The sequence below is a fragment of the Pholcus phalangioides genome, unplaced genomic scaffold (genome assembly GCF_987345545.1).
Source record: "Pholcus phalangioides strain wild (caught in Gottingen) unplaced genomic scaffold, Ppha-v1.0 ptg000011l_1, whole genome shotgun sequence".
NCBI classification, from domain to species: Eukaryota; Metazoa; Arthropoda; class Arachnida; order Araneae; family Pholcidae; genus Pholcus; species Pholcus phalangioides.
The window spans coordinates 5,553,682-5,842,039 of NW_028301604.1; the positions used below are offsets into that span (position 1 = coordinate 5,553,682).

At 34.9% G+C, this 288,358-nt stretch overlaps 3 protein-coding genes across 3 annotated transcripts; 1 reads left to right on the plus strand and 2 right to left on the minus strand.

The window, feature by feature from the left end:
- Nucleotides 1–15,779: 15,779 nt before the first annotated feature.
- On the minus strand, nucleotides 15,780–71,171 carry LOC149079980 (LHFPL tetraspan subfamily member 2a protein-like). Its single transcript, XM_089238899.1, has 5 exons — nucleotides 70,972–71,171; nucleotides 22,353–22,564; nucleotides 17,381–17,632; nucleotides 16,977–17,090; nucleotides 15,780–16,270 (listed from the first exon to the last, which is right to left on the minus strand). Exons 2-5 carry the CDS (start codon nucleotides 22,519–22,521, stop codon nucleotides 16,128–16,130), a joined length of 678 nt encoding a protein of 225 aa, XP_089095025.1. The 5' UTR covers nucleotides 22,522–22,564; nucleotides 70,972–71,171; the 3' UTR covers nucleotides 15,780–16,127.
- Nucleotides 71,172–96,113: 24,942 nt separating this feature from the next.
- LOC149079981 (lymphoid-specific helicase-like) lies at nucleotides 96,114–191,902 on the plus strand. Its single transcript, XM_089238900.1, has 18 exons — nucleotides 96,114–96,364; nucleotides 110,618–110,696; nucleotides 112,926–113,008; nucleotides 120,748–120,870; nucleotides 125,427–125,457; nucleotides 126,167–126,198; nucleotides 126,405–126,476; nucleotides 128,859–129,041; nucleotides 129,142–129,362; nucleotides 133,169–133,294; nucleotides 140,002–140,104; nucleotides 144,208–144,369; nucleotides 144,838–144,882; nucleotides 153,086–153,216; nucleotides 160,853–161,054; nucleotides 173,598–173,834; nucleotides 180,279–180,438; nucleotides 187,374–191,902. Exons 1-18 carry the CDS (start codon nucleotides 96,338–96,340, stop codon nucleotides 187,610–187,612), a joined length of 2,256 nt encoding a protein of 751 aa, XP_089095026.1. The 5' UTR covers nucleotides 96,114–96,337; the 3' UTR covers nucleotides 187,613–191,902.
- Nucleotides 191,903–202,940: 11,038 nt separating this feature from the next.
- LOC149079982 (UPAR/Ly6 domain-containing protein qvr-like) lies at nucleotides 202,941–239,079 on the minus strand. Its single transcript, XM_089238902.1, has 4 exons — nucleotides 238,797–239,079; nucleotides 212,073–212,120; nucleotides 209,185–209,331; nucleotides 202,941–207,547 (listed from the first exon to the last, which is right to left on the minus strand). The coding sequence occupies exons 1-4, from the start codon at nucleotides 238,894–238,896 to the stop codon at nucleotides 207,333–207,335; spliced, it is 510 nt and encodes a 169-aa protein (XP_089095028.1). The 5' UTR covers nucleotides 238,897–239,079; the 3' UTR covers nucleotides 202,941–207,332.
- Nucleotides 239,080–288,358: the final 49,279 nt, after the last annotated feature.

The window sequence follows — 288,358 nt, forward strand, 5'->3', positions numbered from 1 at the left end:
ATTCAGATAAAAATACATTGACACTGTTCATCCATGCATAATTTTGTTTATGCGACACTGCGTTACGTATCCGCCAAGAAAAATTTTTGCTTTCGGTCAATAATAGCTTTTATTGCATTCCTGGAAAATTTCACGTTCGTTGGATTTTAACCAGATAGATCTTTTTTTTTTCAATCTAATTTTTAATCTATAATGCATTATTAGTCGTTTTAGTTTATAACTTTTTCCAGAATCGGTATTAAACGAAATATTTTTCAATAATTAATGTAATTTAATTGAGGGGTCTCATACATTTTAATATGATAAAATAGTCTCCAAAACTATGTCCCTTATTTTTTGCCCCAGTAGAAATATCATTAAAAATATTAATTAACCATTGAACTATTTCAAATTTAATATACATATATTTGATTGTATATACTATGATATACAAACACAATATTTTAAATATATCTCTAATACTCATTTTTTCACAATTTTTTAAACATTAAGAAAAAAATATATTGTTAATGCCTTGCGCATGACGAAATAGCACGATATCAATGTAATCGATTATTAAAAATAAGCAAAACTGTTCAGTGTGTTCATCAAATAAGGAGCAAGATATCTAAGATCCATTCATAAGTATTATATCAATGAAAGAAAATATTAAATTTATAATCTTTTTCATTTTGAACTTCAAATTTAATTTTAAATAAGATTAAGTCAATATAATGTTAATGATTTTCCTCATTTTATGAACTGAACAGTTTTTTTTCTATTTTGAATCAATGTTTATTCAATTATATTGATATCATGCAATTTTTCTCATGCGCGAAAGGTATTTAAGAATACATTTTTTTTCCTTAATATTTCAAAATTAGCAAAAAATATATATATATATTAGAGATATGTAAGTATATGTTAGTATAGTATAGCGCATATAATCGAAAATATGTGTGTCAAATTTGAAATAAGGTAAGTGAAGGTTATAGATATAGCCATGCTAAAGTTCAGTGATTTTTGTTGAGGCCTTATGACACATTCTGAAAAACAGATAATGTTTAAGAATACGGGGTGTTTCAAAAAGAATCACCCGATTTGAAATGCGTATATTACGAAAAATATTGAACACATAGACATTTCAGATTAATTTTATATTACATGGCTAATCATAAAGTTTTTTACAAACCAAATTAAAGGTGCTCAATATGTCCACCTTGGGATACACGGCATATGTCTATACGGTAATCAAATTCGTCCCAAACTTTTGCGAGCATGTTTGCATCCACTGCGAGTGGATTTCTATGGACTACGTGCGAAACTCTGCCGGATGCGATCCACATTTTCGTCTGACATGCGGGGACGGCCAGGGGATTTCCCTTTACACAGACAACCCGTGTCTCGGAATTGTTTATACCATCGCCTAATGCTCTGAGCGGAAGGAAGTTCAACACCAGGATATTGTCAACGAAAAGCACGATGAACAGTTGTTACGGACTCACACTTCGCGAAGCTTAAAACACAAAACGATTTTTGTTGTGCAGTCGCCATCTTGACAAACACTGAAGTGACGGCTGAAAGAAGAGCGTTAGTGCTACCTGTCGGCAACTGCGTTGACACTCGAGATTTCCCTCTTTCTACCTATACATTATTCTATCAAAACGGATTAAAAGCTGAATAGTTATGATTTTTTTTAAATCGGATGATTTTTTTGAAACACCCTGTACTTTGAAGAGCTGTAAAAAAATAATGATCCATGGCATATCTCAACAGAGAATGTTAAAAAATTAGTTCTTTCAAGAGTCTACCTTTTGGCCATATTCCTAGCAGGTGAAGGTAATATGGCTGATGAAAACCTCAAGGGCGCGGTAGTCCACAGGTCGATAATATACTCGCCTAAAGTACCAAAGGATATTTGGAGGTGTCGCAAGTTCGATACCCGGTTTATCATTGTCAGAAACTTTCTTTACGCGAGATGGCAACAGAAACGGCGACTGACCACAGAAAAAGATAGCTACCGCAGGGAGTCCGACGCTGAAGGGTTAGCGGACCAACCTCTCGGTCAGTATAAGAAAGGGCTGCTGTTCAGAATCAGCAATAAATTGTAGATCCCAGTCTAATTTGTCCTCGCGTGCGGAAAATGACCATGGTGCGACAAAAATGATCAATGAAGTCCTCAACGTACATACCTCAACAAATTAACCGGCATTTTCTAACTATAATTAACAATATTAACAATAATTAACTTATTGATTTAGAAAAGTTATTTAACTAAGCAGACTTTCAATTGAAAATGAAGTACAAACAAAATATACTTCTTTCAGAAATTAAATTTTTCAAGCTTTAACTAAATTAAAATGATGAATCAAAAAGGGGAAATTTTTTAAGGGAACTAACCCATTTTTGACCGCTCTTACAATTCGTGACCAAAAAGTTTCAACAGATTGGACAGAAATTAAGCATGTTTTTCTTTGTAATTAATGTAAATTTCCAATTGATTAACTTTCTAATCAACGTAAATTAATTATCTTAGTTTAATTAAAATAATTAATAATTATAATTTTGAGAAACTTCATGTGCCATCAAACAAATGGCACAATCCTTTAAATTTATTTCTGTTCATAGTCAGGAAGAAAAAAATCGGAATAAAATTTTTGAAAATTTCATTTTTGAAAAATCATAAAAATCAAATTTCATTGAAACAAATTTTTAAAAATAATATGACACTCTGACCTTTTAGTTCCAAAAAATGTTCATTTCACACAAAAATTTGAATGAAAAGTGTTTGAAATTTTTTTTTTAATGAAGTGTTGTGCAAATTAAGGGATTTTCGGGTATCTGATAAAAAGACATTTCGGGAATATAAATCCTTATTCTTAGTGAAAAGAAATTGGGAAAGAGGACTCTAGAGACCTGGTCAGATAAAATTTCTGACAAAAACATTTGGCACTCGTACTTGCGCAATGAATACACCATACCTAGCCAAAAAACATAGTCAAATATTCAAAAGAAACCTATATATATATATATATATATATGACAGACAAAATTGTATACAGTGAATGAATGCAGTTGCATTGCAGAATGAAAGTATAAAAAACTGCACATGTAATGATTAACGGAATAAAGATGTAGCATAATGTAGGGAATCTGCGAAGAAAAATGCAAATGCATCGTAAGAAAATAACAACGTGACTTTCTGAATGACACTTCCGACAAAATATGTCAAACTGGTGTGAAACTACACATCACCAAAGCAAAAAAAAAAATTAGGTCGGTGTTAAACAAACACGTACACAACATAAGAACATTTCGTTCGAAATAAAAACATACAGAAAATTTGCTATATATTACCACCATGGCCATATCTCCATCAGACACCTTAGATCAATGAGTGAATAATATTTTTAATGATACTTATATTAAAACATAGTATTTCAGGCATTTTGACCATGTAGAAAGGTATGAGACCCTACAAGCCAAAAATATACTCAATGAATATGATACCAAATTTCTTCCCCACTCGAGATTCATCAATGATGACTTATTTTCGGAGCACTGACTTGTTTGGCAAACAAGAAAATACATTTATTTTGTATGATTGATTTAAAACTAGCTATAGTAGAGTTGATATACTTGAAGATATGTGTATGATATAATCCAATGTGTTTTCGTTCTTCATTTAGATTCTGAGGCTATAACTTGGACTGTCATTTATTTCCAGGAGTGCGTGTTCGCCGGTGTTGAATTACGAGATCCCTAACAAGAAATACCAATGAGAAATTGCATGATAGCTCTTGCAAATATAAGCAATAACAATAGCGTCTAATGGATCTAAATCGGATTCCTCGAACCAGTCAACCAGCGATCAATTGCATGCCTTCCCTGTGATGTGTTATATATATAAATAGACATACATGTATACCATACCATGTTCCATTCCTGTCTGATGAACAAACCAGGCCGTGAACTGCATCGTCGTGACAAGCTCGTATCAAATGACTCGCTTTATTGAGTTTGACAGGCAGTCGATATGGAGACAAGGAACAGTAAGGATCTCGAGCGCTAACTCAATTATATCGTTGGTTGTTTTGACACTGTATATGACCTGACCTGCCATTTTAAGAGTCAATTTTCATTTGATAAAGCTGTCAACACTTTCCCAAGAATTAGACACCCTTTCTCTTTTATTAAATATTTTATGCAAATATTTAACTTTTTATCTCGCATGATGTAAAAGAAAATTATTTTAACCTCGCAGTATTTAGAAAATTAAACAGTTTTTAAGCTGTTATCGTTGAAGTAATTTAACCCTGTATGGCTCACGTCCATAAAAACGTATTGACAAAAATTATAAAAACTAATGTAAATTGGTGTTGTTAGTATATTTTTAATTGAAACGATGCATCAACACAACAATTTAATTAATTAGAGCGGATTTTTGAATTAGGTAAAACAGTTAATTATAGGTAAAATATACAGTTCGACTTGACTTTAATGTAAACAGATAAAATCTTGCTTAAGTTGAATAGTTCTTACCTAGAATTTTATTTTCAATATCCTCAATTTGATGAAATTTTATTAATCTTTGACACTTGAAATTTCAGCAGCTCCCAAAAAAATGACACCAACAAGGATTTTGGAAAAAAAAGTATTGCACTTATATAGCTGTATTTTATATCGAAATGACACTGAAAGATCTACTTTCCGAAACGCCCAAAAAAAAAAAAAAAATGGGGAAAATTTTTTTTGACCATATCTTGCTATGTATATTTCAATATACACTAGACCATACTGGGTTAAAAATCAATCCAAAAACGCACTATGTGTATTTTAATTTGTTTTCTTTATTTACGGTATATTTTGGAAATTTCATTTCCCTAGCGATTCGGTGGTTAGAAACCCCCGCTGCAAAAGATTTTCATTGTTGGATTTCGTAAAATTTTTCACATGCAAATCACAAGAAAGGTAACAATAGATATTTGCATACATTCTTTTGGAAGATGTTATTTAAGTTATGTTCATATATAAAAGATGGCGATTGTAGGAAATCTCGCATTTCTTTGAATGGAGGAAATGTTCAGATGGAAAAAGAAACGATATAAAATATATATCAACAAACAACAAAAGAGTACATAATACTTTTGTGGGCATTATTTTCTGTAAACTTGTATAATTTTTTTTTCTTTTATTGAAAAATTTAAAAAATATCGTACAAAGAAAGTTTTTTTTGTTTTTTTTTTGGAAAATTGAAAAGTACCGGAAACTCAGTTCAGATGGAAAAAGTACTTTTACTTTCCTCTGGGACCGAATTCACTGTCCACGAAAAAATTTATTTTATTTTTGTTTTCTATCCATACTACACACTCGTATATTTTCTACTTTTTCCTACATCCAACAGCAAAAAAATGAGTTGAACATTAATTTTGATTCACTCTCGTTTGCCAAGACTCACAAATAGCTTCTAAGTTGAAGTGTTTGAGCTACAGAAGCATTGCAGCTAAAAAATTCAAAGACAAAAAAAATTCATACAACAATAATCACCATCAAAATCAGTAAATAATGCCATTTTTTTCTGAAAAAGGAACATTTTTCTCAAGCAAAGAGAAATCTATTCCATGGTTTCTTTAGATTTACTTTTTTAGCAATCACCCTAATTTATCTAGTGTTATGCCTAAAATAATTTAACTAAATGAATATACACTCGATTCATTTTTATGCCTATTAAATTTATATTGGCAGAATGTTTCTTAGAAGGTCACAAGGGGTGACGTCTTCAAAAAGTTTTTAAAAAATTACCACTGATTCCACTTATTTAAATATGCGCAAAAATATAAAAAAATCCGGTGGAATTATTATGAGTCTTTCAAAAAAAATTTAATTATTAATATTTTGAATGCTAATATAGGCTAAAAATGAATTTAAAAATCCTGGAACCCTAGTGTTAGAGTGACGTCATTTAAACAACACATGATCAGGTACAGTACAGCTAGAGAGAGAAAGAAAAGAAAAATCGTTTCTTATAGAAGAGAAAGGAAGAGGAGAGAAAGGAAATGTAAGTGAAAAGAAGTTTTATAGATGTCACCAAGAAGCACTACAGGTGATTTGCAGTCAACTGGTTGTCATTTTAAATTATTTTTGTGGCTGTATTGATTATTCATTAATTGCAATCCGCCGCTAATATTTTTTTATGTATTTCTGGGCGAGATGAATGTACTTGAATTTTTTCATAAATTTTTTGACGCCTTGTGACCTTTTCCTTCTCAGATCAAAGCTGATTCTAACAGGCTATGCTAACTGTACGCTAACTTAAGTAATTCAACAAGATATAAAATTAACCGATTTAAGTTAAATGAATAATGAAAATACTGAAGTTCAAGATCTCTAAAATTTTCAAGTACTTTACAATGGGCACGAGCCTATTGTCATCTGGGAGGAAGGGGGCTCTCTGATTTTAGTTTTTTTATATTTAGTTTTTTATCTGAAAGCCCTATGAAGCGTAGGTAACGGGGCATGCAAAATTACTCCTGGGTAATTACGGCACCGATAGAAAGTGGTTTGAAAACTCAAATAGAGTAAGTTCTTAGATTAGAATTAATAATATAAAAAGATGTTTCATGTCGTAAATTTATGTTCTCGTATACCTAAGAAAAATGTTTCACCAAATGCTGGTTTAAATAAAATTATTTCACTTTTAATATATATCAAAATCATTAATAAAATATTGTAAATTTAAGGAACTTTAAAAGACATAGCAAATACAGTTTGAGGATTTTTTTATAATAATTAACACTTTATACGGTCCAGCACATAATTATTTGAATATGCATGGCAAATAACATGATAAAAAAAACCCCCACTACATATACCCATTACTTTTCTCAAATTTTTAAAAAATTTGGTAAGTATCTTTTAGTGTCATTTAATTGCAAAAAAAACGGCTGTAAAAATAGAATAATACATTTTCCTCTAGAAAAAGGTGATTCTTTATTGGTTTCATTTTTTGAGAGCTGTTAAAATTTTATGTTCAGAGATTATTTATAAAACCGCACAAAATTGAGGGGATTGGTAAATAAATTCATGGTAAAAACTATTCACCTTTGCTTAGCATGATTTTATCTGACTATAAACAGCATTAAAACCAAGACAAAACCTCTAAATTTTATCCTCTTATAATTTACCATATTAAGCTAATTCAAAAAAAACCACTCTAATTAAATTCCTTTGTTGTATTGTTTCGATTGAAAATATACGAACAGCACCGATTTACATAAGTTTTTGTTAAAATATTTTTTCGATAAGTTTTTACAGGTGTGAACCATCACCAACTTTTCAGTGTCATAGGAGCTGATTAAAAACGTGTGATTTTCGATGTAAAAAACCCGTAGAGAACAATGATTTTTTAAAGAAATGCTGTATTTTGTGGGTAGGAGAGTAACAGCAATTTACAACAGATATAAAATACGTGCCTTACCTAATAGAGATATAAAAGTACGAGATTGTGCCGAGCGGTTAAATATAAAAAAAAAATTAAATGCACATGAAACATCCATTTCAGCGTAAATCTTCGGTACGTATCGCCTTAAATTAGCAAAAACGAACGTACGCTGCGCGTGAAAGACTCGTTCCAACAACGAGTCATGGGTCATCATTTTTTTTCGATAGACCATTATTTCCGAATTGACTTAACCGAACTCGTTATTCTACAAGATAAACAGCGCAAATGTGATGAAAGTATTACACGAATTTTTTTCCACGAAAAAAAAAGTTTTTTCTTCCCCTGAAATTTACGTCATGTCTATAAAATTTAATTTTGGAGAAATAATTTTATGGTCCCCAGATACTATAAATCTCTCTTTCTTGTTCCACGAAGTTTAAAATTTTGTCCTTGAAGCTTTAACATTATGCGAGACTAACCTAAAACTGCTGTTGGTTTAAATTAATTCTGCATCCGACAATAAATTTGCACTTGAGCCCTTTCTATAAAACTATATCTGGAGAATATTCCATTCTAGATTTAATTCGTGGGACTTAGTATGATTATATTTCAAAACACCATTCCATAACAGTATTATTCGCATTACTCAATTCATTCAATAACTTGAGATCCCTGCAGTATTTGCTCATGCATTTTCCGTTATTAGTAAATATTTAGAGTATCACTAGAGTATTAATGCTCGATATCTGGAACAACACAGGTATGATATCATTTCATTTTTAAATATATTGATAAGAATCCTCCTAAGTAATGGAATTATTTATAAGAATCGATTCAAACGACACAAGAAAAATAAATTTATAGATATATTTTTTTGCAAATGTCTCTCTCGCCCACCGGGTTGAGAAATCACATGTCAATATATTGACATTTAAATATATCAAAAATTGTACTTTATATTAATAGACATGTGTAATTATTTCTTCCAAAACTCTTCTAGTAGATATTTTTTCAATGATAAGTCTTTCATCTTTTTAGCATCCGCAACACGTACGTCTAGATGGATTCGACTGTAGTAATTATTTTAATTAGAATATAAATTGATCTTATCACATGACAAAACTCATTAATTTCCGACTCTAGTTTCAAGTGTCGTCATTGAAAAGAATCTTACGTATTTCACGATAACCGAGTTTCCGCAATTACGAATTCAATTTTGGAGATGGCGGTAGATAATTAGCCGTAACAGAAGCCATATGTATGACTTCTGCAGCGTTATTAATGTCTCGTTATTTCAAGTGCATTATTTTCCAAAAAGATTCATGCATTCAAAGTTATCGAAAAATAAAGTTAGGAATCGCATGCTTTGATTATTTAATCATAAGGTCGAACTGCGATTTATTTATTGATAATTGATCCGTTCAATCATTAAAATGAAATTGATTTAATTGCAAATCGAACCTTTTTTCAAACTTTTGAGAATTACTCATATTTTTTCGATATTCTTGAATGCTTGTGTATATAATTATGTAAATTAAATTTCAGGTATTTTGAATACTGCACTTCTATCAATTTCACGAAAAAATGCTCAGCTTAATTAAGAACAAGAAGAGGATACAGAAATATATAGGCATTATTAGTCGTGTCCGGAAAATTCACCGCCAGCAATTCACCGACAACAATTCACCGCCGGAAAATTCACCGACCAACAATTCACCGCTAGGAAAATTCACCGACCAACAATTCACCGCCATGCTATTCACCGCTAGGAAAATTCACCGACCAACAATTCACCGCCATGCAATTCACCGCTAGGAAAATTCACCGCTAAGAAAATTCACCGACCGACAATTCACCGCCATGCAATTCACCACTAGGAAAATTCACCGCTAGGAAAATTCACCGACTAGCAATTCACCGACAACAGTTCAATGCGAGGGAGTGAGCGATTGAGTTACTGAGTGAGTGACTGAGTGACCGAGTGAGTCAGTGATTGAGCGACCGAGAGAGTAAGTGATTGAGTGACCGAGTGATTGATCCAGTGACCGAGTGATTGATCCAGTGACCGAGTGAGGGAGTGACCGAGTGAGTGACTGAGTGACCGAGTGAGTGACTGAGTGACCGAGTAAGTAAGTGATTGAGTGACCGAGTGAGTGACTGAGTGACCGAGTGAGTCAGTGATTGAGCGACCGAGAGAGTAAGTGATTGAGTGACCGAGTGATTGATCCAGTGACCGAGTGATTGATCCAGTGACCGAGTCAGTGTTTGAGTGACCGAGTGAGTGAGTGACTGAGTGACCGAGTGAGTGACTGAGTGACCGAGTAAGTAAGTGATTGAGTGACCGAGTAAGTAAGTGATTGAGTGACCGAGTAAGTAAGTGATTGAGTGACCGAGTAAGTAAGTGATTGAGTGACCCAGTGAGTGACTGAGTGACCGAGTAAGTCAGTGATTGAGTTACCGAGTGAGTGAGTGACCCAGTGAGTGAGTGACTGAGTGACCGAGTAAGTAAGTGATTGAGTGACCGAGTGACCCAGTGAGTGACTGAGTGACGAGTAAGTAAGTGATTGAGTGACCGAGTGAGTAAGTGATTGAGCGGGTGAGTGAGCAATCCAGTAGTGACTGAGTGACCGAGTGAGTATGTGATTGAGCGGGTGAGTGAGTGACCCAGTAGTGACTGAGTGACCGAGTGAGTAAGTGGTTGATCGAGTCAGTGATTGAGCCAGCGAGTAAATTGGTTAGTGAGTGATGGAGTGCGTGAATTGGTAAGTGAGGGAGCGAGTGAATGGTCAGTAAGTGAGTGAGGGAGTGAGTGAATTGGTTAGTTAGTTAGTTTTTAACGTAGTAGTGTCACAAATGATTAAAAAATCCGATTGTTCCGAAAACGTATTTATGATGAAGTGTTGATTTGAAGACACTTGGATCGGGCGTCCTCTTTGTCGTGGTGGTCGTCGCGCTTTGACATCGACATTCGGAACTGCTTTCAAGGAACGCGTAACGATTTACCAACAATTCTATAGAAGGATGGCATCGAGCGTTCCAACAGCAATTATCTGCTCACCACCCAGATATGTGGAAGTTCATCGGTGCCATAAAAAGAGAACAGAGTTTGAATGAAGTTCGGATGGAGAAAATTGTAAGTGGACAAAAACCATCACATTGATTAGGAGAAAGAAATACCGGGACTCTGCGCAGAGATTAAAGAATTTAGTTGATAAGTATCATCAAGGATGTGACATTAAAGACTGTTTGAGAGGTATAGCTCATAATGTATCATTTTAATTATGATATCAATATTTGTGAGAAATGAATATTTTTCTCCCGTTTTTTCTTACATTTGCGTGTTATCTGCTTTTCTAGATTAGTAGATTGGAACCCTTTAATTATAAATATGTAAGGAAGGAAATCATGTCGAATATTGTTAAATAAATACTGTATGTTTTGAATGAAAATTTTGTCAGATATTACTAATTAAATATTGTAGGTTTTGATTGAAAATTACCAATTAAATATGTATGTAATGAAAACTGTGTGAAAATTATCTTTCTAAAATACTCCTCTAACATTGCCCAAAAAGAATGTCATTTTTTATATCGTTTTTTGAAGCTGTGGTTCCGTGAGTTTCAGCTTTTGAAAATTTTATTTGTCACCCAAGAGTCCACTTATGTCCACCTTATGTCCAAGAATTGGATGTTTAAAACGAGATAATTTCATACGATTTTTGAACTCACGCATATAATTTTAAACAATATGAGGCTATGGCTTTCTTTTACCCGTTTTGCTGATTGAGAAAATTAAACTTATCTTTATATTCACTTTATTTCATTAATTTGTTTCCCAGCATCAGTAGTAGGACATAATTATATGGCCTCTACAAAACGAACTGCGTCGTAGTGAACTAATATGAGGTGGGGATCATACATAATCACCGGTAAATGTTAGAAAATAACTAAAAGAGCTCTAGAACAATATTCTAAAAGTGAAAGCAATACAGCCAGACTCGGTTATAACGCCGAAATCCCGCGAAATCTTCGATTTCGTTATAACCGAGTTTAACTGTATTTAAAATACTGGTTTTAATAGGTGTGGCATCATCAACAACCAATTTCAATCCACTGCTGGATGTAGGTGCTCTCCTTAGATTTCCCCTCAAACGAAATGCGATATTTTATGAAATTTTCGGAACTTCTATATGGTAATATTGCAACAAAAAATTAAACAAAAAATTCAAGAAAACTTCGACTATAAACGAGTAAAACCGTGACATTTTTCAAAAGGTCTGGATGGAGAAGAAAAAACAGAAAAACCGAACTGTCACGGAAAATACGAGACAAAATGCAGGACATGTGGTCACCGATGCCTAGACTAGATTTTTAAAGATTTGTAAAATCACCCCTACCAATAGCGAGCTCTAAATCCACCCCCGTCTTCAACATATAGGCTTGTGTCATCTGCGAATGAAATTATTTTACCGTTCTACTTAATTTTACATAAATCATTAATATAAACTAGAAATAATTATGACCCAAGGGCCGATCCTTGTGGGACTCTTTTCATTACATTTCAAATGTGCTGATTTTACCATTTATTATGGCAGCTTGTTTCCTATTGTAGTAATATGTTTTAAACCAATATAGTACATTACCTCATTTGCCTGCTGAGAAGTGTTTTTATTTGTTAGAATATTTAAATCAACATAATCGAATGTTCGTTTTAAGTCTAAGACTGTAAGTCAAATGTCAAAATTCAACCCCCCTAATAAAGGGGGGGGGGGTTCAAAGGTTATATGGAGTAATCATCACTGAGCCGAAATCCCTGAAGCCATAAATATAAAATTTAGTAAGCATTATATTTTATTACCAGTTGTTATCCGCGGCTTCGCTCTTGTGTGTTTTTGCAATCTCAAAATTACTCTCACCTCATAACCCCGATGGGTGATGAACTTTCAGAAATCCTGTCTTAGTGTGTATGTACATTATAAAATATAATACTAACTAAATTTCATATTTATGGCTTAAGCGACTTCGGCTCAGTGCTGATTGCTCCATATAACTTTTGAAACCCCACTTAGGGGGTTGAATTTGGAAAAATCCCTTCTCAATGAGTCTATATTACAATATTGATCTAATGTCATATTTATAGCTTCAGCTGTTTCGGCTCGGCATGATTTCAACGTTGACCGCCCCCTCCCCTCTTATGACGCCCTTAGGTTGTCGAATATGGAAAAACCATTTCTTAGTGAGTAGTGAGTCTTTACGTCGTGAAAAAAACTATTCACAAAATTTGATATTTACAGCTTCAGCGGTTTTGGCTCGGCGATGATGAATCAGTCAGGACATGGTATTTTATATACAGTACTAGGGGGCTCTGCTCCCCTACCACCTTTGGCGGCCACCCCCCCCTTTTCTCTTCATAACATATCTTGTTTATTTCGTTTCACTTCATCAGCGTGCTATGGAAAGGGACACGTGAAAGCACCAGCTTACAGAAGAAGCGAATTTTATAATAATAAAGCAACAAAAAACAAATGTGATTCATCAAGTAACCCCAGAAAACTTCCCCATGGGGGGTCCCCAAACTCCAATTCGTTGAATTGTAGTGGGGGTACTGACTATTTATCTCGGGCTACCGATGTCTTGCAAATTTTACAATGTTAAACAACAAAAATCAATGAGATTCATCCAGGGACACCCGAAATGAAACCTGTCAACTTTTCCATGGGGCCCCGACCTGAAGGCTTGTCGGACATACCCCCTGTGAGTGGCCACGAAAATTTTTAATTTTTATCAATTTTAAAACGAATAAATCCAGGGCCCACATCTAGTAACGGGGACCCAATACGCAGATATTTAGTGGGGCACCCAGACACTGGATTTATCTCGGGCTTCCGCTGTTGAAAATTCTACAATGTTAAATGACAGAAAAGAATGAGATTCATCCAGTGCCCCCAAAATGAAACGAGACCCCTGACTCGGAAGCCAATCGGGCATCCCCCGTGAGGGCCACTGCAAATATTCATTTTACCAACGAATAAAATCCAGCAACCCGAATCCGTATCATCTGAATTTTTTCTCATAAAGTCATTATTTAAACTTTCCGCCATATCTTTAGGATATGGCACTTACTCACTCAATAGATCACTCACTCACTAGATCGCTCACTCACTCACGGACTGACTTACTCGCTCATTGAATCAGTAACCCACTCGCTCACTGAATCACTTACTCACTCGGTCATTCAGTCACTCACTGGGTCACTCACTCACTCAGTAACTCAATCGCTCATTCCCTCGCTAACTGACTCGCATCGAACTGTCGTCGGTGAATTGCATATCGGTGAATTGTTGGTCGGTGAATTTTCCTAGTGGTGAATTGCATGGCGGTGAATTGTTGGTCGGTGAATTTTCCTAGCGGTGAATTGCATGGCGGTGAATTGTTGGTCGGTGAATTTTCCTAGTGGTGAATAGCATGGCGGTGAATTGTTAGTCGGTGAATTTTCCTAGCGGTGAATTGCATGGCGGTGAATTGTTGTCGGTGAATTTTCCGGCGGTGAATTGTTGGCGGTGAATTTTCCGTAAACCATTATTAGTTGCATCAAATTCAATCGCATTCTCATAATGATAGAAACTTCAGATTTTGTTAGCTTTGATGGTTTTTAGGCTTTTACCGTTCCATTAATGCAATTTTTCTTTCGAGTTTAAATCACTTTTCTCAAATACAATGTAAATTTTTTTTTGTCGATGACAACGAGGCCCAAAATTAATATTGTTTTCTTATTCAATTACAAATCAAATACAATGACATTTGAAGAGTAATTGAATCATTAAGAAATAACCTAATTGTAAACTCTCTTGGAAATAACTTCAAAGAAATGACAAAGACGACTAAAAATTTAATTTGATCCCCTTAACTAATTAAAGAACAATCCCTGTCATTAGGGGTTTTTCTCCCATATTGCTTTGGCTTAAAAATTCGTGATTAAAGAAGAACTCAAGACTTACTCGATACGTTTTTCTTCCCTTAAAAAAAAAAAGTCATCTATACTATACGGCTTAACAAGGTCCAAAAAGTTTGTGCTTTGGTCTTCAATAGAAAAAGATTTTTACTTAATCCATTCATGTGTGTGTTTCTTTCCGTTCGAAACAAACGTGCTTTGTTAGCAAGCAGAATCCTCATAAAAAGTTAAATAAAAGATATTCCTTAACCCACGCATTCTTACGCATCAGGTACTTACAAGCTCTTCAATTTCATTAGAAATCAAGAATATGAGAGATTCTTGAACAATAATACACTTTTTAGAAGTTTCAGTAGCTACTCTATGAAACGAAGAGCAAGGACAATAACAATTATTTTCTTCTCATGCATGCATAATGATTTTACTAATTTAATATGATCGCAGGTGTAATTTTGAAATTAGTAATATGAGCCTTGTAATGATTGAACTTCGGAAATATGGTTGTATTTAATCAACGTATATTTCAAAAACAATTAAAAATGTTTTACACGCAAAAGAATGCAATATGTAACGAAATGATTCAATAAAATTTATTTATTTTTTTCAAAATACCAGTTCACCACTGGGTACAGCAGTAGAAAATATTCACATGTTTTACAGCGTTGTATTTCTCATGTAACTTATGCGTATAACAGAAAAAAAATTTAACCCTTCTTAATTGAAAACTGTTCATGAAAACATTTTATCCCTCTCGGCTTCACTTAAGAAATACAAACTCAATTTGTGAAGTAAAATAGAATTCTTTATTGGTTATTTCATTATTTTTTTCCTCATTTAATAAGTATATCGAGAGGTGAATGAATTATATACTGAATGTAAAATGAGCTGTACATAATTATCAATTAAATATGCAGTATGCTCTCAAGAAAATCCGTAACTGGAGAAAGTTATCTTTATCATATACTGTTTGCATGCCATTATGTTAATAATGAAGAGAAAATTTATTTCATTTTACTATCTTTGATAAAAGAATACAAAATTTGATTTTATTTTGCACTTTTATCTTATTTTTATTGTGAAAGCGACGCAAAACTAGTTTTTACGCTTTCAATTATTTATATTTACTTTCTCAAAAACTGGCTTAAAATCACTATAATTTGTTCTTTTGACGTAAGTGGTTTACGTTAAGAAACAACACAGTCTACATCTCTGAACTCGACCTTTCCAATATAACTCTCATGCCAAATTTCACGTAAATGAATGCGAAATTTAAAAATTACAATGTGCTCTGTTTAGTTTCCGTAACTAGTGGCGAAGGAATAAAACGAATTAACGTATAAAATTTCTTACAAACCAACACGTGACAATTCAACTACAAAGACAGAAGACGATACACTTCATTTTTACAACAACACACAAAAACTTCAAATTTCCACAACATTCAACTGGAAAGTGTCGTTAACAAACAATACAAGGAGATACATAGTTATGTATGCATACGAATAGCCGCATACTATTGAACATTGTCAAATATGTTCGATCAAAACACGTCTTCGCACAAAATTACAATACAACACTCAAAAGCAGATTAAGATTTTTCTTTTCAACAACCAACATCCTTTTATACTTTCCAGGATGACACTTTTCAGCATTAATTTTATATGCTCGTCATTAAAAAAGTCCAGGTATGTTATAAACCTGTTTTTTTTGCGTGTCTCCTAAAAGGAGCGAAAAGGTTTACATGCGCCAAAACACATCATATCACACAGATTACATTTTTACCCTCTATTAAACCATCTTGAACCTTGGTACTGGATGTAGATACTTCCGCTTGCACAGAGAGTAGAGCGCATATGAATGTTATGATTGTACCAACGATCGCGAGATAATATGTCCAACCTGAAAATATACATTTCAAATATTCATAAAAATTCTGAAAAGCTGAAAAAATATGGGTTGAGAAAAAAAATCTATGCTCAATAAAATATCTTTATATTGTAAAGTGTATCCCATAACTTCGTTAATACAGAAGTTTAAAAATTCATAAAATTAGAAGAATCGGTATACTTGAATGCAGTTTGCAAGAAAGTTATTCTCACGAAGGAGGATTTTTTTTAGCTAAGATTTTCTTTCCTGCACCAAAGTTTTGTCTAAAGAGGACACTTCACGAATGAAAATCAATGGAAATATGTAAATCAGAGTCCTATAAAATGCAGGGTGTACGATTAACGGCTAATTTTGGAATTTCCCTGTTGCTGGTGCTCACATAAGGTTTTCATTGTGGTTTTGGCATTGGTAGATGAACCACAATTGATGAAGTTGTTTTACTTAACGACTGGAGCTTTTCGAACGATTCGGAAGAGATTAAAGAATGGTTCAAGTTCAAATCACTCCAGTCGGACTGGTTTCCCTGACCCTCTATCGACAAAAATTTGAACTATTTTTTTCTGTACCAAAAACAAATCCTCCTTTGTGAGAATAACTTTTTCGCAAAAGCGTTCAAATGTACCGATTCCTTAAATTTTAATCAATTTTTAAACTGATTACGAATTTAAGGTATACCCTGTATATTAAATTTTCAGACAAAATTATCTGATCAACTTACCAAGTGAGCAACCTCCCAAATAATAGGGTTGCACTTTAGTTCCACATACCATCTGTATACGTCGGCTACCCCATCCAGCTGGGTACAGCAGGAGCCCCAGCAGAAACATCAGTCCTGTAAAAAACACATTTAAAACGTCATTCAAGCAATCACACGTAAATGTTGAGCGATCATATTGAATAAATACTACTCATGAAGCTTTATTAGACTCGCTCGGAGAGAAAAACCGCTCTATAAACGTTCCAACTTGTGGGAGGTTTAAACATTATACTCACATGGCAAATGTTTTTATTTGATATTAATAAACCAATACCTTGATTCCTTTCAAATAAACTATTCTGAAGGAAAAAGAACATGCAAATGAACGCAGGCAGATAAAATTTTTCAAAGAAACTATTACTTACCAGCTATGGCTTGAATTGTTCCAGATACAGTAAACACGGATTTGCGGAACACGTTCCTGATGCAACAGCAGGAAATTGAAGCGATCAATGTTAGGAATAAAAGACCCAAGCCACAGACAAAGAGCACCAGAGCAGCTTTCCAAAAATTCGGAAAATCTTCTGAAGACATGCTAAAACTCGTTACGAAAGTTGCACAGTTTTCCGTGAACAGCTGGTCGATCTCGTGAACTTTTATGCAACCATTATAAAGACCTAGAAGTAATCAGAAAAATCTACTTACACTGGTGTTTCGTCCAGTCTAATGCGAGCAGAAACATGTTAAACAACAGCGAAATTTTATTAATCAAATTTAATATAACTTCCTTTAAAGTTTCTCCTGGATAACCGCGAGCCAAATGATAACAAAGCCCCGTTCAGATATACTGTACTTACTGCTATCTCCGGGGTTAGTTTTATGCACGCAAAATATGTATATATATTTTTTCGTCTTTGAAATGAATTCTCACCACAATTCTTGGTTGCTCTTCGGTGACAAAAACGAAAGACGTGGACCGAGAAAACGAATTAGGAACGCCAAAGGCAGTTGTCATCATCTTGACACGTAATCAGAAACACCTGATACATTATGCAAATACCACAGCAGAGAAAGGAGAAAAGTGTTGGGTATGATAATATTCTGGAATAATTTATCAAGACAGAATGAAGATATTTATCGAAATAAGTCTAATCTTAGAAAAAAAAACATTCTGGCATGTTGTTTTCTCTTGGTTACTACATAAAATATTCTGAAACTCATTCTTTATCCATAGACACACACACGGGGAAAACTACGAACATAAAAAAAAAAAAATCCAAATAAATTTCGGACTGGAAGCGAGAATTATTGCAAGTTTTTTTTTAATACTGATCAATATTCTATTAACAAACCTTCCAAAAAAATTTGGTCACGTGTTTCAAAAGTAAATTTTGTTTTCAAAAATTTATTGGGAAAGTATTTTGTTTCTTAAAGCTTTTCAAAAAGAACTCATAATTTCGGTGAATTCGTACATTTTTGTGAAGCTTTATTAAATATTCACTACTTCGATTCAAATGAAAAGCAGCATTAAGGAGTTTAATCCCGAAACGATGCAAGAGATAAAATTGTTTGATGCGGTAAAAAGATGTTAACATTAAAATACACGTTTGCATTAGAACAGATGATGTGTTCACAGGTGCAGCAGAAACCAAAATTTATCGTTTTCGCTCGGCAACAACAAAATCAATTTTTTTTTCTCTAAGTTTTTTGAACTGCTGCATCGTGTGGTTTTGAAAGTTAATCTATTTTGGGATTTTACTTCGAAGATTGTTACAGGTTTATTTTTCGTTTTAAGTAAGAATACCCAGCTTTTGAAAGCGCGTCAATTTTTAAATGAGGAAAAACTCCTTTCGAATACGGTAAAGATTGTTTTTAATTTAAAAAAGCTTCTTTTTTTCAATATTCTTGCATCAATATGAAGCTTCAATTCCAATCTAATGTCCTGAAAGATTACATATTCCTATATTCCGTATTTCATTTCCAAAATTTCTGGCATTGGCATTCTGTTATCAAGTTAGGAAAAAGAAAAGAACGACCAAAGATATTTTTAGAACAATTTGTAATTTTCAAAGCATCAATTCTAAGGTTGAAGCCCTTCATTTGAATCCAAACGGAAACTTGTCAAAATTTTCGACGAAGTAGAATACTGAGTGATATTCAAATATTCAAGCATTAACTAGGAGAAAATTTGCTTCCGGATCCGAAAAGTTCTCAAAACTACAGCATGGAACTCATTAAAATAGACTGTATATCTTTTGACAAGCCTTGGAGTTTTCGATACCGAAATTAATTCATATTTATTATTCAAAGACATTTGACTTTAAAGATTTCTTGCGAATAATCATAGAACTAATATCATGGATTCGAAAACGAGCGAGACGCAACACCTTTTATGGTTGTTCAATAAGCTTGATTTGTATGCCGTATAAACACGAACGAGACATAAGAAATCGGTTAAAGAAGGATGGAACAGTTCGATGAAAGAAACTTTCAAGGGATGATAGAGAACGTGGAAGTGACAGCGACACGTTTCCAAACAAAATCAGTCTCCGAGCATTAACAGCATCCACTCTGACTGAAAAGCTACTGCAGCAAGTTAAACAGCTCGCAACTTTTCGAATTATCCACAGTGGCTCCTTAAACATCCCGAGAGACTAAGAGGAGGAGACTTAACTTGAGTCAGGCGCCAGAGATGTTTCGTTGAAGAACGCTTCTGCCTTATCGCCCCTGAAGTTTAACGACGCCGTTAAAACGCTGCCAAACGAGCCAATGAAAAGTCTCACTTCCACACAACATCCAACAGCTCTTCCAAGATAAGGGAACGATCTAAATAGGATACGCACCTTTCAACGTAGTGATAATCCAAAGACTTTCTCCGACGAAATCTAGTTGTGTGTTGAAAGTTTCGCAGCTTTAATCTAAGAACTTTCTCCCACTGGGACAAAACGACATTGTATAGAAGCCTGCTTCTCATAACAAAGTTTCAAACTCCTAATGAAGCGCTCTTTACAAAGTCCATTTGAACAAAAGGCACAGATTAATGTAAAACCCCATCACAGCTGGAAGAACTCTGATGCGACAAATTTAATCAAAAAGAAATATCACTTTAAAATTACCTTATTCTGTCTTAGATGTGTCATCAAAATTCTGTCTTCAGGAATAGTATAATTTTCTTACCTGAAATCTGAATGCTTGTATCGCGGCAAGCATTGAAATAGTTAAGTTATTATTTTTTCTACGGCTGTGGATAGGGTATTCATTTTTATTAGTGAACATTAAATATTAAATTTTTTTTCAATCAAGTTTCTCAAATTATTCTCCTATATATATATAATTTGGAAAGGCATTCCTTAACCTACTTAACATATAAGTTACTCATCAATTCAGAATCAGTGATGTTGGTTTCTGTGCATGAAGACTCTCTATGCCAAGAAACAAATATTAGGCCGGCATTACACTAAAAGTTTTATGAAATTTCTTTTGAAACTTGAAAAATACAACCAATAAGTGCATCGGTTACATTGGAGTGAATGTAATCAATAGTCTTTCTGGTTATTTTTCAAGTTTTGTGAAATCTCTTTTATCAAACTTTTATAGTGTAAACTACTCGTCTCACATACATATAGAACAGTAAATGCGATTCAGAATTCTTAGGTTTGTATCGTGTGTTTTGATCATCCTGTTTATTTTTTCACTCAAATAAAGTTGTGATCGTAATAGATTAGAAGAAGAGTAATGACACTTATTTGATTCACAATTTTTTTAGGAATGATTTTTTTGCTTTTCTTACATTAAAGTGCTTAGAAATATATGCTGTAAGCATTAAATGATTAACCCTTTCCTGCCATGGCAAAAACCAATAAATCACTTGCGAAATATTATATATATTTTTTATACAGCAGGCTTCTTCCAGATTTTCAGCAGGTGCAAAGTATGAGAGGAGAAAATAAATTCTATTAAGAAATTAGCTTTTCGAATGTCTGGGCTTGTTTTATTATTGCTAAAATAAAAAAATTTAGATGATGAGACATCTCGTCAATGCAGGTGAGAGGGTTAAAGTGAGCAACTACTTGAAGCTTTTCTCTTTAGTACATCATATTATCATACAAGTATTCCAAAGTCGAAAATTCATTAAACAAACCAGATCCTAGAGGCAGATATAGGACCTTAAAAAAGCGTAAGGTTCATGTAGTTTTTCAATTTCTCAAAAAGGTCCTATATCTGCCTCTAGGAACTGGTTTTTGTTTTTTTTCTTACTACTCCCGTGTAGAGCGAAGCTTGGTAATACTTTAGAGCAGCAGTTCTCAACCTTTTTTGACTCGCGGAGCCCTTTCTGGTATATAATTTCTATGGCCGAGCCCCAATGGCCTATTTTTTATTTATTCATCAAAGTTACTGATTTATTTTTTGTTATTTGAAAATATTTATAATTTATTTTTTCTTCAGATTTACTTTTTTTTTTATTTTCTTCGAGCGGCCGTGGAGCCCCTGGGAGTGCACACGGAGCCCCAAGGCCTCCGCAGCCGGTTGAGAACCGCTGCTTTAGAGTACAAAAAGTATCATTTTGGGTCTTTATTCCCTTCTTAACCCTACCTTCCTTGTATCGAATTCTCAATTTGTTTTTCCATTGCATATATATATATTTGTATTATGTGTTTGTTTAATGATTTTATTTTTAACGTGTAAATTTGACGAATTACTGTTATTTTACTTTTCTTTTATATTGTACTTTTGGTATTTTTTATGTCCGTGGTGGTTTTCCATCTCTGTAATTGGGCACAGCCTGTTGAGATGTGTAAATAAATAAACAGCGGCAATCCCGATATATATATAAATCTCGTCTTCTTAAAACCCCTCATTTCAGCAAAGCCGAGCCCAGCTAGCTCTGTACAGAGAGGAAAACACATAACATTTTCCCTTTCCCCTTCCATGCTGTTGGTCATTTGCCAGTGGACGGAGTCAACTTTTGTTCAAAGTCAAAGATAACTTTAAGAGGAGAGAGGAGTGAGATAATGTTTTTCCTTTCCTTCCGAGGTAAGTATAGGATTATGCGTACAGCATAAACAGAAAACGATAGCTTTTAACCCCCTCCCACTTGCATGTTTTTATTATTATTTTGCGTTGATGGAAAACTATTGGCTCACGCAATCGGGAAAAAATATTCGTCTTGAATATAGGTGGTCATTTCTAGACGGTTTAGTGGTTTCCACTGTGGCAGTTACAATGCGGATCATTAAAATTTTTTAAAAACTGCTTAAAAGGTTTAAAACTGACGATTCAAATATAATTGCTTGTTGAATCTCAAATTTGCTTGTTGTTTTCAAATACTATTGAGAAAAAAATACTAATTTAATAACTGGAGCAACAAACACAGACCATAACAAATTTTATACTAACCCAAAGTTGGTGTAAAAACTTCCTCTTCCGGACTGTCTTTCTGACGATGACGTCGAGAAGATCCTACTAGCCATGTTGGAGTTATAACAGCAGCTACCATTGCCAGACTTGTTGCCATAGTCAACAAAGTCCATAGCAAAGTTCGCGACGTAACTATCATGTAACACATTCTCTCATGGTCTGGTTATTTCGCTCCTCTGACCTTCGTATACCTAAATTTACAAAACGATACAATTATAAACGATTAGAACTCCGAAAATTTTGAGCGGTAAATATATAAACATGTTTTTCTTTCAACATAGATTTCATAGATCAAAACAAAAATAAAATATATAGTTGACCTAGTTGTCTTTTCCAGATGATTGATCGCATGCTTTTTCTTTTTTTTAAACGTCTCACCATGTCAGCTGGAATATATCACGAGAAAGACTTGGACCGAATAAATAATAAAACGGGGGGGAAGGGCGAAATAAAGTAGTTTAAAACGTCACAGAAATATGCCGGGCACGAAAGAAAATGGCTCGAGTATGAAAACATGTTTGTCATAAACGTCACTGCCGAAGAGTAAGGTAAATGATAAACATCTAGAGCGAATATTAAATACAGAAGAAAAAGCTCCTTAGCTTCTAATATATATACACTTGTGTATATCTTCCAGCTTCTCTTTGACTAAAAAGAATGTTGATACACATTCTACTCTGGTATAAATCGCGAGCCGTTACTTTGTAACGTTTGAGCTCTGCTGTGAAACATAACTCACTAGTCACCAAGAATATCGGTTATTTTTATACACATGCGGATATTCTGTCTCCCCATAGAATGCTAAGAAAAAATACAAATATTTGTGTGAAATGAAAAAAAAATGGATTATCCTGAGAGAAATATAGTTTATCTCTCTTATAGCGTAAAATATAGGGTGGACGACAAGTCCTAGACACATTTTAAAAATTTAATAACAAATCAACCAATTGACATAAATAGGTGTGGTTTGCACTAAAATACTTATCATGGCCTGGATTTGTTTTTTAATTTTAAAAAACATAAAATCGAATTCCCCTCACAGGTGGCGCTGCAAAACGAAAAACTCGATATAACACATGAAATGTTACACAAACAGTGCATAATTAAGTTTTATACAACGCAAATTGTCATAAACGTATCACATTTTGATATGAACACCTTTTTTAGTTCGGGCTACACCTAAACTGGTGAAAGGCTGCTCATGTTGAAATATGATAGTTTTGTGCAACGAAAATCACCACAAACATTAATTATGAACTGTTTGTGTTGCATTCCGTGTGTTATGTCGGGTTTTTTTTTGTTTTACAGCGCCACCCGTGAGTAAAACTTGAACTTTCTTTTAATTTACCCCAAAAAAAACTCGAGATCATGAGAAGTATTTTTGTGCGAAACACTTTTTATGTCAATTGGTTCATTTGTTACTAAGTTTTAAAATATGTCACCGTGTATTTTTAAGTTTCTATTTCGATCAGCAGCTGGAAATAACTTCATTTTTATCACCATATCGATTCGAGCAGAAGAAATTCATATATTTATTTTTTTAATTAACGTTGTAGTAATAGAAATATTTAAACACTCAAATAACCATTTTCACGTCTTAACGAAGTCGCTAATGAAACAGAATTTCATTTTTACTTTATTATTTTTTATTTTTGTCGAGGAAAAATAAATTAAGTCACCGTAAAGAAAGCCGCGAGAAAATTCTTTTTTTAGAGCGGAATAGATTTTAATTTTTTTGGGAAAAAGACTTTTCTTTTCAAAGTAAATACATTTTTTTTTTCAATTTCATAAAAGTTATTTTAGAAATAAGAAATTCTATTAGCCGTTTTAAATATGTTTACTGAAAAAATATTTAATTTTTCTGCTCGCGGGGAGGATAATACGCATTTAATAAGATACGGAATAGTTACTGAAGCATGCGAGAGTTTCCGTGATTTCTCGTTGCAAAACTCAAAATTGTATTTATATCACTAAGAAATAAAATTATAAATTAAAAAAAAGAATTTTTCATAAAAGTAACTATGTTCGTACGAAACTTTTGAAGATTAAAAACAACGGGAAATTTTTAAATGTCCATAAAATGCGCTTTAAGGGGTCCATCACCTTTCAAAATGGTGAAAAACTATGCTCTAGTAGAAATATTAAAAATAGTATTTAACCATTCACTTATTTCTAATTTAGTATGTCAATGTTTTTGATTATATTTGCTATCCTATGCAAATATTTTAAATGTCCAGTTATTTTCTTCTCGCAAATTTTCAAAAAAAAAAACAAAAAATGTATTGTTAACACCTTGTAATTGATGACTTAAAATACAGAAAATTCTTTAGTTCATCAAATGAGGCAAGATATCTGAAAAACCCATTCATAAGTGTTTCATTTATGAAAGAAAATACTAAGTTTTTATTTTCGTTTCAAAATAAAGGAAAATGTTCAGTTCATAAAATGACGAAAAAGATTCGAGATCCATAAATACTTGAGTTAAGAAAAAATAATTTTTTTCAATTTTAAATAAGATTGTCAATGAAATCTCAATGTTTATCATTTTATGAACTGAATATTTTTCTTTATTTTGAAACTAGTTTTTATTTAAATATTGATGCCATGCTATTTTATCATGCGCACAACGTGCTATTAATTTTTTTTCAAAAATGCAAAACTTTAGTAATAGATATTCTATTAGCATAGGATAGCATACGCAATCATAAACATGTGTACCAAATTTAAAATAAATCAATGGCTAAATAATATTTTTAATAGATCATAGTTTCCACCATATTAAAATGTAGGAGCCCCTCTAAACGTTCTATTCATTAATAATTATTATAAAATTAGCTATTAGAATGCTTTAATTCTTTGATTAAATTGAATTTACGGGTGTAAGAGAAACATTTTTTTTTTTCGAAGAAGTTAAAATGAAACAAAAATTGGAAAAAGTGACAGGAAAAAAATATTTTTTCCAAGCATTCGAAACAAAGCAATTGAATATCGAATCCCAGATTTTTGTTACTTGAATCACAAACCACGAATGCCTTTAGAATAAATGTTTTCTGATGCTCTCGTTGAAATGAGATCGTTTTGGGGGGTTCTTTTCTTCTATTTAAAGCTCCACAGCTGGTGATAATGTGCTTCCTGAGATGCTTCAGCAAAGCCATGGAAGGAAAAAAAAAATTCAAGCGATCGGCACGATTCTTTCCGTTGTTTGCCATTAATGACATAGTGAAAACTACTTGCGTTGGAAATGACAGCAAGATATTGAAAGATAGATATGTAAAACATTCAGTTTTGAAAACAGCCTGTTGTTGAATAGCAGTGGATGAGGTTTTCTTTGTCATAATAAAGTATTGCAACAATCACGGAATATTTTTTTTACAATCTTAATGTTACGATCACAAAGCTCAAGCTATAAGTTAATTCAAGCGGAATATTTCAGTCATTTTTCAAATTTTCAATTTCGTATATTTATTAAAAAATGAGCGTTATTGTTATTTTTGAAGAAAAAGCGTTCCGCATTAACTATGTTGAAAACTCACAAGGGCATTTTAAATACATTATTTGTGAAATGCGATTCGAATTTTAATGTCTGAATATACTAAGAGAAGGGGATGAATACCAATATTTCTTTTTCCAAGAAGTTCATGTTAAAGTAGTGTATCAAATAATAAAAATAGTCACATATTAAAAACATTTTATCCCAAAATACTTTTATTTTTTGATGATAGACTGAAACGTACAGTTTGGGAGCAATTTTTTATTCTATATATCAACTTAAAGCGTTTCTTCTAAAATAATTTCAGATACTTCTAATATAATCTCCCACGGGACCATTATTCGTCGCGAACTTCCAACAGTAAACGGCCGTTAATACGAGGCCATATTTTACCTTTTCGTAAGCCACCCGAAATGAGAACGTAGACGGCAGTTTCTTCGCAACGCGCCTTAATCTGAAAATATAGCTTCTCCTCTAGATATCGCTAATATTAATGCAAAAAAACCAATAAAAAAGCTTTAATTCTGAATAAAATAGACAAAAGAAAAAGAAAAATGAGTTCCTATATACAGGGTGCATAGAGGAAAGTTCCGGTTTTCTGGAGTAACTCGCGAACCGTTGATCGTGGAAGCATACTTCCAATTGGGAAAAGTATCCAAATAATGTGTAGACGTCAGCTACGGCATTCATACTACAAGTGGTTGTCTAGTTATCAAAATAAAAAATTAACTTATTTTGTCACCTGTCATTAAAAAACCCAACTAGAGAGTTGCTACCCTGTCTCTCCTGACAGGGGCGGCTCGAGCTTAGCTGCCGTTCGGGTGCGAAGCCTAATGTGCCGCCCTAAAGGTGACCCTGGCGGGAAACTGGAGAGGCTTCAGTCTGGGGGACCTCGAGGATAAACCAGATTTTTTTTTTTCAGAACAGTCACACACCATTGTTTAGCGTGATAAATGTCCGTGACCACACATCACACTTTTAAAGCAATATTTTCTGTTGTTTGGTCTAGAATTATTATATCGTTCTTAATAATGCTACAGATAACTTAATCCTTAAAACAGCACTTATTGGTGATCCATCATAATTAACTTTTATCCTTTAAAAATGATTTATAACGAGGTTTATTATTAAGAAATTTATTTCAAAAAGGTGTTTATGGTGTTCCAGGGACCTGACAAGTGAGAGGCCAACTTTTTTTCTTTTGCCTTCATTTGACCGTTCTTGAAAAAATACTAGGTGAGAGACCCAAACTGCACACTTGCCCAGCGTAATAGAGTACAGGGGAGGCTGTTGGGCCATGCCACTCATTGCGACCCCACGGGGCAACGCTCAAGAGGGATGCTAAATCCGAGCTGAATGGGTAAAGAAGTTTCATTGACTTAAAAAAAAAATCAGAATTATTTCTGTCCGCACTGGAGGGCGCCAAATCAAAGATGAAAGGGCGACAAAAATGTTTTGTTAGAAGTTATGAGGGAGGAACATGGCCCCCAAAAAGGTGGTTCTGACAGAACTTCAGCCCGGGATTATTATCCCGGGAGCCTCCCTCCCTCTCTCTCCCACTGTAAAATAACTGTAGGAGGAGCCCCCAATGAAATATCTGACTTAGGTGCGCCAGTGAAAAATTCCATCCTACCTTAAAGAACACCTCAGTAAATATTGCACTTAAAAACATGGAATTCATTTTGTTGGGTGCGGGAGAGATAGAAAACACTGTTAGAAAGTTATTTCCCTAAGTACAGGGTGAAAAATAAAGCCGTTAAGAAATATTTTATGTCCAGTTAAAATTTTGAAGATACGTTTTCGAAACGAATATTACGTATTCATCGGTATATTTTAACAAGTGACGGAAATGATAGTAAAATCTTAGAAACATGAAATGATCTGATCATTTGCGAATCCTTTTTTAATTATCAAACTAAAACAAGATGTAATTAGATGAATGTACGAGTAAATTAACTCGGAATAAATATCATAGATGACAATTTTTCTGTTGAAATATCCATAAAAACTGCCCGTTTTCAGATTTATTTATTCTCGCGATCCGTTATAAGTTCATCTGTGAATAAAATAAATAAAACACATTAAATCACTCCCATTTTAAAAATATTTAATTATTAATGAGAATGAATAAGAGGTTGAGTGCGCAGTTAATTAACAAACACTAATGTGTAAGTGCTCACAGCTTGCACTTCCCATCATTGCATCTCGTTTCGTTAGAATTCGTTCAGTAGAGAAAATGTTAAGTGTTTCGAGAAGGCTCTAACGTCCATCCCCTGCGCGTTAAAGATTCAAATTTTCTTTCCACGGCCAAAAAATTACGAAGCATAAAACGTAATCTAATTACTCCATCTACGAACAACGCGAATCTCCCTTTTAAAAACTCATTTTTCCAGACTAGAGAATTCAAGTTGAATATTGGACCTAATGATGAACTTGCCGCTCCGTTTTATCGGTGCTCGATAATTTGCTTATGGTTCAGAGAGCAATATGCAAATGACATCCTAGATTATAAACTAATGATCGATAAAGGTTGAAAATTTGCTTTTATGGCAATTAAAATGCTATAATTTCATACTTCATCAGAGATAATAAAAAAATGGATACTATTTTAATATTGTTTTTAAATCGATAATTTTATATGAAATTATAGTGTATTATCATTCTAGAAAATCCAATTTATTGACAATAACTTTCATAGTCAGTGTTTAAAGAATTTTAAATCAAATATAAAATTACTTTATTTAAAAACCGGATAGAAGTACAATGCTTAATAATATATGAAACACAAAAATATTACATAAGCTATACTATATAGCTAAAAAATACTGTGTCCACTTGGGAATTTAGGCATTTTTTTCTCGAATATCTAGAAAAATACTGAACGAATCGCTCTGAAATTTCGGTCATACATATCCTATGTTGGTGCTCACCATTCCCAATGAAAATGTAGTCACGAGTGCATTAAGGGGACCGATAGAAAAATTAAATAAGAAAAAAATGTTTTTGATCAACCCTGTATCAGAAAAAACGACAAATGACTTGTAACTTTAAAAGAATATTGCACGAATTATTATTGAATTCTGTGCATTTTCGTAAGAGAATAGCACGCATATTCACGAAGGTATAATTATTTTCTATACAAACTCCAATTTTCATCGCATGTTTTTTGTTTATAAAATGAGGATTTTTCAACCAATTTTTACGACATTCACAGAAAAAATGACGCTATACATGAGACATACTTAGCAGAAATGTAAAATATCACAAATCATTATTCAATATGATGAGTATTTTCAGTAAATGATTATATTTATTACGCATGAGCAATTAAATTTTATTTTTCCATAATTTGATCGGCAGATGTTTAACTTATATGTGCAACTTATATGAAATTTTTAGCTGAATGTCATGAAAATTGAGAAAGATATCGATGATACAGTGAACAATTTCAAAACTTAAAGTAACTTAATACGAGATTTCCCACAAATCTGTATTTAGATTATTTTCTGTTGTTTCATCATTGACTTCAGTTTGTTCATTTTGACATTATACACGCGTATTACGCCAAAAAACTTCTTTTACATAGCATCAAGCACGCGTCTTCGCTAATTCGCATAATGCTCCATGACATTCAGCTGGAATTTTCATATAATTTGCACTATATATCTGGCAAATATTAAGAAAAAAATAAAATATATACTTTTTACGCATGAGTAATTACTAACCGTTTACTAAAACTACTCATATCTCATTGAATAAGGATTTGTCATATTGTAAATTTCTGTACAGTATGTCTCATGTCATTTCTCTGATTTTTTTTCCATTATTCTAAAATTATATTTAATTCCATTTATCCTAATATGAATATCGTATTTTTTAACTGTGCCAATTGTGGTAGAATTAACGAATATTATAAATTATTTTAATTTATTCAAAGTTTTTCCCAACTGCTATCATCGAGTAGAAATAACACGGAGTTTGTTCTTACTACGTAAGAACTGGTAATCGAGAGGATACTCTCAATATTTTTTGAAAGGCTCATACAATAAAAGCAAGCAACTACAGTACAAAATGTATCCAGCTGTGAACATATCGGCTTAACCAATTCAAAATCCATAAAAAGAATGAAATATGATATAAAGAACATTGATCTTGAAAATTCAATTACACGGGTAGTAGAAAATTCTAAGAGTAATAAAAGGTAATTATTGACCGGAACGCGTTTATTAAAATGTACCGCGTTCTTCTCCACTCAAGGAGACACCAAGAACTATCCATCACCTGGATTTCTCCATAATCCACGAATCCCGAAAGAGATATTGCGAAAAAAATAAAATTAAAGAAAAAAACAAAAAATAAAATATCGATAAAGCAATTCCAGAAAGTAGAAGTAAAATCCACCACCTCTTTTTCCTAGAAATAAAAATAAGTCGTTCCGCTGCATTTCTAACCAAGAAAAAGACGATGCAGACAGATTTTTGATCGCGTCTCATCCGATTATTCACAAACCATGAAACGTGACCACAAAAAAAAAAAAGAAATCAATATTTACTCATCAATTTTTCATATGCAGATCCATTCATTTCATACTGAAAGGAATGAAGAAAAAAATTTACCGCTTTCACAGTAATCGATCTACTAGCAGGAATATTATATACTACATAATTTGATGAGCGCGATGCTACTATAACATAATTAAACGAGATTATTTGGTGAATATACCGTATTTTTTATTAAAAATTTACAAAAATTTCTATTATCAAGCTAGGATTTCTATAATAAAAAAATCAATACTGTAATAAAGTGTATAAATTTCTTTTTTTTAAATTAATTAACGCAATTATCACGTATTCCCAAGGGATCAGCATCCGTCCAGGGAATTTGTTAGTGTTAGGTTAGTAGACATCCATGCCCGAACCGGGATTCGAACCCAGAACTGCACAGTGAGAAGCTAGTTCCCTAGCCACTCGAGCGGCAGTCGAGTGGTTATTGATTTTATTCATGAAACCGAAATAAAAAAAATTGATATTTTATCAATATTAACTTTCTATGGTCCGGTGTATATTTGAATATACATGGCGATACATGGTTAAAAAAAGTCCTTATATCAATTTCTTTTCTCAATTTTTGGTGTTTTAGAATGTAAATATTTTAGTGTTATTTCCGTACAAAAACAGCTATATAGGTACAAAAATTTCATTCAGAGAGTTGTTCCCTTATTGGTGTTGTTTAGAGTTGGTGACAGGCCCGTCATCCACAGCTCTCCCGCCCCGGCATTAAAAAATACAATAGAAATAGACAAATAAGGTGAAATATATATGTTACCATGTCAAAGCCCGAAGTGCAGCCAATTAGTGAACTGGCCAAGAGTTTTGGCCAAAGTCCGAATTGCAGAAATGATTCGAACTTTGGCCGGCCATTTCGTGAAAGGACCAGAGATCAATGGCCAAAATTCTATGTGCTGACGTAAGACGGCCCGGTAGGAGAAAAAATTCTTTTTTGTTTAATCGCCAACGTATGATGCATGTTTATATATAGCAGCTGTATGGGATTAGCTCAAATGACGAGAGAGAAAAATTAAATTTGAGAGAAAACCAATCTTCTATGCCAAATTTTGGAGTAAAAAAAAATTACCACATCGTGACTGTGGTTTGATGGTTTTTCATAACTTAGGTGGACATACTTATCGCGAAAAATACCTCAGCTTGACGATGATCCTGAATCATGTATTTGTTATCGGACTTTCGCGAGGGCTCACCGGCCACTTCTCAAACTGGCCGGGTCAATATTTAACGAAATTGGCCAATTCAAGAAGTGGCCTGCGCCGTCGCGAAATAACTTTTCGGGCTTTGGCAGCAACATATTGTGGTGATGTATTGTTTCAATTAAAAATAGGGCTGATCTGATTAATCGATCGATCGTTAATCGCAGTTAAATATTTTAGTTGAGTTAATCGACTCGATTAATTAGATTAAAATTTTTAATAAAAATTCATAATTTATTTTTGTTTGACGAAACCGATGCCTTAAATTATATTTTTAGATGTATGACCATATTTAAAAATATTTGAATCAATATGTTGATCAAATTTTTCGACGGGGGGGAAATACAAGTCGATTCAACGAAAATTAGTGATTCCAGTTTTAAAGAAGTTATATTTTCAAGTTTTTGACCGAAATTTGGCTCCATTGTGAACAGCGTTTTTCGTATTCGGAAAATATCCCCCCCCCCTCCCTCTCCTTCAGTACCATTTGAGAGCAGTTTTCAAGGAAAAGTAACGATATGTGAAAATCGAAAGTAGTTTCGTAATCAATGAATAACTTGAAATGATTGATTTTCTAAAAAAGATCCTAGTGAAGAAATTCTAGGATCTGACAAAATAGTTCAGCATCACTTCAAGCGTGGAGCCTTAAATTCTTGACACATTCTAATATTATTTTTTTTTATATCTAGCGAATGGGTGAGAGAGAGGAATGAATAAAATATATTTTTGTAGCATTCAATTAATATAAAAAAAGTTGCCTAATAAGTTTCTTATAAAGTAATAAATACTATGCGCCCCTTAATAAGAGCTGATTAAAATTCGATTAAAATTTTCTGATTAAGCAATTAAAAAATTTAATCGATTCCCAGTCCTTATTAAAAAAAATGTGTGCCAACAGCATTCATCTGCATCCGTATTTATAAAAAAAATCACTACGTTTTTATAGGGGTAATCCGTAGAGGGTTAAATACTACCTGTTTATTTGTTAGCATGAATTTAGTGAGTTATTTAGTGTAATATTTCAGTGACAATCGAAATAAAAATCTCTCTTTCAGAGAAAAATACTCTAAAACTATATTTGGGATTTGAAAACAAAGATGAAGCAAAGCCGTATGGAGAAGGGATTTGTAAGGTCTTTCATAGATAAATCATACAAAAAAAAGTACCATTTCTAGAATCAACTTCTATTTTTGTAGAATCTATGGAATATAAAAAATAAATCGAAATGACAGATGGTCAAGACGGTAAGACATTGGCTTCACGAATGTGACTTTGGGAAAATGTTTGAGCCATATAATCCATGAAATAGATGAAAAACTAGTTTAGGTGCGTGTAGACAAAGAAACAAACTTGTACAATCAAATACATAAATCTAAGATCCAGTGTAGTAGTACGTTGTTTTCGGAAATATTGGGAAAAAGCACGGAATAGGAATAAAAAAAACCCTCAAAAATCAGTTTTATGAATTTGTTGGAAAATTTAACCCCGAAAACCAGGGTTTTTTTTATAAAAGAAACTACCTTCAAATTCTTTCAGAAAAGAATTTTTAATTCTTTTTCAGATACGAAAAGTGGTTTTTTTTTTCAATGAGATTTTGAAGTTTCCTGGACTATGTTCCTCTTCTAATGGAAAGAAGTTCCAAAGTGCTCTCGAACCGAACGTGAGACATTAAAGTGAAATAAAAGAATACTATTCTCTACAGAACTGTAATCTGAAATATCTTACGACTAAGCTGAGAGAGAGCGATCCGTGCTTTTTTTTGCTCGTTTCTGCAATCGTTTCTCGGTTTTTGTTTCATGTAAGAACCGATTCACTTCAGATATTGTTAGAAAAAGTGTTCCATTGTAATATACTAAAATGTGACTCGGTTTTTGTATAAGAAAGAAAAAAATTGTTAAAAAAGACAAAAATGAGTCAATTTTTCTGAAACATCTTGTTCAAATGTCTTTTACTTGCTCTTCTGAAAAGTTGGCATTAGTCGTGGATACGATATTGTAGAAAAATTGTTACTCTTCACGAATCGTTCAGGATGCTAAAATGATACAGTAGTGAAGATATTACCATGTTTTATTATTTTCGAAATTGGTAGTTAACTCTGATGGTAGGTTATCATGGAATAATTTTCTATTGCGGATCGTGGCTTATCAATTCTATTACTATCAATTCTTATAATATCAAAAAAGCTTAGTATATACTTCAAAACCTAAAAATCTTAAATTTTTTCACCTTTATTTTCTCAACTGCAACAAAACTACCAACAGAGTGAATAACTTTCGGATCTGTAATAATATACACACGCAACTGACTTCCAATTCTAGTTTGAGCTTGGGTCCCTTCGTATATTATTTGGAGAATGACTTACAAAATAATTCATCCGATTAACCTACAAGTGAATTTGAAAACTACCTTTGTAGAACAGGACGAAAATTTGATATTCTTCTCAATCAAACATTTACGTGAATTAAATCTGCTTCATGAATTAAACACTTGCGTGAACTAAACATGTTTACATTGGAAGAACGTAGGTGTCGGGGGGGATATGATGGAAGGGTTTAAAATTTTCAACGGGATGGATAAGATGGACCATGAGATATTAATATACCGTCAATTAACTGCAAGAGGACACCAGTATCGTTTAGTAAGGGACAGGTTGTAACTATCACTATTTGGTTCAGATATCTTTAAGCTTATACAATTGTTATTATATACCATAAGTTCTTTTATTTTTACGCACAAGAGTGTATACCATTTATCAAGCTTTTGCGGATGACGGTTCGATGAAACCTAAGCATCACAATGAGATTTTTGGGTGGTTAGGAGAGAGTGCATTGTTACTTAGGATAAGCGCGTTCCCCTCTTCGAGATAATCCACTACTCTGAGAACCATTCTTAGCTTCAATAGCTCCAGATTAGGCAGTTCGGCAGCTGATGTTAAATAAACATTTTCGTTCTGATAACGAAAATATATAGATATTTTATTTTCTCTACGAAATCAACATTATGTTTCACTCGTTATTTGTGTTGACATGAAACACAAACTCAATTTACAGTAAGCTTTGATAATGGATTGTTTCGCAATCCTTCTTGAATATTTCATAATTTTTTTTTACCAAAAGATTAAAAATATGAATCGAATATTTTACTATCGGTATTTATTGGTGTATTTTCTCGTATATTCTAATATTCACCATTCATATTGGCATGCAAACTTGCATTCATATTAACTATGTAAAATTGATTATAGATTGTAAGACTTATTTTATTATTCAAGTTTCAAAATACTGTAGTTATCTCAGAATCTCATCATAAGATTATTCTAATAAAAAAGCACAATAAAGTTTTGAAATAAAAAAAATTATAGTTGTAAATCTGTCCTCCAAAAGCAATAAGTCTCACTTGAAAGAATTGAAAAATTTCATCTGAAATTTGAAAGTTATATGCGTTTTTCCCCCCTCCGCGTTCCTAGTAAAAAATTCAGATTTGGTTTCTGTCACTCGAATAGTTGAAAAGGAGGAAACAAATTCCAATAAGAAAAGGCAGCAACGAAATAATACGACACGGATAGGAATCTGGAGAAAATTTAGAAATGATACTTTCACGCCTTCTTGAATTCGAAAATTTACTCAAAATCCTCGCGTTCCGGTGGTATCAAATGAACAACGCCTTTTTCAGATAAATCGATGCCAAATCTGCTTGTTCTCACGGAATGAAGGCAATTTGAGAAGTCGCTTGTCACTAATCGACATTTTAGAAAGCAGCTTCCTTTGCATCAGCTGTACTCGAAAAATTTCGATTACCGATGCTAGACGAAAACTTAACGATGTACATCTGAAGAATTTTCTGAATTTTAGAAATGAATTGGGTTTCTAATTGCTGAGAGAAAGACTAGAGAAAGAATGTGTAAAAATTGAAACCGATAATGCGAGTTGAAAATTCTGGGCGTGAAAAGAAACCGATAGATTGCATTCTTTAATATGACATAATCAGTCTTCAACCTCCTAAGAGAACATTTGTCATAATTCATGAATATTAAGGTAAATTATTTTCACGAATTTTTTAAAATGAATTCAGTTTAAAAATATGCTAAGGGAATTTAACGCGATCTTTGGAAACAAAAAGAATGCTATCAAATGTGTATAAATCAGATTCTTGAGGTACATGTTGTAATTTAGTTTCTCTGCATTGATATTTATACATTTTATCTTCGAAATTATATTATGAATATTGTTTCCTACTAAATGCACTAGAAAGAAATAAAGTATCATAGTTCTATTTTCGTGCATGAAATATTAAAGTATCTGTTGTTCTTAACCCTTTAATTGGCAAGCATTGAAATATCCAGAGGCGAAAAATTTTGAGGGGGTTATATTAAGCAAATGAGGTATCCTTAATGCTATTACATGACAAATATATTGTCAGTTATTTAAAACATATGGGATGTTGCACTTCAGAAAACACTGTACTTATATGGTTTACGTAGATTTGAATAGTTTAGAAATGTCCTTTATTGTTTGCCAATTTATTTTTCTATCCCTTTTGAAAAATGCACAGTATTGTCTCCTCCACACACAGTATTTCTCTCCAAAATGCAAGGATAAAAAATTGTTCTTGCTTGGCTTGCAAAGAAATAGGAGACGTGTACCTATGAGCAATTCTGCTGGTAGTTATAGAAACTTCATGCACAGCTCACAAATACAAAATAAAATGTTTAGGAGTTGCTTAGGAGAGCATTAACGCTGAAATGAGCTCAAAATATAAAATGCATTTATTTGAAAAATATAAGAAACTCATGTTGTGCTGGAGAGAAGCACTGACAAATAAAGGGTTAAAAAACCTTTATAAATTTCTAAAGTGAATGTGAGAACGAAACAGATGTCTACAGCTAGATTCAAAATACGTACTTCGGGGAATATTTAATATAATTCTAAGTCTCGTTGGGATTAGTCTTAAGCTGCCGTACGAATACTTTCTAGTTCCAGAAGTTTCACAAATGCTCTACTATGAAGTCCAGTAACATGGATGTTCACGTTTGATTAATAGACGCTCTCCGTGTGACATCCTCCGTCAAAAAGGAACTGCAACGCCCTCGCCGACAACCTACATTTTCTTTTATGACAGCTTGTTTCCGTAGCCGAGTTTCGTTCCTTTCGTAAATCACGTTTTTTTCCCTTCTGAGCTTAAAAGAACAGGCATTACGAAGAACCGAAAAAAAGGAGATAGTTCTAAAAAAATATTAGATATCTCAATGCCCATTACCTTTATTAATGTCCGGAGACTGATAATTGCGGCGAAAAGCAATTTCTTGGAGCAATGAACAGCGTTTACGATTCAATAAGACCAATGAATTCCTAGATGTCATAAAATACGGTATGTATAAACAAGTGAGCTTAAAGGACATGGAGTTATGTAGTTTTAACGGTCTTTATATGTATAAAAACCATTCGTTATTTATTTCGCTATGCATAAGTAAGGATAGCACTTAACTTAAGAAAGTTAACCAGACTGTTCTGGTAAGAAATTCGGCAGAGATTCTGAACTTTTCCAAAAGTAAGTTTCATGAATATTTGGGAAACTACTGAGAAAATCTGCATTGATCGATACTTAATATGTATCACAAGAAATACCCAGAGGCAGAATTAATCCTCCGTAAATTATGTAATTTTCATTCCTTTGGACAGTGTCAACAATAAGTTGTCACTGTCGTTGTCAAAAATCATCCTGTTCGTTGTCAATTGTCAAGCAGTTTGTATATGAGGAAGCATGCTATAGACAAGAAACTTGTTCAAGTCAGTTTTTCTTGAATATTGGCAGTATGTGCTAAATGTAATCTCGATTGTGAAGTAATCCTGACGGCAATCTATTGGCTAGAAATTCTCTCTGAATATGGACCTGGTTTCCGTGCGGTAAATTAGTATAGTAATTGAAGATTTCATTCGCTTGTTTTGTCTCATTACGGTCATTTCATGCACCATATGGACATATTAATTTACCTTATAAACGATTTCAAAAAGACAACCATACCTGAACCTAGACATATTGAAATAAAAGTTTGCTTATTTGCATTCAACTAATCGCTTCATCCCTTTTTATAATTCAAAAATTTTAATTTAGATAAAAATATGGTTTAATAAAATTTAAATTAAAAATATTACGAATATTCGGGATGGAAGGTTTTTATTGGGATAACCTGTGTAGTCTTATGCAATGAGAAAGAAAAACGAAAAATAGTCTCAATACTGTGTGAGCTAATATTTACGCCAATATACATTTTACAAAAAAATAATAAGTTGGTAATAATGTTGAAAACGGATAAATATATAAAGCATGTCAGTTTTGTAGCAGAAAAAAAAATTATTTGAAAATTTTGAAATTGAAATTCGCTCTCTCATCAAGGTCAGTTTGCCGTAAAACGTGAGTTAATTTAATAAACTTTAAACTGCCAACATAATCCACTAAAACTTCTTGAAAATTTGAAAATTCTATCTTTTATCAGAATACTTTGGTATTTTTTTTTTTAGAAAGAAAAAAGAGCATAAAGCAGCAGAGATGATTTCGAAGATTGAAGATGCACGCGCTCATGTGGAAGTCCAAAATATACCAGAGATGCTTTCCAACGATGAAAAAAAAAGACTGGGGTTTTCCTAGATATCCTGCTGGCACTTTTAAGTTACTTGAAACCCGCACATCGCTGTAATCTATCATCAGATATCCAACAGCTGCAACTGAAAACCTAGTCCTCGGTAACTTTTTTTTCGCGTCCGCTAAAGTATTGTTATTGTCCTCGTGAAAATTTCGCGTAGCTCATTTCTTCTCGAAGAGGATACACAGGAGCAAAAAAAATAAAAAAATCTGGAAAAAGCGAACCTTCATCTTCTTCGTGGTGTTTTCGACGACGAACTATTGTACTTTGGTGAAACATGACTTCTATGTTACGGGTAACTGCACGCGATGTACGTACGCATTCACGAGCTTAATGATAGAAAGAGAGGTGGGGGTGAAACCCTATTCAGCTACCACACAAAGAATCAGAAATGTTTTACCTCTTATCCGACAATGTTGCCTTCAGCCCGAGAAAAAAAAATGCTCTCGGATTTCCGTTCTTCTAATACTTCATAGAAGAAAATGTTACATGAAAGCCGAGGAATAAACCACTAATACAGAACAATGAGTGTCAATGTAGAGAGAATTCTCATTCGGATCCTGCGGAAGCAACACTCACATGCGAGAAAAATCATGTCGATTTTCCCTTTCAGATAGAATTATACGGAAATCAATAAAAAAATGCTACATTAATAACACTGTCGCATTGTATTGTTAGAGCGTGAATGGGCTCTAAGGATATGTTTTTCAGCTGAATTTCTCAAGTTTTCATATCAGCTTAGCGTCATCGAGTTAAAATGCTTGGTTCATTTTATTATCGATGCATCGCGAATATTGAAAATATACCATTTTTACCAACAAAAAATGTACAGTGAAATCTCTATATAACGATACTCTGTGGACCAAGAAAACATACCGTTGTTATTATTATTATCGGTATATCAATACAATTCGGTTAGATACATTGCCCTTGCACTGTATTGCACTTTGTATCTTGCACAGAATGTAGTGATAGCAATAACTTCCTTCGAGTTTTCGGTGATTCTGTAGTGCAAATTACCAATGATGCCATCAGAAATACGAAAATAAGTGATGAAGTTAGAATAAAATTCAAAACGAATTTGAGCAAAATATAAAAAAATATATGTTGTAGTTGTTTCTCGAAAATCTCTTAAAAAATATCGTTATAGAGGGATTTATCGAAGAGTGATATCGTTGTATCGAGAGGAGTTTAACATTGGATTATAGGTAGTTCCAAACAAGATTTTTGAAAAAATATCGTTGTTGACTGATTTATCGTTATATCGAATATCGTTTTGTAGCGAGGTTTTACTCATGAAAGAGTACGTGAGGTCCTGACTAAGAAAATAGTAAAAATAATTTGTATAAGTATTTCGTCAGATTTGTGCAAAATTGAATAAGTTAATTTCTACATTGTTTAACCCTTTGATAGCTTTGAAGTCCCTTATTTTTATCAATTTTGCAGCTCTTTAGTGATATATATTTACTAACATCCAAACTTTATCTTATCCGGAATGCGTATAAATAAAGTTTACATTCCCCTATGTATACCAGGTATAATAGAGGAATTTAGCGTGTATCCGAAATGTGTTCAGCTCCATTTGTTTTGGATAAAAAAGATTGAAACATTATCAATAATTATTGCAATGATGCACTCAAATACAGGGTGATTCATAAAGAACCAAAATGTACACTGTGTGTACACTCAATGTGTACACTGTTTTTTTTAAAAAAGCCCCCCCCCCCCACTAAAACGAAATCAAGGCGTCTTTGGATCCTCGGGCTTGTGTCCTTGAACTTAGCACCGTATGTTCTGCCACCTATTTGCACTATTCGCAAATTATTCGACTATTCAACTCTACCAATTCGAGACATAAATACAGGGCGTCCATAATTAAAAGACCTTATTTTAAAGTAGCCTACAGGCTAAACCAGACATCAGAAAATTGTGAAATTTTGTGGGAGGACTTCATAAAGTGATGGGAATTTGTTTCCGGGGGGAGGGAGGATTAGTTGCCACCAGAGGGCGTTTTATTAAGAAATGAGACATTTAGGCAAACGTATACAATTTTAACAATTGTTACTGCAACAAAATATGTCCCACGTGGCCATCATTTTCAGACACCATGTGAAATCGCAAGATGGCATGTTCCACAACTGGCCGAAGTGTGTGCTGGGAAATGTTCAGCACGTGGCGTGAAATGCTGCCCTTAAGGACAGGTAAAGTTCTTGGATTGTCACGACTTACCAGACGTTTCAAAATGCCCCCAAAGACAAAAATCGCATGGATTAAGGTCCAGGGAGCCATAGATTAGGCGAAGTGCCGGCTGATGACACGTTCTTCTGTAAAATGTTTTAAGAAAATTCTTAACACACACTGCAATGCGAGGAGGAGCTCCGCCTTGCATAAAGATTGTGTCTGCAAGGCAGTGACGTGCTTGCAGAGCCGGAACAATTTCGTTCTGTAACAGCTTCCCAGTGATCGAACATGTCACTGGACCTGTAGAACGTAACTCCTCGTAGAAGTAGAGACCAAGAATAAATGATGCGGTAAATCCACACCATACCGCCACTTTTGGTGAATGCAACGGAACCTCTGAGACAGTGTGCGGATTTTCTGGTTCCCAAACTCGGCAGTTGTGAGTATTGACTGCACCATCCAAGTGAAAATGCCCGTCTGTCCAGAGGATATTCCATGGCCATTTTGAATCGACCTCACAACACGAGCTAGAAACTGCAGTAAGAACCGGAGTCGAGCGTCATAATCATGTGGAAGCAACCGCTGCACAAGTGAAAGTTTTTACGGATAATATCGGAGGATATTCCGCATGATCTTATGGACAGTTGAACGTGGCCTATCCAACGCCTGTGCTACACGCCTGACACCAGTTCTACCACGAGAATTTGAAACTGTCCTCTTCCACCTGAAGCGAAACCTCCTGTACCGAGTCTATAGAAACGGATTTTCTTCCTCTTCCAGAACGAACAGCCAACGATCCTGTGGTTTCAAATTTCGTTATCATGCTCCGAAGGTTTTTAACATTCATTGGACTTTTTCGAATCGTCTTCCAAGTCCGATAATTTCGTAGAGCAGTTACTGCGGAATTGCTGTTTTGGTAAAACAATTTAACCAAAAAAGCGCGATCTCATAAACTTATCGTCATTGTAAGCAGCAAACACGTTGAGAAACAATATCTCCGCGAATGTTTCTAGGTTTTATAACAGCTGCTGTGTGACATCACATAAATTTACATGTTTACTACAGGTATTAGTTGAAATTTGTAGTCATTTCACGGATCGAGGATAGATTAATTTAGATAGTTCGAACTCTTTTCCAGTGACTTTGGACTTCGAATTAACCAATTTCGACTGTATTAATGTTTAACGGTAACATGCACCAACTACGGAATTATTAGCGAACTCTTTGGCTGGTTCTGTAAGAATCACCCTGTTTATGATGCACATTGTGTTAATGGGCATCAATACAATATGCCTAATACTAGTAAAAATGTATTTTATCCACAAAATAATTCCACGAATATAAAATTCACATTAGGTTTTTTCTATCACAAATTATACATATCACAATGTAGAATAGTGTAAGTTATTTTTTTACAATTCAAAAAAAAGAGTAATAATTACAATAACATCGATTCTCAGATTGAATAACACATCTTTTCACGAGAACACATAATAGCGTCGGAAAAATTAGCATGGAAGCGTTGAATTTCATGGAAATTTTTCATGAGCAAAAAAACTGACAAGATAACAACTCATCGATAAATAACGATGTAACTACATTAAAGTCTAGCCTAGATGTCCATTAAAACTTCGGATATGAAAATTTTATAGAGAATTTCATGAAACTCGTAATTAATCATCGTCAAAGGCGAGTGTGAAAAAAGAAAAGATATCTGTTGATAATAGGGAAGTGTTTTCTTCCAAGGAAGGCAGGAATTTTATCTGCCAAAAATGAAAGCTATACCAATGATAGGCTCAGCTACATCTAACGTGCCAATAACTTCCCTTCTTTGCTAAATTTAAACCCAATTTTTATATCTTTTACAAATGATCAATATAGAAGTAGTTTACAATTGTCACGACAATTATAGAAGTCTCATTAAAATTCATATGAACCTATTTTCAGAAGCTTTTAGCTATTTCCCACCTTATTGAAATTAGACCAATTTTGACTTATATCGGGTTGATATCGATGAAAATTTGTAAAAGACATTAAATTCTCTGAATAAAGCAAGTAGTGTTTATGTTACGATAAATGAAATCCGGTGATTAAATTTACCAAAATATAATCCATTTTGGTAAGTTTGATAAATTGTGAATTTATCACATCTACCGGTGATTACACCAGCTCGTATAGGGGAATATGATAAATCATCAATTAATTGAATTTACTGGATATTTTGCTCAAACTTCAGGTCAAGGATTGATGGATTCAATCAGTGATGTTGATTATGATTAAAAATGTCGATAAATGTGAAGAAAGCTAACATTAGAATGATGATAGTAATTTATGTTTTTATCCTTATAACATTCACTTTAATTTCCATGACAAAGCATTTGTAGTGCACCCATCACTTACGGGAGAAACTGATAAGTGGTTGCATTTGAGTGATATTTCAGCATGATTTCATCCATGTAAATCATACTTACCAACTTCATTCGGAATTATGCATAATAATCAGTAAAAGTAATAAATGTAGGAAAATTTATCACACTTACCGAAACGATTGGTGATTATGCATAATAACCAGTGATAATGGATAATCACCGATTTATCACATTTACCGTAACCTATATTCAGCATGCATATTTCAAAAAAATTAAAATTGTTACGACATGCATATTACTCTCAACAACAAGTTTTCGAGCATGTCGTCTTGTCATTTCCTCTCTTTTTTAAAAAATGATAGTACTTCATCATATATTACAAAAGTATTTTCAGTCAAAATAATTTTTCTTTCTAAAACCATATATTGATCTGCGAATATATACTAATTTCAATGATTAGAACTGACCTCCGAGTTTTCTCATTTAACATTCGAAATGACTCATCATTGATGATATTTCAACCAGCTCATTTCGAAGCTCTCATACAGAGAGATGGCAGAGCTTTTCTAATAAAGGGGCAACCACTAGATAATTATTTCGGAAATAATCCAGAAATTCAAGTAGTTGGGGAGGGGGGGGTCAAAGACATATTCAATTGACGACGTGACAAGACATGCTGGGATGAAGTAGGGAGAGAAATGAATCACCGTAACGATAAAGTTAATTATTTCAGCGAATCTCTCATTACTAATGATTCATTGAGCCTCCCTAACCGAGTAGCTTCACTAATCGCCAGCACAGGTTTCAAGGTCGAAACGCCCGTTCCGTGTTTCTATTCTGCTGTCGATGGTCTGAGTAACACTTGATGCTGGCTGGTAGGTCAACGTTTTCAAGCTCTTGAACTTGGGACCGACTTTGCTTTCCTGTCAGTGCCCGTGCTCCTTTTTCATTAATGATGTTCTGAATTAATGTTAGCGGAAACTCCTCACCGAAGTCGTCCATATTTATGTGCATTCTAAGTGACAGGATATTGATAAACCACTACTGAGATTATTTCCACTCGTACAGGAAGTTCGGGTAATATGGAAAAAAGCCACTTTTATTTTTCCGATTATTCCAATTTGAAACATGATATAAACCTGAAACTAAACTTGCACATTTCTATAAAATTTGGATTCTTATCTTAGCACTGACACGTGCATCGTATTTAAAAATAAATATTATGTCTATGAAAAAAAGCATTTAAAAATCATTTTCGTAGGGTAATATAGAATAGGGAGCTCAAAATTAAGACTAATTCGAATTGATCAAAAATTCAATTCAGTGAGTCAATGAAAAATGAAAATTTCTACAAATGCAATCTCCCTATTCTGTCCCAAAACAGTCAAGAATACATATTATTTCTATATATACCCCTTCCTCTTTTATCTTACTAAACTTTCCATCTTGCAGAGATATTCTATCCCCACTCAGAAAATACTTATAGCATTCCATATTACTCGACACACCATCTATGAAAAAATTATGTTCCATTTAACCGGTGAGAATTACTAGCTAAAAATGAGAACAGCAAAATAAAATACAACACTTGTTATGTACATTGTGCTTAGTTTCAAATTATTGGGTAGGCCTACATTTTGAATGATTAGTAAGCATTTTTCAAAAACTTGACTGAGTAAATTTATGGATGCAGAAAAACAAATGCCCTCCTACAGCAGCCGTGATGATGGTGATAACCGAGCAACATTGACTCTATAGTATTACGAGGGCATTTGGAAGAGTTGTTTACCACTGTTCCATTTGGGAGCCATACCGGAAGGTGGAAAAAACCCGGTATCTATATTCCACATTAGCCGGCTATTCCATAATACCCGCAGTTCCTATATATGAAGTATTTGTTTATGAAAAGAAATCGAAATATTGAGACTAGGCTAAAAAATAATAGTGCTGGCTATACCGGTAAACACGGTGCCTAATAATGTCATATGTGCTGAAGTATAGATAGACGTTTAATTGTTTGAGAATGGCATATTACAGTACTACGATGTCAAGAAAAAATTAACAATAATTTATATGGTGCCAGCACTAATAAATATTTGGTGTCAAAAAAGAATAAAATGAATTGCACAAATAAATTATCAGATTGGAGTCAGAAGCATACTCGTGCAACCCTTCCAGCAAGATGCAGATAATTCAAGACTCAACGCATTAGTATCTCATCAATTCCAAAATCAGTAATTTTCCTACAGGGAGTGTGCAATTTGAACATTACATTCCACTTAACGTTTTAAAAATTTTACGTATTTGTATAGGCCTATATATGTTTTATTTCAAAAAAATTTTCAGTGTCATTGTATTTTTTATGTACAAAACCATGCTGTTTTAAAGTACCGCCTTCTGTATGATGCATAGATTGGCAATCAAACGATAAATGTCTCCACGTTTCTAATCAGTTAAGGTTACAAAAATTACAATTTCTCAATGGATTAATATAATTTGATTTGTGTGGCTTCAGTCTGATTAATGCTGCCAAAACGCATTCGGACTAAAAATCTTTCTCTTTAAATACATGTCTGAAAAAAAAAAGACTTAAGGAAACTAAAAATTTTAAAGTAAAAAACGGGATACATCTTTTCATATTCCCGGTAATTTTAACTTAATTTTAAAAATTAGGAAAATTATTCACTTTCGAAGTAAAACGTTTTTATGTAGTATTTCTAAAAAGGTCCCAAATTTATTTTATCACAAAGATAATTGAATAACCAGTTTCAGGAAAAGAATAAAAACTACTTAATGACAACTTGGTGGTAATTATCAAATAATCAAGTTGTACTAACAGCCTACTGATATCAGGCAAACAAAACTGGGGTATCGATATACATCAACCAAATAATGTGACAACCTAATTTATGTCCTGACCGAAAATCAGATTTAAGAAATGTAGGAAAACTTTTCTTAGTTTAAAAAAAAAATCCAAATTATTTGATTCATTCCCTACAATTTTTGTAACATATAAGCTAATGAGTTTTACTGAAAATAAATGTAAAATTTATGACTTTTCTATTCAGATCATTTGATTATTTTGTGGTATCGCAGCGTAATTAATGCCGGTTCTAAAAGTCATATCCATATTTCTCACGGGATTTTAAACTCGACTCATTAAAACGAAAATTTGCTCACTAACAATTCCGCTGCCATACGTTATTTTTTATTTAAGAACGGTTCTGTTGCGTACGGATTTGCACTCTACAATTCGTATTTGATACCAAAAACATTGTATAAAAATTGAAAAAAAAAAAAAAAAAAGAATTCTGAAATAAATGTTTCAAGAATATTTCACATTAAGCCGGACTTCGATATCAAAAGTAGTTCATAAAACGTGATGCTCACGGTTTTGGTTTTTGGAACACCGATCTTATGAGAAAATGATTCCTTAAAATGGACACTCCGGGAAAAAAAAGTTTAACGAAAAAAATTAAATAAAAAATTTCTTGGGACACAAGTAGTAAGAAAACCAATAAGTAGCAATTCTTCGATTGCAAAAATGGGCAAAAAAAAAACATAGCTACGGGAAAAATATCGTGAGAACACGTAACATCTTCAGTTCTCCTTCACACCAACGGAAATTGTATTCCAGTGGGAAAATTTCCCGACGGAAAGAAGTGGTTATCGACTCACTGTTGCTTTCGGCAGAATTCAACGTCATGTAACGTTCGGAAAAATATATATATATATCTCTTTCTCTCTCTTACCGTTCTTATTTTATTTACTTTATTTATTTATTTTTGTGTATATAACTACTTTTTATTTACTTATTTCTTTTCGGAGTGGATGAGAGAGCCTAAGCGTTACCGCATTTCGTGTTATACGCTCCATACTAGTTGTGAACCATTCGTACTTGATAAAAACTTGTAACTTCTTCCCCCGTGAAAATCCAATTGAAACTTAAAAGATGGTTAGTTTTCCTCTAGAAAAATTGATTTCTTCATTCTTATAAGCTAGCATTTCTCAATCAGAGGTCCACGGTCCAATTATAGAATTATAAAAAAAAATTATTTTTCCAACTTGGCATTATAAATAAATTTCAGTGATACCTCGGCTAACGAAGATGGCCCACGGGTTTCGATGAAAACTCGTTTGATCCGTTCCAGCTTCTGCCCAAAATTTAAAAATAAGTTTATAAAATACCCAAGTAATGCTATAAAAGACAAAAACTGATTGAAGGCTAAAATAAACACCTTCAAAATTGGATAAATGAGAATCCACAGGAAGATGAGAGAGAGAGATGCTGAAAGATCTTTATTTTCCATTACACTATTTACACAAACAATACCAGATTTATAGTCTACTAAAACTCGTATTGGTACATCTCAATCGAGTGCCTAGGTGTCCCCCCATCCATTTGTGGTTTGGTCAGCTCATTCCTTTGTCTGATACATGCAGATGGGAAAAATCTCTTAAAATGTCTAGACTGTTTAGTTTGATACTATTTAAGTCTTGCACTAAAAGAAAGCGTACTCTGAAAGCATAGGCTCCTTATTTTAATGCATTTAATGGACACCTTGAAAAAATCCGATGTGGACATGAATAAATCGGGTTTTAGTAACAGTGATTCTGATGTGATTATTGGTGACAAAATTCACGACGCGGCAATTTTATGTTAGCGTGTGCATTCATATGCATACGCTAACATAAAATAACACGAAAATGTTCGTTAGCTGAAGCAGAAAAATCACGAAAAAATCTTTGTTAGCCGAAAAATTCGTAAACCATGCCGTTCATAAGCCGAAGTATCACTATTTTTTTTAAAAAAGGTTTAATTAACTTTTTTGGTTTAATTAACTAACGCGCAAAAGCACCACTGTACCGTTCATTCCACCTACCTCTGTGAGCATTATTTTTCATCACTGCTCCAGTTAAAAAAATAAAATCAAGAAATGGGGTCCTCAAATAAGACGGCGAACTACGTGTAAAATTGTCGGAAAATATGGAATTAAATATTGAAGAATTTATAACAGAAATGCGAGTTCACCCTTCACACTAAATTCCTATTTTATACTGTGTTTATAATGTATTCTTTATTGTATAAAACTCGTGCCTTTTTATTAAGGTTGTCAAAACTCAAAGATGTTGCTTGGCTGAGGCATTGGGATACATGGCAGACACCAAAATTTTTGGGGGTCCAAAACTAAAAGTATTTGTAAACCGGTGTGTTTCTGTTTTAAACGATATGGAAAATAACCTAAACACAAACTCGGTTATCAGGTAAATTATAACAGGCCACAACAGACACAATGCCCATAAAAAATATGGGTGTCGAATTAGTGGCGGTTCCGTCAAATTGTCTTCGAGAATAATGTTAATTACTCTCGAACGTCACTTTATAACGTCAACGCAATGGCGTTAATGATCCGACCTCGGATATCACAAATTTTAAATCAACTTGTGCTACCACTGTTTTGTGGTTTTTTTTCAAAGAAATTATCCGAATCTAAGCTTAACATTTTGATAGGTTTATCTGCCTTTTTTACTGGTAACTATGACAACGAGATTCGATTGACAAATGATCGATGACCATTTGTCAGTTTTTTTATATTTTTACGTACTTTCTTGCTAATAATCGGAGTCATCGAATATATATAATCCCCACACTTTTTCTCTCTCAAAGTAGCGAAATTTGCAAGTCGTCCTATAATTCGCAGTGGCGTATATTAGGAATACTAGATGGTTTTTTGATGTTTTTGTTGTTGAGAGATGTTGATTTCCCACTCGCATTTATATGCCATCGACTATTTAAAAGAAGTAATTTTTTGCGTATTACTTTCAAAAAATATTTTGAAATTTTGAATTTCTCAGAAAAAAGCTGTAGATCACGTCCGTAGCACGAAAAGTGATCGGAAAGTATAGCATTCATTCACTCAACACGATAAGCGCAAAAGAATGTCCCCTGCCCCGCTGGTCTGAAAAGGGTGTGCAATCCTGCTATAGATAATACGCAGTGGTCTATAATCCACATTGAGAAATTCCGATTTTTGTTTTTTAACGGATGAACCGTATATATATTATATTCAAAGTTCCCAGAAGTCCTTTTGCGGCTCGGTACCACTGGACCCTTCATATCTGCATAAGTACGGTTCCGCGTTTACGTACTGGGTAAATCCTTAATTCGGCTCGGAGAAAAGCATACACTAACGGGCAAGGCTTTCCCCGCTCATTTATGCTGTCCTTTCCCAACTTTTCTTCGATTTTTGAATTCAAATATCGCGGCAAATTAGAAACAGAATTATTTTTGTCGACCCCAAGAGAGACAGGCAACAACTTTCTAACCCAAAGTTAGAGAACAAGGCGATAATATTGAAATATAGATTTATTGTATGACATTGAACTGCAGAAACAGAGCACGACCAGGCTCTAACATTAGTGGTGTAGGCTCACCCCGGAGGGCAAGGTCGTATTTTATGACACTATATTCTAACTCTCGAAACTGATAGTGATTCCTGAACACATTTTGAGCATTTTTTAAACTAAAACCGTACCTCTACGATGAACGATTGATGACATAAAGGCCCCATTGGCACTTACAGGACACCCTGTATACACTGAAGAGCCAAAAAAACTGGTAACCTGCCTAATATCGTATAGGGCCCCCGCGAGCCCGCAGAAGTGTCGCAACACGACGTGGCATGGACTCGACTAATGTCTGAAGTAGTGCTGGAGGTAATTGACACCATGAATCCTGCAGGGCTGTCCATAAATCCGTAGGAGTAAGAGGGGGTGGAGATCTCTTCTGAACAGCACGTTGCAAGGCATCCCAGATATGTTGAATAATGTTCATGTCTGGGGATTTGGGTGGCCAGCGGAAGTGTCTGACGTCAGAAGAGTGTTCCTGGAGCCACTTTGTAGCAATTCTGGACGTGTGGGGTGTCGCATTGTCCTGCTGAAATTGTACAAGTCTGTCGGAATGCACAATGGACAAGAATGGGTGCAGGTGATCAGACAGAATGCTTACGTACCTGTCAGAGTCGTATCTAGACGTATCAGGGGGTCCCATATCACGCCAACTGCACACGCCCCATACCATCACAGAGCCTCCACCAGTTTGAACAGTCCCCTGTTGACATGTAGGGTCCATAGATTCATGAGGTTGTCTCCATACCCGTACATCAGCTCGAAGCAATTGGAACCGTGACTCGTCAGACCAGGCAACGTGTTTCCAGTTCTCAACAGTCCAATGTCGGTGTTGTCGGGCCCAGGCGAGGCGTAAAGCTTTGTGTCGTGCAGTCATCAAGGGTACACGAGTGGGCCTTCGGCTCCGAAAGCCCATATAGATGATGTTTCGTTGAATGGTTCGCACGCTAACACTTGTTGATGGCCCAGCATTGAAATCTGCAGCAATTTGCGGAAGGGTTGCACGTCTGTCACGTTTAATGATTCTCGTCAGTCGTCGTTGGTACCGTTCTTGCATGATATTTTTCCGGCCGCAGCGATGTCGTAGATTTAATTTTTTACCGGATTCCCGATATTCACGGTACACACACGAAATGGTCGATCAAATTTCATCGCTACCTCGGAGATGCTATGTCCCATCTCTCGTGCGCCGACTATAACACCGCGTTCAAACTCACTTAAATCTCGATAACCTGCCATTGTAGCAGCAGTAACCGATCTAACAACAATGCCAGACACTTGTTGTATTATATAGGCGTTGCCGACCGCAGCGCCGTATTCTGATTGGTTCCATATCTCTTTATTTGCATACGCATGCCTGTACCAGTTTTTTGGCTCTTCAGTTTAGTTTTGGGTCTCACTCAAGCCGATAATAATTTTTCACCGAAAACCGAAACGAGCAAATTTTATAAGGAAAATTATAAACAATATACTAAACAACATCATTACGGTAATATTCAACAGGTCGAAAAATTCTATCGTCGTGATTTAATATTACAGTAAAAAAATATATATGTTTGTGGGAAACGAAAAAGGAAAAGCTACAAACGTCACATATTACAGTAAATTAACGAAACGGCTGTAATATTCCGGAGCCCAAATTTTTATTTTGAATCTGTTTCACTCTTAGCAACGCTTAAGTGATAACGTACGAGTGTAAGCATTAAAGTGACACATGACTAATATGGGTGAACCCAGACATTTAGGACTATCCTTAATGGTGAACAGGTAAAAAAAAAAACAAGCAAGCTTGTCAGAATACACCCCGTAATTGAGCTTCATGCAACCAAGATCATCATGAGGGACTGAATTGCAATTGATCACGCAGGTTTATGCGGGTACCGAAACAATTAAGAGAAAAGGGGGGAGGAAGCTAATGCGCTAAAGAAAAGATAAACCACAAAGATTATCAGTCATGAATCCAGAGATAGCTGCAAATTACGAACACAATGTCACGGCCATTAACAATAACGGAAGAGAAAATCTCAATGCTACATTCATAATTACGCGACACATGGTGTCATTATATATACAGGGTGTCCTGTAAATCCTAATTTCAAAATTTATCTCATCAACCATTCTCGTCGTAGAGGTATGGTTTCAAAAAAATATTTAAAATGTGCTCAAAAGTCCCCGTGTACCAGTTTTCAAAGTGAAAATACGTGTGAAAAAATAAAATCTAAATTTTTATAAGCCCCCCCTCTTCTATAACTTCCAATTAAAAAAGTTGTTGCCCTGTCTCTTCTGGAGTGAAAAGAAATTCGTTTCCAAGTACAATATTCGCCGAGATATTTGAATTCAAAATGCGGTGAAAAGTTGGAAAAGAACGGCCTAAAATAAGGGATAATGCTCCTTTGCCTCATTTTTGTCGTTCTTTCACAATTTTTCTCCAATTTTTAACTTCAAATATCTCAGTGAGTATTGCAGTTGAAAAAAAATTGAATTTTTTGGTTGGCCTCAGGAGAGACAGGGCAACAACTTTCTAATTGTAAGTTTATAATTGTAAATTGACGGGGGGGACCGTATAAAAATGTAGATTGATTTTCATTTTATGACACACTGTATTTCCCCTCTCGAAACTGGTAAAAGTGATTCGTGAACATATTTTGAGCAATTTTTAAATTGGAACCATACGTACAGGACGAACAGTTGATGAGATAAAGGCCGAATTAAACTTACAGGATACCCTGTATAGGATTCCATTGCACTAAGGTGGCACGATACCATTGGTTTTCATGTCATGGTTACGACAGTGACGTTTTATAATGCTGTTTAAAAAGAAAATCAAATAATTTACAGTTACAAATATATTATTTGCAGGGTGCATAGGAAAGATCCGAAATAATTTGCTAATAGAAACAGCTATAGCTATGAAATTTGAATAACGGCGCAGCAGAATGAATATGTCCGATCATGTACAACAAATAGCAACACCTGAAATATAATTGGAGGAAATATAAAAATTTTGATACTGTGTGTGTCTAATAAAATAAATTGTCATTAGTAAAATTGTTCTCTCTTTTTTTATTGTACCGAAATAAATGTACTCGTAATATTTTAAGAAAAGATAAACTGATAACTAAGAAAAGATAAATCACTAATAATTAAAATTAGTTATTTTTGCAGCTAATACGTGACAAAATTTCTTGAAAAAATTTAGGCATTTTAATTTCCTTTATCTTCGCGAATGTTTCTTCGAATTGAACGGGGTAAATTTCTCTCAGTATAATAAAAGAAATTGCAATGTGTAGTCTTAATTAGAATTTTTTTTACTGAGGAGTATATTTTTTACCTTTCCCCACACAAAAAAGATATTTTACGCACTGCTGTTTGTTGCATCTGATCGTGCGTAGACTCTACTATACAGTTATCCAAGTTTCATTGGTAGCTTTGTTGCTCTCTCCGTTTGCAATTTTTTTTTTTTAGATCAAAGGAACTTTCCTATATACCTCGTATACCTATAGTACAAAAATAACGTTATCTCCTATATATAGTTCGATACCTGAAAATACATTAGTTCCTTATATAATGCATCTACAAACCATACCTAATGCACCAATAACACACAGTTGGCTTACTCCGGTGCTTCCACTCTCATGTGAAGGTAAAAACAGAGCAAACAGTAAAAGAAACAGCAAGGTACAGAAACAACTCGGTCGACAAAAGAAGTCTACCTTTTTGCAGAGCAAATACGGATACACTGAAGAACAAAAAATAATAATAAAAATAAGGAAAGATTCGTCGTAAAAAGGAATCCAAGTCAGCTTTAGCTATAGCTTCTCCATCTTGTTGTTCTTGCTTAGAGAAACACAAACGAGAACAACTGCAAAGAAATACTAGGAATAGCTATATATAACGTGGTATAAATTTTTATGGCCGAGATAAAATTATTATTACTTCAGGGGAGAAAGAGAAACTTTTGCGAAAATATGCCACTCCGAGAATATCGATGACATCGGATCTCATCTCGAAGCATACTCGGAGCGAAGATACCAGTTTCCTTCCTTCTGCATTCCTATATTACATTGAACTAAAATAAGACTTGCAAATAATAAACAAGAACATTCTACGATTTTTTTTTTCAGAATATTTTTAGAATTTAAAGAAATAATAATGCATAACTGCAGTGAAGTTGATCACTAATGGCATGCGAATGCATTTATTTATTTTTCTGGAACAGGTTTGAACTAGAAATAGATTTTTAGCACATCAGGAAGATTCAACTAACGAAAAAAAAAAATCAGCCTCTGCATGCAAAATAAATGATCGAAAGATAAATCCCAAGTTTCTACGTTTTCATAGACGTAGGCTACATTATTTGTTTTCAAAATAATAAATTTTGGACTTCGACACCAAAAATTTCTTTCATTTTGCGCATGGAAATCTGATAACTTTCGAGCAATTATGAGCTGAATTTATTTAATTCGTGTATATTTCATTAAATTTTAGAGCTAAAGCATTGAAAAAAAATTTCTTTATATAAACACTATTTCTCCTTTCCAGATGATTACGCAAACAACATCTAATATTGTTCTTCAAGTGACACACATTCGTGTTTCTTCTCTCTTCATACTTAAAACAAATAATTGACTAAAAATAGTCAAAAGGAAAAAAAAAATTTACATTTTTTTTGCCGAGTTGAAATGCACACCGAAGTCTCGTTTGTAAATCTTGGTATTCATGTTACCACTTTCGTCAGGCTCATAAGTTGGCCCCATTAATGCCTCGTTGGCATCAACCCAAACTGTTTGTTATTCAACTGATGGTCCGAAGAGGTAAATGGAGTATTACGGAGGAGAGAACCAACCCTATTTTCCCTTTCAGATTTGTTGCTAACCTAATATCACCCACTACGGTGACTACAAGGACATCTCTTGGCGTGGGATCGTGAAGACGACAAAAAGGTCACTTCTACATGAGGTGTTTACTTTCTCCTCCTCATGCGCAACACGCTATTTGAGACAATGACTGAATAACCAACTAGGAAACTCCATAACAGTGTAACTCATGTGTTGTCTAACGTCAATAGTTTGAATAAATTTGAATAGTTGCTTATAGCTGCTTAAACGTGCCTACACATTACTCCGACACCGTGGTAAATTCTGATTCGTGGTGACGTGCCGTGCTTCCACGTCACGTCACATCAGAGTAGTATGTAGCCGCCTTATGTATTTATATATCAGGTACATCACAAACCAGTTTTACATCATAATGTTTCCTTAAATTTTAAAATTTGAAATGAAAATTTAATCAACTTTCCCAACGGAAAATTAATTAAATTTCTTTGAAAACACGAAACTCTAAACGTACCCCCATAAAAAAACGTATGTAAATTTTTTTTTTTTAACAAATAAGGATGTAAATGGGTGCTGTTAGCATATTTTTAATTACAACAATACATCAACACAGCAGTTTAATTAGGTTGATTTTTATTTAATTAGTTGCAATGGCCAATAAAGGGCAAAATATGGTTTTTCTTTATTTCTCTGTTACCTATAACTGACAAAATCTTGCTTAGCGAAGTTGAATAGTTGTTACCTTGCGGCGAGATTATATAAATCTCTGAACAAGTAAAACTTCGGTAGCTCTTTGAGAAATGAAACCGACAAGGAATCCGGTATTTTTTTAAGGGATTCAATCTTTCTAGTTAAAATATTACTGTATTTATATAGCCGTATTTTTTGTACTGGAATAACAGTAAAATATTTACTTTCTAAGACCGAAAAAATTGCGAAAAGAAATTATACCAGCTTTTTTGGCCATGTATTTCCCTTGTAGTATATTTAAATTATACAGGGATGCCCCATAAATTCGTAATTAATAGTTTAAAAATTCATAAAAATTAAAGGAATCCATATTTAAATGCGGTTTATAAAAAAGTTATTCTTACAATGGGGAATTTAATTTTTTTTGTTTGGTACAGAAAATAAAAGTTTTCTAAACATTAGTTTAAGTTCATTTTTGTCAATATAGGGCGCTGTACGAAAGCAAATCATTAGAAATATGCAAAGAGTTATGTAAAATTGCAGGGTGCACTATTAACAGCTCATTTCCGAATTCTCTTGTTACTACTACTACTTTACAGCACATCAACTCTGGTTATATCCCCATACAGCACTTTACTACCATTCGAGTTGGGTTGAAAATGAAGGCACCGTCTATTATTGATGGTTGCCTCAGGTTCGATAGGGAAAGAACTTTTTACCTATATGTTCTACCCCTGGATCGAACGCGTGGACCTGGTTGTAGCCTTCATGGTTGGTAGACGAGCATCTTACCACTGCACCACTCGGGAGCCATTTTTCCTGCTACTGGCTTTTACATAAGGTTTTCATTGTGATCTTGACATTGGTGGATAAAACACTATTGTGGAGTTGTTTTACCTCAGCCTCGAATCACCGGCTGAAGCTTTAAGAATGTTTCGGACACATAAGAGATTGGAGAAAGGTTCGGTTCCAATCACTCCTGCCGGACATTCGTACAGCGTCCTCTTTCGACAAAATTTGAACTATTTTTTTTTTCAGCACCAAAACAAATTCTCCCTCCGTGAGAATAACTTTTACGCAAACCGCATTCAAATATAGCAATTCCTTCCATTTTTATGAATTGTCAAAGTATTTACAAATTTATGGGACACCCTGTATACCGGACCGTATAGGGTTAATAAAAACAACGCAATGAAGTTACTGATTAGTTTCTTATATCTTTGATTACAGCAAAAATAATCTTCCGGTAGAAAGAGAAAAATAAGTTAATTAAAATGTGTCCAGCCGTTTATTTAGCACCAATTCATACATCACTACGACGTGTCCTATAACATAACAGACGTAATAAAATAATAACAATGATCCGCACAACCTCTGATAAATAAATAAAAAAGTGCCAGCACTCCATCAAGTGCTCGAAACGCCTGGAAGCAGAGACTCTTTTTCGGTACAGAATAAATTGTAAGCGATACACAATGACAACAGTATAAAAAAACAATCACGTGAATGAGACAAATGCCCGAAGAGACATTACCGGTTTTTGCTAGAAGGTTAACAACCGTCTTTCAGTCTGTGAGAGAAGAGAAGAAAAAAAACAGCAACCAGCAATCGCTTAACGACCACAAGACAAATCCCTGTTAGAAGTGAGACTTACAAACCGTTTGTTATTCGAACCGATAAAGACAAATAGGCCCATGAGCTAACAACAAAGAAATAAAAAAGAAAAAAAAAATACAATCGATTTCCAGGATTTTAAAAGTAGGACCTCAAACAGCGCGATATATTTTAAAGCTACTTGGCGGCGGCAAAACTTCTCCAAACTTCATTCTTGTCGGATGGATCATGTAAGTACACATGACAACACGGGTCATTTCGGAATTTCGAATAAAAATAGGAAGTCATTTCAAGATACTTACGAAGACAGTCAGTAAAGTAATTTTCCAACAAACTACGATTTCTCTCTCTCTCTCTCTCTCTCATCGCAAATGATTCAAGTTAGATTTAGATCGAACTTTTGTAATCTTCAAAAATAGTAAGTACACAGCTTTTTTTTTTCCCCCTCTTGGACCATTACCTATTTCTTAGCATCATTACCTGAAAAAATGTCCGTGATATTACTTTTTCCCCTTGTTTTATTTCTTAGCACATAAAAATGCTCACTTACCGCACCTCACAAAAATAACGCTTTATAAAAATTTTGTATTCTTCGTATGTTTTTTACATCAACTCAAAGCAAATGAGATAAATCCGATATATATTTTTTTTATTCGGTACATACAGTGGAACCTTCCCCTAACGAGTACTTTTTTGATCTCCAGTCCCGTGGAATAGGGCTTTAATGAATTTTACTACCCGTTAGCGGACACTCGATACCGGACAGTAAAATCAGGCGCAAACTAATTTTTTTTCCAAACTCTAATTCATTACTTTTTGGTCGTAAACCGAGAATTTATCATATTCAACGGTGATTATGTATAATTCCAAGCTAGTGTTGGAAAGTATCAATCGTCAATTATTTAATCAACTAACTGCACATAACTATGGTTCAGGATGGTACTATATTCGAATGGTAATGTAGGTTTTGTTTTCACATGCTGACACGTGTGAAGAAAGCCAACATTACAAGATGGATAATGGTTTGTGTTTATCTTCTTTACAATTATTTAAATTGAATTTTTATTGCACAATATGTGTAGTGTACGTATCATGTACGGAAAAAATAATTGGTTTAATGAGGAGAAAAAGGTTTACTTTTTCCATATTAATCAGGCTTCCCAACTTTATTTGGGAAGAATTATGCATAATCGCCAGTGAAAGTAATAAATGTAAAAAATTTAATGAAACTTTCTTTTTCAAGACGATTGGAAAACACCGGTGTTCCACTTTTGCAACAACATATACATGCATTTTAATATTAAAATGTGTAGGAACCAATTGCAACCGAAGTCAAACGTCGTATAAATGTTAAAATCGCATAAATGAAGTTTCGCTATATATCGTGCCTCCCTGTTAGCGCTCAAAATTTTTGGTCCAATGGGTATCCGCTGTCGAGAGGTTCTACTTAATATACATGAGGGTATAACCGTGACCTTTAAAAAGTACATGACGTAAGACCAAAAAAAAAAAATTGGTATATTAAGACAAAAAGAACCAACGACATGCCGTAGTCATAAAATGTCGAAAGCATGTAAATGAAATTGGAAAAATAAGACTGTACCAAGAATGAAATAGATTTTTCCAATTTAATTCAAATATTTGAAGATTACACCTGGAATTCGCAAAAACTTGAAAATGTGCTATTAACCTGAAAAAATGAAATTCCTTTCTACTTTTTTTCCCATCTCCCTGTAACATCAGCTCAAATTTCGATTATTAACAGCTGCATTTATTCCTCCATCAATTTCAGTATGTAACGTCTTTCGAATTTTATCTCAAGAAAAAGGTTTAGAAGTTCACGCGTAAAGATAAGCTTCGATTGTAGAAGCTCGACACCAAACTCAAACCAGTCTTGATTTTCTTCAAATTGCTTCGGAAATTGAGTTCGGGCTTATTTTCCACCCAAGAGAATTGAAAACGTAAAAAGGGTTGGGCAGGACAACAGTGGTTGAACGTAAGGTAATTTTTCGGTAGTCTTGCGCAAAGCTCTTGATACAGCTCCGATAGTTCATCGTGGTTACACGCGTCTAATGCTCTTCGGGTAGATTAATCTTAATCATTTCGGCTGTGACGTTGGGAAACATGATTCGAACTACATTTATCTCGGACAAAGAGTGCAATGACACATACGCTTCAGAGATCCGAAAAATTTTAACTTTTAATAAAAACAGGCAAAAGTTAAACAAAGAGCTACTTAATGCAGAATACCGTTAGCTTAATTATTAGTCCAAGTTTGAATATTATTGAATAAAAATTATAATTATGATCTAATTGAATCCATTTTAATCATGGCATGAATAACAGTCAAGAAACATTGTTCCGTAACTCTGAAATATACTCGTAATATTTAAAATCCTCTTACCACCAAAACTTAGATCCGATTCAAGAAAGATACTTCTAAAGATGTATCAAGTAAGTAATTATAAAAGAACTTTCACTCGAAGGAACTTGATACACTTCACAACAGTATCACGAATAGTGTATAATTATTTAAAACAATGTAAAAATAGGTAAAGAAACCATAAATAGAAAACACTGGAAGCTTCTTGTGGAATAAGAAAGGAAACTCGAGCAAGCAAAATGGAAAAATGTATCAGCGTGGATAACACGATAAGAGAAATATTTCATCCCAAAAGAGGCTAGTTTATTAAAATTAATTAACTAGCATCCGGAAATAGAACACGCTTCTACATCCAATGTAAATATGAATACATATATATCCAAGACGGTGTCTTCCTAAGAAAATGGGGAGAAAACTTTCGCGCTCGGATCGTCATCGTGAGCAAAACAAAACAAATGGCGACATCTGCTGCTTGCTATCCACGGTGGAATTCCTGTACCCACCATTATCGAAGCAAAGTGTAATGCATGTAAGCTGTTTCGCATTTTCGAACAACTAAAGAAAAAAAAAAAAGGTATATAGATCTTTTCTCTCTTTCAGTGGATGTTGGAAACCATGATCTTAATTGAAATTTATGAGCACATATTTTTCTTTCGCCTCTCGACGCGTGGCTGTGTCTACTGGGGCAAAAACAAAGGGGATATTTCTTTTTTACTTTGAAATTCACGCTACTATACTTTGATGTAACGTACAAAGATAAGAAATGTATCAGTGAAAAGTCATTTTGTAAAAAAAATTGGATAAATTCTTACCGTATCTTCGCTAACACTCACAAAAAAATATCAACCGAGAAAATTAATTCCTGCATCAAATATTCTAAATATGCGATCATGTAACTAAGCTATAGCATAAAAATAAAACGCAAATAAAAAGAATAATATGCAGATTCATAATTTGTATAAATACCCTCCCGGTATGTTCCGGCAATGAGTATGATATGCATAGAAATACTTGATATTAAAAACAAATTTTTAAATTTGTTTGGAATTTTATATATATTATCGAAAAAAAATATATTTTTACCAAACAATAACGAGTACCTATCAAAATCAGATTTTTGTTCATACATGTATATATATTTAAATTGAATTAGCATCTATTTAAGATGATATTTTGATCATTTAGGTGCATTGTATACGCAAAATATCAGTCTACTTCCCTAGCAGCATGATATCTTCCATCATATTGAACTAGATCAATGTCCTATGTCATTTCCAAGCTTCTATTCAATTCTCTATTTCGAGGGAAACTATACTGGCATTCCATAAAATGACAGAGCTGACTCGTATATACCTTTTTTCTATTTCATACGAATAACGTTCTTCACACACTCTGTATCAAACGTAGCAGTTTTCTCTCTATAGTGGATATTCGTTGCAGTCACTTTACTGGGAGTTTTCATTCGTTGGAGAAAATATTGATTTCGTATTGTAACCCATTCTTTCCTATTCTGGTGATGTATCCGTTTTTTTCTTCTTCTTTCCGGATGTTGTCAACAGCTTTTACTCATGTGTGTATATATAGAATACATACATTCTTCACATTCACAGTTATTCTTGTTCTTTGGAGTGTTATTACATGATAGTATACTAGGAAAAACCTTTATTATTTCTTTCCAGGGACTTATACCAACAAAAGAATGTATTGAGTTAGGGGTTACTTTTTCACAGCAAAAATATACCACATGAATAGATATTACTCCACAGCTTTCAAATCTCAGATTCCGATAATCAATTCAATTAATTTGGTTCAAATCTGATTTTGATTTTATGAAATTTATATTATCTAACTATTAAATGATATTATAACTATTAAATGATATTATAACTATTAAATGATATTATAACTATTAAATGATATTATAACTATTAAATGATATTATAACTATTAAATGATATTATAACTATTAAATGTTGACTTCAAAATTGAACCAAAGTCTGTTTTGACTTTGACAGCAAACAGAAGTGAAGATTTTGGCGGAAGGGGGGGGGGGAAATCAGAAAAAAATCAGACTGAAGCCACATTCAGATCAATGGAAGCGTGTAAAGTGTGTTACAAGTCTCCGAAAGTCGTTAGAAGTCTTCGAACGTGTTACGTGAATAGTGTTTCATGCCCAACAGTTGCCATGAGTCGCAACACAAAACATTTGTGCTTGTTGGTTCCAACAAACTCGTGTCTTCATTTTCCTTTTATCAATTCAACAACTACATATCCTGGTCAAAAATTCCACAGAAGTGATACATCTAATAAATATTGCTAACGGCAGCTGTAACTGTTTCATACTTTCGATATCTTAAATAAAATCGGGATAGGGTAAGGAATGTGGTACGTAGACGTCTTTATTTAAAATGTAGTATGTACTCGCACTAAAGTAGAAATACCAATTTACAATTATCGGTAGCCTACACAATTGCATTTTTACCAATTAAAAGGCGTGAAGTTTAAACACATGTGAATTCATAGACTAATCTACTGCACATCGAACTTGATGTTATGCGGCTGAAGAAAATTTTGGAGAGCATCATTCTTTACGATAGAAGACGTCCATTGGCATTTGCTTCGTATGTGTGTGTGTGTGTTAAATGTACTTTATTCGAGACAGGTAATTTCCCTAGCTTTCATTTTGTTTTCACTCTAAAGCAGGCCATTCGTATTCATTCGTTTTTCGGCACATGGAATCTACTCGTTGGCAGCTGCAATTTTCTCTACCTTACACACTTGGGATTCGCACTAGGAAGATTTAGTCTCATTTTTCTTGCTTTTGGAAGCCTCCCTCTTACTTTTTCCCACTACTTTTTCCTTATAACTTGTAATATTTATATTGCAAGTTATAAGGAAATAACTATTTATATTACTGAAATTCTACGAGATTTTTATTAGAAATGAAAACTAAAATTATATCACAGCAATTTTCAATATACATCTAGTTGGCATATCAGAGAAAAAGATAAGTTAAATGTAAAAATTCAATAAAACACTTGCTAAAAAGTCAAAATAAATTTTGAACTGAAATCGGGAAAAAGTCAGTCATTTTTTTTTTAAACATATACTGTATAATCTTTATATCGCGCTTTGGCTTTTAAACTAACACAATCAAAATAGTTATCATCTAGTGATAAATGTATATGATACTATTCACCTTTCTAACATATTGCATGGCACTTATAATCAAGAATATTCACTATAGTCGTATCATATATTATGTATGCATTACATATTTGATTTCCAGAAGTCATTCTATCGGGTCCAACATAGTAAACTCTTGAAGCGTTTACATGAGATTGGAATTGAGGGCAACTTGCTGAATTGGATAGAATCGTGGTTAAGAGATAGGTCACAAAGGGTTATGATGAGCGGGGAATTTATCTGATTGGACAGGTGTAGAAAGTGGGGATTCTGAAGGAAGTGTCCTTAGTCCCATTCTTTTTTCACTTTTTATCAATCAGGGTATCGATGGGATTGTGAGCAAATGATGAAGTTTATGGGAATAGTCTGGAATCAAAGTGAAAGGGAGAGGCTCCAGACAAACTTGAATATTAATACAGCATGGGCTATCGATAGGAGCATGATCTTTAGTGTTGACAAGTGTATGGTCGCTTGTTTTTGTTCGAGCAACCCACGTTTCACCTTCGAATTGAATTGTGTTATTATTCCGGATGCAACTAGGATCACCGATCTGGGTATTCTTAGTGGTGAGCGGCTTAGGTTTTCTGAACATTGTTCAGCAGTGGTGAAAAGATCGAATAGAATGCTCGGTATCATTCTTAAAAAGGTCTCTTCGCGTTCTCTTAAAGTGATCCTTCCTATTTTCCGGGGCTTAGTTCATCCTGAATTTGAGTATTTCCGTCAGCTTTTGGAGACCATTCTTACATATTGATTTGGTCGGGGGAATGTGAAGAGCCAAGCGTGCCCTTGATGGCACAAGGGGCTTAAGCTACGAAGAAAGACTTAATTTATTGAAAATGTTTACATTGGAAGAGCGCAGGTGTCGGGAGGAAGGGGGAATAGGGGATCGAATTGTTTAAATTTTTCCATGGATAGATAAAATGGATCATAAGTTATTAATGCATCGTCAATCAACTGCTTCGACAAGGGAACACCAGTATCGATTGGTAAGGGACAATTCTGGGTTGTGGTGACGCAGGGAGTTTTTTCTATCAGGGTTTTGAATAAATGGAATAGCTTACTTCCGGGGTGGTGAATTCTAGCATCATTGGCACGTTTAAAAAGAAATACGACAAACATATTGGGATAAATTGAGTAGCTATTCATACTTAGATGAGAGAACCATAATTTTTTATGGGCGGTATATTCATACGAGGATGACGTGTCTCTCCTCCTATCCATACGAAGGTTTTTAACAGCTGGCTGATGCGAAAATATATGCTCACCCGGAATGTGAGAGGACGTGGGTTCGATTCCTCGCAAGGGCAGATAAAAAAAAATTCTTTCCTAAAGTATATTTATATTTTATAATAATTATTGGTTTTTTTTATTGCTCTTATTAGATTGTTGTATTTTAATATAGTTTAGATATATATTCGACATCCATATTTTTTATAGCATCTTTATTCGGCCACCTCGTGGGCATTTTTCTGTTGTGGCCTTTGTATTCGTATGTGACCAATAATTATAGCAAGTGTAATTTTTTATGCCAAAAATGCGCATGTTTATTGCATCACTATTTGCATCAACTATTTTGAGATGCATCATTTTAGAACTGGAAATGCAAAAGAACATGGAAATTTATATGTTGATTGCTCTGCTTTGAATATAAATCAAACGCATCAATTATATATACGAGCTTCTCCACAGAATATCATACAAAAATTCATGCGTAAAAACAAATTACGGTGGGATGCGTTATTGCATGGCCACGAGTTCGAATGTGTAAACGTGATTTACATAATGTTACGATGTGAGACAGCCAACTTTCAAGATGTGAATCCAATGGTATTTACATCAGTGAGTAAGTACCCTTGGACACCATGAACTTTCATCTGCACCATATATGTCGTAACGGTACAAGACGGCAAGCCTGTTACCAAAACTTTAGAATATATTTAAATGAGTTGGATTAAATTACAGTGCCGTACAACGGATCTGGTACCCCAACTAGAGATATTCAAATAAATGAGGCTTTGTTAGATTAGACTGACAAGAGAGAACTAGTCCTTAGATACCAGACTTTTATTTACACCATACTTCATGATATAAACTGTATCAAAGTGTAAGCGATTTCCGTCATGCGACACTCAACTGTGTGAGTTTGCAACAGGTTATGTCATATATTTGTAGACATTATTCATTCAGTTCAAAAATTTTGTTGTTCAACTCTTTAAAAAATAAATGCTTCAGCTAAAATCAATTGTTCACGAATAAAGCTTATCCAAATCAAAGTGAATTTTTCGCAATAATGAGGAAAGTTGGTTAGTAACATTTTTATACATAAGGCATATGTGTGAAGTGAATAGAGTTACATTCAAGAAAATACCAGTATAGGAATAGTCTTGTACGCTTATTTTCGAGTTTACGAAAATAAATATTTTGTGAATAATCGATTTTTATTGCGATAGTTCAAAAGAATCTTTTCCTCAAACCGAGAACAATTCACGAACTAAACATTCTACAAACACTTGAAAGTTCAATAAAAAATTACTTGAATTGGGTGGTACTTTTCAAATGTTTTTCACTCACTTGAAACTAACTATCATCAATACATATTGAACTCATACAGTCAAATTATACTGGTTACCAAGCGGAGATAAATTAAGTTCGGAGAGAAAATTCACATGCCTCTGGGAGGAAACAAACCACCAACTTCTCGCAGTCCGTGTGAGTGCTCTACCATTAAGCTATAGAGGACCGGCATTTTCTTCCCTTAGAGCGTATATGTGCGCTGAATGGGACTGCGCATACACAGCCTCTTAACTCAGCTAGTAGCGATAGAGGGTACACGCGACATAGAGGGAAACGCGTGATTTCACTCTCCACTGTTCATATAAAGTACGAAAAACTATATTTCCCAAGCGAAAAAGGATGAAGTTCGGAAAGAATGTTCACATGCCTCTGTGGGAGGGAAAATCCATATGCCTTCCCGACAGAGGCATGTGAATTATCTTTCCGAACTTAATCCGTCTCCGGTTGGTATAAACTATAGTCTTTCTTACTTTGTATGAACAGCGGAGAGTGATATCGCGTGCGTTTCTTTCTATATTGAACTCATAGTTTTACGAGTTAATAGCTGCAGAAAAAGTCTTAGTCGCACAAATAAAGTTTTACCAACTTGACACAAACATTGATAATTATTTTTCGATCTACCGCATAAAAATTGTAATACTTCATCCAAAATGCTCAATTTCGATTGAGCTTAATTAACTTTTATCAATGACGGATGATTTGAAATACTCAAGCTATGAGCAGGATTTCAACGTAAAACTGAGAAATAAATTTCTGGTTGTGAATCATGCAGAAAACATATCTACAGTGGAATTGTACGCATAAGGGCTGGGAACCTTAGGATTTAGGCTTCTAGATTCTCCCTCAGTAGACGTACTAAAAACCCCAAACTTGCTTGCTTTCTTTCAAACCGAGCACAACTCAGTTCTATCTCCATGGGCGATTTACTGCCTAGTGAGTTGTGCCGGAAGTGTAATGTGTGTACCTAACAGTCCGAGTGCGTATCTAGTGTTGTCTGATTTTTCAGAGGTGTCATCTATAGCTCCGTTCAAGCCCCGCCCACATGTGCAAGATTGGGGGTCGCTTTGGCGATAATTACCGGCATGACAATTTTTTTCCCTTCGTAGGGGAAAAAAGGTGGGAGAGAAGCTCATCAAAAAAGCCCATCTTTCTTGAGGTGGACTGATGGTCGACACCGACCTTCTCTCCCATAATCCTTTGCGCCGCCAAAACTACTGTAAGCTCCTTCGTCAGCCATCTTGAATCAACCACTTCAGTTCAACCCACGTAACCAGTGATGACTTCCGGAAAGAAAAGGGGGATTACCGGCATTAAAAAAAACGTCATGTGAATGGTTTGTAACGAACATCCTCATTACCGGGAACTTCCCGGGATGTTTTATTGCACATGTGAACAGGGCTTTACATGTGCAAGATTGGGAGTCACTTTCGTGATTATTACCTGCATGGCAACTTTTTTTCCTCATAGGGGAAAAAAGGGAGAACCCGAGGAGCCGGGTTCTCCCTAGCGATAATAATTAATAACCGGTTTTTTAGCTACTCTTTTAGGAAAATCAAGTGACGTCACCCGATTCCTCACGTGACTGCCTCCTATTGAGAAACACAAAGTAAAATTATTGTTTTGCGATTAATTTTTTTGCGTAGTTCTAATTCACAAACCTTAATCATTTTTTCTGAGTAGATACCAAAAATACTGCGGATATATTATCAAAATATTTTTTTTTTTTTTAGTTTTTTAAAAGTTATTTTATTTGACTTTTTTTTTCGATCCATGTATGCAATGCTAAATCAATGGGAAGTATCTCCGTTTGTAAAATCGAAAAAGGAATTATCAGAAATGTTTCTTTTATGGGGAAAGATAACCTTTCGATATTTAAAGTTGATTGGGAATTAATATAAGTTACGATTTGATCTTTTTTGTATAACTCGGCTCCACGTTACTTGCTGAAAATTGAACACTGTCCAATTTCCACATGGATAAGTGAAAGCCAGGGTCAGGGCCATAGTCTGATATAGACTTGGAAGTCTGGGAGGGGGGAAGCATGATTATGCTGATGTCCAATTCATATATACGCATATACATTAGATAAGTCAGCTTCACCTTCAACGCTGGGGGGGGGGGCATACCCTTCCCGTATCTACGCCAGGGCCGTCTGAAGAGCATCGCGGTCCCCCGGGCCAAGTAATTTTTCTGAGATCCTTACTGGCAAATTCTCGAAAATTTATTCAAATTTTATTTTTGTGAGGCCCTTTCTTTTCTTGAGGCGTCCAGGTAAGCCCATGCGTTAAGATTAAGATAGCACTGATCTCTGCCCATGGTCAGGGTCGCAACTATATGCTCGGTCAGCAAGCAAGCATTTTGGCGCTCCCTTGTGACGTCGAAGAGAGTTTAGAGGACGGAATTTGCGCCCCCCCCCCCGGTCCAGGGCATCAGACCCACATGTACCCCCAACCTGCGGCTGTGCCCAGGGGAAACCTAGAATTCAAACATACAGTCACAGATTCCTCCCCACGATGTCTGATTCAGGCCTCGACATAAATGTTGAAAATTTTCGCATTTTGAACATTTTCGCGAGCATTTTCGGCTCGCGGGCCATATGCCAATGAAAACAGGGATAAAACTAATTTAAAATGTTAATCAATAGCGCATTATTATATAATCATATTTCGTATACGTTTTGCCTAGGCGTGCACGATTTCGGTCTGCGGGCTGGATATGAGATGGCAACAGCTTGACAAACTGATGCAATTATCGTGTTGTAAGCTCTGGGTACTTTCTTAACACTTTTTCACGAGCCGGATGGAATCTCTTGTCGGCCAACTTTTGGAGGCTGAAAGTCTCTGGTTGTCCCGTATATGCGGGACTCTAGCCCTTATACAGGAAGGTAGAGTGGTGCGTTGCATTGTATATTCATTAATTATTTAAGGGGGGGGGTTGTTTGAGCTCCCTCTCCAATAGTTAATTAATATACAATTCAGGGTAGGTTCCAGCACTTATGGCCCGGGAGCCGGAAGTTGTGCACCCTTGGTTTAACCAAACACCTTAAAGCGTATTTGTAAATATAAATTCTTTGAAAATTGTACAGTGAGCCGAATGAAATTATCAAGCAGATTGGCTTGCGGGCCGGAGTTTGTGCACCTATATATGCATTAAATTAGTGAAACCTCAATATATAACGATACCCTGCGGACCAAAAAAAAAACGTTCGTTTGAAAAATTCGACTTACATACTTACAATCGAAAATCATGAGGTCCCAGGCCATGGAGAAACGGGTTAAGATGGCCTGGTTCCATGGACAGTTCTGATGGATTAAGAAAGTATAGTCACATTTTTCCCAATCACATTTCACGTGAATAATTATTTCTTCACAGCTTTCTGTGGTCCTCTTCTTCACTTGTTGTGACTTCCCTCTCATCTGATTTTCGCCCATGGGTACCGTTAGAATATCCTAGGATAGCAGGGGGCCATATGACCCGATGTTTAGAATCGTGCATTTGTATACAGCGGCACACCGTTTCATAATGGCAGTCCCGTCATTAGTTTACTTTCCCGCACTCCAACTCCGGTCATATATAGAAATACAGCAATTCCCAACCAGTGGAGCTGGGAGGGAAATGGAGGCTCCATCTCTCGGTGGTCGCCCCAGGCTAGGTAGATAAAGTACTTGCTCCTGACGTTCTGTACCTGGATTCAAACCCGTGGACCTTGACGGTAACCTTCATAGTGGAAGACGAGCATCTTACCACCCACTGCGCCACTCGGGTGGTCCCTCAGTCACTAGTCTGGAACCAAACGGTTTGCCGCGGCTCACTGAGGTACCGTGATATTTTTGATATTAAATTATATTGCATGTGCTAATATGGTGGTTCAATAAAACTATCAGCAGAATATTTGCGACACAAATAGCAACGGCAACCCAAGATAGTTCACCATTCGGGAACTACAGCCGTCTTCAACATAATGCCTATATTAGGAATTATGTTGAAGACGGCTGATCTCGCGGCACTGACGAATTGGAAGAAAGAGCAGGCCTCCGGGCAGTGTCCGGGTGGGCCCATGCGTTAAGACGGCACTGCTTGTTACTGCCCCTTACCCACAGCTGCCATAGCATCCTGTTTGGAAATCAATTTTTCACCACATTATAACTGTTTAAATAAGTTCACACGTGTTCGTATTATGCAAGAAATATGCGAGCATACATTGCTCTAATTTAGGTAAGGCCGAGTTCAAAATAATAAACAAATACTGTACGAGACCAAGAAATAATTTTTTTCAATTCAATGAAATTATTAAGCACTTAAATGTTGTATCCACTGTTTATCTTTCCCTGTATGTTTTTTCTCCCGTAAAGACGCGTTCCTGATAATTTCCCTCAAGGTTTCTAAAATTTCCCTCTCGTGGAAGAGAGAAGCTGCTTCCATTCACTTTACATTGCATACGAGGTGGAAAAAAAATTCATCAAAAATCAAATTTTTTAAAAATTAAAAAAAAATATCTTGCCAATAAGCGGTTTTTGTTGCATCCACTCAAAACAAATCATAAAGTTTTGAGCATGAACACTATGCGAAAAGTTCATTAAAAACTAGCAATTTTACACTATGCTCCCGTTCGAGTGGATCACGTGATGAATCGGGTGACGTCAAAATGAGTCATTCTGAAGCGTGCTCTTGCTAATGGCTGACCTTATACATTCTATAAACCTTGCAGAGAACCGTCAAAAGAAACCCATCTGTGTTGCTAAATAATGGTGGGTGACTCCGACTATAGCCTCTTGAATAGGGCGCCTCCTTAGAAAGGCGCCTTAGCTCCTTTGTCAGCCATCTTGAGACAATCACTTCCGTTCAACCCACGTGACCACATCCAGAAAGGGGGATACCGGTATAAACTAGAGACCAGGAAAATGGGTTATCGCGAAAATCCCTTTAACCCGTAACATCCCGGGATATTTTATTTCCCATTTAAACAGGGTTTGTATTTCGTGAGTGTGTAATGATTGAATATTTGTACCGTTTGTAGGCCTGTCGTTCTCTGTGACGAAACTTTTTAACGAGGAGATCGGCTTGCATTCACGCCTCAAAGTTGGGAACCACAGAAAACTACACATCAGCCGACCACCACTGTATGGCACTGGTGGGGTTCGAACCCGGGTTCTCACGAGTCCGTCACTATGACCAAGACAAATCACAGCAAATCACAGACCAATCATAACGGCGAAAACCCACAAGCTAGCTCATCCGCCATATTTGTGCAAAGTGTGACGCCAATATTATTGCAATAGCTAGTAGTTGTTCCCTACGTGGTGTTGTGTTTATTATTATTATATTTATTTATTTATTTATTTTAACGATTGGACGTCACTTTCAACAGAAAACTGGTTTGATCACTCAGGGCTACGAGTCCGCTCGGTATATTTCCAAGTTCTGTTATCCCTTATAGGAACGTTGTGAGGAGGCTGTGCCTCCCCTCCCTAAAGATCCATAAATATACAACGTAATGACAAGTTGAGTACAAAAAAAAACTATGTATCCGAAAGATTTTTAAAAACTCGAATTTTAATCTTAAATTTTAGCAAAGCTAAAAAATACTCAAATTGATTTTAAAAGTTCTAATAGTCTGAATTAGTACATACCCATCAATTATTGTAATTGTTTTTACGAATAGCTCTAAAATAGGTGTTAAATATCACTATTATTGCCCCTTCCCCTCCCCCAATCTCGGAAAGTTTTTTTTTTTCATATTGGCACTCCGGTACTGTGTATAAAATTGAAAACTAAAAGTTAAGGGTACGCTCCATTCCGATTTGTTAACATCATTCTCAAAACTTGCAGACTCTGAATAAAAATTAATTCTAAATCGACGCGATACTGAATTCAAATCGATTTCTGATCCAGATGTACAATCACTGGTGAACCCCGATTCTAAACTTCCATACGGAATTTTAACCAAGGTGCTGATGATGCAAGTTGTGGAGGCGTTTGACTGAAATACTTTCTCTCTAATAAATTTGAACTTCAAAATTCAAAGTTAATTAGCGTTTAAAATTTGAGAGAATACAGCTTGACTCAAATGACGAATCATTCGGTAAAGCTTCAAATCCCCTTACACACACAATTCAAAGCATGCCAGAGAACGTTCAAGGCTAATGGCTTTGCCAGTTTAATAACTAGACAAAACTGAAATTTGCACTTTGTTTACATAATAGCGATTGCATCATTCGAAGAAATTTTGCTTAAAATTTCCGTCGTAATGATAGGAAAAAGTCTATTTATAAAAACTGATTCACAGGAAGGGGAAGAGAAAAAACATTGTCACCTCATAGGAGCCTCTGACTCCCTCACAATTTTTTTTTTTTCTATCTTTTGTCACAACATAAATATCTTCGACTGTAAAAGCTAATGCGACATGATCAGTGAAAATTACACGTATAGAAAATAAAATACTTTTTAGAATGTAAGGCACTTACCTATCTTCGAAGACTGAAATTACTGCATCGGTCAGACGAGAACAGATCGAATGTCGCCTCTGTTTACATGGGACGCTGACGGCTGCTGCATTATGTACATTCAAGATGCCATGTGTCACGAGGCAAACAGACACGACGCGCAGCTACAGCAATTCCAACGCGAAAAGCCCTCGTCACTCTCCAATCACTACGACTAGAATAAAACACGAGCTGTAAAAAGCAAAACAAGCACCAACTTCGTCCACGAGGAACATTACTTTCATCGCCAAACTCAAAAAATAGAAGCCAACAGTGATCGCCAAACATAGATGCCAGAGAAATAAATAGAGAAATGAACATGAGCTTTTTCAAGTTCTATGTCGAAAATTTTTGTGGTGCCCGGGAAATTTTTAGAAACCAGTTTAACGAGCCGTAAACGAATTCTCTTTTTTGATTTTTTCAAAGAAATACGTGTATGTATACGAGTGGTTACATTTATATACATTTTTACCCGAGTACATTTATTTTATTATATTTCGCTTCTATCTTATTCTTCCCTCCGACTTCGTTCATCATTTTTCCAGGGTATTTTTTTTGCCTCGTAAAATAAGCGTGTGCCACTGCTATAAAATTAATTGCGTGGAAGAGAATGTAACAATTCATTGCAAGAAGTGAAGGGAACAATTGGATAAGTTATGAGTAAAAATGATAAATTTAACAATGAAAACTGGAAATGTAGGCTCCGTAATATATATACTGTAGTCTCCCCACCAACCAAGCTGGAAGATTCTCCCATGTTTTTTTTAAAAGCTATCATTTTTTCTAAAAAAATATGAAAGATGAAAAAAAAAGCATAGGAACTAATTGATGTTATCAATGCTTTTCTCCTCCTTTTTTATTTCTTAATCTTTCTCTTTTTTTTAAACACTAACGTAAAAAAATAAGCATTTTCAGCAAGAATAATTAACTTTGAAATAATTGTTTGGCATAGAATTCTCAGTTTGATATCAGTATTTATGAACGGCATTTATTTCTAAGGGAAATTGAGAAAAAGATTTTTACACATTTATAGATACTAAAATCGTATCTAGTACAGCGAATGGTCCATTTCTCTGAACTCAATTAAGAGTTAATGATAATGAAGCATCAGAAAAGTTAAAAAATTACATGTAAAAATATGACATAAATGCAGTGTGCGTGTTAAATAATTCTAACTTACTCTATTAATCCTGTTCATATATGTTTCGATAAAAGCACGGGGATCAGTCAAACCTTGAATTCACCGAAGCGGTCTGCTAGATGCCCAAATTGGAAACGTTCACAAGCATCGTTACTATCAATCAACAAATTATATGCCAAAACTCTATTCAACTTTTTCAAAAAAATTGCATAAAAATGATAATAACATGAATATTTATTAAAAATTTCAAGGCATTTTTATTGCGTTTGTAGCATTAGCGGTCATTTCAAAATTTAGGTACAACAATAAAAACTAAAAATTCCACTGCTTCATTAGAAATGAAAACAAGAGTCCCAAAAAAGGACATTGGTAAATAATGGATTAATAATAAATCAGTTTTTATTAGGTCTCCATCTTTCACATAATTTAGAACTAACCAGTAATTAGAATTGATATAATTATTAAAATTCTATAACAATCGATTTCCGAATAAGTATTAAGTAATAATAAGTTAAATGATAGTTAATTAATTATAAATTTATAAAAATAGTCTCGCTCAATCACCTATTGAAGAAGTCAAACGTTTACCAATTGGGCGTTGTTAAATGGTTTCGTAAAAGCTCAAAATGGAAACGTTTAAATTCACTTCTCGGATTTTTTGTAAATTCCAGATTTTACCGTAGTATATATAAATCATAAAAAATATTCGCAATTTATTTTATTTGAGTTGTAAATTCTTTAATAAAAAATGTTGCGGATTTACTTACTTCGAAATCTAGAATCGAAAATATCTGAAAATTCTTGGAATCACGTAAGATTGTAATTTTCTTACTCGTATTTTAATGAACCGATCACTGTATGTATCGGAAAAGCAATCACGGAATATATACCCATACCCTTCGTTTTCTTCTCACTGCATGCATTTGCGCTACATCAACCGTGAAATTGCGAAGTATATGAAAAAAAAAAAAATGAATAAAAATCTTCGATAAATAACCTATTGGCATTTTCCAATCCGGTCATCAGATGTTGATGACCGATGTAATAACTAAAGACCTTTTCCAAATCGTAAACACGAATTTCAAATTATCTGCTAATTCGCTATACGATTCACATTTAATGTCGACTCTTTGGACAGGGGGCCTTCTGTTTCTGTTTTTTTTTTATATTTTTTCATCGTGGGAATAAATAATAAAACATGGGTATGATGAGAAACCCGAAGTTATGAAAAATGTATACGTAATGAATGCTCAATTCTAGTTATTTATATGTCTATTTTTATGGGGTTTTTTTTTGTAATTTATGTTTTTTCTCCCGTAATTTTTTTTCTCATTTGTGAGTGCTATTGGTGAGCGCACTGAGTTGTAACAGATGAAAATAAATGGTTCGAGTAGGAATGAATATGAAAAATGATAAAATGGCCGCTCGATGATGATTTGTGTGAAAGCCTGATCTTCTTCTATCTCTTTTTCTTGTATACAATAGAAACCGCCCTAATTTATCTCTTTCTCCACTTTCACTAAGTGCCACTTCTGCCAGTTCGAATTTTTCTTTTTAGGATTATTCTTGCCTATATTTTCACGGGGAATAATACGCAGGATCACTTTAGTTTTTTGTCGATTCACTTTATCAAGTTTCCATAAACCTTTAAGCCAGGTGCTGAAGTCCATAATAAGGGCACGACCGGAAACACTAGTCTAGTTGAAAAATCGAATACTGGCACGCACTAAACGTCCATCCATGTCTTTTTGTCACGACTAAAAAAACATTGGCAGCATAAAATGAGAAAAAAAACGGTATGCGTTATAGTAAGATGACAGTATCGTGTGGAGAGAATGATAAATTGTAAGTACTAAACACATCATAATAGCGAAAATAGTCTATAGATTTGTGCTCTTCAGTGACTATTTTTTTCTTCATAATGCATACATACTGAATAAATAAATGCACTGATAAAGGGAATTACTTTTCTGAAAAATCTAATTTTTACGTATCGTTTAATTTCCTTCTAAGTGTGATTCTTTTGGCAAAAACGGCAATGCATGAAATTCCGACTTTAAACTTTTTTATAATTATTTGAAGAATTTTCAGAACTCATTTATTATTTTGGTACATTAAAAAATTTAGTCAGAAAATCTTTAAAAATGGTTTTCAGACTTATAAGCACTATCCGAAAATCTTTGAAAAAAGTGGACGCATTACTTGCTTGATGAGCATATAAAAATTAGCTGTATTCTGCACCTGCGACAAATAGTCGGATAGATTCTAACATTTGTAGATATAAGTATTTAAATTTGCGCACAACAATTCTGCAATAATATAGCCAAATAAAGAGTGATTTTACAGCCATATGCACAAAAACGGGAATAGTTCACGCCCGAGTATAATATGTTTCTGCAAGCAGTGTTCTCCCTTATTATTTTGCGACTTGAAGGAAATGAACTGTATGCCTAGCACTGACCAGGGTTTGACTCGTAAAGTTTAGCAATGTAATGCTGTTTTTTAGTTCTGTTAATATCTCAATTATTACACGATATACCATGCTACATCCTTGAAGTATCTCCATAACCGAAAACAACACAAAATTAGTTCTAGTGAGCGGGGAAACAAGTGACTAGTGACTAGATCATCAATGTTTTCATTCTTTCAAACCGAGCACAACTCAAGTCTATCACCATCTATGGACGATTTACTACCTAGTGAGTTGTACCGGAAGTGTAACTGTGTGTGTGTACCTAACAGTCTGAGTGCGTATGTAGTGATGTGTTTGATTTGTCAGTGCTGTCATCTATATTTCAGAAGTGAAGTGAGTGATGTGTTATAATTGAATTGCAATTTGTACTGTTTGTGGGTCTGTTGCCCTCTGTGGCGAGACTTTTTAAAGGGGAGATCGGCTTGCATGCAATGCTAATTGACGTAAATGTTTAGCCATTAAAACCTTACAATACGAGGAAGGCCACCGTTCTGCATAATAGAGGAGAAATCTAGGCACGGTCTTCTTTCAACTAAAGTCCTAGTGCTGGAGTATGCCGGATATTTAGCCACAATCACAAAACATGTCTAACTACCATCGGCACTGAACTTTTTTTAAACAACGAGCATTTAAACACACACACATTATGAAAAGTTATGTTTACAAGTCGTCATATTGATCCGGTTGTTAAAGTTCCAATTGTCCGACTTATTTTATTCTCCCTTTTTTTTGTACTACAATATATTTCTATCCAACTATTTATTCTACTAACTACGAATTCTGAATATTTAGTTGGTACTAGATCGCCACACACAAATGCACTTTCATCAGCGTTACAACTTGACTTTTTTTTGCTCGGTTTTCTATTCTTTCATGAAACCAAATCTTAAAGATACTTATTCAAACGTTAATGTTCTCACATGGAATCAAATATTCATTAATGCATTACTGGATATTTATATATGCTAAAAGAGAGTTCTTTTATTTATAGAAAACAAAGACTTCTTTCATTCCTTCTGAAACAACAAATAACACTGAAGCATTTTTTAAAATACATGCGTTATCCAACTCGAACCTTTCTAATAGAAGTGCCGTGATCATTCTGATTGCTAAATGACGTCATTCGTGAATGGATAATCAAACAATGAAATAATTGTATGAGTTACTATTTAGGTAAGCAATGATTTCTTGTTTATTTTCCTAGAAATTACTTAATTTTTTTCCTCTTCTGGCAATTTTCAGTTCGTATAAAGCAGTTACTTTTCGAGTAAACAAAATTATATCATCGAATAAGATTACTTGAATACTTTAATAATTGTATTTAATACCATACAATGACCAGAATCCTCCAAATGGTTTAGTCTGCTCATCAGAAGCAGTAGTAAGTAGGACAATTGTTACAGAATCGTGGACTCTTGAGTAAAGCAATGCACTGGACCTATTAAAGTTTATCACAACTGTCGGTAATTGCAATGAAGGGTCATCGTGGGACCTCTGGACCATGCCCACGTGTGAGAATACGTTTCTACAGCCATGGAAAAAAGCAAGATAAAATTCTAAATAATATAATTTAGTTTAAGATTATAATTTATAATTTATTTAATTTAGTTAAAGATAAGATTTTGAATCATCAAGTATGTCATTAAAATTTGACAGAAAAACACGCAATTGTTATTCCTGTCAGTGGAGATATTTTCCCCCAAAAACCAAAAATTTATTCAAACAGCTAAAAAATATTAACAAATCGTCCACTTTAGAAATAGTGTATAAATATTTCGAATCAATGAAATAAATAGAAAACATATCGAAGTATATTTCCCATATTTTTATTAGTTAACGAAAGAAATTGAATTTCTCTTTTCCGTTGAATTTCTAAATTACTTTTAAATGCAAAATAACATCGAAAATAACCGATATTGAATCGAGAGAGGGAGAACCGTGCTTATTCTTTTATACTCTCTGTGAATATTTTTCTAACAATTCTAACTCAACAGTTCCGGTATCTAGAATTTCGTGAATTCCAAAAGAGAAAAAAGGGGTGAAAGAAGAGAAAATTGCTGAGATATATAAACGTGTTTACTTGAATTCCGTTTCATCGATTCATTATACAGATACCCTGAAATTGAACCGACAAGAGGCAAAAAATAAGGTAAAATAAATAGTCTGGGTAATTTCATATATCTCAAGGGAACACGTTTAACTTAAAAGCACAACAGTGAAATAGGATACTGGGATTTCTTTAAACTTGCGTAAACGGAGAAAAAAAATCACTTTTGCTGGAACTTGAGGGGAAAAAACAAAAACTGGCTAAAATTCGACACGGCTTCCGGAATAAAAGTACTGAAAATAAAGCTTTTCCACACAGATTTTGATCGACTGTCTAGTCTAGGAGTTTTGGTATGTTGCGTGAAAGAAAAAGAAAAACAAAAAAGGGTGTTAGATGTTATCTCTTCTTTCTCAAATAATCCATTCATTGTACTTCCTATTGCAAAGATAAAAAGAACGGGATTTACAAGAGAAAAGACTTACTAAATTTCGTTGTTACCAGTAAAAAAAAAAAAGAGCAAAAAAAATCAATTAAGGGATGCGCTGCTCTTGAAAAGGAACAGCGAAAAGAGAAGTTCGATTAGAGTTCGAGGCCGAAAAGTGATTTCCCATGAACGGGTACAACCCACACATGAATCCGAAAGAAACAAAAGAGAAACCTGATTTCGGCTAAAGCTTTCCAGAGCTCTGTTAATTGGAACGTGCTCCGACATCTCTTCGGATATCAAATCACCGATGCCCTGTTCAATCTGTCAGATGAATCAACAGATTAACTGACCTACCCAGAAGCTTGTCAACTTAGGGGCGGTAAAACCCGTGTGACAATAGATTATATATCTTTTAACATTAGGATCCAGTTTGTTTGTTTTTTTTTTTTTTTTTGAAATTTAAAATCTCCCCAGTAAAACAGAATATATATTACAGTCAACGCTTGATTTTGCGATTCTCCAATATTTTTCGAACTTTCGTTCTTTTTTTTCAAACCGAGCACAACTAAATGGTCTATCGCCATGTGCAATTTACTTCCGAGTGAGTAGTTCCGGAAATGTGAGTGTGTGCACCTAACAGTGTATGTGTGAATCTAGAGTTGTGCCTGATTTTGCAACGCTGCCATCTACATAGGCGTAAACTTGTATCCGGCCCATGGTCCTGATCCCCCCCCCCCAAACATTTGCCACTATCTCCATAGTAAACTATGGAAATATTAGGTTTGAGCCTTCAAAAAAATTTTTGATGAATTCAGTGGTGATTAAATAGAACATAGTACGAAGACACGTTTCATATAAATTTTATTCAAGCTCTTGTTGATAAATATTTCGACTTATTAAGAAAATTCTTCAGAAAGCAACATTGAAATTCAGCGTGTCTATAATTAAAGTAGATGTAACGAGAACTCGATGGTGAAATATCTAATTGTATCATACTCAATAAGATTTGATTTCCAGATGTAAAAAAATTTCAGATTTTTGTCACCAGGCTTTCACACACAGAGTGACGCTATAAGCTTCATTTTTAATGTGAAATGAGCACGGGGAATACAGAAAACTGACATAATGAAATTTTATATCAACATTACATTTTCAATTGGTGTTTTATATTTCCGTTTTCCAATTGGTGTTTCCATTTACCTTAGCATCCCAAGAGAATGTGAGCAATATCCAGTCTATTTAAAGGAATATTGTATGACAGCCAAATGAATCGAGACCTGTATGTATTTGCTATGCTTATTTCACTTCAAAAAGCTCACGTTACCACTTTGGCCCTGAAGGTAAAAATTTAAATACTATGGTTTTTATTTTCATTATTTTGTTCAAAAATCAAATCCCTCATATTCTAAATAGTGTTTACATCAAATTCGGTTGGATTTGACGCAACAGATTTTTTACGATCGAACTCTAAATACTTCTACTTTATCTAGGTAATTATGGAGACCCTGTATAATACGAGTAATTACTGCATTATATTGCATCCATAACTGAGCCGTAATATCCACACTTCTTGGGTGGCTATCAATAAGAGTATTATTTTTACATAATTTCTTAGATCGGTGATGAACAAAAAAGTTTTAGAATTAAATAGTAACGCACCCCATATGTAATGATTATTCTTCATTAATTAAACAAAATTAAAACTAAACATTTAAAAAAAAATCATTGTATTTTACCCACTACTCTAAAATTATACTGACGATGAATGTCGGAATTTTTTTACAAAAAAAATTGCGATAGTCTTTTGAAAAAGAAAGAAATTCTATATCTTTGAAATTAATACGTTTGATAGAGACAAATAAGAAAAAGTCCACGTGGTTAATCTATGTCTTATGAAATCATTTTAACACACGACAAATGTTACATGTAATGAATTTAATGACTGTATATATCGGATGCGTAGTCAAATTACTTTGTAGGTAAGACTATAAGATTCTGGAATCATCTGGCCTTAATTACGCTCCAAAGGGAAATCCAATATGCGAATGCGGAAGCTTTTTTTTTAATCTCATTCTCTTTCGCTTGGTTGGGAATTAGAATGCGAAATCTGCATCCTAGTAAATGGAGTTTGTGTACGTGACATTAGAAGTGGCTTCTTACACTTATTTCACAAGATAAAAAAAAACGACGTCACGTGGAAGATCTTGGCGAGGCGTCTGCGATGGTGTTATATTAATTGCTGTAATTAATCGGACTTGGTCGCATTCACTAATGTATGATTGAAAACGGCCTAAAATAGAACGTTGAACACCTAAAGAGAAAAAGGTCATTCGAATCTAACTTCAACATTGTTTTTTCTGATATGAAAACGAACTGGTGTAAGGTAACTTTTTTTAAGAAGTTTTATACCTACGGGGATTTATCCCATTCAGACCCGAGCATTCATTTTTTGAAACTTTTTTGCAATTTTGATACTCAAAAAATGCATTAAAAATATAAATGTCAGAAAATCTTTATTTTTCGAGTTTTCAAATTTTTCTAATTTTTTTGGGAAGAAATAATTCACTTCATTAAAATTTTTTCAACTAGGCTGATGAAGGGTATACTCATCTTCACATATAATTTTTTCCAGAATTTTATTTCTAAATTTTATGTAATAAATCACTTTTCCCGGAGGCACTTTCTCCTGGAACCCATCTTAAAGAACCACTGAAAGTTCAACTTTAAGTGCTGGTCTCTGATGAAAGCCCCCAGAATTCATATCACCATATCTAACTCAAAACTTACTCAACTTCCTGAGGTCAAAATAAAAAATTCTACAGTGAGAAAAAAAGCAACCCACACATTTGTAGCGCAAGGGTCTGAAAGGGATATAAATACAATATTGAAATTTGAATGAAAATTAAGATTTTTTTAAATTTATTTTTATTTTTCTTCAAATTGTTCAGTAGGATTTGTCATCTACTCATAGCTTTGTCATTTAAATATTTTATTAATTTGTCATATAATAAATGTATAAACTATTTAATGAACTAATTTTATTGATATCTATTTGATGTAACGTAAAAAAAATTCGATAAAACTATGAAATATAAATTAGCATGATTGAAATAAATTTTCTCATAACATTTCGCAAGTTTTGCACATTAGTTTGAACTTTAAACTATATCTATATTATAACAGTTTACTTCAAGTATATGATTGACTCACCCTTCATTGCAATCATTAAAAGAAAAGTAATAGCTTTTCTAATTTTTAAGAAATTACATACAGTATTTCATATAAGCTTTGATATGTTAGTCAAATAGTATCTTCAAAAGAAAGTTTGCTGATGATGTTTATTGCGATCAGTCAATGTAGATTGCTAAGAGGGAAAAAAAGAATTCTTTTCTGTAGGACATACCATGCTCATCCCATGGCCCGCGGACAAAATGTAGCCCTCTGAGTTCAGTGATGTGGCCAGCGATATCAAATCTGATTTTGTAAGAATGAACTTGGCGGCACATTCTCAGATCACTTAAGTGGCCCGTGGTTCATTCCTACTTCAAATAAGTGACCCGCGGTACATCCAAACTTCAAATTAGTGGTCCGCAGCTCATTCCCAGCTGACTTAAGTGACTCACGGCATGTTTACATATAACTTAAGTGGCTCGTGGCACAATTACAAATCACTTAAGTGACCCGTGGTACATTTAAAGATCATCTAAGAGACCCAGCGTGTTGTTCCAAATCACTTAAGTAGTCCCCGGTACATTCTCACTTCAATGAAGTGGTCCGTGGCACATTCCAACTGCAATGAAATAGTCCGCGGCACACTTCCAGATCACTTAAATGACTCGCGGTCCTGTTTCAGATCACTTAAACAGCCCGCAGCACATTTTTAGAGCACTTCAATGGCTCATTTACGAATCTCTTAAGCACCCCGTGGCACATTTCCAGATCACTTAAGTGGCCCGTGACACAACTTCGAACCACTGAAGTGGCCCACACTCTCCAAAAGGTTGAGCACCCTTGCCGTAGGCGGTGTGTCTGGAATGGGTGACTACCTATTACGAATTCAACTATGTAGTTGGTATACAGCCCCACATTTAATATGTCACGTTCTTGTCTGATAGAGAAGAAATGAAGAAGAAGGAAGTGATATTGAAATGTCAGCCTGTGAAGAACAAGTTGCACCTAATGAGGTCGTAGAGGCGTTTTTTTCGGTACCATCTAACAGAAAAAAGATGAATAAAATAAATTACCTTACTTCCCCTGGAATTCAATCTATACTCATATACATATAGCATTTAGCTTCATGGGATTCTTGAGATTAGATACTTTCATTAATGCTGAGTTTTATACCTTCTTCTTCCCTCCATTTTGCTTGATTCTTATCGGCAGAATAAGTCTTTGGAAACATGAACTTGTCAAGAATATCGGTCTGTAAAAGAGAGAGAGAGAGAGTCAGTTATTTTTTCTCTTTCGCAGCAGATGAGCAAAATTGACAGCAGCTACTTCCTATCAACGTACATAACAGAATTGATTTATACCTCATTTCTTCAGAAAGAGATAGATGATTGATTTTTTTCCTTTTGTACATTTATTGCTTACGATGTCAACTAGTGAATATGATCATATCGTCATTTTTTATACAGGGTGGATACCAATAATTACACAAGTGATTCCTTGTGAAAAACTAATATGGAAAAGTGTTTCCCCTTTTCAGGGATCGAAAGAATATTAAGGAACGTTTTGAAATTTGGAGAAGTGTTAGTTTTGCCGCTGTGGTGGTCGAGTGGTTATAGTGACGGACTCGCGATGCGAGGATCCGGGTTCGAACCCCACAGTGGTGGTCGGCTGAAGTTGGTTTTCTGTGGTTCCCAACTTCAAGGCGCAAATGCGAGCCGATCTCCCCGTTAAAAAGTCTCGCCACAGAGAGCAACAGTCCTACAACGATAAATCATTCAATCATAACACTTCACTCATAGTTATAAAAACAGATGGCAGCACTACACATAACAAGCATTACAGAGAAACAAAAAAAAACTTCACGTCAGGTTTCACTACACGTACACGCACATTCCCGCATTTACCGATTCGTTGGGGGGTTCCGCGGGGGGGGTGTGGGCGGGAGCATGTGTGGTGTAGTAGTAGGTAGGGCCTCCAAAAAATGGCTCGGGGATCCATGATGTTCTTAAGTCAGCCACCTCGTTGGGCAGTTTGCCTGTTGTGGCGTTGTATTTGTATTTGTAACGGTCAGTTACGCGCCATACACCCAACGAAAAAAGAATTTTTTCCCATGCAGTGGGTTGCTGCTAATTGAAAATGAACTGAAATATTCAATGCCGTTCGAAGCCACAAGCTCAATTATTTTCTTTCACAATGGGCGCTTTTTCCTCTTCGTGTAGAGTGATGTTAACTTCGTTATTATGTGTTATACAAATCTCCACTATATTGACAAATTCATCACCAGATTTGTAAAGTGTTAGCCAAACGAGATCTGTTTGAAAAATTGTTTTTCCAAAATCAACCCTTTTTTGCAGAAATGTGTTTTTTTTTTTTTTCGTTCACTGTTAAGTCAAATTTTTTGAGGGAACGGACAAGGGAAGAAACTGGTTTTCACAGCTTTAGCTTTCCTGATTACTCTCTCAGGGTTATAGCATTGCTATCACCTCTCTTAAAAAACTTTCAGGAAAACAAATGGCTGATTTTTTTACACAGTGACTATGCAATCGGAATTATAATTGAAGAAAACCATTCCAATGAGAATAGAATTTTCACATTTGCGAGAGGTATTTGGAAATCATTAATGAGAGAGACGTAGAATACAGCCCCAAAACCAAACCTCGACTGTTTCATTAAAAAAATGTTTGAGACCATCATCCCAAGAATTTCAGGAAAGCACACAGCGAAGCTGTTGTGTATTAACACCGTTAAACTAATTTTAATTTTAATAACTATACAACTCCTTGCAATATGAATGACGTATCCAAGGTCTTTTTTCCAATTGGAAGTAGGACTCTAGGATCAACGGTTCACCAGTAATTTGAAGTTCGAGGAGTTAGCTATGTATGCATCCTGTATATATCATCATCAACCTTTTTTTTTTTTCAATCCACTGCTGGATTGTGTTTCTCCTCTAAATTTCTCCATTTTACTCTATCTGATGCTTTTGTCATCCAGTAGACTCCAGCTCCTTTTCCGATCTCATCAACCCATGTTGTTTGGGGCGCCTTCTCGGACGTTTAACACCACGGGGCAGGGCCGTAACTAGGTAATTTGACGCCCGGTGCAAACATGGTTTTGCTGCTCCATCACTTTAAAATTCGGTAATTTTATAACGGTGTTCTTTGTTCCCACCTAAAACTGCCATCCGGGGCAGTGGCTCCCTCTGCCCCCCCCCTCCATCCCCTAGTTCCGGCCCTGCCACGGGGGTTACCAATCCAGAATACTTATGGTCCATCTGTTGTCCTGTCTTCTTGCAATATATGTCCAGCTCAATTCAATTTTAAACGTTTAATTCTTTCCATGATATCATATACGTTTGTGTGGCTTCTTAACCAAGAGATTCGTTTCCTGTCTCTCCTTGCGATGCTTAACATACATATTTCCGTGCTACTTTGTGTTGTCTGTAGCCTTTGTATCGTCTTGCTTATGAGTGTCCATGTTTCAGCTCCATAAGTCAGTGCTGGCAGTATACACTGGTTAAACATTTTTCTTTTCAGGCATAATCGCATGTGGCTCTTCAGAATTACGCTGTTTGTGCCAAAAGTGCTACATACGATCCTGATTCTTCTGCTTAATGCACCCTCTGTATAGCGTTTGTAAAATGAGAGAGTATTAGTTAAATTCATTCATCCAACGAAGAAGATTTATCAATTTTATTTATTACATTATTTATTCATTTTATAAGCTTGAATAATTCATTAAATTTAATTTTTCTATTGTACTAAAGAGGAACCCTATCCCTTTCCCTCTTATTCATGCTAAATTCACCTCACTTATGCGATTATTTTGCCGAGCCAATTAATCACATTAAAGCTAGGGATACTTGTATTGATGTTTTTGTTATTATATATGTATGACGCTTCATATTACTGAAGAGGTTTTAAAATTTACCTTAAATCAATAAAACAGTACTTTAATAATTCAAATTTGTTATGATTGAACAATTTTTGTTTTATAACTTGTAACTTTGTTGTTTGGTTTGCAAGTATTGTTTTTCCGAACTGAATTCCTTGTCCTCAAAGCAATTTATTTTGTCGTTTTAAACCTAAAATTCAGAAGGTAACTGCGTCTAATACCATAGGGGTATAATTACTTTATATATCAATTATGTTCAACAGACTAAAATATTTATATGATGAGAGTTAATGGATTAAACGTGTGCATTATACATTCTAAGATTATTCTGAGAATAACTGAGTAAATATTTCAAATGTTCTGATTAATATACTATACACATTTTCGAGATAGTAATCGTGTTAAAAAATTTACATTTTAGAATGAAGTTTCCAAATCGATTTCAAAGGTGCCATGATGCAATATTTCTTGATGAGGTTTGAAACTAGTCATGAAAATGACTATAATACGTTAAAGTGGATATTGAAAAGGGTTTTTCATTTTATTTTTTATTTTTCAAATATGTATTACCATAGAGAAACTGCAACGATTACTACCAGTGAATTCACGTAAGCATTCATGTAAAACCTATAAATATTTAAAGGATAATTTCGGTGATTGAAACTTATAGAAAAGGCTACATTTAATGTCTTAAAAACTTAGGACGAATATTAGAAATAGTAGGATAAACATAAATGAATGCACTCTATTGTACAAAAATAAATCTATATTTGTCTTCGTATTGCATTCTGAAATCATTTCACTGAGTTTTTTCCATTTCAGAATAACCGGATATCAACTTTCTTCCCGATTCGTTTTTTTACTATTGAAATTTTGGTGAAAAAAGGTTGAATATTTGTTTGATTTGTCGTGGATATAGGAATAGACAACCGTAAATATGTGCGTAAAAGTAATAATACAACACGAAAAAATTAGTAAAATATCGTAGATTGTTTCCGCCATCTACTTTGTTTCCGTCTGTTTTATTCTTCTTTCCATAGTTTGGTTCTTCCTAAAGGAGAAAAAGAAATAAGGTATGCGCTTCAAATATTTCGACTTCAACTTTCACGAATGGGAATAGTTTTTGTTCAACCCGAAATGAAACAATAAAAAATCGTAGAAGAGTAAAATATTTGGAGGAATCGAGCCAAATAAGGTGACTCATAACTAACATAAGCTATGTTATTGTGTGGAATGGACTTGGCTGCATGAGACTTCAGCTAAAGAAAAAAGTAAAAGGGAAAAAAAAAACTTGATTTAATATCCTCATTTCGACAATAAAATGCTCCGGTTGATTCATATGACTGAAAGTTATTTTTACCGAATGCGCACGGAAAGAAAAACATTTGAGTTCAAAACAATTTTATCGATAAAAATAAATAAATAAGTAACATTAAATAAACAAAAATTTTCGTCGAAAAAAATATGGTTATTAAAAAATTAACAAAAAAAACAAACAACACCGATTTCACTAATTCAGTCACATGCTGTTCGTACATCATATCATCCCCCTCATGGTAGAAGCACGAAGGGGCAAATTTTCACCTTTTTTTATCGGCTAATTGGATAATTTATTTTGCTATCTAAGTTTTGCCCGCGAAACGCGATGTGTATCCCTATTGAAACACATGTTACAAAACACACACATTTTAGGAAAATAACTTCCATAGAGTAATATAGTTATATTAAACATTCAAATGCCATTTCCCACGTTCCTTTTTTTCCAAGGACACATTGCACATTCGTGCTTCTAGCTTGAGGGAGGACGATATCAAATCATTATAATTAGGTAAACATAGTTTGAAGTTTTTAACAATGAAAGAGTTGTCCAAAATGAGCATTTGGTTAGATTTTTGGTGCTTTTGCTTTTTCTTTGCCACTCATCTATCTGTTACGGCACTGTACTGATTTCAAGATACAGTCGAATGCCGTTTTAACGAACACTTTTTTAATTCCCCAAATAAGTTTACATAGGAACAATGCTAGGTAACCTGGAATTCCTTTATAACGAAATTTCGTTTTAACGAAGTGATTCCTCTGGTGTCTTGGCGTTCGTTATAACGGGATTCGACTGTATATCACTGATCAAATATAGTAAAATCCCTGTTAACGATAGCCCTTCCTTTTACGGCCAAATAATGATTTCCTTTACATAATAAAAGTATTCATTTCAAACACCTGATTAGCGGTCACTCCTCTTTCACGGATGAATTTTTTTTTCTCCCGTCGGTGTCCGCAAAAGAGGGGTTTTACTGTATTTCAACGTTTTACAATGTATTATATTATTTTAAAACGCAGGTATCTACATAGTATGTCAGGGTAATTTTTTCTTCTATAAAAGCACGTGATGATCGAACAATTCACTAAAGACATCATATACACCAGGAGGAAGCCAAAGGCACCCCCGGCGCCTGACCAGGGTATCGCCGAATTCACCCTTTTCCTTGTCGTGGGTGACAAAGTAAATTTCTGTATCTAGTTTACGGCCCTGCTAGCAACAATCAAATTTCACGGACGTCGGAAGCGTCTAAGACCCGTGAGTGACCAGCTTGATTTTTTTAACATTTTGATTTCTGATAATTACTTTTGGCAATGGGGGGGAATCTCTGGCCCATGATACAAAACAATATGGGTGCTCGAGCACCCACAGCACCTCCAGCTCCACCACTGCCTGGTTTCTTTGGTCTCATATACAGCCCTGACAATTCCTTGCTATTCGTAATTGAACATAAGTAAAAAATTTTGATCTATAAATAATTTTATTGATAATGTAATAATATACTGATTTGAAACTGTAATAATATACTGATTTGAAACTGTAATAATATACTGATTTGAAACTGTAATAATATACTGATTTGAAACTGTTATAATATACTGATTTGAAACTGTAATAATATACTGATTTGAAACTGTAATAATATACTGATTTGAAACTGTAATAATATACTGATTTGAAACTGTAATAATTGACCAACAGCTTTTGAGCTAAAAATGGTGAAAAGTCGAATATGAATATTCATTAAATTTTGCAACCATATATGATCAATTAACTTTTTCACATAATTCACATAATTTTTCACTACCATAGACAATTTTAACAAATCCAGAGTTTAATTTTACTGACTCACTTTTCAGATTTGCTTCAGGTTCAAGGCACCCTTAACGAGGGAGCCGACTCCCCCCCCCCCCCCCCCCGCCACTTTGATATTATATATTTCGTGGATTGGGGAATCGGCATCTATTATTTCAAAATACATAGGAATGCTGAGAAATATCCATGCAAGAACTTTAAACACACAATTAAATGTAAATTAACGTAAAAATTGATTAAAATTCAGCACTGAAGGTGATTTTAAACTGATGAGAGAAATAATTCAAGAAACTAATAAAAATATAATATATAATATAAATGTAATTGATAAATTAAAAGTAGCCTAATTTAAAGAAATAATTCCAGAGCACCGCTGAAAATTAAGAAGTAATGAAAGAGATACTTCCAGACTTGATGAAATTTCACAATTAATGGAAAGAAAAATTCTAGAATATTGATGAAAATTCAGAATTAACAGAGCAAATAATTTCATAACTAATGAAAATTTAGATGAACGAAATAATTGTGAGTAAGAAGAATTGAATGAAAGAAGTAATTCCAGAATTGCTGGAATAGATAATTCCAGACTCAATGAAAATTCAGAACATGATTCAAAATTCAGAAGATAAAATTGATTCTAGAAGTTATGGAATAAATCATTCTAGAATTGATGAAAATTTAGAACTGATTTTAGTAATAATTCCAGACAAGGGCGTAGCGAGGGGGGGGGGGACCAGACCCCCAAGTCCCCCCCCCCCCCCGAAATGTGAGAAAATGACCGAAAAAAGGGAAAAAGATGGCCAAATCCATTGTTCTGTCACTTTGGTCCCCCCCCCCGAAATGAAAGTGGTCCCCCCCCGAATGAAATTCCTGGCTACGCCCCTGATTCCAGAATTGATGAAAATTTAGAACTAATTTTAGTAATAATTCCAGAATTCATGAAAATTAATTAATCACCGATAATTTAAGAATATATTGGTGAAAGCCTCCAATAATTTACCATGAGTGCTTGTTTGAATCACGAGCTTTAAAAATTCTTTTTTTTTAATGATTAAAGATTTCAAAAAATGATAAATCATTATGAATTAGATAATCCGTGGCATATTGTGTCCCACCCGCCCCGGCTGTCTTTTTATATATGGAGCAAATTAGAAGGGATAGGAATGCTAAACAGATGGCAGCACAAACGTTGAATAATGGATTTGATTGCACTAACCATCAGGCCCGTCATTTGGGGGGTCCGGGGGGGGGGGGGCTTTTGAAAATACAATAAAAATGGTATATATATATATATATAAAATTATAAATACATTGAGTACATGTTCTTTCCCCCCCCCCATGGAAAAAGTTGAAATGAAGGCCCTGAGAGCTAACCATATTTGCTCGAGAAAAGTTCAGGAAATAGGGATTCCAAATACGGGAAAATACAGGACAGTGCCAATTATTGCCAAAAACGGTGCCAAACATCGAATTTAGTTCTCCTCTAAGGTGCCAAAACGGGACAGTCCCGGATGGGAAGTACGGGACGTATGGTTACCATAGATTATATATATATATATATATATATATATTTTTTTTTTTAATTATTATTATTATTATTATTATATATATTTTACATGGAGGAAAATATAGCCACTAGAATAAGGGAAATCCTTATAGCTAGAAATCCTCATCAAGTCGCCTTAGAGGAAATTTTTTTTTCGTGAAACCTATGTTTAATTTTTCAGATGAAACAAGTATTTGGGAGCAAAAGTAGGGTGAAAACACATATCTATGATAAAATGTGGCCACTGAAGATGAACTGACTCCATCACGGAAGAAAATCTCAATATTTATTTACTATGTGTGTTTGTGTGTGTTATACGTACCATTATTTTTTTTTAGCAATCTCAAATACTTCCATATAAATATGAATAAATTATGTTTGATAATTGATTTGTCATTATTTCTTAAGTGAGGAAAATGTTAGCCTTTTTTTACATAGTTTGAATTTGTGCTTTAATTATGTTCAAGTTACAGTGTAAATTTTGAAAGTAACGAATCACTAGATTATTATGTGAATACAGTATATAGTTTTAAAAAATCCAGATTTAACTACCAATCCTGCTAGTAAAAAGAGGAATGGAAAATGATTTTGTTGATGAATAATGACATTGAATCTACCAATGTATGTCAATTTTTTTTTAATTTTTAGCCTTGGCTATTAATTTACCCTTTAGTTAAACATGAACATGATTCAAAGGCAATGCATTTTACATATTAAAAAAAATTGTGCATGCACTAATGCTTGTATTGACTGTCAGATTTGAAACTTTGTTTACAGATTTTCTATTTTTAAGAATCTTTCAGCTTCAAGGACGTCCTTTCAACTTATATCTGATAATATAATGAATTGAATTTAACTTTTTATGTAAGCTAATCATAAAAGTAGTACATATGTTGGAACAGTTTTTTGTCGAAAAGAAAACTGTTGGGTTAAACCATTTATGTGTTGGAAGGATTGCATAAAAAATAGTATCTTAAAAAGTGCATGCGAGTTTCACTAGCATACAAGTTTCAACAAATATGATTACAAAAAGTCAGTCACAGATATTCACTTATTTGGCTAATAGGAAATAGCTATTAATGTTCAGTAATTTAATATTCAATGTCCATCACAAGAATTACTATTAGCACTAAAAAATTATTTTTTTTGGAAATCAAATTTACTGAATTTTGTACTTTTTAATTTTAATGTGTTTATCTTATTAGTGTTTACAAAATTGTGATTCCAAGTACAAAACAATCGTAATTTAAAAAATATTCAGATAATTATTTTTAGTATTAGTTTATTAGTATTTTTTAAAATATAAATTTTACACAATTGCGACCGTCCTTTTTTCCTTCATTTCTTAAAAGGATTAATAAAATTTGTATGTGCTGATAAATACATTTTTTTCTCTTCAAAGCAATGAAAATCGCATAGGCTGATTATACGTGGGAAAATACAATACATGCGATATAAATTATTTGCTAATAGTGATATATATAATTTATCTAATCTGAGAATATTAGCAATTCCGTAGCGTAATGAAAAACCATCATTATAGATATATTGGGAGTAGGAAAGAAAAACGTAGCTGGAATGAAATGGAATTTCCATTAAAAAGGGGATGATAAAACAATATTTTGCGTATCGGAAAAAAAAATGTTGAAAAAAGTAAACACAAGAATCCTACCGTTGAGTTTTCTACTTCATTAGAAGATCAAAAACCCTTCATCCAATCAGCATCGGATCTACTCTCGCCAAGCTAATATACGCCAAATACTCGCCAACTGAACCGAGTTTCACTTGATACGCACTCGAGACTCACTGGTGAATACCAAATTCGTTCTAAAACTGAAAAGGGTTTCAACTGATCCGCGTTTCAGGACCGTGAGTGGTGAATACGGCCGTTAGAGCATTAATTCCCGAAATAGTCAAGTCGGTCAACTTAGCTGTACATAAGGTGAATACAATACCGCCACTTAATTCGAATGTGAATATGGACACTTCTGGCCCTTCGACTGCTATCTTCAATCAACCTTCGCCCCCTGAGCACAATGATGATAGTGATTTTTCTCAAGACCCTGAGTCGAATATTTTCTATATTTCTCCTGCGGAAAGGGTTAAGCAAAGACGCTTAGCTAACGGCCGTATTCACCAACACAGTTTCAACTGCAATCGCAGGTGGAAGGATTGAAGATAGAAACGGATTGGTTAAATTGAGGATTTTAACCAATCCGTGTCGATCGCTGATCGTTTAACCTGCGCTTGCAGTTGAAACTGTGTTGGTGAATACGGCCGTAAGAGGCTGAAAAACGACTCTGCCTCAAATGTTGGAACCTAGTTTTTACGTCATTTCGTTTCTCCCCCCCCCCCTTTTTTTCCCCTCTCGCTTAAATTTGTTTTTTGCTTGATCTTTTCTTCCTTTCTCACTATTATCGAGTTTGATAATGGTTTTTTTTCCTCCTCGCTATAATAGGTTTTTTCTTATTTTCCTTTACCTCATTAAGAGCTGACAAGAGTTCAGTATTCTTTTTTTTGTGATCAAATCGAGTTTGGTTGGATTTTTTTTTTTTTTTTTCTCCCTCCCTTTCCTATTGTGGTGTTTTTTCTCGCTTGATATTTGCTTTTTTCCTTCTCAAAAAGTAAGTGATCTATTTAATTTTTTTTCTCTCTCTCTCTGTGAATTTGATGCTTTTTCCCTAGGGTGACCATACGTCCCATATTTCCCGGGACAGTCCCGGTATCTTCTGTTTTTTTCGCCGTCCCAACTTTTTGGGAAATGTGTCCCGGTTTTTCCCGTATTTTACACGAAACCCACTTGAATTTTTATTCTTTATTGAAGTTAAAGATTGAAATTATTTTTCAACTCATAAATTATATTATGATAATTACAACCATAAATAAGAATATTAATCTCCCACATTTGTTTTTGTGAACGTTTTTTTTTCGTGGAATTCATTTTAATCCACTGCAATTCGCAGTAATGCTTCATTTCCCACCATTGTGATTTTTATGTAATTTCAACAACATTTGGCAACTTTGTTCGGTTTGGCGTCATTTTTGGCAATAATTGGCGATGTCCCGTATTTTCCCGTATTTAGAATCTCGATTTCCTATATTTTTTTCGAGGAAATATGGTCAGCTTATTTTTCCCTCTCTCTTCAGTTAAATATATTTTTCTAGTTAATCTTTTCAAAAAAAAAAAAAAAACTATGAATAATATGAATTTTAGAATTCTTCAATGGAATGTCCGAGGCATCAAGTCCAAATCAACCTTTATCAGAAATTTTTGTTTAAACTATGATATGTTTTGTTTACAGGGGACTTTTCTGGATCCGGAGGACCATTTTTTTCTTGCTGGTTTTCAGATTTTTAGAAATGATCGACCTCTCCCAGGTGGTGGTTTAGTGACCGCGGTGAATTCATCTCTTTCTTCATCTTTGATATGGAAAATTTCTGAGCCTTTTTTTGAAATTGAGATTGTTCAAATTTTTCTAAATAATGTTTCTATATATGTTGTTAATTTTTATCGTCCTCCAGGTGTCTTCAATATCGCTACTATCGACAATATTTTCTCATATATCTCTGGGAATTTTATCATAATCGGAAATTCCAACTGTCATCATCCAAATTGGGGAGGACATTTTGCATCTCCTGCAGGTACTATGTTATTTAATTGGTATCTTAATCATAACCTTTGTCTAGTTCCTCCTTTTTGCCCCACCTTTTATAGCAAGGACTCACAATCTTATATTGACTTATGTTTCTGTAGCCCAGGCCTATACACATATATTATTTGGTCTCCCTGTGACACCTTATTCAATAGTGATCATTTGCCAATTAAGATTTCCGTCTCTCTGAATAGACAATTCATATCTCAGGAATTCCGTTATATTAAATGGTCAGCGGTAATGGCAGGTCTCTCTGTCATTCCCGCTACTAACGATTTCGACAATATCTACAATCATGCTGTTTCCATTGTCAACTCAGCTAGGTACTCTGTGTACCGGAAGGAACAACCTTGGCTTAAATTGGATAAAGAAGGGCGTATTGCTCTTATCGAAAAAAAAAACGGGCTTTCCGTTTATTTCGCCGTGTGCCCTCTCAGGACAACTGGATTAAATATAAAAGATTAGCTTCTTCGTCGCCACCTTCGCATTCTACGATTGAAGACTCTGGCTCAAGAACTTCATCCTTTTAATCAGCCCTCAGTTCTTTTTTCTGTCTTGCGTAGACACCGTTATATCGTGGCAAAAACTTTGGATGATTCGCGGCACATTTCATGATTGCTAATAATAGGTATGTTGATCCTCTCGTACAGATCTGATTTTGAAAATCTAATCACTTTTCTTCATCTGGCCGGTCTCACACCGTAACTTTTTATGATCCTCCTCGTGAGTTCCAGGTTTACATGGATGCACCGTTCACTTCCACGGAAATTCGTAGAGCCACTTGTTCTGGTCGTTCAACGACCCCTGGTCCAGATGGTGTTCCTTTGAAGGTGTATAAACTCCTTCCAAAATAAGGGGATTGAATTTCTGGAGGCTTTCAATACTCTTTGGTCTTCATTTCTCGTGCCACCGTCTTTTAAAGAAGGACGTATTATTTTTATGCCCAAGTCAGGAAAGCCAACAACTGATCCGAAGAACTTTCGTCCTCTGACTCTTATAAACACTACTAGTAAAATCTTTGACAGAATCATTCTTTTTAGGATCACTTGGATTGCATTACGCTTTGAGCTCTTTCCAAAAAACTTTTATGGTTTTCGACCGAAAACTGGTGCCGAAGTTTGCATTAAAGATATGGTGTTCTCCATTTCATATGCCCTCAAAAAGGGCTACACTAGCTACATTATTGCTCTGGATTTAAGAGCTGCTTATGATTCCGTGAAGCATGATTTGCTCATTTACAAATTAGCCCGCTTGGGCTTTCATGGAAAATTTTTAACTTGGCTCTTTAATTATCTCTCAAACCGTAAACATGTTATTCATTGGAGGGGCTCCAGATCTGATGCTTTTGCTCCCAACTGTGGTCTTTTACAGGGATCTACCCTTTCCTCTGTTCTCTTCACTCTGTGTTCACATTAGATATAACCTCATATATTGCTTCTGACATTAATTTCTTTATGTATCCTGATGATATTTTTCTCCAGGTGAATGCGTTAGATGGGAAGTATGCTGGAGTCTAGGTTGATGAATAAACCTGCCTAACATTATCAGATGGGCTGAAGATAGTAGTTTGTGCATTTCTCTATCTAAATCTCGATTTTCTATTTTCTCACGGAAACGACCTCCATCATCTCTGCGTTCTAAGGGCACTCTATCTTTAAACATCTGTCCCTCCATCTCTCACTCCTCAAGAATATTCCTTGCAAGTTTCTCAAACCTGTGCTAATGAGCATTATTGGAGGTACCATTGGTTACGGAGCGGTGGCTTGGTTTAATGCAGCCAAATCTTCTCTTGCCAAGATCAACACCATCTATAACTCCTCGATGAGATCTATCTTAGGCCTTCCTACGTCAACTTGCATAGATAAACTCAGAACCATTCTCGCCCTACCCTCCTTTTAGGATTCGATTCTCTTCTGAATTGGGTTATCTTGCATTTCTGCCACAGCCTCTCCCACGCAGGGTCACTCCAACCTTATGGATTCGGACTTTCGTTGCCTCTCTCCATCTTTGGCAAGGAAAATATCACAGTTCAATAATACCATTGGTTTTTCCTATAGGTCCATGTTGCGTCCAATTTATTCCTTCTGGCCGTGGATACCCTCGAATGTCTATTTCATATCGGAGGGTCTTAATTTTCAAAAAACTAATTCTACTATCCCTTACAAAACAATATTTCAAGATTATATTGATTCTCTGCGGCTCAATGCTCATGTAATTGCTACAGATGCGTCTAAATCATCTCAAGTGGCTTGTGGAGCTTTCTGCGGTGTTACCAATGTTATCAAGTCATGGTGCATCAATAAAGACTCCTCAGTCTTCACTGCGGAGGCTCTTGCTATTAATTTAGGTCTCAGATCCTTCTTTCAATCTTCTAATGTTCCAATATTCATATTTACGGATTCCAAATCAGTCATCATGGCTCTCGACAATTTTTCTATTCATTCGTCTACGGTGACTCACCTCTTGTATGCTCAACTTGTTCATACTAGTTCATTGGTAAACAGCATATCACTAATTTGGTCTCCAAGTCATTCGGGCATTGCCATTAATGAGACAATTGACAATCATGTTCGAACTGTAGCTTCTTCCACTGTTGATCTACTACCCTCTAGCCTTTATGTGGAGGGCATTCGTTCTCTTTACTCTCGCCATTTCAAGGAAAATATCCGTAATGCTCTTTTATTATCTATTCCTGAGTTTAGCTCCTTCTATAACTGCTGCCAGAACTTCTCCCCTCTTTTTTTCGGATAGAAGGTTGGAATGCTTGTTTTACAAACTCATTTGCAATAGAGCTCCCTTGAATGATTATCTCCATCGTATTACGAAAATGGCTAACCCTCTTTGTCTACAATGCAATGTACCTGAAACTTCCTCTCACTTTTTGTTTTCTTGTATTAGGTTCTCCCAGGTTCATTTCTCAACTTTTACGGCCGTATTCACCAACACAGTTTCAACTGCGATCGCAGATTAAACGATCAGCGATCGACACGGATTGGTTAAAATCCTTAATTTAACCAATCCGTTTCGATCTTCAATCCTTCCACCTGCGATTGCAGTTGAAACTGTGTTGGTGAATACGGCCGTTAGTTCTCTTTCCCCACCAGTTAGTTGTTGGTCCGAATTCTGTTCAGGCAAGCCTGAAAGTATTATCTGTAGCTTTGAGAAGTTTGTTACCCTCAGTCAACGTTTCTCGTGAGTTGTTTTTTTTTCTTCTCCTTTTTCTTTCTCTCGTTTGGTTTTTGTGTCTTTTTCTGCCTTGGTTGTTTGGTTCAGTTTTGTTACCACACACTCATCCAGGGACTCCATGTAGTAATATCATTTTAAAGCTGCTTAACATTGTTCCCTAAGCCTGAAAAATTCTTCTCCATCTCATATAACATCTCCATTTGCGTTTGTTCGTCTGGTTTGTGTTTTTTTTCTCCATATCCTTCTGAAGAAGAGAGAAGAATGGAAAATGTTGGAATTCCTGTGTGTTCTGTGTTTATGGTAACTTTTTCATTAGCATATTTTTTATGACATGTTCTATGCTCTTGTAGAATATTTTTCTCTAACAGGAGATAGCTCGAAGGCATAAAGCCCTGTATAATTGAAGAAGAAGAAGAAGATGTCAGGTCAAAAAACACATGTTGGCATAAAGCCCTGTATAATTGAAGAAGAAGAAGAAGAAACACATGCATGTGCGCAAAGCGCTTGTAGAGAGCCTCTTCAAGCGCTTTGCATGTGCGCATGCTAAAGATAATTTTAGGCGGGAATACTTTTTATTGTGTGCGCAGAGTTGCGGCACTGCCGAGAGCTCCCGCTTTCTTATTTCTCGTATTAATTTCTAACCATCCACCTTTTTTTTTACTCAATTCATTTTCAACATGCCGAAAAAGAAAAGACAACGCAAAGTAAGTTGTGTAGAACGTTTCCTTTCTAATTTTTTGAGTGATGTAATCGAGCATTAATGTCAGTTCATGTTCTCGTTGCTATATATTTTTGCTCTTTACACTACACGTGCTCAACCCATGGCCCTGGAGTCATCTGATGTGGCCCGCGACCTCAAAACTTATTTTTTTAAAATGAACTTAGTGGCAATTTTTCCATAAACAGATTATTCAAGTGATTTGTGGTGCAAATTGCACCAAGTATTAAATTTCATCGTGCAACTTGATATCACTCAAGTGACTCGCGGCACATTTACATATCACTTGAGTAACGTGCGGTACAGTTCTAGAACGTTTATGTATCCCTCGATGCAATAATAAATCACTCTTAAAGTGATCTGTGCTGCAGTTTCATATCACTCAAGGGTCATTCCATGTCAAATCACCCAGCCATGACACCCATAGTCTCAGATTTCAATGATTTTTTTTTTATTTGTTGCATTTACCATCCTTATTAACCGTGTGAAATATTATTTGCATATCTCTAAAACTTTTTGAGAAAACAAATGTTGAAATTTATCAAAAACTGATGCAGATGACTTTTCCGAGGCTCGATTTTTAAGCTGCATTGTTTGAGAAAATAAATCATAACTTTTCCAATTTTCAATATATTCCAGTGAAATTTTCACTAAAGTGTTCACAAAAACATACAGAATATGAATAAAAATAATTCATACGCTTACATTTGAAATTTACATGCAAAAAATTATGTAAACTTTGTTTTTGTGGAATTTTTCGTTAGAAAAAATATAATTTTTCTAACGTATTTTTAGACCAGAGGCACAGCAGTTACCAAAACAACTTTTATTTTAAATTTCTCCTAAATATATGAAGTAAAATACTGGAGGAAAAAAAATAATGGTTTTTTGACCGTTAATATGTTTATTCTGGCTCGCAACATAAAATTCATTGAAATAAGACTGGATTGTTCTGATTTCAAATCATTCAACTAGATACTGAAATGCAACCCATCATCACGGATTCCAATTATTATTTTTTATTTATTGCTTCTACCATGCTTGTTGACCATGCAAAGTTTCATGTACACATCTCAAAAACTTTTTGAGAAATTAAATGTTTTCTAACCTCACGAATGATGTCTCTTAGGCTAACCCCATTCAAGCAATATTATTTGTGAAAATATATCATAACCAGGGGCGTAGCCAGAAATTTCGTTCGGGGGAGGGGGGACCAAAGTGACAGAACAATGGATTTGGCCATCTTTTCCCTTTTTTTCGGTCATTTTCTCACATTTCGGGGGGGAACCAGACCCCCAAGTCGCCCCCCCCTCGCTACGCCCTTGATCATAACTTTGCAGATTTTCAATATATTTAAATGAAATTTCCACTAAGATGCTCACAAAAAAATGCAGATTATGAATAGAAAAAATGTTAACCTTAAAGGAAAAAAGTCATTTAAATTTAATTTTTTAATTTTTAACACAATTTTTAAACTTTTTTTTGGATGCACAGCATGAATTTCCAATTTTTTTTTAAATTTAATCCTATTAATATATTGAGAAGAAGACTGTAGAAAAGTAAACATTATTTTGACAGTTAATACATTTGAGTAACAAAACAATTGTACTTAAATGACTACATTAATTAAATTTGTACATTTTGACTTAATATAATGATTCATGCTTAGTAAAAAGAAATTTATATTTTATTTTTCACGTACGCTTATACATTTATTACAGTATTCACTAAATTAAGTTTCACGAGTAGTTAATGCAATAATTCAAAACAATAAATTTTATAATTCTAGGATTAAATGAATTCATGAAATAATTAGAAATGTTAATGTAATGTGTCAAATGGGAGTTTGTGAAAAAAAAGGTTTTGGGTGAATAAAATAATTTTTCAAATTAAACCTTCATGTTCAGATTCTCAGAAGTGTTCAAATTCCAAATAATTAATTTCACTTTTAATTGATCTATAAATATTTCTTATGATGCAACAAAGACAAACTTTTGCAATCTGATATATTTTTGCATAAAGAATTATTTTGTATTTGATAAATCCAGATAATATTAATCATATATATAGATTAATTTTTGAAGTTATTTAACATGCTTAATTATAAAGTTATTTTACCACATCTGTGTTAATTTTTTTTTAATTTGATTTTTACAGCATATATATTAATAAACATATATTTAATGTATATGATAAATATGAAATGGTTATACTTGTGTGAAAAAAAAATCTACATTATAATATTTAACACAAGCCTTTATATATTTTTCCCAAGAAATAATTTAAAACTGCTGATAAAAAGCCAGAATAGGAAGCATTAAATCACAAAGAATGAAATAATTATCAGCTACAACCTAATTGTTGTAGCTGAGGCAGATGGAAGAGAGTAGAATTGAAAACCTAATGTATATAATGCCTGGGGGGTGATATATAAGATGTGATGTTTCTTGTTGTGATGATGATTGCAAAAAATAATAGCTTCTGTGAAGATATAAGCACACTGGTCTTTGTCCTTCAGAGGGCAGCTGGTGTCTTATTTAATTATAAGACTTTATCATCCCAGCAGGTGATGATAAAGTCACTGCTGCTGCTTCATTGCGAAAACTAAAACAAAAGTGTTAGAACTAAACTGCCACCCCCCCCCCCAATCAAATGATGCAAGTCTCAATTATGATCTTGCTGAAGACAGAGAATGTGCTCCATAAAGTAGCCTACTCCAGGGTTAGCAACTTTTTCTTATGGTAACACAATTTCCATTTAAGCTAAATATTTTATATCATCATTTTGGAATTCAAAGTAAAATGTCAGAAAAGACACTTGAAATTTATAGTGTTGGAAAAAAACCTCGATGTGACTGTCATAAAAAGTGTTATGCAAAAGTGTAAAATCTGTTACCCATTACATCATTGGACCCATCGGACGTCAATATTGAGGAGTGGAGCAAGTTCTGAACATTTATCTACTGTGTGTTTAATCATCATAGAGCTTTTTTCTCAAAGTATGAAATATATCCGAAAGCATGCTTTAATCCTTTAAAATGCCATAAGAAAAAAATAAAAGGTTTAAGGATAGTAAACTTGTATTTTTCATGTATAAATGAAATAAATGGTTGTACAAAATCAATTCTAGGGCAAAAAATATGCCATGCCTGTAGGGACAGTGAATATAAACAACAATAAATTAGGTGAAGAAACTGAATACTGTGAAGAGATGAACAGTAATAGTAATGTAGAGAAGTACTTTGGAAAAAAGTCAATTATTAAACAAGAAGCACTTGAAGAAATAAATTCATCTTTACAGAACATAGAAGAGTCACCAATTAAACTTCATAGGGTAGCTCCACAGTGCAAGTCAAACAATGCCAAAAGAAAAGTTGAATCTGCTTGCAACACTTCAAAAACTTTACAAACATTTGATTTTAAAGAATTACCAGAAAATGAATCTCAAAGCACACTTAATGAAGATATTAAACTGAAAGCAAATATGAATATTTTGATAAAGTTAATTAGAAATAAGACTCAATTTAACCATCACAACAAGGGGAAAACTGCAAATTTTAACTCTGGCCCCTGCTTTAAGAAAGAGGAACAAGGAAAAAAATCTGAAGAGTTCAATGTCACTGAATATGCTGTGCGAAAAGCAGGAGAGCTTTTGTAAATGAAAAAGCAAAGGTGAGCCATTGTGTTTTTATTATAAAAAGAATCAAAAAATTAAATTTCAACGATTTTTTTGCAATCTAATTTTTTAATGCAAAGGTTTAAATTTTCTTTCCTAGTCATAATCTACATTTTTTTTGTGAGCATCTTAGTGGAAATTTCATTTGAATATATTGAAAATCTGCAAAGTTATGATATATTTTCACAAATAATATTGCTTGAATGGGGTTAGCCTAAGAGACGTCATTCGTGAGGTTAGAAAACATTTTATTTCTCAAAAAGTTTTTGAGATGTGTACATGAAACTTTGCATGGTCAACAAGCATGGTAGAAGCAGTAAATAAAAAATAATAATTGGAATCCGGGATGATGGGTTGCATTTCAGTATCTAGTTGAATGATTTGAAATCAGAACAATCCAGTCTTATTTCGATGAATTTTGTGTTGCGAGCCAGAATAAACATATTAACGGTCAAAAAACCATTATTTTTTTCCTCCAGTATTTTACTTCATATATTTAGGAGAAATTTAAAATAAAAGTTGTTTTGGTAACTGCTGTGCCTCTGGTCTAAAAATACGTTAGAAAAATTATATTTTTTCTAACGAAAAATTCCACAAAAACAAAGTTTACATAATTTTTTTGCATGTAAATTTCAAATGTAAGCATATGAATTATTTTTATTCATATTCTGTATGTTTTTGTGAACACTTTAGTGAAAATTTCACTTGAATATATTGAAAATTGGAAAAGTTATGATTTATTTTCTCAAACAATGCAGCTTAAAAATCGGGCCTCGGAAAAGTCATCTGCATCAGTTTTTGATAAATTTCAACATTTTTTTCTCAAAAAGTTTTAGAGATATGCAAATAATATTTCACACGGTTAATAAGGAAGGTAAATGCAACAAATAAAAAAAATAATAATTGAAATCTGAGACTGGGTGTCATTTTGGCATTTTGCCGGGTGATTTGAAATGGAATGACCCTCGAGTTACCCGCGACATGATTCCAGAACACTTTAGTGCCCCACAACGCATTTCTGATCACTTAAGTGACCTGCGGTGCTGTTCCAGAGTACATGATTAAGTGGCCGTGACAAATTTTCAAACCAATGAGTGGCCCACACTCATCTAGAACCCTTGCTTTATACCAGTGTTTCCCAAAGTGGGCAATATCGCCTTTGAGGGGCAATGGAATGGTCTGTGGGGGCGGTAGAAGCTAAGGTTGTAACATGGAAACCTATGGGTTGGCTTGAGTAGGGGGAAGCAATGACCAGGGCCACAACTAGGGGGGAAGGCCGGTCTCGTGCCCCAGGTGCTAATTTCATTCTGAAACCTCTCCTTCAACATTACAAGGGGGCGTCAAAATGTGCGCTTGTCCTGGGTGACAAAGCATCTAGTTGCTGTCCTGGCGATGAGAGTTAAAAAATATCTGAAGAAAGGGGCGATGGAACTAAAAGTTTTTGAAACTATGCTTTGCATGATCTCTAAGAATTTTTCATGTGTTTGTATGCCATTGATTGATTTTCTCAATATTTTCTATATTTGTGTTATTTTTTTCATTGTGATTTGAAAAATTTCTCCACTACCTTCGTACAGGTGAAATGAAAGATTGAGTCTAGAACACAATGTACTTTGAATTCCAATATTCAGGGTATAAATTGCTTCACTTGACATTTAATTTTTAGTTGTACAATTGCTTTATGGATAGTTGGAAAATGTAATCCTGTGTTCAACTCAATTTTGTCATTTTCACAAAATTTTGATACAGATTTTTTTGAAGATTATCCGAGTACAATAGTTCCTAAAGTTACAAGTGTGTCTGCTTGTAAGTCACATAAGTTATGTGTATAGATGGGACGAATAATCAGCTGCTATTTAGTATATGCCAATTCAGCCCACTTGCCAAATATTCAGTTTGGCCAAATAATGCTTAGGTATGTGGCTGAATATCTGTGTAAATCTAAGAACAACAAAATAATTAAAAAATTATATTAACTGGAATTTTTACCATGAATCAAAAATTTACTGATTATATTTTATTCTGTAGAGTATATCCCTTTCTGTGAAAAAAGTTATGTCAGGGTGAATTTCTAAGATAAGGAAAACGTGAAACTGAATAGCATATTATCAGGGGCGTAGCCAGAAATTTTGTTCGTGGGGAACCACTTTCATTTCGAGGGAGGGGGAACAAAGTGATAGATGATTTGGCCGTCTTTTTCCCATTTTTCGGTAATTTTCTCACATTTTGGGGGGATCCCCCAAGTCCTCCCCCCTTGCTACGCCCTTGCATCCTATTGCAATAAGATGGATGTGAACATGAGTTACACAAGTGCAGTAACTGAAGGATGTACCCAGGGCCTTCTGAAGAGCATCATGGGTCCCTGGGCCAAGTGATTTTTCTGAGGCCCTACCTGGTAAATTCTCAAAAATTTGAATAGGCTCTTATTTTTGTGAGGGTGGGCCCATGCATTAAGACGGCACTGGTTGTACCTACACAAGATACGTATTGAGCCGTTAAAAAGAACGTCTTAAAAGGAAAAATAATTTTAAAATGAGTCTCAAATTTTATGATGCATTAACTAGTTCACAGTAAATAATGGTTGACATTTCCTTGCTCAGATGTAAAATTTTTAACAAATGTTGAAAAAAAAATTCTTTAAGTAATATACATAGTGATACCTTGGTTTTCATTAATAATTCATCCGAAAACAGTTGTCGAAATCTGAAACCGAGGTAATCATTTCTATGTGAATCAATGCAAATCCAATTAATTTGTTCTAGACACTCCAAAATAATACCAAAAATACATTTTATAAAGAATCAATGTTCAATGCTAAAAAATTGAACTATTATTTTTTTATACTATAATTTATTGGATGGCGACTTCCAATACATATGGCTGATTAAAATTAGTATAACAATAGAGAAAAAAAATAAAGGCTGTTAAAATTAGTATAACAATAAGAAATTAATATTAAAAATTAGTATAACAATAAGAAATTAAGCCTATCTTTCATAGGCTTATGTTCTGGCAGTTCCTTTTTCTGCTGTGTAATGAATGTTCTCTTTGGCATTTTCTTCCAAAAGAGGCCAGTTTCATCACAGTTGAAGACTTGTTGGGGGATGAATCCTTCAGTCTCTACATAATCTTTGGATTTGGAAGCAAATTTTTTGCCTTCCGACTTATCCAAACTGTCACCTTTGCTGCGCCTAGTAACACTGTGTATACCAGTGCACTATGATTTTTTGAACAATCTTCTGCTGGCCTTAAAATCACTAAGTACACTAGCACTCGTGCCAGGCATTTTCTTAATGAGATCGGCATACAACGGTCTGGCCTTTTCACATATGAACGCCAACAAAACAGAATCACCATCTGTGTTTGATTGTTCCAAATTAATAACTGTTTGACATGTTCAATTGCTTATGATCTCTGTTTCATTGACACATTCACACCTTTTGCTACATTATCCTCCTTTAATGCTTCCTTTTTTTTCCACAATGGAACTTATCGTGGATGGCGACTTCCAATACATATGGCTGATTTAAGTAATCTTAATTGTGCGCTCATATTTTTCAATGATTTTCTTCAACTCGATTGTGTTCCTGGCCTTCTTCGTGGGGCTGCTGGCTCTGTAAACATCTTTCGGTCCCATGGCATTGTTTGACTAGACGCGCAGGGTGATGTTCACACAACGCGACACTGAGCAGAGGAACGAAAATTAGCAAGGTCACATGGACACTCTGACGAAATCTGAAGCTGCCAATGAAAATTGAGATAAATTTTTCACGGAAAAAATCAATGAAAACCAAAATTGGTGATAACCGAAGTGAATGAAAACCGCTGTATTACTGTATTAAAATACAGTATCATCGGAAATTTGATTGTCAGTATCAATAAAAATCTTTCAATTACAAGCTTTCTAATATTTAAAATATATATTGCATAATTAAAATTAAATATCCTACATTTGAAATTACCAAGAATTCTATTTTCAATTAAAAACATTAATTTTATTTATAACTTGTGATGAATTTTTGGAAAACTGATATTCAGTTATTCTGCAAAATCGCTATTCGTCCTATTCCTTGTTATGATCATAAAATATTTCCTAAAAAACTTTTGCGCAAATAGTTGACACACTTACAGATGCAAAATTCTTGGGAAGGTATACAATAGTGAATAATTTCACCTTCAAGAAATATAGCATATTTAGGTGCGGGCTTTAACTTGTGAGCACATGCAGGGGGGAGAAGGGGGGGGAGTTTGTACCCCACCCGAGTATATATCACAAATTTTTTAACCTTCCTATTTTTAGAATGGGTATAACACAGTGTAGTTATTACTAAGGTTATTTTGTGATAAGAGAAACCGGTCAGAGCCTGTCCTAATATACAGGACTTCTATCAACTTGAGTGGTTAAAACATTTTTTCAAAAATCAATTTAATAGAGATGTACCATCAAATACTGATCAATCTTGAGACATTCCTATAACTGTAATAATTACGACCATTTGGCTATACAAATACGTCAATATGCGCTTGGAACAGATGTCGTATGGTCCGCCACTTGGTGTTTTTGGCGACTTTTTTTTCGGCACCAAACATGTCCGACAGCCCGACTAAAAGTCACCAAGACCGTCTGGACACTACGGACGGCGAAAAACAAGTCGCAGCATGAAAAAATCAACAATAAAAGTATATATAACAAATAAAAATCAACAAAAAAAAATAAATAATAAATAACAACTGTAAAAATAAATACTCTTCTCTGGGTTAAATAAATACTCTCTTTTCTGGGTTAAATAAATACTCTCTTTTCTGGGCTAAATAAATACTACTCTCATTTCTGGGCTAAATAAATACTACTCTCATTTCTGGGCTAAATAAATACTCTCATTTCTGGGTTAAATAAATAATCTCAAAACTAACCAAACATCACAGGAAAGCCTATAGTCATCTAAACAGATATCGGAACCCCAGATATTTTATAATCTTCCCATTTTATGTCCCTAATTATTTCCAAAAAGCCATTGAAGACATCAATGTTTTTTTCTTCGCATGACAGCCGGAACAAAAAAAAAGCCAAATAAAATTAAAAATCTCGCTGCCTATTATATTCCGGCAGTGATGCCTTGACGTGTCGCCAGGCACTCTCAATTGTGTTTGTGTGACATCCAGTGATGGAGTCAACAAACTCGACGCTATGATTAACTTTGAGGTGGTTGTAACCTTTTCCCCCTAGATGATGATAGGCTTTCCAACAATCTGAATAAATAGTTGTTCCCTTTTCTATCCACGTCTCGATGACACCAACGAGAGTAGCCGTGGACTTATCGTGAACGGCTACAAGAAACATCTTCCCTGAGCCCCTCTCTATGCCACCAAAAACCCACTGCCCCCCCCCCTGTGACCTCTATTATACTTCCTCTTCCCAAACTTAGATTCATCTATTTCTACTAGGCCTATCTTCCCTATTTTTTCCGACTTGAGCTCAATATGATCTAGAATCATTTCGTGAACGAATTGACGCCAGTCAGCCAAGGTGTGAGATGAAAAAAAGAACTCCTCTGCTATCCTACAGGAGCTTTCACCTCGCACAATGGAATAGGTGAGCAGCCAAATCTCATGGAGATTCAACTTGCTGCAGCAGAACCACGACACGTACTTAACAGACTTCTGGGATCTACAACTCCTAACTGTGCATTCCCAAATGAAACCATCAGAAAGTTTTTTTTTTCGGGATAACCCTCATTGCACAGTTGCATTTACTGCACAGCATTTCTGACCTAATGAGCCGTGATTCTCTCAGGAATTCTAGGAAAAGGGACTTATTTCGGCACAGGTAGGAATGTGAGGTAGACACCTGGGAGTGTCTATCGGACGATGAGAACTAACACGTGAAAATCTGGACATGGTGGTGAGATCGATCCCTTTCGTTGTTTCATTGTAACATTGAGAGAAAAGCCTAACTGTGATAATTGTTGATAAAACGTAGCATTAATAGTTTAACATATAATTGAATAAATGTTTATAGTTCATTCAAAACCTTTGTCTATTTCATTGTTGTCATCCACTCAATGGTTACTGGGGGAAAAAATAGTAAAGAACCGGGAAGTAACGATTACAATACGTTACAGACTGTATCGAAGTTTTGAAAAATGCGGTCAACAAAAGAAAAAAACCTGTTTTGCAAAGCGCGCGCCATCTGGAATAGAAAATTCTGGAAGAACGAAAATTCTAGAACACACGCCAACCCAGAGCCCCATTCTGCCGGCCTTGGCGACTTATTGCGGAAAAAAAGTCGCCAAAGTCGTGGCGGATCATACTGCATCTGTTCCATGCGCTTCAGCCTGAAAAATGCAGCTCGAACATTTAAGCCTTTTATTTATGAAGCACTTCATGACGTAGATTGTTACAAATAACTCAATGATTTGTTAATTGCTTCCAGTTTACGAAAAATCTCATGAATCTGACTTGAAAAACATCTTTTAAAGACTGAAGGACTATGGTACCATGATCAATACATCTAAATGTGAGATTAATTTCTTTGGTATTCTTGTTTCCCCTGATAGAATTGCATCTTTACCAGATCAAGTGCAAATATTGCTTGATTATCCAATGCCATCAACAGTGAATGAGTTAGTGTTTTTTGGCAATTATAAATCTTTCACATTCCTTTATAAGAGGCCACAGAGTGCAAGTTCCTTTGCATGAATTAGTGAAAAGCAAGATGAAAAAAAGATGAAACTGAAATAGTTTGGTCCGAGGAGGCCAAATTTACTTTTCTGTCATGTAAGCAATCACTTGCCAACTCTGCCCTTCTGGCCCATCCTGTTCCAAATGCAAAATTGTTTTTGACTGCTGATGCTTCTGATAGCTTGTTGAGTGCAGTCTGTCAACAGGAAATAGGAAGAAAACCCAACAATTGTCATTTTTTTCACGCAAGCTCAGTTTAACTGAAAAAGTATAGTACATATGACTTAGAACTCTTAGCAATATATTCAGCTGTTCAAGCATAAGGGTCATTCCACGTCAAATCACCCAGCTTTATGAAACCCATGGTCACAGATTTTGATAATTTTTTTTGTTGCTTTCACTATTCTTACTCTAACCATGTGAAATATTATTTGTATCTCTCTAGAACCTTTTGAGAAAAAAATATTGAAATTTATCCGAAAATGATGCGTTTGATTTTTCCGAGGCTCTATTTTTAAATGACATTGTTTGAGAAAATAAATCATAACTTTTACATTTTCAATGTATTCAAGTGAAATTTTCTCTAAAGTGTTCACAAAAACAAATATAATATGAATAAAAATAATTCATACTTTCATTTGAAGTTTATATGCAAAAAAATTATGTAAACATTGTATTTGTGGAATTTTTTGTGAGTAAAAATAAATTTTTTAAACATACTTTTAGACCAGAGGCACAGCAGTTACTGAAACAACTTTTATTTTAAATTTCTCCTAAATAGGGCCTATATGAAGTAAAATACGGGAAACATAATGGTTTTCTGATTTAATATATTTGCTTAATCGCTCCTATTTCCAATCCAACTAGATACTGAAATGAAACATGTCATCCCAGATTCCAATTATTTTTTGCTTATTGCTTCTACCATCTTTCTTGTTGACCATGCAAAATTTCATCTACATATCTTGAAAACATTTTGAGAAAACAGTTTTCTAACACCACGAATGACGTCTCTAAAGCTTACCATTCAAGCATGTTTATGAAAATATATGATAACTTTGCAAATTTTCAATACATTCAAAAGAAATTTTCACTTAAATGCTCACAAAAAAATATAACTAGAAAAAATTTGAGCCTTTGCATTAAAAAATTAGATTGCAAAAAATAATTTGAATAAATTTTTAGTTTTTTTTATAATATAAAAAACACAAACACATCTTTGTTTTTTCATTTACAATGATGAGGTTTTTTTTCCCAACAGCACTACATTGATGATTAATGTAATCCATGTTCTCAGGGAAATACTAGTATACCCTTTCGGATTGGAGAATTGGCAAACTTTTCTCTTGGCATAGTTTAACTTGCACTGTGGAGCTGTCCCTTGAAGTTTAATTGGTGACTCCTGTTTTGTAGAGATGGATTTATTTTGTCAAGTGCTTCTTGTGTTTAGAATTTGGTATTTCCAAGTTACTTATTTCTACATCACTATCACTGTTCGACTCTTCATAGTATCTAGTTTCTTCACCTAATTTATTGATGTGTTTATTCAGTTTGTCCCTACAAGCATGGAATATTTTTTGATTTGGAATAATCTATTTCGACAAAGTGCTCTCTACACATAAGTGGTAAGAAAAAAAGAGAGCCAGTCCATAGAGGCACGTTGAGAAAGTGTTAGGTCTAAGAAGTTAATGTACCACTCATACAGTTTTTTCAATTTCTCAAAACTTGATTTTTGGACTTATTCCCTTCTTAAAACTGATGATCCAATTATGCGTATCACTCCTTTAATTCCTTGCTGGAAGGATAGGTCCTTAAATAAGATATCTTTTGGCTGATATTTTACATTGTATTCTTAGAGAGAAGATTAGCACATTTTTCAAAAATATTTTCTGAGTGTAACAGTTTTTTTCAGCAACTTTTTAGACCTCACTTTTATGACCACTTTACCCCATGGGGTGGGGTAAAGTGAGTAGTGCATGGGGTAAAATGGTCATACCAAATAATAATGAAATTGCAAGAAAATAATCAGTGGGCATTGAAATTTTATTTAACACATTTATCAAACAATCATTTTCTACTTTTAAATTTATAACTTTTAATGTACTCTTTGGTTAAAACTTGGCTTCATTAGGATCTTCAAATACAACTGATCCCTTATTTCATTTATGACCTCATTTTCTGGAAAGGTATAAAAATTCATTATTTAGGTTTTTTCATGATAATAAATCCTTATTAATCACTTGTCTGATAATTTGCATTATTGGTTTTTGTTCTCTTCATAATAAACCAGCACCCACACAGCCTTTTGACATCTTTCATAAAGTTTGAATAGTTATAGATTTGCCTCAGATCTTCAGGAAATTTTTTCTTTGTCTATGGGAGTTTAATAAAATTTTCGCATATTTCTATTTTGTGGCAGTCAAAGTTCAACTATTTCCCTTAATTAAGGTTTCTCCTGTGCCATTCTGAACATGTTTTCATTTTGCCTTTGAGTTCTGTATTACACTTTCGCTTACAGCTGAGATTAACGAGGGCAAGGTAGTCAGCATATGACTCGTTTCAAGCCTTTTTATCAGACACAACACTGATATTAACTAATCTTAACACTTCTTCACCTTCTATGTTCAAGTCAGCCATTCATGAAGTTGATTCTGTATCTTTATTTTACTTGGTCGTGAATTGTGAAAGTTCAACATCTACAAAAGGGTGAGGGTTGTTCACATTGAGCAAGAAATTTCAAGCTTTCAATACTTCCTTTTTTCTTGACTTGTTCATGATCCATCTTCTTTAAAAGTGATATGGAATCTTCAACTCGTGTTCTTGCAGCTCACATGATACTCTGATGATCTTTCCAACAGCTAGCAATACTAATGGAAGGATGTCAGAGTACTTTTGTATATTCTTTTCACATATAGGTTCAAACACCTACTTTCCAAGCGCACGTTTGCTCTGGAAAAGAAAAAAATGAATCGTAAAAAGTAAATTAAGTAAAAAAAAATTCTTCAAAGTTCAATTATATGTTAGGCAAAATAGCTCCTAACAACTAAGCGTTAGTTAAGCCTAATGCTATGACCACTTTACCCCACATTGTTTAAATTACTATAAAATATGAAATATAATGTTTACAACTTACCAATGAATGAAATAATGTTCTTGAGACACTACGGGAGTGCCCTGCACAGCCAATGTGTAAAACGTTTGAGAAACTAAAATGACAGAAGTTGTTCATGCACTCAAAGAATGGAACTAGAGCTTGAACAATAAAAAAAAAACTGTTTATTGCCACTAAAATGTTGCTTGGCATAAGTGAAAAACTTTACTGCTTGCAAGTGAAAGTTAAAACAAAAATTTGGTAGCAATATCAATTGAAATTCTGAAGATATGCCATTTTATGTTCAGTATGACCACTTTATCCCACCTGACCCTAAATGTAATTTTTTTTTTCGAAATTTATCTCTTATCCAAAAACTTAGACTTAAGGAAAAATTTTAACATTAAATTAATATAGAAGGTTCTGAAGTGGAGAGAAAACTTTGACACATAAACAGATATTAAACTTATCAAGAAGTGATTGTATATAGGTATTACTACTGATTCATCTGGGATTCAATATAATACAAACTCATTACAGTTCCAGAATTGTGTGAAACAGATGGTGGCTTTGAATCAGGGCTTGACTGTTTATGAATTTGCTTATGTACCATCATTCGTTGTAGTCAGGAACCAAGAGTTAGGTTCTTGACTGCAACCAATGATGAAACATAGTTCAACTTAGTTTTTAGTTGAACTCAAAGTATGTCATTATATAGGGCATTGTGTATAATTTTCTTATCAGATTTCATAGCTGAGATCATCACCTTAATAATATTGATACTTCTTGTAGCTTGCAGGAAAACCAGTGAAAAATGAGAATAGTATTGTTGGAAAGGAATCTGCTGCATTGGATCCGGATGCTCTCTTCGGTAAATGTGTCATTCTAAATTATGTCTAAAACAGGGTTGTTTGGTTTAAACCAAGTGGTTTTTTTAAAAAAAAAACACTTTGGTTTTTTTCAAAAAATCAAATAAAAGTTGCCTAAATATAATTTTTTTCCTTGAAAAATATCATTGGTTCATTATTAGCCAAAATGTTTCATTTTTACCACATTTTATATCCTTGTGGTTTATTCTGATGGTATATCTTTAAATGACATAAGATTTTATAAGTGGTTTTTTTCAAAAAGTCTCATAAAAGTGGCCAGAATATATATATATTTTTCATATGAAGTTAGCCATGACTGGCTATCGTTTCCATTCTGCGAGCAAATTTCCCACATGTTGGATGATGTCATTAATTTTACATTTTTAAGTATTTTTTCCCCTTTATCAAATAAAATTGAATTTTTTCAGGAATATTCATGTCAATTTTCAGGTCATTCTGACAATCGTTCTTTTTTTACAGTGTTTTGAAATCAGAACCTTAGTTATAATCACCCTGTATATCATAAATGATTGCTAATTAATCTGCATTATTTATGCTTCATTAAATACATTATATTCACCTAATTTTTATTAATTTTTGCAAAATAGCTTCCTAATTAAGTATACTGAAAGTAACTGGAGAAAAACCTTTATATATTATATGATTAATAATAACATTAAAAGAATTTTCAAACACACAGTAATCCATTGAGTTAAACAAAAAATAATTAAATTGCAAAAGTTGGTTTTTGTTAAAATGTAATAAATATTTATTGATTAATTAGCATGGGAATAGTGTTAATTACATTAATAAACATTTTATTTTAGTTAATTTAATTATTTGAAGTTTGAATGATTTTTCAGAAATTTCATTGTTTTTAATGTTAATACTATTTAAAACAAAAAACCGGTTTAAACCAAAAAAAACCTGGTTTAAACCAAAAAAACTCGGTATTTTGGTTTTTTTTTTAAAAAAACTGTTTTTTTACAAACCCTGGTCTAAAATGACGATAAAATTTTTGTCATAAATTTAACTTCATATTGTCAACCTCCTACAAGGGGAGTCATCTCTTTCAAGGAAATACATTTTCTCCTTGCTCATATAGAAATTTGCAAAAAATATAAGCCATGATTGATCTATTTTTCCCTGTTCCCTTGATGTAGTCTAGTTGGATTCAGGGTTGATAAAAAAAACAAAATACAAAACTGATTTTCTCAAATTTAAATGGGATTCTTAAATTTAAATTCAATACCTATTTATTTTTGATTCCAAATTTGAAATAATCATGAATGTTATTGAATTTTTGTAATAGTTAGTTCTCATTTGGATGCCATAGCCCAGGTAAATAAGATACTTGCCTAATGTACCAAAGAATGTTCAGAACTCCAGTGGGCCCTGGTAGCAGTGTTTAAGCTAGATAAAAATTACCTTCAACTAGAAACTGAAACTGGGGAAAAAAGTTTTAGCAAAGTGCAAATAATTGATGGATGTATGTCTACTTGTTTCAAACCTCCTGCACGCATTTTTGAAAAAGCCACTACTACTACTTTTGCATTCTGAGATTTTCTTTTGCATTTTGCAAAAAATGCGACCATAGCTTCAACCCTGCCTTGTAGGCATATATTGCCTACCTTCTTGAGGCCTTTAGTATGTTCCAATCAGCATATTACTAAAATCTAAGTAGTCAACATTCTCTTGAACTGCTTCACTTTCTTCATGGGAAAGAACGATTCTAGAAAACAGACTTTCTCCTTCTACAGTTCTGCTGATAGAAACAGTTAGCTCCTTAATTATCAGGGATGAGATATCTCTTCCAAACACAAATGGAAAAAATTCATTCCAGTTCTCCCTGTTTCTTTTTACCTCTTTTCTCATCATGAAACTTAGTTTTAACCTTATGAATGAAAGTTGTTTTTTTTCCCTTTCTATACTCCTGTTTAGTGGTTCCTTCCCACATTTAACATCTTTTTTACTATATATTTATAAGAGAAAATACGCGGTAGGGTGAAAAAGAGGGAAAGAAAACATCAAATGCAGGTAAAACGGTTAACCTTTATTTGATGCTTTTTTTTCTAAATTTCCTCTATTTCTTTGAATTTGAATATCTCGGTGGATTTTGCACTTTGAAAAATCAACAGTTCGCTGTTAAAATACCATACGCCCTGTTACCTAAGCACCCTGCATAATATAAATTAATATGTATTGTATAAATATATAATTATATTTTCCAGCTTGTGAATCAAATACAGACTCTGGATTTGGTGATGAATGTATAATGACCAACAGTGTTCATGATTCTGCTGAAACGAAACTGGTAACTTTTTATTTATTTGTAATGTTTCCCTTTTCCCCCCATGTAGACTATTCTCATTAAATTACATATGCTTCTGAGAAAACTGTTTTAGACAATTTTATGTTGCTATAAAGTCTGCACGTAGTGCTTCACATTCTGTTGAAAGAGTTACAGGGTGTTTCACCAAGGACCCCTAACATCAAAAATAAAATCTCGGTGATACATAGAAGCATGAAACCAGTGGTATGTTTTTATTAATAAATTCCGTAAGAATCTGATACAGAAACCTCAACATTTTAGTTACAAATTGTGCCGATAGATGGCACTATAGGTGACATTACAGATCCCTATAAAACGATAAGAATGATCAGTCCTTGAAGATTTCGTCATTGAAACGTGTCTGTATTAGTGTGTAGTAAAAGAAATTCCAGAAGTGATGGAGGAATTCCATAGAGGTGCGTGTGCTTATTTTGTTGGAGTACCACGGAGAGAGATTAAATCACAGCCCTACTGCCACAAGGAGAAGTTTTCAAATGCGATTTCAAGTCGCAAAAAGCCCAGATGGGAAACCATTCAAGCACTATTCAAAATATTTCAGCAGGCAGGCAACGTGGCTGATGCATTGGTCAGAAATGTGTGTCCCACCCATTCCGTCGTTACACCTGAAAATGCAATGACACATGCATTTATAATAACTGCAACATGCACATAATGCTGCAGTTATTGAACTGGACAAATACACTGCTGGCCACCGTAAATGCAACACCCTGAAGGAAGCATGCAAATAATATGAAATTTACAGAATGCATTAGCATAGGTGAGATATGCAAATGATTAGAATTTCAGCGCAGATGCACATCACGCGCGCCTGTGGCGCCACTTCAAAGCGCTATTTAAGGCTTGGAGATTTCAACAATTTGAAGTACGGCAATTGTGTTTTTCTTGTGGTTTTTTCAAAAAAACGATCAATTTTGCCTCGTAGAAAACAGCGATCATCTTTTGATCAAGTATCCGAGTTCGACAGAGGAAGGATAGTGGCCTACTGAGATTGTGGATTATCTTTCAGGGAAATCGGTAGTCGTGTTGGACGAAACCAAACAACTGTAATGCGGATATGTGATCGTTGGATGCAGGAGGGTACGACGTGTTTGATCGCATCCACCTCAGTGCACCACTTCACGTGATGACAGGCGTATTGTGCGTATGGCAGTGACAGATCGCTCAGCCACATCATGAACCATAGCACAGCACATTCAGTCTGTACCGCATCATCCAGTGTCTGCGCGTACCATTCGACGCCGTTTACAGCAGAGTGGTCTGTCCGCAAGACGTCCATTGCTTCGTCTACCCTTGACGCAGAACCACAGACGTCTCTGCCGCCAATGGTGCGATGAAAGAAGGATGTGGACGGCACAATGGAATGAAATTGTCTTTACTGACGAGACACGCTTCTGTCTGCAACACCACGATGGTCAGATTCGAGTCTGGAGACACCGTGGAGAGAGGATGCTGAACAGCTGCGTTATGCACCGCCACACTGGTCCTGCACCGGGTATTATGGTATGGGGCGGTATTGGATATCACTCTCGCACTCCTCTAGTACGCATTGCCGGTACTTTAAAAAGCCAGCGCTACATCTCCGAGGTGTTGGAGCCAGTTGTCCTTCCTTACCTTCAGGGCTTGCCCACAGCCATATTTCAACAGGATAATGCGCGACCACACGTGGCACGCATTGTCCAAAGGTTCTTCGTCAATCGCCAGATTGAATTGCTTCCCTGGCCAGCTCGCTCTCCAGATCTTTCGCCGATAGAAAACATGTGGTCCATGGTTGCTCAACGATTGACCCAGATTACATCCCCAGCTGCCACACCAGATCAACTTTGGCAACGTGTGGAAGCTGCTTGGTCTGCTGTACCCCAAGAACACATCCAAAGTCTCTTTGAATCAATGCCGAGGCATGTGGCAGCGGTGATCTCCAACAATGGTGGCTATTCTGGCTACTGATTTTGGCAGGAACCACACTTCACAGAAGTCTATAAATTTAATCATTTGATGCTTGGTCAACATGTTATCTACAAAATAAATATTGTTGCGATATCTCTTGTCTTTCCTGGTGTTGCAATTTGGGTGGCCAGCAGTGTACTTCAATGATAGAGTTATTGTGTTGAACTGTTTGACAGTTAAGGGAAAAGGCATGGACTGGCCTCTGTATTCACCCGAACTCACCCCCTGGGACTACTTTCTGTAAGGCACACTCGACGAGCTGGAGGAGGCTATTTGTCAAGCTTGTGTGTTGATTTCCGATGACACACGAGAGGCACTGACAATTTCATTCTTCGTTCGCGACGTGTGTTGTGCGTGAAAGGTGCACATTTTGAATCTCTCTTGATGTGAATGCAATGAGCGCTGCTTGCATTACCCACTATGTACAGCCTACTTATGGTAATGCCACCTGTGGCACCATGTATCGGTGCGATTTGTGTCTCCACCAGATGGTGTTTCACTTTGCATTACCTGTAATAAACATCTAAATTTCTATGTGATGTCACACAGTAGCTGTTATAAAACATAGAAACATTCACGGAGATCTTGTTTTTCTCAATGTGTTTGCTGCTCACAATGACGATGCATTTATGAGATCATGCTTTTGGTCAAATTGTTTTACCAAAACAGCAATTCCGCAGTAACTGCTCTACAGAATTATTGGACTTGAAAGAGGATTCGAAAAGCTCCAATCAATGAATGGAGCATCATAATGAAATTTGAAACCGGAGAATTGTTGGCTGTTCATCCTGGAAGAGGAAGAAGACCTGTTTCTATAGCCACAATACAGGGGGTTTCGCTTCAGGTGAAAGAGGACGGAGCTTCAAATTCTCATGGGAGCACTAGTGTCAGGCATGTAGTCTCGCTACGCATGACTCTGGTTCTCACTGCAGCTTCTAGCTTGCGTTGAGGTAGATTCAGAATGACCTTGGAATATCCTCTGGACAGACGAAGCACATTTTCACTTGGATGGTGCAGTCAATACTCACAACTGCCGAATTTGGAAACCTGAAAATCTGCACACTATCTTAGTGGTTCTGTTTCATTTTCCAAAAGTGACGGTATGGTGTGGATTTACTACATCATTTATTCTCTGCCTCTTCTTCTACGAGGAGTTATGTCCTACAGGTCCAGTGACATGTTCGCTCACCAGGAAGCAATATGCATTGCTGTTACATAACAAATTGTTCCGGCTCTACAAGCACGTCACTGCCTTGCAGACAAAATCTTTATGCAAGACAGAGCTCCTCCACACATTGCAGTGTGTGTTAAGAATGTTCTTAAAACACATTTTACAGAAGAACGTATCATCAGCTGGCACTTCTCTAATTTATGGCTTCCCTAATCCCCAGACCTTAATCCACGTTATTTTTGGCTTTTAGGGCATTCGAAACGTCTTGTAAGTTGTGACAATCCAAGAACTTTACCTGACCTTAAAGGCAGCATTTTACGCCACGTGCTGAACATTTCCCCGCACACACTTCGGTCAGTCGTGGAACATGCCATCTTGCGATTTCACATGGTGTCTGAAAATAATGCCCATCATGTGGAACATGTTTTGTTGCAGTAACAATTGTAAAAGTGTTTAACAATTGTTAAAATTGTAAACGTTTGCCTAAATGTGTTGTCTTAATAAAACGCCCTCTGGTGGTGACATGTGCAACTAATTCCCACCCTAAAACAAATTTCCATAACTTCATGAAGCCCTCCACAAAATTTCACAATTTTCTAATTTTCTGATGACTGGTTTTGCCAATAGGCTACTTGAAAATAGGATCCTTTAACTATATGGATGGCCTGTATATCAATATCAGTGGCCATTAGCCAGTCAACTGTCCAATTAATTTCTTCGAGCATTACCTGCAGTGCCCACTTTTTTTTAAAGATGTGAACGCTTTTCCCCTTTTTTTTCCTTTTCTTGGAAGTTTAAAATGTTAAAATATTTTTTTATAGCTTGAATGTGTCGAGACGTAATATGACACCCCAAAAGTGGGGAGGGAGTCATAATGTCCTGTGACTAAAAGAAAAGCTGTTGATGGATTTATGTGGAACCATAGCAGTTTTACCTTTGCTAAAAGATATGAGTAATAAAACAGATGCATCTTCGCAAGGGAATTAGAAATCGAAAAAAAAAAGTGATGGGGATGTAGCTTTGCAAAACATGACAAAGATAATAGTAATAATAATCTCAGACCTTGAAATATAGTTGTTCAACTCCATCTAGTGATGAGATAATAAAGTGGAAGGATGACTACAGATGGCAGCTCATGTATGACAAATTATTTTGTCATATCTATGTGAAAAAGACCGAAAAGTCTGTGCGTCGGCACCACCATTACGTATATCCCAACCGCAAATGCCCTCTTAACCACTTCACTGGTGAAAAAGACAGAAAAGGTTTGTGCATTGGCAAATGCCGTTGTAGGCATCACCATTTCGTATGGCACTTCACTGGTTAAGAGTAGTAAAAAATCAATAATTATGATAAAATATAAATATAATGCCCATAAAAAAAATTATGGTTCTCTCATCTAAGTATGGATAGTTTCTTCTCAATTTATCCCAATAATTTAAAAAAATTTTTTTTTAAATGTGTCAGTTGTGTTAGAATTATGACCTCTGGAGGTAAGCTGTTCCATTTTTTCACACCCCTGTTAGAAAAAAACTCCCTGTGACACCATAACCTGGAATTGTCCCTTAGCAATCCATACTGGTGTTCTTTTGTTGAAGCAGTTGACAGACGATGCATCAATAACTCGTGGTCCATTTTATCCATCCATGAAAATTTTAAATGCTTCAATTATATCCCAGACATCTGCACTTTTCCACTTTTTCAAAAAATCAAGTCTTTCATCATAGCTTAATCCTGTGTGCGATTAAGAGCACCTCCTTGACCAAGTCAGTGTCAATGTCACTTTGTAAGTATGGTCTCCAAAACAGCATACTCCAATCTAAGAAGAACTAACCTCTGGGTAAGTGGAGACCTTTTTGAGAATGAATTTTCGATTTTTCTATCACCACTGAACAATTTTTGAACGATTTTTCACATTCCTGATTCTTAACACAGCGAGCGTGTTCATTTAATCTTGCTTTTATGGGTCTCCTTGTCTGTCCTATATAACCAAGAGAGCAATCACCACATGGAATGTAATAAATGCCCCATTGTTTATTCTGCGGTATAGCATCCTTAGGGGGCATGAAACCAAAGTTTTGAGTTCGCACATCTATGGTTGTTAGATTAAACTTTTTAAGAATCGGTTTGATCTTAGGTGAGAGTATTGGATCGTAGGGTATGACTATACTTTCTCTGAGTGGTCTCTCTGTAATATTTTCTAGAGTGGTTCCTCGTGCCGGTTTCAAGAATTTTCTACTTAATTCGTCAACGATCTTGGTGTTGAACCACCTGTCTATTGCAATTGCTCTGATGGTTTCAAGTTCATGGTCTAAAGTGTTCCGATCTGAACAGATGTTAAAAGCTCTCTCTACAAAGGTGCAAAAAGACGAAAGTTTCAGTTGCATAGGATGGCAAGATCTGAAATGAGGTGGTAATGAGACTGCGAAAGGCTTACGATAGACCAAGGTTTGGAACTGTGATTTCTGTTTCGTTACTAATACGTCCAAGAAAGAGAGTTCATTGTTAGTTTCGAATTCGGCTGTGAACTGAACATGAGGGTCTATGTCATTCATAATGAGTAACAATTGTTCCAAGTCATCTTTAGAGCCGTCCCAAAGCACAAAAGTATCGTCCACGTATCTTCGATAAAATGAGAAGGGCACAACGTTCAATAGCTTACTCTCAAAGTCGTCCATATATATATCACACAAAATCGGTGAGATGGGATTGCCCATTGCTAGACCATCTGTCTGGGTGTAAAACTTGTCATCGAAACTGAAGGCTGTTTGTGAGATACATGTGAAGGTGAGATTGCAAATTTCTTCTACTTCAGGTGGTGAAAAATTGTGGGTTTTAAGTCGTCTTTCTAGACAACTGATATTGCCACCTATGGGAATGTTCGTAAACATTGACACTACGTCGAAAGACACCATGTTGAGCTGTTTGGGTTCAATTGTACGTATTATTTGAGCGAAGCTAGATGAATTTCTAACTGTATTATTATTTAACTTAGTGAGTGGAGAGAGAATTGGGACAAGGAATTTAGCGAGCTTGTATGACGCTGTACCAATGTTAGAGACTACGGGATGGAGAGATAGTGTTGGTTTGTGCACTTTGGGTAGGCCATAGATCCGTGACGAAATAGCATGCTATACCGCAGAATAAACAATGGGGCATTTATTACATTCCATGTGGTGATTGCTCTCTTGGTTATATAGGACAGACAAGGAGACCCATAAAAGCAAGATTAAATGAACACGCTCGCTGTGTTAAGAATCAGGAATGTGAAAAATCGACCATCGCCGCTCACTGTTGGCAAGAAGGCCACAAATTCAAATTTCAAGAAGCGTGAGTTTTTCACAAAGTCAAGTCCACAGTTGATCTAGATTTCTACGAAGGCACATATATTCGGGCCTTCAAAAATATACTAGTGAACGATAATAAATCTACACCCCCGATCGCAACACCATGGCTTAAATTCATTTTGAGTGGGAATTACAAGAAAATTCGAATGGTCCAATCAGATAGCACTATTCCGCAAAGGTCCAGTCAGGACGCTGCATTAGTATCTCACGCAGGCTCACAGCTTCATTCTGACCACGACGTTTGAAGTGAACAGACGTACTTCTTCCGCTGAGCAACCGAGCGTGAAGATTTGGTATTCAACCCAAATGGGAAACTCGGTCAGCGAAACTAGTGGTTAAATTTTTCCTCTGAAGACGGCACCCATTGGTGTTGAAATGCATTAGGACTTTTATTATTTTTTGTGTATTTGCCTTATTCGTTGGTGTCTTCTAAAAAAAAGCTTCAAGAGTTGTTTACCATGTTGGACTTGATCAAACGCCTTCCAGAAATAAACAAGATAAACAACATTGACATTTTCGCCATTGCCCAAAGCCTTAGTTTTGATCATAGAAGTAAAGGAGGTTGGTCACACATGACATCCCCTTTCTGAACTCATGCTGATAATTCTCGTCTGTCCTCTGCACCAATTTTGCCTTTTGATAATAATTTCCAAAATTTTTTAGAGGGATCACGTCAAACTCTCTGGATGATAAATGGACATGGCTTCTCTACTACCCATTCTAAATATTAGAACCACATTAGCAAGCTACTAATCCCTTGGGACGATACCCTGAGCAACACTACTCCTGTAAATCTCTGTGACTGGCCCCAACAACTCATTAGCCCATTCTCTGAGGACCCTAGGGTTGATATCTTTGTACTTTGCTTGCACATTTTTTAGAAGTTTCAGGAATGTCACATCTTCCACATGAATTTCCTTGAGGACATTGTCACCTCCATGCCACGCCAGTACTCTGTATACCACCTTCACTATTAAAGACTGATGCGAAAAAGTCATTGAAAACACTACACATACGTATATTGCTCATTACCCTAGACCCTTCTATCCTGAGGGAGCCAACTGTCTTTTTACATCCATAAAATTTCTAAGTACCTGAAAAGTAGTGGTACTCTGAAAAATAAATAAATACTCTTTCTATTTGAGAATGTCGCTTTCTAATCTGTTATGTGCATGCTTTCAAGTGTGAAAAGTTTGAGAATTTCATGACTTTCAATTCCATTATGATTTTTTATGCAGAGTTATTCCCATGGAGCTCAAGAAAAGCATCAAGATGCTATAAGGTTCTTGAAAGGTGCGATGGAGAAAATTAAAGCTTACAGCGCATTCCTATTTAAAAGGATACAGGAAGATGGTGGCAAGGTAAATCGGAGTCTCTTTCATGAACTGTATAGTACAGATACACTCTAAAAAAAGGTAGAATTGTAAGTAAGACTTGCAGAAATTTTTTCAGAATGCAGAGATAAAAAAGTTTCACCCAATGCAAAGCTAAAGCACATGGCATTGACACAGTTTGAGGTATCCCTAATTGTGATACATCTTCTTACTATGTTTTTGCAACAACTTGTCATACATTTAAGTATTTCTAGTTTTTCTCTAACATTTAACCCCCTAACGATCATAGACAACATCTTGTCCCTCTGTGAATAGAAGAAATACATTCAAGCTCTCCCTTCCTTTGGATTCTTCATTGGTAACCCTGTGAAAGGAAATTATATTTTTTCTTTTTCTTCACCTCACCATTACCTTTCACCCTCACTAGTTAGACAATTAAAAAAAAAGGTGATACAGTAAAACCTTGTTAACTCGTCACTCACATTATCAAGAAATTATGATGGCTTAAGCGAAGTGCCATCAGTTTCAATGTGCGATATTGTGCAAATCTTATAATTTTAAAGCAATGTAAAATTTATTAGAATATGAATTGAAATTGCAATATTAACAAAAGTTATAGATTACAAAAGAAAAACAAAATTTTTACCTTTTAGAGAGCTTTTAGTATTTTAATTATCATGGTAGATTAAATTGGTACACTTATTCAGTGATTCACGATACAAATACAAGGTAAATTCAAACATGGCCCCAATTTCTTACTGAGGAGGTCCTCGGCAGGACAAAGCAGACACTTGAGCAGTGGTCCTCTATGCTATGGCATCGATAGCGATCGCTACCATATTAGATGCGGGAGAGTTCTAATTTCCTGTCCAATATAATAATAATAAAGAAAAGGGAAATCTTTATCCATTTAAATGTACAAAACATGCACTATACCTTTTTTGCCTCCATCATTAACACTCCTTAATTTTATGTCCATTCACTTAAAGGGCCCCCTTCAAAGATTGCGTAATAGCTCCTCTGTATTCTTTTCTCTCTCCCTAATACTGAAACCTATCCCTTGATCATTGTATTGCCACCTGCAGGCAATTGACTTTATGGTTTTATTTCATCTATTTACGCATCCCTTCCGTGGGAATGTCTTTTTTGACTTTCTTTGCTCCGTCTCCTCTTTTCCTTTTCTTTTTTTTTTGTACAAACCCCCACAGAAAAAACTTCTTCCTCCCATATGCTTCGAAAGATCATAGGGGGTGAATCTGATCAATGATGTTAATTTTAATACTAATTTGTACCTACGCAATCCTCATCACCCAATAGAAGGATCTTTTTTTGAAACTGGACTACCAATGGGAAAAAAGAGGGTTGGTGCCCCTCAAAACTTTACTTTTTGGAATTTTTGAAAAATTCAAGGCAGGATTGTCGAGTTCCAGTTAAGAATAAAGTTAGAAAAAATGAGGTAGCTTTTTTGAGCATTTGTTGTGTAGACATTGTAATTACCATCGGACGTTAGGGATATCCGACATGATGAGGATGGAGAAAAAGGTAGGAAAGAAGTTCTTACCACATTTTAAATTGCAATGTTGTGGTATGGGAAACAGAATTGGGAACTATTTATGGTGATAAGGTAATTTAGCATCTAATGAGATTTTTCCCCTCTTTAACGTCAATAAATTGAATTCAGATTTATTACACCTGAGATTGAAATTTATACAATATATTGTTTCTTCCTATGCTACTTCAAATTTTGCATCGATAATTATTTAAATAATTTGATATTTGTGTGTTTGAAATGGAAACTGTTTTCATGATTATTTGTTTGATTAAATATTATTGAAATTTAACAGTAACATGATTCTTTCTCTTTCTTCCATGAGTCATTTCTTATTCTAAATGTGTATTGGACCACTAGGAACCTGGGTTAAAGCTAGATAATTTTGTGTGTGTGTGTGTGTGTATGTATATATACACACACACACACACACAACACACACTTCCAGTGGTCCAATATAACACCTAGGCATATTGGATGGGAAAAAAATTACAACATGTGGGCTTAAAATGATAAAAATTGAATTTTTCAATTTGTAAAGAAAAATATAGGGAGTTGAACATAATGCTTAGCTAAACTGCACTAAGTATTTTCAGTGCATTACAATGTGGCATTAAGTTCCCCTGATTATATATATATATAAAAGACATAGGAATAAATTTCTGTATAAAACCTTGAATTCTATTGTCTAATTGCTGATTCAAAATAATAATAGATGTTGTACCAACATAAATATCATTGGGCTTTCGACTTTACTTTTTGTATTAAAATTTTGAGTTTGCTTATTTTTTTACCAAAACCAATTAGATTCGGGAAAGAATAAAAATGTGTAAACTATTAAGCAACATCATGCAAGTCAGAAACACATCCATGAATTGTGCAAGAAACAATTTTGTCAATAGAATGTTTTATTCAGTTGATGCTGAATGGCCCTTTGGAATCAATGAGTGGAGAACTATTCAATGAATCTTTTTTTTCCAAATCTCCAAAATTATTAACAAATAAGTTTTAAAAAATAGCTAAAATTAAATATTAGCCATGGCTGAAAAGGGCATTAAACAATAAGTAAAAGAATTCATAGAAATTAATTAATGAATAATTAATGCAATCAATTACAGGAAAAACTGAATTTTCTAATAGATAAAAAATGTATTATCCAAGAGGGTGTGGGACGGTAGGTCGCATTTCTCTAGGGGTGCGGGAAGGAGAAAAGGTTGGGAACCACTGCACTAGAGGGTCTCAACTTCAAAAAAAAAACTGGTTTTTCAACAAATATATTTCGTTCAAATTTGAAGCCCTACATTAGTGAGGGCCCCCATGCAGAAATTACGTTTAGCTTGATAGTCCCTAACACTTTGAAAACTTTTGTTTTTTTAGTCAGCAAATGAACTTCTTAAGAGTAACTTTTGTCAGTTCAGCTGTTATGTTTTGGTGCATAAGGCTTTTATGGTCACTTGAACATATGGCAATGCTGTTATTAAGCTATTTATTTGAAGGTAGCCATAGTAATCATGTGTTCCTGTCTCTCAAACTTTTCTATGGGGACGAGTTAACTGATATTAGTGACGAGTAAATGAGGGTTTAATAACAGTGTTATCTATGAAAGTCTAGATGGGACCAAAGAAAAATGATGGCTTAACCGAAGTGATGACTTATTAGGGTGACGGTTTACTGTATAACATACACCCAAAAACAAAGAATGTCAAAAACTGTTACATACATCACCAAACAACCTCAGGAAGAATTTAAAGTACTCTTCATAGAAAACACTATGAAGGAATTTTTACTATAACATTTTTAATTCTGCTGAGGATTCATTGCAGGACAATACAAAACTTTCTGCTTTGGGGAACATACATTGGAAGAGTGTAGCTGAGAGAAGAAAGAAGAGGGGGAAACCAGTTTATCTTACTCTTTCCCCTTCATTTCCTATTGTGTAAATGATACTTTTTAGATTTATTTCTCCTAGTTCAACTGTATTTTGTCCAAATTAGTTTGCCAAAAGTTTGGACGTAAAGGTGTTTAAATTTTATTTCTTATTCATATTGCTTGCTCTCAAATGTTGAAGGAATATCTATTAAAAAAAACCAACTTTCAACCCCTGGTGAAAACCCATTCTGAATTCTACTCCACTTTATTGTTCAAACTATTTCTCTTTTTTAAGTCTCCAGTTTCTTTCATAATTTCTTCTTAACCCCTCCCCCCTTTTTTTAATCAATAAAGCCATTTGAAAACAAGGTCTGGCAAAATTAAGACAATTTAAAAGTTTGATTTCTTTTTACTTTCATTTCATAAAATTGAATTTGTTTTTAACATGTTTACGCCAGCTCCTATTTTCATGTTTTTTTCCTGTGAGACGGTGCTCAAATTCATGCTTCACTTCATCTGGCAGCGCAGTATTGCATATTCAGTCATTGTATGTGCAACTGTTCATCCAGTAACATAGTGTGTGTTAAGTTTATAATATTGAATTGTTATGTTTTTACTACTGAATTTTTGTTTTATAAGTTATGTTTATAACGTTGAGATAAAATAAAATAGATCCTACTTTTTTTCAATTAAAATGTTAAATTTCCATTATTTGTATTTTCAACTATATGGCAATTCTTTCTAGTTATTACATTTGATGATGATTTTAAATGAACTACATTTTTGATGGTGCTCAGTGTCTGGTCGAATATTCAAGTGTGACCCACTGGTGATGCGCGCCGGCATGAACGTGTTAAGCTGCAGTTGATTTTAATAAAAAATTTATAATGAAATTAATATTGATTTGAATTTTGTTTTAGCAAATTGATTTTAAAATTTTTCTGGTGTGTTTTACCAGTAATTTTATTAGCAGCTGGTACTGTATTTGTTTATTTGAGTACCATATGCATTTCAAAGTTTAAGTATTTTACTTTTTTCTACTTGGAAAAAAAAAAATTATTCAATGAAAAGAAAGAAATTAAAATTTAAGTGATGTTAGAAAATTTTTGTGAGTTATAGACTTCAGACTTTTTATTGCCTTTCTCTTGTTACTCTGTTTTAATAGGTGAAAATAGCTCCAGTAATAACCATAAAAGGTAAGTTCCAAATAGTATAGCTTGTACTATGATTATTTTTATAAACATAAATCTGCATGTCTTGGAAATAGCTCCTCAGATGTATTAAGGAATATTCTGGATTTGAACCAATTACCTTACTAAAATTATTAAGTGGCAAATATAGTTGAACCCTGATACAACAAACTATGATCTAAGGAATTCCTCACTTTAACAGATTTTTTTAAAAGTTACTGGGCTTATATTTGAATTAATCTCAACCACAATATAATGATTTTCCTCGATTTAAAAAATAAAAATATGTGCTTAATGAGATTAGTTAAATATCGGTTACACTGTAGTATCGTATAAGATGTAGGCTATGATTTTGAACTTCATAATATGAGTCTCATCCAAACGGTATTGGAATACAGATCATAATGTCTCTGCAAAGGCATAATGAGCCATTTGTAATTGTTGATCATATATGTAATGCCAGAGGAAAGAAAAAAAGAAATTCATTTGATTACCTAATTTATTCACTCTTGTTTGAAAAATGAGTTGAGCTAACATTCTGTATGCAAAGGAAATATAGAGTAGTTCATTAAACACCTAAATTTTAAAATTATGATGCATTAACTTGCTTGATTATATGAAATATAAAAACCATTCTTAAATTATCTTTCACCTGGATTGTATATTTGAAAGCCAGTGTTTTTTTTTTGTAAAATCTCAATTTTTGTTTTCACAGAGAGAAAACTCATTGGAGGTGTGAAAAATTTTGTAAGTTTTTGTTATTTTATGTGGTGTGTTTTGCTTTCGGTCTCATCGAATTTAGATAAGAAATTGATAGTGAATGCAATGGAAAATACAGAATAAATGTTTTTGAAGCTTATGTAATAATGCAGATTGTTACTGGTTTCTTGTTTTTGCATGATTTTATTCTAATTATTTATGATATTATTTTAATTATATTCACACATCCATAGGAGGACCAACCTCTTTTGTTCACTAACATTGGCTTGCGGGATCATCAAATTGAAGGTTTCCAATGGATTAAGGTGATTTTCTAAGACATTTGAAAATAAGAGCTATTGAAATTTTTCTTTGTACAAAATCCCTAATTTTGAGTATGACCTGTCAAGTTCTTGAAAATAATTCTAGTGAATAATGCTTTCTCCCCACAGATTAATTTCATTCAGTGGACCACCTAGAAATTTTGTTAATTTCCTGGAGCTAGAATTTCATTATTAAATTCCAATATGTATGCATGTTTTATTGTGCTCTGCACACAAGCTTCTAATTGGATGTAAATTTGATTAATTTAGATCAGTGTTTCCCAACGTTGATGACATCCCTGGGCTCTGGTGGAAAGGATTAGGAGGCAAACAACATTGAACCCTAATGGTTGACTAAGCAGCTGGAGAATATGAAAATTTTGACAAATCACACAGTTGACTTTCAACAGGGTTGAGGGTTTTGAAAAGACGAGTGAACAGGGTTCGTAAGGGAAAACCTGGAATTGTTGGGGGAAAAATATTTTACTAAAAAAAATCAGAAAATATCCCATTTTTGTTCTAAAACCTGGAAATTTCTGACAACTGACCTGCAAAATTGTGTGATTGAAAGCAAAAAATAATAAAGAAAAACTTCTCTCGAAAATGTGAAGTGATCTAATAGTTTGTAAATCTCAGACTAAGGCTAAGAATAATGTTGTTTACCTTGATTTCCAAAAGGCATTCAATTGGGTCCAACATGGTAAACTCTTGAAGCGTTTTTACACAGGATTAGGATTGGGGGGGGCAACTTGCTGAATTGGATAGAATCAAGGATAAGAGATATGTCACAGTGGGTTATGGTGAACTAGGAATTTTCTGATTGGAGAGGTGCTAAAAGTGGAGTCTCTTAAAGAAGTGTCCTTGGTCCCATTCCTTCTTCACTTTTTATCAATCAGTTCAATCAAGGTATTGATAGGATTGTGAGCGAATTCGCAGACGATGTGAAGCTTATGGGGGGTAGTCTGGAATCTAAGAAAAAGGGAGAGGCTTCAGACAAACTTGAATATGAATACAGCATGGGCTATTGATTGGAGCACAATCTTTAGCATAGACAAGTGCATGGTTGTTTATTTTGGTTTGAACAACCAACGTTTCACTTATGAGTTGAATAGTGATATCATTCTGGGTGCATCTAGGATCAACGATTAGGGAATCCTCATTGACGAGCTGCTTAGGTTTTCTGAACATTGTTCAGCAGTGGTTAAAAAAGTGTACAGATTGATCAGTTTCATTCTCGAAAATGTCTCTTTGCGGTCTCCCAAAGCGATCCTTTAATTTTTCCTGGACTAGATTCATCCTGGATTGGAATATGCCATTAGGTTTTCGAGACCATGCTTAGAGAGACATTGGCTTGATCAAGGGGGTGCAGAGAAGAGCCACACATGCTTTTGATGGCACACACGTGGAGAGCGACGTGATTTTTTTAAAAGAATGCAGCTGTCTCGAGAGGGGGAGGGAGATATGATTGAATTGCTTAAAATTTCAATGGGATGGATAAAATGGATCACATCGGTTATTAATATATTGTCAATCAACTCCTCTAACAAAGAGACACCAATATTGATTGGTAAGGGACAATTCTAGGTTGTGGTGTATCGCAGGAATTTTTCTCTAATAGGGTTGTTAGTAAATAGAATAGCTTATCCTCTCTCTCTCTCTCAAGGTCATGAATTCTAACACTAATTGACACATTTAAAAAGAAGCATGATAAACATAAATCAATAAGCTGTCCATTCTTAGATGAGACAACCACGATTTTTTATGAACAGTTTATTTCATCATATTTTATTATTGGTTTTTTATCACTCTTATTGGGTTGCTGTATTTTTGATATTGTTTAGATATAGATTTGAAATTCATGAATGTTATGGGCATCTTTTTCAGCCACCTCATTGAGCATTTTGTCTGTTGTGGCCTTTGTATTTGTATTCATTTAGTATTTTAGGTGCACCTTGTATATACTATATTCAACTGTAAAACCATCTAGGTTCAGGTATGACACTAACACTACTACAATTAACATTAAAACACTCAAGTGTTACAGTTGGTGACAATATGTGTGACTTTAAACAGTGATTACATCACTTTGAATATTTGTGTATAAAGACAAATGTAATAGTATCCTTAAAGTACGACTTGAGAAAATTTTGTAATAATGAATAAAGTTTAAGACTTTGTCTGGAAAAAATATGCAGAACATAATTATATGGTGAAAAATATTATTACTTTTTTATTGAAATTGCTTGTGTAGCCTACAGATATATGTAGAAAATATGAGAAAATGTGTTTTTGTCAAATTCCTGGTTTCCAATGTCTCTTGACAGTTTTGTGATCTTTTCTTATATATTTCTGTCCATTTTTACTCTTTTTTTTTCTTTATTTCAGACACTCTATGAGAATGGTTTGAATGGGATTTTGGCTGATGAAATGGGCTTGGGAAAAACTGCTGTAGCTATTGGAATGATTTCCCATTTGATATCCATGGGAGTAGAAGGACCATTTTTGGTATGTGCTCCTTTGTCCACCCTGCATAATTGGTGTATGGAAACAACCCGTTTCGCTCCAGAGGTAAATGATAGTTTGTGGTGAACCAGAGTTTGGCAAATTTTTGTATGTGAAAATTTTGTTGAAGATGCAAAATGATCAAGTGGTCTTATCATTTATTAAGGTACCTTACATCATGTACCATGGTTCTAAAGAAGAAAGAGAAGATCTGAGATCAAAAATGTTGGAACCTGTCCCAGTGAGAAATCATTCATGTATTCCAGTGATAATAACATCATTTGATATGATCATGCATGACTTCAAATATTTGAGATGTCACACATGGAAATATGTTGTTGTTGATGAAGGACACAGGCTAAAAAATTATGATTCCAAGCTTTTTCAGTAAGTTCATATTTTCATATATATGAGTAGCAATGAAAACATGTACTCAAAAGCCAAATTGTTTGTGCACTCGTGATATAAAGATATAGCTGCACTTGAGTATTAAAAATACACGTTCTTTTCATGAGAGCAATAACCCTCACATGTACAGGGTGTCCATAATTAAAAGACCCTATTTTAAAGTAGCCTACAGGTGAAACCAGTCATCAGAAAATTTTGAAATTTTGTGGAAGACTTCATGAAGTGATGGAAATTTGTTTTGGGGGAAAAAAAGTAGTTTCACAAGTTGCTACCCGAGGGCGTTTTATTGAGAAATGACACATTTAGGCAAATTTTAACAATTGTTAAGCACTTTTACAATTGTTACTGCAACAAAACATGTTCCACATGATAGGCATTATTTTCAGACACCATGTGAAATCGCAAGATAGCATGTTCCACGTCTGACCGAAGTGTGTGCGGGGAAATGTTCAGCACGTGGTGTAAAATGCTGCCTTTAAGGTCAGGTAAAGTTCTTGGATTGTCACAACTTACAAGACGTTTCGAATGCCCCCAAAGCCAAAAATAGTGTGGATTAAGGTCCGGGGATTGGGGAGGCCATAAATAAGGGAAGTGCCAGCTGATGACACATTCTTCTGTAAAATGTGTTTTAAGAACATTCTTAACACACACTGCAATGTGTGGAAGAGCTCTGTCTTGCATAAAGATTGTCTGCAAGGCAGTGACGTGCTTGTAGAACCGGAACAATTTTGTTATGTAACAGCAATGCATATTGCTTACGGTGAGCGAACATGTCACTGGACCTGTAGGACATAACTCCTCGTAGAAGAAGAGGCAGAGAATAAATGATGTAGTAAATCCACACCATACCGTCACTTTTAGTAAATGAAACAGAACCACTAAGATAGTGTGCAGATTTTCAGGTTTCCAAATTCGGCAGTTGTGAGTATTGACTGCACCATCCAAGTGAAAATGCCCTTCGTCTGTCCAGAGGATATTCCAAGGTCATTCTGAATCGACCTCAACGTGAGCTAGAAACTGCAGTGAGAACCGGAGTCAAGTGTCATAATCATGTGGAAGCAACCGCTTCCGCGTGATTATGACACAAGTTTGTACGGATAATATCAGAGGATATTCCGCATGTTCTTCTGGACAGTTGAGCGTGGCCTATATAATGCCTGTGCTACATGTTTGATGCTAGTGCTACCACAAGAATTTGAAGCTTTGAAATTTTGGCTTCTGTATATAACTTTAAATAACTAAGATACTTCATATGAAAAAAATATATATATTCAGGCCACTTTTATGAGACTTTTGAAAAAAAAAACCACTTACACCATTTTATGCCATTTAAAGATATACCATCAAAATATAGCCCAAGAAATATAAAATGTGATAAAAATGAAAAATTTTGGCTAATAATGAACCAATATGATATTTTCAAGGAAAAAATTATATTTAGGCCACTTTTATTTGACTTTTTGAAAAAAAACCACTTGGTTCAAACCAAGTAAACTTGGTAAAGTAGTAGTATTTGGTAAAAACCAAGGTTTAAACCAAACAACCCTGTCATTAGGTTAGGTATAATTGTACCTACAGAATCAATTTTTTTTTTAAACACTTGTTACAATTTTATATCTAATTCAGAAAATGGCAACCATTTTTGATTCCCAAGTATTAATGCATTATAAAATGTACAACTTGTTTTTCCATTCTAGATGTTCTTTGCCTCTTTCAGTAGCTCAATACGCTTCTTGTCTAGATACATCCTCTTGCACAAAAAGGGATACACACAACACAATAAAATATAATCTGTAAATTTTTCATTTATCCACAAAATTCCAGTTCATATAATTTTTAAAAAAATTAGTTTGTTGTTAGATTTACACAGGTATTCGGCAGAATACCTAAGCATTATTTGGCCAAACTGAATATTTGGCAAAAGGGCCGAATAGGCAGAATACTCTGAATAGCAGCCCATCTCTAGTTTTGAATGTTTTTTTTCTTTAAGTTAAGACTTGAGGTATGCATAAAGGTACCAAACTCTCTCTCAAATAGTCATTAAAGATATCAACCCAAATTTATTACTTAATTGTTTTTCTTTTTAAAGGACATTTTCACATACAAAAAATACAAATCAATAAAAGAAATATTTAATATTTGGTTTTAACATAGGTTTGAAGAGGTTATAAAGTACTCTAGAAGCTTCTATTACTTGTGAAAAATACATGTTTCTAACATGGTTTTATTTAACATTGTTAAACAATTAAAAATGTCAAGAGTAAAGATTTTTTATCAAGAGAAAATATAGGCCTAGTCATATGCACCTATAATGGACACGGATAGCATGAATACTCACATATATAACAAAGTTTTTCCATTTCCAGTGAATTTTGTATTGCTTATCTTATTTCTATTGCTTGTTAAGCTGGTACTTATATAATGAAATCAGCATGTAACAAATGTTTGTTTTTTCTGACTTTGTTCTAAGCGGGTCAGACCATAACGGCTAGACAAATGCCAGGTCCCCATAGTGACTAGAAAATTCGTACTGGCTCCTAAAATTTTCTTTGTGTAGTTACTAAATTGCAGGCCGAGAGCAGCCTAAAATGTTAAGAATTTATAGCAGCATATCTGCCAATATGAAAGAGGGTCACTATGCCCTGAAAAAAGACAAAATAATTATTATTTTGGACCTTTTATCAGGTAAATTTTTTTGCACCTAGATTTTTTTGCGATTTGTGCAGCCCTAAACTATAATATATAAGGCTGAATAAAATTGCGTCGCTCTCTATCCTACCTAGGGAGGGGGTGGCACTTGCTCAAGTTAAGAAAGGCTACTAAGCCTCTACTTCAGCATGTTACCTAGCAGGGCATCAAACAAGGAAAGTTAGTTGGGTCTCTTTTGGTGTATATGGTTACTCTTCCTCAGATTGCAATAGGGTTCAATTTCTGGCAGAGACCCGAAGACCTATTTTTTTTCAAGATCATCTCAACATAATATCAATAAAAAGTCTCTTTCCATTGAAAATATCCTTCTCTTCCAGTTAGTAACCAAGAAAAAGGTGTGTGTGATTACAGGTTAGTAGTGATGAAGGTTAAACATTCCAGATTTGTTGATATACACCGAGTGGGTTAGTTGTAAGATGCTTGTCTACCACCACAAAGGTTGCCGTCAAGTCCCTGGTTGGAACCGGGGGAGGGGGGAGAATATAGATAAGACATTTTCCCTAACAAGCTTGAGGCGACCACAGATAGATAATGCCTTCATTTCAAACCTAACTCACTAACAGCTTTAAATTGCATTATAGTGATGTGGCCGGAGTCAGTGTGTGGTGAAGTAGATGATTTGTCTGCGGCCACATGTTGCAATGATGTTTTATCTAAAGATGTTGCTTCAAAAGCAGCACTTATGCTTTAGCAAGACAAATACATTTTTTGTCTGCATAAAAGCAAATATGAGCAATGGCTGATGAAGTGAAAAATAAAAATGTGGCATACCAAAAGAATTATTCTGGATGTCGGTAAATCTTTGTTGAAAATCTGTTACCTAGGCCTATTTTAAGAGATATATGTTCATATTTTGTCTTATTTGGTTGAAAATAATCTCTAATGTCTTATCCAATCACATTCAAAGGAAGAATTTCAGCTGGATGGATGAACTTGAATTATTCATTGTGGATTGAATCTTGATTGAATTGATTTTAAGGCAGTACTGCACATAAGAATTTGAGTTGTGTATAAATTTTGTATTTATCTATGCATGGGTAAATTTTGGAAATTATTAGTATTTTATTATTTTACAGAATCATCAAGAGTTTGGAAATCATGAATATTTTGCTTCTGACTGGAACACCATTACAAAACAATTTGGGTGAGCTTTGGGCACTTCTGAATATTGTTCTTCCTCAGGTTTTCAATGACCTTGATGCGTAAGTACAGTGAATCTTCCATATAACGATACTCAGTGTTATGTTGTCCCCAGAACCTGGACAGACTGCCCAGCAAAGATTTGCTAATACCAGCTGAAATTTTGATAGTTTGTTTCAGTGAAACCTGTAAAATTGACAGACTGAAATAATATTCAGTTTTAGATTTCCATTTTATAAAGGTGTACATCAAAGCACCAATCGTTGAACAGACTTATCTTTTGATTCCATTCAAGACAGGTTCCTGTCTCGTAAAGTCTATATTGGTTACATTCACTTGAATGTAACTAATAGCCTTATTGGTTGTTTTTTTTCAAGTTTTGTAAAAGACGTTTTATCAAACTTTATAGTGTAATCCCGGCCTTAGACCGATTTCACTGTAATTATATTTTTAATTTTATAAAAGGATTCATCAGTAGTTCTCAAATCATCCAAAAAGTTTTTTTAAGATTCTTGAAACTAATTTGATCTTTAACACTTTGGTTTTAACACTGACTTTAAAATTTTGTGTATTTTTGAACAATTTTGATACACCAAGAAATATCTAAAACTATTAGTAACACATCAGACTTTGACATGGTTGCCAAAGTTGACAGGTAACCCTAGACAGAAATTGGTCTGGGAAACATAACAGGAAGAGAAAATTTTTGCTGAAGATCTTTCAATCATTCTGTTGTCAGAAATAATGATATGGAAATTATAAAAAAAAATTAAAAATTTTGAAATCATTGCTGTAATTTTTTTTTTAAATTTCTGATTAATGGGAGCAATTGTCGTGAACTGAACCCATGAATAAATTGAATCTGGTTACACACATGAAAAAAATTAAAGAGAAAAGGTGTGAAAGTAGATAGCTTGATAGAACCTTTTATATTTTGTGAAACACGATGAAAATTTACAAAATATGTTCATCTGGTAAAGTGTATAAGTTTTTATATCTGGCGTCTGAAATTTTTTAGAAAACAGGAAACTTTCTTGTAGGTTCTTATATAGGTGAAAAAATTTTGTTTAGCAAAATGCAGTAAAGCAGTATACCCTTGTTCTACCATATGTCAGGAAGGAAAGAAAAAGCATGCCTATGGTTCTAATGTTAAATTTTTAGCAATGATTTTGATAAAAGCATGAAATATCCAAAATTGAGATATAATGGAGAGGGGCTATTGTATTTCACACATTCAATAAATATTATTAAAAGATAGAAGTAAAATTTCCGAAAGAAACATTGTATCAAGCACCACACTTGAAAAAATAACCAGATAAAATCTATAACTGGTCAGAAGCACTATAGATGCTTCAGAAGACTTCATGATAAAATCTGGAACTTCTTGGTGATTTTTCTGTAAATATACTTCGTACTGTCAAAGCTTAAAATTAGCCGATTCGCAACAGAGCTTGCCACTTCGCCAATTAGCCAATTTTATTCAATATTGACCCGGCCAGTTTGCGAAGTGGCAGGTGATTCCTGGCAAAATCCGATAGCAAAAGACATGATTTGAGATCGTCAAGTCAGCATATTTTTTCATGATAATTATGTCCACATTAGTTATGGCAACCCATCAAACTGCAGTACGATGCAGTAATCTTTTTTTCTCCAAAAATTTGGCAGAAAATCTATATGTTTATATAATTATTTTCATAGTGTTTTCCTCTAAAATTTTATTTTTTTTCTCATCATATGGAGCTAATTCAATACAGCTGCTGTATATATACATGCATCATATGTTGGCGATTGAAAAAAATGGATTTGGCTCCTACCGGGTTGTCTTGCATCAGCACATAAAGTTTTGGCCAGGGATCTCTGGTCACTTTGCGTAATGGCTGACCGAAGTCTGAATCATTTCTATAATTCAGACTTTGGACAAAACTCTTGGCCGCACTTTGGGCTTTCGTAGGAACATAATCATCAGGTTGGAATCTAGAGTAAAGTGTGACTGACTGGTTGCAGTCACTATAGCAGAAGCCATTTCAGCAATATTTTAAAGTTGTGGGTAAATAGGCAACCTCCAAATAATCCTCCAACTACCATCAACATTTAGGAAAATACAGTAAACCCTATCTTCAATGGAATCGCAGGGGTCCAAAAAATTTTTCCGTTGAACATGGTTTCTGCTTAGGTTCAGTTGACATAATGCATAAAATTATGTAATGATCTCATAAGTAAATTGAAATAAAGTGAAAATAAATTAATTGAAAATAAAGCAAATAATTTAAAAATAGATATAAAGCAAATAATTTAAAAATAGATATAAAGCAAATAATTTAAAAATAGATATAAAGCAAATAATTTAAAAATAGATATAAAGCAAATAATTTAAAAATAGATATAAAGCAAATAATTTAAAAATAGATATAAAGCAAATAATTTAAAAATAGATATAAAGCAAATAATTTAAAAATAGATATAAAGCAAAGTAATGTAATTTACATTGTTCACACTATATAATTACTAAATATTATACATTAAATGTTCGCCTCGATGAATAGTGAGTAAACAATTACAAGTATTGTAAATAAAATTTTAATTTTTTTCAGCAGCCAATAAAAGTTTTCTGCATGCAGTTCACACTCTTTGCTGCCTGACTTTCAGTTAAAAATTTTGCTTCAAAAATTATGCCAAACATGCTAAAGTCATTATGCTATGAAATGAAATGCTGCAGTTCTTTCACGGTTTTGACAGCATCTGTACAAGACTTCCCTTACACCAGTGTTTCCCAACCGGTGTGCCCTGGCACCCTAGGGTGCCTCTATATTGACTAAGGGGTGCCGCAAGATATTATGGAGATAAGCCAAAAAAATATTACTGTCCACTTGAGGTATTAAAATAAATTATGTCAAATTAATTACTCTCATGCGTGACAGACTTACAGAATTAGTCGCCATCTGGTGGCAGTGTCAGCAATGTGAGCTTTCTCCTGAGTTAGGTCTGGCTGTCCATGTATAGCTCCGTTCAGTGCACACGATGTCTAAGGAAAGAGGATTTGCTGGCTTTCTAGTTTAATGGTCTAGGATGGCAAGTGAGAGGACGTGGGTTCGATTCCCCGCAAGGCCAATTTTCTTACTTGGTTTTATCTTCACATCAGCGAGCTTTCGAAACCTTTGAAGTAACAACGAGGAGTGATACCACACACACACACACGCACGCACCTTCGGATAAGCTGATAAAACCTTATTTGTCAACACCTATCAAGACTGCAAGATGCAATAGACATGTTCTTTTCATCCCTTTCCTGCTTGCGAACGAGATGAATTTATTGATCCTTGCGCCGATTCCGCACTCAAAGGTAAGCTCACCAAGAGTGAGGCGTCTGTGTGGCTGCTTTTTGGCTTGGACTGAGAGAGGAGTATCCTAATCTAATGAGAAAACAATTAGTGCACTTTTGCCCTTTTCAACATCATATCTATGTGAGCAAGCCTTCTCTGCTATGGCGACAATAAAATACAAAGCAAGAAATAGACTACTACTACTCAACCGTACATGCACCTCATACACATTCCTCTATGGAATTTCTAACGAATTGGTACATGCCGGAATGTGTGTGTATGTGTTGTGAACCTAATGTGATGTTTGTTTCTGTGTAATGCTTGTTATGTGTAGTGCTGCCATCTGTCAAGAAACAGATTGCAAGACCTTTAGAACAATTCACGTGTTTGGTTGCCAACTGTAAAGTCTGATTTCAAGTATCTGTTCTCTAAGCGTCAATCACAAGTTTCACTTTAATGATCAATCAAACAAAACTTTACTGTAAAAATTAGGTGAATATAATGTATTTAATGAAGCATAAATAATGTGGATGAATTAGCAATGATTTACGATATACAGGGTGGTTATAACTAAAGTTCTGATTTCAAAACACTGTAAAAAAACCATTGTCAGAATGACCTCGAAATTTACAAGACTATTCCTGAAGCAATGGAATTTCATATGGGAAAGGGGAAATAATACTTAGAAATGTGAAATTAACAACACTATACTCATCCAACACGTGGGAAATTTGCTTGCAGAATGGAAAAGATAGCCAGTCAGGGCAAAATGATAACTTAATTAGCATTGCACAATTTCATAATTTTGGGAAACCACAAAAATGAAGTAATTGAACAAATAACTACAACTTATTCAAGAAATGTTAAATGGGATGTCCATCGTGTTCTGACTATGAGATGGAAGCACAAAAATGTTTGTTCAACAACGGATCAGGCTATGTCATGGTAATGATTTGTATGTGCTTTCAATTTACCATAATGTAACTACTATAGTCCGTTTCAGGTTAACTTTGCAGTGAAGAGGAAGCTACGAGGGAACCTCATCACTCATTGCTATGGCAACAAAAGCCTCTTAACCAATGTATCGATGCGCGGCCTCGGTAAGGTATGGACGATTTTTTGGACACCGCGAAAGTGTCGTTGTGGTTGCTATAGATTTTTGGATAATGGTAACCAATATTTTTTTCTAATTTAAAAATTTCAAACGAAGAAACATCGGTTCAAAACAATATTTTTCCCTTTTTTTTCACAAAATCATTAAAAAAAATTGAAATATTCTGTATAAATGATCATCATAAAACTCCGATTTATGGGAACTTTATTTTGCGGCGAAGGAGTACACTCTCTACCTTTCTCTCCACTGCAAAGTTAACCTGAAACGAACTATAGTATACTCGTCTTTTGTCCTTTAGGAACAGCTTGTGTGTTTATTGGATTATAAGACCACCTGCTCCTAGCAGGATAATGTCACTACTCTATTGCTGCTGCTTTAAGAAGGGGAAAAAAATCGTGGGAGCTAATACACCACTTCATTTAGATAAACCATGTGAGATAATACACCACTACATTTAGATGTGTAATGTAATCCTTATTCATGAATTTGTTAAAGATATATAGAGCTTCAGAATGTAGCCAAAGGTTAGAAAATGTGGTAAAAATGAGAAATTTTGGCTTCTGTATATAACTTTAAGATGCTCTACATGAAAAAAAAATTATATATATATATTCGGGCTACTTTTTTGTATGAGACTTCTTGAAAAAAAAATCACAGTAAAACTTACATTAATCATCACCGTCTGAACCAGGGCTCTGACAGATAACTGAATAGAAGGATAACAGAAATCTCTAGACATATGTACAGTAACGTAATTTCACTGTGGGCTTGGGACAAAAATGAAAATAAAATCTTTTAAAAGTGAATAAAGCATACATATTGTATTTAATTTTAAAATATGATCAATATAAACTTCAATATAAGGTCAGCCTATGCAGTGGCGATATTGAAAATAGTGTCCTTTATGTTTTATCACTTGCAAAATTCTTTGACAGTCATGGCATCATCAGATGAAAGCAAGCCTTCGATAAAAGCTTTTCTGTAATGCTGCTTCATATTTTCGATTATACCCTGTTCCATAGGCTGGATAAGTGGAGTTGTATTCATTGGGAGAAAGAGGCATGTTATTTTGCCTCAAATCATCACTTTTGAGTTCACAAGAGGGTTTGTCGGGGCATTGTCAATTAACAGCAGTGCTTCCTGCGGCAACTGCTTTTCAGCCATGTGAGCTCCAACTTGAGGCATGAAAGCACTGTGGAACCATTCTGAAAAAATTGTTTGGTAGCACTTTTTTGGGCAGAAGTTCACAGGCAATGCGTTCATATTTAAATTTTTGAAAGCATATAGTTTTTTTGGATTTATAGATTACAAGTAGGGGTAATCTATGATTGCCACTGGCATTTGCGCAGACCTAGCAGTGATCCAATCTGTTTGGACCTTGAAACTTGGGGCTTTTTTTGTATTTAAAAAATTTTTTTTAGACTGATAACAGAAACTGGTGGTTAGACGAGTGACGGTTAATCAAAGTTTTACTGTATATATCATCTTATACCATTTAAAGATATACCATCAGAATGTACTCAAGAATATAAAATGTGGTGAGAATGAAAAATTTTGGCTAATAATGAACCAATACAATATTTTTCACAGAAAAAAAAATGATATTTAGGCCACTTTTGATTTTTTTGAAAAAAAAGAAACTTGGTTAAAACCAACATTGTTCAAACCAAACAACCCAGAGTCCTTTAGAGTCATAATAATTAAAAAAAAACAATAGGTCATTTGCCCACAAGTGAACATTTTTTCTTTTTATTGGTGTGCCATGAACCTCGCCAGTTAAGATGTTAAAAGAAGGCATCAGAATTTATCAAAATTATGCAAATATATGAAAGTAAAAGTGGGGAAAGTTACTGTAATTCTATGTAATGTCAAGTATCCAGTTTGATAAAGTTTGAACTGGAAGCAGAATATCCTGAGTGATTTACCCACTTTTATAAAATTGTGAGTATAGAGTGTTAGATGTAATTTTTACTACAAAATGCTCTTTCTACATTTTGAGCTACTATGTAAACAGGAATAGAGAAATTCTGTATTAATGAAAGGGGTGTTATTTACATTGTGTTTGAAGATTTTGGGCTAAAATTAATCATTTGTTTAAGCAGTTTTTCCTATTAAAACACTACCCAATTAATTAATAAATTATCCAATTTTCTTGATATTAATTTATAAGAGACAGGACTGGAAAAAATTATTTACTTGATGGAGCAGTGAATTCTTCTGATCTTGTTTCTACTTTCAGAAGTCCGACTGTATACAAGATTTGCATTTTAGTGATTATTAAAATATAAACTTTTTTTTTCTTCTTTTGCTTAAGTTCCATTTTTTTTCTTTTCAGATTCAAAAACTTGATTGACTCTGTCATGCTATCTTCTGAGGATGCTGAAAAAATCATTGTGTCAGAAGAAGAAAGAAATCAACTGATATCGAGCATTCACCAGGTCTCTATTTTAAATTTTACCAGATTACAACCCAGGAAAAAAAAAACTTTATGAAAAAATAATTTCCTAATTTTTTTAATTTTTTGCAATTCATATTCACTAATGATAATCTCTTCTCACTTCAACAGATTTTGTGAATATAATGTTCAACACATTGTGTAATTTCTAGCACATACTCAGAAACTGGTCAGACGATGACATTAAGTATTCTTGGAAGGAAATGAAATGAGCCATGAGAGATAAGGAACATTCAACATTTGATAACTTACATTTCAGATGTATTTTTATACATGATCATAAAATTTTGGGTGGGAAAACATTTAGGAGTGGTTAGGTTTTGATTAGGATACAACCATAGTAAATTTTTTTCACAGTTGTGTATGTGATGATAGTGACATAAGAGAAAATGAATGGCAAATTACCCAATCTCTGATTACTCCTCCCTCATAAATTGTAGCTAATTAAATGAATGAAAGAAAATTAGGTTGTTTTTGATTGACAAATTCAAATTTGGTTAAGATATTCATGATGAAAAGTAAAATCCTGACACAAATTTGGAGTTACAAAATTTTTTGGGACGAATAGTTTGGCAGCCAAATAGGGATTTTTCGTCGAACCCTGTTTTGAACTAATAAGTTTTTTTTATTGTTGGTAGTTGATGTTTAGGGTATGTAAATCCATAAAATAGCTGGTACCCATGCAGCACCCTTAGGCAACTCTCAGAATTCAAGATGGCGGCCATTCTTAAGTTAAATATTTAGGTTCTATGAACATTTTTGTACTTATTTTATCATAAACATGTTTTCCTCGTATATTTATTGCTAATTCTACTTGAAATTACCCAAACAGACCTGTGTGAAAGTACGTAAAAAAATTTTACTTAGTAAAGGCAACCACTTTGAATGTATAGTTTTACTAAATTTATAATAAATCTGCTAAAAAAGGTAAAACTATAATTTTTTGTTAGTTTTTATTTTATAGCTCGTAACAGATATTTTACACTGCTGGCCACCGTAAATGCAACACCCTGAAGGAAGCATGCAAATAATATGAAATTTACAACATGCATTAGCGGAGGTGAGATATGCAAATGATTAGAATTTCAACGCAGACGCACATCACGCGCGCCTGTGGCGCCACTTCAAAGCGCTATTTAAGGCTTGGAGATTTCGACGATTTGAAGTACGGCAATTGTGTTTTTCTTGCGGTTTTTTCAAAAAAACGATCAATTATGCCTCTTAGAAAACAGCGATCATCTTTTGATCAAGTATCCGAGTTCGACAGAGGAAGGATAGTGGCCTACCGAGATTGGGGATTATCTTTCAGGGAAATCGGTAGTCGTGTTGGACGAAACCAAACAACTGTAATGCGGATATGTGATCGTTGGATGCAGGAGGGTACGACGGACCGACGTGTTCGATCGCATCCGCCTCAGTGCACCACTTCACGTGATGGCAGGCGTATTGTGCGTATGGCAGTGACGGATCGCTCAGCCACATCACGAACCATAGCACTGCACATTCAGTCTGTACCGCATCATCCAGTGTCTGCGCGTACCATTCGACGCCGTTTACAGCACAGTGGTCTGTCCGCAAGACGTCCATTGCTTCGTCTACCCTTAACGCAGAACCACAGACGTCTCCGCCGCCAATGGTGCGATGAAAGAAGGATGTGGACGGCACAATAGAATGAAATTGTCTTTACTGACGAGTCACGCTTCTGTCTGCAACACCACGATGGTCGGATTCGAGTCTGGAGACACCGTGGAGAGAGGATGCTGAACAGCTGCGTTATGCACCGCCACACTGGTCCTGCACCGGGTATTATGGTATGGGGCGGTATTGGATATCACTCTCGCACTCCTCTAGTACGCATTGCCGGTACTTTAAAAAGCCAGCGCTACATCTCCGAGGTGTTGGAGCCAGTTGTCCTTCCTTACCTTCAGGGCTTGCCCACAGCCATATTTCAACAGGATAATGCGCGACCACACGTGGCACGCATTGTCCAAAGGTTCTTCGTCAATCGCCAGATTGAATTGCTTCCCTGGCCAGCTCGCTCTCCGGATCTTTCGCCGATAGAAAACATGTGGTCCATGGTTGCTCAACGATTGACCTAGATTACATCCCCAGCCGCCACACCAGATCAACTTTGGCAACGCGTGGAAGCTGCTTGGTCTGCTGTACCCCAAGAACACATCCAAAGTCTCTTTGAATCAATGCCGAGGCGTGTGGCAGCGGTGATCTCCAACAATTGCGGCTACTCTGGCTACTGATTTTGGCAGGAACCACACTTCACAGAAGTCTATAAATTTAATCATTTGATGCTTGGTCAACATGTTATCTACAAAATAAATATTGTTGCGATATCTCTTGTCTTTCTTGGTGTTGCAATTTGGGTGGCCAGCAGTGTATTTAGTTATTTTTAAAACAAACTTTCACACAAGTATTCCATTTAATGAAATATAATATTAGTAATTTCACATAAAAGGTATTCACAAGTAAAGTATGGTAGTTCAGTTACATTTTCAATTATATCCCACTAAATGAAGAAAAATGTTTAATTGAAATCTAAATTAATTCCATTTGCTCATCGTCCTTATCTTCTACTTGTAGTTATTTTTTATTAAACTGCCATTATGTGCACAAATGTAAAACACTGTATAGGATAAGCCTGTGTTCTTGCAACCACATCCTTTTGTACTATGTGGTGTTTCACTATCGCAGGAGCATCAATCTACAATAGGCCTAATGTTGTTGATCCTGGCCAGATCTTTCAATGTTTACAATTGTGTTGATACCAGATTTTGATTTCCATAATCAGTCGGTATTCTAAAATTACATAAGAGTATGTAAACTAGTTTTTGTCTGTCCATAATGTTATGCTAATTTCAATACCGACGAGTCTTGAAGTGGATTGGCTTTGATGAATTTGCTGTCCCGTGACAATTTATTGTTGGGAAACAAAAAATTAACCGGGAATGAACTAGAACAGTACATAATCATATTTATACAACATCAAAATGGCAATGCTCAACAAAAGAGGACAAACTCGCCAGGTCTGCGTAAGTGTACCAAGTAAAAGTGTTATATGTCAAAAACAATACAAAGACCATATATTTCCCTAGCGGATGCCTGCCGTCATCTGCCAGTGAAGTAAGGTATTTATACTATTTATTATAATTCATATTTCAATAGTAATAATGCAGATCGGCTGAGATCATCGATCACATGGTCAATTGAGACTGAATTGAGGCAATCCTCAGACCCTTATGCCAGCCGGTAACAGGTACTGTTACGTTGCGATGAAGCAAAAAAAAAAAAAAAAAAGTGATTTTTATGGAAATTATCAATAAAGGAGAATGACTTGCTCATTTTCTATTTCCCACATTTTTTTTCGTCTCTCCCATTTACAAACTTTTGATTTTATGAATTTTTAAGTCTGTGTTGATTTATAAAAATGAGCGTCAACTTTAAATGTGGTAAGTGTAGCAAAAATTTTCAAACTATCGATATTTTATCACTATTACCAGCATAAAATGTACTATACATACACTTCAATGCTGTCTCCAACTCTCCCAAATAACCTTTGGATATTCTTTACAAAAACTTTAAGAGTTGGAAAAATTTCTTATTCAGCAATAAAAATGCATCTATTAACTGCTATTTTTCATACCATCGTCAGAATCGTAAACAACTATTAAAGCAAGAGTTGATTCCATCTCTCATGGAAGAAAAACTTGTTGCCTCAAGAATAGTTAAGAAGTGGTGGTACATCCCCTCTTTCAGTTGTGGTTCTTTTGTGCAAGAAATGATCCTGAGTGTCACAAAAGTTAACATTTTGTGTTATGTTATTAGTATTTATTATTTATTTATTAGTATGGATCGACAACGATCCCTTGGATGGATTTTCTTCGTTTTGCCAATGTAAGTTTTATGATGTGATGAATAAAATTGAATTGAAAAAAAAAAATTTTGAATTTTAATTAGATTGATTGTTCTCCTAAACACTCATATAATTTAATGCTTATTTTTGCTCTCACTATCAGTATTTATTGTTCTGCTAGTGAAAACAATTTATATAAATTTTTTTTTAATTCTTTGTAGATTCTAACTCCATTCTTACTGAGAAGAACTAAAAAAGATATAAATTTATATATACCTCCTAAAAAAGAAATTTTGGTTTACGCTCCAATGACTGAATTGCAACGGCTTTATTACTGTGCAATCATTGATAACAATATAGAGAATGTGTTGAAAAAAGAAAAGGTAATATATTTGTGATTTAAAACCATAGATATTTTTTCACTTTTTTCATAGGCCTAAAATATATAAATGTAAACGTAGAAAGTTATTCAATAATACATTATTATCCACATCTGCTTCATCAGTTTTCATTCAATAATAATTTTATAAGTTCCAGAACTTTTGAAAGGAAGCTTGTGAAAAATTGACTGGTTGGATGACTTCTCTACTACCTTTTTGAAAATTGGTACCTGGTCATATTTGATTTTCATTTCCATGGGACAATATCCTCAGCAATTCTATTGCATTCATATATGTATATCTGTGCAGCTGAGGAAAAGCATTTAATTTGTGCATTCCTTTAGTATCCTATAAATGTTTGTTTCCTGGAGTTGTATATTTCTGCTCATTTAAATTGGAATTTTATATATTTAATTTTATATTTTTAATTTTTTTGCATGTATAAACATTAACTTTTTATTTTATTTATAGGGTCATGTGGTCAACAACACTGATAGAGATGACTTGCTGTTGAAGGTATAAATATTTTTGATATACCAGGGCTTATCCAGCCAAAATTTGAGTCAATTTTTCAAATCCTTCTTTAAACTCTATATCTGAAAGATTGGCTGTTTGCAGAATTCCAGGTCTGGAAACAGGCCATTCACAAAATGTTTCGAAAGACCACATTTCAGAAATTTTTATAACCTTTAAAAGGTCTTTCATAATTTTTTCTCCAGGTCTGCAAAAACAAATTATAAAGTTATTGAGATCTGTTTACAAGAGGCATAACAATTGGAGCTATAACTTCAATCTGTCAGTTGTGTTGCTTGTCTGAAAAAGCACACCATGTTGAACCACCAGAATATGTAACATTGAGAGTGAATGCTTCCTTCAGACTTTCTTACCGAACGCAACTATTTTATAAAATCGTACTCCTGTGAACAGCATAAGCGAATGCAGGCCCTCCAAATGGTGGGGATGCTAATCACAGAAAGTATGGATAGTAAACAGGAGAGGAGGAAATATGCCTTCCACCCTCTCGGCTATACTAATAATATAATTTTTTCACTGAGTAGAAATGAATTTCTAATGAACTCTAATGTATTTTTCTCAGACTGAAATTTAGTAATTACATGGAAATATTTATAGGTGCTAGATCTAATTTTTCGATGGCCATGGATTGTGATTAACTTGGCCTCTAGGACTTGTGAAGCTCTGTTATATAGATGCATATCTTTAATCTATTTGACACCTGGATACAGCCACATATCTCTCTAAATCAAAGTAAGAGTAAGATTCCTGAGGTTTTGTGTTTTTTGCAAGATTGCAGGTCTGTCTGCTCTCTGCAGAGAAACCTTTTCAAATATAAGAAAGACCCTTCAATTAACTTTAGCTGAGAACCACTGTGCTGCCTGTTGGGGCACTTGGGCCTTCAAGATTCAAATCCATCGCCATGCCCATGCAACTGCACAGTGACAACACATACTGGAATCAAATCATTAGTCAAATTTGAGACAAATAACGAGAACCACAGGTGTCAGAGTACATTGTACGTGTATTTTTTTTCAGATAATTTGTATCATAAACAATGTACAGCCATTGGTTTATGTATATGCCCTGTAACTATAATGCAATGTTGACCAACCTCTTTCTAACCTGTACTAATATCAAGACAGAAAATCTTACCACTATTGTGCATATAAATACAGGCAAGCTTGGCCAATTTGAACTTGGCCGAGATTCAGATTTTTGAATAATTCAAATTTTAGGAATTCCCCTTAGGCTTCCTATTCAATTTCAATGTTAAAATTACCTGTTTAATTTCTCCTAATGTTTTGGGTATTCAAAGTTGAATTTGATATTTCATTTGCAAAATGTCTATTTTTTCTGAATTCCTTTCATAACATTTGGTCATCTTTTTCTTTGTTCCATTATTTACTGATCTTTTCTAAAATATACAGCATGGAAGCATTAAAAAAATTACAATTAATGAAATCTAAAATTTTTTGTTGCTGCATTTTTTTAATACGTTATCCTCATGTATTCCCAAGGGATCAGCATGATCCGTCCAGGGAATTTGTTAGTGTTAGTAGACATCCATGCTTGAACCGGGATTCGAACCCAGACCTGTACAGTGAGAGACTAGTTCCCTAACCACTCGACTGCCAGGCAGCAAATTTTATTACCAGTTCCACACACTATTTTTTTCTTCCTGCTGCAGCCAGTGTTTTACAGAATCTTAGATGAATTCATTAGCACCTGCCAGTGGCAGATGCAAAAGCTGCCATTCAGGAAATACAAAAGTTTGTGTGTATGTGTAATCACTTCAGACTTTTAAGATGGAGTGCTGAACCCAGTCACTTGTCTGGGAAAATTTGTTGGAGATTTGTGTCTCTCTAATGTTATTGCTCGTTCATTTTGGAATAACAGTATCTCTTAGCATAAATTTTAATCATGTCCAAACAAGGTTCATACCTTTTGTTTCACTCTAGGGAAAAAAACTGATGGAGTTACAAATTTGATTGGGGAAGTTTTTTACACAATAAAAGTCGCATTGAATATTCTCATGAAGAGGGCAAAAACAAATCTAGAAAAGCTACAGAAGTGTCTATTACAACACTTTCAGAAACTAAAGATACATTGGAAAAAATAAGGCAGTCAAGGCTGTAAAATTGTATCTTTAGTTCTATAAATCAACTTAAAGATCTTGTATAATTTTTGTGAGCATTTCCGAAAAGAAAACATGGAAATTACTAATTTATGAATAAAACAATTTTGTTATTTACATTTCATACACGCGGTGTAACAACAGACAAACTGGTATAATAAGTGTTAGCATTCATTGTATTTTTGTAGTTGGTTTTTGATTATAGGGGGCCAAAAGCCACTAGTAAAAAACCAAGTTTGCGGAAACTAAACTCCTGTGCAAGCTGAGTTATACTGAAAAAACCAAAATTTGGAAAGACCTGCAAACAAAGTCTTGCACGACTGCCACCAATACAAGACACTGCCAGATACCATTCCTTCCGAACATACAGTCCAGAAGTAGTTGGGGTTCGAAAGACAACCTACAGACTGGGGTTGGATGCGTACAGATCAAGGGCTCGCACCAATTCAGGCCAATAAGGATCCTGCACCTCAATCCTTACTGAAATTTATATCATATTTCCACAAGAAACAGTGCAGTAGGGCTTTACCTGTCAAAAAGCAGGCCTAAAGTGTTCACTTTCAGTTGCGGCCAGTCATGCCAAAACGCTCCTCCTCCTATTTTGGAAGACAGCGACATAGATGAAGACGAGGCTCTGGATGTTCTTGAGCAAATTGAGAGGCTTGCCACCAATCCTCTGCTCACTCCCATTACAGTAAAAATAATGAGTAACGACGAGCATCACTCATTACCAAGACCTTTAAAGCGAGCTGAATTATAAAACTGCTATGAATAAAAATTTTTGTGCAGCGAGATTGTAGTGAAAAATTTCATTTTTTAACAAGTGATTATTGCATCATTATGTAATAACATTTAATATTTGATTGTATTTGTATTTACTTACCTTTGAATTTTTGTGTTTACTTTGAAAATTTATTGATATTTTAATGTTTAATTAATGTAATAAATTAATAGTATTTAATCACCAATATTCAATAAAATTCTGCATTGATATTTCTACAATATGTGCGTATTTCATAATTTTGCAAAAATTATAGCCTTTTTACCGCTCTATAGTTTGATAACTATAGCCTGTAGAAAAAAAATCATACAAAGGTTGTAGCAAATTTTGTCTTCTCAGGGTTCCCAGCGACCTGGAAAGTTGAGGAGAATCAGAAAATGGTCAGGAAAAATGTTAAATATTTGTGAAAAGTCAGGGTAAATTCTTAACATTAGGGAAAATCTGAAGGGGGAAAAAATAAAAAGGGAATAGATTCCCATTCCGGTGGTTGGTCTTTACTTTTTTCCCCATAAAGAAGATTATATCTTTCAGATCATCTGGGAAAGAATAAGAAAAGCCTTATCAAAACACTCTTTATCTGCATTTTCCTCTGGATTCCCCTACTGCCTGATAGTTTGGTATGAGCAAAATGTCTTATCAGTTGAAGGGTGGGATTTTACATATACTGGAAACCAATGTTGGTCAAGGTCACTGAACCTGCTTTTTGAGTAAATGGGGGGGGGGGGAAGACCCCTCCTTTTCATTGTTCAAAAGAAAGCCAATACCTGCTCTAATTTCTTTTCTATCTCTCCTGAGTAAATAGTTTATCCTTTTGCTTTTTTTGCTGCCTCTGTATAGGGGGCTATTCAAATATGTCAACATGCAGGGTTTTACCTGTGGGTTGTATGGAAGGCAGCTGAGTGGGATGAAACGACTAGTTAGTGGTATATATATGCTTTGTTTATAGAATTCTGGAACTCTTCTTGGTACACACTCTTCACAGACATTACAGACATCAAAAATTGAAAGAGAATTGTTTTCGCTAAATTTTTTAGTAGGAGATGGGTTGAAAATGTGTAATGTTTGGAAACAGCTATAGACATTTTTGACAATGTGAAAATTATATAGAACAAGTCTCTCTCAGGTAAACCTGCTACCTCTGTTGGCCTGGCAGTAAAGATCCCCCATTACGTGTGAGATGAATTTTTTAAGACTGTCCCCCCCCAGAGTGCAAGTCATTTTTTGAAAAATTTCAAATCTCGAAACATTTTGCTCCTTTTTTGTTTAAAGCTCTTTTCAAGATCTTATGTGAAAACTTATTGTAAGATTGGAATCTGATAAGTGGGGAGGCTGCGTGCAGCTTCTGCAAAACAACTTCTTGAAATTTATCTGGAATGGGAAGCTGCCCCTGATTTTAATTTTCCTGGATAAGTCAACATGTTTTTTTTTTTTTTTATGTCGCACCCTCAAAATACTTTCGCATCCCCGGTTGAAAACTACTGATTCTAAGTTTTGTGACTGATGCTACCCAATAGCATTCAATTTTCTTCTCTATTTTTAGGACATGCAAAGGCATAAACAATGTTTACAAAGAGCTAGAAAAAAAAGTGCTTCATTTATCGAAAACTATGATACTGGCATTGAACAGTAAAATGTACACAAATCCCTTTAAAAAAGATGGACAGTGCAGTAAAACCATCCATTTCACCTGGACATTGGACCCTGTAATTTACACATTTTGCACTGTGATTTTGGAAGTGTTCGCAAAGGAGCATCATTCTTTAAAAAACTTGCATGTCTTCATAATTTGTTGTGCATCAAAGAAGAAAGTTTACACACTGGACTATGGAAGACTCTTCGAAAAAAGAAGGTGGCATATTTTGAGGAGAGACAACAATTATCTGTTGTTGCTAGTACACTGTTTTGGCCAAAAATTGTTTTTGTTGCCAAGTCATTCTTGTCATTTTGCTTTAGCTTGTGCCAATCTAATAGGATACTCAAATAGTGCTGTGAAAAAAAAAAAAAATTTGAATTAAAAAAAAGGATTTTTGAGGTATTTTTTTAATGTTATGTTGTCTAAGGGGGTACCCCTTCTTACTTTTTCCAATTTTTTGAGTGGGAACCCTGTGGATGCGTTTTTGGTCAGAGAAAATTTTGAGTTTTGTCAGAGAAAGTCAGGTAAATGATCGAGCAGAATTGGCTGGGAACCCTGTAATCATGCTGACTGAGGGTCCCACTTGGGTTGAATACAAAATCTTAACTTTCAGTTGCTCGGCGAAAAAAAGCACATCAAAAGTTCTCTTCAAACGTGGTGGTCAGAATGAAGCTGAGAGCCTGCATGTGATCTAATGCAGCGTCCTGATTGGGCACTGGCAGAATGGAGTTATCTGATTGGTCTATTAAAATTTTCATAATAATTATATATAATTTGCTGTTCATCAAGGAAGAGAGTTTACCCACTGGACTTTAGAAGACTCCTTGAAAAAAGACGGTGCCATATTGTGAGGATAAGAAAAAATTATCTGTGGTTGATAGTACACTGTTTTGGCCAACAATCGTTTTGGTTATCAAGTCATTACTGTTATTTTGCTTTAGCTTGAGTCAATCTCTAGGATACTGAAATAGTGCTATGGAATTATTTTTTTTTTAAATACATTGCCTAAGTGGGTACCCCCTCCTACTTTTTCTATTTTTTTTTGAGTATGCAGTTATGGTCAGGAAAATGATCGAGCATATTTTGCTGGGAATTCTGCTTCTACAATATTTTATACTTTTGCTCTCTGATGTATAATAACAGCCAAAGTCCAAAATTTTTGACATTTTTTTTTCGGTATAACTCAGCTTACATAGGACTTTTGTTTCCGCAAACTTGGTTTTTTACTAGTGGCTTTGGCCCCTATAACATATCCAAAAATTAGAAATACCCGACCTTTTGTAAGGAACCATGTATAATTTCACTGGGCTATTGATCTTTGAAATAACTAAGTTCTGCTGTTTTTGTATACAACACTTTTTTTTTTACCAGTGATCTCTTTCAGGCAGGCCTGACACACATCCTATATATGAGATTTTCCAATAATTCAAAGAAATCTTCCTCAAATGTTTTAATTAAATTTTAAAATGTAAACTTTTTCCTTCTCATTTTTTCTCTGAAAATTGTTTTTCTCTACCCTTATGTTGGGGAACTGAAAAAAATGTCACTCATTGTATGCTCTTTAAACATGTCAATCTGGTTTTACTGTACTGACCATGGAAAGTCTTTATTTGCAATCAAAAATTATTTCTTGTGGAGCAAAATTGTAACAACAGAGCATAAAAATGCATATATTTTTAAATATTTATCACATAGGAATAATTTTGGTAGAAAATCTTTGCATGCCACAGATTGGCTACCTCTGCTATAATGCAATTATTTGATTTTCCACCGAACCTTGATTGCATCATGTAGGTCAACTGGGCTACAAAAAGTGAATTCAACTTACAGTGCCTGCTTGATTATTTGGGGATGACTTTAAACAATGTAATTTTTTCACATTTTTTAAACTATTATCTCCAATAATGTAAAAAGAATAAGGAATAGAAGACAGTGACTATATTTCAGTCCTCTTTGTAGTCTGGTTTTTATGTCTTGTTAAACCATGGCCTGGGCACAGTAGCTCAGGTCGATGAGATACTCACCTAAACGTACCAAAGGATGTTTCAAAGTGTCGCGAGTTTGATAGCCAATTCGTCCTTGTCAGAAACTTTCCAGACACGGGTACATTAAAAATGGTATGACCACAGAAAAAGATTGTTACCTCAAGGAGTCCCACACCGAGGGCTTAGCGCACCAACCACTCGACAGGGTACACTGATTTAAATCAAGAAATATTTAAATTTTGTTTTTCCTTTACATAACTTTAATAATATTGAAGTAAGAGCAGCCTGGTATGGTGTGTATGTTATTGATATGTGGTAAAGTTTATGATCAAAAGAAATATAGATTTTTGGGGTAAATATAAACTTGAATTTAATCCCTAGATTCAGGGATAGTGCAGAGAGAAAGCAGTTCTGTTTCTAGATTTTGTGCATGGATATATAGGGAGGATACTCCCTATATAGGAATATAGGGAGTTGAACTTAAGACTTAGCTAAACTGCACTAAGTATTTTCAATGCATTTCAATATGGCACCGAGTTTCCCTAAGAATATTATACATATTTATACAGAGGAATAAATTTCTGTATAAAACCTTGAATTCTATGCTCTAATTGCTGATTCAAAATAATATATGTTGTACCAACATAAATATCATTGGGCTTTCGACTTTACTTTTTGTATTAAAATTTTGAGTTTGCTTGTTTTTTACCAAAACCCATTGAATCTGTAAAAGAATAAAAATGTGTAAACTATTCAGCAGCATCATGCAAGTCCAAAACACATCCACCAATTGTGCAAGAAATATTCTTGTCAATAGAATTTGTTTTATTTAGTTGATGCTGAATGGCCCTTTGGTTGTACATACAGTAAATTGAGATATCTGCACCATATGTGTGATACTGAGTTGCCACCACTCATTCACTTTAAGAGAGGGGGCCTCATGAACAAAGTCACTTTTCTCTATTACAAAAATATTACTCTATGAAGTTAATTTGGGATCAACGATCTTTCATGTTACATAAACAGATTTTTTGTTTGTAGTTTATTCATTAATGCTTAATTAAATTTGACTAATTAGGAGAAAAAATCTGTTAGGTGATATGAAAATATGCATTCTTAATAATTAACAAGATTTGTTTTAATTAATAAGCAGTCAGTTAATTAAAATAAAAAAAATCATGATTTTTTCCATACCGTACCTCTCAGTGAGTATAATACAAACTGCCATATTCAGAATCAGCAATAAATTGTAGGTCTTGGTCTAATTAGCCCTTGTGTGCAAAAAAAAAGACCCTGGTGTGACAAAAATAATCAATGATCAAACCATGGCCTTCACATGGGAGAGGCTGATGATCTCCTCATCTGAGGACCTGTGATCAATATTGAAAACACTGAAATCTAAAGCTGGGATTTTCATATTGTGAGGTGTTTCCTTTTATGAACTGTTCAGTTATAAACTTTTTAAAGTAGCCTTCATTAGGATAGGGCATGGAGAGAGGGTCACAGATTTTAAGTGTTCTGGAGTTGGTATAGCAAAATATTTAAAAATCTCTGCTTAAAAGCATTTTCAGTTGTCTAATAACAGTTCATATTTCTCAGATTTCTGATTTGATTTATTTTCCAAATATACATTTCGAAAATGTAACAATTTTAAAATTATTCTATTTCAGGACTTGACATCAAACTCTGGGAAAAGACCTCCAAGGAAAAAAAGAAAACTAAATTACGCAGAAATAGAAGAGGATGATTTAGAGACCCTTGCGTCCCAAATGGTGCCTGAAGCAGAGTCTGAAAACTCTAGGTATATACATTATTTCAAGACATGTTTATTTGATATTGTGTAAAAGTTTAATTAATCATTAAAGAATTTAAGATACAGTGAAAACTTGCTATAATAATGTCGATCTAACAATAACTCCCTCTACAACAATAATTTTGCATATCTACTTTGAAATTGTGTATAACTTTTCTCTCGCGCACACGGTAAAACAATATTTCCTCTACTATGATAACTTTCTTTATGAAGATAATTTTCAGAAAGCTATAATGCTATTTTTTTAGCTTTGCTGTTTACTTCAATATTTTTTTTTTCGAGTCTTTGTGAAACCGGTTTTGTTCTGTTTTATTTTCTGGAATGCTTGTTGAGATGTGTCATTAGATTTTTTTCACTATCTGCACCCCTTCCTCATCCCCAGGCTACTCTCACGGTTAGCATTAGCTAGTTCTTTGAACGATGTTTTTTAGTATTGTCTGTCCCGCATGCTGAAGGCTTCCTCATTATTTGAGAATAGAGGCACAATCTAAATGTTCGCTACTGTGGTTTTATGTGAGTTTCCTACCACCACCTTGTCCCTTTTTAAGGACTCGTTGATTGTCATTCCATTCATTCCTTTTTCTTTTTTTTTTCCTCTCCAGGCACCCTAATCGTAAAATCCTACAACTTCTGCTGTGTTAAATAATGAAGTCTAGTGCTTCTGATATAAGAAACGAAACCGCTGGATTGTAATTTTGCCCACGGGGTAGGTTTTCATTAACAACTTAAATATTTAGTAAGAAGTTCCAGTATGAAGTTGGCATCCTGAGTGGTATAGTGGTAAGCTGCTTGTCTTCCACCATGAAGGCTACCATCAAGATCCATGGGTTCAAATCCAGGGGAAAGAATGTTGAAAGCAAGTTCCTTACCTACCAATCCTGGGGCAACAACTAATAGATAGCACCTTCATTTCCCACCCAACTCCACTGGTTTGAAATTGTTCATTTTTTGATCATTTTTGTCATACCACGGCCATTTTCTGCACACGAGGGCTAATTAGACCGGGACCTACAATTTATTGCCGATTCCGAACGGCAGGCTTGTTTTTTATACTCGTCGAGGGGTTGGTGCGCTAACCCCTCGATGGGGGAACTCCCTGCGGTAGCAATTTTTGCTGCGGTCAAGTCGCCGTTTTTTTTTTGTTGTACCCCTGTGTCAGGAAAGTTTTCTGACAAGGACGAACTGGGTATCGAACTCGCGACACCTCTAAACATCCTTTGGTACTTTAGGCGAGCATCTTATCGACCGGGCTACCGCGCCCGTTTGAAATTGTCTAATAGTGATATGACCAGAGTTGGTGTGCAGTAAAGTAGTAGTAGGAAGTCAGTGGGATTCTTTTTTTTCTGTCACTATATGTTCTGGGAAAAACTTGACTTTCAGCATCTCTTGCTTGTAGTGATACATGATGACTAAACAGAGAAAAATATCAGATTATTTCAGATGAAAATGAGACACTAATCATGATGTTTAATCATTAGAATTTTTTCTTTCAACATCTTACTAATTCATTTTTAAATTCTATGTTTTCGTATGTCAAAATAGATTAAATACTGATATTTTTATCAATATCATCATAATTAAAAAAAATAAATTAATTTAATATAAATATAGCTGCTAATTCCATAGCTGCCAAGTCTTCCAAATTTCTACTTGTGTAAATTGTCGCCATTTCGTCAAATCACAAAAAATTCATTTTTGTGTAGAGAAAACAAAATTCGCCAACCAGCAAGTATCAATCTTGCCTTTCGAAATCCAAAATTGGCATGATCGCATGTATCTGCTTCATCCATGTCCCATTTCTAGCCCAACAGATTTTTTTGGTTTGCGAGATTTGATTTTTGAGAGGTAATTTTACCTACTGGTTGGCCATGATTAGCAGTTGCTTTCACGTTGTCACAATTTTTGCAATGGGAAAATATCCCTAAAATTTCCCTTTTACTAATGAAAAATCCCTAAAATGAATCTTTTAGATCTGTATCTGTAAGAAAACAAAATTTTTGGATCTGTATGAAAACCTCCCGAATTCTCATTCTCCAAATTTGGCAGCTATGTAATTCCCAAACTAGAAAAATCTGCAGCTTGCCATGTGATGAAATATTTCATTGCCAAAGAAAAAACACGTACAAATAAAAAAAGTTTTTTTAGGGACTGCACATACCTTAAATAAGTCACATATCAACAATGTATAAAAGTTTCTTTATCTCTATTTTCAAATAAAATAGGTATATGGATATGGTACATATTTTCTCTGATTTTTGTCACTCAAATTTCCGTTACGCTTTTTCTGTTCAAAGTAATTATTTTAATTATTGTTATCACCACTGGTGTACGTAAATGGGGGGGGGGGGTCCTTGAGCCAACATTTTGAAAAATGCAAGTAATAAAAGATTCCCTCCCCCGAGGAAATTTTGCCTACACCTATGAATATCAAGCTATCATAGAAATGCCTGCAGCACCATAATTGCAACATGATGATGCCCCTCAATACTCTCTTATACTCTCCACAACAATATTTTTCTCAGGTCCGCAGAATGTTGTATCAAGGTTTCACTGTATAAGTTCTTTGTCCTATAAAAAAAAATGCAACCAAATTTACTAGCATTATTTTGTTTAAAAATTGAATATAGGCAGGAACATACATTAAGATATACATACACATAAAATATGAAAAACCATGGAAGAGTAGGTAAACTGGATAGTAAAATCATGTTTGCTTTTATTAAAAGAACGATTCTGCAGAGACACATGGAGAACTACATGTTCATTGCTAGGTGCATTACTTTTAATTAATATATATAACACTTATGTGCACATCTCAAGTATAATTTAGGTGGCCAGATCTTCACATGATTTGCTGGCATCCTCTCATTTCTCGTTTTTTTAATACTCTCCTCCAGAATGTCTCTTCTTGTCACCTCTTCTTGTCCACCTCTCTCCCCACCATCCCTAGGCTCATGTGGTATGCAGCTGTCCAGTTCTCTCATTAAAAGGAACGTCATCACAGATGTCAGACGCCCGAACACAAGTAAACACTGCCTGTGTGGTTGAGTTTTTCTATCTTTCCTCTCCTTGCTCTGTAGTCACCGTAGGAGGAAACAGGCTTCCAATGACTCTGACATGCGTATGGACTTCTGGCAACCCTAACCTCCCCCACTGATGTTTTCTTTGTATTAGAGTTCCTGCAACATTTATGATGCAAAGTCCCTTTTTGAACTGTGTGTGTGCCCAGGCATACAGTGAAAATGTGTTTGTAAACCTACCATATCCATCATTGCCAAATATGACACATGCCCAATGGTGATAGCCTTACTATGCGCAGCAGGTTACACAGCGATACTTTTATTTTCCTAATTTCCAGAAATGTCCTCTTATTTTCCTACTTTCACCGTAATCATCCTTATCCCAATTCCCTCCTCCTATTCCTATTTTATCCCTCCCTTCCTTTTGTTTACAGCCAAGATGTCACTACGAAAATTCAGAGAAACTGCAAAGTATCATGGTTTTACCACTCCCTCCTCTTTTTGACGTGTTTTATTCACAACTCGCTACTGAAATAGACAAGGAAAAAAGAAATTTTTCAGTTCCGCTGGACGATGACAAGCATTTTTTTTGTTTTGCCGCTGCACTGTAAAAGTGCTAAAAATAAGCCTAGTCCAGTAGAAAGTTAGAAAGTGAATCTGTTTTGCAGATCATTTGCCATAAAATAAGGAAGGCAAAAAAAAGAGAAGAGGGACAGGCTGTCCACAAGAGAGATTCCAGGTGAGTAAGTTTCTCTCCCAGGATCCCGTAATGAGCATTCATCCCTAACGGAACAGAGCTCGGGCCACGTCTGGTTTTTCGTGGGGGGGAGTGGATTAGTCGCCAGCTGAACCCAGTTTTTATTAACCTTCAGAAAATAACTTTCGGGTGTCTGTTGTTTTAAAGCATACATGTGCTCAACCCATGGCCCAAATGTTGCTCACCTCAAGTTGCTCTGGCACATTTACGGGTAACTTAAGTGGCTCGTGGCACATTCTTACTTCAATTAAGTGGCCTGAGGCAAATTTCCAGATCACTTAAGTGGTCTGCTGCACATTCCCAAATTACTTGAGTGACCCGCAGTGCATTCCCAGACCACTGAAGTGACCTGCAGTGCATTTACGGATCACACAAATAACCTGCAGTGCTGTTCTAGATCACTTAATTAAGTGGCCCATGACACTCTTCAAAAGGTTGAGCACTCTTGCCTTAAAACAAGGATGCTCAACCTTTTAGGGCCACTTGAGTTAACTGGAAATGTGCCACAAGCCATTCAGGTGGTTTGGAAATGTGTTGTAGGCTGCTGGAGTCATTTGTAAATATGCCGCACTTGGATGAGCTGAAAGTGCACAGCAGGCCACTTGAGTGGTCTGGAAATGTGTCAAGAGCACTAATGGTCTATATCATCACACACACTTAATGTAACTTCAGGTGGTATTACATCAAGTGTGTTCAACCTTCAGTAAAGTGTGGGCCATTTCATTGATTTTGAAATGAGTCATGAGCCAATTCATTGAGTGATCTGGAACAGTACCACGTGTCACTTAAGCTGACCTGTGAATGTGTCTGGGTCAATTGAATACTCTGGAACTGTGTTGTGGTGATCTGTAAATATGCTGCGACATATTTACTAATCTGGGAATGTGCTGCAGGGCACTTGAATGACATGTTAATGTGCTGCAGGGCACTTGAATGACATGTTAATGTGCTGTAGGTTACTTGAGTGGTCTAGAACTCTACTATGGATCGCTTAAGTGTTCATGAACAGTGCCGCAGGTTACTAAAGTGATCTAGGACTGTGCCATAGGCAGAGTTGCCAACTGCTACAGATTGTCCATAGTTCCTACGGACGGCCACAATGAACTATGGAGCTATGGGAGACACTCTCAGTACTATAAAAATTGGTTTAAAAAAATCAGGTCTTTGAGTTTCTTGCGGTGTTTTACTTATTTTCATTATTATTTTTACAAAATTGCATTGATCTTTACAGTAACAATGAATTTGTATACGCATGTGAGGGAGTTCGAGGAAAGGCAAACTTGGAGTCGTTTGTTTTGTGTTCGCGCGAAAGGCAATCTGTAAAGCCACATCTAAAACCACCTCTCTACCAACACCTTCTATAGCAGAAAGCCTCCACACAAAGCTCGTGACGTAACATTACCATTTAGGCCCCTGCGGAAATGGTCCTTATTTCTAGTCATTTTTACAGATTTTATATTGCTTACCTTTTTGTTTCCGGCATCAATCGACAAGATCACCTGTTGCCAATCGGTCTCAATGTTTATTCCTTCTACGTTGCCAACTTTCATATATCAAAGTGAAATAGTGTTTTTTATTCCGTGTGGATATGCAAATGAGTTTTACTGTTCAGTATACAAAGTTTTTACAGGCTATTGATTCTGCTGTCTGATTGGTTCTTAGAATGGGAAGTTTTCCCTTAAAAGTCACCAGTGTGCTGAGAGAGATCTAAAAATACAACGATCAGTGTTTAACAAGGCATCCTGCCCCGAGCAGAGTACGTCATTATGTTCTGGTGAAACAGTCTAATTAAGTTAGATGCAGCAACCTAGGGCCACCGGGCTCTTGTTCCTATCAGCCGTAGGACAAGCGAGATGGAGCATTAGCTTTCTCTTTGGGACGCAGACACCTGGTCTTGTGTGCCTCATGTGGAGAAGGGAGACCTCGACGGGGACAGCGGAGCTGGGCTGATGCCGTCATAGAACCTCCACCACACGGGATGCTGAGCCTCGACTTCTTGGGATACTGGCCGGTGATATCCACACAGTTAAAGGAGGCGCTGATGCGTAGATGTAATGAACTCCGTCTAACAGATTCAGAGATCGGTGAGACCTAATCAATCTAATGTGCAATATTTACTAAAGTTAAAACTCTAAAAAATTGTTGTTTGTTTAATCTTTTTAACTGGTTAAAGTTCTAAGAAATGTAAATTTTAATGTTGTAATAAACCTTATTAGTGGAAAAAAAAAACTTTCATTGTTGTCATTGTAATGCTAATTTTATTTTGGGAAGATAAAAATAGAATCCGGGATGTAACGACGGCCGATACGTTAGTGACATCGCTGAAGTTGTCCATTTCACTTATAGTCATTGCATATGCTGTATAAAAAAAGGAAAGATTTCGCATACGTCTGCCTACTTTATCCAATGGCTGCAGATGAAATGGGGGACTTCGGTGATGTCAAAGCTTCGCCCGAAGGCTTTCTGCTATAGATGGTGTTGGCTCTACTCGATGCCCAAACAGAAAAAAATTCAATTTTTAGGGAGAAAACACAATTCGCCAATCAGCAAGTATCGATTCGGCCTTTCAAAATTTAAAATTGAAATGATCGCACGTATCTGCTTTAACTATATGTCCCATTTCGGGCCGACAGAGATTTTTTTGTTTGCGAGATTTGATTTTTGAGAACCCAAGGACTTTAACCATGGAGATATTATGGGTATCATGGAGGTATTTTAGAACCTCATACCTCCATGACTTTAACCTACTGGTTGGCCATGATTAGTGATGGCTTGCATGGTGTCCTGGTTTTTGCAACGGAAAATGTCCTTAAAATTTCCCTTGTATTAATGAAAAATCCCTAAAATGTTTTAAAAGATTCCTTTTTCATTTATTTTTGTGTCATATTCAGAACCACGCGAAAACCTCCAGAATTCTCATTTGCTCCAAAGTTAGCAGCTATGTAATTGTGTCGTGGGGTCTTGAACGATCTGGAATTGTGTAGCTTAGTTCATTCAGCCCATGGGCAATGAGTTAAGAATGCATGTGTTACATTTCTATGGTACCTAGACAGGGGTTGTTTTTTTTTTTTTTTTCAAAAAGCAGTGTGGAAAAATGGATCATGAGCATTAACTGGACTTTCCAAGTAACAATGGAAGTATGATTATTTTCTTTCTAGTTTTGCTATTTACATTGTGTTTGTGTGATCCCACATTCTGTGGAAATGAAAATTTTGAAATTCATTAAAACTTGAGTTTTTTGAAATATTAATAGATAATACTATAATTAAAATATTTAATGTGTGAATCTCTAAATGACACATTTTTAAAAGCCACAATAATTTAGGAATTGCATTAGTTTTTCTCTTATTTTTCCAAATTTTCACGCCTAGCACAGACAGCAGAAAAAAAAAAATTTGACGGAACCTTTCTACAAGTGGTAAAATGATTAAAAGATTATTTTAAATCCAGTGTTAAGGCTATATTGGTATTCTGTGTTTTGATGGCACTGGTGCTATAAAAGTTTTGGAGCAGCTAAACACAGTAAAAACTCTGAACTCATTACCAAACATAAAATTTATCCATGCTCATCTGAAACCTGTGGTTGTCTATGTCTTCAATCCAGAATGCCCATACAACATGGAGGCCAGTGTAAAAATAACCATAGGCTGCTTCACAAGACAAATTAAAATCTGATCATTTGTTTCTTTATTTTTTTAGAAGAAATATTTTCTGAGTGTTCTCATATGTTTAATTGAGTGCTGACATTTTGATGAAGCTATTGACAATTTGTACCAGTTAGCGAGTGTACATATGGATTATGTACAGCGTATATAGTTTTTAATTAGAATATTTTTCCCCTTTTTAGGTCAGAAAAATCGATAATCAATTTGAAAATGTCAAATGTTTCAATGATGCTTCGTAAAGTTTGCCAGCATCCATACCTACTAAGCTTTCCTTTGAATCCAAAGACCAAAGAATTATTGATTAATCAAAAATTGGTAGAAAGAAGTGGGAAAATGAGAGTTTTGGATGTGATGCTTCTTGAATTGAAAAAACGTGGTCACAAAGTGAGATTTTTCCCTATAATTAAACATTCATTTTGTCTAATTTCAGTTAGCCTTTGGTATTTATTGGTTTTATATCCCATTTGGTTTTTGTCACCATTTTTATGATTATATTTTTACCCTATAAAACTATTGCAAATATCTGTTATCGTAAACAGGATGATTGACATACAGAGTGTCCCATAAATAGAGCTACAAACCTTAAGGTAAGGTAAAGAACATCGAAAGGATTGAGATTTGCATAGGAACCAATGGCAGGAAACATCATTTTATGGTGCTAGGTGATGCTGTTTATGATAGCGCTGGAAGTGAAATATGTGATTTTCGTCTATTTTTTTTCTGCTAGCTCCCTATTTATATACAGCTGTATGCTCCTACTATGGCAAACTACTGCTTGAATGAAAAATCACATTTCCCCTCCAGCGCTGTCATGAACCGTGCCACCTAGCAACATATGTTTTTGGCCATGGGTTCCTATGCAGTTCCTTTTGATGTTCTTTACCTTACCTTAAACTTTGTACCTTTCAGCCACCCTGTATAAATGATTTATTTCTGATATAAATATGATAAAAGTAAAGGTAAAAATATTGTGTAGTTCTATAAAGGAAAGACTGTGCCATTAGACTTTTGTACTGTATTTTTTGGCCTAAGCATCACTACACTTTCATATTTAAAACATAATTTTGGACAAAGACTCACAACACACAGATTTAGTTTAAAATATTAATTTTTTTTGCAAAGATCAGAATCCTAAAGAAATTGACTTCAATTTATAATACAGTTTGAGCAAAAAGTCCTTAAAATTTTTAAAAATTCATAAAAACCGGAAAAATAACCGAAATAAAAACGGTCTGCAGGGTGAGCATAGCTAGGTCACAGGAATTTTTTGAGACAGGAAAAAAATAACTAAAAAACAGCTGATAGGTGGCACTGACGTACACAAGTCAAAGAAAAGATACGCAAATAACGAACAGAATGCCTCCAAATCGTTTATTACAGCAGTATGTGTACCACAGGACCAAACCACCACAGGGTATAACACATTGCAGGCGAGTCACAAATCCAGCAACAGCAGAGTGCAGCAGGTCCGGATGTATATCTGACACCTCTTGGCGGATCACATTTTTCAATTCTGACAGATTGGATGAACTAGATTGATACTCTTTTCTTTGACTTGTGTATGTCAGCACCACCTATTGGCTGTTTTTTTCCCTGTCAAGAAAATTCCCATGACCTAGCGATGCTTACCCTGCAAACTGTTTTTTATTTTGGTTATTTTTCTGGTTTTTATGCATTTTTAAAGTTTCTATGGACTTTTTGACCACCCTGTATAACATTCAAATATAAAGAAGTCACCAACAAATAAATCAGATACACAAAAAATATGGAAACTCCTAATGCATTTCGACATACAATGGGTGTCATCTTCAGAGGAAAAAATATTTAACCACTAATCATGCTGACTGAGGATCCCACTTGGGTTGAATACGAAATCTTGACTCTCGGTTCCTCAGCGGAAAAAAAGTACATCAAAAGTTCTCTTCAAACGTGGTGGTCAGAATGAAGCTGCGAGCCTGCGTGTGATACTAATGCAGCATCCAGATTGGTCTATTAAAATTTTCTGAGAAGGGTTCCCAGCAACTTGGAAAGTCAGGGAATCAGAAAATGGTAAGGAAAAATTTTAAATATTTATCAAAAGTAAGGGAAAATTCTTAATATTTGGGAAAAGTCAGGGGAAAAATATTAATAGGGGATGAATTCCCATTCCAGTGGTTGGTCTTCACTTTCTTCCCCATAGAAGATTATCTCTTTCAGATCCTCTGGGAGACAATAAGAAAGCCTTATCAACAATCTTTATCTGCATTTTCCTCTGGATCCCCTACTGCCAGACAGTTTGGTATGAGCAAAATGTCTTATCAGTTGAAGGGTGGGATTTTACATACTGGAAACCAATGTTGGTCAAGGTCACTGAACCTGCTTTTTCACTTTTTCAGTAAATGGATGAAGGGGATTCCTATTGTCCATTGTTCAAAACAATACCAGCTCTAATTTCTTTTTTATTTCTTCTGAGAAAATGGTTTATCCTCTTCCCTTTTTTTTCTGCCTCTATATAGGGGCCATTCAAATGTTATGTCAAGATGGGGGGGGGGGGTCTACCTGTGGGTTGTATGGAAGGCAGCTGGATGGGATGAAACAACTTGTCAATGGTATATATTTTTTGTTTATAGAATTCCCCTCCTTGCTACACACAGTTCACAGACATTACAAGACACCACAAATGAGTAAAATTGAAAGGGAATTGTTTTCCCTGAATTTTTTTAGTAGGAGATACGTTGAAAATGTGTAATGTTTGGAAAAATCTATAGACATTTTTGTCAATGTGAAGTTTATATAGGACAACAAGTCTTTTTCAGGTAAGCCTACTATTGATTGTGTGCTACTTTTGTTGGCCTAGCAGCAAAAAGATAACAAATTAAGTGTGTGATGAGTTTTTTGAGACTGTTCCCCCCCCCCCCCCCCCAGAGTGCAAGTCATTTCTAAAGAGATTTCAAAGCTCCAAACATTTTGCTCCATTCTTATTTGAAACTCTTTTCAAGATCTTATGTGAAAACTTATTGTAAGATTGGAATCTGATAAGTGGGGAGGCTGTGTGCAGCTTCTGCAAAACAACTTCTTGAAATTTATCTGGAATGGGAAGCTGCCCCTGATTTTAATTTTCCTGGATAAGTCAACATTTTTTTTTTTTTTTTTTTTTTTTTTTTTTTTATGTCGCACCCTCAAAATACTTTCGCACTTCCGGTTGAAAACTACTGATTCTAAGTTTTGTGACTGATGCTACCCAATAGCATTCAATTTTCTTCTCTATTTTTAGGACATGCAAAGGCATAAACAATGTTTACAAAGAGCTAGAAAAAAAAGTGCTTCATTTATCGAAAACTATGATACTGGCATTGAACAGTAAAATGTACACAAATCCCTTTAAAAAAGATGGACAGTGCAGTAAAACCATCCAGTTCACCTGGACATTGGACCCTGTAATTTACACATTTTGCACTGTGGTTTTGGAAGTGTTCGCAAAGGAGCATCATTCTTTAAAAAACTTGCATGTCTTCATAATTTGTTGTGCATCAAAGAAGAAAATTTACACACTGGACTATGGAAGACTCTTCGAAAAAAGGTGGTGGCATATTTTGAGGAGAGACAACAATTATCTGTTGTTGCTAGTACACTGTTTTGGCCAAAAATTGTTTTTGTTGCCAAGTCATTCTTGTCATTTTGCTTTAACTTGTGTCAATCTAATAGGATACTCAAATAGTGCTGTGAAAAAAAAAAAATTTTTGAATTAAAAAAAAGGATTTTTGAGGTATTTTTTTAATGTTATGTTGTCTAAGGGGGTACCCCTTCCTACTTTTTCCATTTTTTGAGTGGGAACCCTGTGGATGCGTTTTTGGTCAGAGAAAATTTTGAGTTTTGTCAGGGAAAGTCAGGTAAATGATCGAGCAGAATTTGCTGGGAACCCTGTAATCATGCTGACTGAGGGTCCCACTTGGGTTGAATACAAAATCTTAACTTTCAGTTGCTCGGCGGAAAAAAGTACATCAAAAGTTCTCTTCAAACGTGGTGGTCAGAATGAAGCTGAGAGCCTGCGTGGGATACTAATGCAGCATCCTGATTGGACGCTGGCAGAATGGAGCTACCTGATTGGTCTATTAAAATTTTCATAATAATTATATATAATTTGCTGTGCATCCAGGAAGAGAGTTTACACACTGGACTTTAGCATGGTTCGTACGGTCCTTGAAAACCTTGAAAAGTCCTTGAAAAAAAAAAAGTTCATTTTCAAGGCCTTGAAAGTCATTGAAAAAGAATTTTTTTTAAAGAATTCTGTGAGAGTCCTTGAAAAATTTGTGTTTTCCGAAATAGTTTTCGCCACTTTCTTTTTTTTTACTTTGTAAGTGACGTCCTTAAAAAAGTGCAAAGCACAGGGGAAAAGCCTTAGTAGCCAATAACCCTGGATAATTGGATTTAAAGCACGTTTTTCCCCATTATTATAAAACCGGGTTTTCGTAGGAGCAGGTTTTTTGTGCCGCGTGCAAAGTGAATCGCCCAGCGTGACACGCCGTCCACTCACCAATAATAATAAAACAAGTTAGACTGTTTTCCTAGAGAGCGCAACAAGCCTCACACGGCAGTGTTTTACGTCGGGCGTGATTGGTCGACTGTTTCTGGAGGAGTCAAATGCGTTGTGCACCACTCATTTTACCGATCTTCTCTTCATTTTTGTTTTCTTTCACTTCCGTTCATCGAGCTCGATGCTTCCCTTCAAACCGGAGCATGCAGATGACAGAGTAGCTGATAGCAGGGCTGTGAGCTGATGCGCCACGGTAGGAATACACAAACGCGTAGTGTGATTATGTAAAACGTTTCTGTCGACGCGAAATGATACAGTTCGGTTCATGCGGCACCAAAAATCTATGTTGGAATGTTTTTTCCCTTTTTATTCTCTGTGCACGTGGAACCGCTCGGCCCGAAGCAATATGTAAATCGCTGGTGGCATGCTCTCACCCTCACGGGAGCTCGGCTTTGTACTGTAGGCTGGTTTTTTTCCGCGTCTATGTTGGGATTGTTTTTTTCTTCCTGAGATTGCCGGTTGTTATTTGTCGGCCATTTTATTTATTTATTTCTTTTATGATCGTAAATGATCTTGTTTTTTTTCCTTGCAACTTCTATGGAATAAAAGCTAGAGTTCAAAATGAACTTCCGATCGTTGTTTTTTTTTCTTCAGCTCAGTCGGCATGCTCTGGCCCCCCAACAACCAACCAATACCTATTTCTAGAGTAGAAGTCCTTCTGCTCTAGAAGGTATTGCAACAACCCACTTCTAGGAAAACCCGGCTTTATGGTAGCATGTATCCTGTGATCATATGTAGACATATTTGGAGTCGTTGGAAGTCATTAAACTTTTGTACTAGGTATTTTTTCTGGTGGACTTGAGAAATCAATATCTTAATAAAAAAGTTTCATAATTTTTGCCGAAATAATTTCAGCCTTTCGGTCCGTGAGTGAGCGAAGCTTCCTCTGATAACTGTCAACTATAGGCGGAGATTGACTTGGAAGTTCGGGGGGGGGGGGGTTACGATGATGATGTCAATTCATATATGCATATATACATTAGATCAGTCAACTTCACATCCCCCCCCCCCCGTATCTCCTCCCATGCTGTCTAAGGTTGTATAAGGTTCTTTAAAGAAAGAAAACAAAAAATGAGTAACAAGTGTGTGTACTTTTAATTACTTGTGTGGCTGAAAAATCCCTTCTATCAAGATTGGTTGCTGAGTGTGCCAGACAAAAATGTCGCCAAATGCAAGCTGTACTTCAATGGGTGAATCGGCACTGAAATCCATTGAGCTTATATTACTGGAGGGAGTATGACGCAGGGCCATAACTAGGATTTTTGTATTGTCTTGCCGCCCCCACCAATTTGGAATTCGATAATTTTATAACGGTGTTCACCTAAAAATTGCCACCCGGGGCAGTTGCCCCTCCCGCATTCTAGTACCGGTGCTGGTATGACGTCAGTGGTCTATATAATTACTTGGAAGATCACGTGACGCGTTGAATGTCGGCGCATCTCCGTTATTTCCTAATGGCATCCATAGTTGTTTAAAGGAGTTTAAAACAATAAATGAAAGAAATAATTTCAGTATCGATGATATGATTCAAAAATTAATGAAAGAGATAATTACAGAATTAATGAAAGAAAGAATTACAGAATTAATGAAAGAAAGAATTACAGAATTAATGAAAGAAAGAATTACAGAATTAATGAAAGAAAGAATTACAGAATTAATGAAAGAAAGAATTACAGAATTAATGAAAGAAAGAATTACAGAATTAATGAAAGAAAGAATTACAGAATTAATGAAAGAAAGAATTACAGAATTAATGAAAGAAAGAATTACAGAATTAATGAAAGAAAGAATTACAGAATTAATGAAATATAATTCCAAAATTAATGAGAGATAATTCCAAAATTAATAGAGCAATAATTCCAGAATTAATAAAGCAATAATTCCAGAATTAATGAAATAATTTTTGTACAGTATGTAGAAGTGATTTCTCTATATTGTGCATGAAAAGACTGGCATGGAATTATATTTTGCTCAGGGGCAATGCAGGACCACACAAACACCAGCTAGATCTGCTCTAGCTGGTGTTGGCAGGATCTGCCTTGGGGGAGGGGGTGGAACTTTTTCTTAATTGATTAAAATTTTTATTTTTTTATTGGGTCTATGGGTGCAGGGGAGGCTATCCCCCTCTCAGAAGAATCTCTAGATTTCTGGATTCCAAAATTTTGCACGTCTGAATATATTTTTGAAGGCCTGAATAAAGTTTGTCTACTTTTCTCTCCATAACATTCAAATATCAACTAATTAAATAAAATTTAAACTATTCAGAGTATACGAGAAAATGGTGATTACATGAAAGTTAAATTTTATCCTGAAAAGGTTTGGTGGATATGAAAATGTTAAACAATTCTTTTGTTTCTGCTGGATGGTGGTGCTGATGCCAAGAAATACCTGCTATTAAGTATGCCAATTTCATGTAGGAGGAAACCTCTTCATTGACCACACTGGGTGTGCACCCGTGGTATTAATATTTGAGACAGTTCAAAAAAATTAATCCAGACTACTTTGAAACTTTGTATGCTGATGAATCCCAGTCAAAATGGTGAAGTGAATTTCTGTATCTTTGGCACAATATTGCTGATATTAGTATGCTACTATTGTATTCATAAAGTGGAGGGGAAAGAAAGATTTTTTCCTGCTCACCTCCTTGTTTACATCATCTCAAAGCAGATAATAGGAAACAATTTCATCGCCTGAAACTTTTAATTGTTTTATGTGAATTACTCAGCAAAATTGTGAAGCCAAAAAATATATTATTCTTTTCTTTTTTTTTAAATATTTTCAAGAAAAGTTTATTTAAAAAACGAAGAATAGAGAATTTATGTATCACTAATTTGTGTAATCTCAGAAAAAAAGATGATTTTCTAGATATTAATATACAGTTCCTTAACTTTTTGTTACCTTCACATTAGAGATTAAAGAAACAAACTTTCTAGATATTGAAACAAACTTCAGATGAGAAGTTTGGTTCAATTCCTGGTGGAAACTAAAAAACTTTTCAGTTCATCTTGCAAATAGTATTCAGAAAGTCTTTCCTTGATGTGTTGTGGGTTTAGAAAAAATCATTTCTATTCGTGCAAATATTTTTTCGATGTATGTTCTGTTTTTTCCTTATTGATTTACTTGAAAATGAATAATACCTAACCAATCAGCATTAGTTCGAGTGTTATATTTTCATTACTTTTAATCTTTTTTCTTTCTTGAAGGAAAAGTATATCGGGGTCTATCACCACCTGATTCTTAACTACGGATTTGGTCTTTAGTTAAGAATTGAGAAGCAATTTTGCTACCACATTCTTAAGATCTTTAGTTAAGAATCAGGTGGGCCCCACTTCTTAGCAGAAAATTTTTTTCTTCCGTGTGAGATGACGTAAATTTTTTAATAGAAGTTTTTTTAAAATATTCGTATTTACAATCATATTTTAAAAAATTAAAGTATTTAACAGTTGAATTTTTATTACAGAATAAGGAATTCATCTACATTTTTAAGTTATTGAAAGGTTGTGTGAGACAGTGGAAAACCGTGTTGGAGTCTATATTGGTAATAGTGTCGTCATCATCATCAACCACCATTTTCAATTCACTGCTGGATGAAGGTCTCCTCCAAATTTTACCATTCTGCTCTGTCTGATGCTTTAACCATCAAGTTGACTTCTGCCACTTTTCTGATCTCATCAATCCATCTTGCACAGGGACGCCTTCTCAGACGTTTAACACCACGGGGGTACCACTCTAGAATACTTGTGGTCCATCTGTTGTCCTGTCTTCTTGCAATATGTCCAGCCCATTTCCATTTCAAACGTTTGATTTTTTTCCATGATATATACCTTTGCATGGTTCCTTATCCAAGTGATTCATTTTCTGTCTCTCCTTGTGATGCCTAGCATACATCTTTCCAGGCTCCTTTGTGTTGTCTGTAGCCTTTGTATCATCTTGCTTGTGAGTGTCCACGTTTCAGCTCTATAAGTCAGTGCTGGTAGCACACACTGGTTAGAAACTTTTCTTTTCAGGCATAATGGCATGTGACTCTTCAGAATTAGTTTTTGCCAAAAGTGCTCCATCCAATCCTGATCCTTCTGTTCATTTCATTATTGATTTAGTTGTCCATGGTAATTTATTGTCCCAGGTATACATAGCTTTCTACTTCTATCTCTGTGTTCTTGAGCAAGATCGTCCTCTTTAACGCAAAGGGGTTGAACATAACTTTAGTTTTTTGCAGATTCATTTTCAAGCCCACCTGAATACTTGCATTCACCAATTCTTGTATCATTTCTTCTAGTTCGTCTGGATTACTGGTGATAACAACAATGTCATCTACAAAATGCAAATGGTTGAGAAATTCTCCATTTGTTTTAATTCCTTTTTATCCCAATCCAGTTTTCTGAATACTTCTAAAACAGCGGTAAAGAGTTTTGGTGAGATAGTATCACCCTGTCTGGCTCCTTTTCCAAGTTTAATTTTTGCTTTTCCTTTATCCAAACGAATCGTTGCAGTTGCTTTGTCATATATTTTCTTGGTGATATTGATGTAAGTCTTCTCTACCCCAATTATGTCTAAAGCTTTAACAGCAGATGTGAAGACAGAGTCAAACGCTTTCTAAAAATCAATGAAGGCCATACACAATGGTAATTTGTATACGTTGTGTCTCTCCATGAGTTCCCTGATTGAATGTGATCCATTGTGTACTAAATCCACTTCGAAATCCTGCCTGTTCTTGTGGTTGAGCTTCGTCCAATTTAGATTCAAGCCTATATGTCAGCACTTTGGTGAAGATTTTATAAATTACTGATAGGAGACTGATTGGTCGATAGTTCTTGATATCCTCTTTTTCACCCTTTTTGTAAAGAAGAACCATCATTGCATTATTCCAATCTTAAGGCACATCTGATTTTGTAAGACAATTTGTGAACAAGGCAGCTAGCATACTGGCAAATTCTTCTCTTGCTTCTTTAATAATGTCTGTTGAAATCCCATCTTCACCTGGGAATTTGCCTTTTTTCATAGATCTTATATCTTTGTAGACTTCCTCTTTCAGCACAGGTGTTACTTGTACAAATTCGGCTTCATTTTCTATTTTTCCTACTCCCTTTCCTCTGTCCCGATCCTGTTCTTCATGTTTGTATAGAGTATTATAAAATTCCTCAACAATAGTAATGATTTCATTTCCATCTTTCCTTTTTAGTTTAAAAATTTCCTTTCTCCCAACACACAGTTTTAGTTTTGCTGATTTTAAGCTCTTATCTTCCAATGCTTTCTTTACAATATTGCAATTAAACTTCCTGACATCTGTAATCCGCTTTTATACTGTCTTGCAAAGTTCTGCATATTCCACTTTTGATTTAGAGTCATTCTTCTTAATCTGAAATTCTCTCTGGTCTTTCATAAGTTTCTTTGTTTCTTCGGTTATTTTCTTCACCAGTTTGACTTCTTTTGCTACTTCTTTTAGGGTAGCGGTTAAAGTTTTGTTCATCATGGTGGCATCTTGTTCATCCTCAGTGGTGTTATACAGCAAATCAAATAGGTTTTTCAGCTCTAACTGGAATTTATATCTGTTCTTGAAGCTTTACCATGTCGATGACAGTTTTTCTATTTTTGATAAGTTTCGCTCTTTCCATTCTAGTGTTAAGCCTTATTCTGCATCTAACCAGTCGATGATCACTTCCTATATTGAATTTGTTGAGAACACTGCAGTCTTGGATCATATGCTTATTAGATAGGATCTGGCCGATCTCACTAGTTGTTCCAGTTGGACTTCTCCAGGTCCACTTTCTTTGGGGTTTCTTAAAAAATGAATTCATGACGCATAACTGTTCGCTCTCTCCAAATTCGACGAGTCGGTTTCCTCTGTCATTTCGTACACTGTAACCATGACTTCCAACTGAGCTTTCACCATTTCTTCTCTCTCCAATTCCGGCATTGAAGTCACCCATTACTATTTTGATATGATGGTTTCCTTTACTATGCAGCTCATCTACTTCTTCTTCAGGATAGTTTGTTGTTGGTGCATAGACTTGTATAATCTGTATCCGGTATCTGCTTGATATTTGCATAACCAGCTTTGCAACTCTATCAGATGTACTATCTAACTCAACTATGCGATCTTTCCACTTTTTATGAATGAGAAACTCTACTCCACTGGTTCTTCCATTATCTGTTCCCCTGTGGTAAAATACATGTCCACTGGCAATTTCGATTTTCTCCTTCTTTTTTTCTTATTTCACAGATGCCTAAGATGTCCCAATTTATTCTTTCCAGTTCTTCCAACTCCTGCAAACAGTTTTCTGAAGAAAGAGATTGTCTATTATATGTGGCCAAGGTCATCTTATGGCAGCCTGGTCCAACCCAGAGATTTTTAGCACCCTGTCTTCATGTCTTGCTGGTTGCTGCCGTAACCAGGGGCACTCAGACTGCTGAAGACTGACGGCCTTAGTTTATTGACAGAGTTCATATTTCTTTTTTAGAGGGTTTTTGATCGTAATCCTCCACGTTGGCCTGTGCAGGTTGGAGGAAGTCCATCTGCGTCCGTTCACCATGCATTAAACATGGCTACTTACAGGCTGCACCAAGAGAAGGTGTGGATTGGACTTTAAGCCTCTACTCCTAGTCGATTCCTTCAAGTCCTCATAATGAGGTAATTAAAGGGTCTTCTATAGTTATACAAATACAACAGGCGAATTGCCCAACGAGGTGGCTGACTTAAGAACATCATGGATCCCCAAGCCATTTTTTGGAGGCCCTACCTACTACTGCGCTACACCACACATGCACCCCCCCCCCCCCGCGGAACCCCCAACGAATCGGTACATGCAGGAATGTACGTGTAGTGAAACCTGACGTGAAGTTTTTTGTTTCTCTGTAATGCTTGTTATGTGTAGTGCTGCCATCTGCCACCAGTTTTTCTAACTATGAGTGAAGTGTTATGATTGAATGATTTATCGTTGTAGGACTGTTGCTCTCTGTGGCGAGACTTTTTAATGGGGAGATCGGCTCGCATTTGCGCCTTGAAGTTGGGAACCACAGAAAACCAACTTCAGCCGACCACCACTGTGGGGTTTGAACCCGGATCCTCGCATCGCGAGTCCGCCACTATAACCACTCGACCACCACAGCGGCCACTTAACAAGTAAAGACTATTGAACAGCCCAGTAATAGTGTACCAGCACATATATATTGGTAATGGTGTTAAAATTGGATCATCTCAATAAATTTTGCTACATTCATCACATTTATCAGTGATTATGCAGCATTCTCATATTTTCAATCCATAAATATGATCAATGGGTCGTAAATACTTGCAATGTTAGCTTCACTTGGCTATACATAATGTAAACGCGATGATGACTCATTTATTACATTAACCATGGTTTGATGATTATGCATAATGACCTGTGCAAATGTGATATTCGCAGTGTATGAGGAAAATTGATCAAACTTGCCAAAATGGTTTGTCATTATTCATACTAACAGCTCTTTAGCACTTTTTCCATAACATTTAAACACGGGAAGGGGAACACTTGAACATGGGAAGAATCTTTGATTTGAATCACATTAGATAATTAAGTATGCACATGTTTCCGTTTTTTACTGCAACAGGACTCAAAATGCATTATGTATTTATCATTTCTTCACAACCATATTGGGCGCGGTAGCCCAGGTAGATAAGATACTTGCCTAAAGTACCAAAGGATGTTTAGAGGTGTTGCGAGTTCGATACCCGGTTCGTCCTTGTCAGAAAACTTTCCTGACACGGGTACAACAGAAACGCCGATATAACCACAGAAAAAATTGCTACCGCAGGGATTCCCCCCCTCCCCATCGAGGGGTTAGCGCACCAACCTCTTGATGAGTATAAAAAAACAAGCCTGCCGTTCGGAATTGGCAAAAATGATAGGTCCCGGTCTAATTACCCCTCGTGTGCAGAAAATGACCGTGGTGCGACAAAAATGATCAAATGATCACAACCATATTCACACTTCCTTAAATAAACTCCACAATATTTTCAGGCTAGCATCATTCTAAAGTTCTTATTCTTTTCCTCTTGTCAACAACACGCTAATTTTTAGGTAGGCGCTGATTGGTCAGTGGCAAAATTCCCCAAAAGGGGAATTTTTCGGCTCGTCCATCGTCACATCACCTTAACAATTTTCTTTAACAATCATATTGTGGTTGCATTTGGAGCTTGATTCTAAATTTGCTTCTTGTGAATTGATTCTTACGTAAGGATGATTGGTTATTAAGAATCAGAAGGTGGTTTACCCCCTGAATTCATATTTGTAGATTGTCCAGGACAGTGATATTATTTATGTAGTTCGGCAAATATTATAAAGCATACATGAATTTTTTTCTCTTTTATTCAGGTTCTGATATTTTCCCAGTTTGTTATCATGCTTGAAATTATTGCTGATTATTGTGAAATGAGAAAATTCAAATATTGTATGTTCACTGGCGCTACCAGACTCAATGATCGCATCAATGAAATAGAAGAATTCAACAATACGAAGACTTCATTTGTTTTTTTACTCAGTACAAGAGCTGGTGGCCTTGGCGTCAACTTAACAGCGGCTGACACTGTAATAATATTTGATTCAGATTGGGTAAGTGCAGCATTAGAATTAGAAAATAAAAGTCACTGACCTGTGCGACCAGTGAATACAAAAACCTACTTGTCTGCCGACATTATGACAGATCTGCTAAGCGATATCAGTTCTGAACAGTGATAATTCATTTTCCTAAATATATTGTTTAGAAAAGTGTTTTACCATTAGGATGTGTAAAGTCATCTAAATACAATGTTATTTCTTACACAAAAATTCCCAGCTCTGAATAAATCAACAATGCAAAGTGATATATTTCAGACATGATAAAATTTGAATAACACAAAAAGGCAGGGTTTTCTCAAAGGGAGAGGGAGATTTCATCATTTTTGTCTTCCCAGGGTAAGAGTTCCATTTTTTTCATGGCCCTCCACAAGGGTGGGGCTGACAGGGTTCTAGCCTGGAACAAGTCTTAATATTTCTGGTTTTGTTCACTTTAAATTCACAACACTGGCCCATCAAAGATTCCTGTATAGGGCCCTGCTGCAGGATGTGGAGGCCATAGTTGTTTTACTTCACAAAAACACCATGATCTCGGCTCAGGTCTACTCGACTCCCCCTTGCGTATGCCAGTGCAAGCAAATATTGGGAAAATAATTGTCTATCATACAAAGACTACCTGGAATGTGTTGAGAATTCTATTATTAGCGCAACATCCATTTCAGATATTCAGCCTGAATTTAAAAAAATCAAGTTATTTACTTTGAGAACATGAAAGATTAGAATGGAATGCAAACGTTGCAGAGAAATATTGATTCATCAAATTGATGCTAAAGGGTTGAAGCAACACTTGGTACACATACTTTATATGATGCAGCATATCATGATCATCAATTTTTATCACGAATGTTTGAATTTCGTAGACGTGGCTTTCTAAATATTGTTTACAGCAATAAGTATTTATAATCCTTCTGCATTTAAACAGTGGAAAAAACATGAAATGACAGGATCTGATTCTCACACACAAAAATTCTTCCAGGATCAATGTATAAGTATCATGGGGCAAAGAGGTTTGGCTACTGTTTTCAAGAACTCCCATTGATTTCGAATGCTGAAGTTTGGCTCTGAAAAACATTGTTTAATGTAAATGAAGTGCAATGGGGCTTCTATAAGCAACCATTTCCCTTGTCAGTCAGTTTTTCTTGGAACAAAAATAGATTGAACTTGGTTTTAAGGGAACCAAGCTCTGTAGGGCTATGATGTTCGTGCCACCTCTACAAGTGTTTAGCGAACAGCATGACCAGCCAGTTTTTCCAATTAAATATAAAAGATGAAAGACTATACTTGTGTGTGTGTGTGTGTGTGTGTGTGTGTGTGCAGATTTACAAACTGTTACAGATTATACATAGTTTCTACAGATGGCTACAGTGAACTATGGACCTATGGGATATATTCCTAATACAACAAAAATCATATTTCTTCAGATATTCAATTTATTTTTTCCCAGAAGAAAAATTAGGTTTTTGAGTTTCTTGCAATTTTTTATTCATTTTTAAACAGCTTTAATTTTTACTGACTAGCTATGACATAATGACAAACTTGTATAAGCTTGTGACAGAATAGAAGAGTTCAACAACGTGGCAAATATCAGACTTGAAAGGGTCTGTGATCAAATTGATGTCTCGTTTGCCATTAAGAGTTCTGTAACAGAGCATTTGGACCTAATTGAAAGGAATATGTAACTAGCTCCTGATTCATGCTGATAACAGAGCATGACGATGGAGCAAGTGTGAATAACAAGCATCTAATATCGTGACATGGAAAAATCAATGTATGAGGAATTTCTAATTCTGCAAAAAGGCCTGTATTTATTTTTGCACTGGTCCCCACAGCTGGTGAGTGCAGTTCTGGATCTAACAAGGGCAGATTTCAGGGCTGATTAATAAGGAATTTATATGAGTGAGGGCAAATTTTCTTTTTTAAGTTCTTTTTCCAAAGCAGAATATGTTGAAATCTGCTATGTACATCTCAGAACAATCAGTGCTACTGCAGAGAAATCTGGAAGAATTTTAAGAAAAATTGGAAAAACACTATTATGGGAATTTTTACTGCAGAACATTTCCAGTCAGTTGAGGGCTTGTTGCATAACAATGCAAAACATTCTACTGTGGGGCCACCTTTCACTGTGTTGATCTGCCTCATGTATTGCTGTCGAAGCATAGGCAGCGATTAGTACATCGATGGGATATAAGGAAAAAGCAACTCAAAATTACAACTTTATGATGGTTTCCACAATCGTAAGCAACATTTCCTTTATTTTATTTGTGCATGGTACAGCAATCTGTCACCAATAAAGAGTTTTGTAGTTTTCAGTTCAGAGGATGTATTTTTACTGTGCACTGGAACAACCACGTAGGTTATAGAGAATGTTTTGTCATTGTGTCGCAGCTCTGCTAAGAAGAAAACATTGTGGGGTCTAGAGACACCAGATGTTCCTATATAGTCAAACCTTGTTGATGGGTTACTCTTAGAAATAAAAGTATATAAACTTTTGAATTAGTTGAAAATTCATACAACACTGAAAGAAAACTAAGTGAATGGCATGTATACAAGATCCATAGGAAAATATGCATCTCATTCATTTTATATATAAAAGATATATACATTTTTTCGATAAACATTTGGTCTATCTGCAGTAAATTGGACTTAATCTTGTGCATATGTTATCATTTGAGCCCGGAAGTTTAGGCACTAAAGATGGTGAAAATGAGCAAGCAAACAGACCTTAAAAATGACTGAAATAGGCACTAAAAAAGCCTTTATAATTAATGGAAAAAATGAGAAATGAAACTTAAAGCTAAAATACTATTAAGGGTCTGAAAATTGGCTAAACATTTAATGTACTCACTCAATCCATTTTAATAATACATTATAATAACTGCATTATTAGCCAAATTAAATTAGTATATTCATGCAAAAAAAAAGTACTTGTGACTCTCCAAGATTGAGTATTTGATTAAATCAAACATTTAAGATATAATTAGGTAGCGTGTGCAAACTAATGCTAGTTGAAATGAAAATATAATTATATAAAAACGATAATGTTCTTATATAGAATTATTTTAAAACAACATTTTAATAACAACATTTTTTCTCAAAATTTACAAGTGTTAATCTTTGTATTCAGTCTGCCTGTACTATTTATATTTTATTCAATTGTATCAATAATATTTTACATGAAATCAGTTTTTGCAATCATTGGACCTCTTTGTATAGTGCATAGTGGCCTTTAAAACAAGTTTCTTATCTCTCAGGCATGTATGGCTATTGGTGTTTGAATGTTTCTGGGTGTGATGTGGCGGGGGGAAGAGAGGCTGTTTCTGTGAAGAATTAGTACTAAGGGTTGAATATTTCAAAAAGTGCAATATGTTTTAAAGTTCTGAATCTAAGTGAATATATATCCAAGTTGTACAGAATACTGCCTGTATAATTCATGAATAAACATAAAACTTTATCTTAATAGACATTTATGGCAGGAAAAATACAAAATAGGAGTTTTTACCAAAAACGTTTGAAAATAGGCAGAGATGCCGCTGTACTCTAATTTACCTGGGGCCCAGGGAATTAAAAAAATCTGGGTCCCTTTTGAGTGAAAGTGGGTCCCTCTCGAAAAAAATTATCTTGAAAAAAGTATGGTTCCCCCTCCTCCATAATTCACCGGTATCTCTATGAATTTTTTCCAGCATGCCCCCAGGTCTTTAATCACATGGTTCTCTCTTCATATCTCATGCATATCTCTTCATTGAGACAGTGATGGGCCATGTTTGGGTAGGAGATATCTCTGTGAATCAAATAATTCATTTCTAAAAGCATGTTCTATCCAAAGGTTCATTTACTTTCATTGTCTACTAGTAGGGAAAGCCTCTGAGAATTGAACATGTGAAATTTAGCACGTGTAATAAATCTAAAACGAATATACAGTCGATCACACTTATAATGTTCCCATTTAGAATATTTTTTTACTTAGTATGACTTATTTTCGTCATCCCAACTCTAAATAATTTTCATTAAGATTTCTTGTTTAAAGTGTTTTCCTGCCTGTTTTTATGATTGTCCACCACTCTGAGCTGTCGCCATTTAACTGCCATATATCTTCACACCTGAACATGGGAGCTATGTCAGATTTGTGTTGGTGAAACTCAAGTGTGTTTTGTGTGTGTGTGCCCAGCATTCAGCGTGCTTTGTGTTCAGTAGGTGGTGCCATCTATCTAGGGCTGCAACTAGATACTTTCTCAAATGGGGCAAGCAAACATTTTGGCATCCCATGTAATGTAGAAGAAGCGGTTATAAAGGGTGAATTTGGTGTCCCCTTTGGTGTCCAGAGCCCGGGGGGGGGGGACACAAAATTTCCTGCTCTCCCCCCACCCTAGTTGCAGCCCTGCATCTATCCTCCGAATTGGTAATGCATGGATTTGAAATTTAATGTATACATATTTGTGTTTGTAGGGCTGTGTGATTTTCATGGGGACCAGAGCTTTTTTCAAAGGAATAGCCAACTCAGAATTAGAAAAACCTTGGAAAATCATATTTTTAGCCGATTACCACTGTGTAATCGCAGGTTCCAAACCCGAATTTTCACCAAAGGCAAAATTGCCCGCCCTAAGAAAATGAAAAAATTGAAAATATTTTTGTAGAAACTAAAATATTGGAGAAAATAGTCTTAAACTATGCTGATTTAAAATTCTTTTTGAGCATTAATGATCCACAATTTCTGTGGAAGAAATCCTTCTGCTGCCCCTCTCAAAGCCGATTTTGCATACATGCCAGTGATTTTTGTGGTACAAAACTATGACTACCACATAGAAGCTAGATGACAAAACTGTATATATTCAAGGTAGTTTTTAGATTCATTTTTTTTTTCTGAACGATTTCTGAAAATGTTTTACACTTTGAACAGGCATTTCAAATCCTTTAAAATTTTTCAAAAAATGTGCATTCACAATCTTGTAAGAAGATCAGGCCTATCATTTGGATGATGGCCCCCCGGCTTTCGAAAATACACTAAAAATGGTATATATATATATACATACATACATTGAGTACATTTGCTTTGCCCCCCCCCCCCCCCCTGGAAAAAGTTGAAAGGACGGCCCTGAAGAAGATGGTGAATTTCCACCATATAGACAGTCTTTGAATGCCAGCAGATAGCTACGAAAGTGCCGTAATTTCCGGTACATAACCAGAGGGAGAAAATCTGTAGGGGAATAGGAACTCTCCGAAATTTGAAAATTCTGTACACGGCTCCTCATTAAGGGAAGCAACTAAATAGCTTCAACAGCTTGTGTGTATATCAATACAATACAGTCAGGCCTGTAGCCAGAAATTTCATTCGGGGGGAGGGGGGACCAAAGTGATATAACAATATATTTGGCCATCTTTTTCAGTTATTTTCTTACATTTCAGGGGGACTAGACTCCCAAGTCCCCCATCCCCCTCGCTACGGCCTTGAATACAGTACAGTCTACAGAGTAGTCAAACCAATTTTCAAGGTTGCGCGATCATGATGGACTGTGAAAAGGGGAAAAAAAGTTGGGAGTTTTTCTTGGAACTAGGAAAGAACATGTCCTGCAGGATACGCAAACCAAATTTTTATGTGTCTTTTTCCGAAATTCTGGTTATTTTAACAATGTTATAAATTTGTATTTACAGAATTCTCAATGTGATCTTCAAGCTTAGGATAGATGCCATAGGCATCTCTGATAGGTAAAAAAAAAGACATTTATGGCATTTTGCCTGAACTTCCGGGCTTTAGTTATCAAAGAATTTGCACCCTGTATTGAAGCAAGTTAGAAGTGAATCTAATGTATTACAAATACAACGCCACAACAGGCAAATTGCCCAACGAGGTGGCTGACTTAAGAACATCATGGATCCCCGAGCCATTTTTTGGAGGCCCTACCTACTACTACACCACACATGCACCCCGCCCACACCCCCCCCGGAACCCCCCAACGAATCGGTACATACGGGAATGTGCGTGTACGTGTAGTGAAACCTGACGTGAAGTTTTTGTTGTTTCTCTGTAATGCTTGTTATGTGTAGTGCTGCCATCTGCCACTAGTTTTTTAACTATGAGTGAAGTGTTATGATTGAATGATTTATTGTTGTAGGACTGTTGCTCTCTGTGGCGAGACTTTTTAACGGGGAGATCGGCTCGCATTTGCGCCTTGAAGTTGGGAACCACAGAAAACCAACTTCAGCCGACCACCACTGTGGGGTTCGAACCCGGATCCTCACATCGCGAGTCCGTCACTATAACCACTCGACCACCACAGCGGCAAGACATTGGTCTTACCTATATTGCTTCTCAGCAAAATACAAATTTTAACTTATTAGGCAAAATTTGTGAATGTTGTGATCCCAATAATTCCTAAAAATTATTTGTTTGTTGTATACCTATTGAGCAATTTGTATGCAAACAATGTTATAAACTTTTATTTACAGAATCCTCAATGTGATCTTCAAGCTCAGGATAGATGCCATAGGCTAGGACAAGAAAAACCAGTTGTTGTGTATAGATTTTGCACAGAAAATACAATTGATCAAGAAATTATCCAGAAAGCTACTGCAAAGAGAAAACTTGAGAAGCTCATTATCAAAGAAGGTAAATTCTTCATGGGGGATAATAGATGAAAATAAGTCATTATTCTTGCTCTTCACCATTTTTCTTGTTGAAAACTAAATTGTATTCTACATATTGTTTTTTTTCATTGGTAGGAGGATCTTGAAAATTTTCATGGAAACTAAGCTTATAAATTCATAGTTATTTAGTTAAAAAAAAATGAAAAATTTGTTTTTCATACCTCATTCATAAATGTTTTTGAATTTTTCTTTGAGCATTTAAACAAGCCCATATAAATAGTCATGTTTTATTGGAAAACACATAAAATAGGTAATCTGTAATTGAATATTGTAGTTCTATTTTATGGATTATTCACATCTATGCTATGATTCACTGTGAAGGGAATTTGTTATGTGATGAAAATTTAGGAAACTATAGAAAATCTAACATTTGTCCCAAGACTATCTTTTTATAGGGTTTTCTGGTGCGAAAACACTTGGTGGTTTCTATAAGCAATCCTGTCCTTTCACATTAGAAGTCAACATTCTAAGTTTAGAAATATATAGTGTTAAGAGCAAAGCCTTAATGACTTTTTCTTTATAAATAATTTGAAATAATTCTATTTTTTTTGGGGGGGGGGAAGTTCAAAGGAATTTTTCGGCAGAATAGAGATCTGTGACTCACTTTAATTTTGTTATTAATCACAGTTTTTGATGCCAGTTTTATTTCTAGAAGTTTTTTCATGAACAGTGATATTTTTGTCACTTCTCACTTGTTTTCAATGTAATTCCAGCAGATTAATTTACTATTTTTCACATTTATTTTTGAACCTTAAATAACATAGCTTGTCTGGTATAATTTCTCCAAATGTTGTTAGAAACAAAAGATCCTAGAAACTGAATTCCACCTTATGGTTATTGAAGTGGGGGAAGGGACTTTATAATAAATTATCTTATATTTACTATAGAAGCACAATATCCTCTTAAAGATTTTTTTCCTTCCTTATTACTGGTTATAGTATTTCTTGCTAAATTACATGACTTTAGCATATGAGAAGACACTTTATGTATTTTTTAAAAGGAAATATCAATGCTCTAGTTTCCTTGTATAATTTTTTTCCCTCCATATTAAATGGTTTGTTTGAGTCCACAAAATTCAACATTGATATCAGCTGATCTACAATCGGCCACACCTGATTGCAGCTAAAATAGTGCTTAGAATAAATTCTTCATTAAAACTAAAGAACTAAACTCTAATTTTGATGGTTTTTTTTCGGTATTTCATAATGTGTTTTGTTTTATCAATGCTATTTAATTCTTTCTGTAGCACAAAATATCGGTATTTGTGCTTAAGAAAGAATTATAGAATAGTAACTCGCTCCTATATTACTCTATTTTAAGCTTGATGTAAAAAAAACTAGTTTTTCCTTCTGCTTTTCTGAAAAATGAAGATTTTAGACTTGCATTCTTCTGGCTCTTATTTTTGTTTGTTTCTTTTTATGAATTAAATATTGTTTTCAAAGAGTAGTTTTGAGTTTTAGGATTTTCATAGTTTTTTTCTAGAGTACCCAGCAACAATTTTTTTTAAGCTGAGTGATATTGGAACTACAATTAAAAGAAGTACCAGATGTTCCTTTCCTACTTATAAATTATTGAGCATTTATGGGATTTTATAAAACCATCATTAATTGATTGTTATCATTCATATATTTAGAGCAAAATTGTTTCTGCAAAACACTGGTCAGGTTTTTTTTAGTGCAAGATAAGATTTGACATCACTTGAATAAGAAATTCCATTGGAAGGGTTTTTTTTTTTGCTCAGGGGTAAACACTTTACAACCAAAATTAGATTTTAAGAAAAACGAATCTTGATGCGTCGAGTGTAATGGTTTTTTCCCAGTTTATGAAACTTTATATGGCTTTAACCTCCTTTGCTTAAAAGCAATTGGCAACAAATTTGGATGATCTCTATTTGACTAATTGCCAATAAATATGATAACTTTGTCCTAACCTAACCACACATAAGAAAAAGGAAACAAAAAAAAGAAGAGAAAGGGAAGAAAAAAGCAAATGAAAGAGTAAACAGTGTAATAGATAAGCTGATAAGAGTGTAGGTACAAAGTAGATTTCTTTTTTCACTCTCACCCCTACCCCCATGTATATAGTAGAAAGTGATTTTTTTCCCCCCATATGTATCAGGGTATATAGGGCTCCCACTCGTTTTACTTTTCCGACTTTTTGGTAAAATGTCCTACTTTTGTCCTATTTTCTAGTTTTTGTCCTACTACTTTTCCTATTTTTTTCATAAATTCCTATCAACAAAATTTGTGTAATTGATTTTAATTGAGGAGAGAATCTCCGATATATTGCCAAATATTACAAATGTTGTAGATTATAATTAATGATTCTGCCAAGGTAGAAATTCTATCATTTTTAAGGTTATTTGGGGGTGTATGTGGACCATTTAGTTTAATAATTTTTAATTTACTTAGCTTGAGGGTTGTTCAACGAGTAGAGTAGTCATTGAAAATTTCTGTCTGGATAGAAAAAATGATTTTGTGTTAACTACTTCATGAGATCTTGGACAGTAACTAACACACATTTATCATTCAAAATTATGGTCTACATTTTGTGTATAGGTGAAACAAACCAGTTTGATACATAGGCCTATTCTAGGTTTATAGCATTCAATTGTCTTCTGTATTTTTAGGGCAGGCAGAGGCATAAACAATATTGACAATGTTCAGAAAAGAGCTAGAAATGAAAGTGCTTCATTTGTCAAAAACTATTACATTGAGACAGAGTTTAAGCTACGGTCGCATTTTTTGCAAAATGCAAAAGGAAATCTTAGAATGCAAAAAAAGTGATAGCTACTTTTGCAAAAAATGCGTACAGGAGGTATGGAACGAGTAGACATCCAACCATTAATCATTATTTTAGCATTTTGCTAAAGGTTTTTCTCCCCATTTTCGCTTTTTTGCGAATTTTTTAATCTAGTTTAAATCCTGCGAAAGGAATTTTTTATCTAGTTTAAACCCTGCACTGAGAAGTAAAATATAAACAAATCCCTTTAAAAAATGATAGACAATGCAGTAAAACCATCCAGTTCACCTTGACTTATTTACATTGAACCTTGTAATTTACACAATTTGCACTGTGCTTTTGAAAGTGGTGGTCTTGAAAGAGTTTCATTCTTAAAAAAATTAAGTGTCTGCATTATCTATTGTGCATCAAGGAAGAGATTTGACGTACTGGACTTTGGAAGACGCCAAGCCAATAATGAATGTAGTTTATATCGTGAAGGGGACAGAAAAGAATTATCTGCGGTTGCTGGTACCCTGTTTTGGCCAAAAATTGTTTTTGTAGCCAAGTCATTTCTGTCATTTCGCTTTGGCTCAAGTCAATGTTGCAGGATACTGAAATAGAGCTATGAAAAAATAATAATTTAAAATTTTTTTTATAGAAATAATGAAAAAAAATCCCTTGAATTTTTTTTTCATGCTGTCTAGGGGGGTACCCTCCCCATCCTATTTTTTAGGCATATTTTTCCTACTTTTTCTAATTTTTGAGTGGGAGCCCTGGAGTATAGAAAAACGGAAAAAAAATTTTATAGGCTTACAACAAAGCTTCACAATAATGAGAGAGGAAAGAAAACAGAACTTGTTTGAATTTATTCCACTGGCATTTTGACAAAATATTATGTCTTTGATCATGAAGTGGTTAAAGTTCTACCCCAAAAACGAACACATGTGGGAGATAGTACTTCTTGAATGCTAGAAAATGACACTGGTATCTTATTTTCAGAAAACATTGCTGTAAAGTGGTTTTACCCCTGGACCCATGTTTACCCCATTTGTCAGATCTTTTCACTTGGAATTAATTTTTTGAGAATGAATGACTGCGCATTACAGTTAAAATATATTTAATACCTAAAAGTCGAAAGCATTTATAATTCTATAGAATAAGCATGCATGCAAGAGAATGCAGGCTTTCATGACCAGTTTCATTAAAAAAAAAATTCCATGCTATAAGAGCAGTGTTTCCTAAAGTGGGCAATATCGCCCTTGGTTAGCAATGGAACGGTCCATGGGGTGATAGAAGTTACGAGTATAACATAGGATCCTATGGGTTTGCTTGAGTCGGGGTGATGAGCAAAAAAAATTCTGAAGAAGGGGGCGATAGAACAAAAAGATGCGGAAAATGCAATCTATGCCTAGGATTAGTTTATCCAATTTTTCTGTGAGTTCATATCTCTGCACAAGTCCTATGAAGCCTAAACTCACATTTGCTTTAACTGCTTAACCAGTCAAGTGGTTACGACGGCGTTTCCCATCGCTGCCATGCGTAATGTTGGTGCCTACGATGGCATTTGCCGGCGCGCAGACTTTTTTCGGTCTTTTTCACCAGTCAAGTGGTTAAGACGGCATTTGCCATCGCTGATATACGTAATGGTGTTGCCTACGACGGCATTTGCAGACACACAGACTTTTCTGTCTTTTTCACATAGAAATGACGAAATAATTTGTCATACATGTGCTGCCATCTCTGTACAGCCATCCTTCTACTTTATTATCTCATCACTAGATGGAGTTGACAATTATATTTCAAGGTCTGAGATTATTATTACTATTATCTTTGTCATGCTTTGCAAAGCTGCATCCCCATCATTTTTGTTTCAATTTCCAACTCCCTTGCGAAGATGCATCTGTTTTATTACTTATATATCTTTTAGCAAAGGTTCAACTACTATGGTTCCACATAAATCCATCAACAGCATTTCTTTTAGTCACAGGACATTATGACCACCCCTCCCCACTTTTGGGGTGTCATATTATGTCTCGACACATTCAAGCTATAAAAAAACATGCTATAAAAAAATATTTTGATATTTCAAACTTCCAAGAAAAGGGAAAAAGCACGCGCATCTTCAAAAAAAAAGTGGGCAGTGCGGGTAATGCTCGGAGAAATTAATTGGACAGTTGACTGGTTAAAGGCTAATGTTCCATAAATGGAACATAGTTTTTATTTACAAAAATATCAGATAAAAATTGATTCAAACATTTCCGGTTTTTTATCGTGTATAGAGAAGAGTTCAAAGTATTTTGAAATAAATTTGGATACTTCAGGTTGATATAAAATTTTTTGACAATTTTTAAATTCAACATTTTTTGGGCATTTTTTCCCCATTTAGATTAAAATTTGCCAAAATTTCAATTTTGAAGTAACTTGAAAATTGTTTTGCGTGTTTCTACAACTTAATATATTAATCAAAGTAAATCAATTAGTTTTTTTTTACTGTTAAATTTTTAAGAGCTACGCACGTTCAAAAATGCATGTTTCATTTGTAGAACATTGGCCTTTCAAGAGAGCGAGATTCTAGGGATATCTAATGTTCATTGTGCTGCTTCGATTTTCCCGTTCAAACTCAAGGGTGTTGTAATCATTCGACATGTGTATGGGGGCTAATTCTGGGTAATATGACACAGAGGAATGTGCTTTCTGTGGTGGATTGTTTACATTGGATGTGTACTTTTTTTTTTCTTGCATTCTTAGAAATGCATGTTTTTGCGAACTGCAAACTAATCAAACCGAGTTTGACAATTATATACCTTATTGTGTTCAGCTGAGTATAACCATATCAAAAAGATATCTCACATTAGAAGAAACTGTAGGATATTTAGAAACTCTTTCAGATTCCAAGTTAGAGGATGTAGATGTATGCCAATTACGTGCTAATGAAAATGGGAACATCATGGATGAAGATGATATTGTTGAAAATGATCTAGTATCAACAGTGTTCATATAAATAGTATATGAAATGCTAGGTAATTTTGCAACAACAAGGATAAGGTATTAGAAAACTCCTGAAATGTGTTCTTCAAAAGATGCAGGGCAGAGAGAAAAAAGTAACAAAATATAACTGCAACACTCAAGTTTCAAGAAGAGGCAAAACAGTTTTGAGCAATCCGGAAAAAAAAATTATTGCATGGGTAAAAAAAAAATTCTTCCTAGAATCCGATCAAAACCTCGGCTCTGGATTTCATTGGAAAAGATTTGTCATATGACAATTATAGCACATTGAACAATTCATTCAGAGTTGCAAGAAGCGGATCATATTTCGTAGTTGGAATTCCGAAGAGAAGTGAAAATGGACCTTCTACGAATGATGGAGGGGTTAATTATTTATCCAGGTCCATGTTGTCAACTGAAAAAAAGATGTCGGGTCATCTGATGGTCATAATATTGTGTCTGCGATGCAAGGACTGTGTGCGATTTGCCAAAAAAACACTGTATAAATGCTACCAATGTGACAAACGGGTCCATGAAATATGTTTTCCTTTCTTATATCACAGACATTAGAAAAATTTTTGAATTTTGTGCACTCATTTTTATGTTAAAAAAGTCAGTATGTGTTGCGACTTTGAATTTGTAGTAGAAAATAGAAAGTTCGTGTGATAACTGTATTCCAGAAATAAATAATCGTGAGAATATAGGCGATACCAGTTTCCTCTTTCACCTCTCCCCAAGTGCACAATGAAAAACAAAGAAAGTTTTTTTCTTCAAATTTAAAAGTTGATCTATGTATAAACATGCAAAAAGATCTCAAACTCCAAATTTCAAAACAATAAGTCACTTTGCTCATAGTTCGGCCTTTAAACGATTAAATACCTGCCCTACTTCAGCTGCAGCCATATCTCGTAAGCTGTGGAGATCACTGTTACTATTGAAGATTTCTACCTTGGATATAGAAAAACATCTGGAGATATCTGTCTGGATGACTGCTCTATATCCCAGTAACCTTTTTTAATCATCTATGTTAGATCTTCATCTAGTTTATGAAGTATTTTATTTTCTTCAGGTTATTAAATTTTTTTATTCAGCAGGAAGATTTACTTTTTTCCTTTTCTAAATTTCAGTAATTTTAATATACTATTTATAATGTGGATGAGTTAATACAAATAAAAATGATCATTTCAGGTTGTTTTGCCACCAATGATGATACTTTTACAAAATCACAGAAACCGGTTTCACCAGAGGAATTGATTTCTTTAATCAATAGCTCAGACATCAAAGCTTCTGTTCGTTGTGAATCATCTAGAGTTTTTACAAAGAAAGAATTAGATTTGTTGCTGGACCGTTCAGACCTAAAATCCGGAAATAAAGAGTCAAAACCCATCGCTCATGAAGTAGAGGGAGTCTTTAAAGTGATTTCATGATTCACAAATTTGTCATCCAAGTACACTAGGTACAGCACCATCTAGGTGCAAAATTTTAATATTTTTTTATTAAAAATAATTTTTTATCTTGAAAAAGCATTTTGCCAGACTGCATTCTCATACTCCTATTGGTAGATTTCATATTGCATTTTGAAATGCGTGATGGACATTTGGCCGCTTTGTATTTTCCTACTTGTTTTTTGTTTCGATATTTTCATGCGCACATTTTTTTTTACTGCAAATTATTTTGTAAAAATTTTAGAATGTCTGTTTATTCTTCAGTGTAATATTTGATTGGTTTTTTTTTTTCAAACTTCATCCTTATATTCTGGATTATGTTAGAATGTTGAGTAAAATATTTTGCTTTTTAAATTAGGAAAAAAAAAAGTTACAAACTTACTCAAATCTTCTCATTTAAGCCTTTTTTTCCTCAATTACATAATAACTCAATATTTATTATACCCTAGTTATCATAATACTAATAGGGTTTGGAATAAACCTTGTGCTCGAGAATATGATGCTATGCATATACAGTAAAACCTGTCTTTTGTGGACACTCGCGGGACAAGAAAATTTGTTCATAAAAGAGAGGCGACCACATAAGAGGGGGGTCCGTGCTGAAACTGTAAAATACAATATTGGCAATAACTGAAATGGTTCTTTGTTTGCTAATGAATGAAATTCTGACAATATAAGGTGGCGTTGAAGTATGAACATGCGTAATTACTGCAGATTCTAAATTAAAATTATAAAAGAAATATTATACAGTCAGCCCCCCGTATTCACAGGGGGTTACGTTCCAGGGGTGACCGCGAATACGGAAATTCGTGAATAACTGAAACCATAGTTTTTCTTCTATATCTCGTTTATTGAACATCATGAGAAAGGGCAGGATGACGCAGAGGTGGAAGGGAATGTAAAAGAGGGTGCAACGATTGTTGGCGATGTTTTCTGAAAGAACGTTGACACTTTTCTGTTTGCCATTTCTTCTCTTCATATCATCAAGTATGTTGGAGTATGTTGACAAGGCTTTCTCTACTAATTTTTCTACATGTGAAGAACGTAAAATAGAGGGATCTATGTTAGGAAAATAATCTATTGCTTATTTGAGCTTGCTTGCGAAGCTTTTCTGCTATGTTACTTGTGGTCAACTTGTCTTCTACTTCTTTATCTTGATCTTTGTCTGGTACCGCTTCAGTTTCAGGACCAGTCAGCTGCATTAATTTCTCCTCGGTCAATCCAGCATTGAAAGAAATTTGAGTAGCATGTATTCACTAACAAGGTAACTCCAGACTTCCAGAACAAAAAACTGTTTTAGCCAATTCAGGAAAAGTGTTTTCATAGTCCAAGCCTTTTTATTGTTTGTCCAAAATACTGGTTGCTTTGGCTTATTTTTCCCTCCAATTCTCACACATTCACAGATTTGAAAATAGTGGTGGGCTTTATCATGCTACCCATATACGCATTTGCGCCAAACTACAAAGTAAGTCTATCTCTACGTGCCTTAAAACAAGGAGCTTGCTTTTCTTTTATTGCTTAATTTCTTTGCTGCATTTTCTTTCAAAATAATGTAGTTTCGTCAGCGTTAAACACCTGCTAAAGTGCATAACTCTTCCCTTCAATAATTTTCTACAAAGTCTTTGGAGGTGTTCTAGCTGCCTCCTAGTCAGCAGAAGCTTGATCGCTGGTGATTTTTACATTGCATGATCTCAATCGTTTCTTAAACTTACGGAACCAACTTTTACTTGCATAAAATTCTGATGAAATAGACGTTTCACCAGCCCTTTCCTTACGGAAGAGTAACATTTTTTGCCTTTTGTGTTAAAATATTACAATCAATTGTAATACCTTTTTGTATCAGTCTTGTACCCACAAAAAAAAAACATTTTCTGTATGAGAAACACAGGGATCCCATAGGCGTTGCAAAGTTTTGACTGCCATGGGTGCAACTACAGCTGAACGAATTTCAGATTCCTTTTTCTTGATATATCTCACCGTAGATTCATTGATTTCGTAATAGGAGACCACAGCAGGTATTGACTTACTTTTGCCAAGCATAGTCAATATATCCAATTTTTCTTGTGAAGTTTTCACTTTTATTTACTTTTTCAAAGCATTATCAGTAGCACTAGAAGAATGAGCCATCCTAAACAAGCACAACTCAACTTTTGTAAACAAAACACTTGAATGACGATTGCTGAGTTGTCAAAAAAAAAAAAATTTCAATAAAGCAAAAAAAAATCGCGAATACAGGGGGCCGACTGTACAGAGTTTACATACTGAATTTACATATTTTGAAAAACCTGATCAATCGATGTTTGGTGGGTTTTGCCAAGTACTTCTACTCCTTCAAACATTAGTTCCATGTGGCCCGCGAGCCAGCTGTTGTCCACCCCTAGTATATATCATAGACTGAATATTCTCAATATTTTTTTGCAATCTTTTACTCCATTCTTTGCACCTTTTTCATTTGTCATTGGCATCAGCAGATTCACTGCACAGTTAAATAAAATTAAATAAAATTCTGTAGCGCACATGAAACAATCCAACCAACCATTCAAAGCTTTGAAGTTGATCAGTTTGAGTTCTTCTGTCTTGAGCTTTTGCTTGTAGAATTGGGTTGGTAACAGTTAAATTTTTACTTCTTGCTAAAACAAACCAATCGTACACAACTGTGTATAAAGCAAGTTCTCTGTTTTCAGAAATTTATTTTCTCCTAGCTTGATTTCTGTTTCTTAGCCATTCTTGCCAGTGCCTATTTTTCTTTAAAATGAAACATATCTCTGTGTACTCCCGAAACATTGAATTCATTTGCAAGAGCACTGACTCCCATTATAAATTTTTTACCGTATTCAATGACATAATTTTTTTCTCTTCAGAATCCTATCTCTTAGTGATAGAGAACAACGATTATACTAAATCTGGACATATGAAATCGTGTAAAATACACAAGCACAACCATAGTGGATCAAATATTAGATTTCATGCTATCACCTAGTGAGCATAATTTGAACATAATTTAAAATTCCAACTATTGGTTTTTGTACAGGGGTTTTACTTCGATGGAATGAATGTTGAAAAGGATGTTTGTGACCATTTAAGCAGGGGTTCAAAATACATTATCTAAATAGGCTTTTTGCTGGGATATTTTTATTTAACCATAAAACAGGTAACTGCATCTGAGGGGTGACCTTTAAGGGAGGTTTTACTGTACTTGTCTATGCTTTGAATACTTTGAAAAAAAAATTCAACAAAGAGTGAGAGAAGCCTAGATAATTGAGTATATCACCTTCAAATAAAAGTTGACTGATTTGTTTTTGATCTGTTTTGAATTTGTTAAGTTATGAAAATTTTAGCAATTTACAGAAAATATAGGGAAATTATGTAAAATTTAAATGAACCATAAACTCGAAGGCCTTTTCTTCACCTGATTATATTTAAAAAAATACATATTTTTTTGTGTGTAGCATTTGATAATTTTTTTTTGTATAGAAAATTAATAAGAACAAACAGAAGTTTTTAAAATTTATTTGTGTCACAGAACAAATGTGAAATTTATATTTAGTAGACTCTTGCTAATCTGGCACATATAGGACCAGGGTGTGCCGAAATGACTGGAAATCAATTGAAAACCCTTTGAATAATGTAAACTCTTCACACCTGAGCCAAAATTGGCTATTAAACATTTTTTTTTTTTTTGGTTTGTGTTTATATATGCCAAAGTGCCTGTTGAAAATAAAAATGATTAATTAATTTGGTAGATACCTTCACTAGACTATTTGAGTTAGATGCACATGTGTACCTCAGGTCTTACCTTGAAGAAAGAATCATTTTTAAAACTGTTAGGCAAAGATGCTAAACTTCATCACACAGACATGTTTTCCTCTTCTATGCTCAAAGAAAACCTGCCTCTAAAAATGCCAGATCAGACTAGCACTCAGTCGGATTATCAAACCTACTGTGATTATTGTAATCAGATCAGGGTGTGCCAAATTGTCGAAATTACCAGAAGTCAATTGAAAAATCCTATTCAAATAATATAAACAAAGTGACATGTTACCCTTTTATCCTCAAAGAAAACCCACTTGAAAACGCTGGATTATCGAAAGTCTATTGTAGTGTTAAATTTCTCAAAAATATATGTTAGGAAGCATAATCAAGAATCTATAAATTGTGTCTGATGTTATCATTATTTGTTAGTTATACAGAACATTGAATTATGTTTAGTTGAGTCATTAGCAGAACTATATCTGTGATATTTTTTTTTTAGAAATAAAATTTTATTTCATGAATATGTATTTGTTTCATTCACAATTCATTTCATTAAAATTTCCATTATTTTGAAACTATTTTAAATAGTGTCTTAGACAGGGTTGTTCTGTTTATAAACATGTTGATTTTAACCAGGGACTAAACCTTATTTTTAACCAAGTGGTTTTTTTAAATCACACAAAAGAGGCTTAAATATAATTTTTTCCTTCTAAAATACATCAGTTTATTAGCCTAAATTTTTCATCCTTAACACATTTTCTAACCACCTGGTGCATTCTGATGCCCTATCTTTAGCAAGTGTATAAAGGAGGATTGCATCACATTTTACATGTAGTGGGGTGCTTATTATCTCATACTTTTTTTTCTTTGCAACGAAGGAACACAACAGTGGATTCATTAGTATCACTTGCTAGAGGCAGATGGATAATTACCTCAGACATTTTCTTTCCATAAAAAACAGCACATGTTGTATTGCATGTCACCACCAGGCTTAATATTCAAGTTTTTTTATACTTTCACCATTAACCCTGCCCCTCCTACCAATGAAGCAAAGTTCTACTATAGTGAGTGATTTATGAAGAATAATTAACTTTCTTATTCCAAAATGCTATAAAATAAGAATTGATCAGAATTTGAAAACTTGCATGAATACTCCCGAAGCAATGGAATTTTTATTTGGCAAAGGGAAAACCAAGAATATACTGATAGATGACGCTGTACTCTGGTAGTGGTATAACCTTTCTTGTGCACCCGCAATTGTTTCTGCTCTTCAACACCATCATTTTGTGGGAAGCACAAATTGTATCAAGATGCACTTTGCAACACCAGTGAAGCAGTTGCTGAAGAACAATTTCAGGAATAATAGAATGACACAATACCTGCAATTTTTGGCTTTGGGGGTACCTCGAGAATGATGTGTACAGTGGTCAAATAGCAAACTCTTGGCTGAATTGAGAAAAACACCCACAGCATTAAAATGACACACTCTGTTCTGTTGTTGAACATTCATTTTTTTTTCTACCACCTCGTAGCAGAAAAACGGTGGACAACACATCAAACATTTAGTCATTAAACACTGTTTAATGACTTTATTTTTGTGATGGTTTATATGAAATAGTGTGATATGCTAATTAAATTGTCATTTTGACCCGACTGGTTATAGTTTCCATTCTGATAGTAAATTTCCCACATGTTAGATGAGCACAGCACCGTCTATTTTACATTTTTAGGTATATATATAATTTTTTTTCCTTCGCCAAACATAATACTATTACTTCAGGAATATTCATGCAAATTTCCAAGTCATTCTGACCAGTGGCTCTTATTTCACAGCATTTTAAAAAATCTGAACTCAAATTATAATCACTTCGTATTTTGAAAATCATCTGTGAATAATCCGCATTAATTATGCTTCATTAAACACTTTTTTTTTTTGCTTAGTTTTCATCAGTTTTTGGAAAAACTTCCTAATTAAGCTAACTTATGTGGTTGATAACATTAAAATAATTTTCAAACACAAAATAGTTCTGTGCATTAAGCAAACTAATTGAATTGTAAAAATTGGTTTTTGTTAAAATGAAATATTTATAGGTTAATTATAATATGAGAATAGTGGATAATTACATTAATCATTTTGATAAATTATCGGAACATTGATTTTTCAGCAATATAATTGTTCTTAATGTAAATGCCATTTAAACTAAAAAAACCCCTGTTTTTTTTGTTTAAAACATTTACCAACTTTGGTATTAGATCATAGCTTCCCAAACTTTTTGTTCCATCGCCCTCCTCTTAAAAAAAAATGTTTCTTCTCATAGCCCCCATTTCAAGTCTATAGGATCCTATACTAAATCCAAAGCTTCCACTGCCTTCCCAGAGAGGCGATATTGCCCACTTTAAGAAACACACTGTCTTAGGCCAGTATTACAGTACAAAATTTGATAAAATTTTTTATAAAACTTATTACACTGTATAAAAGATTTATATAAAATTGTTTTTGCAAAAGTTTTCGTTAGTCTTGTGCTGTTGCTGGTGGTAGTTATGGATGAACTTTTTTTACCATTTGCAATCTCTGTAATGGCTTCGGTTTAAAAAAAATTAGCTTGTGGATGATTGTATGCTATTAGATGGAATAATTTGTGGAAGAAACCTAATTTTTGATGCATTACATCCAGCTAGGAACACAACTTTTTATGAACAATGAATGTGTGTATCAGTTTACGAAGAATTTGAGGAATGCAAAGCCCAGAGAAAGTTTAGCGACTTAAGAGCTGCATTCAAGCGGCTTTGACGCCATCTATAGCTGGTTATAAGTGTTGGTCACGTACGCAGTGATGGTAACTCGTGGGAAATTTCCCATATTCGTGGGAAAAATTAGCAAAAATTGGTCCACATGGGAAATTTCTTGGCGTTTGTGGGAAATTTTGAGAGGTCATCAAACAAAAGAATTTTTGTTGAAAAAATATATAAATGCAAAACACACACACACAATGATTTTCTAGTGTAAAATAATTGACTATATATTTACACCAATAGATGGCAGCAAAAATTTCGTCAAAAGGGAAATTTTCGAGGGAAATTTTGCTTGACGAGGTTACCATCACTGCATGTACGCATTTTCAGCGATTGAAACTGCAGAATAGGAAGCGCATCAGCATAACTTATCAAACATTGATGAGGAGGCAATGTTTGATAAAAGATTTCCCACCTGATATAATGTATTGGTTCACTGTCAACCATCTCAGATAGTAATGAAATAAATGTATCATCAATATGAACCAACAAATCCAGTGATGTGTCAAAACGGTCGAGCTCAGATATAACGAAGTGGCACGTGAAAAACATTCGACATATCCGATATTCGTGAAACCTGATAAACCATAAATATTTGAGTTCAGTGAGAAAAACTCACTTATCAACCTATTCGTGATGATGAAACAGGTGATCCTGGAACAGACTTAAAAATTTAAGAAAATTAAAATGAAAATTTACGTATGTCAAACATTAGAGATATTCACGTAGCTTTTGAATAAAGTATTAATACTCGCGTACTGCAGTCAGTGGTTCTCAAAGTGTGAGTCGTGGCTTCTAGGGGTGAGTCCAACCTTTATCAGAGGCGAACTGGCTATATTGATGTAAAACTGTTCAGTGATTTGAATTAGTAGTTCAAGCAATAGTATGGTAGTACTTCATTGATTCGAGCTTTTTTTTAATTGAAAATACAACTTTTTATTTTATGGAACTTATAATCCATTGAAAAAAAAATCTATCTACTAGTGTGATTCTCCAAAGAAAAACTTGGAAACAACCCCGCTCATAGATTGCCACCCACCACATGTAACCTTCATTGCCCCATCCAACCCCAATCTTGCTATAATCCCTGTCTGCAAAACTTAAGAGTATCATGATGCCCCAGGTCCTGATTGGAAGTACCAGAAGTATAAGGCTTAATTTACATGAATCATAAATACTGTACTCTTTCGGAAATAATATACCATTTCATATATGCCAACAAAATACCATAACCCAATTTCATATTTTCGTGTATCTATTGATCACACAACCATCATTCGAACACCTTCCTCCCTCCTTATCATTAAATGTCAGCAAATGCAAAACTCCCCCCACGGGGGGGGGGGGGAATATGACCTCTTGTATCCTATATACGTATATAAATATGTTCGTTCGTTATAATAACATTTTCAACATTATTTTAGTATTGCATTGCAGGTTCACTAGGACGGAATTAAATTTGTTACATAACCGATAAGTATCTAACCGTTTGTTTCTGTTTTTGTAGTCAGCAAGAGAAATTCAGATCTCTAGATATTCACATACCGTATTAAGATCATTGTAGCTCCAACTGACTACGTATATACAACTCATTTTCTAATTTCTTTATGAAATCACAAAGTATATATACGTAAACTTCAGCAATTGAAACTGCAGTATACAAAGCATCAACATTAATCTTTTTTCAAATATTGATAAAGAGTGACTTTTATCAAAGTTGCCCATTACACTATCAATGTTTTTTGTCACACTTATTCTATAAATGATCTTTGGCGAAGAACTTTTACAGTGTAATCCCGGACTTAGATGTTCAAAAAATTCTAAGAGCTTAAAATCTTTAAAAATGTAATTTCAACAACTTGTATGAAAGTGAAAGTTCTGAAAGTCATTTGTTTCCCATCATTAATACGAAGAGTAAATGTTCGATCAAGTAACGTAATTTCTTACTTTTGCACATTTGACATTAAATAGTTTTGTCTACTTGATTTTGATGAGTAAAATATCTATGCAAATATTAAGATATTTTTTTATTTAATACAAATAAAAAAACATGTTTTCCAGAATAAAATATCCTTTGAAAAATTATCCGGATTGATGTTTTTAGTTTAAATAACATCGCAGCTAAAAAAAGAATGTAGATTGCAGGTTTTGGATGTAATACAGGATGGTCCAGAAGTCGGGACTAGTTTTGAAAAGAATATAAATACATACTGCAGGGCCATAACTAAAGGGGGGAGTGGCAGTTTTAAGGTGGGAGCAAAGAACATTGTTACAAAAGTATCGAATTTTTAAAGTTGTGGGGGCATCAAAAATCCTAGTTACGGCCCGGACATACTATATATATGAATAGTGTCCCACAATCGACTGACGGTTTTCAAAATGGTATAGCAAGAAAACTGATAGATATTAGTCTTTCTTGCGGAATATAAATGTGCGAAGTCATTAATTTCAGCTGTGTCATTCATGTTGCAAGGGCATGTATAGTTATTTAAATAAAAAAATAACTTTTTATACGGACACCTTGTGCTCAGAAACCCAATTAGAAAGTTGTTGCTCTGTCTTTCCTGACGCCAACAAAAAAAAAAAATTATTCCATGTTTTTCTAAGTGCAATATTCGTAGAGATATCTTGAATTCAAAAATCTGAGAAAAGAGTTGGGAAAGAAGCGTCTGTTAGTTTCATAGGCGGAGATTGAATTGGAAGTCTGGGGGGGGCACGATGATGATGTCAGCCCCCCCCCCCCTGTATCTCTGCCCATGGTTAGTTTCTGTTGTTCTTTCCCAACTTTCCTCTGGTGTTTGAATTCAAGTATCTCTGCGAATATTGTATTCGGAAACGTGGAAATGTTTTTTGTTGGGCTCAGGAGAGAGAGGGCAACAGCTTTGTAATTGGGTTTTTGAAGACTGTGTCCGTATAAAAAGTTATTGTTTTTTATAAATTTTACTAACAATACCTTTCAACATGAATGACGTAGCTAAAATTCCTGACTTCGCATATTTATATTCCGCAAGAACGACTTTAAATGTGTCAATGGAAGAGAAGGTTTTAAGTTTTTTTTTTACTCCATCCATTTTATTTTCATCCTTACTTCCAGGTTACAAATAACATGACAAAAAATGCTATATAGGCTTGACATCTTCCGCATCACTTAAGGTGCGCATGTAGAAATTTTGTAAGAAAGAAGAAAAGGTTTGAAACCACTTCTTTCATATGCTTTAAACCGTTTGTCTCTATATAATTTTAACAGTATTTTTATAAATATATATATTTTTTCAAAACCGCGGTCCAGACTTCTCAACACCCCTGTATCTGTAATTATAAAAAGAGTATATTTTCTTTCGATATATATTTTTTCCCACGAAAATGTTTTTTTTTTCGCCGTCCATCCCCCCCCCCCCTCTCCCATATGTACGCCTCTAGTTAATAAAGATGTAGTGAAGGAAGGAAGTTCGGAGAGGATTATATACTACTGCAAGAAATGAAAATCCAAAGACCGGGATTACACTATAACAGTTTGATGAAAGCTCTTTTTCAAAACGAAATACAGCCAATAAGCTGCTCGAATGTAACCAATAGAAGCATCGGTTGCATCAACACCTTCTATAGCAGAAAGCCTCCGTGCGAAGCTTCGTCGTCACTGAAGTCGTTCATTTCACCTGTCGCCATTAGATAAAGAAGGCCAGCGTATGCGAATTCTTTCCTCTTTTTTTGCAGTATATTCAATGACAATTGGTGAAAAATTAGAGCCTCCTCTATATACGTATATGAAAGCGTCTTAGGTGAAATGGACGACTTCAGTGACGTCACGAGCTTCGCGCAGAGGCTTTCTGCTATAGGAAGTGTTGGTTATATTTGCGCGAATATAACCCAATATTATTGGTTGTTTCTTTTTTTCTCAAGTTTTGTAAAAGATCTTTTATCATTCTTTTATAGTGTTATCCCGGCCTAAAACTAACGTTTAACATTTGTAAAACTTTTATACCGTAATCCCAGCCCAAGACGAGGAATCGTAATGCGTAAAAAAGATTGAACCTAAAGTAGAAGATGAAAATATATTGCAATTGACAATGTAGAAGACTGGCTCACTTATGGTTGAGGGGAACCTCAACCATATATAACCTTCCCCTCATTTATAAAGGGGAGGGGAAGAACGAAAGTAAAATAAGAAGCGAGATCTAAACAGAGAGCAGTGACTACGGAGCAATTTTGAAATCAAAAATGATCTGGAAATAATGTCTTATAGACAAGGATATACATATTCAAGAAACTATTTATTGTGTTACGACAGAATGACTTGAATAAAATTGTGAGTTATTGGTAAATGCATGGGTTGAGGTGAATGATCGTACTCTAATACAGTTTTCCGAAAGTTGTGGAACAAACATTCTATAAGTCAGAATTTTGAAACCAAAAATAAGATAATACAGTCGACACTCGATATAACGAGCCCCTTCGTCCCGTCGAAAACGAACGTAATATTGGGAGGGTCGTTATATCGAAAGGAAAACATATATGAGGAGTTCACAACCATAGTCGACCAAGTCCATTTATTTTTATTATGGATAATAACATCTTAGTCTTTGATAGACAATTAATTCAGTTCAAGTGATGTAAAGGAATTAAATATATGTCAAATATATATATATATATGTCAAAGTATATATTAATATATATGTCAAAGTTCAGTTGAAACTCTTATTTTTAGTGGAATTTTACAAAATTTTGATCAAATTTTGATTAAAATTTTTTTTAGTATCCGTGATAAAGATAAATGGACTTGGTCTACTATGACTGTGAACCCCTCATATGATAGTCGTTATTAGGACTTATCCTACCGGTCGTTTCGTTGTAATGGAATGGAATGGTCGCTATAACGTGTGGTCATTATAATGAGCTTCGACTGTACTATGAAAATTGGTCCAAGTTTAGACCATGCTATAATTATTAATTATTGAGTTTCTCACAAAGGTTGCAGATCTTGTAATAATAAAATGAGACATGGAGAAAATGCGTTTTTGCTAAAATAAATAAAAATAAGTTAGTATATATGTATTATGTCTCTTTATTTGGATTCATTTTTGGTACTCCATTTTTTATGCGTTAAATCAATATGTAATTCGATCGAGAACAGCGACCGAATTTGGTGACCAAGATGGTCTAATCCTCACATTATCTTACACGTAGCCCCAAGGGCGTAGCGAGAAGGGGACTTCGGGTCTGGTTCCCCTCCGAAATGTGAGAAAATGACTGAAAAAAATGGCCGAATCTATTGTTCTATCACTTTGGTTCCCCCGAACGAAATTTCTGGCTACGCCCCTGCGTAGCCTTATAAATACGGATGCTATTGTTTAATTAAAACAAAGAAATCTCTGATTGCGTCAGCATTGATGTCCAACATGAAAATCGAGGATGCCATCTTTATACGTCTTATCTGTGACAAAATAATACCACATTAAATGCATGTAGGTCAGTATGAGTGCTCAAACTGTGACATTGCACCGCTTCGGTAAGGCGGGGTTCACACAGGACCAATAGATATAAGCGATAGGACAGCTTATCGTATCGGTCTAGTAAGGCATACCGGCGCGATACTGCAACCGATGCAACATGAAACTCGGCACGGATTGGTTCGAAAACATGAAATTCTAGTTTGTAACCAATCCGTGTCAAGTTGCAAGCTGCATCGCTTGTAATATCGCACCAGTGTGGAATGCAACTAACAAACCAAGTGTTACGTTCAACTATGTTCTACTAGCTGTACCGCTCTTCTTACCTCTCTCGAGATTCTGATAGTTCTGAGGATCTTGTTGAACACGTTTCGGTGGGGAGAGAGTTTTCTTCCAGTGATCATCGTATAGTCAGATTTCACTGTAACTTTTCTTCGGGTAAGGTTGATAACAAAAGACTGGTTCCTTGTTTTCGAAGAACTAACTTTGATGTTTTGAGAGGAAAGTTAGCGGAAGTTTTCAAGGACCGGTTAATCAGTAGGGGTGGTAAGTCAATGGGAAGAATTTAGTTCGAAGTTGTCCTCTGTTTTGCACGACGTCATACCCTTTGTTCGAAAAAAGCGTGTTTGTACATCGCACCCTCTATGGTTCACGATTAGCGTGAGTAACCTTTATCTTGAAAAGAAAAGAGCATTCAGAGAGTATAAAAGTGGACGAGGTGACCTATCATTGTTTACTGATAAAAGAAGAGTGTTGAAGAAAGCGATAAGGGATAGTAAAAAGGAAGTTGAATCTAGGTTGGCAGATAACATTGGCTCTGACCCAAAATCATTTTTTCGATACGTCAATAATGGATGTAAGGAGACAGTTGGCCCCTTCTCGATAGGAGGCTCGAGGTTAGAGAGCAATGTAGGCATGTGTAGTGCTTTCAATGACTTTTTTCGCGTCGGTTTTTAATGGAGATAATGATGTTCGATATACGGGTGTTGCATGGAGTAATAAAACCCTCAACGATATTCAAGTAGAAGACGTGGAGGTCCTAAATCTTCTAAGAAATGTATGTGCAAGCAAAGCGCCAGGACCAGATGATATCTATCCCAGGGTCCTCAGGGAATGTGCTAATGAATTGTTGGGGCCAGTCGCACAGATATACAGGAGTAGTGTTGCTGAGGGTATTGTCCCAAGGGATTGAAAACTTGCTAATGTTGTTCCGATATTTAAGAAGGGTAGTAGAGAAGCTGTGTCCAATTATCATCCAGTGAGTATGACGAGCTCCCTCTCGAAAATTTTGGAAATTATCATCAAAAGGCAGTTTGTGAAGTGGATAGACGAGAATAATGTATTGTCGGATAATCAGCATGGGTTCAGGAAGGGGAAGTAATGTGTGACTAACCTCCTTTGTTTCTATGATCACGTGACGAAGGCTTTGTGTAGGGGGAAGATGTTTACCTTGATTTCCAGAAGGCATTCGATCGTGTCCAACATGGTAAACTCTTGAAGCGTTTACACGAGATTGGAATTAGGGGCAACTTGCTGAATGTCATAGAATCGTGGTTAAGAGATAGGTCGCAACGAGTTATGGTGAACGGGGAATTCTCTGGTTGGACAGACGTCACAAGGGGAGTTCCTCAAGGAAGTGTCCTTGGCCCCATACTTTTTTCACTTATACAAATACAAATACAACGCCACAACATGGTTTTATCGATAAACTCGATCAGGGTATCGATGGGATTACAAGCAAATTCGCAGATGATGTGAAGCTAATGGGGGTAATCGGGAATCAAAACGATAGGGAGTTGCTCCAGACCAACTTAAACAGGATTGCAGCATGGGCAAATGAATGGAGCATGACGTTTAGCGTTGATAAGTGCATGGTCGCTCATTTTGGTTCGAACAACCAACGGTTCTCTTACGAGTTGAATGATGTCACTATCCCGGATGCAACTAGGGTCACCGATATGGGAATTCTCATTGACGAGCGGCTTAGGTTTTCCGAACATTGTTCAGCGGTGGTCAAAAGAGCGAATAGAATGCTCGATCTCATTTTCAAAAAGGTCTCTTCGCGTTCTATTAAAGTCATTCTTCCGCTTTTTCGAGGCTTAGTTCGTTCTGGACTGGAGTATGCTGTAAGGTTTTGGAGACCATACCTACAGAGGGACATAGACTTGGTTGAAGGGGTGCAGAGAAGAGCTACGCGTGTCCTTATTGGCACACGGGGCTTGAGTTATGAAAAGAGACTTCATTTTTTGAATATGTTTACATTGGATGAACGCAGGTGTCGAGGAGATATGATCGAAGTGTTCGAAATTTTCAATGGGATGGATGGACCATGAACTTTTAGTACACCGCCAATCGACTGCTTTTACAAGGGGACACCAGTATCGATTGGTGAAGGACAATGCTAGGCTATGGTGTCGCAGGGAATTTTTCTCTAATAGGGTTGTTAATAAATGGAATAGCTTACCCCCGGAGGTAGTAAATTGTAACACAATTGACACGTTTAAAAAGAAATACGATAAACATGTTGGGGTAAATCGAGAAGCTATCCATACTTAGAATAAGACAATCATAAGTATTCTTTATGGACATTGTATAATATTTTATCATGTGTATATATCGTTTACAATTTTTGTTAATTGCATTTTTAATTGGGTTGCTGTATTTTTGAAATATATGACATCCATATTCTTATGGGCATCGTTTTTTTAGCCACCTCGTTGGGCATTTTGCCTGTTGTGGCGTTGTATTTGTATTTGTATTGTAATCACACCGTAAGTCGTACTTGCAGAGCGTGCCTTGAATCATGATAAGGTGGCCAGACGTCCCGGTTTTTGACTAATAAATGCAATGCTTGAAAATTGCTTTCGGGCACCTGTTTGTCCCGGTTTTTTTCATCGGGTAGGCTTAATCAGTTGTTTGCCTTACAATTGCCTAATTGTTTTAAATGCTTAATTGTTTTACAGTATTTTTTCACATTTCAAACTACTCACATTTTTGTAGTTGGCCGTGTTGTCAACAAGCCAGAAGTTTAGAAGGAATGTGTATCTTTCACGTCATTATGGTACAGAAGTGCCAACGTAGTACCTAAATTCAGGACTATTTTCACTAGACGCGAGAACCGGTATGAGAACAATCGCAAGGTTCTTCGTGGGACATTTGTTAATTTTCGCTTATTTTACATTATTTAGAATATTAATAACTTTTGATTTGAACAAAATAATTTTCGTGCAATAAGGTGAAAACTAAGAAAACGGAATTGCTATATTCATAGACTTATTCCTTATAAATTCCCATAAAAAAATTCACCAGAAACAAGATTTAATTCAACATTGAAGCTTTAATAGATTGGTTTTACACGGCAAGGATAACGTTAAACATTGAGATATTATTTATGTATATATATACGCATTGGGCGAGTTGTAATTAGAGTTCGTATTTTAAAAGTTTTGTGGGAGAAATCGTTGCTATGAACGACTTGGAGTTTGTTAGCAATAATCGAAGAAGTACTGATAAATTATTTTGGTAGAAGAAAAACTGAATGTCTGAATGATGTTGGTACAAAAGTATGCGATCGCGTATTAGAGTGAGAAGGGCAATAACACTTTTGTAACAAAAAAAACTTTTTTCTTTGTCCTTGGGGTTCAAGTTGTTATTTATGAGTTTCCTCGGCTTGGATAACCATGAAAATTATGATTACTTCCCTCAAACTTTGTTTTTGTGAATTGGTCATTTACCATTGGCTCATTGGGTGACTGGAACATTGAAGATGACAAAAAAAAAAACTTTTCACGCTGATAATAATTTTAAAAAGTGTAAATAAGTTTTAGAATAGAAGTCACATAACGGGACATTTAACAGAAAACAAAATTTGAGTTGAAATAAAATTTTAAATTAAAAAAAATAATGGGATTTTCTCCATCTTTATTCCCATATATGTACATTCGGGTAATATGGAATAGTCGGGTAACATAAAATACCGGGGTTTCTTCAATTTCAGGCATGGTCGCGAAATGAAACAGTGATAAAGTATGTGAAAATGACCCCATGATGCTATAGAGTCAGTGTCGCTCGGTTGCCACCATCACCACGGCTGCTATAGGAGAACACATTTGTTTGTCTACTGCCTGCAATGTACTCGGGTAAGTTTGCAACGGTGTTTATTAATTATTAGACATGTGCGCACAAATTTGAAACTACGTACAATGCAGGAACGTCTTAAGAACATCATGGGTCCCCGGGCCAAGTGATTTTACTGAGGCCCTACCTGGAAAATTCTCAAAAAAATTCAACTACTTCTCGTTTTTCTGAGGCTCCCTCTTCTCTTGAGGCCCCCCCCGGGCCGTGCTCGGATTGGATAATTCTCCTCCCCCCAGACGAAGAAAACACCACACTGAAAGAAAAATTTGTATAACATATAGCTCACCTTGGGATTACAAAAAAACTGAAACCCCCACCCAGACAGGTGGTCCCTGGAACCGCGCTTGGTGTTTACCCAAAAAAAGTAGCTTCACCAAAGCATTCTCGACTTGTAGTATCTTATAAGGGAGAACACATCGAAAATATCATAGCAATTACTCTTGGAAGCTAAAACGTGAAGATGAAATGTATATGAGAATAAAAAGATTAAAAAAGTCCCATAATTTTTTTAAATTTAAAATTCTATTTTAACTCTAACTTTATTCTCTGTGAAACGTGCAGATACGGGACTGAACAATTCTAAAACTTATTTACAGTTTTTAAAATTATTATCAATGCGAAAAGTTTTCATTTGCTGCCATTTTCAATAGTAAATGACCAATTCACAAATATTGATCTCACCACAAAAACAAAGTTTGAAGCATAAAATTGTTGTATTCAGTCTTTATCAGCCGTAAGGAGAAATGTGATCTGCTAACCAAGAACGAAAACCGTGTTACGTAGGTTTTTCATATAAAAGTAAAACCTATTTAGTGCATGAAGAACCGAACCCTTGCAATCTCATTGGATCTGTATAGCTAGGGTCATATCTACATATTTTTTTGAAATTGTATTAGGACCCACTGTTGATACTGCTAGCCGTATATGCCGCATCTCTTACTTTACCACTCTGCACTTTTTCATTAATTTCTGCTTTATGTTCCTCATTATAACACACTTATATAAATTGTATTATCTTCAATTTTCTCAACCATAATATATATATATAAGCGGCTCCATATATTTTACTACATTTCTATATAAGTTTCCATTTTCCCAAACAATAATTTTTTATACTCAATCTTTTAAAATAAGAACTGAAATTTTTCTCGCCCGGTTTACTCAAATCAGAAGTGCAAATTCATTGTGTAACATCAGAATTTAAAATAATAACAGCAATATGTACGGATACAGCAAATTTCAATGTCAGCGTTTCAGGTTAAAAATGCATCAAAAGTAATTTTATATTTGTCAAAAACATTGTTTGGAAACGATAAAGAAATATGGCATCATTCATGAATGAAATGAAAAATATGAGAGACAAAAAAATTATGCAAACATTCTACAGCTTGCATTTTTCGATTGAAGTGTATCAATGACAACCGATTATTTAATAACTCACCAAAAACTACAGGCAATAATTAAAAAAATAAAGTTTCAGGGAATTAATAGTTTTTGAAATTATACATGTATGTATACATGAAATGGTTTAAAAAAAACTGCATCGTTGTGCACCCATAAAAGAAATGAATTTATTTTTGAAATATTTCGATTCATATAGCGATTTGTTTCGTTACAAGGGTACAGTTTTACACATGTGGTATACTGTATAACTCTCCTTAGTCAAGCTTTTGCGACAAAGTAACCTTATTTGGATGAAAATATATATTTAAAAAATTATATATCTTATTAGAGTGTTGTAAAACACATTCATTTTTTCCAAATAGAAATACTTTTAAATTTTTCAATATTCGAAATAATAAATTCCGAGCATAATAACTCTTTCGAAGTGCCCATTTTATCGATCGGTTTTTATATGTTCACATGTTTCACTTAAGACACACTTTTATTAAATATGCTGAATTTGCATTGATGCAAAATTGCAGTTCTTGGCAATTTACTAAATCTAAAAGCATGTCTTATCATATTTAAAGCGTTAATATGATTGATTTTTTTCTTTTTCAGCACATCATAGATGTATTTATGTATACGTACTCGCACGATGATATTCTATACATGTATATATTTGCAGGATAAGCTATTGCAAATCATATTAAACATGTATAATTGCATGTTCAACTTACTAATATATAGGCTATATATAGTCAACATTCTATGTAAAATTCATACAAAGCTCTGTAAAATTTTGTCACCAATACTTATGATATTTTGCGTAATATGACTAAAATGGCAACTTTTGAGAGTCTTCCTCGGTAAAATGTACAGAAAAACTATACAAACTTTATAGAATTGTACTTCTGAAAACATTCCATGGTAATTTCAAACTATAAAACATCTTTCATGGAAAAAAACTGAAAGATAGATTTTTCTCTTTCGCTTAAGAATACGTGTATATGTACAATTAAAATAATTGTCATTAGCTGCGGTTTTTCTTTTACCGAGAAAAAAAGAAACCAATTACAGAGGTACCTCGAATTACGAGTATTTCGATTTATGATCCAAGTTACGAGCGAATATTATTCGCTAAAACGGAGCCATATTGCGAGCAAATATTCGTTTGCGAGAAAATTTTCTTTCGACGAACGATATTTTGAAAGCTTTGAACAGGTCGAAGCCGATATTTTCGGAACTGTACTTTATTTGTCCTGTGAACAGAAATAACTTAATTCCACATGGCACGATACACTGTATTACGCCATGTTAATTTATATCTGAGTATTATTAATTTGGAGAGTGTGGAACGCACGCGAATTAAAAAAAAACCTCCATTATTTTATAGGAGAAAATTCGATTCGAGATATGAGTTTTTCATGATATGAGTATTATTCAGGAATGAATTGAACTCGTATGTCGGGGTATCAATGTACTTTGAATGGCAGCATAAAAGTTGGAAAACATTACGAAATTTAACAATTTTTTTATGGACTTTCTCATTTTCATTTCAAGAACATTTTGATGCAATGAAAATGAAATGCTTATTTTTCTGCATTTTTTGCAAGGTGTAAACAAGAAGAGGATGATTTTCTTTTCATATATATATTTCTTATGCAAAAAACATCGTACCAATTATACTGTACAGCCTTTAAGAATTTCAAAGATTGTTTCGGTTTTCTAATTTGGGCAAAAACAACCTTACTGGTATTGATATTTTTATATTTGGCAAAATACTCCTATCAAATATGAAATATTTGACAAAAAATATGCCTTAAAATTTTTCCATTAAGTGATATATTTTTTTTATTTTACAAAAATATTACTCTTCATAGAGATGAATATTTGTAATGAGCAATGTGGTCTTCGGAATCAGTTTGAAGTTTTTTCGTAATTTATTTTTTTCAACTAAATAAACCTTAACGATTTCTCTCTATAATATATAAATTGTCAATATCTTTGTGTAATATAAATATCGATTTATCCCGTGATGAATTCACACGATTTTCTTGTTTACACCTTGTTCCATAGCTGTACGTTGCCATCATTTCAAAATTTTGCTTTTATGTGGAGGGTACACATGAATCATATCAAGATATACACCAGTGAAGCTACTATATTTTTGGAGGGAGCCATACAGTTCATCTTCTGTTGTTAAGACTAACTAAAATATAGAAAAAGGCACACAGAAGGGTTAGTAGGGGAGAAGCCAACAATGAGGGAACTGAATTGCAGGTATCGCTCTCACAAAAGCACATCAAACCTTTTCCTTCAGATTCCAGCATGCAGACATGGTCAACGAGAAAAAGGTTGATTTGTAAATTAGATGTACATGTTCGTCGAATGACTTCGGCAGCTATAGTTAAAAAACAAAACAAAGATACAGATGAATTCACAATAATATTCACGTGTATAGCAAGATCTAGTCTAGTGTATCAATGTAAAAATTACACTGAAGTGCCAGAAAAACTGATACACCCACCTAATATCACGTAGGTCCTCCCTCGAGTACCCAGAACTGCTGCTGCACGACGTGGCATTGATTTCACTGATGTGTGAATGTAATCTGAAGGCAATGCACACTCCACGATTCTCTCAGGGCAGTCACAATTCCATAACGGTTGGTGATGATTTTGTACAGCACGTTGCAAGATATCCCACACGTGCTAAATAATGTTCATGTGTGGGAATTTAGGGGGTGAAGTCAGAAGAGTGTTTCTGGAGCCACTCCATAGCAGCTTCCGACGTACGTGTGTGGTGTCGCTTTGTCCTATTGGAATTGTTCAAGCCAGTCAGAATGCACACAGGACATGAATGGATGTAAGGCCGGCATTATACTACAATATTTTCTCAGAAAAGTTCTTTTATAAAACTTGAAAAATGAAACCAATAAGCGTATCGGTAACATTCGAGTGAATGTAACCAATAGGTTTATTGGTTAATTTTTCAAGTTTTGTAACAAATCGTTTACCAAAAAACTTTTATAGTTTAATCCGAGCCTTGGTGATTGGAAATGATTTTTACGTACTGGTCACCATTCAGAGTCATCTGTAGCCTTATGAGGTGTCCCATATCATGTCAACTACACGTATCCTATACCAGTGTTTCCCAAAGTGAGCAATATCGTCCTCAGTGGGCGATGGAAAGGCTCAGGGAGGCGATAGAAGCTACGGGTGTAACATAGGATGCTATGGGTTCGCTTGAGTTGGGGGCGATGAGAGAAAAAAATCTCTGAAGAAGTGGGCGATGGAACAAAAAGTTTTGGAAACTATGTCTTATATCATGACATAGCCTCCATCAGCTTGAACAGTCTCCTCTTGACATGCATGGTCCATGGTTTTATGGGGTTTTCTCCATATCCGTACACATCCATCAGCCCAATGCAACTGAAAACGCGACTCGACGGACAAATCAACGTGTTTCCAGTCATCAACAGTCCAATGGTGGTGGTGTTGGTGAGACCAGGCGAGGCGCATAGTTTTGTGTGCCTTACAGTCATCAAAGGTTGTTTTTTACATTTGTTTTCGTATTTCTTCAGTGTTTTTGTGTTTTTGTAATTTTTTTCATTTTTTGTTTAATATATAGTGTGTATGAGATTCTATGTATGATTGTGCATAAAGGGTCATTCAAGTATTACGTTAGCATCGATGGTGGGGGTGTATTTCAGGTTTGCTGACTTTTGATGACGGGGGAATCGTTATCAGTGATTGAAAATCCAAATTTCATCTCTACCTCGGAAATGCTGTGACTCATCTCACAAACGCCGACTACTAAGTCGCGTTTAAAGTCACTTTTAAATCGTGATAACCTGCTATTTTGCAGAAACCGATCTAATATCTTCCCTAGCTACCTGTTGTCTTATATAGGGGCTGCTGACCGCATCGAGTTACGTTAATTGGTTGCATTTCTCCTTTATTTTCAAACGCAGTTTTTCTGGCACTCCAGCCTATGTTTTGATCCTATTCGTATCTTTAGATAAAATTGACAACTTACGCGTGCCGCGGTTCATGACAATTTTGACACAGCATCCTTCGCATCTTTTGAGGAGAGGGAGGTCTTGAGGGTGAGCTGTAGAGTTGAAAGGATCTTTACATTTCGAATCAGTATACGTGTCGCACTCGTAACACCAAATTCTTGAGACTGGGATGAAAAAGAATCTATAAATTAGTGATGTACTTTAACTAAACCATCATGAAAGATGTACCACATTTATTTTCTTTGAACATATAATTACGGATGCATATAAAGTACAGTGAAAGTTCGTTTTAACGAGTACGGCTTATAACGAGAATGTTGCTATTGCGTGTAATTTGCAAGTGATTGTCAAAGAGCTAACGTTAAAGATACAAAAAAATATTCGTTTATAGCGAGTCGAAAATTAGGAGGCTTCCGTTATAACGTCAACAAAATTCTCAAAAACGCGAATTTTCCATCGCTTTAAGAATAAAGATATTCTCATGGATTACTAATCCCTTATTATTGCACATGCTTCTTTTAAACATTTTTGTCAGGTACTTCTAACAAAGGATAGACACAGAAAAAGTCACATTTTTCACAGATATGCTGCTAAAAATTCCAAACATTTTGTGCTGCTCTCAGCCTGCAATTTTGTATCTACACAAAGAAAATTTTAAGCACCAATACCAATATTTTATTCGTCATGAAGACCTGGCGCCTGGGATTTGTCCCGCCCTGGCCTATGCTTACCATCAAACACAGAGCACCCCTTGCGGCAAGGTTGCTAAACCTTTAGGAGAGTGCGGGTAACTTTATTGGTTTGAAAACGTGACGCGGGCCACTCAAGTGATCTGTAAGCGTGTTGTGGGCCGCTTGAGTGATCTGTAGATGCTGGTCACTCAAGTTAAATCTGGAACTGTATTGAGCACACCTGGTGCTTCAGAGAGCAGCATGGTGCCTACGAGCAACTGGTTGAAGATGACTGCTCTAAGGGGTGACTGTAGGCCTTTATACACTATATGACTATAAAAATGTGTGTTCAGTAATAAACATGATTTTCGTTTACAATGCATGAAGAGTTTTCATGAATAAGAAGAACGGGGGAACATATAAATATTAAAATTTCATAATTTTAACAGGAATAATTTTTTTTGACCGGAACGGTTTCTAAATTGATCTGTGTCAGCATATGAAATATGTTTTGTAATTAGGAGTTACATTAAGACTAACAGTGAAGGAATTAGCTATTAGATAACGATTAGAGTAGACAGCCGGCATATACTTGTACATATGTTACTGCCGAATCCCGAAGTGCGGCCACTTCGCGAGTTGGCCGAGAGTTGTGGCCAACGTCCGAATTGCAGAAATGATTCGGACTTTGACCGGCCATTTCATGAAGTGACCGGGGATCCTTGGCCAAAGCTCGATGTGCTTATGTAAGATGGCCCCGATAGGAGCCAAATCCATTTTTTTATCGTCAACGTGTGATGCATGTCTATATATAGCAGCTGTAATGCATTAACTCCATGTGACGAGAGAAAAAAAGTGAAATTCGGGAGAAAACTATAAGACTAATTATATAAACATAGTGTTTTGCCAAATTTTAGAGAAAAAATGATTACAGCATCGTGACTGCGGTTTGATGGGTTGCCATAACTAACGAGGACATTATTATCACGAAAAAATACGCCAACTTGACGATGATCCCGAAATATGTCTTTTGTTACCGGCCTGGGATCACCCGCCACTTCGCGAATTGGCCAATTTCGGGCATTGGCAGTAACACATACAACATACAAATGTAAAAAACTACTTAAATTTCATTTAAAACTGAATATCTAAAACTTAATTCTGTTAAAAGTCTACGTTTTCGCACAAATTACCAAAAAAAAAAAATATATATATACAGGGTGATTATTTAGTTCCCCTTGCCGCATTACACTGGCGAACCATTGATCCTATAGAGGCATACTTCCAATTAGAAAAATGATCGAAGTAACGTCTAGAACTCAGAGATGCGGCATTCGTGTTGCAAGGGGTTGTATAGTTATTAAAATATAAAAATTAACTTTTTATACTGACACCCCATCCTCAAAAACCCAATTAGATAGGTGTTTGCCCTGTCTCTCAGGAGGCCTACAAAAAAATTCCACGTCTCTAAGTGCAATATTTGCCGAGATATTTGAATTGAAAAAATGGGAAAGAACAGTGAACCGAACAGACAACTCTTCTTTCCCTTATTTATGCCGTCCTTTCCCAACTTTCAGCTGATTTTTGAATTCAAATATCTCAGCGAGTATTGCATTTAGAAACGTGGAATTTTCTTTGTTGGGCCCAGGAGAGACAGGGCAACAGCTTTGTAATAGGGTTTTTAAAGACGGTGTCCGTTAAAAGTCCGTTAAAAAGTTAATTTTTTTTTAAATTTTAATAACTATATAGCCCCTTTCAACACTAATGACGTATACGAATACAAATACAACGCCACAACAGGCAAAATGCCCAACGAGGTGGCTGAGAAAAAGATGCCCATAACAAAAATATGGATGTCATATGTTTCAAAAATACAGCAACCCAATTAAAAACTAAAATTATATAAAAAATATAGCCTATCTACACACCTTTTCGTCTGTATAAAAATCTGAGTTCTGTACGTTATTTGGATAATTTTCCCCCAACTGTATTTGGATAATTTTTCCAAGTATGCATCTAGGATCGCAAATAACATTCGGCGAGGGGAATTATATAATCACCCTGTATATAGCTTTATATCTCTATATATCATAGCTTTATATCAAAACCGAACAGGATCTTGAACACAACGAATGAACCAGTTTCCTGAACACTACTGAATACAATAATTGATTTTAAGCAGAAAATGCTATAGAGCTATTTTGAGACAAGACACACATTTAGAAAATACTTACACAGACATTCTTCCTCTGCTCTTACTGATACGCATTGCGATAGAATTCCTGCAAAGGAAAGATTTTAACGATTTTGAGAGTACAAATACATTGAAACAGATACGTTTCAACAAAGTTATTTTCATGTATCAGAAAGTGGAGAGAGCCTCATCTGTAATAACAGTAAAAATAAACTCAATTTCTTAACGAGAACTTGAGTCTTTGGTATTATTTCCTTTCTCCGAAACAAAAAAATCAATAATGGAAAGTCATTACCTGCACCATTACTAGCTAAATATACTGTGAAAATAACAGAATATTCCGTTCATAGAATTTTTTGCAGCCGTGTTTCGAATATTGCATGAACTTTTCTTAAAATTTGACATAAAAATTTTCATAGAAAATAACATAAATAATTCAAAATTTATTATTGTTTTCATCATTTTAGAGATACTTTCTTTCACATTTTCAGATACTTTCTAAAAAATTTTATTAAAGTTCACTCCATTACCATTGTAAAGAAAAATGACAAGAAAGGTAGTCGGAATACCTTAAAAAAACATTATTATGCACCTATAACGTTAAAAAATATATAGTACTTGTTTCTCACAAACTTTATTTCAACTGGAATGCCCAAAATATGACCCTTACAATAGAGGGGCTGACAGGGCTCAGTGGGTTATTGAAAAATTTAATAATATGTAAATCCAAATTCTATATGAGCCTCGCGTGCATTGATTGATTGAAATGTAAGCAAATATCAGGCTAATAAAAGGAATCATGTAGGAAGAAAAATTTACTTCATTTATGCACCTGTAAGTTGTCTGAAAAGACTCGATTCGGCTTTTTTCGTCGACAAAAAGGCCTCAAGACATCATTATATTGATTACATTAGTACATTTTAAAAATATTTAATCATTAAAAATATAATAATTACAAAATATTTCAGTTAAAGTTCATCTTAATTAGAGATAAATCCTTGTATATATTACTGTCAAAGCCCGAAATCGGTCAGTTCTCGAATAGGCCAATTTCGTTGTAACTTGACCAGATCAATATCCGAATTGCTGGATTTGGCCAGCCAGTTCGTGAAGTGGCTGGAGATTCCTAGCCAAAGTCCGAAAAAGAAAAGGCATGATTTTTGGGGTCATTGCCATTTGGTGTAGTTTTTCGTGATAACACATTATATTACAGTCACGATGCGGTAATAATGTTTTTTTCTTCAAAAGTTGACAGAAAAAACTGTGTGTGTCTATATTATTATACAAAAACATTTTTTATCTCTCGTCACATGGAGCTGATCCAATACAACTACTATATATAATCATGTATCACACGTTAGAGGTGAAAAAAAAATGGATTTGAGGCCTGTCGGACCGTCTTACATCAGCACTTTGAACATTGGCCAGGGATCTCTAGCCACTTCACGAATTGGCCGGCCAAAGCCGGAATCATTTCTGCAAATTGAACTTTAGCCAAAACTCTCAGCCAATTCATGAATCGGCCACACTTCGGACTTTGGCAGTAACATATATATTGTTTATTCATCATGTGTTTGAAAAAATAACGATTTTTTAAGAAACAAAAAAATCATTTCTCAAATTATAATATGGTATTAGTCATAGCTTATATACTGTATACGATGCTATTAAAGATCATCCTAAACATTTATACCATAGTGGCAGTGGTTCTCAAACGTTTGTCACCCCTCGGTTCCCTTGAGTGGTTCTTCCCTATTCATGGTTCATCTGAGGCTCCCCAGAATAGTTTGGTAGATATTTTCCCATATAAAAGAACCTCTTCAAAGCATAAATAGACACAAAAACCAATATCTCCAGCTCTCCGCGACACCCTTGACAAAAATTCGTGACGCACATTTTGAGAAACACTGCCATAGGGGTAAAACCACCGCATTTGTAAAATATGCTGGTACAGTAAAAACCTCTCGTTTGCGGACAACGACCGTCGGGACAAAAAAATTCGTCCGTAGAAGAGGGGTGATCTTTAGTCAGGGGTTCGAAATGCATGCTTTTGTTACACAAGGAAAAAATTACTATTTTTCCGTAAAACAAGAGCAACCGCATCTGGGGGTTGTCTGTTAAGAGGGGTTTTACTGCCTTCACACACATATAAACAAAAATATTTTTATTTGAAATCCTCTACAGACGATTATGGGAAATTATAGTACGTATATTCTATACTTTGATATACCACAGGCAACATGCTGTATTAATGAATTAAAAATTCATATGAAACAAAATTGCATAAATATGGATTTTAACGAAGATATACCAAATTTTCTACGATAGAACAGTTACTCTTGAGTCACTGGCTAATTTATAGTTTTTCACATGCATATTTATTGCATTAAAAAATTGATTTAAGAATATTTTTTGAAATGCAGCATTTCTAAATGACTAAATATATCCTTTATTCCAACATAATTTTTCCTGACATTTAGTAATAGTTTTGAACTTCTGTCCCATCGGAAATGTAGAAAATTTATTTCACTGACGTATCTTGTGGAAATTCTGTTAAAAAAGGTTGATCCCCAATAAATTTCTATCAGTTTTGGTCGATCTGAAATGGAAGAATCGAAAGAAAATAGGAAAAAAAAAAAGATCCAAAAAAAAAGAAGGGTGTAAAATGTCTTTCCGGGACTTACGTGGAGAGCTATAACATTTTGGAGAAGAGGTAAAGGTCCCTACAACGATTTATCACTTGACAGACAGTGGCAATTTTCCATCGATCGCGGAATTCTAGCTTCTGAAGCAAATTTTCTAAGGGTTTCAGAAAAATAACAGAAAGCCACAGAGTCTTTTGTAGCTCTTTGGACATTTCATTCCCGTTTTCTTTCTTTTCTTTTGTGGTTCCTTACTTCACTTGTGCACGTTGTACTTCACTTTCATCAATTTTTTTCCCCGGCAGCTTTTCTATTGTCTTTTTACGCTGTGTTTGCTTTTTAGATTGATGTTTTTTTTAAAGGACAAAAATGAATTTTCGTTCACTTTTTTGTATGCTTTCCATTGTGGGAGTTAATTGAAAATCAAGATGAAAATCTTAAAGTATATAAGATACATTACTCTCCTAGAAAATCCTATGAGCGTTTGTACGAAAAATTCGAGAAAAAAAAATGTCAATCCCGTAGTTTCAGTTTTTTTTCATGTTTTTTAGAGATGCTAAAATGAAAATTCAGTGAAATAATTTTTTTTTTAAGTTTTTTGAATTAGGGGGGATGCCATTTCAGTAGTCCCTGCATTTGAAATTTCAAAACCTTTGAGGTGAAATAGAGAATATCAAAATGTATAAAAACGTAATCGAATTTAATATCAAAATATATTAAATTATTTTAGGAAAGTATGATTGGAATGATACCAGTAGGAAATAGGAGGTACTGTTCGCAAGTACTTCAGTTGAGCAATGATTTACAATATGCAATGATGTGCAATAAGCAATGACGTACAATTTCGGAGCAATGACGTACAATTTTGAAGCAATGACGTACAATTTTGAAGCAATGACGTACAATTTTGAAGCAATGACGTACAATTTTGAAGCAATGATGTACAGAACGGTCATTAACTTATGAAATGGGTCACGTGATAAGAATCTCCATTACCGTGTTAATATGTACTGTGAAATTCAAGACATCTTTGTGTCTGAAATATACGGCACTCAATGCATCGTTGGCTTGCCGCATCACTGCCAATAATGTTCCTTAATGCGAGGTACATTTTAAAAGCAATGGCGTTTCATTTCGTTCATCACCACTTTGATGGTCGTCCACAGAGAGAGTCCCATTCCTGCAGTACTGGTGAACTTCTTAGAACACATCTTATCTCGTTCAAGTAAAATAAAAGAATACAGTTTATGAGGTTGCCTATCGCCTCTGAAAGTTTTCAAGTGAAATTTGTAACCACCCAGTATTAGAAGTATCTGTAGTAATAACACATTTAAAACCTATTAGATAAACTTTAGAAACGTTTTACAACGAGCGTGTATTTTATAAAATCTCGTAAATTTTATGTCGAAGAACTGGCATTATAAATTTAATCTATACTTCGAGTTTTTTACGTTTTCACTAACATTTTATCAGAAAAGAAAAACGAGATCGGATTATTGTCAATTCGTGTTAAGAATGAATAGTGTGGGTTCCATGACGTTATCTTCTTCCGAAGCTTTAAATTTAAAAAAAAATCAAAGTAAACTATCTTGAGCAAACTTAGCAGTTGTTAGAACAACCTCTGAGTTTATTCTATGGGGTCCATTAACGCCAAGAAAACTATCTTTAATTACACAAGGTCGTTAATAAGCTCTTCTCTAATGGGTTCGACTAATTGCGTATTCGGTCTGCCAGTAATTGCTAATCTTCTATCGAATTTCTACACAGAAGAAGTAACCCTTCGGTAATAGCAGGCACGGATTAAAAAAAGAAAAGATATTCTGAATGAAAAGAGTCAAGTAAAATGAAGTAAAAACGAAGTTTCGGAACCGAACACCTTCATTACACTTCGGTCTCATCTTACTTTGGTTATTAATTAAGTGAATTTCTCGACTACACCATTACCGTAAGATATATAGTATGTGTTTTAGCATTATTTATGATCACAACATTAAGTGTCATTTATAATCATCCGTGCAGTTTTGCAACAAGAAACGTAAGATAATCAATGGATATCGTTCTATTAACTCATTTTTGGACGGGAAATAATGGCCAACATTAAATCCGGCTCCCGGCATTATTATCGCTTCCTACTGAATTACTGTCTGATGAAATATACAGTATATAGACATTAATTCAATACAATTTTTTTTATCACACGTAAACAAAAGAGTCTTTTTACGCCAGACATAAAACGTCGCGATGATCTGGGTATGATATATTATCCTTTTGAAACCATGATTATATTGCTATTTTTGCTTCCAAATCACTGTCATGACAATCTTTTGTTCATTTTTCAAATTATAAGTACTGTATTTATGTGTAATGCTATTTTTCAGCAGGAACAGCGCAAAAATCAATAATACTATAATTATTAATTCTAGTAAGCAGGATCTAACGTTAGTTAATGTAAAATTATGTGAACAAAATAATAAAATTGTTTCTATTGTGTTATAATAAAATTTATTCTCTAATATATGAACGGGTTAAAGTTAGAGTGGTGTAAGTCATAAATTCTGATTTTGAGGAAAAAGAATGTTTAATTAGAACCGTGTTGTCATAATAATCTTTTTCCATGTTAAAAATTTTGTGATTTCGCAATCTGGTGGCAAACTATTGAAGTTGTGACACTTCCTTTTTTCTTTCAATAGTTTAGCACTCCTAGATATCATTTCTGGACTTGAATCAAAATTGTTGAAAATTGACTTACCCTACTTCAACCCCTTCATATCTTGCCCAATTCAAAAAATTTCGAGCCATCCTCCTGATTTAGTAATGATATACATTCTATATTGATTTTCGGCAATAAAAATTGGGCATCTTGAAAATGGTTGGTACCTCAACATGCCTGAATTTGAATTGAAGCTCGATTATCTATATAATCATATAATTCTCGAGTTTTTCAAATTAATTTTCCTGTGTGAGTAAACTATCTGAGTGCATAAAATAATTGTGGTGAAACTATACAAAATTGAAAACGGTTATATATTGTTATACAATATATATCCCTACCCTATATATTGTTTTCACGGCATATATATTGACATGACAGGGAAAACATGATAAAGGGAAATTAATTTCAATCAGGTTGTTTTGATTCAACTAAGCCTTGTTGAAAATAGAGTAGAAAAACGAGACATTTTTTTTATAAAAAAGTTGGGACGCCAAAATTACGGCAATATCCTATAAAATACGGGTCATAAGATCACTCTTTGTATACAAGTTTCTGGCCCGCAAGCGGTAGAAATACCTCATATCTGGCACGCTGAATAAAAATGCTGTGCACCACTGGTCTAGCACCATACATCAATGGCGATCATTGCGGAAAGCCGTTGTGTATCACCTGTGATCTTTGTTGCTATGAACTGTGGGTATTCTCAACAAAATTGCTACACCAGTACAGTTTCAGAGGCTGAAGTTATACTCTTACTTCAGTTCATCTGAGCAAAAGAGTAACTTAGCATGTGAGCAAGCATGTGAATGACCAAACGAGTGACCAACAGATCGAGGAACCATGTGAGTGAGTGACGTGCAAACTTCACATATGACCACTCTCCATGTGAGTGAGTGACGAGCAAACTTCAGCTCACATACTTGCATGTGCAAGTATGTGAGTTACTCATAGTGTGTGCAAGTATGTGACTTACCCATAGTGTGTGCAAGTATGTGACTTACCTAGAGCGTGTGCAAGTATGTGACTTACCTAGAGCGTGTGCAAGTATGAGTGACGAAAACAGTGTGCAAGTATGAGTGACGAAAACAGTGGGCAAGAATGAGTGACGAAAACAGTGTGGACAAACATGTGAGTGACAAAAACAGTGTGCAAGCATCCGAGTGACCAAGAAATTAATAGAATGGGAGAATGGTGGCGAAATTTTTGTATAACCAAAACGACGTGCGAGCATGTGAATGACTAAAAGAGTAGTTTTAAAGACACTAGTGTGCACTTGCGAAAGTGGAAAGGGGAGGCCAAGTGGGTTATAGCACAGGTTGGCGAATTCTAGGAAAGAGTAGTCAAGAAAACTAGACTGGAATGCCAGAAGAGCGGCAAAATTCGTGTACGAAGGTTACGACAGTTGGCTGATGCAAAGTTAAATGCAGGAAAGAAAATTCAACTAAATGGACCAATCAACTTGGCGAATATGTCACCATCTTCACTTCATCACCAAACATAAAGTAAAGATGTTTTCTTTCGCCATCTGGTGGCATGTCAGAATGTCTGAGCTTTGACCTGAATTAGGTCTGGCTGTCCATGTCCGGCCCCGTTCAGTGCACACGAACTCTAACGGAAGAGGATTCGTTGGTTTTGTAGTCCAGCGGTCTCTGGCCGCAGTGGTGGTCGAGTGGTCATAATAACGGACTCGTATTACGAGGATTCGGGTTCGAATCCCACTGCCGCCACAGTCGGCTGAAGTTGGTTCTTATGGTTCCCAACTTCGGAACACAAATGCGAGAGCCGATATTCCCGTTAAAAAGGCTCGCCACAGAGAGCAACAGGTGCGCAACTAATTAATCAATCATTACAATTCATTCATGGCTAGGAAAATTGACGGCTGATGAAAGCACTACACATAACAAGCATTACACAGAAACAAATTTCACGTTTGGTTCACAACACGTGTACACACAATCCGGAATGTACCATTTCGTTAGAAATTCCGTAGAGGAATGTGTACGAGGGGGTGCCCACGGTTATAAGTAATAATAGTAGTCTAGTGCAGTGGTGCGGAAACCGTGGGAGCAACCAATCCCCCGGGGGTGGAGTTGCGTCAATGAACTAGGGGGTCGTGAGAGATTCTCCAAAATAAAAACTTCCAAATACGAAATTCATTTTTTATGTAAAAATATGTCAAAACTAAAGAATGGCTTTATTCAGCTGAGCTATAATTACTATGTAAAGGTTTTTAGCAGCTGGCGGATGCGAAGATATATTTTTGGAAAGAGAGAAAATTCAACTGTGCCCATGCGGGGAATTGAACCCACGTCCTTTCACTTTCCGGGTGAACGCCCTACTCACTTCCGGGTCCTTTCACCCGGAAAGTGAGAGGACGTGGGTTCGATTCCCCGCAGGGACAGTTGAATTTTCTCTCTTTCCAAAAATATAACTTCGCCAGCCAGTTGTTAAAAACCTTTGTATGGATAGCGGAGAGTGACATCATCCTCGGATAATTACCATGTATCATACAATGTAATTTTATCAAATTCTATTTGAACAATAATCAATATATCGGCTCCGTCATGCCAGAATCACGAATGTGCATTGTCCTTGCAAAAAAAAAAGAACATGGGATATGACGTTTGAATGCTTACTCTACCCATGTTACTCTATGGATGTTATTTTCCCAAAATGTGTTTTGTTACAAGTGCTCCAGTAGGGATACACATTCACGTTTCAGTCACAACTTAGATAGCAAAACAAGTTATCCAAACAGCTGATAAAAAAAAGGAAAATGTTTACATTCATGCTTCTGACATGTTGCGGACGGTATCAATTTATTATTTTTACAGGGTGATTCTGATTTAAAAATTGTACATTTCTTAAAATTTAAAAGCACAGCATAGAATGATGAGTGATATGTGAATACACGGGGCAAATGTGTCTACGTTTTATGAACAATTTTTGTTAATGGTCGATTTCGAGGGTAGAATCATTTTAAAATTAGACGATTCCTTCTTAATCACCCTATACACAAAAATCAAGGACCATACACCTCGCTATAAGGGACACTAAGTACATCAAAAAACACAGTAAATAAATGTATTTATATGATATTAAAAAAAATTGAATATGATTGGAAGTCAATATCGCCTAATTAAAATCGAAACAAGCGTTCCGCAAAGTACTTTCGGGACAGCACATTTACTGGCAAAAAAATCGGAATGTCCCAGAAAATCCGGAGATACGGTTAGCTTATGTAAGGGTCGTCGATAAATTTTTTGGTCAAAAGGGGGTCGCGCTTCAAAAAAGTTTGCGCACTACTGGTCTACTGGTCTAGGGCATAGTTTCCCAACCTTTTTTGTTCCATCGCCCCCAATGCAATCTTATGTTATACCCGTAGCTTCTACCGCCCCCCCCGGAACATTCCATCGCCCACGTTGGGAATCACTGGTCTACGGCGCTCATCCGACAAGTGAGAAAACGTGGGTTCGATTCCCCGCAAGGCCAGTTGAATTTTCTTTTCTGGATTTAGCTTCGCATCAGCCAGTTGAATTTTCTTTTCTGGATTTAGCTTCGCATCAGCCAGTTGTCGAAACCTTCGTCGTAACAGCAGAGAATGACATCATCTTCGGAAAATTCGTGTATCCCATATGCGGCAAAACAAATAAACGCCCCTCTGGCTTTTATTGCATCATCGTGAAGTTTCCCAAATGTTTAATGGCTCGCGATTAATATTGTTGTTATTGATCTGAAACTTAAATTGTTCGTTTGTCTCACTATCTACAATGCATGTGACACATTTCATTTGTTTTGATGATTTCTTCACGGTGTTTCAATTTCCTCAATCCCGCGAGGATAAAGTCGATAGGCTACATATAAATTTAATAAATGAGAGCATATACCAAACTAACGAAAACAAAACGTCTTTTAAGAAAAGCAATTTAGACTAAGCGTTGGTAATATACATTGTATGAATGGTGTTTCTTATTTTTTCTTTAAGATCAAAGAATGGATAAGCCTTTTTTTTCTTCAGGGAAGTAACATTATCCGCACATTTAGAAAAAAATGTTTTGTTTGAGGAATAAAATGTTTTGAAAAAAGCTACATTTTTTTTATGGTGCTGAGGTCAAAGAAAATTACTTACATTTACGTTTTACTATGCTGAACCGGTGTTCATTATCTAATAAATGTATTTTTTTTAATTTTTACTGTTTTTTGTGCTTTTACACACGTTCATTTCTTAACGTTTTTAAGTAATTTGTATATACAGGTTGTCCTGTAAGTCCTAATGCGCACTTTATCTCATCAACCGGTCATCGTCGAGGTATGGTTCCAATTTCAAAAATGCTCAAAACGGATTATCACCCTGACTCAGTTTTGAGAGAGAAAATACAGTGTGTCGAAAAGTGAAAGAGCTAAATTTTTATTTGGTCACCCTGTCTTAGAAAACCCAATTGCAAAGAAAGTGGTTTACCTGTCTCTTCTGAGGCTGACAAAAAAAATTCACGGTTTTAAGTACAATATTTTTTCGCTGAGATATTTGAATTCAAAATCCGAGAAACGGTGGGATAGAATAGCATAAATGAGGGAAAGAAGCGTTTTCCGTAAGTTTATGATGTTCGCTCCCAACTCTTCTCCGTTTCTGTAATTCAAATATCTCAGCGAATAGTGCACTTAGAAACGTGAAATTTTTTTTGTTGCTAATAACTAACTAAATAACTAACCTTTCTTAATTAGGGTTTTTTAAAGGGCAGAGTGAGAAAATAAAAATTTAGATTTTTTTCATTTAGTGACAAACATTTCCCTCTGGTACGCGGGGTGATTTTTTAACATATTTTTTAAGCATTTTTCAATTGGAACTACAATTCTACGACGAATGGTGGATGAGATAGAGGCCGTATTAAGACTTATAAGTGTATATTCATTTTAATATACTATTCAGATTTTATTTATGTATCTGTGGTAAAATTTAATCACCCTGTTTCAATTAATTTTTCGTTCTTTTATTTTTTACTTACTTTTATATTTCATTTGTGATGTGCTTTATCTGCCTTATAAATTAGTTAAGTAAATGAATATATCTAGCTAGAAATTTACTTTATTTCTTTCTGGCTTTCATTAAAATCTTAGTCTTTGTCGCAATGCGCTTTTTTCCATCTAAACAAAATTTTTTAGTTGAAACTAAAGCAATTAAATAGCCTATGAATTCATTATAATTAAGGAATTTCTTCACTTCCTTTAAGTAAACCAATGAAAATAACTATTTTTTGTTTAACGTCTGACAAGTAAAATAAAGTATTTAAATAAATCGATACTACAATGCGTTGCCGTATAATGATTTGAAACAGCATTTTTTCTTTCAAAACATCTTACAGAACGCATGTGTTCAAAAACGTATTGAATTTGTAAAAAAAAAAAATTAATTTGGGAGGATTAAGAAATCTGAACAAAATTATATCTTGTAGCTAAATAAATTTCTTCAAATGTCTAAAACAAGAGCTAATTTGCTCGACTGTTTTTAAATTTGTGATAATTTCTTTAAAGGATTAGCTGAGAAATTATTGGATAACTTATAGAGTAAAGCGTTTCACTTCATGTTATTTCTTTCGTTGTCATCGTTAAAATCTTAATAACCTTTTCTTCGAGCGCAGCTGATCTTAGCATTCAAACAACTTTCGCAACAGTTTCTGAAATTTTAATTAAATCCCGTAAGCTCTTTCACGACAAATACGTCAATTAATTCAATGTGACGAAAAAGAAAATTGTTTTCGAAACTTGTGATTAATTTGTAATTTACAGCGCTCTCCTGATCAATTAATTACACGGATAAGCAAACGAGCTTTCTTTGAAGAAAGAAAATGATGAAGGATTTGAAAATTACTGGGTTTAGTGAAGATACACGAGACCTTGCCAAGAGTACACTTGATCCTTCTGGTGCTTCAAGATCATTTTACGTATGTGAAGGACGAGAATGAAATTTAAACTAAAACTTAGCTTTATAATGAAGATCCTAAGTTTTTAAGCTGATCTCGGGTGAACCGGAATTCAAGCCCAGGCCTGATAATATCTGTCAGATGGCTATACAGGCTGTCCCAAATTGCGGATATATGCAAAAACAGTGGATATCTTTGCAACCATTGACTTTAGAAAAATACTTTTAATTACAAAAAGTTTTTAAATAGCGTGCGGTTACTCAAAATGTCTTAAATTTCCCAAGGGCTCGTCGTATACATAAAAAATAGAAAAAATAAGTTTTTATGTGATACCTTCTTGTTTAAACTTTCAATCAATGAAATGTAAATGAGACTTTAGAAGTCACAAAAAACTTTATAATTTAATTAAATGCAATATTAACAGATAGATTTGACTTTGCAGTTTTCAGCATTTGTCGCCAATGATTGAGGGTGTGATTCATAAACTGTGAAACGTAAATTTAATCGAAAGTTGTAAAAATTCAGTAATTTCAAAATAACGACCATTTTCTGCACACGAGGGCTAATTAGACCAGGATCCTCGGTTGCGTTTGGCATTTTTAGCCTTTTTTCACTCGCCGAGAGGTTGGTGCGTTAATCCCTCTGTGTGGGACTTCTTGCGGTAGAATTTTTTTCTGTGGTCATATGGTAGCCGTTTCTATTGTACCTCCGCGTCAGGGAAGTTTCTGATAAGAACGAATCGGGTATTGAATTCATGACATCTCTATAAACATTTTTTGATACTTCAGGCGAGTATCTTTTTGACCTGGGCTAACGCGCTCGAAGAAAAGTCAAAATGCAATTATTAAATGTGGGGCTGGGAATCGATTACAATTTTTAACTGGTTAATCAAAATTTTTTAATTGATTAATCGAATTTTAATCGAATATTTTTGTGACCAAATAATATTAATAGATGCTATAAAATATATTTTATTCATTTCAACTCACCTATTCAGTAGATAAAAAATTTAAAAAACTTAAAGATACTTAATTAAAAAATTAAGGATGCCCGCTTCAAGCAATTTGATATGCTTCACATGATTGACTAAACCTGTGATTTCTTTATTTGGATCTTGTCGTTTTTTGAAAAAAATCGGTTATTTTTGGTTTGTTTATTATTCACTGATTTCGAAACTACTTTCGATTACGCTGTTTTGCTTGTTTTCTTCGAAAATCCTCTCGAATGGTACTTGTGAGGAGATGGACTAATGCTTCCAAGAATACAAAAAACTAATGTTCACAGTAGAGACAATAAATTTTTGTAGCCTTTTAAAACTCCTTTGATATAGAACTTTGATATAACACCTACACTCCCATCGAGGGCTATAACTAGGCAGGTGCAACAGGTGCACCCGCACAGGGCAGCTCAGAATGGGCATAAATGTGCCCAAAAATGGGCCAGAAGGGACCTAAATTCAAATTCTTAAGTCATTCAAAATTTGGGAAACAATTTCGTAACTGCTGATCATGAAATGATTCCGTAAATCAAGCATTGAACATGGTCAAGAAATTCTACAGTGATGCTGATTCCAGAACAGCGGAATACAGTAGCAGCTATGATCAATTATACAGTGAAACCTCTCTTTGCGGTCACTGTTGGGACAACAAAAAAATTCATCCGTAAAAGAGGGATGACCATTAATCAGGGGTTTGAAATGAATATTTTTATTATATATATGGCGGAATTATTTATTATTTGATCCTAAAAGAAATGTGACCGCATCTGATAAGTGTCCATTAAGAGGGGTTTTACTATATTATAATTAATAAATTATTAAAATTTGAGAAACAGTTTTGCAGCCGATGAAAAATTTTAATAATTGATAACTATTATCCTATGTGAGCGTTGATGATTAAGTTGAAATTTGTAATAATTTTACAGATCCAGGATAGATTAATTGGATAATTCGAAGTTTTTTTCCAGTGACTTTGGACATCGAATTAACCAAGTTCAACTGTATATGATGAAATTAAGAAATCATCACGTTATGATAAAAAAAACCCGAACTATTCTGTATAAAAATATTATTGGCCGTAGTCTGTACTCTTATCAATCATTATAGGAGAAATAAAATTTATTACTTCAACTGGTCAGTATAAGCTCAATATTCGATTTGTACCATCGGGAAATTGGTAGAGCACTAAAAGTTAATAGAAATCGTGAAAACATTCTCAGGTAATATAGTATTGTTTTTTTCATATGTGGGATTTTTCTTTTCTGTTAAGCTAATGTTATTTCTTGTGTAATGTTTTTCATTGCCATTTGCCAGACCAATTTTCAGGTATTGAAGAAAAGTGAGTAAAACAAAAGCAAATCTCTACGAGATCACAAGATCATGCGATGCGAGATCGAGGTCATTTCTAGATCAAAGAAAATATGGAGATGTTTTATTTATTTTATTTCTTTCTTTGCCGTTTTGATGGACGAAAAAGCAATCGAAAGCGAAAATCGATATGACGGAAGCTCTACAAGAATGTGTGATAACGATGATGTGCGCATTCGGTAAAAATGACCCGGTGTTCACACATTTCGTATATTTTTCCCAATTTCTCATTTCACTCGCGGCTATTCCAATAAGTTTTTTTTTGTATTATTTATAGTGTAAGTTTGAGAAGAAATATTGTTGTTTTCACTTCTTACAAATATAGAAATGCTACGTGTTTGTGTGCAGTACATAATTAAATTGCTTTCTAGTATTGGCTGGTAAACTTATGATTTAATGTGCTCCTATGGAAGTGCTCCATTGTTTCCTATGGAATGGAAATTGATAGAATAAACAATTAAATGGGAAATTATATATATATATATATATATATAGTATTTGCAATATATTAAATTCTGACTCGAATAGATAGGTGTTTGTCAATTCTCGATTTAAATATTTATTAGAAAAATGTGCATTTTTAAATAATAACAGTAAATATTCATTAGAAAAATTCACTAAAACTTATTGAAATTTTTTTTACTAATACGGATGAAAATTGTGCCGTTAGCATTTTTTTAATTGAAAAAAATACATCGACACAGCAATTTAATTAATTAAAGTGTATTTTTTAATTATTACAATTTCCAATTAATGGTGAATTATACAGTTTGCCTTTATTTTACTGTTTGCTATATATAAACAGTTAAAATCTTTTGGAAAAGTTTAATAGTTGTCAGAATTTCATTTCCGATTCCTTCAATTAGGTGCGATTTTACTAATCTCTCAACACGTAAAATTTCAGCTCTAAAAAAAATGGCACTGACAAGAAACCAACTCTTTCTAGATGAAAAATACTGTATTTAAACAGCCGAGTTTTGTACCAAAATGACACTAAAAGATTTACTTTCTAAAATACCAAGAAAATTAAGGAAATAAATTGGTATAATTGTAGGTGATATAAGACTTAAACAAGCATTTTTGGTCATAGAATGCGTGGTCGAATCGCAATAGCAAAGGCGGTAGAGAGTGTTTCTAGAGAGCGCATAACAGCACTTCACCAAAAGTTAATATATTTTCATTGCTTTATGTGATATTAACCATTCGAAGGTGATTATGCATCTTCGGATTGGATTGCAATTTGTTTTTCATTGGTGCAAGGACCATCAATGTTATGCTACACCAAACAGTGATCAAGTGGTAGAATTGTGGTAGAATATGTTACCCATGAGAAAGCCTACCATATTGTAATACCCCCAGATGGTTGATGGCAGCAAATCCGTCAGAAAAATATATTTGCTTTTGGTGAAGTGCTGTTGTGCACTCTATAAAAACATCCTTTACCGTCTTTGCTGTTGCGATTTGGCCACACATTTTATACGAAGGTTTTTAACAGCTGGCTGATGCGAAGATATATTTAGGAGAGAAAATTCAATTGCCCCCTTGCGGGGAATCGAACCCACTTCCTCTCACTTGCCGGGTGAACGCCCTAAACCACTAGACTACAAAGGTAACGAACCTCTCGAGGGCAGTTGAATTTTCTCTCTTTTTTTTTCCTAAATATATCTTCGCATCAGCCAGCTTTTAGAAACCTTCGTATGGATAGCAGAGAGTGACATCATCCTCGGATAAGTCGCCATCTGGTGGCAGTGTCAGCAATTGTGAGCTTCGGCCTGAGTTAGGTCCGACCGTCCATGCACGGTCCCGTTCAGTGCACACGAGCTCCAAGAAAGGATTGAAATATTCGTTGCCTTTGCAGTCTAGTGGTCTAGGACGTTTACCCGGAAAGTGAAAGGACATGGGTTCGATTCTCCCCGAAAGGGCAGTTGAATTTTCTCTCTTTCCTAAATATATCTTCGCATCAGCCAGCTGTTAAAAACCTTCGTATGGATAGCGGAGAGTGACATCATCCTCGCACACTTTTCATGACGAAAAATGCTTGTTTTGGAGTATTATATCTCCTCTTAAAGTTTGCCCCATGAATTTAGAATCACCCTGTAGATTAATCTACACGTGCCGAACTAACATCTATCGTACTCTGAATTTCGTAGTCTGATTTAATCAATGTTCGTGACCTGTTACAAATCCCTTGGAATATAATGGCAACTAATCTGTCAAGCTACTGGAGTAACTCGTCACGTCCTAGCTCCAGCAGCGAATGAACTAAGTCAAGCAAATCGGATTTAGGCCAACTTACACCAGGTTAGAGGATGGAGGTGGTAGTAAAACGCCACCAGCGAATTTATACTACCTTATATGTAAGCTGTTGGTCCACAAAGAAGGAAAGAAGCTGAAGTTTCAACGGGGCAACTCGATCAATAGCAGCTCTGGAATAATTAAGCTCCCAGAAATAGCCTTCGAGTGTCTCATTAACTTCAGCACACATCTCAAAGCTCCTTCCACATTACGATGAGCCAGTGAATACAAAATTTTCGAATAAAATTATGGCTAAAAACTGAATTTTGCTTATGAGAATAGAGTCGCATTGCTACTATATGGTGCAAATTTATGAGAAAGTATAATACAATTTTACTTTAGGAACAACTTATTTTGTATTGTGACTGCAATAACTTCAAGTTACACAGGGTGATTCCATAATTCCCCTTGCCGCATTTTACTGGTGAACCGTTGATCCTAGAGGCATACTACCAATTAGAAAAAGCATCAAAATAACGTGTAGAACTCAGATACGTCATTCATATTGCAAAGGGTTGGATGGTTATTAAAATGTAAAAATTAACTTTTTATACAGGCAGCCTGTCCTCAAAAACTTAACTGGAAAGTTGTTATCGTGTCTCTCCTTAGGCCAACAAAAAAATTCTGTTTCTAAGTCTTTCTATGTTTCTATCCGCTGAGATATTTGAATTCCAAAATCTCGGAGAAAATTTAGGAAAGTACAACATAAACTAACGGACAATCCTTCTTTCCCTCGTTCATGCTGTTTTTTTCCACCTTTTCCCGACATGAATGACGTATCAGTTCTACACGTTATTTGGATGCAGTTTCTAATTAGTAGTATGCCTCTGGGATCAACGGTTCACCAGTAAAATGTGGCAAGGGTAATTATAGAATCACCCCTATATTGAATCACTTTACTCAAGGTTACCTGAAATTAAATCGCTATTATGTGAAATGATATCGTAAATACACACACTAATTAGTTTATTCATGTTATCTAACTTTATTTTAATTAATTTAATTAATAACTTTATTTTTTATTTTAATTATTTAATTTTGATATAGAAGATGAATCACTATAAATATATAGTTTTAACATAAATTGCATTGGTGCAATATAAGACGAATTGAAGTTTTGTTCGAGTGCTTCTTAATGATATCTTATTTAATCTGTTTGAAATGAAATAACTTCAGGACAAAATATCCATACTTTCTTTTTGAATGCATAGCGCAAATAAAGATACGCAGTTACGTGAAAGATGCGTATAAAACTAAAGAAAGTATATTTTTAGTTTTAACAGTAGCCTGAAAGTATGTGCCTTAATGGTTATATTACTTTAAGTAAGGTAAAATGTTTCTAAGAAGAAGATAAATTGAACGAAAACTTCAGAAAGTACTTTAATGAGTTACTTTTGGAACAGATATCGAGTTTTTCAGAAGTTTTATTGGATTGTTTGAAGCTTCAAAGCTCTAAGCTAGAAGCTTAGAAATTCTATTTAGTTCTGTTCGGAATTTCGACTAATAATACTTGCTTCGTTAGTCCCATTCGTCGCTTAGTTACCATTTAAAAGAATCTATTCTGCTGGTAAGCTCGTAGTTTTTCGATTTAAAGTGCGTCATTGTATTTTTTAAAGTACTTTTTGTTGGCCCGATTTTGTTGAATTCAGTATGTTAAATACCCGATATCCATTTCAATTATAATTTTTAATTGCTTCTTCAAACCATATATCCATTAAAAATGTGTGAATAATAAGAGAAAAATAAACAATTTCTCATGGCATGTGAAATAAAGTGAAATTGCCGAATAGAAACTTTTTCAATAGAAAGTTTCGAAATGAAGCTTAATTACTGCAGATCCCAGTTCAAAGAACCTGAATATGTGAAATCTTTCGTAAAAACTTAATTTTAACGGATATTAAAGACAGATTTATCAGAAGTCCTTTCACTTTATTCTTTCTGTAGATAATGTTTTTCCGATAAATTTTTCCTTATTACGAGCACAAGCATCATTATTTACTCTCACGCAGTGAAACTGTTGTCAGCGACATGAATAATTGATGGCAATGTCCTTATGTAATGTAGTGGAAACTGAGCTTATCGAGAGAACCGCACCTCTCAATTTCTTATGCACTCATAAAATGATTCGCTGTTTTTTTATTGTTTCCGTTATATAATACAATATTTATAAAATAAATACATGTGAAATAGTTATTATTCCAAGTCGAGTACATATACAAATATTTACAGAATATTCTAAAGAGCATAGTTACAAGAAACGTGTGGTTTCGTTTAAATTATTTTAAACAGGTCTAAATTCTACAAGCAAGTTCCCTTTGACAGTTTGAGATTCTCTGCCGAGAATTTTCTATTAAGAGTACACGGTATAGTGAAAAATTGATTTGTACAGTCACTGACTCGTAGCTAGGAGAAACCTTAACTCATTAGATGCGTCATCGGAACTTCGTGAGTAGCGTTCGAGTTTTAAGTCAGTTAATGTTCATATTAGAGTATAAAGGTTCCAGAAACATCAATATACTACATATACTTCAAACTAGAAAGAATGTAACACAATTGTTTTTACATGAATATACTGATACTGCGCGTTTAAAAAAAATATATTTTTTGGACTTTGAATATAATTTTTTTAATTTTAAAACAGAAAATCTAGCATATATTGTTTTTAAAAATATAGATGATGTAAAATATTTCAATGATTATACTAATATCTTTTTCAACATAAATATCATTTTTTCTTAAATCAGCAAGAAATGAGCATAAAAAACTGCTATAAATTCTAAAAAGTCGTTTCATTACGTTTTTTGAATACTTATTTCTTAATTTATTCTGGAACCTTTCTGCACTGAAAAGGTCATAAAACGATAAAAACGGGTATCAGGAAGCAAATTATTCCCTTAACGGACCAAAGAAATCTTTTCGATGCGATATTCAAATTTTTGAAGCCCCTCTATCTTTCCTGCTGTCGCTCCCTATCTATGGTATAAGAAACGATAGATATATATCACGCGAATTCACATGAATTTTTTTAAGACATTTGAATTTTGTATGGTTCAGCAATATGCAAAGGGAAATGAGAAATGCAAGAACACGTGCTTATGTGAAGGAAAAGCTTTTCCAAGACTGAAAATAACTTCTACTTTTCAAAACTCGCATGAAATCAGACAGGATCGGAAGAACAGCCTCGAACATTATTTATAAATGTCAAAATTCTGGAAAATAAACCGAATGGAAGCTTTTCCAAACAACAACATATAAACATAGAAAGAGTACACATGGATTTACATATCTTAATGCATATCATCTAGAAATGACTGTGTTGAGTCTTTTATTTCGTTTTTCTCCAATATCGTTGTTAAAAAATTAAATTTTCGAAACGTGGAAAAGGCAGAAGAGAGTACTGGGTGTATAAAGTTTTTACTACGAGGAAATTATGTATTTTTTGTCTAAAATTTTAGGATAAATAAATAATGTTGTGAATGTTGCTTCATTCTACTCATATTTGCTCTGAGACATCAAATGTTTCAATATATTGAAATATTTATCGAATGTTTTCATTTTCAGGATATTATGTTTGTTTTTCATCACCGTTTCTATGTTATTGAATTTGCAAATGCATAAAATGAAAATAAGTTTAACACCACGGGGGTACTAATCCGGAATACTTGTGGTCCATCTGTTGTCTTCTTGCAATATGTCCAGCCCATTTCCATTTTAAGAGTTTAATTCTTTCCATGACATCATATACCTTTGTGCGGCTTCTTACCCAAGTGCTCGTTTTCTGTTTCTCCTTGGGATGCCTAACATACTGTACATCTTTCCATGCTCCTTTGTGTTATGTGCAGGCTTTGTATTGTCTTGCTTATGATTGTCTATGTTTCGTCTCCATAAGTCAGTGGTGATAGCATACACTGGTTGAACACTTTTCTTTTCAGGCATAATGGCATTTGGCTCTTGAGAATTACACAGTTTTTGACAAAAGTGCTCCATCCGATCTTGATTCTTTTGTTTATTTCATTAATGATTCTGATGTTCATGATAGTTTCTTGTCCCAAGTATACATAGCTTCCTACTTCTTCTATCTCTGTGTTGTTGAGTATGATTTTCTTTTTCAAAGCAAAGGAGTTGAACATAACTTTAGTCTTTTGCAGATTCCTTTTCAAACCCACCTGTATATTTGCCTTCGCCAGTTCTTGTATCATTTCTTCCGGTTCGTCATAATTGCTTCTGATAATAACAACGTCGTCAGCAAAACAAAACAAAAAAAATGGTTGAGAAATTCTCCATTTATTCTAATTCCTTTTTCATCTCTCAATCAAGTTTTCTACTTCGTCTAAAAAAGCGATAATGAGATTTGGTGAGATATTAACACCCTGTCGAGCTCTTTTTTCAACCTTTGCTTTTCCTTTATTCAAACGAATGTGATCCATAATGTGTGCATTGAAACTGCGATAATTATTTTTGTATAATTAATTTATTTTATTGAAATTTTCAGGATTTGTACATAAATGTTACTAGTATTGTTTTTTAGTATGATAATTGGTGAAACAGCTTCCTTTTTTAACGGCACTTCACAGAATTTGCATACATATCGCGTCTTGCTCCTTTCCCCATTTGTCTTATACATACTGGGATGTCGTCTTCTTTCATTCTTCGTTTTTTCATTCTTCGTTGGCCTTAATGTCTGCAGTATGCGTTTTTTGCGTATGCGTGACTTCACATCACCAGGCAATCCTGATGATATGAAGTCACCACTTTTTTCCAAGTCACCAGGTATTAGTATTGTTAAGTATTTTTTAAATAAATTTCATTCTTAGCTTTCGTTATTTATGAGCGTTCTCAATGCCTTTGTGACACTTATAAATTGACCACTTTGATGTAACTGATAGTCCGAAAAACACTAATATATAATGTAAATTTGTGCACTAAGAATTTATCAGGAAAGCGCACACGTGTCGAAAACGAGAATTATCGATTTCCGACAACAATGCTTATTTTTTAAAAACTAGAATTTTCGTTTCCCGATGCGAATGTGTTGATAACATAATTTATTTATATTCTCTGAGAGCTGTATGTTTTCATAAGATACAATTAATGAGATAAATAAGAATAGTAAATGAGATACATAAGAAAAACATGTATAGGAATATAAATACATTAAAATGAACAAATGGAATAAATTATCCTCAAACAAATCAGTATGTTGGTAGAACATTAAGATTTCTTTCAATTATTCCAAATGCAATTGCAGAAAACATCTTAAGTATCATTACAATATTTGACGAGTGTTTATAGCATATTTTATTCAAGAAAACATAATTTTCTCATAACATTTTGGGTCGCAATGCATAACGTATGCTTACATGAAAAGCTAATGATAAGCTGGTCGAGATCATTTGGAACACATAATTAATTGGGACGAACATAATTAATTTGTGTGTTTCTTGAATTTAAACTTTCTCCATCTTCGAAACAATGACTTTTTTTTTGTTGATGAAAACAGCGTTCGTTTTTCGGTCTTCATTTATTATTAGTTATCTGGTATTAGACATTATAAACATTGGTGGTAATTTGTTGAAGAATAATTGCATCGATGCTTTTCTCTCTGTACTATCATCTATTATGAGATGCATGCTACCCTGACATGTTAAAACAAAAGGAGCATTTTCTTCATTAGCTATTACTCCTTGTAAGCTAATTTAATTCTTAAGTATTTTCCGTGTTTTTTAAATGGAAAGATTGATTGGAGCATTACTTTATTCAAGGCGGTATAAAACATTTCACTTATAAAACTGTAATGGGAGCACATAAAAGAAGACGTATTATTATTTTTTTTATTTCCCGTAAAATCCTTTGTTTCTTGAAAGTTTCTAAAGAAATTTCCGACGTTGTGGAAGAAAGAATAGTAACAGATATTTCAGTTTATATTTATTACCTCTCGTTTTCATTAGTTTTCTTAACTTACAGTACATTAAACACTAAAAAGTTTCTAGTAAAAAAAAGACTTTTTATACTACAAGAACAGTATAAATTGTACTTCAATTAGGGGGTGTAAATTCTATTAAACATTTTATTCTGACAATGGAACTTTTTTTTTTAATTATATAAATTATTCTCAATCTTTTTAATAGATTTTTTTTAATTTCCTTCTTTCTTATGGTAAAAAAATGTGATATTTAATTAAAATTTTAACTTCACAAGTACATGAGAGGAACATTTTGTTTCATCAGTATTTACCTAAATACTTCAAAAGCAGAAGAATTATTTCAATATCAGGGTTGAAAATAGCAAAAGAGAAATAATTATACGCTGTTTCAAACCGATCACGAAACTGGTTATATATGGATTGTATTTCTATACTAGCTATAGTACTCGGAGCTGCCCGGGGTCTTCTTCAATTACTGAGAGGATTGAAAAATGTGACAAACCATTATAAAGGCATATAAACTATTACACATAATACTGGAGGCATTAAAAGAAATGGCAACCCATTGTAAAGGCATATACATGTCTAAAACGTATTGCTAGGGAACCACGGTAACCAAAGTAAACATTCCGAAAGTGATTGTTGAGGCCGAGAAACCATTGTTGCCCGACAGTTGTTCACCCATTTCGGTCATTCTCCCAGCTCTGACAAACTTTTAAAGTAGCCTATCGTTCAAGTCGGATCCCATGTGGTATGCAAAATTTGGCGACGATAGATCTAAAATTGTAGATTTGTATAGAAAACACACACACACACACACATTTTTATTATAGTTAAACATTAAAGTCATACATATTGGCACATGGAAGCCAGGAAGATAAATAATCACATACAAATCGGTAAGCTCACGCGTAGATCAATAGCAGTAAACGCTTGTTAGTCTAGCGCTATCAATCTTCATCACTATTTATCATTATCAATCTTGGCACCGTAAACACTTTTGTATCTTATGTCGGATCTCATCCGACATGTCTTTACTTGTGAATTTGTTTCCCCGCTGGAATTCAACCCTTTAATTATTTTATCAATCTAAAATATACAAGGCGTCCCGTAAATTCTTTAAAAGTACATAAAAATTGGAGGAATTGGTATATTTAAATGTTGGTTTGCAAAAAAGTTATTCTCACGAAAATTAATTTTTTTGGTAAAGAAAAAAATGTAGTTCCAATACTGGGAAATTGCATGTTCTGGCTGGATGTTATGCCGAAACTGATATTTGGAAAGAAAAGTGATTTGTCTCTTCCGGGAATCGAACCCGGATCCCCTTGCATACCGGGCAAGAGTGTGCTAACCAATACACCAGAGACACACTTTTCAATTCCTTATAACATGCATTAGTAGCGTGAAGCGCTGACTGGAGCGAAAATTGCTGTAGTTAAGGGAGGCTGCTATGACTCCAGTAATTCATAATTACTATTATTGCTAAAAAATTATGATTCATTAGAAGGATAATTACGTACATTATCAATTAATAAATGATTGGAATTAATAAATAAGTTAATTTCACATCATGCTTCCCTTAAAACACTTTCTTTAAAAACCAACAACATAACGGTGTAATGCAATTTGTAATTTTTCACTTTCGAACAATAATTATGTGAGTCAAATTTAAAAATGTCGGAAGATTCTTATATATATTCTTGATTGTATCATTATAATGAATTAAAAAATAGATTATCTCTTCATAATTTCTATTAAAACTGCTGATAATTTTTCATATTGCAAAAAATTAAATAGCCGAAAACACTTTTAATGTTCGTCTAATGATAAAATATTTTGTGTGTTTATATAGTTGAGTAGGGGTTTTTTTTTGTTACGAAAATAAATGAATCGTCTAAAAACAGCTCCATAAGTATTAGCATGTGCGGGTAGGGGAGTTTGTATATTGACAGAGTTTTAGCGGTGCTTATAAGCTCTTACAAGTGACATTGCACTGGTCTTGTGATGTTTTTTTTTGCTCTCGAGGATGGCTATACTTCTCTCAAGGCCTTGTTAATGACCAGATTACTTCCGAATTTTATAACTTCCGGCATTTGTTTCTGCCAATTTTTTTTTTCTTTTGAACATTTGCCAATTTTCTGGAACAGCAAAAAACGTTGCCTGTTGCGCAATCTTGCGCCTCGAGTTTCGCTTTAGATGAATTATAGTTGTCGATTGCTTTTCTAATAGCCCTGTTATGATGAACATTTCATATATACGAAAATCATAACAATTCTAAAGCTTTTGTTACAGTTATGAGCACAATTTGATTCCTTTTCCCAGATACTTAAATACGAGTCAAATCCTATATTTGACATTTACTTATTTAGTTTTTCTTCGGTGAACATGCGTGTGTAAATACTTTTTATGAAGAATAAAATATGTAATCAACATAAAACAAGAATTGGGGGAATTTTTAAATAAAAACTTGACATCACAAGATAACGGGAGTTTGTTTCATTACAAAATTGTTTAATTGGATAATTAAACATTAATAACAATAACATTAATGACAACCATAAATTCGTTATTATTATTATTAAAACTATATTTGAAATAACAAAATTCAAATAGCACATCAAGACTTTATCTACCAGATTATGAAAAGTACAATAAGAAAATAGTAAATAAAAATTTTAGTACTTATACTGATAAAATAATAAATGATTATTATTTGGTAGGTCATTTTAGTTCTAATTAACCCTTTATCTACTGAAGGCACTTTAAAGTACCACTAACTTTTAACCCCCGTAACGTCCTTTACATGCGTAGTTGAGTTTTGGTATTTTGAAATATAAATATAAATTTTTTTGGGGAGGAAAGGGAGGTTATATTAAGCAAATGGTGCCCTAAATGAAATTACATGGCAAAAAATATGTATTGCCAATAATTAAAAAATATGGGAAGTTGCACTTCAGGGCAATCAAATGATTTATGTAGACTTGTGAAGAGTATAAAAATGGCATTTATTGTTTGCCAACTTACTTTTCTATAATTGTTGAAGAATGTACAACGATATGTCTCCTCCACACATGGTATTTCCCTTCAAAATTCAAGGGTTAAAAATCATTCTTGCTTATCAAGAAATAGGAGACATGTACTATTGAGTCATTCTGCTGGTAATATTATACTCGTAGAAACTTCATGAACAGCTCACAATTAAAAAAATCGAACGTTTAAGAGTTGCTTAAAAGCATCAATACCGAAACGAGATCAAAATATAAAAAATGCGTTTACTTGAAAATATAAGACAATCATGTTGTACTTGGGAGCAACATTGCCAAATCATAATCATATATCAATGTCAAATGATATAAATTTCTGCGCAAAGACTTGCAGTGACATGTTTTTATCGAGTTGACATGTTTTTAACAGCCGGATTATCGAGAGCGCTTCACCAGGCTAATTAATCCGTTTTGTACTAAAACATGTTTTGTATTAAAAAATTTTGTTAGAAAGAAAATATTTTTTTTTGTTTTTAGGCTTTAATTAGAACTGAAATGACCTACCAAAAATTTACATATTAATTATTTCAGTTTTTCATAATGTGGTATTGAAGATAAAAGAAATACTCTTTTCACACACAATTAGTTAGTACATAACAAGTTTCTATCCTGGGGTACTTTTAAAGTACCGGCAGTAGATGATGAAAAGTTAAACATGAAATCCGTTAAAACAATAAATGATTTATGAATTGAAAAACATGAGCGTAACAGAAATATTTTTCATTGACATAATTAGTAAAAATGATATGGCTGACGAAATTGATGGCAATCGATATGATACTGCGTTAGCGCAGCTTTGATGTAATATTTTATATATATATATATATTCTATCATTTTATTTTGATCATCACGCATAATTCAACTTCGCTATTATTTCGGAATTATTCGCTAAATCATATTACTGTTTTTTTTAATATACATGATATTATATAAGGAATAAGTTATTAAAACAAGAATAACATCATGTCTACTTAGGAATAAAATTCATTTTTTTTATATTTGACCTATTCAAACATAAGCCAAAACTGGCTGATTGATTTATTGTATGTCAAAATGTGCCCTTGAAAAAAAAATAATTGATTAATTAATTAACTAATTAATTTAGGTCGATATCTTTATCAAGAGCATTTGAGTTAGGTACACATGTGTACCCCAGGTACTACCTTGAAAAAGGATCATTATAAAATTATTTAAAACCGTTAAAAATGAAAGTACGCATACGTGTACCTCTGGAACAAAGAGGTTAGAGATTTATTCTAAAATATTTAAAGAACATTAGCAAGTTGTCACTATAACAACTTCATTCTATATAACGCGTGCCGCGGTCACTTCATCCATGTAAATACAGGTAAATTAAATTCTCTGACAATATTTTAGAACAAGAAATTTATGTGACTCTGTCATGTTCTATTGTTAAATACTACTGTATACATCAATAAAATTAATGTGTATCTATAACAGTAAATGACAAAATATGGGGGTCTAGAATGAACTATATACTTCGTCTTTCTATAAATCACTCAAACGTGATAGATTAGGAAATTGTCACGCTCTTTTGGACAAACGTTAACTTGATATAATGACTATTCATAGCCGAAATTGGCGCCGCCGGATACTATTCAAAAATTCAGCGTGTTAATAAAAGCTGTCGAAACATTTATTTCTCCCACTCCTCATTGATCCGTACTCTGACTCAATCCCGGATCCTAGAGTGCGTTTGAACTCAGTTTCCTAGTCACACCCCTCAACGTGTCTGAACAGAAGTGCCATTTAAAACGAATTCAAGATACTCTCTGATGACCGTGTAAAATCGCAAAAACCGGGCTTTAAAAAAAAAAAAACGAAACGGTAATTTTTTCTTACCTGATAAAATGAACCACAGGCTTGCCTTGGCAACATGCTGGAGGCCGGCCTGGAACGGCTGGACGCTGAGAAAACCGAGAGCCCCGTTGCTTCCGAGCATCCGTGCTAAACAAACGGCCAGTGCTCCTCGGGAACAAGTGATGCCGAGAGTAATGAAGCGCCACACTGTTCGATATCAGGCTCTGGGAGGTGGCCGCCAAAAACAAGCTTTGCTTCTTTCCTATCCCGGAAGATGAACAGAGAGGAAGAGAGAGGCGGAAGGAAAATATGGAAAAGGAGCTCGTGAATAGCTCGAACCTGCCACTTGTATGATATAGAAATGAAAACATATTGGGGCTTGAGATTGGCATTTGATCGCGCCAAAAGAAATCTCTCGGGCGTTTTGGAAATCGTACAAGTACTATATTTCATGGCTAGTCCCATTTTTCAAGATACTCTTTTTTTTCTCTCCCATAAATTTATAGCGATGAAACATCCCGTTTTTCAATCGACTGCTTTTAAAATAAGAGGTTTGATTGATCCGGAAATATTTTAGTACATTCGAGTAATATGGAAAACCATTTTTGTTTTTCGATTATTCCAAATTGAAACATGACAGATACCTGAAACTTGTATTTCTATAAAATTTTGTTTCTTGTTTTTTTGCATTTGCAAGTGCATTTGCAAGTATTTCAAAATCAATATTACAACTAAGAAAAAGGCGTTTAAAATATTTGATAATTTTTGAAGATTTTAAATCAAGGGGTTTCCTTACACAGTCTAAAATACGGTAATTCTAATTGATAAAAAAACAAGGTTTAGAGTCTATCACAGTGAAAAATGAAAATTTCATCGTTTGTTTTTTGTAGTTAATGATGTGGTGATGTCATAGTCTATTTACAAGAGTCACAAATTGCAATCTTCCTCCTCTGTCCTCTGATATATATATATATATATATATATATATATATATAGGGTGTTCTGCTAATGGACCGACAAACTCAGAGGGTTGTTACTAGACATCAAGAGAAACAAAAATTGCAATGAAACATGGTGTCGCATACCATGTTGAGAGGGTGAAAATCGCGAAAAACGCATGCGGTTAAGACGTCACGCTGGAACGACAAAAAGTACAATAATAACTACAAAAATATTTATTTGATCAATTACTACAAGATTTGTTGGAAGTGGTGGCCGCTGACGTCATTTCACAGTCTACAACGACGTAAAAACGATTCCCGGACGCGCTCGAAGATACCAGGTATAGCCAAACACAGTGAAACCTCGATATAACGATACTCTGCGAACCAAGAAAAAATATCTTAATAGATGGACTATCGTTATGTCGAGAGGCAGCTGTTTAACATTAGATTATAGACATTCACAAACAAGACTTAAAAATATCATTGTTGAGGGATTTATCGGTATATTGAGTATCGTAGTAGCGAGGTTTCATATATTAAATGAAAATCATACTAAAATATGCTCGAAATATTCACTTATATTCACCGCAGAATCACGTGCCGTAATCATAAAACGTAGTCTGTTGATATTTTCTGTAAAGTGGCTGCCGGAATGGCTAAACATTTAAAAATGTTCATTTGTTCATTTATTGTTTCGGGATTTTTCTTTTACACAGCATCCTACAAGTGACCCAAAGAAAAACATTGCACAGATTCAAGTGCTGTGAGTACGGTGGCCATTCCATGTCCTATCTGGTTGAGAAGGGCAAGTTTATGGTAATGGTGTGATTATTGAAATAGTCCTCCAGCAAATCGAAAACTTCAGTAGAGTAGACTCCGGACTATCCGCGTAATGTGGCGGAAGGGCGGGCCGGATAACAGAAAAGCCGGATAGACTGGAATTCTATAAATACAGTATACTCACTTCCTAACCCCACCCATATCATCAAAAACATCTTTATATATATATATATATATATATATGCCAAAACTCTCTTATTCATATTTTCTGACCTCGAAGTTTAGGCGAGTACTTAATAAATGTTTGTTATGTTATTCTGAGCTGTGTTCGGTTTTAAAAATTTACTACAGACAAGAGTAAAAATATTGCAAAAATTTGTTTGTTTGTTTATTGCAAATATAATTTACTACAGACAAGAGTAAAAATATTGCAAATATTTCAAGATAAATTTTATTATGCCTAACTTAAATGCACAGGAAACAAAAAATCATATACACTGTACAGCCTTACGTCAAGTTCTCGTAATCGTATTCCCAAATCGATGACCCTAGTTGCATCCCGAATAGTGGCACTATTCAACTCGTAATAGAAACGTGGGTTGTTCAAACCCAAATGAGTGACCATGCACTTGTCAACGCTAAACGTCATGCTCCATTCATTTGCCCATGCTGCAACCCTATTTAAGTTGGACTGGAGCGACTTCCTATCGCTTCGATTCCTGACTACCTCCACTAGCTTCACATCATCTGCGAATTCACTAACAGTTCTGTTGATACCTAGATCAAGTTTTGTCGATAAAAAGTGAAAACATTATGGGACTAAGGACACTTCCTTGAGGGATTCCAATTGTGACACCTGTCCAATTAGAGAATTCCCCTCTCACCATAACCCGTTGCGACCTATCTCTTAACCACGATTCTATCCAATTCAACAAGTTGCCCCCAATCCCATTCTCATGTATACGCTTCAAGAGTTTACCATGTTGAACCCGATCGAATGCCTTCTGGAAATCAAGATAAACAACATCAACATTTTTGCTCTTACCCAAAGCCTTAGTCACGTGATTATAGATCACCCATATTCACTGGACGATAATTGGACATGGATTCTTGACTACCTTTTTAAATAACGGAAGTACATTAGCAAGCTTTCCTTGGGATGATACCCTCAGCAACACTGCTCCGGTTTGTGTGTTACTGGCCCCAACAATTCATTAGCACTTTCCCTGAGAACCCTCGGATAGATATCATCTAGTCCTGGTGCTTTACTTGCACATATATTTTTTAGAAGTTTTGGGACATCCACATCTTCCACTTGAATATCGCTGAGGACTTCATCACCCCATGACACACCCGTAGTTTGAATATCACCTTTCCTATTTAAAACCGACGGGAAAAAGCCATTGCTGTTTATTCCAGTTTCTTCTATCGAGAGGGGGGGGGAGGGCAACTGTTCCCTTATATCCAATGTTGACATACTTGAAAAATGATTTTGGGTCAGTGCCAATAATATTCTCCAACACGTTGATTCAACTTCGTCTTTACTTCTCGTAATCAGGCGCATTAGCCCAGGTCGATAAGATACTCCCCTAAATTACCAAACAATGTTTAGAGATGTCACGAGATCGATACCCGGTTTGTCTTTATCAAACTTTTCTGACAGAGGAGTACAATAGAAACGGCGACATGACCACAGAAAAAGATTACTACCGAAGGGAGTCCCACATCGTGTGGTTAGCGCACCAACCTCTCGATGAATATAAAAAAGCTGCTGTGTTCGGAATCGGCAATAAGTTGCAGGTCCCGGTCTAATTAGCCCTCGTGTGCAGAAAATGACCGTGGTGGATTGGTGAATTGGAAATTGATTATGAGTACTGCTTTCGAATTGCATTTAAATTAATTTCTTTTCAAACATTTAGAATAAATTCTTAGTAATTAGCGATTGACCGTCCATACCAGAGCTATATGGTAAGGTCTGTCTCATCCCTTTGAAGCTGCTCTTGCGGCTTTGGCTCAGTGACCATGGTCTCGGATCAAGTGTATGACGTCACTGATCTAATACTTTTTAACTAAAGCGCGACCTTAGAATACCAGGGTAGCCAATGGTAAATAACCGGTTCTGTCAGGGCGATGACGTCAGCTGGTACCGACTCCGGCACTTCATAAGACCTTACTGTATTACATGGCACTAGCTGGTGCATACGTTCATGTAACGCTTATTCCAAGAGATACAGTATTTTCTATTATGGTTATAAATTCCAAATGTCTATAAAAGATTGATATAATGTCTATAAAAGATTGATATAATGTCTATAAAAGATTGATATAATGTCTATAAAAGATTGATATAATGTCTATGAAAGATTGATATAATGTCTATAAAAGATTGATATAATGTCTATGAAAGACTGATATAATGTACATAAAAGAGCGATATAGTGGCTCTAAAAGAATGACGTAATGCCTGTAAAAAAGTGATACAGCGTCTATAATATAGTAATACAACAGTATTCAAAATGTAAAGTTTTCAAAAGATTTTGTTTTATAAATTTTTGTATACAATAGAACTTTTGTAAAAATTCGAGACATTACGGTTTGTTTTGAATTTGTAAGCTATATGCAAGTCGGAGCTCTTTCTTATGGAACAAAAATGATAATAAACTCTCTCTGCCGTTGATTTTTCTTTCTCTTTCAGAGTTTAGTTCTAGAGTTAACCTAAAGATTCGTTGATTTCTTTCACTGAAAGAGAATTTTCAATGAAATAAGGAACAAAAAAATTGTGATTTAATCAGAGCAGCACGAGCAAAATTTAGACACTGGAGAGAACCATACCGTTAATTCAATTTCCCATAAACTATTCTTATCATGTCTGTTTTTCGGTTTACTTCTTTTGACTCCTTTGTCAACATTCTTCTCCATGGACTCATTCCTGTATTCCAACCTAGAGTGCAACATTTTTTCCTTTCATTTCTGCTCTCTCTGATCCCTTTCAAGTCTTTCTTCACTTACGATTTATCTTTTGATGTCGCCATGAATTGTGTCGCCTTAGGAAAAGAAAAACACCATCAAAATCGTTTCTTATGCGAACTAAAACATCTTCTGTTTGAACAAGACAAATTATATCCGAATTTGTTTACTAAAATTCAATCAACTGTACAGAGAGAGATTTAACTTGTTTGAGGAAAGAAAAATCTAAACTCATCAAACATCGTTTTTTTATGTATAGAAATCGCTCATCTAGTATGAGTGTAACACAAAAGATTGCATCTTTTGCTGGTGTTGATCCAAATCTATGCACTCTTGTTAAAAGAAAGTAAGGGATATAAAAAAAACCAGACTTATTATTTTTATTGTTTCTGAAATAGAAAATTTTTTATTTGCTTATATAATACTTCATAGTGACATTTACTTTGCTCGTATTTAAAATATTTGTTTTTTACAGATCAATTATTTACATTGAGATTTGATAATCTATGCATACAAGTCAAGTCGGATTGTCACTCTGTGTCTGTACGTTCTAAAAAAAACTTTCTTTCAACCAATTTCCTCGAAATTTTGCCTGTGGCACGATTTTAATGATACACTAATGCTCGAAAATTATGCAATAAAATCAAAATGCTTAAACAAAAAATGTTTTGATTCTTTTTTGTGGGAGTTCACACAGATCATAGGGTGAGAGAGAAGTAAAGAACACTCTTCTGGTGAAGTTACAAAGAAAATAGAAATCCAAAACTGATAACTGGTGTAGAAAAGAACAATCATATATTGAGCCGCAAAACGTTTTATTGTTTATTGTTTTAATTTTTTACATAAATACAAGATGAAACAAAAAAATCAGCCAAGGGGTCTAGAGACCCATACTAGATGATGCATTGCAAGTTTATACTGAATAATAAGGAACACAGTTGCTTATTGGTAAACAACATCAACAAAATAAAACAGAAAAACGAAATATTAGAAAAACACGCACATACAGTTTTACGAAAATGGGGAGGGGGTTTCAAAAAAAAAAAATCATATGTCAAAACAAACTTTCGCATAATTTATAGTATTGTTTGGTAACAGCAAGGAGTGCAATTATGTATATAAAATACACATTGTGCATGATTTTCAGATAAGCACAAATGACAAAAATCAATATAATGTTGCAATGCGCAAGATCAAATAGATTCATAATTTAACTGATTGAGGAGCATAAGGCAAATCAAAAGAAACTCTCGATGTCATTGATTGAAAAAAGATATTGCTTCATGTGTCTTTTGAAAGGTAATAAATTAGTAATATTATGGATATAAGGTGGTAAAGAGTTGCAAAATTTCGGGATGAGGTAAGTAAAATGCTTTTTCAGATGAGTTTTGTGGATAAGTGGTAGAGAGTACATATTGTTCAATCTATTTGAGAAACGGAAACTGTTCGAAGGTAAAGCAAATTGTCGTTTAAAAATAATTACAGTAGATTTGTAGAAATAAAGCTGACGTAGGGGATTCCAAGACTCCTCGTTCAATGGAGAAGGTCGGCCAATATGAGATATGACCGGATACGCAGGTTCCACAACGTCGATCAACGTCAATCATCGTCGTCGTATAGATAATCTTATTATTGGTATGGATTCTACACCAATAATAAGAATATCAATTGCGTTTTATGGTATCAGGTTCAACTTAAGCGAAATACTTCTTCACAGCTCACCGAGACTTTGGGGAGGGTCATGGAGAGCAAGCAGTAGAATGTTTTCCATGGATGTTTAATATATTCTCTATTAGGTTCACGTCAAAAAAAATGAGTGGTTATTCCATACGAGTTAGTGTTTCAGACTGAATGTAATGTTCGACAACACAATCTGTGTTAACTTTTGAATTATCGTTCATTAACATCGAATCAGGTCCCGTGACGGAAAAAAATGGTGCAAGCATATGGTGCAAGGATGTCATCCCGATAATGCACCACAGCCTCTGAACCTCTAGTGAAGACATAAAAGTCTATGTCGGTACCAGTAGCAATTTCTGTCTGGATCATCATGCCGTTGCAATGGAGATTTATCAGTTTGTTGTTTATTTTTGAACATGAGTGCAGTACAATTTAAACATTTTTTCAAAACTTTTAAAATATCAAAATCTATACGTTTTTCCTGTTTGTGACGGAACTTGAAGAATTTATTTTATTCTTGTACGGAAGAAAACATTTTATGAAGCCACAATCTCACCCAAAAAAGCAGAGGCCATATGAAAGTGGAGGGATGTAATTTTAAGGTTCGCGTTCTCTCATGAATGCCTAGGTCCACATAAGCTATATCCTTCATATAACCATAGGCAAATAATTTATAAAAGCGATGTAAAAATAATTAATATTAATTAATTAATTATTATCAATAATTAAATATGTAAAATAATTTATAAAAGCGATATTTTATATATTAAGCGATAAAGAATTTATAGAATTAAAGAATTAACAATTTATAGGAATAAAGAATTAAGAAACTCATCCATATTATTTATTATAAATAATTTGGAATAAATGTCCAAACTAAGTGGAATGGACAGTCTTCCACATTCATGTCATGACCGTATCTCTGCAGCAGTTGATTCAATAACACCTGAACTGTTACTAAACACTTAGCAAGTGATCGAGTATCGTATGTGTGTGTGTGCTTGTAGTGGCGTATTTACGGGGAGGGACTCGGTGGGCTATAGCCCAGAGTGGCAAGTTCGAAGGGTGGCAAATTTAAGGAATGGGCAACCTAGAAAACAGAATGGGAGAAGGGTACAAAACCATAGATCCAGCTTTGCCTAGAGAATGAAGAACCAGGTCAGTGAGGGGCCCAAATAGTTTGCATACATGTGAGTGAACAAAAGAGTTTGCGAGCACGTCAGTGAGCAAAAGAATAACTTGGAGCATGTGAACGATAAAAAATGACTTGGACAGAGAGAGACCAAAAATTACCTGTGTGAGCGTGTGTGCATGGGATTGACCAAAAGAGTGGCCTGGAGCATGTGCAAACACGTGAATGTGAATGACGAAAAGAGTGACCTATAGCATGTGCAAACACGTGAATGTGAATGACGAAAAGAGTGACCTATAGCATGTGCAAGTGTGCGTATGCTCACGGACTTTGATTGTGTCTACGGAGACTATATCTAATTGGCTATTGATGGTATTTTTTCATTCCTGAATACCTAATACGCAGACGTTGAGAGAGCTTGAAAGTCATCAAGTCAAGTTCTGACATCAAGTCAGAAAAAATTCGGGTACACCACAGGATTTACGTAAACTTTGCCCCGACATTTCGCCTCCCCTGACCGTATGAGCGACCAAGTGAGTGACCCTATTAGTGATCAATTGAGTTGAACATTCAGCCCCGCATATTTAACATCCGACATTTTCATTTCTCCCCTCGTATAAATATTATGTGAGTTATGACACTCAACTTGGCCATTCATATAGTCACTCACTCATTCATACAGTCACTCACTCATTCATACAGTCACTCACCACACATTCATACAGTCACTCACACATTCATACAGTCACTCACACATTCATACAGTCACTCACACATTCATACAGTCACTCACACATTCATACAGTCACTCACACATTCATACAGTCACTCACACATTCATACAGTCACTCATCCACTTATATGGTGACTCACAAAGTCTCGGCAGGCGAAATGTCAGGTGCGAAATTTCCGGGGCGAAATGTACCGGAGACGAAGTATCCCGGGGCGAAATAATAGAGGCGAAACGTCCCGGATGTAATGTCGAAGGCAAAAATTCTGAATCCCATCCCACAAGCAGCAAAATCGTAAATCCGCCTCTGACCGTTCGAACATTTAAGGTGATCCATTTGTATAATGTTTGAGCCACTAAGGGTGTTTACATTGAACTTGATATCAACATTCAAATAAACTTGAGGAGCTGCCATTTTCAATACAATCCAAATTTTGCTAGTTTATTAATTATAACACATTTATCGGGAACACATTCGGGAACACACTTAATGATTCATCACATGAAAAACGCATGCTTGGAAAAAACAGATGTATTTTAGGACTTCCCAAAATTGCAAACATACTTTATTAGACTAGAAAATATATTTCTATGGATTCTATATGAAAAAAAGGAAATCTACAAGCAATATTAAATGACTGGAAATACTTCGGATTCCATCCAAAGTTATTTCTATACAAATCTCACGTTTCCGTTATGTCGAACGAATTTAATTCGGGTAAATAACTGTCACACACACAAAGAACGAAAACATGTTGACACAAACAGACCATCGATGTGTTTACAAGATCAGAATCGGCCATTATTGTCGTTTTAAGCATTTATGAAACTAGAAATCCGATAAGATAAAACGACTGAATTATATTTCTGAAAATTAAGTGTTGGTCAAAAATGAATGAACCGTTCAGACACAAAATATGAATTTTATTCTCAATGTCCCCTCGCTGCTTTGTTTTTGAGATCAATTTATCATTGTATATATAGATAATTTTATCTCATGTATACTATATATAGTTTTTAGTTCTTACAATTGCATTTTTAAATGGGTTGCTCTATTTTTGAAATATATGACATCCATATTCGTTGTGGGCATGTTTTTCTCGGCCACCTCGTTGGGCATTTTTCCTGTTATGGCCCGATATTTGTATTGTGTATCATGTATTTATTCTCACATTGATATTTATGTCTAGGTAGATTTTCTCGATTCAATGTTTGATGCTTCTTTCTTTAATTCAACAGTTACATTGTCCATAAGAGTATACATGTTTTTTTGCAAAAAATTACAACCAATAAACTATAATTCTCAGTTAATATAGGAGTAGGGTGTCCTATAAATTCGTAAATAGATTAAAATTCATAAAAATTGAAGGAATTGAAAAACTTGAACGCAGTTTGTGAATAAGTTATTCTCACGAAAGTAATTGTATTTTAACTTATATTCACAAAAATATATAAAAATGATATCATCTGATGATTTCATTATACGGGGTGTCCCATAAATTCGTAAATAGTTTAAAAGTGCGTAAAAATTAAAGGGATTGGTATATTTGAATGTAGTTTTCGAAAAAGTTCTTCACACAAAAGGGATTTTAGTACTGAAAAAAATTAGTTCAAGTTTTTGTCGATAGAGTGCGCTGAAAACCAATACGGCGGGAGTGATGAACATGAATCTTTCTTCAATCTCCTCTGTGTTCGAAATGTCCGTAAAGCTTCAGCCGGTGATCTGCGGCCGAGGTGAAACATATTCACCAGTAGTGCCTTGTTCAACAATTTTAACATGATAATAAAAACTTTATGTAAGCGCCAGTAACAGAAAAATCCAGAAATGAGCTGTTAATTGTATACCCTGCATTTTATAGCACGCTAATTTGCATATTTCTAGAGTACTTTGCTTTTGTGCAGCACTCTATCAACAAAAAGTTGAACCAAATTTTTTTCTGCACCAAAAAAATGCCCCCTTCGTGAGAATAACATTTTTCGCAAACCACATTTAAATATACAAATTCCTTCAATTCTATGAAATTTAAACTTTTTTGCTAACTTATGGATCACCCTGTACATATATGAAGAAAACTTTTGATTCAATGCCATGATGCATAAAATCCGTTTATCACGTCTCGTCAGTGTAATGTGTATCGGCCTTTAGACTGTGTGTCCCGTGCGGACGAACAGAGCGCTGCATTGGAACGGTATTGAATGCGAGGTGAAAGAACAAAAAAAAGGGGGGATTGACCATGAAAGTTAGGAAAAATTATTTCTGTCCGCTTTACGAAGGGTGTCAAACCAACTGATGGCGGCCAAATCCGAGGTGAAATTGCAAGAAAAAAAAAAAAACGTTTTTTCTGTTAGGAATTGTTGGGAGAAATTTGAGAGGGGGGGGGGAGGCAGGCAGGAGGATCCAAAAAGTGCGTCCCGCACGGGTAACATTTTTATCTTGAGCCGTCCCTTCATGTGGTTTTATGTTTACAAAAACTTACATCTTTATATACGTGGTTTTAGCATAAACGAGATTTGGATTTTTGAATACAAATTGCTTATAATTAAATACATAACATGATTTCTGTAAATTAATTATTTTTAAAAAGGTGGAGACGATCGACTCAGAGATTCAGGGGCATTTAGCTACAGAAGGAGATTGAGAATTGCTCGAGCGATTAAAAGGCAACGATAATGTAAAAAGGATATAGAAGGGAACATTTCATGCAAAATACAAATGCTGTTTTTAGATTGGTTTTGTTTGCAACAGATTAGAAAAGTGATTTTTTCCTTTGAAGTTTACCTTACCAACTATACAGTCTGTTTCAAAAGTTTAGGTACGCCTACAAGCTTATAACAAACAGAAAGCAAGATAGAATGCTCGGTTCCATTCTTGAAAAGGTCTCTTCGGGTACTCATTAAGTCATTCTTCCACTTTTCCGAAACCTTCGTCCTGGACTGAAGTACGCCGTAAGGTTTTGGAGACCATGCCTACAGAGAAACATGGAAGGACATGGTTGAGAGGGGGGTGTAGAAAAGAGCTACGCGTGCTCTTGTTGGCACACAAGGCTTGAGCTATGAAGAAAGACTTGATTTCTTGAATATTTTTACATTGGAGAAACGCAGGTGTCGGGGAGGGGGATGTGATCGAAGTGTTTTAAATTTTCAACGGGATGGATAAGATGGATAAGATAGCGACATATACTGTACCTATATATATTAATTGATCATTGCCGCAGTATTAGGAAAGTTAAGCTTTCTTAATAAACCGTCAATAAACTGCTTCGACGAGGGGACACAGTATCGATTGGCAAGGAATGATTCTAGGTTGGGGTGTCACAGGGAATTTTTCTCTAATAGAGTTGTTAATAAATGGAACAGCTTACCCCCGGGGGTAGTAAAAATTCTAACAAAATTGATACGCTTTATTTACCCTTGTACTATTAGTATAGCTAGTAGTATAGATTCTGATCCTAAATCACGATGTGGATCGTACAACGTTTGCACCTATAGTGAGGCGAATTGTGAGAATGACATTTGGTTAGAAAATGTCAATGCATCAAATAAAAAAATGGCCTTGATCACAAAATTATGTGTCAACAATTCGTCCTCAAACCAAAGGCGTTGACCACATCGTTTTGAGAAAAAAAATAGTTCGCCCGCCTTGCCAAAATCAACCTTTAAAAACAAAAGATTAAACTTGGCTTCTAAATACATGCGTTTATAAGGTACAAATAGTTACGAAAGTCTGTAGAGTGGTTTATAGAGCATTTTACTTCAACGGACAGGCCTCGTTGTCTTTTCTAGGAGTCCGAAAATTAACAGGAAACTCTTGAACATAATCTGCTCAAATTTGGTAAAACAATTGGAGAGGGGATAAATGGGTATTTCAACAAGATGCGTCCCAATATATCTTTCTACTTCTATAAGGCGGTGGCTTTTACAGCGCAACTCGCCTTGTTTTGACTGGCCAGCCATAAGCCCGGACCTCAATCCTAGAATGTGTGGGGCTATCCTATCCCAATCAGTGACCAACAACGGAAAGGATTACCGAACTGTTGTAGGGTTGAAAGCAGCCATAGAGGCACCATAGAATTCCTTGGGTCCAAAAAGTTCAAAAGTATCGTTTTTTTCCCATGGAAAAGAATGCATTCGAAATGATCTGATGCTAAGGTAGCTCTAAAGAAAATGAGTATGTAAAATATTTTTGGGTTTGATCTATGTACGTGGAAACGAGTTCTTTCGATCTGTGTGTGTGTGCCTGAATTTTTGGCACGCATGTTTTTCATACTTTGGAACTCCTTGTATATATTTATTTACATTTTTGAAATTTGTGCTATGTATATGCAGTCCTGTGTATGTATAAATGAATCTCACGAGATTTTTTTGCAGCGTTATCTAGTTTTCTGCTGCTATTTTCTTGCCGTGCCTAAACTTTTAAAACAAACTGTAGTGTTTACTATTGCCACAAGACATGTTTCTCGTATACGTATCACTTAGGAATAAGACATAAAGGGCCTCCCTTGGTTATAAAAAAGTAAAAAAGAGTCTTGGTCGCCTGTTTTTAGGGCTGACGCAGAGTGACTATGACTTCTTAATTGGTACACGTTTGCTGAATCTTGTAACTTATACAAGTCTTCAGCAAACATCTTACGCAGACATCCAAGAATTTCATACAATGTGTTTTGTTTTCAATATAAGGGCGCGGTAGCCCGGTCGATAAGATACTCGCCTAAAGCACCAAAGGATGTTTAGAGGTGTCGCGAGTTCGATACCCAGTTCGTCCTTGTCAGAAAACTTTTCTGACACAGGGGTACAACAAAAAAAACGGCGACTTGACCGCAGCAAAAAATTGCTACCGCAGGGAGTCCCCCATAGAGGGGTTAGCGCACCAACCTCTCGACGAGTATAGAAAACAAGCCTGCCGTTCGGAATCGGCAATAAATTGTAGGTCCCGGTCTAATTAGCCCTCGCGTGCAGAAAATGACCGTGGTGTGACAAAAATGATCAAATTTCAATATAAGATTTCGTGAAATTAAATTTGAAACATCTACGAGGGAACCGGAATTTCTTTTTCACAGTTTGTTTTTTCATTTTTTTTTACAAAAATTCTTCAATTTTTTTGGAAGCACTCTCCATTAGACCTAATGTACTCGTCGAATCTTTTCTTCCATTGTTGAAAATTTTTCAAACATTCATCTTTGCAACAGCCAGTTGTTAATTTTGTCTGCTTGCATAATTAGGCAAGAGTGATGAAATCCCGTAAATTCCCGTTTTTACTGATTTATTTGTGTCTTTACTGGATGAGTTATGAGGAATATATTCTCATTTTTTGTCTCTCGAAGTTTTCTGATACTTCTCAAATTATGAAAAACTTCACTCAAGAAAAAAAAATCATGATCATCGGTGTGTGTGGATTTGGTTTCAATTCTTTTAAATACAAATACAACGCCACAATAGGCAAAGTGCCCAACGAGGTGGCTGAGATCATTAAAGGAGAGGTCAGAAAGCAAATCATTAAAAGAGATCATTTAAACATTTTTAATAAGAATGGTAAGTCATAATTAATAATTCCTAAATCTGATAAGAACTATTTCCACTTGTTTTAAACTGCGCTCATCTGTTGATATTTTAGGACTCTTTTAACAAACTTGTAAACGGCTTTCTGCATTTTTCGTTCGAATCGTAAGCCTTTAAGAGAATTACCGTAGCCCACACAAGTGCCATGATATATTTATACAGATTTCCAACTACGAATAGCAACCAACCCCAAGGGAAATTACTTTGGAGGCAAATGCATTAATTTTCAACAATCGCTACCAATGAAACTAGATTTCGTTCGATTTGTAAAAATGAGATTGTAATATAATCATCTCACCATACATACGATGCTATGAAAACCAGTAGTACGGTATATAAAATCCAGCGTAATAAAGATTTACTTAAGTGATCAGCGGCACAGTTCCAGAGCACTTAAGCGGCCCGCGAGACATTTCTAGAGCTCTTAAGTGGCCCACAACACATTTCCAGATCACTTGTAGGCCCCGCGGAACATTCAGAGATCACTAAAGAAGGCTTACAGAGGACTTATCAACAGTGCCGTCTTAAGGCATGGGCCCACCAAGGCACGGCCCGGGGTCTCAAGAGGAAAGGGGCCTCACAAAAATGAGATCTGGTTGAGATTTTCGAGAATTTGCCTGGTAGGGCCTCAGAAAAATCATTTGGCCCGGGGGCCCATGATGCTCTTAAGACGGCCCTGCTTATCAATAGGGCGAATGTTAGTTGATATGGCCACAAACTAGGGAAAGGTTTTCCTCGTTTTTGGCACACCGAGTAAGATGCCATTTAGAATGTTTCATATTTTTATAAAGGGTGTTGATGAGACATAAGCACATCATTCAAACTCCCTCCCCAGGGTCAGCACAAACCCGAAACTTCCCTCCCTGTTGATGCTGACGTAATTCTTGAACGACCCATAATAACCAATATGATCTACTTAAGACAGTATTTAATGAGATAGAGCATGTGAGGAGGTATTAGGGTGCTCCTGATTTGTAAGTTGAAAAAAAAGTAGTCACTCTATACATCATAGGCGGGATTAGACTTGGAAGTCTGGGGGGGGGGGCACGGCCATTATTGCTGGGGGGGGGCACGATGATGATGATGTCAATTCATGAATACATATATAAATTGTACATTAGATCTGTCGACTCCACATTTGACGCTGGGGGGGGGGGGGAGGGGTATCTCCGCCCATGCTATATATATTCATTTTTCTCGTCAGGGGGGTATATATATATCTCAGTATTCTTCAAACTTATACGCTTTCTCGCAGTGATTGAAGCTAGAATTTATCACTAAAACCTAATATTTTTACCTATCTTCGGGCTGTTACAGCGACATATACTGTACCTATATATATTAATTGATCATTGCCGCAGTATTAGGAAAGTTGAGCTTCCTTTCTTTCTTATTTAAATGCTTTTGATTTGAGATTAAATTATTTAAAATTTTTTTAGAAATTTCATCAATTAGATCCAAAATTTTAGTCTTCTTTTGCTCGCACTAAATTTCTGCATTTGATATTTCTAGAAAAAACAATATATAAACACACAATTAAAAAAAACGCATTAAAAAAGCTTTTCATATATTATATAGTCACACAAGTAATCGGAAATAGATGAGTATCGATGCAAAATATACTGTAACTGGTCATCTACCAGGCACTTTTCAATTTTGAAAATATACTCTCTGTTCCCGCAAAAAAAGGTAAACATTTTACAAAGTATATTTTTAATCTCAGAATTCTTAATTTTATACAAAAATTCAGGATTAGGCATTTTTAAATTTCTAATAAGTGCTAGAAACGAAATTTCTGCCATCTGGGAGTAGATAAAAAGACATAATTTTTGTTTCCAGACTGTTGCAATAGATGACAGCACCAGCTGTGTATGATTTTTCGGGAAAATTTCTCATTTTCTATTTAAAATGTAATCATTATAAGCAAATTATCTTAAGACAGCGTCAAATGTGCTGCGTATAAAAATGAAAATAATTGATTATCAATCATATCACACATAGAATTTCAAATACAGTATCGTTTATCTCTAATTATTTTTAATTTCAACAAACCGCATGATGACAATAATAATTCAAACGTCATATGAAACATTCAAGTAAGAATGCACTGTGGCTACTGCAACCCATGGGCGGAGATACGGGGGGGGGGGGATTGGGGGGCATTGCCCCCCCCCCAGTGTGGAAGGTAGAGTCGACTGATCTAATGTATATATGTGTATATGAAATTAACATCATCATCATCATCGTGCCCCCCCCCCCCAGCAATAATGACCGTGCCCCCCCCAGACTTCCAACTCTATCTCCACCTATGCTGCTACCAATAAATTTTCATTGATTTTTTCGTAAATTATTTGATTCAAATTTATTTCATTTCCAAGCAAAACGCAAATCGTATGTTTATAAGTTATTGAAGTATTTCTGTGACCCTGAAACACAGGACAGATCCGCGGTTATCAATGAGTGGTCCGCGGACCACTGATCATCTTCTAAGACCCCACAACCTGCAGCAGGGTCACTGGGCTGGGACTTTCGACGCCCCCCCCCCTTTATAGTGAATTTACAGCGCGAAAAAAAAAAAGACGAAATTCATGATGGGGCTCCGGGCTGGAGCCCTGTTAGCAAAACCCACGTGTGGGCCATGACCATCTTCGTACCGCTCAGTAATAGTCCGTAGAGGTCTCTCATTACTTGCAATTCTTGCGTTAATTATATTCTTTCGTGATATCATAATTCGTCTTCGTAACACAGGATGCACGATAAAATCAAACAAAAACATTTTATACTGATAAAATACAGCTTTTATGATCAGTTTATACCAGTGGTTCTCAACCGGGGGCCATATGGCCCCCTAGTGGTACTGGGATACTTTAGGGGGCCACGAAAGAAAATTTAGAAAGGGGCCATGACAGGTGGTTTGGAGGGCCGCAGAGAGCTGAGAAGAAAAATTAAGGTGTGAAGAAATAATGCTTTTATATTAGTGACTATATACACTTACAGAATCCAACAAAACCACCCATAAAACCAGGGCAGCCTTAGGGCATGGACCCACCCGATCCTCACCGCCCACATTTTGCAGCAGGTTCCCTAGGATGGGATTTTTCGCAGACCCCGGCTAGATTTTTCACAGACCCCTCTATATTATTCAGTGTGAAAAACAAAAAATGATGAAAACCATATCAGGCCCTGGGCTGCAGCTCTGTCAGTCCCACTCTTGTGAGGGGCCATGCCCGGGGGGTCTCATGTCCATAAGTGACTCCACCTTATCATATTTTGTATAGTACAATAAATTTTGAACATAAGTAGGGAATATGCAGGCTGTTTATTTCCGGCTAAGTATAGGACTACCATAGCATCACTTTGCCTAGGGGGCCCACGATGTTGAGACGGTCCTGAATAGAACTCGGATTAGCGGGGAGCTCAATAAATTTCAGGCCAGTGGTCTGGAGGCCAATCTTATTTGCAAAATTTCCGTTCAGCATAAATTCACTGAAAAAATCAATTCAATACGTATAAAGGATCTTGCTTCTAGATGAGGGTCAAAGACGCTGGGTAAGACAAGGGAGCCACGAGAAAAAAGTATGCTTGAAAGGGGGCCACGGGCAAAAAAAGGTTAAGAAACGCTGGTTTATACTATTTCTGGGAATAGATTAAAATATTTAACTGGTTAATTAAAAATTTTTAGTTGATTAATCGAATTTGAATCGAATATTTTTCGTTGCCGTATAATATTAATTGGTTATAAAAATATATTATATTCATTTCACGTACCTATTCGCTATACGTAAATAAATATAGAAATAGATTAAGAAATTGAGTCTGCCCGCTTCGGGCAATTTAATATGCTGAACCTGGAATTCCTTCACTTGTATCTTGTCGTTTTTTTTTTAATCGGTTACTTGAGTCACTGATTTCGAAACTACTTTTGATCTTCATACTGCTGTTTGTTTTCCGAGAAAATCCTCCCCAAATGGTATTCGTGAGTAGACGAACGAGCTGAGCTTCCAAGAACACGGTGCCCATAGTAGAGACAATAAATTTTGATCTTGTCTTCTAAAACTCCCATCAAACTCGGTTTAAAACTGAAATCATCAATTTTCATTGATCGACTTGTATTTCTTCATGCCGAAAAAAAAAAAAAAAAATTGATCAAAACGTTGATTTAAATGTTCTTAAATATGGTCATAATTCCAGATATCTAATCTGTTTTGCTAAACAAATCGAGATAAATATTACAAATTTTTTTAATGCAAATTTTAATTGAATTTTAATTGGATTAATGGAGTCGATTAAATCGACTTTTAACTGTGATTAACATCTGGTCTTAACCGACCCAATAAATTAATAATTCAGACCATTTCAATAAAGAAACATTTTTTTCGTGAAAGTGAAAATTTGTTAGGATTATAGTTATATATAATTGTTGAGAGAGAGAGAGAGATAAACAGTACATAATGAAGTACATCAGTTTCTTACAAATAGTTTATATTTTCCCCACAAGGTGGCGATATGATACTTTTCTATGACGGGAAACACGAGAAATTTCATTTTTATGGGGCCGTAGAAGTATTACGTCAGTAGATTTTCAGACATTTTTTTAACCCCCTGTCCCCTTGTCAGCAACATAGGAGGAGATAGACTTGGAAGTCTGGGGGGGCACGGTCATTATTGCTGGGGGGGGGGGGCCACGATGATGTCAATTCATCTAAACATGCATTAAATCAGTCGACCTCACCTTTGATGCTGGGGGGCAATGCCCCTTCAAGCTCCCCCCCCCCGTATCTCCGCCCACGGTCAGCAAAATTTCATTTCTGCCCCCTACCTCTTAACGCACATTGGGATCAGAGACGTTCGGGGGAGAGGGGAGCACGTGCTCCCCACCTGTGCCTTCCCCGGCGATCAATTTTTTTTTTATGCAAAAAAATTAAAATTTCGGGATAGAAAATGCTTTTATATGTTATTATAATCAATTTCTGTTAATTTCAGTGCTATTTGCAGGATAAGAAAGCAAAATTTCTCTTTCAGAAATTCATTGCGATTCACCCCTAAAGCATATATATGCTAAACCCATGACACCCGCTGGCCACATGTGACCGTCGTTGTTATCTGATGTGGCCCGCAACCTCAAACCTAATTTAGTAAAAGTGAACTAAGCGGCACATTTTTACAGATCGCTTAAGTGACCCATGGCACAGTTCCAGAAAACTTAAGAGGTCCGTGGGGGCACATTTAGAGATCCCTTATGTGACATGTGGCACAGATTTGGAACACTTAGTGGCCAGCAGTGCAGTTGTACATCACTCAAGTTACCCACGGCACATTCCCAGATTACCATGGGCGGAGTTACGGGGGGGGGGCGTTGACTGATCTAATGTATATGTGCATATATGAATTGACATCATCATGTTCGTGCCCCCACCAGACTTCCAAGTCTATCTCCGCCTATGCAGATTACTTAAGTTATCCTTGGCATAATTACGATCGCTTGAGTGACGCGCGTCACAAATTCAGAGCACTTGAGTGACGCGCGGCACAGTTCCAGACATGGGCGGATCTAGAGCTCGTTATTGGGAGGGGGGGGGGTGATTTTTTACACTACGAATAGGGTAACCATACGTCCCGCATTGTTCCGTCGGACACAGTCACGATTTTTCCTCTGTTCCGACTTTTTCTTTGAAAAAAAACACCCCGGCTTTTTCTATTTTTTGGTCAAATTTTTCTCGAATTTGTTATTTAATCAAAAACATTGATACGCGAATAATTTTCAACGGATTTATTGAATGCAATATTATCATTCGCATTTCTCTTGGGGGGTCTGATCATCTTTAGATGTATTGCTAAATCATTAAAAACTTAATGCTGAGAATAGACAGGACAATGAAAACGCATCGTTTGTTACAGTAGATGAGGTTGAGTCTGACTCAGACAACCACCAAGAAGATAAATTTTATGAGGTCATAGGCAGGAAAAGACGATGCAAAAAAAAAAACTGAAGTACAGACACTTCCACTCAGAATCATTCACATTCCTTTTGCTGAGAAATAAGAAATACCATGATAAAAATTCTTTCATCAACTATTCACCCATTGCAAGAAAGTTTTCAAAGGAAATCATTAGGATTAGACCAATCCGTGACGGATTTGCTATTGATTGTTCACAAGAACGTACTTGTGTAGATATTAAATCTTTTGTGCTCTCACAAACATTTTTCAAAAATCACATCTATGTGGCAGTGCCGTCTTCATGCATGGACCCACTCGGGAACGGCCCGGGAGCCTCAAGAGAAAAGGGGTCTCACAAAAATGAAATGTGGTTGAAATTTCCGAGAATTCGCCACGTGGGGCCAATACATCGCCACGTACGGCTTCAGAAAAATCAGTTGGCCCGGGGGGCCTATGATGCTCTTAAGACGGCCCTGCTATGTGGTCCTCTCTCAACCTAATAGCTAAGCCTACGTACAAAAGATAGGTAGGAAAACTCCCTCCGTTCGCTTTCTCAGAGTCACAACAAAAGATAACTAATTACGAAGGCAGTCAATCCAGAAAGTACCAAGAGTGTAATAGCAACTACAATTTTCCCAATAGACTAAGTACTTTTTTGATCTACAGAAACAGAGAGTCCATCAACAATTCAGTTATCAGTTTCACGCAAGTCTTCAACGGATTTGACTCTCTGATCTTTAGAAAGCGTCTGATTCATAATGGAATCGCAGTAGATTGCTCATCCCTGGATGCATGCTACAAAATCCAAAACTTCATTTATAACCATAGATTCCTTAGAGATCATGTCATTGTCCTCACTCCTCTTAACCAGGGGCCTCAACGTGAACAGCACAACCGTTTCAATCCAACTTGTTACAATTCTCTCTCCCGTTGAAACAACGAAACGACCGTGTCTTTTCAACGCCCACAGCTCTCCAACGCTGCGGCTCAAAGGAGAACTCTACCCACTAAATTAAACAGTATCACATTTTATCCAACACCCAGAAGATCATAACTGCCCTCCCTACAGCAATTTACATATATTTCTTCACTAGAAAGATGTCGGAATAAGGTATAAACATGCATTGCAGCCTTACAAATCGATTGCCAAAATCTAATTCCGCTCGAACTTTTTCGGCTGTGGAAACTAACTACTTGCTCCCACAAACTCGAAACTTCTGCAATTTAATGCTGACAAAACGGAATCCCTTAAAATTGGACAAGAGGGATATCAGGAGACGGCAAAGCAGCCATCCTTCTCACGAAAAACAACATAAAGCCGCTAACATATTCAGCCTCCTGCGATCTTCGATACTATCACAATTTCCAAGTACCCGACCACATCACAAACTTCATTCTAGACGGTATATCCAACGTCTACTCGACGACATTCTCTCAACACGAACCTAAGAATTAACCCGGGTATACTTGGTGGACAACCAACTTGATCACAGAGCGAAAGAAACTCCGAGCCCAGAGAAGGCTCAGCAATAAAGAACGACCAGGTCAGGAAAAGATCAATCTTAATCTAGAGTACAAAAAACACCTAGCGAAATATATCCAAAATATCAACAAAGCTAAATGAGACAATTGGAAACTATTTTGCGAAAGATCGACATCACAGTACGGGTGATGTCGACCCTTCAAAATAGCTAGAAAATTCCACCCCATCCACCCTCAAACATTCAGGAGTAACTTGGATACTGATGTAGACACAATCGAAGCAGCTCGTCTCCAACTCAATACCATATACCCGGAGGATCAGCATACAATTTTCTACAACCCAAATAATACCAGGAGGAATTAACAAACAAAAGAGTCATTGCGTCACTGGCAAGAAAGATGGGACAGTGGAAGTACAGGGTTTAAGATCCCCAACATTCTACCCAAAGTCAGTATACACCACTTGCTATGGCCCAGAAACATCACCATCTTTTTCACCGAACACGGGCCATTCTCGGCCTATCTGGCGGGATTCAAGATTCAATATAATAGCTTCTGCCTCTGCGAAAAAGAGGGGAACAATTTTCATTTCATCTCAGAGTGCCCCAAGACCAAAGAGTTCCATTTTAAATTACCAGACCGGGTCAAGCTTACACTCTGGAAACGACGCATCATCAGAAGTCCGATGAATGCAAATCGCATAATAAAATTTGTGAAACATCTTGAAACATGCAAAACAGAATTCAGACGTCCAATTAACCGGACTGACAATTCCAATGGCTCCGAATTACCGCTTCAGAACCAAGACCAAAAATTCCTAGCCAGCATCCCATGATCACAAGACTCAGGAGTAAAGAAAGATCAATCCAGGCAGCCCTTCCTCCCTCGGAGATACCCTCTGTATCCCAATTACAGCATCCAGATTTAAATGTACATAATCAGTCAGTGTAAATTAGAGTGTGTTTAATCTTATTTTCTTTGGCATATATATTTCATTTTTCTCTTAGTTAATCTTCATTGTATCGTACTCAATGATTTCTGATAGATTGTTTCCATAGAATGTATATAATAGCGCTAATTAGTGTAAATTAGCGTGTGTTTTTTCTTTAGTACATAGTTATATTTCATTATTATTTCATTTTTCTTTTACATTAATTTTGATTGAATCGTAATTATTACGGTAAGTTAATTGTTAAAATTTTCGTATTATTTCACTAATTTATTATGTCTGTTTATTAGTATGCCGAAGACAGACCCATTGCATTAAGGTAGTAGAGAAATTTATCGAACAATAAATCGTTGAATCAAAATAAATCAATTTTTTAAATGTTTTCTTGAATTTATTCTCAAATAATTTTTTACATTTATTCTGGTTTTTTATCAATTTTGAAATAATGTTTCTTTCATTTATTTTTTAATTTTGCTCAATTCTGAAATTATTTCTTTCATTTATTTTTTAACTTTCCTCAATTCTGAAATTATTTCTTTCATTTATTCTGAATTTTCTTCAATTCTAAAATTACATCTTTCGTTTATTCTGAATTTTCATGATTTTCATTTTCTGAATTTTCATGATTTTCATTTTCTGAATTTTCAGGATTTTCATTTTCTGAATTTTCATGATTTTCATTTTCTGAATTTTCATGATTTTCATTTTCTGAATTTTTGATTCACCTCTCCCACAGAATATATAAATCGGCGCTAAGGGGGCACCAAAATTATTATATAAGTCCTCTCGCCCAGCTATTATTTTCGCACAGAGATCGCGTCTGATCGTACTTATGAAGTTATTTTTATTCGGTCACCAGGGTGATATTTATACCAAAATATGACTCTGTAGTACTTGAATAAGTACAGTATTTTAGGATTTATATCATTTATCAATCCAATCGGAAATATTGCTTCTTCGATATATATATAGAATACATAGTTTTTTTTATCGCACTTCGTATACATTTGGGAATTCGAGTAACATGAGGTCATGTTACCACTGGAAAGGTTTCCCGGAGCAAAATATGCTGTATTTTTAGACATTTCGACATCTTCAGCTGAGATTTATACAAATAAAAATAACTGCGAATGTATCTGACGGTTCGTGACTTAAGATTCTTTTGCATTTGACCAGTTTTTAGTTTAGATTGAATTGGAGATTATCCGTTCTTTTTCTCATGCTAGGAAATTAAAAATTTTATAGCCTAAATCATTGTTTCTCAATGTTTTTTCACCAGTAGCTCTCTTCGGATTATATTCTTTTCTCGTGGTCATCTTGTCTTATCCATCAAGGAGCAAGACCCTTCTTACTTATTGAATTGGTTTTTTGAGCAAATTGATATTCAAGAAAAATTTCATCATTGAGGTGTTCTTGATTCAGTGAGGGTTTTCGGAAGTGGGGGTGGGGAGGGCTCTATGCGGCGCCGTCTCAACACCATGGGTCATCGAGCAAAAGGATGTTCTGGATCATCTTACTTAGCTGGAAGCAACAGCTTACTCATTTATTTACTGTCGCAAATCATCGTACCAGATCTCATCATGTAGGACTCCCTATTGACAGCAGTCTCAGAACCATGCCTATCCAGACTCATGTGTTAAAATGGCCCTGGTTTTATGCAGGCCCATTTAGTAGCATCGGTGCCGCCCCCCCCTCCTGCCTGGCTGGGAGTACCTGTACATTGGCGTACGCAAGGGGGGGGGGGGTTGGGGTTCTAACCCCCATCAAGCCGAGATTATAGTGTTATTTTGCAGGAAAAACGTAACCCCCCTCGCTTGAGAAGAAAAATAAAATTGAACCCCCTCTTGAGAAAATTCTGGGTACGCCTATGTACCTGTATATACATTTGCATACTTATTCTGGAAAAAAAAATCATATCTCATCATCATGGGACCCACCTGCTCACTCAAGGCCCAGGCTTTGTCCAGGTGGGCGCATGTGTTAAGATGGCCCTGGCTCTATGTACAGTTCTGTTTCATTCTTGAAAGTAGCTCTTTGCACTCCCTCAACCATGTCTACGTCTCTCTGCATGTATGGTCTCCAAAACCTTACGATGTACTCCAATGCAGGACGAATTAAGCCTCGGAAAAGTGGAAGAATGACTTTAGGAGAACGTGAAGAGACCTTTTTAACCGAGCATTCTATTCGCTTTTCTGACCACCGCTGAACAATGATCAGAAAACCTAAGCCGCTTGTCAATGAGAATTCCCAAATTGGTGATTTCAGTTGCATCTGGGATAGTGAGCCACATAGCCATTCACTATAGTCCGAGCACACTTCCTTGTTGGACTCCTCTTGTGACACCTGTCCAGTCAGAGAATTCACCATAACACGTTGTGATCTACATTTATATTTTAACTACGGTTCTATCTAATTCTGCAAGTTTCCCCCAATCCCAATCTCCTGTAAACGCTTCAAGAATTTATGATGTTGGACCCGATCGAATGCCTTCTGTAAATCAAGAGAAACAACATCTACATTGTTGCCCTTACTCAAAGCCTTAGTTACGTGATCATAGAAGCAAACGAGGTTGATTACACACGATTTCCCCTTTCTGAAGCCATGCTGGTTTTCTGACAATACGTTATTCTCTATTCACTTCACCAATTGCCTTTTAGTAATAATTTTACAAAATTTTTGAGAGGGAGCTCGTGAAATTCGCTGGACGATAATTGGACATGGATTCTTTACTACCTTTTTAAATAACAGAACCACATTAACAAGCTTCCAATTCCTTGGGACAATACCCTCAGCAACACTGCTCCTGTAAATCTGTGTTACTGTCCCCAACAATTCATTAGCACTTTCCCTGAGAACCCTAGGATAGATATCATCTGGTCCTAGTGCTTTACTTGCACATACATTTTTTAGAAGTTTTGGGACATTCACATCTTCTACTTGAATAATTGAGGTCTTCATCACCCCATGACGCATCCGTACTTTGGATATCACCATCTCTATTTATAAATGACGCGAAAAAGTCATTGAAAGCACTCTCGCATTCTTACATTGCTTGCTCTCTACCCTAGATCCTTCTACCGAGATCGGGCCTGCTGTCCCTTTACACCCATTATTGACTCATCTGAAAAATGATATTGGGTAGGAGCCAATGTTATCTGCCTACCTTGATTCAACTTCTTTTCCACTATTCTCTTTCAAGATAAAGATTACGCACGTTATTCGTGAACCAGGAGGGTTGTAATGAAGAAATCCGCTTTTTACGAACGAAGGATATCACATCGTGCAACACAGAGGAGAGTTTTGTCCTTAATTCTTCCCACTGTACTAGCACACCCACTGATACTAACCGGTTTTGAAAATAAACCTTAACCTCTCCCTCAAAAGTTTGAAGTTGGTTCTTTGAATATAAGGAACCATTCCTTATTGTTCGGTTTATCCAGGAAAAAGCTACAAAAAAGTTAATGACCTGGTGATAACCAGAAGAAAAGTTGTCTCCAACCGAAACGTGTTCAACAAGATCCTCAAAATTAGCGAGAACCAAATCCAAAATAGAAGTGCCCTAGTTAGCTTCTGACACCTGCTGATACAAGAAATTATCGAGCACCAACTTAAGAAAATCTCTGATATTGATCCCTAGACAATAGGTTTTTCCAATCTATACCCGGATAATTAAAATCCCCTAATATTGCTACCGTCTTATGTTTACACATGTACGAAACTTCTTCATGAATCTTGGCAATGTTGTTTGGATCCCTTTTCGGTGGGTTATAGCAAACGCCTACAATAAGCTTATGGTGATTTTTGTTTTCAAGCTCAAACACATAGTTTCAATATTACTTTTCTGTACGTTGCACAGGGAAGAAACCCATATATTATTTCACGGAAGTGCTGAAATGTTTTTAAAAGGAGGTTGAAATTTTTATACTTGAGGTATACCACAGCTTCAAATAAAATGTGGAACATCGATATCCTTCTGGGTTTCAAAAAAATAAAAATGGATCAATACGTGAATCTTTATTCAATATTCTTGAAAAATTTCATAACGGAAGCAGTGAAGCTTCACCAAGAAACCACTAGAAGTATTTTACAAGTTTTTTCTTCAAAATATTTTTTTCTGATAATAAAATTCCATGTTGAATCAAAGTTTTGGAGACGTACAGTTTATCATAGCGCTGTTGCTGCAAAAGAAAATGTGGGTCATGCCAATGAAGATCGATGAAAACTCTAAGATTTTGTCATCGGATCCCTTTTGTTCTATAAGATGGAACTTCAAAAAAAAAAACAAAAAAAAAACCTTCACTTCGATATGGAGCCAATTTTAGAATCTGATGGAAAACGACATTCCCATTCGTATAATTTGAATTGATGGCTCTTTTCAAACCACAGTAGTCTTTTTTTTCTCAAACTGAAATTCCTTAGCTGGAAATTCGTCCATTTAAGAATAACCAAAAATCTACAAACATTTTCTAAGGGATCCTAAGGGATTCGTTCACTGGAAATTTTTTGCCGTGCATTAAAACTACTAAAATTTTTTTTCCCGTATTAAATGTTTACTCAATCCTAATCATTCCAGAGTGAAGTATACAGTAAAATGTCCTAACTTGAATGCAAGACTGATTGATGATTGCTGAGCATCCGTTTGTTGACAAGCAGTCTTAAACGTATTATTAATTCGAGGAAAGACTTGCCTGAATCTTTATTGAGCAATTCAAGCCACCATTGCTTTCAAAAGAATTTATAACTTCGTATTCAACGAACAAGAAGTTGATTTTTGTATGAAAAAAAAGAAATATTATATCTTGAAAACATGAAGCCTATATCTATGAAAGATGATCTGTTTTGGGGGCAGAGAAGGGCTGTTATGTGTGTGAATAAGAATCATAAAGAGATATTGAAATGATCTTGATTAGGTGGGTAACTTGCTCTGTGATCTAACTTGTATGATGAAACATAAATGCTGCTGAATTAGGCGTTTGTGTTGGAGCTTATATCTAAAATAATAGCTAGTATTAGCTGGGATATATATATATATATATATATATATATATATCTGGAAATACATTATTCTGGAACCTAAATTTTTTCTCAACAAATTCTGATTGCGTTCAAACTCCTTGAACTGATGTTTTATTTCACTATTAGTAGTTTTTTAGCCTAAAGCTATAAAAACCGATTGCAATGACTGGGATCAAAAGGACCACATCTTATGATTTTATGGAATTTTAAGATCTTGGGAATTCGCAAGTTAGCTGTTTAACAACTCAATCATTTTCAAAAGAGTGCCCGAAAAGTTTTTTGTGTTTTTTTTTAGAAAACTTTATAAAATGTAGAATAAGAGAGAACTATATAAGAAGTTAAGTTATTTTTTATATTATAAGGCTAAAATAATTAAAACAAATCCTTTTCATTGCTGAGAAAGTTTGTTGATTGATTAAGTAACATCATCTATTGATTTAAAAGTAACTTCAAATAAAAGAAAAAGGAATATAACATTTATAGCATTTGAAAATGAGATGCTCAAGTATACTCGGGATAAACTGTTAAGTAGTTAAAATAGTAGGTGGCCGTGGTACGATGGTTGATGCGAGGTAGGAGGTACCTGGGCGTATGTACGATGACTGTATATTTTAAGTAATGTCTTGACATTATACAGGACAGTATAATTGCAAGTGCAAAGCAGAAAATAGAAAATTGTATCGCACATTATAGATACATACAGCGAATTATTCGTCGACACCATAAATGGTTTTCTTATATCAGAAATATATTCTATCAAAAAATCTTGAAAATCAGTTCTTGATCATCGAGCTAGCTGTCAAAACTTCCGTGACATTTATAAGATGAAGTAATAGAAAGAGAAATGAGGAAACCACGCAGAGAGGAAATAAAAGAAAGATCCTAGAAGAAACGATCCCGGCGAGACCAAAGTATTTCATGTTACAAGTACATGCATTTATTGATGATCGTCAAACTTTTCTAGAAAAGCTTCAATGCTTTAATGAATTGACTGGTGTCCACCATTGCTTTACGACGGAGCGAGAGAGATTTCTTAAAAAAAAAAAAACGAATACGAATTGAGGAAACCGTACAAAATAACTCAGATTGAAATATTTACGATCGTGAATACTTTACGAAGAAATTTCCAAAAAAGTACTTATCTTTGTGTAGAGATTTAAAAGAAAAATAAGAGCGAGATTTTTCTTAGAGACCGTACAAAATAATTACTAGAGAAAACCTAAACTGGTTTCGGTTACATTCTCGGTTACACTATCTCAAGCTCTTTGCCAACTAGAAATAAGAAAAGAAGGGTAGATATACAGTATTGCTCTGTAATACAGTGCGCCAGGTGGAGCGAACCAAAGCGAAATAAATAATTCCATCAGACGTAAGAGTTTGGTGCTGTGATTGAATTCTGTAGATCAGCTGCTGACGAAATGAAAATTGGGTCACCTTTTCTTTGATAGAATGCTACTCTTCATTTATTTGCTTCATCTCACTTTCTACGAGATAGATACATTCATTCTTGATGGCTTTCTTCCGAATAACAGTTTCGTTTTTCTTTTGGAGATAACTCTTTCTTTGATTCTTTTCCACATAGTTTGAGAATTCCGTGAGATACGATGAAGCTTCAGCGTGCTTTATATATAGCATGAATCAAGGAAAGAACAACTTTATTTAATTAAATTAGTAACTGTGGGATCAATTTTTATTATTTAATGTTATGTTTGATGTATCAAATTAACATCTATTGATGAAATCAATCTTTGTGAATTAACTAATAATTAATCAATCTCTTTTGTCATCAAGTGCAAACAGACTCAGTGATATTCTTACATCGAAATAGTGAGCTCATAGATGTTTAAACCATTAATTTACCATTATCCCATTTTTTGGGGCGCTTGTTTTCATTTCTAATTAAGCAGTGAAATTTTTAATTTTGATTATTATAATTAAATTTTGAACTGACTGCTATAAACATTATAAAATCAATGAAATTATTCTAATTTTGTAATTATTAATGATTAATTAATTAATATAATTAATAATTTCAATTTAATAAGACCTTTTTTCTCAAATATAATTTTCCTTTCATACATATTTCTCTCATTCTTGTTATCATTTTTATGTAATATTTTTTGAAAAGTTAAATAATAGAGTTTTGGCATATGATTGGTTAAGGGGGGGTCTCATACCTTTTAACATGGTGAAAAAGCCTCATAGCTATGCGCTCTAGTAGAAATGTCTTTAAAAACATTATTAAACTATCCATTTATTTCAATTTTTTCAACTCATATTTTCGAATGTATATATGCTATACCATAAGTGGCCAAATTCTCTCTGTTCGAGGGCCAACATAATGGTCAGCTGAAGCGTCGCGGGCCGCACCAGGAGCAACACTACCCACAAAACTCGAAGATTTATTTCCTTTATGGTGAAACTCTGACAATATACCTGTCGTTAAACTTTTTTCTTGTGTGGCTTTATACTCCTCCACTTCATAAACTGGTTTCAGTTTTTTCCGGTAACAATTGATTTCGGTAAAATTCATTGTTTATATACTTATGTTTCCAGCTAAAAAAATATGCATAAAAACTATTTTTTCTTTTGCAAATCATTCCATCCAATACGTCCATAGTTTGAATTTTGCAAATGAAACATTTTTTATCAAATTTTTCTGCATTTACTTTTCTACCTTACCCCTGATTTGTCAGCCCTCCTATAGCGACAACCCATGCGGCCGAATGGATCGAATAGATGCTCGAGGATGAAAAGAGCGCAAAAAGCCAGTCGCGTGTATAGTGTTGGCCCACCAAATGGGTAAACACGTGATGGTGCTAATATAAGATGGATCAGGCAAACTATCTGTGAATGGGAAAAGATGCGCGTGGCATTACCTGGAGCTCCTGTATGTTCACAAGAGTGCTCCGGAAGCAGATTTGTCATACATGCCGCATGCGGCCCGTGGACCAGCTGTTGGCTTACCCTGTGATGTATTATGTCAATGCAATACATATCTTCAACACTATTTTTTTTTGCAAATTTTCAAACAATAAAAAAAAATGCATTACTAACATTTTGTTCGCATGTAAAGTGGTATAACGTTAATGTAAGTGAATAAAAATCGTTGAAGTTTAAATCGATATTCCAATTTCTTGATTTTTTTAATGATTAATTTTAAAAATTAATTAATTAATTGATTAATTTTAATGATTAATTAATTAATTGATTAATTTTAATGATTAATTAATTAATTGATTAATTTTAATGATTAATTAATTAATTTTAACTATGCATATCTCGACGGAACAAATTTTAATTATCACAAAAATGAGAAACTTTGCCTGGTTTTAATTTATACAAAAATTGCCACGTTTTCAAGACAAATAAATTCAATTTGTCGAATGGTCGACGCGTTTCGGCTCTTCAATGGAGAGACGTCATCAGGACCTCGTGGTAAGAATTCACACGAATGAGTCGTGGAGAGGTGATGTTTACGTCGTTGTTTTAAAAAAGCAACACACAATTCTGAATTGAATTTTCTCGAGGGATACTTCATCAGAACATGCCAGAATTTCCTCGTTAATGATGGAAGAAACACGCCACCCATTTCGTCAGCTTGGACAGGCTTTATTAACCTCAGTCGTGAAAAAACTTTCAACACTTTATACAAATACAAATACAAATACAACGCCACAACAGGCAAAGGCAAAATGCCCAACGAGGTGGCTGATAAAAAGATGCCCATAAAAATATGGTTGTCATATGTTTACAAAAATACAGCAACCCAATTAAAAATGCAATTAACACAAATTACAAACAATATATACACATGATAAAATATTATACAATGCCCATAAAGAATACTTATGGTTGTCTTATTCTAAGAATGGATAGCTTCTCGATTTACCCCAACATGTTTATCGTATTTCTTTTTAAACGTGTCAATTGTGTTACAATTTACTACCTCCGGGGGTAAGCTATTCCATTTATTAACAACCCTATTGGAGAAAAATTCCCTGCAACTTCCCAACAAATCCCCTACTTTGCAACAGATGGCTCCCCAATTCGCATCCAAAGACCACTCGGACGCAGCAAATACAAAGGCGAACTTTTCGGACGACCAGACGTAAACATCACCCCTCCACGACTCATTCGTGTGAATTCTGACCACGAGGTCCTGATGACGGCTCTCCATTGAAGAGCCGAAACGCGTCGACCATTCGACCATTTGAATTTATTTGTCTTGAAAACGTGGCAATTTTTGTATAAAAATTTTTTTTAATTCTATCGTCATGGGTAAAATAATAATAGTTACATTAAATGATGTCACGGGTCCTTCAGATATAATAGAAAAAGATGTAAACTTTTTCACTATTTGAAATTTTTTGAATAGGGAGCATTCATAAATTTTTGAGTGAAATTGTCACAGCTGAATTCGCCTTTTTTTTTCTGTCACCTGGCGGCAGGGCCGTCTTAAGAGCATCATGGGCCCTCGGGTCAAATGATTTTTCTGAGGCCCTACGTGGTGAATTCTCGGAAATTCCAACATTTCAAATTTTGAGACCCCTTTTCTCTTGAGGCCCCCGGGCCGTGCCTGGGTTGGCCCATGCGTTAAGATGGCATTGCCTGGCGGTAGTCTGGAAAGGTCTGGGTTCGAATCCCGGTTTGGAGTCGGTTTGATGTCTACTAATTAATTTTATTTTAGTCTGGAGGTTTGATGTCTACTAACACCAAAACATTACTGGGGCAGATCTCTTGCGAATATATGAGGATGGACATTATATAAAGAACAAAAGAACATTACTTTTACCTTTCGGACACTCTTTGTGAAACACTCCGTATAAATAACAATTCAAGATCGATTGTTTAACATCTACCATGGAATTTCTAACCTGTCTGCAATGTGTGTGCAAAACTTTGTAATGTCGCAACGAGACAGCAAAATTAAAAAAAAAAGCAACTGTTATGTTTCTTTATACTTTCGTATGATCGTAAATGAAAGTGCTCTAAAAACTTGCGTGAAAGCATTTCAAACGTGTTGCTAATGTAGGAAAGTGAATTTACGCGAAAAATTGCGTTAAATAATTTACATAGAAATTAATTAAATATTTCGACGTGTTTTATCCTTAAAATTCTCTATCTGACGCGAAAAAATTGCGTAAAATCATTTACATAGGAATTAATTAAATTTTCGTTGTAAATTAATTAACGTGAAATTCTCTACTTTAACCTCGGTATTCAGAATGCCAATCTTTGTTATTTTTATTCTTTTTTCGTTTCATTTTCCACGTTTCTTAATTGTTGCTTGCATTTTCATGAAATACAATGAAAATATTCGCTAGAAAGCATTTGTTGGTGTATAGAAGATGTACTTCATTCTACTTATTCATACAAGTGCATTTCTTTATCATTGTTTCATAACTTTCACGCTGTATGAAAGAATATCGTAATTGAATGATGCCGTTGGAAGAACCACTTCAAAATGCTTGATGAAAATTAGTGAATGCTAATTAGATAATAGAAATTTATCGAATGTATTTGATTTTTTAACTCTTGTGTATATAACTGAACTCTGCAAATAAACTACCAAATAGTTTTAAAGATAACGATTCCAAATCATTGAATCGAATGTTTGACATTCACATGGCTTATTCCAAATATAATTGCTTTTATTTAAAGATTTAGAAAATTTCTTCCATTTTTTTGTGGAATGATACGGCCTGAATAAATTTTTTAAAATTTGAAAATGGTAGTTTAATTTCTCGAGCATTGTTTGTTCATGTGCAAGTTGAACTAGAACAGTTTCTGCCGAGCTTGATACCAGTGTAATGGAATTTTGAAAGATCCTTGAAAGATCACGAGTTTATGACCTTCACGAATATGGATTAAAACTTTAGCTTGAAGTAGAAAATCCCAAGTTATCTAGCAATAAAAATTTTACATAAGACAATATATATATCATCGATATCTTTTACGCGAAAGATGTTTGAATATACCCCGTAAAGTTATGATAACTAATTGCCGAAACATATGAATAATATAATATTATTTATTAAAGCTGACACTGTTTGAGAACTTTCTACAATTTTACGAATCTCATTATGTAAATGACTTTGAGACCTATGAAGATTTCCACCATTCTGAACATCACGCTAGTTATATCGACAAAGAGAGCAATAAACGTAACATGGGCTATGAAAACACAAACCTTTTGCAGCTTTTACGAGTGAGTCGTTAACACCTTGAAACATACTCGCGAGTTTAATGTCAACATAAGAATATTATATCTCTTAAAACTTTTGAAGAGAGAAGGGGTATTCAATAATGCTTAAAATTTTTGTCTAATTTTATGCTTGAATAAATTAGACCTTACGAAAAATTAGTTTGGTTAAAAACTAGGAAAACCTGATGGTGTTAGCGTTAACTTAATATAACATTTTTTTTCCTCTCCAAATTTTCATAAGTTAACTCGTTGGAAATTGAGAAAAAAGGTGTCTTTTTCTCTGTTCTCTTTCACGAAATTTTATTTTAGTTCCAGAAGGAGGGTTAAAGAAATAAGAAGCGATATTTCATTCTACTATCTGTTTACATTTTCATCGTCTTTGAAAGGAGTACAACTTTAAAAGCGAAAGAAACTTCTACCTTATCCGGTTTTATTACCACTTGAGTACGGATGGTTAAATGTATGGAGGTCACACGAAGAAAATGTACTAAGTAGAGAGAAATTCAAGTAAAAGGTGATAAAATATATATATTTTTTCCAACTTTCTGGAAAAGAAATAAAACAGTTTATCGAAGAGCTAGAGAAACGTAGAACTCTTTGGAAATTAAAACGATGCCTCTCTGCTTTAGTGTTCGAAATTTCTAAAGAAATGAAATAAAATTGTAGCATGGTATTAAAATACATTCTTTTCACGCTTACCTTGTTCTCATTTAGCGACAGTTTGTTTTTTAATATCTTCTACTATAATTCTTGCATGAGGAACCGGAACTAAGGAAGTGAATGAAAGAAAATTCATCCCTTACTCATTTCCTGTTGTGGGTGCAACTTTGTTAGTTTTGCTTGGGGTAATACTAAAAGAACATATCTAGTCGAACAACAAGTTTCAGGATATCGTGTTCATTATAAGATAAAAATATTTTTTAAAAAATGGGCGAAAATACGGAGTGATTTTATCTGTTTTAGTTTTATTTTTCCTTTATTGGAGTAAAAGTAAATCATTGTTATATTCATACCCTTGTTCTTTCAGTGTGGTATTTTTCTTTGGTAATGCCCCTTTTAGACTTCATTTTTTTGGAATTTTCAAAATGTTTTTGCATTTTTGACACAAAATACATTTTTTTTCAAATGTTTATTATTTATTTTAGTGAAGAAATAATTCCCTTCGTTCAATTTTTTTTCAGCAAGTTTATGCATGGTATATTCAGAATATAGAATTTTATTGCTAAATTTTGTGTAATAAATAACACTTATTCCTGAGACACTTTCTCCTGGAAGCCATCTTAAACCCTCCTGAAAGTTCAACTTTAAATGCTGCCCTTTGATGAAAGCTCCCAAAGTTCATGCTCACCATATTTGTAACTCAAAACTTACTCAATCTTCTAAGTCAGGGCCAGTTCAGTCTTCCTGAGGTCGAAAGCAAGAATTCTACATTGAGAAAAAGCAACCCACAGATTTGTGACCTCCAGGGTCTGAAAGGGTAAAAGAAATGTGATTCGTTCTAACTCCCTATAGAACATACCGAACATCTTTTTTTCACAAAGACGGATGTAAATGATTGTTATTAACATATTTTTAACTGAAGCAATACATCAATGCAGTAATTTAGTTAATTAGAACGGATTTTTTAATTAGGTAAAATGGCCAATTAAGGTAGAAAGTAGTTTGTTTTCTTGTGATTTCTAAACAAACAAAATCTTGTTTAGCAAAGTTGAATAGTTTTACCATCAATTTTATTTGAAATCCCTTCAATTTGATGCGATTTTATAAATCACTGAACACGTAAAATTTCTGCAAGATAAAAAGTATCATACTTATATAATCCTCTTTTTGTGCGGAAATGACACTGAAATATGTACTTGCTAAAATTAAAAAAAATTGAGAAAAGAAAATGGTATATATAATGGGGTTCTTTAACCATATATTTTTGTCATGTATATTAAAATATAGCCTATACCGGATAACAGAGATTTAAAACGTTGAATTTTTATGTGATATTTCTTTAATTCATGTATTTCAGCTCAAAATTACAAGTTGTATGACCATTTATATCGAAGTTAGTTGGGTGATATGACAAATTTTCCATATTTGAATCGCTTCATATGAAAAACAGACTTACTCACATATTAACAACAACAAATTGTTTCAGTTCAAATGTAAGAAACACATGTAATACTATGTAACATCATTGTAACCAGGGAATTTTCCACATTAAACGATATGTACATAATATATTATCAAAGTCAATTGAAATTTACAGCAATTTTAATTGATTTTGAATTTATGAACCGATGCCTTTTTTCCATAAAATGAGGACTGTTGACAAAGTGGTCAAATTATTTTTGACGACATTGTATCAGTTAATTCCCAAATGTCTTACATTTTAAACAATATTATTTATTACAAATGTTACTTTGTAACGTGAAAAATTAAGAAGAATATAGAAATTTCCTCGGCCATCTTCATTAACATTCGGTTGATCTGCTATAAGATAAATTTTATCTTTTTTCGAAAGGACTGAACGGATGGTGCTCATATTCTGTGCAGTTATATTCTTGGACACACACATGACACGTAATTTACATTTTTGTTAGCGTTTCCTTTCAAGTTCTATTTTACTCAATTTTAATTTCTTATTCAATGTAAGTGCGCTCTACTATGTTTTTTTGGGCTGCAATAACCGTGTTTTGGCTTAATGTAGAAGTTGGCATGTACTGTATTTTGGAACAAGTCGGTGATTTTTGATAGGTTTGTTTTATGGCCACCTATCGGTTGTACTTGCTGTACATGCACGAAATAAACGGTATTTTAATTCGGAAACTTCATGTCAACTTTCTTATACCTTTTCATATATTCCTATACCTTTTTCATTTCTATTGGTATCATTAATTAAAATAACATTTTTGCAGTGTTTTTCCTTGTTAAGTCACTTTTTAAATTTTCTCAAACTGCTTTTCAATTTTGTATGTAAATATTAGAAACGGTATTTTTGCAGTTTATATTCACTTACAATTTGTCTTGATTCGATATTTCTTTTCATCAAAAATTTTCTTACAAAAAAATCTCAATTGATTGGTTAAGGGGAGTTGATACCTTTGACATGGTGAAAAACTAAGCTCTAATAGAAATATTATTAATAATACTATTTAACCATTGATTTATTTCAAATTTTTTACACATGTTCTTGATTGTATGTGCTATCCCTTAATATTTTTGTGAATTTTCAAAAAGTGCATAAAAAACAACTTGCGTGCATGATAAAATACCATAGCATGTCTATATAATAGAATAACCATTGATTCAAAATAAAGGAAACTGTTCAGTTCATGAAATGAAGCAAAAGGTTGAGATTTCATTGACTCAATCTCATTTAACATTAATTTTTACACCTAAAAATTTTGAAATTTAAATTTTAAAATTCAGATTAAAATAAGATTGAGTCAATACTTTTTTTTATGAACTGTGAACAGTTTCCCTTATTTTGAATATAAATTGTTAGTTTATTACATAGATATTATGGTATTTTATCATGCTTGCAAGCTGTTTTTAATGAATTTTTTTGAATATCCACAAAACATCAAATATCCAAGATACGTAAAGCTTTGTGCTAGTATAGGATAACACATACAATCAAAAGCATGTGTGAAAAATTCTAAATAATCAATGGTTAAACAGTATTTTTAATGATATTTTTCTATTAGAGCATAGTTAAAGGTATCAACTCCCTTTAAGATTAAGCATAAGAAAACGAATTGGCGGTATTTCCCCATCACTGTTTTTATTTGCCCAAAATCTTCTTAAGAATATTTTTTCATATTTCATTCTACTTGTGTGTAATACACGCCTCCGATTTCTTTTTGTCGTTTAACAACATTTCGGTGTATGTTTATTTCCATCAACAGTTTGTTTGAAATTTCTCAAAGATGCTTCATGAAAAATCACTGAAGATTATCATGTTAACATTTCCTTCAGGTATCTCACATTATATTGTTTCGCTAATCAATTACAACCAATTACTTCGAAATAATATATGCACTTTTTTTTTTTTTTGTAAAATCTCTTATATAAATTATCGGAGTTCTCTTCGAGAATAACGAGGAGCGCATCAAATAACAATGAAATGAAATAGTTGGCAAACTATCAAAGCTGTTGATTAATATACATCGTGCAAACATATCTTCCTTCTAATCAATAAAAACTCCTTTTTGTTTCTTCCCGTGAGAAGTAATGGTATTGATAGTTTCTGAGCCGTTTTATTGTTATAAGCTATTTACATATGCGACGCAGCAGATATTTCATTATTGGTCTAGGCATTCATGACTTCTGTTTCGATGATTCCGCTGATAAAACAGAATGTTTCATTTCTCTTGAGATCAGTTTCTAGCTTGCGGATGTATTCAAAGATGATACGGAATTTTCATGTGAACCCTGTCAGTACGAATGTCTCAGCAAAATCATCATACGTATGACACGAGATGCAATGCTTGGAAAATGTGCCTTGGAGGTCTTTTGCATTTATGCATTGATAGCGCTACCTTTGCATGAAGAGTAGATGCTCCAAATATGTCCGATGATGTGAAGCAAGGCCTTAAAGCTTTCTTGTATAATAAAATTGAATGCCATCGCGTATTGATCAATTTACTTCAAGTACAGTTTATTCTCGGATTGAACAACTCTTGGTTGAACATTTCGTAAAAGTTCTTTATTAAAAGCGATTGATGCGAATGTTTGATATCAAAGAGAAATATTATATTTATCGAAGAAAACGCTTGAAATAGTCTTTTCGAATAAATGTTTAACTAATTAGGATTTATCGCGAAATTTTACATGTGTAGCAGCACATTTGTTTAGGAATAATGAATGTAAAAGGGAATTATTCGATCTTCTACAAATAAACACATTTTGAATTCAAATGAAACAAAACGTTTCGTGCCTAAAATTTGAATAAATCTACTTGTTTTCAACATGATTTAACAACATAAATTAAAATTTGTTTCAAAGAATGGGTAGTAAATAAAGCTACGTGCTTTACTTTATTCACTTTACACGAAAAATAATGTAATACTTTTCAATGTTCTTGGTTTAGTGCGATAATATTGATTATTTATAGGAAAACAGTTATAAAGTGTTATTTGACTACTTTTATATTTTTTTCTAAAATTTAATATTTTTCCAATATATACATAGTCTAATAAATTACAATATATAAATTTTTCGTATATACATAGATGTATTTTGAAACGGGTAAATAAATTAAAAATCTATCTATTGCTTGGGATGTTTATGAGAGTATATTTTTAAATTCATGTCCAACAACCAGAAATTCATTAAAGTACTTACAATAAAATACAAGAGATTAATTTTTCACATGATTTTGAAAGCATAACACAGCCAAATTCGGTGATAACGATATCAAATAATCCATGAAATTTTAACGTAAAAAACGAAGTGTTGTTACAATCAAGGCTGATGTTTTCAAGACTTTTTATCCATGGAAAATAAAAGCATGAGAATTTTGCCTACTGTGGTTGAAGTTTAAATTTCACTGACCATATGTCATCGCGAATATTGCGAGAAATTGGGATCACATTAACTATAAGTAATTTAGTGAATAAAAGGCGCAGGCACTATTCCGTACGTTACAACTGTTAGAACGTTTTACGCTGGAATAACTTCACAGGGCTGGCGTCTATTCACTGTGACGCAGATTTGCATACGATTTTTCTTTTTCCCCAGGTTATATTTGCATGCATGGTGTTCTTTTTCCTCGCGATAAATTTCAACAGGAATGCCGTTTTAACGTTTTCGGAGCGATCGTTTTGAAACGCGCTAGTGCGTTTGCGTTTCATGTTAAACCATGCATTCTTTGATATTGATTGTATTGGTGTGTACCTCTTAATTATATATAAAGTTTTTCGCCATATTTTCCGAATCACCCTGTATACATGGTGCATATTAGAAAAAATTCCACGTTTCTAAATGCAATATTCACTGAGATATTCAAATTTTAAAAACGGAGAAAATTTGATGAAAAACAGCTCTAAATGCAGAAAAATGTTTAACTTGATTCAGCGCTGTTTTTTTTTTTTCAAATTGCATCCATTTTGCGAATTCGAGTATCTCAGTGAATATTCCACTTAGAAACATAGAATTTTTTGTTGGCATCAGACGAGACAGAGCAACAACTTTTTAACTATGTTTTTGGCGCACGAGGACTGTATAAAAAGTTAATTTTTTTATTTTGATAACTATACAACCCCTTGAAACATGAATGGCATTTATAAATACAAATACAAAACCACAACAGGCAAAATGCCCAACGAGGTGGCTGAGAAAAAGATGCCCATAACAAATATGGATGTCATACAGTTCTAAATTACAGCAACCCAAGTAAAAATACAATTGCAAAAACTAGAAACAATATATATACATGATAAATATTATACAATGCCCATAAAATGTATTTATGGTTGTCTTATTCTAAGCATGGATAGCTTATAGATTTACCCCACCATGTCTATCGTATTTATTTTTGAACGTGTCAATCGTGTTAGAATTTACTACTCCGGGGGTAAGCTATTCCATTTATTAACAACCCTATTAGAGAAAAATTCCCTGCGACACCATAACCTAGAATTGCTCCTTACCAATCGATACAGGTGTCCCCTTGTAAAAGCAGTTGATTGACAGCGAATTAATAAATCATGGTCCATCCCATCCATACCGTTGAAAATTTTGAACACTTCGATCATATCTCCCCCGACACCTGCGTTCATTCAATGTAAACATATTCAAAAAATGAAGTATCTCTTCATAATTCAAGCCCCGTGTGCCAATAAGGACAAGCGTAGCTCTTTTCTGCACCCCTTCAACCAAGTCTATGTCCCTCTGTAGGTATGGTCTCCAAAACCTTACAGCATACTCCAGTCCAGGACGAACCAGGCCTCGGAAAAGCGGAAAAATAGCATTAGGAGAACGTGAAGAGACCTTTTTGAAAACGAAACCACACTCTATTCGCTTTTTTGACCACCACTGAACAATGTTCAGAAAAGCTAAGCCGCTCGTCAATGAAAATTCCCAAATCGGTGATTCCAGTTGCATCTGGGATAGTGATGCCATTGAACTCGTAAGTTGAACTTCCCTTGTTCGAACCAAAATTATCGACCATGCATTTGTCAAAGCTAAACGTTATGCTCCATTCAATTAGCCCATGATGCAATTCTATTTAAGTTGGTCTGGAGCAACTTCCTATCGCTTGATTCCCAACTGCTCCATTAGCTTGACGTCATCTGCGAATTTGCTAACAATCCCATCGATACCTCAATCGAGTTTATCGATAAAAGTGAAAAAAGTATGGGGCCAAGGACACTTCCTTGAGGAACTCCACTAGTGATGCCTGTCCAAGAAATTTCCCCGTTCACCATAATCCGTTGTGACCTATCTCTAAACCACGGATTCTATCAAGTTCAGCAAGTTGCCCCCAATCCTAATCTCGTGTAAAAACGCCTCAAGAGTTTGCAATGTTGGTACCAATCGAATGCCTTCTGGAAATCAAGATAAACAACATCTACATTTTTACCCTTACCCAAAGCCTTAGTCACGTTTTCATAGAAGCAAAGGAGGTTAGTTACACATGACTTACCTTTCCTGAACCCATACTGATTGCCCGACAATACACTATTCTCGTCTAGCCACTTCACCAATTACTTGACATTTTGTAAAATGTCAGAAAAATATCCAGTTATTTCATATAAACACCTCTTGGTGGGAATAAAGTGCTAAAGTAAGTCTTCAGTGAATTAAAATGTTCAATTTTTACGAAAAAAAATAAAGACATACCACAAGTGTGTGATGAATACTCATATGCATTGTAATATAATTTCTAAACAATGCAAATCGTCTTCATCCTGGATTTTAGTAAAAGTTATTGACCAATTATTATTAGTTATTCAGATTGATCAAATGTATAGATATAGTAAAAACTCGGCCGAATATAACCGCGTAGAGCCGAACTATAGTCAAGTTCTGGCAGTATCTATACATTTGATCATTTTATAATTATGATTTAAAACTCAGAATAACATCAAATGGATAGATAGACATATATTTCTACAACACGTATGAATACAGAACTCCAGACATTAATAACTGACATAGAAAAACCATTATTCATATGTTCTTAGCACTAATAGAATGAGCCAGAAGCTGTACCAAGTCGATCTGAGCCAATCTACATGAAATTGCAGATTGTTAGACATCAAGAGACCCACGTATTGCTTATCCTTCTTAGAAGACAAAACTTTAAATAAAGATTTGAATGAAGATTTGACTGGAGAAATGTCTTATTTGGTAAAACACAGAAGATACACAATATATACAGAAAACATACACATCCACGTTCATGCATCACTTGACTTGATTCGAAATGACTTTTCCTTCCAACACTTTAGCTGGAAGCGAAATCATTACAGTTGAATCTCCAGAGAAGCGAATTTTTTTTTTTTGTACTTTTCGGCACTGAATTGAATGAAAGGGGAGAAGAAAATACATATATAATATCTATTATTCCGCTTAAATTAAGAAAGGTACGTGCCTATCAAAGATGGAAAACAAAACAAAAAAATTGGGCGAAAGCTGCTTACGGCATTATATTTGCAGTGATTGTACTTTCCACGTAGCTGTAGTTTAATACATGCAGCGTAAAAAATAATGAAAATTCGATCATAGAATACACAGAATGGTGAAAAAAACGTTCTTGGTTTTTTTTAAAGAATTTATAATGATTACATTTTAACCTTTCGATGATAGCGTAAGTTCCGAGACGTACGTAATTGGAAAAACCTCATCCTAATATTTTTTCGATATTGACTTTTAACGAATAAAATGAAAAAAAAACAAAACCCGTGCTTTTTTTGAAATGAAAGTGTTAATGCAAATCTATACAAGGATAGACTTGACTAAAATATTATGATTTCTCATGATTTTATGAAAAAGGAAAATATCATGATTTCCGTTAAAATAATCGATGTGATTTAAGTATCACCTTTAATTTAAAGTACAGATATTTACATCGATGCCTTTCGTGGGATTTTATACTCGGTAATACACTCGAGGCAACTCACTACGTGTGCGGGGCACTTATTTTTTAAAGAGTGGTTTTTACAAAACGTGTGGTTTTAGCCATTCATAATGCTGTATAGAACCAGGGTATTCAGTGAAATTTTTGAAATACTCGTATTTCTACAACTTTTAAAAATATTTTATGATTTGTTCTCAAAATTAGCTTATTTTCATCACTTACACTAGACATTGTACACTGAAAACTACATCATATATTTGAATAGTTTTGGTACTGTATGTTGCTATAACTGTTATCTGTGCAATGAACTCTAAAAGTTTTAAGGTACACAAAATATTCTTTGAGATACGGCAGTTTTCGTGAAACAATACGTGAATTTTGACACATGAAAATTCAATTTATTTTTCCAAATAGCTGTAAAATATTAAATTCAGAAAATATAGCCGAGATCCTAGTTAATTACAGTTTATGAGGAATTAGGTTTCACGTGGAATAAAATGACAAAAAAAATGAATCTTTAAAAAAAGGGTTTGAAAATTATTTGTTGCTTTTGAAATCATTGTTCCAGAGTATTTTAATCAGCCATAACTCTGTTTTTACTTATCGCATGTATAAGAATAAAACAGTTTTGGATTCTGTGTAAAAACATTCTTTCTAATAAATTCATATAACCATTTTCGACAATTTTCGAAAAATTCGGCATTTGAACGTAGTCAGTTATGTTAGCTATGTTAGACCGAAAAATATGATTGGACGTGCATTCTATTTTCTTTGAAATGAAAAATAATATAGCAGACACAGTAATGACTCGTGTAGACTAACTTCCTTCTAAAAATTACTTCACCGAGAAATCATTAGCGTGGAAAAAATTGCGTAACGTGTGAGTAAATGATATGTATTTGCAAGAAACAAATGTTTGATGCTTGCTTAAGTAGATTTTAACTGAAGTGTTTTCTTGTCTTCCATTGAATGTGAATATTTCACTTACTTCCAGACGTCATCTTACTGTGATAAAAGAACACGATGCCTTTATTTGTAGTTTAACCGAAAAGGTCTCGTAACTTAAAATACTCGCAATACTTTAAGAAGGTACGGGTAGGAATTTCAATCAGAGGAAATGAAAGTTATATGAAGAGCTTGTCTTCTTTTCGAAAGTGATTTTAGGGCACATGTCCAATCTCTTTCTTACATTTTTAACGGTTCTTTGCCTCTCCTGTGTATCATTGTTTTCGTCCTTTCTCAATCTAATCCAACTTCTAACGGCATTGTCTTGTTTGGAATATATAGATACTACTTTCTCTTCATTTCTCAAATATTTTAGCTTAGGGTAAAATTCATGAATTTCGAGGGGTGTGTTTGGTTTTCTTTTCTTTCGTGTAAACAAAAGAAGTCATGATATGGATGAAAAAGACAAAGCTTTCTGAAACGTTCAAAGCAAAATGAGGGAGGAATTTTGAAACGCGTTATAAAGCACAACTACAGTATTTACTCAAATGAACTCGTAATTTTTTTGGACACTAAAAATGTATTGACCCGTGTAATTGATACAGCACATCTTGAGTTTTTGAGCTCCGCAGACATCCGCACCGCTACACCACTCCGAGCAGCTCAAAAACTGTCTTTGAGGTGTGGCTGAATTGATTTTGACTAATGTCACCATCAAAAATCAGGTTTTGTACCGCGGGTGTGGACACGGCTGCGTAATTACAATCCTTACATTCTTAGTGACACAAGAGGCATTAGCACGCAGTGACTGGTTACTACGAGCAAGAGAGATGGCAAGACGTCGCGAGAGGCGGAGCTTTTAGCGAAACTGAATTTCAGCAAATAACTAGCGTTTTAGTTGGAGGCGTTTTTTAGCTGAATTAGAAAGTCTTATCCTTCCCTACTATCTTATTCACGAAAGATGATGGCAACTCCATTCAAAAAATAATTTGGTCCTTGAAAGGGCCTTTCTTAAATTGATAAAATAAAACAATGGAATTTGAAAACAAGACCCGAAAAACCACTTGCAACCACGTGAGAAAATAAAACCAAAAAAAAAAAAAAAAAAAAACCACCACTAAACTTCGCCAAACGTAAATTTCACCAAGTATTTCACTATGAGTGACGTAATGGTTCATCACTCATGCGGCCTTAATCACGATGGGCTAAATTATTTGTAATGTATCTAAGAATGTAAGGTTTGCTTATACGCGGTCCGACTATAGGTATCTGAGCACTCTGAGTTTCCATGGTTTACGTTTGTTATGTATTTCATTCAAAAATATTCAAACTAACTTGGTTAAGCTACACTGGTGAAATAAATTAAGAGAATTTGCATAGTTTATCGAATTTCATGAAAAGAACTGAACTGAATGTAAAACCACTGCTTCTAGATAAAAATGCAAATCTTGTACGTCAAATAAGTAAGCGTACACGTGTGTGTAGGCGGAGTCAGTAGAGAGACAGGCTTTATAAGCGCGCGTAAGTTAAGACGCATTTCGTTCGCTAGCACACCTCGGCGAATTTCTTGGTGTTATTTTGCAGCAATCGGTTAATTTGAAATTGTAACAGTAAAAATGAGTAACCACCAACGTTTAGATGATGGAATGAGGTGGCGAATTGTGGGGAGGCTAGAAGCAGGCCAATCTCAAGTCCAGATTTGTAGAGACGTCGTGTGTAACTTATGGAAACAGTTCCAGGATACCGGATCCATCGAGAAAAAGCCTGGGCAAGGTCGTCCAAGAGCCACGACGGCCAGAAAAGATCGCTATTTGTCGATTATAGCGAGGCGTAACAGGAGTGCTACAGCTTCTCAGCTCTCTCGTGACTTGTATGCAGCCACAGGAACCCGTGTATCAAGGGTGACTGTTTCCAAAAGACTTCATGAGAGAGGGTTGTTTGCAAGAAGACCTGCTGTTTGCGTCCCGCTCACTTCTACGGACAGGAGAATCCGTTTATCATGGTGGAGAGAGCATAGAGATTGAAGTATGGATCAATGGGCGACCGTTCTCTTCACTGATGAGTCCCGGTTCAGCCTAAGCACCGATTCTCGCCGTACGTTCATATGGAGAGAACCAGGGACCCGCTACCTACCCTCAAATGTCCGCGAAATCGATCATTATAGCGGAGGAGATTTAATGGTCTGGGCAAGCATCATGTTGGATGGCCGCACACCTCTCCATGTCTTTGAAAGAGGCACTGTGACTGGTGTGAGGTGTAGGGATGAGGTCTTGGAGCCCTATGTTCGCCTTTTTAGTTCAGGGGTGCAGTTGGCCCTGAGTTCATTTTATTGGACGATAACGCGAGGCCATATAGAGATCTTCTGCTCGACGATTTTCTAGAGAGTGAGGATATTCGCCGGATGGATTGGCCAGCCAGATCGCCAGACCTTAACCCTATAGAGCATGTCTGGGACGCTCTGGGGAGGGCAATTGCAACTCGCAACCCCCCTCCGGGAACCATCCAGGGAATGAAAACAGCGTTGCTGAACGAGTGGGACCAATTGCCACAGGAAATGATAAACTGCCTTATTTCAAGTTTGAAATCACGCTGCGAGACCTGTATATCTGTAAGAGGGGACCATACCCCCTATTAACCCATTTTTTTTTGTTTATTCTGCAACCGCTGTTTCATATCTTCCGACTCCAACGAGTGTTACGCACGATCATGCGTGTGTAGTACAATTATTGAATGGTTATTTGTTTTGTATTGTATCAATGTATGTACATATCAAATTTCATTAAAATCGGTACAGTAGTTCTAGAGATAATCGACCAAGTCTGCAAATTCTCTAAATTTCTTACACCAGTGTATATTTTCCATCGTATATATTTGTTCAACAGGTTCATTCAAAATAATTCTAACTAGAAAGCTATGACATTAAATAATGATTGCGTACACCTCGAGATTAAGCTATCCGATAGCTGTCTCAAAGTGAGATCTACGATTCGAGAGTTATTTTCCTGTAATTGCATAAGACAGAAAATATAATAAAACTTGAAACAAATTACTACGGTGAAGTTGTTAGAAATTCCTGCTTTGTGCGAATACCTTTGCCCATACTTATTATTTCAGTTAGATTCATTTGGCAAGATCGAGCTGGAAAATGTAACGAACCTAAATGTCACGAGAAGAAACATTTTTCACAAAAGCCCCTTAGAGGGTTAAATTCTGAAATTTTTGTCAGGAATTGACTCGGCTACGGAATGCAAAAGTAAGAAAGATGTAATGTCGAATTCCTCTTTTCAGTAACCCTTTATCTTCGTTTCCTAGACAATCTAACTAGACATCCGTATTTCCGCTTCTGTAGTTAAGTGACAGTGGAGTAGACAGTTAACAAGCTCTACATGTACGTCTGACAAATCTCAGTCGTTCGCAGCCAATGCAATGACACCTTGGAGGAAGATACCTTCGTTTAGCTTATACAAATTAAAAGACGGTAGAATAGCCACTTCCAGGTGAACAGATGCTTTGCATTATTGCGAGGATCAGTGTCTCCATTAATGAAATGATTTGAATCTGAGAAACTAACGTTCAGCACTCTTTTGTTTATCTTATATTTCAGACTCTTCCTAATACCTACTAAAAATATACACTATCCATACTTCCCTTTAAGATAGGCTAATATAAAAATCAATGCTACAGTTGGAAATATAAAAAAGGATAGATTTGTTTACATAAGAAAGGAATTGAGTAATATTTTGAACATTTTGAAAAAGTTCCTAATATATACAGGATGTTGCCTTGAAGTGGAGACATACTCAGAGGGGTGATATTAGGCATCAAGATTAACAAAAATTGCCATACAGCATGGTATCGCAAACCATGTTTAGTCGATGAAAATCGCAAAAATAGCCGTCGTGAAGACAGGAAAAGAGGCTATCTGTTGATCGCTGATTTCTCGCCGTTTCTTCTCATTGTTTGACTCACCGTGCCTGACGTAAGTAGACAAGCAAGCGTTGAGCAGCGGGCTTTTCGGGATTTGCGGGCGTTACAAGTTCATTCGGAAACAACATGTCTGACTATAGAAAGAGGAATATGCGGATACGCATCTGATTTACAACCGAGAAGGTGGCAATGGACGACTTCCACAGCGGATGTACTAAGAGCAATATCCAAGGAGGCGTTGTCCGCGCCACACCACCTTCGCGAATGTTATGTATGTGGTTCCCTTATTGCCGGACAGATGACGCTACCATGCCATTGTATCGTATTCTGGCTATTGGTCGTTTAGTCAGTTCGCACCGCGTCCGTCGTGGTTATGATAGTATCTGTGTAATCGTGTGTCCGTTATCATCATATATTTGCGTATGTCTGTAATCAAATTATTGTAATCAACTGTACCAATAAAGAAATAGAAAACAACGAAGATCGAGCGGTGGGGCTACTGGAGACGGGATCCTTCCAAGTAGGAAAGTGTGATGTAGGACAACAACGCAATGTGCGCACACCTGAAACAGAAGAACGGGCATTGCAATGATTTGACGATTCCCCGTCGACAAGTACACGAGCGATTGCAGCTGAACTGGGTTGGGTATTCGTCACGAGGTGGTGTGGAAGGTTCTGCATGCTGAAAAAATGAACCCATTCCACGTGCAGAGGGTACAATTCTTGGTCGAAGCTCGATTATCCCTTCGGGTAGAGTTCGTGCGCTGGATGTTTGGTGTCACCCGGAATAATCCACAATTTCCCATCACTGTTTTATTCTCGGATGAAGCCAGCTTTATGCGATAAGGCGTGGTCAACACGCACAATGTTTACCTGGTCATCTGCAAATCCCCACCGTTCCGTCGAAAGTTCAACACAAGTGCTCAGTGTTAACATCTAGTCAGGAATTCTCGGAGATAATCTGGTGGGACCGTACGGACGCCTCAATGACACAACGTACCTTGTTTTGCAGCAGCACGTCCTCCCAGATTTGCTGCAGGGTGTACCAGCCACAGTGCGGCAGAACATGTGGTTCGTGCATGAGACACACTTGTGCATAGTTTCCCAAACTTTTTGGTCCATCGCTCCACTTCTTTAATGTTTTTTTCTTCTCACCGGCCCCCTTCCCCAACCCACACCAACCCATATGATTCTATACTAAACCCAAAGCTTCTACTGCCATCCCGGACTTTTCCACCGCCCCCTAGGATTCGATATTGCCCACTTTGGAAACACTGCGCTAGAGGATCTCGTAGCCGGATCGTCGTTGTTGTGGCAGACATCGCCAGCACACCCGATATCTTTGAGCGCGTCCGACAATCGTTAATCCGTCGTTGTCGGCTGTGCCATGATCTTCGTTGCCTCAACTTCGAACGACTGCTGTAATCGTCTACTTCTGACATTGAACCGTGCTGCACAGGCTGTATTGTAATCATGCTGTCAAGTAAACGGTTTTTGTACTTACTTATTTTACTTTTTTGTATTTTTTTTTTAAGTAAACAAATCTCAAAAACACAGACATATATACAAATACAAACATACACATAGGTACAAACACTTTGTGATCCCAATAGACTTAATAAGTTCTTCCAGCAGGTCTAAAGGGGTTATTCACATGTTTCAGACAACAGCTTTTATAAAGGTTAGACATGTTATATATATTGTATTTCTATTTATATATTTACGATTACGTTATACGTTAAAATGTTAGATTTATTATTATACTTATTATATTGTACTTTATTTTGTGCACCACAGGCCGTGTTTTAATCATGCTGTCAAATGTTTTTCTACTTAAGAAATAAAAATCATTATGAGATGATTAAATTGTTAAAGTATTAAAATGTTCTGAAAATTTTTGTTCCTCCTGATGCTTAATATCACCCTTCTGAGTTTGTCGCCACATCAAAAAGCAACGCCCTTTATAGGAAGTGTGGGTTTTATGGAATACCGGGTTTTCTCTGCCTTCAGGTATGTCTTCTAAGTGGAACAGTAATCAACAATCTCAAAATGCCCCCCCCCCCCATGATGCTATGGAGCATGGCCCCACATCCTAGAGCAGGGCCCCTAGGCTGGAATCTTTTGCTGGCCCCCCCGACCACACTTTCACGGGCCCCTTTATGATGAATTTATAGCGTGAAAAAGCAAAAAAAAAGGTGAAAATCGTCCCGGGCCCCAGGGCTGGAGCCTTGTCAGCCCACCCCTTGTGGGGGGCCATGCTATGGAGCCATGGT

Excerpts from the sequence above, each read along its gene's own strand:
- LOC149079980 (XM_089238899.1), bottom strand. The coding sequence starts at position 22,521 with ATGTGTTACATGATAGTTACGTCGCGAACTTTGCTATGGACTTTGTTG. Across the intron at positions 17,633-22,352 it reads AGTTTTTACACCAACTTTGG|GTCTTTATAATGGTTGCATA; the intron begins GTTAGTATAAAA and ends GATTACTTCTAG. Across the intron at positions 16,271-16,976 it reads TTTGGGAGGTTGCTCACTTG|GTTGGACATATTATCTCGCG; the intron begins GTAAGTTGATCA and ends GTATATTTTCAG.
- LOC149079981 (XM_089238900.1), top strand. The coding sequence starts at position 96,338 with ATGCCGAAAAAGAAAAGACAACGCAAA. Across the intron at positions 144,883-153,085 it reads GAGATGACTTGCTGTTGAAG|GACTTGACATCAAACTCTGG; the intron begins GTATAAATATTT and ends ATTCTATTTCAG. Across the intron at positions 180,439-187,373 it reads GAAGCTCATTATCAAAGAAG|GTTGTTTTGCCACCAATGAT; the intron begins GTAAATTCTTCA and ends TGATCATTTCAG.
- LOC149079982 (XM_089238902.1), bottom strand. The coding sequence starts at position 238,896 with ATGCTCGGAAGCAACGGGGCTCTCGGTTTTCTCAGCGTCCAGCCGTTC. Across the intron at positions 212,121-238,796 it reads CCTGTGGTTCATTTTATCAG|GAATTCTATCGCAATGCGTA; the intron begins GTAAGAAAAAAT and ends TTTCCTTTGCAG. Across the intron at positions 207,548-209,184 it reads TGTCATGAACCGCGGCACGC|CTGCCGAAGTCATTCGACGA; the intron begins GTAAGTTGTCAA and ends TTTTAACTATAG.